The 288358-nt window shown below is 42.9% G+C and overlaps 4 long non-coding RNA genes and 2 pseudogenes across 4 annotated transcripts, besides 22 other annotated features; 3 read left to right on the top strand and 3 right to left on the bottom strand.

Annotated features, from left to right (window-relative positions):
• Positions 5466–6073: an enhancer, noted in NCBI's record as "H3K4me1 hESC enhancer chr1:39034058-39034665 (GRCh37/hg19 assembly coordinates)". NCBI's record gives its function as "activates a minimal SCP1, AML or CMV promoter by ChIP-STARR-seq in naive H9 embryonic stem cells {active_cell/tissue: H9 hESC(naive)}" and the evidence as "EXISTENCE:reporter gene assay evidence [ECO:0000049][PMID:30033119]".
• Positions 14398–15013: an enhancer, noted in NCBI's record as "H3K4me1 hESC enhancer chr1:39025118-39025733 (GRCh37/hg19 assembly coordinates)". NCBI's record gives its function as "activates a minimal SCP1, AML or CMV promoter by ChIP-STARR-seq in primed H9 embryonic stem cells {active_cell/tissue: H9 hESC(primed)}" and the evidence as "EXISTENCE:reporter gene assay evidence [ECO:0000049][PMID:30033119]".
• Positions 15315–15404: an enhancer, noted in NCBI's record as "active region_797". NCBI's record gives its function as "activates an Ori minimal core promoter by ATAC-STARR-seq in GM12878 lymphoblastoid cells {active_cell/tissue: GM12878}" and the evidence as "EXISTENCE:reporter gene assay evidence [ECO:0000049][PMID:35858748]".
• Positions 17632–18831: an enhancer, noted in NCBI's record as "BRD4-independent group 4 enhancer chr1:39021300-39022499 (GRCh37/hg19 assembly coordinates)". NCBI's record gives its function as "activates an origin of replication core promoter dependent on BRD2, P300/CBP, MED14 and CDK7 cofactors, and independent of BRD4, by STARR-seq in HCT116 cells {active_cell/tissue: HCT116}" and the evidence as "EXISTENCE:reporter gene assay evidence [ECO:0000049][PMID:35650434]".
• LOC105378658 (uncharacterized) lies at positions 41535–56209 on the bottom strand. The gene is made up of 3 exons (XR_947211.3): positions 55998–56209; positions 46082–46196; positions 41535–41735 (listed from the first exon to the last, which is right to left on the bottom strand). It is a non-coding gene; the product is annotated as an uncharacterized LOC105378658 (long non-coding RNA).
• Positions 43490–44132: an enhancer, noted in NCBI's record as "H3K4me1 hESC enhancer chr1:38995999-38996641 (GRCh37/hg19 assembly coordinates)". NCBI's record gives its function as "activates a minimal SCP1, AML or CMV promoter by ChIP-STARR-seq in naive and primed H9 embryonic stem cells {active_cell/tissue: H9 hESC(naive and primed)}" and the evidence as "EXISTENCE:reporter gene assay evidence [ECO:0000049][PMID:30033119]".
• Positions 46809–46928: an enhancer, noted in NCBI's record as "active region_796". NCBI's record gives its function as "activates an Ori minimal core promoter by ATAC-STARR-seq in GM12878 lymphoblastoid cells {active_cell/tissue: GM12878}" and the evidence as "EXISTENCE:reporter gene assay evidence [ECO:0000049][PMID:35858748]".
• Positions 46809–47065: a biological region, named in NCBI's record as "CRISPRi-validated cis-regulatory element chr1.5052". NCBI's record gives its function as "regulatory_interactions: MANEAL".
• Positions 46862–47065: a transcriptional cis regulatory region, noted in NCBI's record as "candidate enhancer chr1.5052 targeted for multiplex CRISPR interference". NCBI's record gives its function as "positively regulates MANEAL gene expression with high confidence in K562 cells {active_cell/tissue: K562}" and the evidence as "EXISTENCE:mutant phenotype evidence [ECO:0000015][PMID:30612741]".
• A 14709-nt stretch (positions 56210–70918) lies between the features above and the next one.
• LOC105378657 (uncharacterized) lies at positions 70919–274261 on the top strand. Its single transcript, XR_947210.3, has 4 exons — positions 70919–71170; positions 74292–74463; positions 263079–263206; positions 274022–274261. It is a non-coding gene; the product is annotated as an uncharacterized LOC105378657 (long non-coding RNA).
• Positions 71328–71622: a silencer, noted in NCBI's record as "tiled region #1530; K562 Repressive non-DNase unmatched - State 20:ReprD". NCBI's record gives its function as "weakly represses a minimal TATA promoter and a strong SV40 promoter by Sharpr-MPRA in K562 cells {active_cell/tissue: K562}" and the evidence as "EXISTENCE:reporter gene assay evidence [ECO:0000049][PMID:27701403]".
• Positions 71328–71622: an enhancer, noted in NCBI's record as "tiled region #1530; HepG2 Activating non-DNase unmatched - State 13:Ctcf". NCBI's record gives its function as "activates a minimal TATA promoter and a strong SV40 promoter by Sharpr-MPRA in HepG2 cells {active_cell/tissue: HepG2}" and the evidence as "EXISTENCE:reporter gene assay evidence [ECO:0000049][PMID:27701403]".
• Positions 84069–84843: an enhancer, noted in NCBI's record as "OCT4-NANOG hESC enhancer chr1:38955288-38956062 (GRCh37/hg19 assembly coordinates)". NCBI's record gives its function as "activates a minimal SCP1, AML or CMV promoter by ChIP-STARR-seq in naive H9 embryonic stem cells {active_cell/tissue: H9 hESC(naive)}" and the evidence as "EXISTENCE:reporter gene assay evidence [ECO:0000049][PMID:30033119]".
• Positions 84328–84622: an enhancer, noted in NCBI's record as "tiled region #9528; HepG2 Activating non-DNase unmatched - State 13:Ctcf, and K562 Activating DNase unmatched - State 12:CtcfO". NCBI's record gives its function as "activates a minimal TATA promoter and a strong SV40 promoter by Sharpr-MPRA in HepG2 and K562 cells {active_cell/tissue: HepG2 | K562}" and the evidence as "EXISTENCE:reporter gene assay evidence [ECO:0000049][PMID:27701403]".
• Positions 88694–89454: an enhancer, noted in NCBI's record as "H3K4me1 hESC enhancer chr1:38950677-38951437 (GRCh37/hg19 assembly coordinates)". NCBI's record gives its function as "activates a minimal SCP1, AML or CMV promoter by ChIP-STARR-seq in primed H9 embryonic stem cells {active_cell/tissue: H9 hESC(primed)}" and the evidence as "EXISTENCE:reporter gene assay evidence [ECO:0000049][PMID:30033119]".
• Positions 89455–90215: an enhancer, noted in NCBI's record as "H3K4me1 hESC enhancer chr1:38949916-38950676 (GRCh37/hg19 assembly coordinates)". NCBI's record gives its function as "activates a minimal SCP1, AML or CMV promoter by ChIP-STARR-seq in primed H9 embryonic stem cells {active_cell/tissue: H9 hESC(primed)}" and the evidence as "EXISTENCE:reporter gene assay evidence [ECO:0000049][PMID:30033119]".
• Positions 97975–99263, bottom strand: LINC01685 (long intergenic non-protein coding RNA 1685). The gene is made up of 3 exons (NR_146761.1): positions 98635–99263; positions 98204–98266; positions 97975–98072 (listed from the first exon to the last, which is right to left on the bottom strand). It is a non-coding gene; the product is annotated as a long intergenic non-protein coding RNA 1685 (long non-coding RNA).
• Positions 99255–99434: an enhancer, noted in NCBI's record as "active region_795". NCBI's record gives its function as "activates an Ori minimal core promoter by ATAC-STARR-seq in GM12878 lymphoblastoid cells {active_cell/tissue: GM12878}" and the evidence as "EXISTENCE:reporter gene assay evidence [ECO:0000049][PMID:35858748]".
• Positions 99715–99824: an enhancer, noted in NCBI's record as "active region_794". NCBI's record gives its function as "activates an Ori minimal core promoter by ATAC-STARR-seq in GM12878 lymphoblastoid cells {active_cell/tissue: GM12878}" and the evidence as "EXISTENCE:reporter gene assay evidence [ECO:0000049][PMID:35858748]".
• Positions 99855–99914: an enhancer, noted in NCBI's record as "active region_793". NCBI's record gives its function as "activates an Ori minimal core promoter by ATAC-STARR-seq in GM12878 lymphoblastoid cells {active_cell/tissue: GM12878}" and the evidence as "EXISTENCE:reporter gene assay evidence [ECO:0000049][PMID:35858748]".
• Positions 121411–121912: an enhancer, noted in NCBI's record as "H3K4me1 hESC enhancer chr1:38918219-38918720 (GRCh37/hg19 assembly coordinates)". NCBI's record gives its function as "activates a minimal SCP1, AML or CMV promoter by ChIP-STARR-seq in primed H9 embryonic stem cells {active_cell/tissue: H9 hESC(primed)}" and the evidence as "EXISTENCE:reporter gene assay evidence [ECO:0000049][PMID:30033119]".
• On the top strand, positions 131520–146876 carry LOC107984943 (uncharacterized). The gene is made up of 3 exons (XR_001737993.2): positions 131520–131757; positions 133090–133256; positions 146846–146876. It is a non-coding gene; the product is annotated as an uncharacterized LOC107984943 (long non-coding RNA).
• Positions 148263–149206: an enhancer, noted in NCBI's record as "OCT4-NANOG-H3K27ac-H3K4me1 hESC enhancer chr1:38890925-38891868 (GRCh37/hg19 assembly coordinates)". NCBI's record gives its function as "activates a minimal SCP1, AML or CMV promoter by ChIP-STARR-seq in primed H9 embryonic stem cells {active_cell/tissue: H9 hESC(primed)}" and the evidence as "EXISTENCE:reporter gene assay evidence [ECO:0000049][PMID:30033119]".
• Positions 149207–150151: an enhancer, noted in NCBI's record as "OCT4-NANOG-H3K27ac hESC enhancer chr1:38889980-38890924 (GRCh37/hg19 assembly coordinates)". NCBI's record gives its function as "activates a minimal SCP1, AML or CMV promoter by ChIP-STARR-seq in primed H9 embryonic stem cells {active_cell/tissue: H9 hESC(primed)}" and the evidence as "EXISTENCE:reporter gene assay evidence [ECO:0000049][PMID:30033119]".
• On the bottom strand, positions 177694–177800 carry RNU6-753P (RNA, U6 small nuclear 753, pseudogene; annotated as a pseudogene).
• TUBB6P1 (tubulin beta 6 class V pseudogene 1) lies at positions 190029–190612 on the top strand (annotated as a pseudogene).
• Positions 202025–204135: an enhancer, noted in NCBI's record as "VISTA enhancer hs1546". NCBI's record gives its function as "enhancer in: forebrain[4/5]" and the evidence as "EXISTENCE:transgenic organism evidence [ECO:0001131][PMID:17130149]".
• Positions 212170–212688: an enhancer, noted in NCBI's record as "H3K4me1 hESC enhancer chr1:38827443-38827961 (GRCh37/hg19 assembly coordinates)". NCBI's record gives its function as "activates a minimal SCP1, AML or CMV promoter by ChIP-STARR-seq in naive H9 embryonic stem cells {active_cell/tissue: H9 hESC(naive)}" and the evidence as "EXISTENCE:reporter gene assay evidence [ECO:0000049][PMID:30033119]".
• Positions 274262–288358: the final 14097 nt, after the last annotated feature.

The following is a 288358-nucleotide window of genomic DNA, read 5'->3' as shown; positions in this document are numbered from 1 at the left end:
TTTTGGTTAGAAAGAACAGATCCGCTCAAATCAAACTGTCTCAAATAGAAGAAAGTTTATTATAAGAACACATAAAATTCTCTTGAAATTCAAGGATTGGAACCACAAGGCAGCCATGAATGGGAATTGGAGCTGAGACCTGAGAAACTATTAGGGGGTCAAAGCAGCTCTGTTTTCTTCCTGAACCCCACCCAGTCTCCCAGGCTAACAATTCATCCTTCTAAGCATGCATCCAACCATCCATCTATGCAACTATCCCATCATCTATCTATCTATCTATCTATCTATCTATCTATCTATCTATCTATCTATCTATCTATCTATCCATCCATCCATCCAATTAAATGTTCCATGAGCCTCTGCCCTCCAGTGAGCATCTGCCATGAGCTATTGCATATGGTGGTGGAGACAGAAATGGACAAGCACAATCCTTGCTCTCAAGGAGCTCACAATCCAAGAGAAAATTGCTGTCATATTTATTTATCTTCTCATCCTTCAGCAAGCATTGCTGTGTGCCTGACTGGGCTTGGCACTGGGGATACAGAGATGAATGAGGAAGCCACATCCCTCTCCAAGAGGGAGGGGGACCCATGGATTTAATCATGATACAATCTGATTGGTGCTAAAAAGAGAAATTGATTGGTTGATTAACTGATATTCTGCCTTGTTCCATAAAAGATTTAAGATTTAAAGATATATAGATTAAGACTCTGGGACAGTTATCAATGTGGAACTGTTTTGCAATTCTATTGTTGGGGTCATAGGGCCAGAGCACACCCTTATAGATGGGAGTAGGGTTTGCACAAAAGGAAATGAAAATGTCCATTGTCAGCCTTGTAAGAAAGATGTCATTCCTGCAGCAGGAAATGAGGACTTTGGTAAGCAGGCCTTCACTGGGCATAAGAAAAAGACTTTTCTGTTTCAGGTACTAGGGGCAATTTGTTCTGGACTCTATGGTGTGGAGATCCCTAGAACATTCCTAGAGGTGGTGGGGTGGGGTGGAGGGTGAGCGTCCCTGGACCCCTTGGGGGACGGCCAGGGAAAGGCTTAGAGCCCTCTTGGAAGGGACTCTGGGGCAGGTCTGGGTCTGGGCCATCCTTTTTTCCATGGCACTTCCTTCCTTTATTTTCAAAGTGACCATACAGTTGATGGTCCAAATCGGCACACCCTAGAGAATGAAAGGGAAGCTAGTAATAATTACACTCAGATTGCCAGAATAAATAGGGACATGTAACCACTTGCTTGTCGCTAACCCTTCAGTAAGGTGTCTTTAAAAGTTATAGACTGGCTTTGCCATTTGAGGGGAAATTGGGAAGGAAGTGTATTCATGCTTGAGGCCCATGAAAATATTTGAATTCTGGAAGAAATTATTGATTCCAAAATATGAAAAAGAAAACCACAAGATTTTTTCAAAAAGGTGTTTAATTAAATGCCTCTAAAACACTAGTTCAACTTTGTTAATGGCTAAATTCCTAAAAATTGCTTTACATTTGAAACAAGCTTGCAGATTTGATTTTCTCTTTTCTCAAGGATCCTGAAGAATGCACAATGGTTGCTGAGAAATCATAGCTGAACATAAATCAGTTGCTTATAACCAAATTATTACAGAAGTCAAATTAGAAAAATCTTTTCAAAATATTTTTATAGCAAGAAATTATTAATTGAGGTATATGGGTGTTTTCATATGCATGTTTTTATGTATGGTGTGGCCTTCAAAAATCAGTATATCCAGAGTCAGTGAACGTCTTTAAAAGGTCCAAGCACAGGCAAGGGTGCTGTGGTGCCCAACTCTGGGGATGTCCTTCACAGACATCCATGATGGTTTTCCTACTCTTTTACATCCATGCAGAACCATTCTGGACTATGTGAATAGCACCATCGATTGGGCAGTGCACCACAGCCTACATGGCTGTACAAGGTGATCCTGGACACAATGCTGGGCAGGGGGCTCTTCCAGAAGCCAAAGAGTTGGTGCTGAACAGGGTAGTCTCTAGGGAGGACAGCTGTACCCAGCAGACAATGCGGTGACAAGAGCAGGAGGGCAGAGTGGGAAACACTCAGTGTGTCGGAGCCAGGTCTTAGTTCTCCATTTGGTCACCGTCCAGCAGGGGAGACAGGCCTGCACACGACTGGGGTCAGAGGTGGCAACTATGACAAAGGCTACGGCAGCAGCCGGAAAGAGTGCAATGGGGGGCTAGGGGTGAGAGAGGGAAAGTAATCCCAAATGAAGGGACTGGGGAGGTTGTATAAGGGTTGATTCACTCTGAGTCTTAGAGCACTGCAAGAATTTATTCAGGCAGAGAGCCAGGGGTGACCAGCACAGGGTACAGGGCACACTGGGGGCCCTGGGGTGCTCTACCAGCCTGCTCTGCTGGCTCTTTCCCTGCCGAAAGATGTCAGCCGTCAGGTGCTGTTAAACTCCAGCTGGACAAAACCCGCTGGATGGGAGAGTGGGGCGTAACTTGGCTGGAAGCAAAGGTGTTGGGAAGGGTTCAGCCTTTGTTCTGACACCAGCTCCTGCCTTGGCAGAGGATGTTGCTTCAGGAGGCTGTCCTGGAACTGCCTCTCCCTCAACTCTGTTTCAGGACTTCCCAGCCAAAGAGGATTTTTTTTTCTTTTTGCTATAAAACAGCTTCCTTGTTTATTGTAAGTCTGTAAAACCTCTCCTGATGGGGAAAGAAGTGTGCAAGTGTTTAAAAAATGATTCCAAGAAGAGCTGGCATTTGAATGAGGACTTGCTGACCCAGCTTCAGAACTGGATGGGGCTGTAGAGGTGGCTGCAGCCAGCCCCTGATTTGAAGGCAGGAAGCTATTATCCCTTTTCTATTGATGAGGAAACTAAGGCAAAGAGGTTAAATGCCTGTGCGAGGTCTCCCAGTGATGATTATTGAAGCCAGAATCCCAGCCCCAGTCTGTCAGGCATAGTGGTGGAGGTGACATTTGAGCTAGATTTTATTGTTGGGAGGATTCCAACTTGCAAAGATGGGAAGGGAAAGATTTTAGGCTAAGGGGTCAGGATGAACAAAGGTGGGGAGCAGGTGACAGTGACAGCCATCCTATGTTAAAATGAGCTGACATTTTTTTGGAGCCAGGCCAGGTTTTTTAGTGCTTTACTTGTATTAGCTCATTTAATTCTAACAACGACATTATAAAATAGATATGATGGGCCGGGCGCAGTGACTTACGCCTGTAATCCCAGCACTTTGGGAGGCCGAGGCGGGTGGATCATGAGGTCAGGAGTTCGAGACCAGCCTGGCCAACATGGTGAAACCCTGTCTCTACTAAAATACAAAAGTTAGCCGGGCATGGTGGCGCATACCTGTAATCCCAGCTACTCCGGAGCTGAGGCAGGAGAATCGCTTGAACCCGGGAGGCAGAGGTTGCAGTGAGCTGAGATCGTGTCATTGCACTCCAGCCTGGGTGGCAGAGTGAGACTCCATCTCAAAAATGAAAAAAAAGAAAAAGGTGTGATGAATCCCATTTTTTGGATGATAAAACTGAGGCACAGAGAGGTGAAGTGATGTGTGTGAGGTCACATACCTGTGAAGTGTCAGAGCTGGGACTTGAGCCTAGGAAGCCTTGCTCCAGGGTCTCCCAGTTTAGCTACCATCACTAGTGTCACTTACCTGCTGGGCGCCTCCCATGGTGCTGCTGCGTGCCTTGCTAAATGCATTTCCTGCATTGCTGCATTTCGTCCTCATAAAGAACACTAAGGGTAGACATGGCTATTACTACCATTTGACAGATGCAGACATTGAGGCTCAGAGAGGTTAAGTACCTTGCCCAAGGTCAAGCTTTGCCTCCCATCCTGGAAGTTATTTCTGAGGCGATCCCACTTCATTGAGAAAAGCCCTGCATTTCCCACAATTTCGTATTCCCAGATCAATTGCCCCCCGGCTTGCCACAAAGGCCCGCGACGCCACTAGATTAGTTTTAAGGTTTTCAATAATTCTGCGAAGAGACAGAGCAGCATAAAGCGAAGCTAAAAATATCATTTTTCTGTAGCTGTCATAACAACATTTGGGCTAATTGATTCTCAATAGAATAATGACATCCAGTGTGTAGTGAGAAATATTCATGAAGAGATCTGTGAAACCCTCGAGGTGCTGGGCTGTGCTGGCAGCCCAGGACAACTCCGGGATGTGTCCGTGTAGACGCCTGCGCCCGGCCTGCCCCGCGGTGGGTGAGGCCTGACCGCGCCAGCCAGCGCTGCAGCCTCTGGGACTGTCTTAGGACATCAAAGTGTTTTAGTCACTGAGGACTGGGGCTCCCAACCCCCGAGGCTGCTTTAATCAGAGAAAGGTGATGAAAAGATTAGAGGGTATGATTTATGGAGAGAGATTAGCATCAGAGGAGTCGAGGGGGAGAAAAGAGAACTCTCTCAAAGTAGTTGAGATAACAAAGGCTGCGGAGGCGCGAGGGGGGAAGGCGGGGAGGCAGCTGTGGGCTGGATCCTGAGTCTCCACTGGACCATGGGGCCGGAGGGTACTGTTGGGGTGAAAGGAAGGATAGGGAAGCACCTCAGGGTCTGAGGCTGCCCAGTCCAGCCTCCACCCGCAGAGCTGCTCCCGGCTGCATGCCAGTCTCAGGATGGCTCAGGCTCCAAGGGCATTCCTGGAAAAGCTGCCTTTGTGGGACCTTTCCACAGGGCTGCCCAGGGAAAGGAGGCCAGGCTTGGGGTCTTTGGGGTCGTGTGTTTTGGGGGGTGTCTTGGCCTGGTGAGATGGTCTCCAGGCTAGAATCTGTGATGCTCACGTGTGTTTTATGACCAGTTCCAGGCATGGGTCCCACAGAGGAACACGTTGTTTGCAGGGTGTAGGTGTGCACATGCTTACGTGTGTGGGGGGCACACACAATACTCAAATTTATTAAGTCCTGATATGTACCAGGTACAGTTTTAAGGGCTTAACATGCCTGAACTCACTTCATCCTCTCAGCAGCCTTCTGAGGCAGGGAGTCTTGCTATTCCTCTTCTGTAGAAAAGGGAAATTGAGACTCAAAGAGTTTAACTCTACCAAGTCACACAGCTACGAGGTGGCAGGGCTGGGACTGGGGCCCATAACTGTCCAGCACCCAAAGTCCACAGGATGCTAGAGGGAGGGGAAGCGAGACGGCAGAGGTGTGTGGAGATGTCAGGGGGAGAGGCTCCTCTGGTTTGTGTTTGAGGTCTGAGGTATGTGTCTTCTGAGTACACTGTGAGGTGTATCCCTGTGTGCACCCTGTGGAATGCTCCATGTGTGCTGGCTGTGTGTTTTGAACACATGCATGTAGAATGAATGTGGAGGGTGCTGAGTGTGTCTGTGTCTGTGGGCAGGCCCTGCGAGGGGCAGAAAGCAGCCCTCCTCGACGGAGTGCTGTGCCTCGTATCAGGTGCTCCACATTCCGATCCTTAACTGCCCCAGGTTTCACTGGTCATCAGGTCGTAATGCCACCCTTCCACCATCACAGCCCTGAATGCACCCTCGCGCTCCCACCTGCCCTTTCACGATCTCACCCTCTTACTTCTGGAAGCCCTCTGGGGTGTCTTTTGTGAGGCGGGTAATTGTTCTCTGATGTTCTGCTTCTCCAAACTCCTCCAGGAATATCTGCAGCCTGGAACTGGCAGAGGCTGCTGGGCCCCCGCAAGATTGCTAGAATTCACCCTGAGGGAAGTGCCCTGGTGTGCAGACCCACAAGCAGCACCAGATTCCATGCTGCACGAGGGCAGGGCTGCATCTCCGGCTCACCACTCAACCTCAGCACCAAGCACAGGCCTGGGAACATAATAGCTGCTCAATAAATAGATGCTTTATATTTCCTGGAAATGCCACTGCCTTAAACCATCCTGTGTCACATTTTGTAACTTGGTGTGTGAAAATGGCTCTTCACCTTCATTCTGCCTGCTGCTTAGTCCCTCAACAGGGATCAGATGCCAGACAGCCCCAAAGACCAAGATCTGAGACCAATGTCTTGTTTACCTTCCCATTCCTATAGTCAAAACCTTATGCAAATTTGCTCCTTGTAGAGCTGCCCACCAATTCACTAATACATTACTAATGGCTAATAATTCATGGCAAACATTTACTAAGCACTGGTCAAGTTCCAGACACTGTGCTAAGCTGTTAATGTGAGTGATGGCTTTTCAGTGCAAAGCAGCCCCGCGAGTTAGGCACTGTTTTTATCTCCATTTTACTGGTGAGGAATCTGAAGCTCAGAGATGTCAAGTAAACTTCCCAGAGTCACACAGCAGGTGAATAAGTGCAGGATCTGGGAGTTGAACCCAGGTGGTCTGACTTGCTTTTGACCACTGTATAGCATTAGCTTCAGATCACTCTGAATTCCAGCTAAATGAGGCCTGAGTGAAGAATCTTGATACTCATAGGTCATTAGCTTCATGTAAAAAAAAAAAAAAAAACAAAAAACAACCAAAAAAAAAAACCTTTGATGTATTATCCTGGTTTTACAGAGGAGGAAACTGAGCTCAGAGCAGTTAAGTAACTGCCAGCAGTCACACAACTATTAAAGAGGCTGAGCTAGGATTGGAACCCAGATCTGCTAGGCCCAAAGCCTCATTTCCCATGCTGTGCCATCCTCTGGAGGAGTGGAGATGGTCCTTGGCCACAAGGAAATGGGTGAAAAGTAAGGAAGGGGACCTGCCAATTAAAGATATGCAGTTTGGAGGTGGGTACCAGGGTCTCGGAAGAAAATATAGAAATCCAAGCATCCTGAGAGACCTCGGCAAAGGGGGCAGGTGACCTGTCATATATAAGGGGGCATTCAGAGTTGCCGATGCCCACATCACAGGCATGTTTTGCACTTTGGCCCTTCAGCAGGGAGTTCCTAAATTCTTTCCACATTACACGCTCCCATGGGATAAGAAGTCACTAGGACACTGTCCACAGGCATCTCTTTGTCCTGGGAGGGGTAGAGCCTCCACACTAACTGGATGGTCATTATAAACAGAATATGGCATCTCTATCTAGAGATAGCATGTGATCAAATAAAAAAGGAAAAAAAAGGTTTTGACTCGTACAAATCCAGGCCCTGCTGTTCATTAGCTGTGTGATGGTGGGCCAGGCACACGCCTCTGAGCCTCGGTTTCCTGGTGCATAAAATGGGGATATTAAGGCTTTCCCTTCCCACCTAGCAGGGCTGGTGGCGGTTGTGGGGGGCAGCAGTGGAGGGTGTGGAGGCCTTTGCTCTTGTTGCTGTGCAAATGTGTGCCACTGGATGCACCAGAATGTGAAGAATCCAGCCGGGTGCCGTGGCTCACGCCTGTAATACCAGTACTTTGGGAGGTTGAAGCAGGTGGATAACCTGAGGTCAGGAGTTCAAGACCAGCCTGGCCAACATGGTGAAACTCCATCTCTATTAAAAATACAAAAATTAGCCGGGCATGGTGGCAGATGCCTGTAGTCCCAGCTACTCAGGAGGCTGAGGCAGGAGAATCGTTTGAACCTGGGAGGCAGAGGTTGCAGTGAGCCAAGATCACGCCATTGCAACCCAGCCTGGACAACAAGAACAAAACTCCATCTCAAAAAAAAAAAAGTGAAGAATCTGGTCAGGGAAGGCAGCTTAGCAGAGGAAGGGAGTGGAGAAGGCATGGAAAGACATTTCTCAAAGGAATACAATCTACGGGGTCAGGTCAACATGGAAGTCCTCTCTCTAGCCTGTGCTGAATCCAGCAGTACAGAGCTTCTGTATCAGAAGGTAGAGATGTTTTTGTGTCCCAAGATGAGCCATTTTCATCACTCATTCATTCATTCATATATCTAGTCTTTGAATCAATGTTTATTGATAAGGCATATATGGGAGACATTGGGCCAAATATTGTCAGGACCCTGGAGGTGAAGCAGACAGGGACCTGACATACTTGGGGAGATAAGATACACACATAGTTACTATGATATGAGGCACAGGGTGGCATCAGTCGTCATCAGATGGGTACAGATAATATCCTGTGGGAGTTCATAGTTGGGGGACACCACTTTCAGCCCATGAAATCAGGGAATGCCTCCTGGAAGAAGTGGCATTTAGAATGCACAAGCAGCCCTGAAGGATGTAAGTTTATGTATATTCTTTTTTTTTTTTTTTTTTAATGAGATGGAGTCTCCATCTGTCACCCAGGCTGGAGTGCAGTGGTGTGATTTCAGATCACTGCAACCTCCACCTCCTGGGATCAAGCAATTCTCCTGCCTCACCCTCCCCAGTAGTTGGGATTACAGGTGCGCACCACCACACCCAGCTAATCTTTACATTTTTAGTAGAGATGGGTTTCACCATACTGGCTAGGCTGGTCTTGAACTCCTGACCTCAAGTGATCCACCTTCCTCAGCCTCCCAAAGTGCTGGGATTACAGGCATGAGCCACTGTGCCCGGCCGATGTAAATAAATTGCGGTGCCAGAGATGAGTCTTCCAGGGAGATTGTACTCCATGCATTTGAACACAGCATAACGTATATGCGCACACAGCATAGTAATGTATATGCACACAGCATAATAATCATAACAGCAACAATAACAACAACAAGGTGTGTATGGAGAATGAAGCGGAGGATTCTGACCCCCATTTCACTCAAGGAGAAGCACAGGATGGGAGATGGATCCTGCAGTTTCCCCAATGGCTTTTAGGCTCTCTGTGCCTCTCTTCCTGTGAGTATCACCCTGAGGGTGATTCTAGTGTTCAAAGACATGCATCCTTTATGTAACGTGGCCCCTCAAATCAAGCCAACAACCTCATCTGGTGCTTAACCCAAAGAAAAGCGATTTGTTCTGACGCTGAAGGAAAACCCAGCTGTGTTGGACTCACCGAGAGATGGTATATTGGTCTCCCTCCTAAAGGATGTGTAAGGATAATTTTGACCATGCTTGGTTTTTCCCTTTATTCGCGGACTTTAAACACCATCTCTACATCACACAGATGACTGTTGTGGGAGCGGTGCAGCACGGGCATGGTGGCGGGTACAGCTGGGATATTCAGGGAATGTAATTAGAGGGCTCCATGACTGCTAAGGGCCCACTGGATTCCAAGAGCTCGTGAGCCGGCTGTGATCTTTGGAATCCTCATTAGAAATTCTCTCCAGAGCCTGGGGCATATGCTTTTGCTCGTCTTTAATAATGGCAAATCTTCATGCTTTGAGGTTGGATTTGATTTCGGGAAACAACCACAAGAGGCATTTGGAGCCCAGCCTGGTGGAAGAACAAGCTGGAAAATGTGCTTCTGGTTAAATGGGAGGTGTGACTCTAATTGGCACAGGGGGGTGCCAAGTGCAGGTAGAAGCCAGAGCAGGAAGCTCCAGGGGAAGCTCCGGAGTTGCTGCAGGGAATGCCAACCTGGGGGCAGGCAGAAAGGGAATTCTGCCATCCTCTGGCTTGGGCACATTTGGCACTCCACCAGCTTGACTGGACTTTGTTTCCTGCCTGCAGCTCAGTTATAGACTCAGTGTTATGAATGGTTTAGAGGCCATTTTCAGAGTGTTTGGGTCCACTTGGAAGCTAGCAAGTGCACAGACCATGGTGGGGGCTGGCGGGGGAACATCCAGGCCTCTCTGTGAGCTCTCAGTGCTCACTCAATGAGAAGGCCCCTCCGGACCTCTTTAGTCAAATAGCTGGAGGTTCGCCAGAGGAAGGGTTGAGAGCCTTCATGCCTTCAGATCGTAGGCAGACCGCTAGACCCCATCCACGGGTCTGCCTGCCTGGGATACAAGATCTTCAGCAGCCCAGCTGAGCTGCCTTGATCTCCCTGCCAACTTCCCCATGACCCCTGGGCACAGTGACCAGAGGTGTTTTGTCCCACAGGGATTTGCACACCTGATCCTTCTTCCCTCCACCTCTGCCACTTGGGACTGTTGGCCTTATTCCACAGTGACCCTTCTGTGCCCACATCCTGCACCTACAAAAAGACATGCTTGTGGCTCCTTTCAGGGTGACTTGCTCACTGACTTCAAAGGCACTTCCCTTTGGAGAGCCAACTCTAAGCATTTGAACCACAACCCCAGCTTGCAGGGGGAGCATGTTTGGAGGAGGGCTGAGCACTTTCGTTAGAGTGTTTATTTTAAAGTCATCCCCAGATAGTCTGCAAATGGTGATCCACCCCAGTCTTCTTGTCCTAAGAGGCTGAACCCACAGGCTTTGGGCTCTGAAGACAAAGTGCAGAGTGAGCCATCAGAGGAGGAAGCAGGCTGGGGGCTCATACCCGTGACAACATACACTGCACACCCCCACGAATGTGCAGAGTGTGCTCTCTCCTCCCCACACCCAGCAAGCTCATACTCACCCACACCCACCTCCTCACACACATGCACACTCAACCTGCACAGGGCCACGTACCCACACACTCCCACCCCTCCCAAATGTCCTGCACATGGATAGTTACATCTCTTCCCAGCACAAATGCGCATAACCACAGGCTGTTCCCTGCACACTCCTGGAGGACACTGAGACACGGGGAGGAAATCTAAGAGTACCTTAGAAATGCCACTCTCTGCAAATGAGCTTTTAAGCAAAATGGTGTAAGAGAAAAAGTAGCGATCTGACAGTTCTACGAGTTGGGTTCAAGGGCAGGAATTGCCAGGTGTGAACCACGCATTCTTGTGCAAGTCCTTTCTCCGCGCCTTACTTTCCCTATCTCTAAAGTGGGCCTGATCATAGCCCCTTGCATGTAGGTGATTGTGAGCATAGAATGAACTAATGGAGGAGTGTGCTTTGCTTTCTACACTGCAAAGTACAAAAAATGCTCATCACCAGGGTCATCATTATAACTCCAACTGAGAAACGGGCCATGTGGAGATGACATGGACCTTCCTTATCTAGCCCATCCAAAAAAGAGTGGGCCATGCACTTTCATCTTGGTTGGGTACAGCCATTAGTCCCCACCTATCTGGGGCTGTGCCCCTTCCCGCAGCCTCTGGTTCAGGTGGCTCAGCACTCCTGACCCAGGAGATCTGAGATGTGTGGTGGAGGTGGAACTGGTCAGTGAGGACCCAGAAATGGCCAGGCGATTCCCAAAAGAACTTAACATAATCAATGCAGCATCTATTACAAAACATCTATATGCAAAGATGACTCTTGCCCCAGCAGATGAAAAAGTGACTATTGGCAAATCTCTGACAAATGTTTCTGGGATGTGAGGGCTTTGGGGAAGGTAAAGAGGGGAACAGAAAGGGGAGAGCCAGTGTTCTTTCACCTTCCAGAGAAAGGGTGTGGCTCGAGGCCTGGTGGTCCAGGGGCAAGAGGAAGTGGTGGGGGTCGGGGGAGGGGGACAAGGAGCAGCCAAGCAGGGCACTCACTTCAGAAAAGCTCCCAGGAAGGTGACATGGGTTGACCAGTGGCTGGAGGGGCATGCACTTGAATGATGTGTAGATTATGCTGCAAAGGAATGGATGGACCTTGACGCGCCATGGGCTTCCTGTAACTGCTTAAGAAACAAACAGTTCCAATAAAACTGGGGGGTAAGGAGAAAGGGTGGGATGGGATGGGTGATACACATTTAGTGGTTGGAAATTCAGAGAGAAGAACAGTTCTGCCTTCCAATGCCGAGAACTTTCCAAATGTGAGAGAACAGATGAGACTTGGAAGCAGGACTTGGGTATCATGTATTTGACAGAGAGAGTAGGAGAGGGATGAGCCCTTGGAGGTAGGATCCCCCAGAGTCTGTCCTTACAGGGGAGACTGAGGCCCCAAGGAGGAAAGGCTGTGACTAAGTCTTACAGTGAGTGAGAGTGGGGGTTCTCAGGACCATGGATGGCATTCAAGGTGGGTACATCGGCATATGCTGAAATTGTAGAGCAATGGGTGTATAGATAGGATAATTTTTTTTTTTTTTTTTTTTTTTTTTTTTTTTTTTTTTTTTTTTTTTTTTGCTAGGAGAAGGACTATCACTTTCATCATATTTCCAAAAGGTTGTAAGATTTCAAGCACGCAAGGAAGTATGATTACAGGCCAGAATGCCGGGGTTCAAATCCCAGCTCTGCCACTTTCTAACTGTGTGACTTTGGGCAAGTTACCAGCCCACCTGCATCTCAGTTACCTCATCTTTAAAATGGGAATAATAAAATCCTCACTCAAAAGGGTTGTCAATTAGATAAGATTGCAGGTGCCTTGCATATGGTTAACAAATAGTAGCTGTTTTATTCATTTATTTATTTATTTTCTGAGATAGGTCTCACTCCCTCACCCAGGCTGGAGTGCAGTGGCTCACTGCAGCCTTGACCTCCTGGGCTCAGATGATCCTCCCACCTCGTAGCTGTTATTTTTTACACTATCATATTATTATCTTAAGATATGATTCTCTTGAAGACAAGATGAGCACCTCTTGCTTGTACACGGGTGCAGTGAGTACTGGTGGGTGAGCTGTGAGTTCCAGGCAGGTCTGGCCCATGGAACTCGGGACACTGAGCCAGGGGCTGCTGACAGGCATGGCTGGGAGCAGCCCCACACCCACCGGGCAGTTTGTATGCAGCGGGTGTTGTGAGAGTGTGTCCCAGAGAGGCGAGGGCTGCTCCATAAGACTGATTTGTTGCTGCTGAACCTCATTAATCAAATCTTACCGGAGAGAGCCTCCTGCAGCTGCTGGCAGGTCAGCGTCAGGGAGATAAGTGATGTAGCCAGACCCAGCGAGGGGGAGAGATGAGGCGACCATAAGTCTTGACAGTGGCAGGCTCTGAAGCAGGAGCTCCGAGCCCATACGTCCTCAGTGCCTGGGGCGAATCTCTGAGCCAGGACAAAGTTCTTCCTCCCAAGGAACTCTCCGGAGAAATGGAGAGTCGGGATGGGACATGTGTTGGAGGAGCTTCTACGAAGCAGGGGCATTCATCCATGTGTTTTGAGACAAGTGAGTCAAAGATGACCCAAGACATCACTGGGGTCGTGGTCCTTCAGATCACTGGATTCCAGCAGGTGCCCCAGACAATTTCCCCAGCAACACCCATGGCCCCATTTCCAGCCCTGCTGACCAAGCAGTGTTCAAAGGAAACATTTCTGATATTGATCTCATCTGCTGCTGTGCAGTTGAACAAGTCGCTTCACCACTCGGAACCTCCGTTTCCTCATTGGTTACAACAACAGAACTGAGAAGTCTGTGCCAGGTACAGTTCTAGCTGCTTTACTTAATTCTCACTAACAGTTTTAGGATGTAGGTACCATGATCTTCCCATTTTACAGATCAGGAAACTGAGGTCACACATCTAGGGAGTATTGGTTCCCTCGTGGGGGTGGTCAGGGAACAGGCTCTTTGCTGGTTGTTCAAGTGGTGTGGTCTGATTGTCAAGGCACTCTGCAAGCAGTCCTGAATGAGTCTTAGGGGCCTCTGCCCCAATGAGATGAATGAGGCTGACAGCTAAGTTGATTGTCTACTTAGACAAAAGGGGCTGTTTCTACCTTCCTCGCAGGACAATTACTTATTCTCTGCTATAAAATGCCCCTGGTGCCAAGACCTGTGTTGGTAGAGGCAGTAAACCAAGCAGGTTTAGTTAAGGAGCCTGACTACCCAGCCCCGTCACTCACTCTCTAGCTGTGTGACCTTGGATCTTTATTCTCTGAGCCTTGATTTCCTATTCAAAAATAATAATAACCACTTCGATAAACCATTCTGAGGCTTAAGTGAAAACAAACAAATGAAACTTGTAAAGTAGTTGGAACAGTGCCAGACACATAGTAAGCACGTAATAATTTTTGTTGTTACTGGGGTCCCAGAGAGGAATCTACCTGATTGCTGCCCCAGGAGCCTTGTGACTCTGCTCCTGCCCATGGTGACCTAAGTCACATGCCCGCTATAGCCCCTTCCTTCTTTCCAGAACCTGTTCTCAGTGTTTTCACTCCCTAACCATCTCAGGCCTCTCTTCTTACTCTGTTTACCATTCCCGGGATTACAGGTTGTCTTCAGCCCTCGAAAGAGATGCACCCCCTTCCATGCACATATAGCATCCTCTGCAGCCTCAATAGCCGAAAATGGGGAAAATAATCCTCACGGCCCCAGCAGATGTGCAGGTAATAATACCGGGTTTTTTTTTCCACACTTAGTATGTGCGGAGTATCAAGCTACACACTTTACAAACATTAGCTCACATAATCTTGATGGCATCCTTGTGAGTTAGGTCCTGCTTTTAGGCCTGTTTTAGGGCTGAGGAAGCTCAGAGAGGTAAAGTAACTTTTCCAAGGTCACTCAGGTAGTGAGTGACAGAGCTGGGCTTCAAAACCTGGTGGCTGACTACGAAGGCCATCCCCTTAACCCTAATCCTAACCCTGGGGCTAAGCCCCCAGCACAAAAAGCTAAGGCCTACCTTAGGTACTCAGAAAATGTCGTTTCCTTTCCTCTGAACCCCACGCTGCATTGCAGAGGCCCCCACATTTACAGGGTTGGCTGAGCCTGAGTTCGGGAGTTGTTAACTTCTTAGTACTTCTCTCTTTGCCTCATTATGGGGTAAAACTGCATTTGGTTTTTAAAATTCCCTTTTTATTTAGTCGCTGTGAATGTTAAGAACTGCCAGTACTGGAAGCTGAGATCCCATCCATATGCCAGGTTTTAAATAGCAGACTAGAAACAAGTTTACACAGGAAGATCAAGCTCACCCCAAACATGCAGCCACTGCACTGTTCAGACAAGAAGCCCGTGCCCCCGCCCCGCCCCTCCCGCTCGCCCCCCGCCCCGCCCCGCCCGCTCGCCCCAGTCTTCCCACTTCAAACGATTTCGGAAAGTCATCCTTCTTGTGTTAGAAAAACATTGCTGAGTTCCGTCTGCTGCTCTTCATACACGAAGAAGGAAGTGGTGACCCAGGGATGGCAAGGTGTGCGGTGGTGTGTTTCTTTTCTTGGCAGTGGTGGCGGCCTCGCACGATCCAACCGCATTCACCCCGGAAGCCGCTTCCACCTCCCTGGAGTCAGAGGTGCTCTGACGTTGCCCTGCGCACCGAGCAACACGAAGCTGCAAGCGGAAGAATCGTACCGGACTTGACCTTCCTGATCTGCCAAAAAGCGCTCCGTGACCTTGGCCAGTGACTTCCCCTGCACCACTCTGAGACTCAGTTTCCTCCTCTGCAAAATGCACGTAGCAGAAGGAGCCCTGATGGTTAAGTGCCTGGACTCTGGGATCACACTGCCGGTGTCCAAAACTCTCAGCCCCGCAGCTTCCTGGCTAACTCCTGTCTCAGTCTCAGTTCCCCTCCCTGTAAAGCAGAGGCCCTAGTAGTGCCTGCCTTCTAGAGTATGTTGTCGTTGTCGTGAGGGTTAAGAGCCACGGCGCTAAGCATTGAAAACGGGGGCCTGAGATGCGGTGAATAGCAGCAAAACACCAGTTAGGATCACCAGCCTGGGACTGCCTACCTCTCCACGTCCTTATGGGGGTGGCGGAGATTCAAGGCATGAGGGCCGCCAGCCCAGGACTTGGCACTTGCTCCAAAACCTCATGGCTGCACTCAGATCTGAAGTGGATCTCCACAGTCGGGGCGCAACGTGAGACCTGGTCCTCTCCCAGCCCATCCTTTTTACCGGCCTGAACTCACTGGGGCCTGTCCAGGCGGCTGGGAGGGGGCGGGGTTGATCTATGGGCTGGGTAACCTGCCTGGGGGAAGGGAGGGGGCCTCTGACCCGAGGGGTAAATCATGGACTTCCCCCAGGGCCCGTCAGTTCCCCAGGAAAGAAGCCCTGGGTATTTGTTATCTCAATGTTTCCCCTGAGGGGCTGACCACATGATTCATTTCACTCACACTAATTGGATGTAAATTAGATGAGAAATCAGTAATTTGTCCAAAGATTTGTCATTCCCATGGCTTTCCAGGCAGAGCAAAGCACTGGTCCTGCGAAGGCGCCCCCAGCTGTAAGGGAGGCAGAAGCCTGGCCTCTTCAGAGGAGACGATGAGCTGCTTCCTGGTGGCTCCTGTGTTTGCATTTTTTAAAAGAGGAGGGAGCTAAGGTGAAGATAGAAGGGGGCTGGGGAGAAGAGTAATGGAGGGGGGGAAAGGAGGTGAGAGGGAGAGGGGGAGGAGGAGGGGAGTTGGGGACGAGGGAGAGAACAGGAGAGGAGAATCAGAGCTTTCTCTGGCTGCTTTTGGCCGGCTGGAGGGGTGGAGGAACCTTCAGGTAATGTTATTTACCATCAATAGGAAAAAGGATTACTCCAGGCTTCTTTCCTTACAACAATATGCTAATCAACCCCTTGGGCCCACAAGGGTCTGGGAAGCCAGGCAGCTGCCTCTGTCGCATCTCTAGGAGCATGGCCACTGATTTAATGAGGGGGAGGGCAGGGCTCCGCTGGGCTCCTGGGAGTGGGATCAGACAATGACTGGGGGTGGGTGGCCGTCAGGGCAGCGTGGAAGAAGCGGGTCTGACCAGGGCGCCTGCGTGGAGAGGAATGGCAGCAGCCAGGGCTCCCCACCACCCCCAGTGCTGCTGCAGGGTCAGGTGAGAGCAGCTGCTCATGTTCTATTTATTAGAGAGACAGAGTCCCCTGAAGAAGGGTGGAAATGTAAATATTTTAAAAAATGAATCCGAGGCTTGAGTCAAGGGCATAAAGGAAGGGAGGGAAAGTGCTGAGTTTGGCAGGTAGAAAAAGGCGGGGAGGTCAGAAAAGGGTCAGAGGGTTCACTGGCCTGAAGACCCCTTTGAAGTAGTTGTATCCTAACTGTGACCCCAGCTCAGAGCTGGGGAATGCTAAGGTGGGATCCCTGCCCACCCTTCTGGAAGAGAGGCCGTAAGCTTCACTGCTGAAGAAAAGAGGAGGCTGTCTGGACTCCAGAAAGTGGGCCTCACCTGGCCAAGGAAGCTAAAGAGCAGAGGCAGAGGGCAGAGGCCCTGGACTCAGAGCAGAGGCTGGGGTATCATACAAGGTCAAGGTCCCTGCAGCAAGGCAGGGTCAGGGATGGGGTCTGAGGTGTTGAGGCCTTGAGTTAGAAAAGACTCATTATTATGTGCTCATTCATTCATTTCAACATTCCATGTGTATTTATTAAACTGTTACTGTTTGCCAGCCGTGGTGCTAGGTGCAGGATGAGCCAAACAGACTTGATTCCTGAAGCCTTGAAGCAGAAGCAAGTCTAGGAGGGGAAGTAGACACAAATCAAATAATTGTGCACATCCATGTGTGACGATAAACTATGCTGAGAGCCATGCAAGAAAGGAGCACAGGGCTTTGATAGCCCGGGACAGAGGAACTGGACCCAGTCTGAGAGGTGGGGATGTCATTGGGAGTGGGGGAGGGAAATAATGCTAAGATAATCAATTCAAAGTGATAAAAGGGTAATTCACAAGGAGAAGCATTGACCTTGCTGCTCAAATCTTGTTGGGGATGCATGTGAGTGTGTGGGACAAGGAGCGAGTGAGCGTTTTGAAATATCTTGTGAGAGTGCATACACAAGAGCTTATGTCTATGTGGGGCAGGGAATGCGCTTTTCTGGATGATGTATGCTGATTGTTTTGGGGTGTATTTCAAAGCAATATAAGCAGCAGCAACTGGAATCTGGGGTGGCCTAAAGAGGATCCCCATGTCTACCTCTTCACTTCACATCCCCAAATTTGAGAAAGAAAAGGAGAAATCAGTCCTTCCCTTCAGTTTCAACCTTTCTATGATTCTGGGTATGTTCCTTGTGGTTGTGTGGCTGAGAATACCAGGCCCATGCTTAGTGTGGTTCAATCAGGGTTTCCTGTCCTCCCCAAAACGCTCCTTCAATTCTTTGTTTTTACTCTCTCCTTCTTTGTTTAATAATTTATATTTGATTGAGTTTATTAAGTGCCCAGGACTGGTAAGCCCTTCAAATAGGTTATTTTATTTGGTGGGTACTTGTTTCCCCATTTTACAGATGAGAACATGGAAGCTGAGAGAGGTCAAGTGACTTCTCCAAGGTCATGCTGGAAGAGCAGAGACACCAACTCCAAACTGACAACCTCTGACTCCCAAGTGCCTGCTCCTAACCCCTTCCATCCTTTCCCCCGTCTCTTGCTTCCTTCCTTTCTTCTTTCTCTTCCTTCTGGGCTTCTATAAACATCTACAAGCTTGTGATGAATTAGAGGCTGGTTATTCACATTACACCATGGCTCTCTGCTTTACACAAGTGTGGTTTCATAATGAGGATCTGATTCATGCACTGCTTTTAGGGACACCTATATCCGCATCCCATTGCCAAGTTCCTCAGCAAATGTCAAGGTGTTGAGGGAGAATCATCGACATTTCAGAGTTGGAAGTACAACCCCCCTTATTCCACAGAGACAAAGTAACTGAGGCCCTGCGAGGAGAGAAGGCCTGTGAAGGACAATGATACTCACTGCTGTGGTGGAAGCCAGGCAGGCCCCTTCTGACCCCTGCTGTGCTCCAGCCGGCACACCCGACTTCCCTCTGAGGAATCTGGGCGTCCCTCAGTGGACGCAGTAAAAAGCTTCTCCAAGTCGACGTAGAACCTGGACCAGCACAGGCAAAGGCACCGCCAACCATTCTGAAAGTTCTGACATAACTCCCAGGCCTCAGGCTGCCAAGGCAAGTTTTCTGTCTTCAGATGAATAAGCTGCTGTCTCCACTGTTGTGGAGGATGATACTCACACTTAAGGGGCCATATTTCTACCCTGTTGATTAGAGGACAGGGAAGGGGAGCTGAGAGATAAACACAACTAAGCAATGCAACACCCTCTTTCCCTCCCCTTTCCCTCCAGTAACCCTGCTGGTTGTGGCTGCGGCTATAAGAGTATTGGCTGTGACTTTCACTGATGCCCTTAGGGACACCTGCTGATATGAGAGTCTGAAGCTCTGTGGTCAGACAGGCTTGGGTTCCAAACCAGGTCCTGACACACAAGAGCCTCAGCTGCCCCATCTATAAAGTGGGAATAATAGCCCTGCCATCTGCTTCTCAGAGTTGTTGGGAGAATCAACCAGAGTTGCAATAAACACAAAGCAAGTGGTACTGTGTCTGGCAAAGTGGGAAAATTTAATGAATTAAGGCAGGTAGAAGACCTAGCACTGGTCCTGGCACATCTGGGGAGTTCATTAATTGTGAGTTCCTCCTTCCTCTCCTTTCCCAGGCTGGACCCTGAACCTCGGTAATCAGGAAAAGAACCTGGGGGCCTTCTGTCTCCCCCACACCCCTTTTTAACATTTTGAAACAGAATATAACATAAAATTAACCATTTTAAAGCATAAGTTGAGTGGCATTTAATGCCTTCACAATATTGTGCAACCACCATCTATATCAAGTTCCAAACATTTTTTGTCGCCTCAAAAGGAAACCCTTTGCTCCTTAGCAGTCACTCCTATTCCTCCACACCACCCCCAAGACCCTGGCAATAACCGGTCTGCTTTTTGTTTCTGTGGATTTACCTATTCTGGATATTTCATATAAATAGAATCTTACCATATGTGACCATTTGTGTCTGGCTTCTTCACTTGGCATAATGTTTTCAAGGTTCACCCCCCTTGTAGCACGTATCTGTATTTCATTCCTTCTGATGACCGAATAATATTCCATTGTATGGATATGCCACATTCTGTTTGTCTGTTCAAACACTGATGGACATTTTGGTTGTTCCCATCTCTCATTATTGCAAATAGTGCTGCTATAAACATTTATGTACAAGTATTTGAGTGCCTGTTTTCAAATATTTTGGGTATATACCTAGAAATAGAATTGCTGGACTTTACAGAAATTCTATCTTTAACTTTTTGAGGAACCACCAAACTGTCTTCCATAGAGGTTGTACCATTTTACATCCCCACCAGCAGTGTACAAGGGTTCCAGTTTCTCCACTTCCTCATCAGCGCTTACTATTTACCATTTTTTATGGACATCTTAGTTGGTGTGAAGTGGCATCTCAGTGTGGTTTTGATTTGCATTTCCCTAATGACTAATGATGTTGAGCATCATTTCATGTGCTTCTTGGCCATTTGTATATCTTTTCTGGAGAAATGGCTTTTCACGTCTTTTCCCCATTTTCAAATTGGGCTGTTTTGTCTTTTTTGTTTTTGAGTTGGCTACACCTCCAAGGAATGTTGGTGAATAATGGGTAGTGGGTAATATCTAGAACAAAACTTTCAGGGTCACCTCACCACTAGACTCAGTTGTCAAAAGCCAGGACTGTAGGCTGGGTGCAGTGGCTCATGCCTGTAATCCCAGCACTTTGGGAGGTTGAGGCGGGCAGATCATGAGGTCAGGAGTTCGAGACCAGCCTGGCCAACATAGTGAAACCCCATCTCTACTAAAAATACGAAAGTTAGCCAGGTGTAGCACGTGCCTGTAGTCCCAACTACTGGAGAGGCTGAGGCAGGAGAATCTCTTGAACCCAGGAGGCGGAGGTTGCAGTGAGCCAAGACCACGCCATTGCACTCCAGCCTGGGTGACACAGAGAGGCTCCATATCAAAAAAAAAAAAAAAAAGAAAAGAAAAAAAAAAAAGCCAAGACTGTTCTGGCCAAATCAAGATGTCTGGACATCATATTTTTATTTCTATTAGCGCACTGTAGGCAGAATAGGGACTTGTTGAAGGAGTTTGGAGTTGCGTGGAACTGGGCTTGAAGGAGTTTGGAGTTGCATGGAACTGGGCTTTAATTCCAGCTCCTCTGCCTTCACCTGCTGTGTACCAGTGCATTGGTGACAGTCCCAGAGTCAGTGTCCTTGTCTGTAGAATGCTTCTGAGGGTTGCTGGCAGATTCTATCAGCATTGGGATGAACACAAAACATGTGGCATCATGTCTGACAACCAGAAGGTGCTCAAGAAATGGGCACTCCCTTCCCTCCTTTTTCACTTTTCCTCTTATCCAACCTTCTCTTTTCCTCACCTTATTCCTTACTAAGGCACATGTAGATTTATGGAGGGTCAGGAGGGCAGGGGTGGAATGCAGCCACAAGTTGAAGCAGGCTCAGATGTTTTCTGGGGAGGGGCTCACCCAGAAGCTGGAAGGATTGGTAGGTACCAGGAGTCCGGCTTTCAGTTTGGGGAGTGGGACATCTTGGAATTGCAGGTAAGAGAAACAGGAAATACTCCTGGCTCCTCTGCTGGCCTAGTTACTAGCTAGCTATGGATACCCAAAGGGGATAAAATTAATGGGTTTCCAGATATTGCTCTTCAGATCCAAAATCCAAGCGCAGAGCTTCTAGACCAACAGTTGGATTGAATTGACCATCAGATCAGACATTTGTTGACTCAGGGTGGGCCCTTGGCTCTTGCAAGAAAATTGAATTTTAGAGTTACAAAAGTTTTGCTTTTTAAAAATTTTAGTTTGTTTGTTTTTATCTTTGACTCCATGGGTCAAACTCAAATAGGACATTATATTAGAAAAAAAAATACCAACAACTAATAAGTCTATTGAGTGCTTACCATGTAGCAGGCTTCTTACATTTATTAACTCAACCTTTGTAACAACCCTATTGCTATTAACTGAATTGTGTCCCCCAAAATTCATATGTTGAAACCTTAACTCCCCATGTTGCTGTATTGTAGGTAGGGTCCGTAATAAAGTGATTAAAGGAAGTCCTAACAGTGTAGCCCTGATCTGCCATATGAAGATACAGCAAGAAAGAAGGTGGCTGTCCAAGCCAGGAAGGTAGCCCTCAACCAGAACCCAGCCATGGTGCCACCTTGATCTCAGACTTTCGGCTTCCAGAACTGTGAGCAAATACAATTGAGGTGTCTAGGCCACCCAGTTTATGGCAGCCTGAGCTGACGAACACACCTAGGAGCTAGGTATGTTTACGATTCCCACTTTACATCTTTTACATAGACGTTAAGTCACTTGACCAAGGCCACACAGCTGGTAAGTGTCAGAACCAGAATTTGGACCATGGATGTCTGGCTCATGAGACAGAACCCTGAGGCAAAAGTCACCTCAAGAACCACATAGCAGGGGAATTAGCCAGAGGATCAAAGTCACTCTCTCTGCTACCTGCAACAAATGGTGTTGACTCCTGCTCAAAGTCTTTTGTCTAGGAGAAATGGAGAAGAGACGGGGGGCCACTTGCCAGTTAACTCCCAACACAAACCATGAGTGGTGCACTGCAGTTGGTAGGAGTGCCAGCTCCTGAGAGCCAATTATGTGCATCTTTTCCCGACTCTGTATTCAGTGACATCATGTTGGTAGGTTGACATTCACCATAGTGGGAGTATTTACACCACAGATATTGGAAAACACTATAAATCAGAGCTTTTCCACTGGAGAGCCAGTTGTTAAACATTTACCAGTATGCTACTTCATACCACATCAAACACATGGAGAAGGTGTATGGGGGGCTAGGCTCCTCGGCAGCTTGGGGTAAGCCTTGGTCCTGCAGGAGCTTGTCCAGTGACCATCTGATATGATTGTCTCTTGATAGAATCAAATATCCTCCAATGCTGAAGCTGGAAAGGCCCTTGGAGATATTCAAGCCCAACTTCTCATTTCAAAGATAGAAACCCAGGGCCCAGAGAGGGGAAGTGACTTGCCTAAGGTCACACAGCTCATGTCTCAGTCACTCATACAGTTAATTTACATCCATTTAGTCCAAGCTGGTAGATCTCATTGGGGGGAAATGCCAGAGGTTTTCTGGCGTAGATTAAACGTTGATGCTGCTATTTGGAGAACTATTCTGTGAGGATGGGGTAGTGTTTTCCGGATTTCCTGGCTGTTCCCTCCTCCTGCATTTCCACACCCCACAGGGTGTAGTAGAGAGCTAAGCAGGATGCACACGCTGTAATCAATAATGCAGCCTCTTCTGTCTCGGAGTGGAGTCTGTGGAAGTCAATGCAAATAGCACAGCTTGTAAATGTGCAGATTGGACTGGAGCCCTAAAGTGCACCCTAGAAAACACGGCTGCGTGTTCTTCATCTACAGCTAATTATAACTTTATTCATTACAGTCTGGCTCATAAGATTATAGACCTAAATCAGGAATAGAATATGTGTTACATATATATTTTTGTAATACTTTCCCTCCGTCAGAAGTGAGTCTCTGCCTCTATCGGGAGGCGTGAAGTCAGAGTCCCATCCCCAAGTCAGGCATCTGCAATGTGGCATTTTCTGTCGCCGCCCCACACTTTTCTCAAAGCAACGTGGAGGTGTTAATCAACTCAGAAAGCACCCACCCCACCCGCCCCGCCCGACAAATCAGTGCGACTGTCAAAGGAAGATGTAAAGGAGTTATTAATCTTTGGGGCCAAATGTTTTTAATTATGTACATACAGTATTCAAATGAGGTTAAAAATGGTCTTAACAGGTTCGGCTTTTCCCTCTGCAGTTTATCCTGATGCAGTGGGGCATGCAAGTGTGAAGGGAGCAGGCACATTTCAGATTTTTCTTGTTCTAAAGGGCTTGTTGGAACACCCTGAGGCTCAGTCCTTGGACCTTCTTACTCTATTTCCCTCCTTAGGTGACCTCAATCCATTCCTTGGCTGTACATCCCATCTGTGTGCTAAGCACATCAACATTTGTATCTATAACCATTTCCTGTACACCCAATGCCAGAATCATATCAAAACTCTCTGCTTAATGTCTCTACCTGGGTACCTTAAATGCTCAGAACAAAACACTGGGTTTTTTTCCTAGCAAAACATGGCCTTCCTTGTGATGTCCCCAGTAATAGCTTTATCTTTTGCCCACTATTACTCATTAAGTAGCACTATCAGCTGTGCAACCTGCAAACCCAGGAGTCACCCTGGATTCTTCTTTTCCTTGCCTGTGACATCAGAACACACGTCCAGTGGAAGTTAACCTTGCAAATTATATTCCAAGTCTATCTCCTTCTCTCCAGTGTCACTGATGGCTGTTACCGTCTCATCCCCAGGCCACAGCAATAGCCCTAGCTGGTTTCTCTCCTTCCTGTCTTGCCTCTCCACAGTCCATTCTCTACTCAGCAGCAGGAAGAATATTTTAAAAATTAGAGTACCCCACTGCCCCTCTGCTTCCAGCCCTCTAGCAGCTTAAGAATAAACTCCAAATCCCTTGCAATAGCCTCCAAGCTTACAGGATCTGGTCCCAGCCCATCTCCGCTCTCTGTCTACTGTCACCTCTACTGTTCATCCTATACTCTGGGTTCCTTGAACTCGCCAAACCCATTCATGCCTCAGGGCATTTGACCTGCTGTTTCTTCACCCTGGAAGACTCTTCTTCCTGTTCTCAACTTGGTTGAAATCCTTCAAATGCTACTTCCTCAGAAAGGCCTTTCCAGAGGGGCGGAGCCTGAGCAGGGAAAGGGAGGATGAAGCCCATTCTACATCCTTGGAGGGAGCTTTGTCCTTTTCCCAATCAAGTCTTCATACAAGGGAGAATTCTCATGGGAAACAAAGGAGTTAAAGGGACGGGAGCACTGAATGCTGATCAGCCCCCAGATGTCCACAGTGGTCTGCAGTGGCTACAGGCTCAGTGGTAGGTAACAAACCCATGGAGCAGTCAATGATTACAACCCACCCATCAGACCTTGACTTGTGACTTTGGGTCCTGGTCCTTGGATGGTCCCCCATGTCCATGTGTTGAATTTTACCAGTCTTCTAAGACCTCCCAGAACTCTTTTCTGGTTCCCAATTAGATGCTGTCTCTCATTCAGCTGAGTTCCTAAAGCACTTGGACTCTGATCCTCCTAAGGCCAGGAAATGTGCCTTCTTGCTTTTCCCTCCTCCAAGCTTAGCACTGAGCCTGACACAGCAGGCACACTGTGAAGAAATGATGAAAGACTGTTGGCTGCATAGATGATTATCTTGTGACAGTAAAAATTTGCCTTGCCTTCACGGACTTGCCTTTTCCCCACACTATTAGATGGCAAGCACATTGAGGTCAAGGCTGAATCTTAACTCACCTGTGTACTCCTCATGGTGCCTAGAGCAGCATTTAGTGGGCTCTCAATGGATTTCTGTAGCATGGAATCCACCACTGAGGGAAGTAGTCCAGAGTCATCTCAGTCTAACAAAAAGGACCAATGGTGATAAATGCTAGGTTTCTGCCTTCCAGGAACCTGGAGTCCCACCGAGCAAAGAGGTAGGACTTCTGGCACTTTGTGTGGTCTTTTGACATTTTGCAAGGAGCACAGGATTCAGCTAATATGGTGCTGAGGTCTCCGTTGGGGTTTCCTCTGGAGAAGAGAGAGTTTTTCCCCTTTACTGAAGATGCCAAATGAGGCCTGGCATGAAACATGGATTCACAGGGCCTTTTGTGTGCAAACAATATATCCATTCTTGAACAGTTTTATATTTCCTCATCTGACTTGCAAGGGTGGCACTTTGTATAAACCACATTGTTTGAGCTGAAAATTGTATTCTACAGATTTCATTTTGATAAGAGAATTCTGGCTTCATCGCCAACCAACATTTGAAAAAGTCACATAAAGAGTAAATGTCTTGAGAATACATTTTCTTAGTGCACTAATTCTGTTAGGGATCACAATTCTCCATAGTTCCTTAACTTGTTGCATCCTGAACATTCTTTGATTAACCAGAAGTGTGTGCTGGCCAAGGCAATAATCTTGGAGCAACTACCTCTCCCTCTCTTTAGTGACAGCTTCCATGGGTGCACTATCACACAGGCGAGGTCAGTGATGCCAGAGCCATTGTCATCATCATCACCACCATCATCAACATCACCATCAACATCATCATCATCATCATCACTGTTATCATCAACATTCACATTCATTGAGATCTGTCTATGTGCCAGGCATCTTGCTAAACGCTTCATATGCATTATCTTGTTTAGTCCTCACATCAGCCTTATGAGGAGCTCAGAGAGGTTAAATAGCTTGCTCAAGGTCATAGGATTACTAAAATGTGAAGCTACCTGGGCAATGCAAAGCCTCCACTCATGAGCACTGTATAATATGTAATGCATTGATGAACACTATTCATTCACTCCTGGGAGGCTTTTAGTCTTCTGAATTGGCCTTGGAAGACACCTTGGCATGACGGAAAGGGCATTGATGTTCCAAATCAGGCAGACCTCAGTCCTACTTTCAGCACTCTTATTTACCAGTTAGGTGACCTTGGACAAGTTCCTTAATTTACCTAAGATTCACTCTCCTTATCCTTAAAGGGAAGATGATAAGAATAATTTTATGAAGTACTGAGTAAGGGTTTCCAATACAGCAGGTGCACAATAAGAATATCCTGACAAACACTTACTGGGTGCTTACCGTGTGCCAGACAAAGAACTTAATTTTCATAGGTTATCCCATTTCATCCTCAAAACAACTCTGTGAGATCAGTACTTTTATTCGATTTCCATTTTATAGATGGGTAAGTCGTGGCTCAGAGAGGTGAAGTTACTTGACATCGGTTTTGGGATCAGACTAGCCTGTGTGTGAAATATAACTCTTCCAACTAACAGTTTTCTGACCTTAATATTTGAGGCTTAGTTTCTTCACCTAATATATAAATTACCACCTCATGAAAGTATGGTAGAAATGGAATAAAATAAGGTAGATAATATGCAGTCAAAATTGTTCATTTCATGCCCTTTTCTTTCATGAACTCCCTGCTGCATCTCCTTCATCTAAATTCTCAGAATATGTTGTGTCTCTCTTTTGACCTGTATTACCAAATGCTTCAAATGTTAAGCTGCAGGCCTCTAAGAGTCAAAGATTATCTTTGTCTTTGGGTCCCTCACAACATCTTTCACTGATACTTCCTCCTTGTAGGCATTAACAAATGAACATATGAATAAATGAAATAAATAAATGTGTGCACGGAGCCAAAAGGTGACTCCCCTCAACAGAGGGCTTCATGGCCAGCACCTTCAGTGCAGTGTCATTGGAAATTTGATTTGAATGGATATCTTTGGCTTATCACAAGGGCAGTATGGTGGACAGAAACCTGTCTTCTCATTTCTATGGCTGTCCCTTTACAGCAAGGGGAAATTCTAGCCAGTCGCTCTTTGATATGGAAGGAGTCAGAAAGCCTGGGAGTTCATGTGCCAGAGGAGACATGATTCACAGTCATTGCACTGTGTAGGAAGGACGAACTGGGATGCAAACTGCTAGCATGTTCCAGGGTTTGCCTCTCGGTAATGTGAGCTTTGCAGTCTGGCCAGGAGTGAGCTTTTTACCATAAACATTCAGGGCATGCTGCTTATGTTTTAAAAGTGACGTGTTTTAATTTCCAGCCAAAAATACTATATGTTTGGATTGCAGTTTCTCAAGTTGCTAAAAAATTATTCAGAGGAGATGAAAACCTGCCATGCGGTAGAGGAAGCAGCCTGATGTTTAATGCAAAGGCTAAACCCGTTCTCTGGGAAGCATGTTCTTCTCTTTAAACCAGGCCATGAAAGTAGACACTGCAGAACTTGTTATTTTCAGTCTCCCACAAATTGGTGCCATTTATGGCCAAGTTGGATTCTCTAGGACCTATAAACAATGTCAGGACACTTGGTCTGAATATGTATTTTTTCATTTATTATGGGCATATCAGACAAGATAGGCTAGGTTAAGCTGCAATTACAAACAACTCTCTAATTCTAACATGTTACGACAGTGAAGGTTGCTTTCTTGCTCAAGTACATATTGCTCATGGGTCAGCGGGAGGCTGTGCCCTTTGCCTCTCTATGAGAGACATGGTCTGCTGGTATAGCAGCTACCATCTTGAACCTCGCAGCCACAACACCGGAGGAGAGAGTGTGCACTCTGGAGGACTCACAATGGCAGCTAAACAGTTAAATGCTCTGGCCTAGAGGCAACATGTGTTGCCTCTGCTGACAACTCATTGACCAGAACTAGTCACCCAGCTGCATCCAGCCACAAGGAGCCAGGAAATGCAGCCCATTCTGTGCCTGGAAGGAGAACCGGACAGAAGCACGCAGCACCAACGAGCTCCACACTGGGAATTTAATGCACTTGAAACTGTTGAGAGAAAAGAAGAGAAAAATCATAATCGTATCTCAGGGGAAGAGAAAGCTTGACTCTTAGAGTTTTTTTTTTTTAATCCATTCTGAGCAGGATACAAGATTTTTTTCTTTCTCTCCTTTAACTTCTGAGGAGTTGTTTATAAATTCTCTCTCTACTTGAAAAACAACTAAGCCATTAGAGTTGAGATGGATTCTCTGGTGTGTGTGTGTGTGTGTGTGTGTGTTTGTGCGTCTGTATAATGTAGTATAGTGTGGTATAGCTGACCAGAAGACAGAGAAAGTACATTAGTATGATGCAAAATCTCCCCTGAGCTACTCAAGGACTTAGAGGTTGTTGGAAAGATGGAGAATCTTCAGTGTCCAGTTCTCTGAACTGGTCTTGGACAGGCTCATGATGAACCTTCTGAAACATAGGAGTTCCAACAGGTCTTGTGGTTAGAAGTTACCTCCTTTATTAAAGTAGTTCCACAATGTCTGAGCCTCAAGATGAGATCCAGGTTAGGTTTGACTATAAGGCAGGCTCATACACTGTATTTTTCCCCTCAGGGACAAGAACACCGAGGCCAGGCGACATCAGAAATAACAATAAGCACAATCCCTCCTGTCCATATCCAAGCTCAAATTTTGTCCTCTGATAACCCTCTGCCACAGACTCAGCATCAGTATCGGTATTTCTCAGAGGACAGACCTGAGTCCTGGAGAGCTAAGATGATTTGCTCAAGGTGGCCTGGTTAGTAAGTGACAAAGTCAGGATTTAAACTTAAGACATCTGGACACCAGGTCCAGTGCTCTTTCTGTTGTGGTCTCCATGGCAACCAGAAGCCTGTGCATCCTAAGTTTATTTTCTTATTACCAGCAACCTAAAACATGGGTACACATATCAGGTGTTGGGAGGAATCTCCTTCTCCTGTGCCCCATGTTCTTAAGGGAAGAGATGGCAGCAGAAGTGACACTCCGGTATTCATGCAGCTTCACGAACTAGTCCCCAGAGGAGGAGTGATGTATCTGATGGGCCTGTTTCAGATACATCACAACAGGCATGCTCAGCTCAGCCTTTTCTGGGTTTTCTGGGACCCACCTTCAGGAAGGATGCATTCAGGACCAAGTATCATGTGGCAAGTTTTCCAGGACAAGCCCTGCCCTGGAAACAGGCACACTGTGGTCAGCCCATTTACTGGATGGGTAAATTGGAACCTGAAGTGAAGTGCTGGGAAGCCCACTGTGGCCATAAGATCTAAAGCCATGCTCTTCAAATCACCTTCAGAGATGATATCTTGATATTTTGATTTCTATCTATGTCCTCTGCTTTATTTCTTGGTTGGTTCCAAACTTACTTATAGGAGGGCAGAACAAGGTAAAATTAATGATCACTCCAAAAATCCAACTTCAGGAAATAATCAGTTGCCTATGAATGGATGAAGGTTAGTGTTGAATTCCCCAGTCCTCTGCCTTCCTGCTTTCTTATGATTTAAAAAAGTGGACAGATTTCCAGGGCTCTATGAAAAGGTCCATGTCTTGTTTATGTCTGAATTCTTCATGCCAAATACAAGTCCTTGGTCTGTGATAGGTCCACTGAGAGTGTTTGTAGGATAAATAAAGTCCACAATTGGCCCAGGAAGGCAGGTCAAAACAATGGACAGAGCATGAAAAGGCCTGAGAATTCCTGACTCAGGAGCTTCAGAGATTTGGCAAGAGATAAAGGCAGCAGCCTTTGCAATGGTTGTGCGCCCTGGGGGCCACGGAGACTCCCCACACCAGCAGGCCCTGATGCCTGCGCTTTCTGTCCATGCAAGTGTGGCCCTGAGTTCAGGTCTATTCCAGGGGACCCAATGAGAACAAGGCATCCTTATCAAACAGGAAGAAACCCTACACACACCTTGGCTGGGGAGCCCTGCACTCATCTTGCCTGCAGAGGCGTGATTGGCACCCAGGACAGCACTCTCCCCACATGGGCTCTCTCTGATGGGTCACAGTAAACTCAGGATTCACCAGGCCTGAAGCCTGGGACTCTGTTTTGATCAAAGACTCAATTCCTGAAGAAACCTAAAAACTCTCTGTGTGTCTGTGTTTGTGTGAATGTACCTATACACATTCTGTGCACATATGAAAGACATGCATATACAAACAGTACATGACAACACATTTTCTCATCCTTTGCTGAAAATCCAAGCCTGTGGTCTTCACTTTTCTTAAAGGTGGTATGTAGTGTTGATGTTTGTGAATAGGATCTGGCATCTAGTTGTCTGGGTTCAGTTCCCAACTGCAGACGACAGATACACACACACACACACACATACACACACACACACACACACACACACTTCTCCAACCCTCAGCATCCTGGGGTTTTAAATGCATTCCCATTAAGAGTAATTAACCTGTCTTTTACTGCCTCTGGCCTTTGCATCTTATTTAGGATCCTCAGTCTCTTGATCATCTTCATTCCTCAAATTATTTCTGAAAGCCTTACATGTATTCAAGAACAACTTCGTCACTTTGATGTGGTGTCCACCTATTTCTTTTTTCTCTGATGTCCACTGCTAAAGGGGCTGTTGATTGAAACTGTTTGCACACAGAACAGAGCATCTGGCACATGATAGGACTATTTAGTCAGGGTTCACTAGAGAAACAGAATGAATAGAAGACACACACACACACATATATGTACACACACACGCATATAAAGAGATGTATTATACTGAATGAGCTCACACAATTATGGATACTTAGAAGTCCCAGGATGAGCAGTTGGCAAGCTGGAGACCCAGGAGTGCCAGTGGTGTAGTTCCAGTTTGAGTCTAAAGGCCTGAGAACCAGGAGAGCTGACGGTGTAAGTTCCAGTCCAAGGGCAGGAGACCACCAGTGTTCCAGCTCATGCAGTCAGGTAGCAGAAGTTCTCTCTTACCCAACCTCTTTGTTCTATGTACATTTTCAACTAACTGGATGAGGCCCACTCACATTAGGGAGGGCAGTCTGCTTTACTCAGTCTATCAATTGAAATGTTAATTTCACCTAGAAACACACACACACACACACACACACACACACACACACACACACACACCCAGAATAATGTTTGACCAAAGGTCTAGGCATCCTGCAGGCCAGTCAAGTTGACACATAAAATTCACCATCACACTAGGTAATCAGTAAAATATCACCTAATTATGTATTAGTTTATTCTCATGCTCCTATAAAGAACTGCCAGATACTGGGTAATTTATAAAGGAAAGAGGTTTAATTGACTCACAGTTCTGCAGGGCTGGGAGGCCTTAGGAAACTTACAATCATGGTGGATGGGGAAGCAAATACGTCCTTCTTCACACGTTGGCAGGAAGGAAAGTGCTGAGAAAAAGGGGGAAAAGCCCTTATAAAACCATCAGATCTTGTGAGAACTCACTATCACAAGAAAAGCAGCACAGGGTAACAACTTCCATGACTGAATTACCTCCCACTGGGTCCCTCCTACAATATGTGGGGATTACGGAAACTACAATTCAAGATGAGATTTGAGTGGAGACACAGCCAAACCATATCAAATTAATTAACTAGCTAATTCATTAATGAGCAAAGCAATATTGCTGCAGGTTTGCTTGTCACCATAGGTGCAGTATCCTGTTGATGGTCCTGAAATTGTCCTTGGCCACCCTCATACCCATGCGTAAGTTGTCCTGATGAAGTGGGGAGAATATTTTCCTTCCACAGGCACATGGCACAAGTCCACGTGCAGGCAGCTGCACTTTGTGATGAGCCCTAAGAAGGCTGCCCCGAACTCCCATGTCTCACTGATATCCTCTCTGCAAACCACATTATAGCTTCTTTCTACTGCTCACATCTCTAGGACTCAGACCTGCATGGATGAGGGCTGGCTGGGTACACATCTGCAAGCCTGGTCCAGAAAACATGGTCCTCCATAACCCCCTCCACTCAGGGTGCACATGCCCTCACCCACCCCAACCCATCCCCTTGTTAATCCACCCTCCTCCAGGTTGCTACCAGGAGCCCCTTCAACTTTAGACTTGGGCTAAGCCCTGAGCTTTCCACAGATATGCATGGAACACAGGGAACCCCTGCCAGCAGGGCCTTCAGCAGCCAGTTTATTTTGCTCGATACTCACGGTCTGCATTTGCTTCAGTGCACCCCAGAGGTGTTTATTGGCTCATTGTCACACCTCATGTGGGCAGAGCTATGGCCCTCACTGAGTGCTTTGTTCTCATCACCTTTGGTGGTCACTGCCAAGAAATGAGCAGTCTCTGCTCATCTGTGCTGGACAAAGGCCAGGCTATTCCCAACGATTGGCTTGGTAACTCTCATTGGAAACAGGAGCATCAGGCACATGATGTTGCTCCCCAGACTCCAGAAATGGGAAGGGGATGTTCCTCTGAAGGGCACTTCTGGCTCGTGGCAGAATTCATAGAATCTCCATTCCAAATAATTGGAGATTCTTTAGTCCTTCTTGCACCTCAAGGCTTGAATCTACTTCACCATATCTTCACTGAGTGCTGAGTCTTGGAACCCCTGCTTACACGGATCTGTAGGAGTAGGGGTGCTTGCTACCATCTGCACACAACCTATTGCTAAACAGCTCTGGCAATAAAAGTAACAGTAACACTCTGATAATAATAATTATTACAAAGACCATTTATAAGGCACTTCCATATGTTCAGTTCTCAGCACCTTACCTGGCTTGTCTCAGTCAATGCTCCCAAGAACTCTCTGAGGCAGGTGTGCTATTATTCCTGTTCCTCAGACAAGGAAGCTGATGCTTCCAGAGGGGCTAAGGAACAGCTAAGTGGAGATCCAAATCTAAGTTGTCTAACTCCAAAGCTTGTGCTCCTAAGCGCCTTATTTGAGTTCTGCCTCTGAATTCCCATTCTCACTCTCACTCTCCCTTCCACTTCTTGACTCTAGGTTTGCGCTTTTAGGCCTCACGGTCCAAGTCTTCTCACTCTTTCCTGTGACAGCCCTTCAGAGTTTTGGAAACAGCAATCATGTCCCTCAACTGTGTGCTTTTCCATCCATAAGAGCCCCAGTTCAGATCCTTCTTTCTTCTTCCTTTGACACAGCTTCCAACCCTCTTCCACCAAACTTGCAGCCCGTCTCAGGGGCTGTAGCTGGTTGTGCCGTCCTTGAAGTATAGAGTCCCAAAATGAGCCTAGGCTCCAGTGACAGATGAGAGCAGGACCCTCACATCCCTGTTTAAGACACCAGGAAACATGTGTCAATATAGCCCAGGAGCATCTGAGAACCCCCACCTAGAATGCTGACTCATTCTCAGCTCCATGACCGTGAAAAATCTCTGCTGAGAATTTTCCCATTGGCTGTAGCTGCTAAGTCTCTCCTTCCCTGTCTTGTTCTTGAACAGTTTTTCTTTTTGAACCTGAGAGCTGGACCTGACAATCGTGTCTATTAAGAATCTTAAGCAATGACAGTCCCAGTATGGATTACACTCACAAATCAGAGCAAAGCTGTCCCAGACATCCTGTGTGGAAGTGATGGGGAGTTTTACCTTGGCCTTGGTTTGCAAAATCATCAGCTCTGTCAATCTCAAAAATCAGAAATGCAAAAGAAAAAGATGGACTTGGAAGTGGAAGAACTGGCATCTAGTCCCAGGTTTGAACCTGTTAAATTAGCTGGGTGACCTTTGGAAATATGCTTCACCTCGCATTAGCACATAGCATCATAAACAGCTTAAGTTTATCAATCTGGAGATGTACGGACCCTGAAGCCCAACTCCTGGATTTGAATCCTGGCTCTGGTACTAGTAAGCAGGGTGACCTTGGGCAGATTACATAATCTCTATTCAGCTCATCTACAAAGTTTATCCATCTACAAAGTAAGAATAATAATAGTACCTACTTTAAGGGTTATTTTGAGGATTTGCAAAATTAATACAGGCAAAGCACCAAGAATACTACCTGATACATTAGCAGAGCAGTATTGAATTATCGCTCACATTTGTTATTTACTTGAGTCTCACAATAATCGTGCAAGATAAAAGGAGAGCAAGAACGAACTTTGCTGTTTTCTGTTTTAATTTACTTATTTGTTTAAATTAACTAAATGTGTACGTAATTGGACATGTGACATAATAATTGGAGAACAGATAAGTCGAATTCTTGAGGTTTCACTTACAGAAACAAACAAAAGATTTAGAAGCGTACATGATTGTTTAGAGCCAGTTTCTTTTTTTTTTTTTTTAAATCCCTGCACACACACTCCTCTGGGACTACATAAAATTTGCTGGATGAAAGCAGTTCGGGGACAAAGGGGGAGTGCAACAGAGAAAAAGCAAAAGTGCTAAGTGACCTAGGGGTGGAAGGAACTTGGTGCCCTGCCCTTCGTCCCACACAGACTGAGTGCTAGGAGTGGTGGAGGTAACAACAATTTCAGATTGAGAGATTCAAGAACAGAGAGGATTCTTGCCTTGCTTCTGAGCAGAGCCTGGGAGGAGGCAAATCTTACAGAATTTTCCTGCATGAAGGGAGCAGTTGACTAGAAGTGGCGGCCCGGGGAGACAGGCGAGGGGGCCTGAGAGACCCTTGCGGAGATCTCCCTTGTCCAGTAGGGCATCGTGGAAGACACTGCAGGGAGCCAGTCCTGGAGGGGAGTGTGGTCTAGGCAAGGGTTGTGTAGCAGTGACCAGTGTGGGTAAAGCAGAGGACTCTTGCCCTCTCGTGGCTTAGTACTTTGTAAGCCCTGAGAGAACCTGGGAAAATGAGAGTGGAGACTCTGATTTGAATAAGATTTTCTGCCACAAAGAGGAAGAGCAGCTAGAAGCAGGAGTTAAACTCACAGGAAAAAGATAAAGAAAGTAACATTTCATAAATATCTGAGTATGTTAACCTGAATTTTTACTCCTAGTATTAACAGCATAAAAAATATTAGAAAATGCTGGCAAGTCAAAAAAAGAAAAAAATAATAATGTAAATTACCCATAATCCAACCACCCACGGACAGCCATTGCTAATATTTTGACATGCATGAGCACACACACACACACACACACACACACACACACACACACAGATCAGATACCTAGAAGGTCTAAATTCTGACTTATTTTACATTAACAATATTTCTGAGATTTAGATTTTTAACTTCAAAGGAATACAATGATGGAAAATTACATTAAAATGGAAGCTATGATATGTAGTATGTGGTAAGAAACCATAAAAGGTAAAAAAATTTAATGTAAATATGTCCTGTGAATCTATTGATGTATACATTACAAATGGCATCATATTGTATTTGTCAAAAATGTCGCTTTTTACCAGAAAATGGAAAAAAATAAACTTACATAAAACCTATCCATTCAGTGATGCAAACACAATATGGCATTTTCTTTATGAATTTTCACACTGAGAATTAGCAAAATATCTTAAAAGTATTATGTAATTATAAAAATGTATATTACATTTATATTTATCAGGAAATCTTTTCTGATCTATGGATGGAGTTATGACAAAAATCATTTGTCATTAGGATTTAGTGTAACAACTTTTGAGAAACTGCAGCTCTTTTGAAAAGCTTCAGAGCTAACACTCCTCACTCTTGCTGCACTTTTCCTTCCAGATTCCCTTTTGCTCTGGGCACCTGAAGCTCGTTCAGCAGGGTGGCGAGTGACCTTCCTCCCATGAGACAAGTGTCTCACAACATGACATGGCCTCTGATAGGGTCATTTCCCATCCTCTGTGGGGATCAGCCCCACCCTGTTCAGCAAGCCTGATACTTCCAGGCTACAGATCACACCAGCACGGGTTTCCACACACCGCAGTAACCTGTTCATTCATTATTACAGGAGTAGGTTTTTTTAAATTGTAAAAAACACTTTTAGAATAATGCTTTCTGTTTTTAGATGCTTCCAATTTTAAACAGAGATAAAATATTTTTTATCATTTATATATATAACATACATTAATATTATATATGTATAATGTACATTAACATTATATATTATATATTAATTATATTAATTAATTATATATTAATTAATTTATACATAATATTAATATTATATATGTATAACATACATTCACATTATATATATATATAAAACATACAATAAATACAGGTTGAGTGTCCCTTGTTGGAGATGCTTAGGACCAGAAAGGTTTCAGATTTCAGATTTTTTCAGATTTTGGAATATTTACATGTACATGAGATATCTTGGGTAGGGGACCTAAGTCTAAACACAAAATTCATTTATGTTTCATATACACCTTACACACATAGCCTGAAGGTAATTTTATGCAATATTTTTAATAATTTTGTGTATGAGACAATGCATTTTGACTATGACCCATCACATGAGATTGGGTGTGAAATTTTCCATTTGTGGCATCTCTCAGTGCTCAAACAGTTTCAGGTTTTAGAGTATTTCAAATTTTGTATTTTTGCATTGGGATACTCAACCTGTATATATTTGTTTTGCAACCTGCTTTTATAACTAAGCAGTATATCATTCATTTTTTATATATCTATATTGTCTTTTAAAGTAGCAGCATGGAACTTCATTATATGAGATGGCCACAATTTATTTTACCAATTCCCCTACTGTAAAATATTTTTATGTTTTCTAATTTTCATTATTACCAAAAAAATGCAATGAATATCTTCAAATACATAAGTTTTGCATACTATTTGTATTATTTCCTTAGATGAAATTTCAAGAGAAGTAGGTGATTCTAATGGTATGTATATTTTTATTTTTATTTTTTATTTTTTGAGATGGAGTTTCGCTCTTGTCACCCAGCCTGGAGTGCAGTGTTGCCATCTCGACTCACTGCGACTTACTCACTGTGACTTCCGCCTCCCAGGTTCAAGCAGTTCTCCTGCCTCAGCCTCCTAAGTAGCTGAGATTACAGGCACCCACCACCACGCCCGGCTAATTTCTGCACTTTTAGCAGAGACGGGGTTTCACCATTTTGGCCAAGCAGGTCTCCAACTGCTGACCTCAGGTGATCCGCCTGCCTTGGCCTCCCAAAGTGCTGGTATTATAGGCATGAGCCACCATGCCCCACCCCTGTATGCATATTTTTAAAATTGTTATACCTATTGCTAGATTGTCCCCCAGAGAAGTGGTACAGATTTACACCCAATCCAAAGGGCATGAGAGTGTGAGTTTTTATACATTCTCTCCAACTGTGAGTATTATCATTTCTTCTACTCCTTTCTCATATAACAGGGAAACATTGAGATATCACACTGTTGGAATACACTTTTATTTATTCATTTCTCTTTCTTCCAGTTCAAGAAATGCTCATGTCCTAGCTCATTTCTTTTCTATAGAGGTGCTCTTCTTTTTCTTATTAGTTTATACAAATTCATGGAGATATACTTCTTAATTGTCAAATGGGCAGCAAATATGTTTTGTAGTTTGTTGCATGTTCTTTAGTTACATTTATATTGTGTTTTGGAGAATTAAAATTCTTTTAAAGAATTTTATCAGCCAAATCTGTACATTTTTTCACTTATGAATTATCTGGCAGTTTTGTTGTATTTACTTGGCAAATAGATGAGAAGTTTAGGATGATGACTGTGAACTTCATAAATCTCAATCTCTCCCAAACACCTTATATATTAGTTAGGATGTTCTCATTTGCAAGTAAGTAAACTGACTTAAACATCAAAGAGGACACCTTGACTCACATAAATAAATTGAGAAGTAGGTCATGTAAGCTTCAGGCATTGTTTTCAGGGCTCTGCCTCTGTTTCTTAGCTCTGGTCTCCCCTCTGTACTCTTCTAAGAGCTGGCTCCGTCCTCAATCTGGCTTTCTAATTGGTTGCAAGATGGTGGCCAACAGCAACTGGGGCTTCGTGCTTACCACGCACATTTACAATGAAAGAAACAATAACCCTTCCTGCAATGATCAGAAGATAGGCCAGAGCTTCTCTCTGATTAGATTACTCCAGATCAACTCATGTGCATGTGTTCATGCCATATACTAACTGGCTTAAATCTGGTTTATGAACCAATCACCATGGAAGGGAATGACATATTCTAGATTCATTTAGACCAAGAACTCTCCCAGCCACATCACAGGCTATTTTACAATAGAGGATGGGTGGGCTGGATGTTGGGGTAGTAACTACAATATCCACTTAGCTGATTTCTACTCCCTGGGGTGGGAACTGGGTATGATTTTGTGGTTGAGAATAAAAGCTTTGGAGTCAGGCAAACCTAGGTTTAAATCCTAGTTTCACCCACTTTGACTTCAGTTACAAAAAGGGGTGTTAATATTGCCTTGATCCATTTTCTGCTGCTATAACAGAACACCAGAGACTGGATTATTTACAAAGAATATAATTTATTTGGTTCACAGTTCTGGTGGCTGAGAAGTCCAAGATTGAGGGGCCACATCTGCCTTCTTGCTGCACCATAACATGGCAGAAGGCATCATATGGCAAGAGAGCATGCTCGGGAGAGAAAAAGGGGCTGGACTCCTGAGATAACTGGCCCACTCCCTCGATAACGGCATTAGTCCATTCATGATGGCAAAGCCCTCATGACCTAATCTCTTAAAGGTCCTACCTCTGAACATCATAATAATGGCAATTACATTTCAACCTGAGTTTTGGAGGCGACATTCAAACCATAGCAAATGTCAGGCTCAATAGGAGGAGACAATGATGTTGTGTGTAGGAAGCCCTGAACACCATGTTTGACCCACAGCAAGAGCTTCAAAAGGGTCATTACCAACCTTTTGGTTCTTAGGTTGTTACCTATTTTAGGGCAGAGATTGTGTGCATCTTTGAGTCCTCAGAGCCCAGCCATGTGCCTGGCATGGTCTTTAGAAAATACGTGTTTGGCCGGGTGTGGTGGCTTCTGCCTGTAATCCCAGCACTTTAGGAGGCCGAGGCAGGTGGATCACTTGAGGTTAGGAGTTTGAGACCAGCCTGGCCTGGCCAACATGGTGAAGCCCTGTCTCTACTAAAAATACAAAGATTAGCCGGGTGTGGTGGTACACGCCTGTAATCCCAGCTACTCGGAAGACTGAAGCAGGAGACTCTCTTGAACCTGGAAAGTGGAGGTTGCAGTGAGCCGAGACTGCACCACTGCACTCCAGCCTGGGTGACAGAATGAGACTCCATTTGAAAAAAAAAACAAAGAAAAGAAAAGAAAGAAAATGTCTGTTTGATGAATGGGTCAGGAGCCACCACCCTGCTCTCAAACAGGAGGGTACCATTGACAAACAAACAACTTCTTTCCTCTCAGGTTATTTGGCCCTTGTACTGTTTCAGAATGGAGGGTCTTTCACAATTTTTGTCCTTGCAGCTTCTAGAAAAGACAGCTCCGGGCACAGGTAGAGAGCTGCACAGGCCATTGTAGCCTGACCTTGCGTTAGCTACTCATGCTAGTCCCAGGGGGCTGTGGCATTTAAGGTTACAGACCCGAGTCAGACTACCTGGGTTCAAATCTCAGATCTGTTGCTTCCTAGTTATGGGAATTTGGGCAAATCACTTCATCCCCTTGTGCCTCTGTTTTTCTAATATACTCCTAAAACCAGGGATAATAGGATTTATCTCATAGGGCTGAGAAAATTAATGAATGAAGATGTGTTAAACAGTTAAAATGATGCCTGGCATCTAGTGAGTGATACATATTTAAAAAAATTTTTAACTACTGAAATTGTTTTTGTAAGATTATCAGTCTTGAAATTGTCCTCCCCAGGAATGAAAATGCCTCTGATAACTAAGTCCTGTTTAGCAAAGAGGAGCTCTCTTACAGCCAGGCGCGGGAGACCAAGAGGGCTGACCCTCTTGGATAATTCCTTCTTGTTCAGATTTCCAAGATGAGGTATAAGTTGTAGGGCGTTAAGTCCCAATTTGCCACTCATACGCTGTGTAACTCAGACAATTTCTTTCTCCTCTTAGTGCCTCACTGGCCCCGTCATAAAGCAGTTGGTTAAAGCCAAGTTTTCTTACAGCCGACCAGCCTGCAAGACTGTGGCAGGACTTCCCATTTCCTCCAGGGAAATTGATGCTCTAACCCAGGCTGGGAGTGAGCCAAGTCCTAATGCGTGCCCTTTGAAGGCGCGCCCAGCTTCACCATTTCAGATGCAATATACTTATTGCTGGTCTGATTTTTATTGGGAAAAAGCAGCGGTGTACTCTCCAGGTCCCTGGGGTCTGAATTAAAATAAAGGAAGTACTTTAAAAAATCAAATCCAAATAGCAGGACTTGGAAGCATGCTGTTAAGCGAAGGCATCACAGACCTCGAAGCTGCTTCCATACCAAGTCCTGAGACAAAGGGCCTCGTGGTAATTGCATTTGGAGGTCCCAAAGGCATTGGTAATGGAGGCAAGATTGTCTCAGAGTCTCATCTGCATAGAGAAGCAGATAAATCACGAAAGCTACAACTTACTGAGTACCTACTAAGTGCCTGGTCCTAGGCCATGTTATAATCCAGTAAGATGAACACTATCTTCATTTTACAGATGAGGAAACTGAAGATCAGATTCAACCAACAATAAAACTCCACCTGTGGTTACACAAGTAAAAAGTGGCAGAGCTGAGACTGGACCCGAGGTTTTTCTTGCACCAAGATCTATATGCTTTCCATTAGGCCAGAATCTTTTGAACTGCTGACTGAGACTCAGTAGTGAGTCATGAAATCCGTTTAGTGAGTTGCAGCTAGTACTTTCAAAGATGACATAGATCTGATCGTGTGCCTTCAAAAGATAAAAAGTGAAATAGGCTAAAATGGAAAATATGACTGCATTACATAGGCAAGGATAACTAGCATTTAATGAAATATATATGTGTGTTTGTGTGTGTGTGTGTGTGTATGTTTATGTACACATGTGTATATACATATACACAACAATGACATGTATATTTTTATGTACTGGGTCATGATGTAAGCTATATTTCTTACTGCAGTCATAGTCAAAAAATATGAGAAAGCCATTGCTCTAGAATACATTGCTTCCCAGCTAGTAAGAACTAAGATTTACTAAGATTTTACTATGTGTTTGGAATCTTTTAAGTATATGAGCTGAATTAATCATTACAACACTATGAGATAGGCGCTATTAATATCATCCCTGTTTATAGATGAGAAGACTGAGGTTCAGAGAGATGAAATAACTTGCCCACGGTCAAAAAATTAATAGGCAGCAATGCCTGAATTGGAACCTAGATTGACTGGCTAGAGCAGCTGAACACTTAGCCTCTTTCTTAACATTTCTGCATGAGATGCCAGGGGAGAGGCCTCTATTTTTTTAATGTAATTTTATTTTTGAGATAGAGTCTTGCTCTGTCATCTAGGCTAGAATACAGTGAAATGATCTCTGCTCACTGCAACCTCCGCCTCCCGGGTTCCAGCGATTCTAATGCCTCAGCCTCCTGAATAGATGGGATTATAGGCACACACCACCGTGCCCGGATAATTTTTTTTGTATTTTTAGTACAGATGGGGTTTCACTATGTTGGCCAGGCTGGTCTCGAACTCGTGACCTCAGGTAATTTGCCCACCTCGGCCTCCCAAAGTGCTGGGATTACAGGCATGAACCACCGCACCCGGTTGCCAGGAGGACTCTTGATCACAAGAACCATATAGACAAGTCAACAGGTTGGAAAGAGCCAGATGCACATTGGGCGTGGTCAACTGTGGCCAGCAGGCTCTGAACCATCCTCAATTGCCTCAGTCTCCTACTTCCCTCTATTTTCATTAGCAAGACAGTTGTGAAGACCTCTGTCGAATCTGTAGCTTCAAATTTCTTTCATCCTCCAATATTTTAGATTAATTAACCTCCTAATTATTTAGACATTCATTCTCCAACTTGTGTGCAATTCAAATCTATTACACTTCAGGGAATGTGTCTATATCGTGTGTATTCTGCTGCGAACCCCACGTGGTCAGAAGAGAAGTGGAAGGGGGAGATTCGCAGAATCAATTTTTAAAAATTCCAATGTGTTTCTGAGGCATCTGAAGTGTTGATGAGATAGCTGGGGTTCTTGGGTGCTTGACTTTTAAATTCACATTTCTGAAAAGCAAGATACAAAATTGATTATACAGTATGATCTCAACTGTGTTAAAAATGTATACAGAAAGGATTGGAAGGAAGTGAACAGTGGTTGCCTCTGGGTGGTGGGGTGATGGGTGATTTCGATTTTCTCCATTTGGTTTTTTTTCCTCCCCAAATTTCCTGCAATTGATAAAAAGTGTGGCTTTAAAAAATTTGCTGTTAAATTTAATTCCAAGGTAGAATATGGGATTGTATATAATTTTAAGGAGTGAGAACAGTCTATAAGCCAAATGCATCAGGCCTTTGAAGCAATTAGAAAGTGTCAGAGCAGCTCACTAGTAGGGCCTGAGTTCCGAGTTACGTGGCATATTATGTGGTGTGGTGATCCTACTCACATGGTGACTTCCTACTCTTTTCCACTCACCTCACTCTGAGTTGGGGAGCAGCCAGATTGGAGCTCAGATTCTGCCATCCAACAGATAGTCTCACAGGTAGGGTTAGGATCAGCGGCTCCAAAGGAACACATTGCATAGTCTGACTTCCTACTAGACTGTACCATTGCTCTAGCGCTGATCTCTTGTTGTACTTATCTTTGTACCTCCTAAGGCCATGCATGGGACATGGCTCAGGGTAGGATAATAGGTGTTTGAGTAATAAATTTGCGTGTACATCTCATTCTATACTAATCACATATTTAATACAGCAAACCTAGAAGGTAGATAATATTATTATCTCTGTTTCATGAATGGGGAACTGAGGCAAAGATCATTTAAATGGCCTGCCCAAAATCACACAGCTAGTAAGCAACAGAACTGAGACTTGAATCCATGCAGTGCTGCTGTGCACTGCATTGCCTCTTGGACTTCATGACATTGCTGAAAGTCAAGGCCAGTCAAAGGAGACCTGGAAGGCCATTTCTCTCCCAGACCATCAATCACAGAGGACAAGAAATGTAAATTTTTGACATTACCTCCAAGTGAAAACTTTCACCCAGTCACAGAAATACATTGACAGGACTGAAAGAGGAGTATGTTTTCTTGGAATGTGGTCTGTTCTCTGTTATAGGACCATCACACCTGAAATGCACACTGAATCAATATGTTATTGTAATCTTGGAATTTTTTGTGAATATCACAATGACAATTATGCAATTATGTGATATATCAATTATGTGATATAATTGCATTATATCACATATGCATCAAAATCATTTGTTAAATATAAACATTTAAAATACACCAAAATTTTATAACTTTGACATTATGTATTTATTTTAACATACCAAAGCCTTAAAGATGGAAGTGATAGGAGTCTTTTGGGCTCTGGAGAGGCCTTGTTTAAATTAGCTCCTCTCCCAGATTCTCCTCTCTCCTGACATACCTAGTCTTCTTCACAATAACAAGGTGGACATTTCTAAGTTTATTCAACGTGTCACACTGGCCTTGATTATCTAGATGGCTAGACTATAAGGCCCAAGGGTGTAGGCTTTAGACCAGTCCTCCTGGGTTCAAATTCTACCACCGCCATTTGTTAGCTGTGAGAACCTGGGGAATTTAGTTTAACTTTGTGGGTCTCAGTATTCTTATCTGTAAAATGGAGATAATAGTATTTATCTCAATGAGTTTTTGTGAGGATTAAATGAACTATTGGCCATGAAGTGCTCAGAAGAGTGCCCTGTGTGTAGAAGTGCACAGTAATGTTAGCTGTTATTAGGATAGGCACGATGATGTCCTTGTCTCTATTGGAGTCTGTGCATTTTGAGAGCAAGTGTTGCATTTTATTCATCTCTCCCCAGAACTTCCCAAGAGTTGGGCCCAGAATAGGTGCTCCCCAAACACCTGTTAAATAAATGAATGAATGTCTTTGTAAATGTGGGCTGGCTGCATGTATTTGATAGAGTTTTGGTAAAGAGCCAAAGAAAAAAAAGTGATAAAATGCCCATGAAATGTAAAGTATGGAATGAATGTTCCTTTCTTCTTTTGCCCCACCCTTCTTCCAGACCTAGATCTCCATGATAAGTGTCCTCACTTAATTCATAGGCCTGCTCATGGACAGCACTGGCCAACTGGGTCCACCAGACGAGTGCTGAGCACCAAACAGGAAGGTGCTGACCAAGCACCATCAGGGAGGCAGGTGCTTACCACCCACCACCAGGCAGGCAGGAGCTGACCAAGCACCACCAGGCAGCAGGTGCTGACCAACCACCACCAGGCAGGCAGGTACTAACTAAGCACCACCAGGCAGCAGGAGCTGACAAAGCACCACCAGGCAGCAGGTGCTGACCAACCACTACCAGGCAGGCAGGTACTGACTAAGTACCACCAGGCAGGCGGGAGCTGACCAAGCACCATCAGGCAGGCAGGTACTGACTAAGCACCACAAGGCAGGCAGGTACTGACCAAGCACCACCAGGCAGGCAGGCACTGACCAAGCACCACCAGGCAGGCAGGAGCTGACCAAGCACCACCAGGCAGGCAGGAGCTGACCAAGAACCATCAGGCAGGCAGGTGCTGACCACCCACCACCAGGCAGGCAGGTGCTGACCACCCACCACCAGGCAGGCAGGAGCTGACCAAGCACCACCAGGCAGCAGGTGCTGACCAAGCACCACCAGGCAGGCCGGCGCTGACCAAGCACCACCAGGCAGGCAGGTGCTGACCACACACCACCAGCAGGCAGGTGCTGACCGAGCACCACCAGGCAGGCAGGTGCTGACCACCCACCACCAGGCAGGCAGGTACTGACCACTACCAAGTAGGCATGGGTACTGATGAGCCACTGCCAAGTAGGTTGGTACTGACCAACCACTGCCCGGTAGGTAGGTCCTAGCCAAGAAGTTATGTCCTGACCAATCACCATCAAGCAGACAAATGTTGACCAGCCACCATCAAGCAGGTAGATGCTGAGTAACCACTGCCAAGCAGGCAAGTGATGACCGGTCACCAGCTTGAGTGGGTTATTCTTACCAGTTGCCACCAGGTGGATGCTGACCAATGCTTCAGAATGAGGGCATCTAAAGCAGCAAGGCCCGGGCTCAGGCCTATCTGTGGTTTACTTGGTGCCTCCAGGGCCTACGTCCTATGTCCAGGAACTGAGTCACAGAGTCCTCCCTCAGCCCCGGGCTGGGCCAGCTGCAACTAAAGAGATGACCCTCAGGAAGGAGGAGTTGCTAAGGCAGCGGGAATTCTGGTGAGCAAGTTCTCAGGAGTTATTGCCCCACTTCATCTTCATTAATGGCCGTAATGCTGTCAAGCCTCATCCCTGGCACTCCCCCTCCCCACCGGTTTATGGCATCTTTGGCTGCCCCTGTCTTGTTGCAAAAGAATGAAGTTGGGAGAACCACGAAATCACCAGAGGCTTTGCTCTTCTTAGCACAAAACCATGTTCTGTGTGGAGGTGCAATTCCTGTTGGACTAGGGTTCTAATTAATTGTGTACTGGAGCCAGGGAAGGGGTCAGGGGAACATGGGTTGGGCTTTGACTTTGGTAATGAATTCCAGAAGTTCTTATTCGTTGTACCCTCTTGAATTATGTTTCTAACAATGTATCTTTGTGTTCTCTAACCTGGTCTTCCTTTCATTGTAGGGGCAATGTTAACAGCTCCATTTTCTTTGCCTTGGGAATGGTGCCAGGAGGGAGCTACAACAGGCTTGGAAAAGAAACCTGCAAGATCCCACAGGTTCTTAAACTTGGTTGGCTTGGAAGGGACTTGATGGCCCCTAGTGGGTTTGAAAAAGTCTGTTGCAATTTGTGACCTGTCCTCTGAGCTTTTCCCCCTCATTTTGTCCTCAGAGGTTTGTTTACTCGAATCTCAGAGAACGGTTTGAAATAATTTATTCCTCCAGTCACTGGTTCTGAGAACCTACTTCAAACTTGGAGTGGCCACTGTAGCTCCCAAGAATGAATAAGACAGATTGTCCCTGCTGTTCTGGAGGCTGTCAGCTAGAGGGAGAGATGACTGCAACACATTAATTCACTAATTCTAATAAACAGCTGGATAACAGTAGTGCAGAGCAGCACAGGAGTAAATAATCTTGAAGGAGAGCTACAGGTTGGGGAGACCGTGGAGAGAGGGATGCCTGTGAAATGGACTTTGAGAAGAGGAGAATTCCAGTAGGAAATAGAATGGAAGAAAAATTTACTGAATTTTTTAGAATGGGAAAAAGAACAATTACACATTATTCTCATCAGCAAAGGATGGTGTTTGACACTGTGATGGAGTGAGAAAATGAAGGCATGACCCCTACCTTTGAGGACAGGAGAAGGGAGAAAGGGACAATGGCATAGTATCTGGCCAGCCATGCTGGTTCTATAATCATGGCACAAAGGAAATATTTTGGGACTATGGAGAAGAGAGATGATCACCTGTCAAAAAATAGTTGGCACTTGGTTGTATTTTTCTTTTGAGTTTCTGCTTAGTTTGTGATTTCCTGGAAAATGCCATCTCCTTCCCTTTCCCAGCCTCCATGCCACCATCTTTCTACAAATGAATTGGAAGGCAGTTAGTCCATCTCCTGCTAATGATAACAGCTACCATGCATGTATGGACTAGCTATGGCACATGGTACCTTATTAAATTCTCAACGTTACCGTATTAGTTATCTATTGCTGCATAACAAATTATCCCCAAACTTAGTGGTTTCAAACAATAGCCACTTATTATCTCAAAGTTTCTGTGACTCAGGAATTTGCATGTAGCATAGCTGGATCCTCTGTCTCAGGGTCTCTCGTAAGCTGCAATCAAAGGGTTGCTTGTGCTATATCGTCTTAAGCCTCGACTTGGGGGAGGATCTGTTTCTGAGCTCCTTCATGGGGTTGTTGGGAGGATTCAGCTCCTTGTGGGCTGTTGGCTGGAGGCGGTGCTTAGTTCTTTGCCACATGGTCCTCTCCATTGGACAGCTCACAGCAAGGTAGCCTGTTCATCAGAGCAGCAGGGGGAAAGGGCCAAGAGGGAATGCAAGCAAGATATAAGTCATAGTCTTATGTCTGAGTCTTAGAAGCGGCGTCCCATCATATTTGCCATATTCTTTTCATCAGAGGTGAGTCACTAGGTCCAGCTCACACCCAAGTGGCAGAGATTATATAAGGGCATGAATTCCAGGATGGGAGCTAATTTAGAAGCTCACTACCACAATCACTCTCTAGAATAGGGGTTCTGTCCTTTTTAGAAAAGGAAACTGAAACCTTGCTGAGGTTCACACACCAAGTGGCAGAACCGGAATGTGAACCAGCGTTCCTCCAAAGCCCGCCTCTTTCCATGACATCAGCCTACCCCTGGTGGCTGGTTAAATTCTCTCAGGACAGACCAGATGAGGTGTCACCCCCAAGTCACCTGTTCAGGTGGCTTTCTTGACAGCTGCCCAGCCACACACTGAGGTTTACACTCAAGCCGGCATCACTTTTCTATTCTCCCTGATCCTGAAAGCATTTCTTTCCATTCCAGTTTTAGACAGCAGTGAGGTACAGGAGAGGCCAAATACATGATGTCCTCTGTGAAGCTCCTGTCCCGAAAGCCTCTCACCAACTTCCCAGGGTCTGGTTGAAAGCACTTGCGTGAGAACATGCACCTTGCAGTAATGTACTTTTTCCACAGATGATTAATCAGGAGCGTCCCCGTATGGTTTGGCACAGATGGAGGTGAAGGAGACAGCCAAATCGTAAATCCAAAGAAATGTATAGCTTCCTCATCCATCCCATTATTACATCAGGATGGCTGTGTTTCCCTTTACTGCTTGAAGATATTGAAGAAGTTTTGCATACTGACAGCCTCCAGAGAGGCTGAACCCACCAGGCAGTTTTTTTGGTTGAAAGTAACCAATGGGACATTGGTTTGGGGGAACTTAAGACTTTTGCCTCAGTTGATAGAAATTGCTTGTTAGAAGTTCCAAAAGAAACTGTTAAGGCACTTAATATTTGCTGCTTTAAATTGAAGTTCTTTTTTTTTTTCTTTTTTTCTGAGATGGAGTCTTGCTCTGTCACCCAGGCTGGAGTGCAGTGGTGCCATCTCAGCTCACTGCAACCTCCGCCTCCCGGGTTCAAGTGATTCTCTTGCCTCAGCCTCCCGAATAGATTACAGGCGTGTACCACCATGCCCAACTAATTTTTTTTTTTTAATTTTAGTAGAGACAGCGTTTCACCATGTTGGCCGGGCTGGTCTTGAACTCCTGACCTCAAGTAATCAGCCCGCCTTGGCCTCCCAAAGTGCTGGGATTACAGGCGCAAGCCACTGTGCCTGGCCTGAAGTTCTTTCTTATTTGCATTTTTTCCCTCTGTTTTGAAACTTCTCAAAGATTATTATCTTTATATCCACACATTTCCGACACATCTTGCCCATGGTAGGTGCCTAACAACTCTCTTTTCAGAGCATGTGTAACTATCTCTTTAATGAATTTAAACAGCCGTCTTTATATTCATTTTAGTTCAGTCTTTCATCTTTTCTTAAGTCTGGAGTGACAGAAAGCTCCCACACTCGTAGCAGTTCGTACCTACAGTGGTTCATTCGGTCTTTGTGGCCAGGAGGTGGTGTTGCATGAATTTGTTATTGCACGTTTAAGACTTTTATAATTACTGGAGGAATTTTCTGATGAGCCCATGGTAGTTTATTCTGATTCTGTGAAATTCAGCTCTACAGGGGACATCTGTTGTCTGTTCCTGGTCTTGTCCTGATTTCTGGGTCTGCCGTACACAGGACACTGACCCTCACTGTGCCATAGCTTCTTTTGATTTTTGTTAAAGGTAGAAAACAGTAAACCATCTCTGTCTTAAAAAGAGTGATGACAGACAAGTTTCTCAGTAAAAGGAACATTGGCCCAGGAACCAGACCTCTGCGTAAAACCTGCTTTATTTCTGATAGTGTCCCTTTTATGGGTGGTGGTAAAAACACAGACTTTGTCCTGCCACCTCCTCGCCACATTGCCTTGGTCTAGCAAGATACCTTCTGAGCCCAACCTTACCTGTTTCTATAATGACACTACTGTTATTATCCTGCTTACCTTACAGGGTCAATGTGGGAACCACAGGAAATAATGAATATAAGCCAGTCTACGATATGATGTTAAAGATTAATGATTGCAATAGCTATCTGTACCACACGGTTACTATGTGTTGGGAACTGTATTAAGTGCTTTATGTGAATTATCTAATTTAATCCTCATAACAATACTATGAAGTGGATAGGATATGCCCATTTTACAGATGAGGAAGCTGAGGCCTAGAAAGGTTAAGTGGCTTGCCTGAGGTTATGCAGCTAGGAAGTTGAGAAGCTAGAATTCAAACCCAGACAGCCTGACTCCCAAATCCATGAATTGTTTTATCTACACAAAGCTGCTGCACATTATAAGGTACTATATAAACATACAATTGTATTACCTTTCCTTCACCTTATACAAGTGTAAGGTGTTGCTATTTTATTTTTCACATTTAGCTACAGAGTACATTGAAATCTGTGGCCATTCACAATGTAAGAAGCACATAAGATTTTCAACACGGGTGCCCAAGACCATTCAATTGGGAAAGGACAGCCTTTCTTTTTTTTTTTTTTTTTTTTGAGACGGAGTCTTGCTCTGTCGCCCAGGCTGGAGTGCAGTGGTGCGATCTTGGCTCACTGCAACCTCTGTCTCTTGGGTTCAAGCGATTCTTCTGCCTCAACCTCCCAAGTAGCTGGGACTACAGGCAAGCACCATCACACCTGGCTCATTTTTGTATTTTTAGTAGAGATGAGGTTTCACCGTGTTGGCCAGGATGGTCTCGATCTCTTGACCCCGTGATCTGCCCGCCTCGGCCTCCCAAGGTGCTGGGATTACAAGCGTGAGCCACCGCACCCAGCCTGGGAAAGGACAATCTTTTAAATTAACCGTGCTGGGAAAACTAAATATTCACATAAAAAAGAATGAAGTTGGACCCCTACTTTATACCACATAAAAAGTTAACTCAAAGTGGGTCAAAGACCTAAACATAAGAATTAAAATAATAAAATTCATTGAAGAAACATAGAGGAAAACCTTCATGACATTGGATTTGATGATGATTTCTTGGATACGACACAAAAGGCACAGCATCAAAAGAAAAATTAGATAAACTGGACTTCATGAAAATTAAAAACCTTTATGCATCGGAGGACACTATCAAGAGAGTGAAAAAACAACCCACAGAATGGGAGACAATATTTGCAAATCATGTACCTGATAAGGGATTAATGTTCAGAATATGTAAACAACTCCGACAACTTAAAAACAAACAAGCAAAACAAAGAAACAAAAATTCAATAATGGACAGAGGGCTTACATAGACATTTCTCCAAAACAGATATACAGATGACCAAAATGTACGTGAAAAGATGCCAAACATCATGATTCATTAGCGAGATGCAAATCAAAAGCACAACAAGATGCCCCTTCACACTCATTAGGACGCTACTATCAAAAAAATGGAAAATAGCGAGTGTTGACGAGGATGTGGAGAGATTGGAATCCTGGTGCATTGCTTGTGGGAATGTAAAATGGTGCAGCCCATGTGGAAAGCAGAAGGAGGCTTCTCAAAAAGTGAAGCATAGAATTACTGTATGATCCAGCAATTCCACCTCTAGGTATATGCGCAAAAGAAATGAATGCAGGGACTTGCACAGATGCTTGCATTTCAGTGTTTACAGTGGCATTATTCACTATAGCCAAAAGGTAGAAGCAACCCAAATGTCCATCAACAGATGAATGGATAAACAAAATGTGACATATATATATATATGTTTGTGTATATATATGACATATATATATACAAACAATGGAATATTATTCTGCTTAGAAAAGAAATAACATTCTGATACATCGATACATGCTACAACATGGGCAAACCTTGGAAACATTACGCTAAGTGAAATAAGCCAGACACAAAGGACAAATATTGTATGATTCCACTTGGATGAGGTACTTAGAATAGGCAAATTCACAGAGAAAGAAAGTAGAATACGGATTACCAAAGGATGAGAGAAGACGGGAGTGGAAAGTTCTTATCTAATGGGTAGAGTTTCTGTTTTGAACGATAAAACATTCCTGGAAATGGATGGTGGTGACGGTTGCCCAACATTGTGAATGTGCTTAATGCCACTGAATTGTACGCTTAAAAATGGTTAAAATGGTGAAATTTATGTTATATGTATTTAACCACAACAGGAAAAAATGTTTACGCATGTAAGAAATCCTAACTTAGAATATTTAGGTCTTGTTAATCTGAATTGTTTCATTAAAAATAATTTTGATTACGTTTTTCACTATTTAAAAATAACATTTCATTGAAGAAAAAGTAGAAATGCAGACAAACCAAAAGGGGAAACATAAAACATTCATTATCCTAGAGATAGCTACATTTAAAACTTTAGTGTCCTTCCAGACTGTCTCTCTCCCTCTCCTGTTTCATTTTGCTCCTTCTCTTTTTTTCCCTTTTGATTCAGTTCTACAGCCTTCCGTTCTTCAGGAACGTTGAGGTCACCTTTTTCGTGTGTGTGAGTTCTCATCTATACCAGAGTTTAGTCTTACCCATCTAATGGGGGGAAACACTTTCTAAAACTAAGCGAAGTGATAAAACACTGAAAAGAAGCCAATAAATGTGTGATCAGAATGCTCAGATTCCTGCTGAGACCATTTGGAAGTTGCGTTGGAAGGGACAACTTTCGGCACGCTGCTCCCAGAAGCCTGAAGACGTGTGGCCAAAGAAATGATCTGCAGTGTTCAATTTAATCTGTATCAGAGAACAAATAACAATTTTGTTGTAGTTGCTATTAGTCCTTCATTCTAGCCTCTTTAATGAGTTATAGGGCAGGGGCAACAACTGCTTAGCTGCATTCTTGGTCTACATATGACTTATTTGTGGAAATTAGAGTCCCATGTCTGCTCAAACAAGAGTCTGCTGTCCCTCTACCTTCATCTCTCGTATTATGCATAATTATTATATATAACTATTATTTTAATTATTATCCAGCTAATCATAGAGTGCATTTCTATTATTCTTTATCTGTAATAATATAAAAAGTGAATTGAGGCCACGTGTGGTGGCTCACACTTGTAATCCCAGCACTTTGGGAGTCTGAGGTGGGAGGATAGCTTAAGCCCGGGAGTTCCAGGCTGGGCTGGGCAACATAGCAAGACCCCATTTAAAAAAAAAAAAAAGGCCAGATGCAGTGGCTCACATCTGTAATCTCAGCACTTTGGGAGGCCGAGGCAGGTGAATCAAGAGGTCAGGAGTTCAAGACCAGCCTGGCCAACATGGTGAAACCCCGTCTCTACTAAAAATACAAAAATTAGCCAGGCGTGGTGGCATATGCCTGTAATCCCATCTACTCGGGAGGCCGAGGCAGGAGAATTGCTTGAACCTGCAAGGTGGAGGTCGCAGTGAGCCGAGATCGTGCCACTGCACTCCAGCCTGGGCGACAGAGCAAGATTCCGTCTCAAAAAAAAAAAAAAAAAAAAAAGGTGAATTGACGGCTTCCTTTTCCTCAGGAGGGGGCGCTCTTCCTGCCCTTGAGCACGAGAGGTTCTGCCAAGGCAGGCTTTGGAAGGGCATCCCCTTCAGGAGCTTTGCCCACTGTGGTCCCAGTCTCTCCTGCTACCTGTGGTTGCTTGAAAGAAGGAAACATTACTGAAGCCGAGATTTGGCTTATAGGGTCAGAGAAGGACTGAAAGCAAGCCTGGTTTCTACGGGCAAGGTGGCTGTGGTGCCGGTTTGGCATTTCGCAGTATTCATCCCCTACAGGGCTGCCTGTCTCGCTTCTCAAAGACAGTTTCAAGCGTGAAGTAAGGACCCAACTCTGAATTTCTATTCTGATGACTTTAGGTCCTCTTGGGAAATTACATCCAGTAATTTCCATTTCCTTTTGGCTCTTTGGCTTTGTTCTATGCAGTTTTGTCTAGCTGTGCACCTGAGCCATGACGCCTACTTGGGCCGGCTTCCTTTGGCCTCTACTGCTCCTCCTAAGTCCTGCCCTGTGTGGGCCATGACAGGGCTGTTGGGTCTTCTGGGAGTCAGCACATCGTTCAGTAGATTTTCTCTTCTGGGGAACGTTTCAGATGGTCCTCCAGTTTATCTTGATCCTTTCCATTGTTCTGCTCAGCTCTTAAAGCTAGCATAATGCTTTCTCCAAATAAATCTTAAAGATCATTAATTAATTCACTCATTCAACAAATATGTATAAAGCACTTATATTCCAGGGCCTCTGTTAAGCACAGGACATATTTATGAATGAGAAAATCCCTATCCCTGAGTTCAGTTGAAATGAAGAAATAGGTAGATTCTCAGCTCTCTACACATAATTGCATAGTTCTTAATAGTTCTTAGACTATGAGTATAATCACAGATACTTAGGAACATAGAGCATATGTAATTATTATTCCTTTTCTCTCTTTCTCCTTTAGCTTCTGAGATAATCATGAACCTGCTTCTCTTTCTGGCTCTCTGACCAACCACTAAATGTTGGCATTAACCAGGATTCGGTCCCAGGTTCTTGCCTCTCATCATATCATATGGGTCTTTTTTTTTTTTTTTTTTTTTTTTTTTGAGACTTAGTCTTGCTCTGTCACTCAGGCTGGAGTGCAGTGGCGCGATCTCGGCTCACTGCAAGCTCTGCCTCCCGGGTTCACGCCATTCTCCTGCCTCAGCCTCCTGAGTAGCTGGGACTACAGGTGCCTGCCACCACGTCCGGCTAATTTTTTGTATTTTTAGTAGAGATGGGGTTTCACCGTGTTAGCCAGGATGGTCTTGATCTCCTGACCTCGTGATCCACCCACCTCGGCCTCCCAAAGTGCTGGGATTACAGGCTTTTATTTTTTCCTGCATGTGTTTTTTCTTCCTCGTGGACTTCAGTTACCACCAATTGCTGATGAATTCTCAGTTTATTTCTCTGTGTGGGACTTCTCTCCTGAGCTCTAAATGTTATTTCACTGCCTATTGAAAGTATGTCCCACCTCGGCCTCCAACTGAACATGTAAAAATCTTCATCCTTTTCTGAAACCTGCCATCTTGATCATCACCTTCCCAGTCCCAACCAGAAACCTGGAACTCTAGCAAGTGGTCTAGTAACCCCATTGCTTACATTACTTTTCCCCCACCCTCAACCCCCAATTGAGAAGTTGATTCTTAACTTTCTGCATATTTCACCTCCTCTCAAAATTCTCACCGCTACCTTCTCCCTCTTAGTCTAGGCCAGTGCCTTTTGAAGTGTTTTACTGGAGTCCTTTCAGGGGCTTCTGAGGTTGGAATGGAAAGAGGTGTTAAGCAGGCCGGATTATGGGCATCCTGTCCCTGACTCAACCAGAGCAACTTCACGTTTATCTGTTTTTGCATATTGTTTGAAGAGAATCCAGTGGCTAAACATTTGAAAATCATTGGTCTTAAATCCTTAGCATTTCTTTCCTGGATTTTTTGCAGGGCTCCAGCAAACCATACTTCTCTGTTCTTTCAACCGTGGAATCCAGTGGTTCTTAGCCTTTTCTTAGCTGGGATGCACAGGAAGGCTGATGTTCACATGCTGGGTGCACTTCCTGTTGTGTGTAAATTCCTAATGTACAATAAAACCATTAGAATGCAAGTGAATGAGTGTGGTGCTATTGTAAGCATAACCTTGAATCCACTCTAATGTATTAAAATAAGTACATCCTCTCTGGTCTTTTAACTATTATATGTGATAGAAGACTTGCAATACATCTCCCAGATCATCCCAACTCTGCTCTAACCCACTCTCATCCACACTTGTTGCTGCCTTCTACACGTGGGAATCTCAGTCACTCTCCTGCTTGACACACTTCAGTGCCTCCAGATTGGCTTTCAGATGGGTTTCAGCTCCTTAGCATGGCTGGCAAGTTCTGCATGATCTGGTCCTGGCTAACCTTCCCAGCTTCAGCTCTTGCCCCAATTCCCCATGTGCAAACCATAACTACCCAGGCTGGCCAGGCTTCTGGGCATTTGCTCATGCTGTTCCTTCTGCCCATCACTGCCCCCTCCCTTCTCCTCTCCCTTCAGCCTGCATCTTGAACTCCAAATGATTTTTTTAGGTGAAACAGTTTTATTTTTCCCAATAACTGCCACCAGCATTCTCCATCAATCCCTTCTTCCTTTCTTGCTGGGTAGCAAGGATAGTTAGTCACATCACAATCCAATAATTTTTTCAGTTCTATTTATTTCTTAAATGACTCGCTTCTGTCCTTACTCAGTCCTGATCTATTTTAGCTTTTCATTTCAGAAAAATTTCAAATGTGCAGGAAAATTGCAATAACAGTAAACCTTCCTGTACTCTTCAGATGCCTCCGCCAATTATTAATACTTTGCCACATTCACCTCTTTTTCTCCTTGTAACTTTACATATGTGTGTGGATGTGTTTTTATACACACACACATATGCACACACACACACATTCATATTGCTATTAATATTTGCTTAACCATTTGAGGGTAATTGTATACACCAGTACCCTTTACCCCTAAAGACTTCAGTAGGAGATCTCCTGGAACATTTTTTTTTACATATCCATGACACATGATCAAATTTGGGATATTTAACGTTGAAAACAATTTATTATCTAATAGAGAGTTCATGTTCATATCTTCAATTATCTGTATACTGTCCTTTATAGCAATTTTTTCTGACCAAGGAGCACCAATTTATTTATAAAGACCATCTCAAAACACTATTTGCTCCTTGAGGTTTTTTTTAAATTTCCCTTTTGCCTGTTGGCACTGACCACTCCCTCCTGCATTCACTTTACCGCTCCAGTCTTCCGTCAGTGTGTATAATATTTTATCATGTGTGTCTGTTTAGGTGTTTTAGTCTTCCTCACCAGACTGCAAACTCCTCGAGAACAGAGGCTGTATCTCATTAATCCTTGTCTCCCCAGTGTCTACTATACAAATGGATTCAGTATTAAGTATTTAATGACTAGCTTGGACGTTTGATACTCTCGGTCTACGGTGATGCTTTTCTTTTTGGTGATGTCTTCTCCTCAATCTTATTTAAGCATTTGTATGATTGTAAGTTGGGGGGATGGGGGAGCATACACTGGACTGAGCACCCTGATCCTAATCCCAATCCTGTTTCTGTCCAGCAAGATGGCCTGGGGTAAGTTATTTCATCTTCGTGAAATTCAACTGCTTCTTCCATATTGTGTAGTTAGCATTACTTGCTCTGCCTACCTCACTGAGGTGTTGGGAAAATCAAACAAGAGGAGTATTACAGTGTTTTGAAATGGTGATGTGATTTCTGAGACCATATGGTTGTCTGCCTGCTAGGTATGTTTTTAGTTACCGGTCTGTTTGGGATCTCCATGTTTCTGTATCTCACTCTGGGGCTCTCACTCTGTCTTCTGGGAGGCTGGAAGTGCTGGGTTTGGTGCATGAAGCACACAGACCAGCAGTTGGCTTAGGCTCCTCAAGCTGGGTTAGCAGTAGTGGGTTAAATAGTGTCCCTCCAAAATTCATGTCCACCTCCAACCTCAGAATGTGACCTTATTCAGAAACGGGGTCTTTGTAGATGTAATTTTAAGTTAATATGAGGTCATATTGGATTGGGGCCCTAAATTCAATGACTGGTGTCCTTATAAGGAAGCCATGTGAGCACACACAGGGATCAAGGCCAAGTGACCATGGCAGCAGGGACAGGAATGATGCAGCTACAAGCCAAGGAACACCAGAAATTGCCAGGAGCCACCAGCACCTGGGAACACACAAGGAAGTGTTCTTCCACAGAGCCCTCAGACAAAGCATGGCCTACTGCACCTTGATTTCAGATTTCTTCCAGAAATGAGAAGAATAAATTTCTGTTGCTTTAAGTCATCCAGGTGTTGGTAATTTGTTTTGGCAACCCTAGGAAATGAATATAGTGACTTTCTCCTTGCTACCTGCATGATGCCTGGTTTAGCAGAACCTTCCTGCTGGATCCAAACAACCGGATGAGTGAAAGAGGTGGAAAGGGGTGGAACTAGGATGTGAAGGCATCTAGTGCCCTCCTGTACCTCTCTAAACCACTCTGCAGATTTTAATTCTGTGGGAGGATTTGTGGTCTGCTCAGAAGACAGACCAGGAGGGTCTCTGGTTGGCCCCAGAAGCGTGCCCCATCTTCTTCCACGGTCTTAAGTACTCTGTGGTAAGGGTGTACAGAGCTGGAACTTTCCACCTAGGCTCCAGCGTCCTCAGGATGGGCTCTCTGGATAGTTTCGTTGGCAGCTTTAGCTTGTGAGCTCACTGAGCCTTGGGAGGGTTTGTCATGGCCTCGAGGGAGTTGGCTCAGTTATTAGTGGAGTCTGGAGATTTGGGCCTATGCCTGCCGGTGCCGTTTGATGCTGAAGGAGATACTGCATCTATGATCCGAGTGCCTCTTCTCTGCCAAGGCATGTCCTCACCAGGGTTGCTCTTCTTCCCTGATGCAAGAAAGAACTACTTCACTCCTCAAGGTGCCCTTGTGGACCACTGGCCCCTTGCCTGTTCTCTCTGGGGAAAATGGTATCTGGGTAGGTGTCACTGTCCAGCCCTGCCCTGTGAGTGTTTGAGAACAAGAAGGAGGAAGAGAAGAACAGGAGGACACAGAGATGAGAGTCTTTCCTCAAATTGGAATCAGCTTCAGGGGCCACCCACTTCCATTGTTATGATGTCACAGAAAGGAGCAACCACTGGAGGGGTGGAGGAGACCCATGAAATCATCTGGCCCAGTGCCCTCTTCAATGCCACCAGGATGGTGGAGATTGGAGCCTCTTCCTGGCAGCTGTGCCCTTGAATACCCAAGGCCACACAGCGGCAAAGTCAGGGGATGCGCTCATCAGGCCAATGCCTGTCTGCTCACCTGGTATGATCTACTGGGCTCTCACACAATCAGCAAACCCAGACTCCTCACCTTAAAGACTATATTAGTCTCTCACCATCAGACCACAGCCTCAGCTTCTCTTGGGATAATTGGAGATGGCTGATAATGAATGCGAAAAGATGATTCATGTTATATTTAGGCAAGACTCTGGGTGTGCGTGTGAAGGTGAATTGCTCAAAGTTGTGTTGGGGTGCTGCTGATTATATCAGAGCCTCTGGGGGAGGCAGGGGAAGACAAAATGTAATCCTGCAAATTTTAATACACTAAGGAAGCCATCACCTAAGAAACTTTCTAGAGAATGATCTATGGCCATTGTTGACTTTGCCTTCATACCCTCCAGAAAATACTTTGTTGTTTTAAAAGTCTTTAGGGAGAGAAAGTGAGAGAGACTGACTTTATCCTTATGTAATGATCAAATGTAGCATGATGAAATTGCCAGAATCAACAGGAAACAGAGGAGCAGAGCTCCTATGAAGAAGAGAAAGAAGGGGGCAACATTTGGCCTTGTCTCCTTCCCTGCCTCTTCCCCTGCTCTGTGGGGTTAGCACCTTGTCAAATGTCTATCTCATCCTAGTGAGAAAACTCCAGTGAGTGACTGTGTTGACCTGTTTGAGAAATTTCATGATACCACCAGTGTTATTTTGTACTGATAGCCACTCCAACTGATGACGGCTGGATTTACTTCTTATTTCTTTTCTTTTCTTTTTCTTTTTTTTTTTTTTTTGCTTCAAAATCATGGCACCCCTTGCAGTAAAAGCTGAGGGAGTCAATGAGAGTCAAAGAGTTCCATCTGTAGCCTCATTCCTTCCGCCTACAAAGAAAAGGCATAGGTCAGGTGTGAGATGTGGGTCAAATGTTTCTGCATTTCTCCTCTATCTCACAGGGAGATGAATTATGTTGTGACTTAAACAAACTTTAAAGCAACAGGAGTTAAAAGAGACAAAGAAGGACATTATATAATGATAAAAGGCCTTGTCCAGCAGGAAAATATTACAATGCTAAACACATATGCACCTAACAGTGGAGCTCCCAAATTTACAAAACAATTACTACTACACCTAAGAAATTAGATAGACAACAGCACAATAATAGTGGGGGACTTCAATACTCCACTGACAGCACTAGATAGGTCATCAAGACAGAAAGTCAACAAAGAAACAATGGATTTAAACTATACCTTGGAACAAATGGACTTAACAGATATACACAGGACATTTCATCCAACAACCACAGAATATCAACCACATTCTATCCAACAGTGCATGGAACTTTCTCCAAGATAAACCTTGTGACAGGCCATAAAATGAGCCTCAATAAATTTAAGAAAATTGAAATTATATCAAGTACTCTCTCAGACCACAGTGGAATAAAACTGGAAATCAACTCCAAAAGGAACCTTCAAAACCATGCAAACACATGGAAATTAAATAACCTGCTCCTGAATGAGCACTGGGTCAAAAACAAAATCAAGATGGAAATTAAAAAAATCCTTCCAACTGAATGACAATAATGACACAACCTATCAAAACCTTAGCTGTATCCCAGAGTAGCCACATGTAGGAGAATGAAACTGGAAGGCCTGGATGCCTTCACATCCTAGTTCTATCCCTTTCCACCTCTTTCACTTGTCCGGTTATTTGGCTTCAGCAGGAAGGTTCTGCTAAACCAGGCATCATGCAGGTAGCGAGGAGAAAGTCACTATATTCATTTCCTAGGGCTGCCAAAATAAATTACTAACAACTGGATGACTTAAATTTTGTATAAGGGGACACCTCTCCCCTTACACAAAAATCAACTCAAGATGGATTAAGGATTTAAATCTAAGACCTGAAACTCTAAAAATTCTAGAAGATAACATTGGAAAAACCCTTCTAGACATTGGCTTAGGCAAGGATTGGTGCTATCCAGGCCAAACCAGAGCTAGCCCTCTATTTCCCCAGAAAGCCTCACACATCAGCCTTTTTGAGTCATTTAAAGGCAGGATAGGAACAATCTGATGGGCATGTCTAGGATTACATGGGTAGAGTAAAGGATGAAACCTGCTCAAAAGCACCTGGCTCCAGAAGCCACAGGCCAAGGGGAGGTCCTAGGATCTTGTCTCTGTGAAACAGAGTTGAGAGAGGCAGCTTTGAGACAAAGAGCACAGATAATAGGCTTGAAATCAAAAGCCCTAGGTTCAAGGCTGGGCATGTTAGTTCATGTCTGTAATCCCAGCACTCTGGGAGGTGGAGGTAGGTGGACTGCTTGAGCCCAGGAGTTTGAGACCAGCCTGGGCGACATGGCGAAACCCTGTATCTACAAAAAATACAAAAATTGGCCAGGCATGTGGTGCACACCTGTGGTCCCAGTTACTCAGGAGGCTGAGGTGGGAGGATCACTTGAGCCTTGGAGGTGGAGGTTGCTGTGAACCAAGATTGTGCCACTGCACTCCAGCCTGGGTGACAGAGCAAGACCCTGTCTCAAAAAAAAAAAAAAAAAAAGAAAAGAAAAGAATAAAAGTCCTAGGTTCAAGGCCTAGCTCTACCGCACTAGCTGTTCAAAGGCAGAAATCAAAGTGAATGCACAGTAAACTTAAAACCAAACAAACAAACAAAATGAGCCCTAGCTGTGTGACCCTGGGCAAGTCATTTCACCCAAGTTCCCTCCTGGTAAAATGGGAATAATAACTCCACTAAAAATTGTCATAAGGATCAAATTATATATTTGAAAGCACTCTGAAAATATAAAGCGCTACACAAGGCTTGAGTGTCATAATTCCCATTGTGGCCCTAAATATGGGATGCAGAAGGACAGCGGTTGTGTACACATCCCAAACTGCCAAGAAACCTGGGTGGCCATGAGCATTGAGCTTAATCAAAGATCTGCTCTTCTCTAACAGCAAAAGGTGTAGGTGTATTACTTGTAGGTGACTTGGGATACTTCTTTTTTAGACCCTCGTAGCTAAAAAGTCTTCCATCTGACACTGCCACTCACTGAAAGTCCTTGGGCAACTCATTCCACCCACTGGCGCTATCGTGTCTTCATCCCTGGAATGAAAGGGTCAAAGAGATTTCCTCAATGGTCCATTTCAGTTCTTAAGTAATATGATTCTACAAACCTAGAGGAAAGCTTTTTTTAATTTATTTTTGATTTTATTTATTTATTTATTTATTGAGACGGAGTCTCACTGTGTCGCCCAGGCTGGATGGAGTGCAGTGGCGCGATCTTGGCTCACTGCAAGCTCCGCGTCCCGGGTTCATGCCATTCTCCTGCCTCAGCCTCCCGAATAGCTGGGACTACAGGCTTTTTGTGATTGTGTCAAACCAGCTTTATTGAACACTGGTTACATACAGGGAAGTGTGCTGAGCGTGGGAGGACACCAAAGCCTTTGGTTTTCTCAGACTTGAGCTCACACACTAGTGAACACTCATGCCCAGAGAACTGGCACTGCTCATGGGAGTTGAGAGGAGGGAGGCATTAATTACCCAGCATGGAAGAAAGAAGAAAGGTGGAACCAGGGAAGGAAGAGACACTGACCTGGCCCTTGCCTGATAAGAAGTTCCTGCAGGTGCAGCTCCACTTACATAGGGAGCCGCCTGTGCAAAGGCTTGGAGGCAGGAAATCGGAAATGGCGTATTCTGTTATTATTCACTTAAAGTCTTAACAAAAAGAAAATATAAATAGGTACTAAGGTTGGAGAGTTACCGTTGTGTTCTGGGTACAGTGTAGGACCCAGTGGTAATTGCTGCTCATTTCTGAATTAGTTGGCCCGAGTTCATCACTTGCGCCCTCCTTATTGGCAAGTGCACTTGTGTGCCAAGCTTCATCCTGGTAAGACTGGATGCCCACACCCTGCGTGCTGGCTCCCTGGGTGGAGGCAACTTTCCTGTCTGGGCACTGCCCCTCTCCACTCACTTCACACACCGGTGTTTTGACATGTTAGTGCCTGGCCTGTTAACATGGGATAACGAGGGAAAGCGCCCAAAGGCGGTGCCTGGCTCCTGAGCTGGCACCAGGCCAGGGCAGCCTTGTTTAGCTCCTTTCCCTGGGGTGGCAGGAAGGCAGCTACTTACTAGTTCTAGCTTCTCTGAGTGCTTCCAAACCAGAGTCTTTCCAAATGTCAGGGAGGAGAGTTTATGATTTTGTCTTTTTATGATGTGCTTTTAAGGCCAATTATTTCTAGAGCTAATAATCCTAATACCCCGTTTAATTAGGCATTGGTGAGAAAAGGTACACATTTCAAAAATCCATGAAATTGCAAGCAGATTGCATGACTCAGTATTCTAGGTGAGTGCTTTATCGTTTTGTGATGATTATTATTAATATTAATAAGCATTTCTTCGTACACACACCCCCATGGGGCACTGGGCAGTGCTCATGGAGGACACAGCCTCTGTCCTCAGAGATCTGTAGAAGGCTGTCTCTAAGACGCTGTAGTAAATCACATGAGTATTGTAACTGTCAAGATTTTAAACACCTAAAAATCAGCACTATCATTAGCAATCAGTAATCACTGTTATAGAAGAATAAATCTTGTAATCTCCAAATTACCTGTTTGCACCAATTAGAGTTCAACTGATGAAACATACCAATCAAAGGGGAATTTACTTGAGGCACCCAAGCTTATCTAGGTTTAAAAAAAAAAAAAAAAAGGAACCTGCTGAGCTCCCAAACTGTTGTTTCCTAGCTCAATATCAGTTAGGGTGGATTTTCTGGAAGCAGAGCTGATAAAACCCTGTGCAAGTACCCTCAGGCAGGAGGGAGTCCGTTATCCATTTGTTTGTTTACTTATTCATTTATTCCCTGCCTGCCTACATAAAGGATTTGAGGTAGGTCATGATAAAAACCCATATATAATAAGACCATTTAAAAAAACTCAAAAGAGGGGTGGGAAGTCTTGGGGTGGGAGTGGAACACGCGCGAATGTTTAACTTGCACACATCTTTGTCGAGTCCCTTTGCTGAACACGGTGCTGGGCTCTGTAGGAGCAAAAAGAAAAGCACATCTGTCTTCTTGCCTGTAAGGAACTTATAACCTAGGGTGAGACATGAGCACTGGATTTAGTTCTGAGCTTCTTGGAAGCCACTGCGCCAAGGAATCCCATGGGTTATCTCGTTCTCAGCATGCAATAAAAGAAAGCAAGTCTGTGGAAGGGTAGCTGTTTTCTCTTGTAAATATGAAAAGAAAAAAAAAGAAAAAAGAAAAGAGAGCTTGAAAAGACCCACTGGGAAAAAAATCTGTTTTTTTGTTTTGTTTTGTTTTTTCCACCAATTTCTCGGAGATGTTCTCCATGCAATCATTTCTTGGCTGGAGGGGGATGAAGGAGACAAAAATGTGGATTCACTGAGCCTTCCCTGGTTTGCTCCTGAACTTCTGAAAACCTGGATCTGGTGTTGGAGGCTGAGGCAAAGCCAGGAAGTAGGGGGCTGGTGGGAGGTGGGGAATGGGAGCTGGCGGCAACCTGGTGGGGAAACCAGTTCCTTGTGAGATTTGGCTCAGAAATTAGGAGTTGAAATGAGTGTTGAAATCATTGAAACTCCTTTTAGCAGCCCCCCTCAGCCCCGTGCCGCATGCTAGTCTCCCTGTAAGGTGCACGTTCTATATATTCTGTTACCAGGGTGGTCCTAGCACCCTGCAACCTTCCCCATCCCCGGATCTTGCTCACCTCACCATTTTCCCAGCCTCTACCTGGCTGGGCTGCTTGTCCTATGTGGCTCTGCTTTATTCATTATCTCCAGGGACTTGTGTTGTTGTCACACACAACACAATTAGGGCTCACTTTGTTTATTTGTTTTGTTTTGAGATTACTGTGTGTTCACTTTGATTTCTGCCTTTGAACATGATTAGGTTATTATAATGGCAGATCTGTTGACGCGGCACCTGAACCGGTCTCTGCACCTTGCCCTCTGCTGGCAGATGGCCTCCCAGATGACCCCTAAGGGTCCCAGCCTCCTGGTGGTTTGCATTCTGTGTAATCTCCTCCAGTACAGAATCAGAGGGATCTGTGTGATGGGTAGAATACCACCATGTTAGACACTGCACCAGGTGCTACAGATGCAGTGATGAACAAGACAGACATCGTCCTTGACCTCATGGAGCATATCATTTATAAGAGGAAGAGCATGGACTTTGGAGCCAGATAGAATGGGCTCAACCTTCATTCTCCACTTGGCTTCGTGGCTTTTGGAAAGTTATTTAATATCTCTGAGCCTCTGTTTCCTCGTCTTTACATCAAGCAAAATAAGAGCCACCTTAGAGAGCTTGATTGAGAAGAAATGTGACTGTGTATAAAGCGTTTAGCATAGTGTCCAGGTTTTGGTAGCTACTCCATAAATGTTAGTCCCCCCAGCTGTGCGAGGTGCTGAGAATATAGTGATGAATGGGAGGCCATCTCTGCCCTCAGGGGGCTTGGAATCCAGTGGAGGGGACAGATGTATACTCACTAAAGTTCAAGGAAGACTGTGACAAATGCTGTAATAGAGGTACAGTGGGCTGAGGGAACCAAAGGAGGGCACAGAAAAAAACTTCATAGAGACTGTGTGACATTTTAACAAGCCTTAGAGGGAAGGTGGAATTTTTGTCAATGGAGTAGGGGTGGGGGACATTGCAATCCCTGGGAAGTGATGAGGTATACAACCTCATGGTATTAAAAATGGTGAAAGAGCACTAGCTGAGTGCTCTGGGTCATATGGCTTCCCTTTTGTGGGCTGTGATCTCCTGATCCATAAAATACAGCTGTTGAACTAGACAGTAAATGATGTTCCTTCCAGTTCACATATTCCTCAAGAGCAGGGAGTATTGCTTTATTCATTACCAATTTCCAGCTCCTGACACATGGTAGGCACTCGATAAATATTTATTAAACGAGTAGGTATAATTATATGTGTAAGCAGCTTGCCCCAGATGAGAAAATCAAAGAAGTCTTTTTTCCATTGACTTGACATAAGCCATTTCCCTTGGGCACCTGCACAGTGACAATTAAGCAGACAGCTTTATGTCACTAGGTTTTGCCAAAGTCCTTCTACCATTCTGTGCCTTACATTTCCCATCTGAGCTTTGTTTCTTCCATATCTTTCTGGGTCTTGTTGTGAAATCCTGCTCAAACTTGAAAGCCACTGACCTTTCCCTGGAGCTCCCTTTAGCGTTCCGCACAATGTCATTAGTCCAGGGGAGGCAGATCCTGCCAGAAGAAGCTCCTCACGTTTTCCTTAGTTGAACTTCCATTTTACTTTTAGTGTCTCCATGAGTGGAATAACTTTGAAACTAGAGCTCAACACGAGCATTACCAATGCCGTTGAACTACTCTGTTGAAAGACAGGGCTGGCTAGTGGCGAAACTGCAGTGAGGAATCTTCAGCCTTAGAGATGCCCCCGTCCCTACCCCATTTTGTTCCACTCCATCCCCTCCTGGAGGCAGTGCTGAAGGCCCTCGTGCTATTTTCTTCTCTACTGGGCTCCCTCAGTATATCATCCCCTGGGCTTCATCCTACCCCAGGCCTTTCCAAACGACCCTTGCTCTTTCAAAGCTTATCCTGCGTTCCATTCTTCAGAGATCTGTTGTCTTCTCTGTTTGGGGGACAATTCAATAAACATTTGATACTCATCCTGTGCCTAGGTCAGGACTAAGCTTACAGGTGCAAAGATGAATGAAACAAGATCCGTGGCCCATGGTCTAAGATGAGAGTAACCAAGATGACAAACTAAACTATGCACAACTATTCATGGACAATCCCCTTTTAGGTAATAGATTTGCATTTTACCAGGAGCTTTTTGAAGACAGTGACTTACCTTCAAAGCATGCTTTTTGTATGAAAAAAAAAGTTCAAAAAAATTTTTTAACCTTAAAAGCAGTACAGCAGTACTTAATAATTGTAGAAAACCTGGAGAGTAAAGAAAAATATAAAGTAGGGACAATCTTTCCCATGATCTCACCACCCAGAGGCAAATCAGCATTGGCATATTTTTCTTGTCTTTTCCATGTGTTTGAGATTCCCATGTTTATATAATTTTGCATACCCCTTTTGTTACTGAGCAGTATACCCCAAACATTTTGCAATGTTATAAAACACATTGAAGAGTGATTCTAATAGTAGGAGTTTGTCAGCAAGTAGGAGTAATGAATTTATTGGCACAGAGACCTGGGTAGCCTCTCTAATAATACTCCCTTTTCTGCCTGCTCCTAAAACAAACCCTGGCTCCCTGCAAGTAGCTCCATAGCATATTTGTAATGTAGCTGATCTGCTTGGCCTTTCTCTGAAGAAACAGCATCCTGTGCTGTAAGGTGCAAGCGCTTGCAGTCCTCAGATTCTTTACTTCTTCCCTTCCCCCACCCCAATTTCCCTTGTCTCCAGCAAGCGATAATATCTTTCATCTGAGACTCCCTCCCTGCCTCCAGTGACTCCCTCCCCTGATGAATTCTCTCTGGGTGACTCTAGCATTTGCATATTCCTCGCTTGGATATTCTGAGATGTTGGAACCAGAGAGCAGGTTGACGCGATCAGGTACTTAGCTGAATGAGGCTTTCTTGGGAACTGCACAAATATTTGGAGTCGGGTGTGTGCCAATAGGCAATTAATTGAAATGTGGACACAGCAAGCTTCTGGAGGAAGGAAACTGAAGTTGAGAAATTAACTGTGGGAAGTGATCTTCCGCAAGATACAAAACAGTAATTAGGGAATTTCCTTTAGTGCAAACTGAAATTGATTTGGTATGGTAAAAGGACAAAACAAAAAACAGTGAATGAGTGTAGGATTAAGGTTAACTCCTATGATACTAGGGCTGGAAGGGGTTCTTGGAGAACACTGGTCTGACCCTCTTGGAAAGGGAAGAGAACCCAAGGTAAATGGCAAGTCACGGCAAATTCAGGACCAGAAGCAAGATGTCCTGACTCCAGCCCAGGGCACCTTCTACTTTTTACGCTGACTGTCTACCTGGAGACCTGGATTATCATATTAGGAGCTAAAGGGCAAGGACTGCGATTTAAGCATTTTCCTGTCACCAATGACTTTGTGAATACATTTAGTAAAACCTGTAACAAAATCAAGCTTCTCACTGAGTGTACTCTTAACTCGAGTGGAAGCGCATCTGGCCAACCTCCTACTTGGTGTCTGGCTGCCTGCTGAGCACTGGCGATGGAGCTGGTTAAAAATAGAGGCCCTGCTTCATGCTGTGTGATGTTGGCCTGATGCCAGGTGAGGGCCCCACTCCCTGTTTATCCTCTTTGGAAGGCATGCAGCCTCTAGGCCCATCTATGTTTCCCCATCTCCCAGGAGAATGGACCCATCTCCTTAATTGTTATTATTATTATTATTTTGAGACAGAGTTTCAGTCTTGTTGCCCAGGCTGGAGTGCAATGGTGCGATCTCGGCTCACTGCAACCTACACCTCCTGGGTTCAAGCAATTCTCCTGCCTCAGCCTCCCAAGTAGCTGGGATTACAGGCGTGTGCCACCACACCCGACTAATTTTTGTATTTTTAGTAGAGACAGGGTTTCGCCATGTTGGCCAGGCTGGTCTTGAACTCCTGACCTCAGGTGATCCGCCCACCTCGGCCGACCAAAGTGCTGGGATTACAGCCGTGAGCCATGGCTTTTTATAAATGATGAATAAGGAAAGAAGATCTCTGTGCCATTGCTTTAAGATTCAGATTGTCTTAAGATGATATGAAATCCCTTTTTATTGCTCAGATATGTAGGGCCAGAGTGATCATTTTTTAGGCTTCCCCTAGAACATGGCTTTCAAAGTGTCGTCCCTGAACCAGATGTATCAGCACCTCCTGGGAACTTGCTAGAAATGCAAATTCTCAGGTTCCACTTTAGCCCTCCTGAATCAAACTCTGGGAAACAGGGCCCAGCAATCTGTGTTTTAACCAGCCCTCCAGGGGAATCTGACGTACAGTGAAGTTTGAAAACCATTGCCCCAGAAAATTATGATGTGGAAGTCTGGGCTGCTGGATTCCAGCACCAGGAAAGTAATTTATTTTTGATTATTGGACCCTTAAGAATAAACTCTCTTCATTTCAGAATGCCCAGGTGAGCTGTTTCCATACATTGCTGAGTGTTAAACAGGAAAAAATTTCTAAGTAATTCTTCAAAATTTAACTGACCAGCACAGCGAGACACAATTCTGGTAACCTGACATATTTCCAGCAAGTGCAATATTTTCATATTTTAAAATTCCATGGAATGACTGAATAAGTTAATTGATTACCTAATCTGTTATTTTTAGAATCCCACTTCCTTACCTCGTGTGAAAGTTTATTCAAAATTCAAATGGGAACATTTTATTACCCCAAAGTGTTTTCCTATATACTTTAACATGTTACTAAGGAAACCAGTTGTAACATCGCAGTGATATTGTTGCTCTAGCAAATTAACAATTCACCAACATATATGCCATGCTATAATGATTTTTTCCCTCTCTCTCTGGAAAATTTCACGCTTATTGAATTTACACATTTATAACACAGGACATTGGAAGCAATGGGAATAAAGAGGTAAGGAGAAATTGTATCCCAGAGTGACAGAGGATATTTCCCAGGATGTGTTTTGTGCTGTTTGAGCATAGGCAGAGCGAGGTGATTTTTCATTCAGCATCAGGAGCTCCTCTGCGTAGGGAAGCTGAGTTAGAGAGAGCAGCTATCTCGCAAGGGCAATTTGGTGGTGGGGCTTGGGGGCTTCTAACTGGTGAGTGCTAGAGACGACTAAAACTGGGTGTGTGGTACAAAGTGTGTGCTAATCACACGTTTAGAGAATCAAACCACATCAAAGCGGTAGATCACGTGAGCCCCTGCGATGGCACCAGGAGATGGGGACACAGCCCAGTGGGAGGCCTCCTGCTTTTTCTTTCTGGAAGAGGGGGAGGAGACGTTATTAATGATGGGATGAATTAGAACAGATGGGTACTTTTGACACATTTTCCCTTGTTGTTATTTTCCAATTTCCCATCTTCCCACCACCTAGTCATGTGGCTTTCTCTTGGTTAGGAGTAAAGGCATGTGACTTTTTAAAGGGAAGCCTCAGGAAGGGAGGGTAGAAATGGAGACATTGGCTTAGAGCTCAGAGGGCATGCTTGACAGATGCAGAAAGTCCTCCTGAAGCCTTTGCTGGGTGCAGCAAGGAGGAGACCGCCATGCCCACTTGGCCTTTCTGATGCTGTGCTCAAAGATGAGCCATGTGACCCTTTCTCACTCGCTCCATCCTGTCCCCACTCCATCTGGGCAGCCATCACACCCTCCCTGATTACAGGTACCTTTCTGCAGCCTTGAGGAGATTTGCATTGTAAATGGTGTTTGTTAGGCCCCTGAAATAATATTAATCATGGTAAAACAATTACGTTGCATAATTTGTACATAAAAAAGAATGAACCTTTTGCTGAATTAATGTTTCCTCTACTACGTATCTTTCTTGTCCCCACAAATAATGAGACCCTGTCTGCCCTTCTGGGTGAGAAAGGCTTTGAAAAAATAAAACTATCTGCCTTCTTATGGCTTCCTGAAACATTGCACAGATGTCCAGGGCCGGGTAGCTTATGTAATTTCAGGTGGAATAGACAAGCACCCTGGTAAAATGGACATCTTGGCAACCCATAACAGAAATCTTAGGGAGCTGGGACCCAACCTCCACATGCACTATAGGGGATTGAATGGTCTCCCGACTCCCAAATGTATCCACATCCTATTCATCCTCCAGGTCCCAGCTTAGAAGTCAACCATTCCAAGAAACTTTTCTGGACCATCTGAGCTTGGTTGGGTGCCCCTCTTGGGGCTCTCATAGCATTTCTTTATTTCCCTTGGCAAAGCTTATCTGTTTGTATTAGAATTATGGTATCTCTATCTCCCACCCTGCTGCAGGTTGAGGGCAGGAACTGTGTCTGCTTAGTTCACCATTGTATCCCTGGCAACAAGCCCAAGGCCTGTATACAATAGGTGTTCAATAAAATATTTGTGAAATGAATGAGTTGAGAATGTCAGAGATGCCTTCCCGGATCATTAGGCTCAGAATTTATCATTGATTAGGATATTGAGGAATGTTATATTAAAGGGCATAACTATCTGACCAGTTGTCAATCTCAAAGGTTAAGGATGTTCTCAGAATATTCTAGATCATTTTATAAGTTACTACCCACAACATCATCTAAATCATTTGGAAACATTTTAGCATGAAGGAGATGGCATTATTTGATGTCTTCAGTTCCTTTCTCCTTTGTGACTGTATTTTTAGCATGACCACTTAGAGAAATGAATTGCAAAAGTCTAACACTGCATAAGGTAACAAATTCTATGTTGTTTCTAAATGAACTTCTGCAAATGTCAAAGGAAACCCCTAACTTGAATACCTAAATGGGCTGAATGTGGAAGCCCCCAAAGTGACAGTAGGTTTGGAGCTTGCCACTTCTAAACTTTCTCACCACGCTGAGTACAGGTCATTTCAATCTGTCCCTGCTCTTCCTTTCCTCAACACAAAGTCATTGTCACCCTCCTCTAGATTCTTTCTGGCCATCTTGAAGAGAGGTGACTTATTCACAATTGCAGAGCCTGGTTAGATGTGCTGCACTTTGAGGGCTGTTTTATTTGGTGACTTCAAGAGCAATGCTCTGTGGCTGGTGCAGGGGAAAGAGCCCTGGATCAGGAATTAGAAGATCTGGATTCTCGTCTGGCTCCTCCTACTCCCCATGGCCTCTCTGGGCTCCAGTCTCTTCATGAGTGAGGTTAGGATGATCACACGTGCCTCATAGGTAGGTGTGAGAACCAGAAGAAGTAAGAGACATGAGGGTGCTTTATAAACTGGAAGGTGTGCAGGTGTGAAGGTGACCTGCACATAGTAATTACTCAGCTAACGTCTGCTGAGGGAATCTGTCCTGTGTCCATGGATGGTTTTGTACCCACATCTGTGCAGCACAAGGGAGCCTCCCGCTTGGCTTATGAGGATTTGCCAATGACACCACAGCATGCCCCCTCCATCCCTTGCCTTGTTTTCTAATTGTCTTTCCTCTCTCACTCTACAACACTCAGAACTTGATCACATTGTCAGAATGGGAAGGCTCATCACAGCTTTTTGGCTTTGTATCTAAAATCCTGCCTTCAATCAATAGATACCAAAATGTCTTTGCAAATAGACAAAAAGGGAGTCCACAACTAAAGCTAATGGCAACAGAATATGAGGATGATTGAGTCCAGGGAAGGAAGGATACTAGCAAAGGAAGGAGGGAGGGACAGAGAGAGAAGAGGTGGGGGAGAGAGAATGTACGATACAGTTATAGGGCTAACGATTTGATTTTGACTGTCTTCCCTAATTGGGGTCTTCCAGTGGGAGGAGTGGCTGTGTTCCTATGAAGTGAATGCAGATTGAAATGATGAGACACCCAATAACCACCTCCTTCCTCCTTCCTGTTTCCTCTGGGTAGCTGCAACAGCCCTGGCTGTTGTGTGTGGCCAGCACTGGAGGGGATGGAAGATTGAGAGGGAAGGAAGAAGGAGCATGGGCTGCCCCTTACTCCTGGCTGGTCAGGTTGGTGTAGGCTACTCCCTGGAGTTCTGTAGGAATTGTGACAATACGACTTCCACAGCAGCCTCTGCAAAGCTGGCCTTCTACGCCCAAGTCCATCACATCCTGCGTGCAATGGAGCCACCTTATTTATTTGGAAGGTAAAACAGTGGTACTTAGTGGGAGGCTCTCATTCACCAAAAGGGGCACATGGCTGCACCAGCCTACAAGGGAGGAGGCAGAAGGCACCAGCTCCTACATGATTCTGGTTCAGCTTGTGTTTCATTGAAGGCGGAAGGGCTTGCTTTCCAGGAACTCACTGGGCTTTTCCCAGTCTACACAGGGCTAATTATCAAGGGTCTTGCTCACAGGTTCAAACTGCCCCTTTAAATAGAACCTGTGGGTAAAGAGCTTGCCTGGGCAAGTTCCTGAGCACTGGGGGTCGCTCTTATCCCACCAAAGGGCCATAGCAGGGCTCTTCTTGGGCTCTAAGAAATGACTTTAAGGGACGCCTAGGGCTAGCAGCAGAGAGCTTTGGAGAGGGCTGGCCAAACTCCCAACACTTACCCGACTGAGCCTCAGGCTAAGGGTTGCAGCATTTGTGCTTCCTGCCCAGAATTAGGGCAGACAAGCTCTGGGTCATGACAGGTCCTTGGGGCTTTAGGAAGGGATGTCCACCAGTGTGCACATGGATAGAGGAGGAGGGGGAGGAAGGGATGTCCAGGGTGTGGTGGGCAGAATTATAAACTGTGTCTTTCTAGGCTTCTGGGGAATCTGCCTTTCTTCTTCATTCGCTTGTCTCTGCCTTATGCAGTACTAGGAGCCTTATTATCTCTTGCCAGTACTATTGTAGATGTCACCTAAATGGACCTTCCTGCGTCCAGTTTCATCTCCTCCTGTCCTTTCTTAGTACTGTGGTCAGTGATGTTTACTGAATGTCAGCTGCATGTCAGGGTTTGTGTTGGTTACCAGTGGCATAGGAATTAACTAGACCCAGCACCTGAGCCCTAGAAGCCCCTGATCTAGTAGAGGAGGAAAATTGTGCCAGATAATGACAATATGGTGTCTTTAGTGCTGTAGCAAAGGTGAGCTGACACTGCTTTGCAAGTCACAACAAACCAAGCTGGTGACATCAGAGTTGACCTATAAGAGGCAAGTAGGGTTTTGCCTGACAAGGGAGGGAAGGAGGATTTTAGGCAGCAGGACAAGCGCATACCCAGTGAGTACTGACCTGGCATGTCTGGCACCTCTAAGACCACACACAGAACAAACTTCACTCTGGACCAGTAACTAGATAGGGACTGGATCAGTCAGGGCCTCCGATGTCCTACTGAGGTGGCTGGGATTTTTGTGAAAACCAGAATCGAATCACTTTATGATTCTCTGCTTAAAAACTGTACACACCATCAGAGGGTACAGCATCAGTTCTGTGCTGCATGACCTGCTTATGCTCTTCCCTTTCCTGGACCACATTTTGCTGTCCCCATATTCGTCTGTTGAACTCTGATCTATTCTCCAACAAGTGTCTGAAGCCCAACCACCTCTGAATTTTTTCCATGACTGAACATGATCTTGCCTTCTTCTCATCCGATGCTCATAGCATCAAATGCCCCTTTGAGGATGTGATGTCTCCTTTCTGTACTTTGTATTAATATTTATATCTGATTCATTTTTTTTCTTCATCTAGACCTGCACAAGGCCTGGCACATAGCAGTGGTCAAAAGTTTGCTGAACTAGAGTCTGCTTTTGACCCCTGATATGGGTTGAATTATGTTCTCCCAAAAGATATGTTTAAATCCCAACCCCTGGTACCCGTGAATGTGACCTTATTTGGAAAAAAGGTCCTTGCAGATGTAATCCTGTTAAGATGAGGTCAAATTGGAGGAGGGTGGGCCCTAATCCGATATGACTGGTGTCCTTGTAAGAGGAGACATGGCTCACAGAAGGGGGATGTTATAAAGATACAAAGGGAAGTTGGCCATGGAAAGATGGAGGAAGAGTTTCAAGTGATGCTGCCATAAGCCAAAGAATGACTGGAGCTATGCAAAGCTGGAAGTGGCAAGGAGGGACCCTCCTCTAAAGGCTTGGTAGGGAGCATGGACCTTCTAATGCCTTGATGTCAGACTTCTGGTCTCCAAAACTATGGGGTAATAACTTTCTGTTGCTTTAAGCCCTCTAGTTTGTGGTACTTTGTTATGTCAGCCCTAGGAAGTGATACCACGCTCCTTGCTTCTCCCCTCCTCTTGTCTCCCTATATTGAGCCATAGTACTGTTCCCCGGGGGTTCTGGGCCCTGACAGCCATGCCAGGGCCTGGTCCCTCCAGCTGGGCCCCTCCATGACTCACCACAACCACACATATCTCCTTGCTTATTGTCAAGGCCTTGCTTCCTGGTGGCTGGCCAATTTGTATGCCATCATTTGCTCTTGTTTTAGTATACTCTTGCTTGGGTAATAGATTTGAATTTTTACCTGGGCCTTCTAGAGACTAAAAGCTTTCACTTCCAGGAAGTGAGGAGCTATTCCAGCATCATGGAATAGCAGATGGAAGACCTGATAGCAGAGATGGAAAGAAAAAGTCTCAGAAGAAGTGACTTGGCTAAGGTCAAACCACTTTATCACGTGTTCATTAATTCAGCAGATACTTATGGAGCACCTACTCCGTGCCAGGCACTGGGCTAGGTGTGGGATATACAGCAGTGATTAAAGGTAGGATAAGACCAACAAAACCTGCCCCTACAGAGCCCAGAGCCCAAAGAGGAGGTCGCTGCTTGCTATTAATCAAAGAATCACCTAACTAGATGTAAAATTACAATAGTGATAAAGATTTATGACAGAGAGGTATATGGTGCCATGAAATCAGGATGAAATTGAGAAACTGGATGGAGATTTCAGATTAGGATGGGACTTTTTGATATGTGTGCATTCATGCCTCTGCTGTTACGGATGGGAACTGCACCCTGCCTATGGACATGGCTCCTTGTGAGCAAAAGAAAGAAATGATCTAAGTATGTTCTCCAAAGTTGTGGAAATCCCTAAGAAAAGGGCCATACACTTCTTAAAAATTTACTTATTCCTTTATTCATTCACTGATGCATTCAACAAACATTTATGGGACACCTTCTATGTATCTGGCACTGGCTAAGGGTTCTGGACACACATTCAGCTCCCTTAGCTCAAAGAACACACAGTCCAGCCAAAAAGGCAGACATATGAACAAGCAGCTATAATCTAGTGTGGTAATGATATAACACAGAGGTAGGTTCAATGTGCTTTATCTGTAGGACTGTAATCCTGTAAAAGAAGGAAAATCCAGGTACTGCCTTGAAGGAGAGGCAAATTTTCATGGGGAGAAGTGAAGTGGAGTATGCAAAGAGAAGGAGATCCAGGCAGAGGACACAGCATGGGCAAAGGACTGGAGATGTGCATATTCGTGAAGTGCTTGGGAAGTGGCAGGTAAGTTTCATGTGGCCAGGATGCTGGGTACAGAGTTGTGGGTGTTGGGAGGCCAGGGTGAAAAAGACCCAGCTTTCATGTTTCCTGTCAATTCCTTTCCTTGGGGTTTCTTGGGCAACATATTCTGTCATTTTCCACTGTGGAGTTCCCACCCATTTTCAAAGTTGTAAAAATATTTTTGGTAAATGTTCTTTTCCTTAAACAAGCCAAACTTAAGACATCACAGGGCGGGACCCACACCCATGTCTCTCCTTTTGCCCTGCATCCTAAGATGATATAGTGAAAGAACGTGAACCTTTAAGTAAGACAGTCTTGGATTCAGAGCCTGCCTCTGCCGTTTACTAGCTGTTTGGTTATGGACAAGTTATTTATCCTCTCTAAGCCTCAGTTTCCACCTCTGTATAATGGGGATACAAATTCCTACTTTGCAGAACCCAGGAAAGTGCCAGGCATGTAGTAGCCATGCAATAAATATTCTTCTTTGAGATTCTGTAACTGAAGAGACCATCAGAAATGGACCAGCTGTTTCTCCAAAGGCAGGAGTCAAGGTTGCTACCAGGTGCAGGCTGAAGAACACCATTTCCTTTTCTTTTAGTTTAAGTGTCTTTAGAATGAGCAAATGCAATGTCTTTCCCGTGAGGTCTCTTTACATCGAACTCAGTTGAGTCTTTGATTAGCACCAAAGCCTCATTTTTCACTTTCGACTGGTCTCCTCCCTTTTAACATTTGAGCTCTCAAGACGTTCTTTGTTTCTGTTGCACAATGTGTGTGTGTGTGTGTGTGTGTGTGTGTGTGTGTGTGTGTTGGAGGGAGGGGATACAAAGAGGAGAAGTATATTTTTAGAGCCATAGAGGAGCTGGCAGAAATTGAAAATAAGGTTTTCAAGTTCATATGTTTATGCTTTAGGAGAGATGTAAAAGGAAAAGCTCAGTGGCAGGCTGTATGTCCTGTTCAATATCTAAGAAGATTTCTGAGACATGCCTTCTGGCATTCAGATTAAAAGGCACCCCTGCCCACTTGCGGCCAGCCTCCCTTCCTCTTCCCTTCTCCCAGCAGGGGCAGGGGCCTGCATTTACCAGGTGGGTAGCGGCGCTCAGGGAGGAGGAGGAGTCTGGTATGTCAGTGTCCATGCTCGGGTGAGCAACCTGCTTCCTCGGGTGCTATGATCAGGGCAGATTAATCCCCAGAGGTGGTCGGTGCACAGTTAACATTTTTGCCTCTTATTTTAATTAAGGAGGGCCAGGGGATAGGGTGTTAGCATGTCTAATGGGACTGTGTGGCATGTGCTGACTGCCCGAGGAGTTTCAGTTATTAGCACTTGTTGAAGACTTTCTAGATAATTAAATACCACATTAATCATTGCTCTGAATGGACATAGATTTTTATTTCTCATCTCAACTCCTTGCATGCAGTAGGCAAAGTGGCTCCTGGACCTGGTGGCTCCCCAGCACACAGGCGGGATCTCACCCTATTCATGCCCACTTTCAGTGATTTTGTGGAAAAGAAAAGATTCTCCCAGACATTTGCCTTCGTTGTTCTGACAGCTGAAGCTCTCTTCACAGGCACATTAACATGACCTCATTAGTTTCTGCATCTACTCTTCTAACCACATAAAACGGAGTGCAGTAGGAGCCAATCATGCTAATTACATCAGATCGGTTTGCATATTCATAAACCATTTTCTGTTTTATGGACAGCAAAAATAAACACAGTATCTCTTTAATAATTTTAAGTGGGTCACTTTCAGGACTGTATCTGTTTTAAATAAATTATCATATTGTTAAAGGCCACAGTCAAAAGCTATTTTTTGAGCAGCCTGAGAGGTGGAGGGTGGGGGGCAGGGCACGTGGAGGGGACTCGGAGATCAATGGGATTAGCCAGTTGGTCAATTTCCAAGGTCTCCTTTGCCAGGGAAATTCCAAACTTGAAAAACCTCCCTGCTTTAGTGAACAGGTGCAATGCAGCCTCTTAGTAATGACAAAATATATTCTAGTCAAAAAGACGAGACTATCAAAATCACAGTCTTTAAGCAGTGGGAGTGAAACCCAGTAACATACCAAGTCCTGTGTTTTCTTGGAGGCGTTTAATTTTAGGGGCCAAGTTTAACACTCTGGATTTTCTCAAGGTGGGATGAAAAAATGGGGGTAAGAACAATGAGAAGTAGGAGTCAAATCTGCAGAAATGGACCTTTCCGCTGTTCCCCATGTGTTGTATTTCTTCCCAGACAACACCGAGACCAGAACAGGCCCACTCAAGTCTCCTATTCTGTGAGGGCCTTTCCAATCCAGTACCCGTAATCATCAACAATGGAGCTGAGTTATAGATTTCCTTTGCTTTAGGGGAAAAAAAGGTTTGAGAAACAAAGATAGACACAAGATTTGCACAGAGAGAGAGAGAGAGAGCTCATGCTTAACCTCGTTAACTGTTAACTAGGACTGTTAACTCGGTAGTCCTGTTAGCTAGGACTGTTAACTGTTGTTTTTTTTGTTTTGTTTTGTTTTTTGTTTTTTTTTTTTACCGTTAGCAGGACTACCCAAAGACCGTGTTACCCGAGACAACTGATTTGATAATGACAAATCATTTCTAGTCATTCATTAAAAGTAGGTCCTTGAGGATTAATATTGTCCTAATCTGACTGAGTGCTATATGTATTTTAAGGTAATAAGATGACATTTCTTTATTGAAAAAGCATCCTGTAATCTAGGCATTCCACTGACATAAGCTGGTCTTTTTTATCATGTTTAATGGAGAGGTTGTACCGCATTTATATGCAGTTACAACATCGCGTTTATTTCTAGCTCTGGATCTTTCTTCCTTTTCTCTTTGTTGTAAACATTCCTGGCAGAATTAATGTGGCATTTCTTAGTGGTAGTTCAGGCTCTCCTCATTTTGTTGTTGTTTTTGTAATGCTGCCTCCAAATGACTGGGATTGGAAGCTGGAAAGGCTCTCGTTTTCTTTAATGCATACATAGATCTCTGACTCAGAGCTTCTTGGGGACCTTCTGCTCAACCTCCAAAAATGTTTGCATTTATTCACCTTCACCTTGGCTCCTGACTAGGCGAATAAACTCTGAGCACAGATGGCTGCCCCATGTTATTATCTGAACCAGAGTTGAAGCTTTTGTGTGTCAGCTGCACTGATTTTGAAATACCCTATTATTTGTGCAATATACCTTGGAATTATGGTTTATAATTTCATGAAAGCCTAACATATCTGAATGTTTACAAGTTCTATCCCTTGGGGAAATATATAGTGTTCATTTCTTTTGTTTAGTCTATTTAAAGCAGGACTAGATACAAAGCAGGAGTGATTGACAAATTAATGCTCTCAGCTCCTACTCAAAAGTACTTGAATTATTAGTACAAAAAGCATGTTACAAACTGTAATAATTTTAACTCCATTTCACTGCTAAAAGCTAATAATAATGAAAACAAATGAAAATAGTAATGCAATCTAACACTAGCCAGAATGGAAGCAGTCACAGCATTGGGACTCTGTGATCAGCTCGTTAGTTCCATTAAAACTCAGGAACTGGGGAGTCTGTTCATTTATTTTGGATTCAGTTCTGGGGGCAAAGGGAGGGTGGGAAGAGGGAAAAGAATGGTCCTATGCAGCAGAAATAAGAGCCAGCCTTCCTCCTTTGGGCCTTCTTCCCTCCGCAGCCCAGGGACTGTGTTTCCAGAGTGACAGCTATGCTCCCACAGCAGAGGAGAAGCAGCAGAGGGGCTAATGGGTGGTACCAGTGAGTGAGAAGTCACTGCTGATTGCAATTAGGACAAAGGAGTCTGGAAGCCTCAAGTCCCACCTGCGGACTGTCTCAGCCATCTCAGGGGAGGGGAAGAGCTAGGCATGCTACAGAGAACCAGAGGACCAGCCCCTGAGCAGAGAATGCCAATTATCAGGAAACTTGGTGTATTCATCAGGGTTCTCCAGAAAAACAAAACCAATAGAAGATAGAAGTATTATACATATGAAGTTTACTTAAATTTCTTGTAAGAAATTACATATATATACTAATATTTGGATAAGAAATTGGTTTTTGCAATTATGAGGCTGATTCCAAGGTCTGCAGTTGGCAAGCTGGGGACCCTGGAAAGCCGATGGTGTAGTTCCAGTCTGACTCCGAAGGCCTGAGGACCAGGACAGCCAATGGTAAGTTCCAGCCTGAGGGGAAGGAGAAGATCAATGTTCCACTCAGGGAGTGAGGCAGAAGTTCCCTTTTACTTGGCCTTTTTGTTCTATTCAGGCCTTCAATGGATAGGATAAGGCCCACCCATATTAGGGGGTGCAATCTGGTTTACTCAGTCTCCAATTCAAATGTTCATCTCTTCCAGAAACACCCTCACACACATACCCAGAATAATGTTTGACCAAATGTCTGGGCACCCCATGGCCTAGTCAAGTCAACATATAAAATTAACTATCACACTCAGGATTTCCTAATCTGAATTTTCCTTGGTCAGTATATGAGTTATTATCTATCAATGCGAAGTAAGTCGCTCAGTGTGGTTCTTCTGGTGTGAGCTGTTAGTCTGAGCTTATTCATGCAACTGCAGTAAGGAGGTAGGTTGTCTAGATGATCTAGGATGATCTAGAATGGCCTTGTTGATACATCTCAGGGGATCAACCGACTGTCAGCTGGGGAGAATGAACTATGTGCCTCTCATTATCCAGCAGGCGAGCCAGGACATCTTTCCTTTACTGTAACTTTGGCCAAAGCAAGTCATATGGGCAAGCCTCAAGTCAGTGTGGCAGGGAACTAACCAAGAGTGTGAATACAGAGAAGAGTTAACAAGTTGAAGGCCATTGTTTAACAATTCGCTAGTCAATTTCCTGGTCCCCCTTGGAGGTGCTCTCTCACCCTGGCATGGAGGGGCAGATGTGAACAAACAATGTGTTCTGTCTGGTGTTTCTTCCCAGTCTCCTGTGTGGATTCGTTGTCCTAGCCTAGCCTTTAAATGCTGGTATTCCTTAAAGTTCTGTCCTTGGCTCCCTGTAGTAAGGGTCACAATATCCTGCACATCCAACCAGGAAACTCTGGAATATCAGAGCAGACTACTAGAGTACAGTTTGCAGGTGAGCCCCAAAGAGTCCTAGTTTGTAGGTGATCCTTCTTTGCGTGGAGACCCTGAAATATTCTGTGGCCCAGTCTCTTGAGGAATATCTTTTAAATTCCCAGACAGAATGAAAGGATCAAAGATGTCTTAGGGAGTTCTGAAAGGAGCTGAGCTTATGTAGAGGTTAGGTCATCCAAGCCCAGAAGCACGGGCCTGTCTCTGGGCATAGGTGGATCCTGCCCTGGAAAATCTACTGTAAGAAAGGCAGCCTGAGTGACATGGATAGAAAATCCTTGTGGCTGTTGAAGGAGCTGGGGCCATCTCATACTTGGGGTAAAATATGGGGCTCAAGGGCCAGGGATTTTTGGTGTCTTGCTCAGTAGGCCAGGAAGTGGCTTGGAGGCAGAAACTCCATGATTACACTCATGCTTGGGGGTGTGGCACACCTGTGGAGGGCAGGGGGAGTCAGACTGACCCTGGTTTGTGGAGATGATGATGAAGAATGTCTTCCCAAGATGTGGAGCATTTAGGCCAAGACATTCCAGGAACCCTGCCTTAGCCTATGAAACCTTGTGGCCCCAGAGCCCTGGTACAGCCCGATGGCCCAATGTGGCTGAGTGAGCCTCCAGGCTCTGCATAGATGTGGAGTCGAAATCCACACTCAACAAGCGGCAGCCAGGATGAGCACAGGGCCGCCTACGGTTCCTTCCTTGTGTGTTGTGCTGCTTCTACCTCCAGAATTAAAACATTGTGCAGAAATACAGGTTTATTGTTATCAATCCCACCTCAGGAAACTTGACAAATGCATTCACATGCACGTAATTAAGAGATAAAGTCAACTGAACAAAGCTTTGTCATTGAAATAATGGTTTCCCACTGTTAAGTTTTTGCCTCAGCGAAGTAAAGGTGTATTAGTCTGTTCTCTCATGGCTATAAAGAACTATGTGGCTGGGCATGGTGGCTCACGCCTGTAATCCCAGCACTTTGGGAAGCTGAGGTGGGTGGATCACTTGAGATCAGGAGTTCAAAAGCAGCCTGGCCAACATGGTGAAACCCCATCTCTTCTAAACATACAAAAAAAAAATTAGCCAGGTGTGGTGGCAGGCACCTGTAATCCCATCCACTTGGAAAGCTGAGGCAGGAGAATCGCTTGGACCCAGGAGGCGGACGTTGCAGTCAGCCTAGATTACGCCACTGCACTCCAGCCTGGGTGACAGAGCTAGACTCTGTCTCAAAAAAAAAAAAAAAAAAAAAAAAGAGAACTACCTGAGACTGGGTAACTTAGAAAGAAAAGAGGTTTAATTTAATTGACTCACAGTTCCACAGGCTGTACAAGAAGCATGGCTGGGGAAGCCTCAGGAAACTTACTGTGGAAAGCAAAGGGGAAGCAAACACGTCTTATGTGGTGGGAGCAGGAGGAAGAAAGAGAGCAAGGGGGAAGTGCTACACACTTTCAAACAACCAGATCTCGTGAGAATTCACTCACTATCATGAGAACAGCAAGGGGAAATCCGCCCCCATGATCCAGTCACCTCCCACCAGTTCCCTCCTCCATTATTGGGCACTACAATCCAACATGAGATTTGGGTGGGGACACAGAGCCAAACCATATCACAAGGTGTTTGCTCCCAAATCATAACTCCCTATGCCTTTGACAACTGTCTGTGACATCCTCCTTCATCCCCTTGCCCTCGTTACCTAGCCATGATAACAGCAGAGCCAATGTCTGGGGACCCTCAGTAGGAATGAAAATTCTCTTTGCTCAAGAGGACTGGATTGGGACCAGAACTCTGGGGTTCCCACATGAACTTTTCTGCTCCTGCTCTGTGGGGGTTGCCTTGGAAAAATACCCTTCCTTACTCTGCTTTTATTTCCCCCCTCTAACATGAAAAAAATATATAACATCTGACCCTAATTCCTTAGTTGAATGGAATGCATCTAATGGCATTCGGATAACTTAGGCTATTAGCAGGATATACCCATAATGTGGTCATTAGGTTTCACTTCTACTCCATACATGTTGTACTTCTGACTGCAAATACATGAACGAGCTCATAGAATAAGTGAGAGTTGATTTTAAGGGCATTAGAATTGGACATCAATTAAGACAACTAAAGAAGTTTGGGTCATGCATGCCCTATCATGCTTTTTTTCCCTTCTTATGTTCCAGTAAGGAGTTAAGTAAGCATATTATCTCTGGTGCAAAGGTCAGAAATAGCCCCTGTCTTAGCCAAGAGCACCTAAAGTGAGGATGGAGTTCCTTCTCTTTGTTAAGCAAGTGTGAACCTTTCACTAGAGAAGTGTAAACCATGCTCCCCTAGAGCAGGTGCACATTAGGGTCATGCACTGAGCAGGGTGGGCTGGTGGGCCGGCTGGAAGGATGCACGGGTAGGAGGCAGGATGCAGGAGGCCCTCAGCCCAGAGGTACTCTGTTAATCAGAAGGGTAGTGATGGCTCTGTTGCAGAGAACTCTAGCGAGGAAAGTTAGTGGCTTCTTGGATAGGATAGGTGGGAGGAATAGCATCAAGATTCCAAATTCATCTGTTCCAAATACTTTGTTTCTTAACTGTCCTTTTGTTTTACTGGGTAGAATTTTATTATTATCGGTCATGAGGGAAGATGAAAACCCCAGTTTCTGTTCTGATGTTTTTGTGGCTTTTAAAGTAGAACCTGACAACAGGCATGAGAAGGGAAGACACAGTGCTGGGAGCTGAGACCTGGGTTCTAGTTCCTGCTCTACTCGGACTCCCTGCATAAAGCCATTTGAACTAGTGCTTAACAAGGAGGGCGCATCTGATGGTTTCTAAAATACCTCCCAGTTCCACATTTGATTATCCTGATACTTAGTATTAGAGATGGTCATCTAGCAGAAATGTGTTATTGATCCCATGTTTGAAATATTCCTTTAGAATGGTATCAAAATGTAGTTTTCCTCAAGTTTACATTTCTCCTTAGATTTGTCAGGTATATGATTAATCACTGAGAAAGGACGTGTAATTCCTAAAAGCTGATTACTAGAAAAGAACTCATTCTTTTTTTTTTTTTTTTTTTTTTTTGTGATCCACCTGCCTCAGCCTCCCAAAGTGTTGGGATTACAGGTGTGAGCCACAACGCCCGGCCCCTTACAGGATTTCAACACCACCCAGATGTTTGTCTTTTACACTCTCACTACCAGTCCCTTTCTTAAGAGCAATGCCCCAGGAACCACACAAGATCACCAGGATACAATAGCCCACTGCCACCAAATTTCTCTTTTTTTCTCTCCTTTGAGACAGGGTCTCTGTCATCTAGGCTGGAGCGCAGTGGTGCAATCACAGCTCACTGCAGCCTCAACCTCCTGCGCCCAAGCCATCCTCCCAGCTCAGCCTCCCAAGTAGCTAGGACTACAGGTATGTGCCACCATGCCCAGCTAATTTTTTGTATTTTTTGTAGAGACGAGGTTTTGCCTTGTTGCACAGGTTAAACTCCAGGGCTCAAGGGATCTGCCTGCCTCAGCCTCCCAAAGTGTTAGGATTACAGGCGTGAACCTCTCCGCCCAGCCCCAAATCTCTTTTCAATGAGCACTTTGAGGCCTCAAGCTCCCAGGTGAGAACAAATCTTTTTGACTCTTTTGTTTTTGTTTTTAAGACAAAGGGTCTCACTCTGTCATCCTGGCTGGAGTACCGTGGTGTGATCTTGGTTCACTGCAGCCCTGAATTCCTAGGCTCAAGCTATCCTCCCACCTCAGCCTCCCTAAATAGCTGGGACTACAGGTGGGCGCCACTTCTCCTGCTTACCTTTGACTCCTAAAACCAACAGGATAAAGGCAAGGAGTGGTGGCTCATGCCTGTAATCCCAGCACTTTGGGAGACTGAGGCGGATGGATCACTGGAGGTCAGGAGTTCGAGGCCAGTCTGGCCAACACAGTGAAACCTCATCTCTGGAACTCGTTCTTTACGGAGAAAGAAGTATTGGATATTTCTCTTTAATTTCTTAATTCTCCCTCACTTTTTCTTAATTTGAGGGGAAGAGGGAAAATGAAAATTAGTGACTCAGGTTGGAACTAATTTGTATATTGCAAAGCTTAATTTATTAACATTAATTTTGGAGAGCAGAGATTGTTAGTGTTGTGCTTTTGAACACTAAGCTTCACTGGATTAGTACTTAGAATAATTGTATTTAGAAAAAGGCATTTTGGGGGAGATTCCGCGTCTGTCAAATATTAGCATAACTGAGATTTATTCTTTAGGTTTTTATTTTGTGGCAGAAATGATGGGATAATAAGGTCATAAGTAGGTTTGGGGTTTTCAGGGCTTAAAGAATTATTTATGTACTCTTAAGGTAGCTGCTTCTATATACCAGAAAGAGATATGTCCTCTGGAGGGAGAAGAAATACACAAAGAAATATCTCAACTGAAACTGAGGGGTAAAGTTGAAGAGAATCAGAATGTTCTATATAGTAAAATGGGGTGTGAGGATGCCCTTAAGAGGTAAAAAGAAGAGAGGGAGATACAGAGGAAGGGGGAGAAAGGAGCGAGGAACAACAGAGCTACACAGCAGCCTATTAAGAAAACGATTTCTAGTAACTAATTATAATGTGTTAGCTTTGCCGGAATGTAAATCTATTTCCATTACCCCAAAACCTTTCATAAAGTCTCCCGTGCACATACCGGCTTTCAGTAAGTGGGATTTGGCGGGGGGAGGGCAGGGGTGGGGGCTGCCATTACTGTTTGTGGGGAAACCTCTTTCTCTCTGGTTTAGTTTCCAGGTGGTAGGGTGGCAAGCTGCACTCTTGCCCTGAATTGGCCTCTAGTCACTCTGATCTCCCTTTCCGGTCCCCCACCCCCCAGCTTGGGAGAGGTAGCAGGTTTGTAGCTTAAACTCCTCCCCCTTCTTTTTGGAAGCTGTCTCAGCAGAGAACCTGTGCCTGGGTAGCCCTGGCAGTGAAGGCAAGGGCAGCAGCTTTCTAGCGCCCCTTGTGGCTGGATGGTGGTCTGCCCAATCCTGGTGGTCAACATCAGGAGGCCCATTGTCTGCGCATGCTCTCCAGAGCCAATCTTATTGGTAACAAAGCAAGCATTTCCGCTTCCATCTGCCTGACTCCGCATCTCTTTCAAAGCGTCTGAAACTTAGGCAGGAAGAAGAGGGGTGGCTTTGTTCCTTAACTCCAAGCACAACGGCCCATGCATCAGACGACAGTAAATGTTTGCGGAATTGAAGATTGAACCAGTGAATCGTTGAATCATGGGGATCAGTCAAAGAATAAAATGGCACAGAGACATGAATTCACAAAGTGGAGGTTAATATTCAGTTAAATTATATGAAATTGCTAGTTGTGCAGATCAAAAACAGTCAAATATTGGCAAGTTCACGTAGTTTAACCTAATAGTCCTCTAGTCTCAAGGGGGGCAGTGAGGTCCTTTCTGAGCACCCTGGGGCTTCATTCTAGAATAACCAGCTTCCAGCTGGCAACTGACTGGAGACGTTCAGGTTCCTGTCTGGAGTGCTTCCACCTGAGTTCAGGATCCCTGCATGGAGAGTGTCATTGTGTTTCCTTCCATCTGAACCAGTCTTAACCTGCTGTCCATGCCACTTCACCCGAAACCAAGATAGCCTTTACCCTGGCCCCAAACTCTCTTTGCTTGTGACTTGGGGAGCAGCTGTGACCCAGCAAGAATACCCTTGAAGCCTCCCATGGAATAGCCTGGTAATTCCCAGATCAAGTGACCAGTTCATTTCACCACCCCTACCCCAGCACCTAGTATTCATCCTGTTAAGGTGATGTGTAGGTTATGAAGCACTTTGGCATCAATCATCATAACAATCCCATGGGAGAGGTATTATTATCTCCATTACACCGATGAGCACCAGAGGTCACACCTGCTGATGGCTCTGGAGCACTGTGCTATGTGACTTAAACAAAATATTTCATTTAATTCTCATAGTCTGTTATGGGCAAAATTATGTTCCCCTGCCCCTGGAAATTCATATGTTAAAACTCTAACCCCCAGCACCCCGGAATGTGGCTGTATTTGGAGATGGGAGCCCTTAAGGAGGTGACTGAGTTAAGATGAGGCCTTTAGGGTGGGTCCTAATCCAATCCAACTGGTGTGTTTATAAGAGGAAATTTGCAGACACACAGGCACCGAGGATGTGCATGCATAGGAAAGCCCCCATGAGGACATGGTGAGAACATGGTCATCTGTGAGCCAAGGAGAGGGTCCCTGGAAGGAACCAACCCTGCTGACACCTTGGTTTTGGTCTTCCAGCCTCCAGAACTATGAGACAATTCCTGTTGTCGAAGATGCCCAGGTTGTGGTATTTGTTATGGCAACCCTGGCACACTAATACACACCCTTCATGACAGAGTACTACTATTATCCCCATTCTGCAAATGAGGAAACAGAGGCTCAGAGTGGTTAGGGATCTTCTCCAAGGTGGCACAGCTAGGAAGTGATGGAGCTGGAATTCTAACCTAAGATCATGTCTCTGGAGCCCACTGGCTACAACTTTTCCCTTGTTTATGTGAAGGGAATTGCTCAAGGTCACACGAATAGAATAGTGAAGCCGAAACCTGAGGCCACATGATGACATCATCACTTGCTCCCCAACAGTATTTTATCAATCAGTGTTGCCATAAAACACAAATTCATTTCTAGCTAACAGTTCCCTAATTCTTAGGCTTGAGAGGATAATAAAGATCTGTGCGCAATAAATAGAAAACATTACATAGTCTTAGTATTCAAGTAGCAGAATGAAACGCCATATGGAATTCCATAGGTGACTTTTTGTGCTGTAAAGTTACCAATAAATGTAAAGATAGCTTAAGATTATGATTATGATAAGGGCGAGTCAGGGGAAAGGCGCCTGAACTCGAAGCCCGGATTTTGGTTTCAGCTTTACCACTTAATGCCTTGGGCAAGTCATTTGACTTCTTTGCACTTGACCTTGAGCAAGTTATTTGACTTCTCTGCACTTCACTTTCCTCCCCCGCAAAGCAGGGTCAATAATTCCTGTGTGGGATCCCTCCTAGTGCCTCTTGAGTAGCAAACAGGGTAAGAAATAGAAATAATCTGTGTGAACTGTCAAATACTGAACGAACCTATGCATTATCTTTGAGAACACTAACAAGAGCCACAGATTTACATTATGTTCTGTTGAGGGCCTTCCCCAGGCTGTGCGGAAGGAGCCTCTAGAAAGGATCTGGCAAAATGGGAACCATGTGAACGGTGCCAGAGCACCAAACTCCACATGGGGTGCTTGGAAACCTCCTGCAACCTCTCAGCACGCAAACTGTTGCAGTTCCCAAACCAATAAAGATCTCACTGCCTCGGAAGGAGAGCGAGGTGTGATTTCACATTCTCCACACGGCTGCTGACTGCACACACCACGCAGCCCGCGATGGAGTAGGCGCGCGCATGTGTCTGTGTGTGTGTGAGTGTGTGTTTGTACTTGGAGAGGGTGTCTGTGAAATCTAAAGGGCCAATATCGCACTCGCTGCAGCACTCAACAGCCAGCACCGTCTGGGGAGCTCCATCCTGTATTGACGCAACTGTAAGTTGTAACAGATAGCATTCTGGAATTCATGTGTGAATTTGTTTAGGGTGGATTTATGGGGGAGTTTGCTGGCTTTCCCAAGCTTTCAGGAAAAGTAGCCAACTGTAAGCTTACTAGAATCGCCATTCACTTTAGTTCTGCTAGGGGACTCTCTTCTGTCCAGGAGGTAGGAGAACCATGGTTACCAGGGGCAGGGAGGTGAGGAGATGGGGAGAGATTGGTCAAAAGGTACAAAGTTGTAGTTATGTAGGATGAATGTCTAAAGAGCTGATGCACAGCATGATGACTGTACTTAATAATACTGTGCTGGATACTGGAAATTCAATGACAGTAGATTTCAGGTGCTCTCACCACCCACACGCGTGCAAGTGTGCACGCACACGCAGTAACTATGTGAGGAGATGGATATGTTAATTTGCTTAACTGCAGTAATCATTCCACTATGTGTATGTATATCAAACATCTCATTGTACACCTTAACTGTATACATTTTTTATTAAAAAATAACAGAACAGTAACATGTGAGGTTGTGGCTGTTATTATCATTAGTTGTAGTAATAGCAGAATTGTGAGTGGGATTTTGGCAACTTTACTCTGTAAAGGTTTTACAGCTAAGGTTGATTTAAGAATCCAAGATTTAGCAACAAGATGACCTCTCCTTCCTCCCTTCCTTCCTTCCTTCCTTCCTTCTTTCCTTCCTTCTTTCCTCCCTCCCTCCCTCCCTTCCTTCTTCCCTTCCTCCTGCCTGCCTGCCTGCCTTCTTCCCTTCTTTCTATATCTCCACCCATTCTCCCTCTTTTCTTCTGAAAAAAAACACATTGATTTTACCTTTCTTCTGGGGGTATCCCCTAAACTGGGAACAAGCTTTGAAACTTCAGCGAATTCATTTATACCTAGGTATGTTCAAAAACTGGAAGAGAGGGCCAAAAGAGACCTGTGAACCAAGATGTTTGGTGGGAAGGGACAGTGACAAACGTTCCTGGGCTACAAGCCCTCAGATGTCAGAGCAAAGCCCTGCTCCACCCGCTGGCATTGTGCAGGGGCGGCAGGCGGTTCTCCCAGTTCTATAACTGCTTTTGTGACCCCTTTGTACCCCAGGCTGGACCCTGGGAAACACTAGTTACACATCTCCAGGCAGAGGCTGCTGAGGTGGGCTTTAGAGATGTTAATTTGCGTAATGATTTAGAGTTGATTGACAGGAAGCAGGACAATAAGCCTGGAAATGTGAATGAACCAGGCTGGAGCTGAGGCTAGAGGGCCCCAGGAGATGGAGGAATGGAAGATTTCTGTCTAGATTTAGATTCCCAGGAAGCAGACGATTTGGTTAGAATTCAGATCTCTGCAGCCAGAACTCAGCAAATAGAAACTAAGTAATTTTGACTTTTTTAAAACCAGGGGGTCAGTGGATGAGCTTTAGGGGATCCTTGAAATGAAATACAACATTTTATTTGTGGGTGAATTTCCCTGGAGACAGGAGACATAGCTTTCATTAGATTGTCAAAGGCATTTGTGACTCAAAAAAGTTTAAAAGCCACTGGGCCCTATGTCTCCAGGGAGCAGACGATCTCAGGAAGAAACAGGTCTCAACTGTCAAATCCAGATCGGTGTTAAGACCCCCAGTGCTCCACTAAATTTGCTCCCACCCCACCCTCACCTCCTAATTGCTAAGTTCACTGTCACCCTTTTAATGCTCATATGGCATTTGACACTCTTGACTACTCCTGCCTAGAAACTCTGTCTTCTCTGTTTCCGTGACACTCATCTTCTGGATTTCTTTTTGCCTCTCTGATTTTTTTTTTTTCTGTATCCTTCGTGGACTTGTTTTCTTGGTCCACCTTTTAAATGTCTCCCTTCTCCAGGGTTCCATTTCATGCTCTCTTCTGTTGACTCAATACACATGCCCTTAGTGGCTCTGCCCACAATCCCCCTCCCTGGGAATTCCATGCCATGGCATCCACCTGCCCTCTACGCCAGGAACCTGGGTGGGATCTCATCCCAGCTGTGTCCTCCCCCCATCAGTAGGTCTGATCAGCAATAGAAGTCCTGAGTCAGATCAGATTGGGGCCCTCATCCTTTTCTTTCCCACTGCCCCTGCTTAGCTCTGTTGTCAGCCATTCAGCAGCTCCGGCTCTCAGCAGCCTCCCCAAGCTGCTCCCCTGGCCCACGGCCTCTCCCACAATCCATTCTCCACACTGTTGTTGCAGTGATATTTCTAAAACACAAATGTAACTTTATCATTCTCTACTTAAAACCTTAGGGCCAGGCTTGGTGGCTCACACCTGTAATCCCAGCACTTTGGGAGGCTGAGGCAGGCAGATTTCATGAGCCCAGGAGAAAAAAAAAAATAAGAAGTTCAGGATAAATGGGAAGTTCAAAATCTTTTTTTTTTTTTTTTTTTTTTTGAGACGGAGTCTCGTTCTGTTGCCCAGGCTGCAGTGCAGTGGTGCAATCTCGGCTCACTGCAAGCTCCGCCTCCCGGGTTCATGCCATTCTCCTGCCTCAGCCTCCCGAGTAGCTGGGACTACAGGCGCCCGCCACTGCACCCGGCTAATTTTTTGTATTTTTAGTAGAGATGGGGTTTCACCGTGGTCTCCATCTCCTGACCTCGTGATCCGCCCACCTCGGCCTCCCAAAGTGCTGGGATTACAGGCATGAGCCACCGCGCCCGGCCAGGAAGTTCAAATTCTTTAGCTTCACACACCAGGACTTTCAGGAGCTGGCTGCTGACCAGTCTCGATCCCATCCCCCACCATGGACCCACAGGCCCCTTCTTCTGGCCCCTCACTGGCTGCCTCGTCATGCCCTCCAGGTGCTGTGCCCTTGCACACTTCTGATCTCTGTCCTCTATCTGTAACAGCCTTCTCTCACCCTTTGCCTATCTATTCTGTCCAATATAGACACATTTTAACTTTAATAAAATGAACAGTTCAGTTCCCCAGTTGCATGAGCCACATTTCAAGTGCTCCGTTACCTCACGTGGCTACTAGGTACTGTGTAAGTAGATCATAGAACATTGCCGTCACTACAGAAGATTCTACTGGACAGCACTGGTCTAGCTAACTAACTGTTAACAGTACCTCTGAAATTCAGCCTGAGTCACCTCATCCAGGGAGCCTTTCCAGTCCAGGTTAGACATCCCTCCTCAGAGCACCTTTTATCTGCCTCAATTACACTGTAGTATGACATCCAATTGACTTTCATGGATGTCCCATCATTCCGTAGTTTTTCTGAGGGCAGGGATCATATCTTACTTGACTCAGTATCCCCAGCACCCAGCACAGTATCTGGAAAAACAACAACAATGACAACCAAAAACAAAAACCAAAAAACAAAAACAGATACTCAAGAAGCATTTGTGGAATGAATGAAGTGGTACCCAGCTGAGCTGGGCTGAGCAGCAGAACCATGGCCCTCTAAGTATTCCTCATCTGCAGGGAGTGTGTTGGTGACAGAAGGCCTCCTGTCGGGGAGGGACAAAGCTTTGATCCCTCAATTGGAGGGGGAAGGAAAGAAGTCCTTATATTCCTTTGGCTGGTGCAATGGAAGTGGGCAAAAGTAACCATTGAACACCTTTAGTTTTCTGTGCATATAATCATGATCTGAGATTCAGACCAGTGTGGCTTTCTTCTCTCCTTTGTAGGTAATTTATGTATGTAGAGAGCCACAGAATCTTAGAATTGGAAGGAACCTTAAAAGTAATGTAACTCAGACCTTTATCCAATGTATTCATCTCCTCTGCAGCAGAAGTCTCCACTTCATCACATCCAGTGACAGGGAACACCCTTCCTCCTGAGTCAGGCCATTACAATTCCAGCCAGCTATTTTGGTAGGAAGTGCTTTTTAATATTGAACTGCAATCTGCCTTTTTTTTTTTTTTTTAATCTGCAGGCCTGACCCTAGCTTTGTCTTCTGATGCACAGAGAATGCATCTGTCCTTCTTCTATAGTTATAAGCAACCTGTGGGTGCAGGCATTTGTCCTTTCCTCCAAAGATTATTGGAATTACTAGGTTGGACACCTCATGAGCAGTTAATTTTTATTAAACCAATTATTTCACGGCTTCCTATTTCCTTACTGATTCACACAGAGATGTAAATCAGCAAACTTTTCTTGTCATGGAAAGGCAATATAATGTTTTATGCCTTAAACGCTTTTTACATATAGAAACTAAACCAGTTTTTGGTTGAGATGTTCAGGGAAGGAGCTAAAATGTCGAATCAGCCATTCCCTCCTGACAGGCCCCCTGGGATGGAGAGTAGATGGGGAATGGATAATCGACATTGCCCGAGCAGAGGCTCATGTGTCAATATCTCATTGTTGATATTTTATTATTTATAGAATATAATGCTGGTACATGACAGTCCTAATAATAGCAACAACAGTGATAGCTAACTTCTACTAAGAGCTTACTATGCACCATATATATATATATATATATATATATATATATCTCATGCTTTTTATATATGTTGCATTTTACAACTATCTTGTGTGATAGGCTCTATTACTCCCACTTTGCAGAAGAGAAAATTGAGGCACAGAGAGTGTTCTGTTTTGATTGGTTAGTTTCCTTCTTCTCTTATTATTCATGTGAATTCCTAAGCTCATCAGGTGCACAAAACATATCACACTCCAACAGATCACATTGACCATCAGCTGACTACGAAATTTCAGTTCCTGAAATCCTCACAGCATCCCTGTGAGGTGAGGTTTATTAGTTGAGAATTTAATGGTTGAGAAAATAAAGGTTCAGAAGAGTTACGAGCCTTGTCCCTCACAGAGCTTGCAAGTGATGAGAATTGGAACTTCAACAAAAATCTCCGAACCCAGTGCTGTTTTCACAGCACCACCTCACTTCTCCAAATGAAGGCAGGGGCCCATCCGTGTGACCTATTGTTTGAAACATGTTACGTAGGTTTTTTAGTTCCCTTTCTAAGGTAGTCAGCACAGACGTCCTTGTCCTATTGTCCTAAGTGTGAGGGGTGGTGGGGCTAGACCTAGGACATAGGTGTTCTGGATTCATGCTCTCGAATTTCCAAAGACTCTTTGACCTGCTCAAGGACCAGCAAGGTAGAGCATGGTCCCAGATGTGTTCACAGCAGTCTGCCTCTGAGGGCTTGCTTGATGGAAGGCATACCCTGGACCGTTTGCTCAGGCAGGTGCTGAGACTCTTTTGAGCTCCTCCCTGTGGAAGCTCTGTTAGCTCTTTAGATCCTGCTCCTGCTCCAGCCCTGGGCTAGCCTCATGGGCTCTGCTGTTCTTCTGTAAACCATACAGGATGTCTCCAAACAGGGTATTTCACACAGAGTAGGAAGGATGGCTTCGCAATCATGGAGTGGGCACCAAGGCCCACCCTCTCCAAGTTCCTTTTTCACCCCAACTCTTTGCAAATATAGGAAAGTCATTTATTGTTCTTGTGCTTTCAATTTCTCAGAGTCAGAGAAAGGCCATAATATGTCATTCTCACCGTTAGTTGTTAGCTTCCAATGAGACAAAATATTCACTTGTTCATTCCTTTGCTCGTTCATTCATTCATTCATTTATTAGCAGATATGTATCCAGTGTCAGCTAGGTGCCAGGCACTCTTAGGTGCTGAGGATACAGCAGTGGACAAAACAAAGTCCAGTCCTCATGGAGCTTCTGTTCTGGGAGGGTTACAGACCAAAAGCACATAAAGAAGGAAAAGTAAAGCAGGATACAGGGACAGAATGTGACAGGGGTGCTATTTTATAAGGGTGGTAAGAGACAATTTCTGCAAAGAGGTTATATGTGAGCAAAGAACTAAATGAAGTGAGGGAGCCAGCCATGGGACTAGGGAGGGGACTGTTCCAGCCCTGAAATGGGACCCCCTTGACCTATTTAAAAACACACAAGGAGGCCAGTGTTGTCAGAGTGGGATGAAGGAAGGTGGGAATACCGAGAAGGAGGTCGGAGATATAGCCTCAGGCCAGTTGACATAGACTGTAGCTCAGGTTATCTTCATGTAGGGATGAGCTGGAGCCCAGGCACCCTCCAAGCATTGGGTACCAGCCACTCTGGTCAGGCTAGGCCAGAGTTCGGAAGACTATGGCCAAAAACAGATGGGACTTCTGGAGTGATCTGAAGTGTAGGCTAGATTCTGGTTGCAGCTCCACAGTAAGCAGTTCATACAGAGAACCAGAGGTTCAAAATCAGGCTCATGTAGAGAATCAGGTTCAAAACCTGAGGTAGAATCCAGGGATGTGGCTCGGGAAGCCAGTAGGGCATGGGTGGACCCATGGCCTGGAAGCAGTCTGAAACCAGGGCCGCTCCTGGGGCCCCAAACCAGTCACTGCAGCAGGCCTGTCCCAGGGAAACAAAGAGCCTCTCCTCTAGCAGGGCTGTGCTTGGGATCTAGGGACCCTACCCACTTTGGTTGCTGTTGCAGAGCCACAGAATGAGAGGAAGAGTCTCTCATCAGAACCTCAAGGCACAGGCCAGGCACGGTGGCTCACACCTGTAATCCCAGCACTTTGGGAGGCTGAGGCAGGTGGATCTCTTGAGGTCAGGAGTTCAAGACCAGCCAGGCAACATGGTGAAACCCCCGTCTCTACTAAAAATACAGAAATCAGCCAGGTGTGGTGGCGGGTGCCTGTAATCCCAGCTACATGAGAGGCTGAGGCACGAGAATCACTTGAACCCAGGAGGGAGAGGTTGCAGTGAGCCGAGACTGAGCCACTGCATTCCAGCCTGGGCGACAGAACAAGGCTCTGTTTCAAAAAAGAAAAAAAAAAAAAGGAGTCTCAAGGCACAATCTGGACTAACCTGATGAAAGAAATTGGGGGAACTAAAGGAGGGATGGTCTCTGCTCAGGATCACTTGCTGAGTCTCTGTTCCTGGAATTCTAGCCCAAGCCCTCTGCTTTGGACTCCATGTCTTCAGACTTCCAGTCTGTGTGGGCTTTTCTAGGCAGGCTTATTTGTAATGTCTTCATTCTCCCATCCTAGTGGGGCTCAGCAGATCCAGAATTCATGTGCCCCAGTTCCTTCTGGAGGCCCAGGGGTACACAGAAGCCCCAGTTAGGCTCCCAAGGCCTGGCACAGACCACCCACCATGGCCAGCTTATCCTGGTGACATACTGCCAGCTTATCCTGGTGACATACTGCCATGAAGACTGAGAAGGGTCTCGGGAATTAATTAGGCAGATGAGCATTCTGGACTTCATGTAATACCCCTTGCTCCTGCTACAGAAATTGTATTGTAGGTGGTGCTTTATAGTTTGCAGAACCTTTCAAAACAAAACTGAAGTATATCTCATACCATAAAATTTATCCCCTTGATATGGTTTGGCTCTGTGTCCTTATCCAAATCTCATCTTTTAGCTCCCATAACTCCCATGTGTTGTGGGAGGGAGCCGGTGGGAGATGAATGAATCACTGAATTGTGGGGGCAAGTCTTTCCCATGCTGTCCTGGTGATAGTGAATGAGTCTCACAAGATCTGATGGTTTTAAAAATGGGAGTTTCTCTGCACAAGCTCTCTCTTTGCCTGCTGCTATCCATGTAAGATGTGACTTGCTCCTCCTTACTTTCTGCCATGATTGTGAGGCCTCCTCAGCCACGTGAAACTGTAAGTCAACTAAACCTCTTTCTTTTGTAAATTGCCCAGTCTCAGGTATGTCTTTATCAGCAGTGTAAAAGCAGACTAATATACCTTTTAAAGTGTACAATTCAGTGGTTTTAGGTATAGTCACAGGGTTGTACAACCATCACTACTATCTAATTTCAGAGTATTCTTCCCACTCACAAAAGAAACCCTGTAACCTTTTGTAATCACTTTCCTTTTCCCCTTCTCCCCAGCCCCTGGCAGCCACTAATCTACTTTGGCTCTATGGATTTGCATTCTGGACATTTCATACAAATAAAATGCTACAATGTGTGGCTTTTTTGTGTGTGTCTTGCTTGCAGCATGAATCAGTACTTCACTCCTTTTAATGGCTGAATAATGTTCCATTGTATGGATATTACACATTTTGTTTATCAGTTGATTAGTTGATGGACATTTAGGTTGTTTATAATTCTTGGCTATTATGAATAATGCCACTGTGAACATTTATGTACAAGTTTTTGTGTGGACATATGTTTTCAATTATCTTGGTTGCAATTGCCAGGTCATAGGCTAACTGTGTTTTTAACTTTTTGAGAAACTGTTGAACTGTTTTCCATAATGGCTATACCATTTTACATCTCCATCAGCAATGTATGAGAGTTCCAATTTCTCCATATCCTCACCAACATTTTTCATTGTCTTTTTGATTATAGCTATACTAGTGGGTCGAAGTGGTATCTCACTGTGGTTTTTATTTGCATTTCTTTAATAACTAATTATTTTGAGCATCTCTTTATTTGCTTATTGTCCATTTGTTTATCTCCATTGAATAAATATCTATTCAAATTATTTGCTCATTATTTAATTGGGTTATTTGTCTTTTATTGTTGCATTGTAAGGGTTCTTTATATATCCTGAATAATCTTACCAGATGTATGATTTGCAGATAGTTTTGCCTATTCCATGAGTTGTCTTTTTACTTTCTTGATAGTGTCCTTTGAAGTACAAAATTTCAAATTTTGGTCAAGTCTAATTTACCTATTTTTTCTTTTGTTGTTTATGCTTTGTGGTGTCTTATCTAATAAACCATTGCCTACTCTAAGGTCATAATGGTTTGCATCTGTTTTCTTCTAAGAGTTTTGTAGCTTTAGCTCTTACATTTATGCCTTGGATCTATTTTGAGGTATTTTTGTATATGGTGTGAGGTATGGGTCCAAAAGCATTCTTTTTTACATGGCTATCCACTTATCCCAGTGTCATTCGTTGAAAAGTCTCTTCTTTCCTCCATTGAGTTGTCTTGGCACCCTTGTCAAAATTCAATTAACTCACATACATTTTTAAAGATGTTGGTTCTACACTTCATTATGAATTAACTTGTTGGGATTAAAATTACTCTGTGGCCTCACAGGGCCAGCCTGTAGAACAGACCCTGGCACAGAGTAGATGCATAATAAGTGCTGACTTTAGTCAAATGGAATAAGCCTAGGAGATAGACACATTCACTCTTTGAGCCTCTACTGTGTTCAGTGGCCCCCCTGGGATGGAGAGAAGTGATTTTCTCTCTGGCCCCTGCTCTGCCAGTAACCCTGTTGAGCATAACCATTTCTACAAAACACATATCTGATTTATCTTGTAGTTTTGATTCTGTGTCTGCCTCCTGGGGACTCAGCAAGCAAGCAAGTTTTAGCTCCTCTTTAGACCTGAGGAATTTACCTGGAAGCTCTGATCTACATCCTTGGTAGGGATGCAGAGTGCTGTGGGCTGGTGTGTACTTCTCCCTGCAGGCTACTGGGGTGGCCTTTTAAGTGCAACCCTGTATGTACACGGGTGCTTTCCAGCATTCCCAGACCTTGCCTTGATAACACAATGTGATAACATTAAAGATATATGCTTGGGAAGTAAAACGTGCTGGTACCCCCATTCCCCAGAACAAGTATTTTCATTCTGGTATGTCCTTTCTAGCCCTTTGCCACATACAGACATGTTTTCTTGCATTTGCCAGTACAGTGGAAATATGATTTTGTGGCTTCATTTTGTATGTTGTTGCATAAATATTTTCCATATCTCTACATGGCCTTCATATTCCACATTTGTAAGACTTCATTGTGTTGATATGCCAGTCCCTTCCTGTTGAACATTTGGACTGCCCCCTCCCCAGCTTTTAAGAAAATAGAGTTTTAAAAAAACAAAAACGAAAACAAATCACATCCCACTTGTCACAACCACGGTTCCTATTCAGATGCAACCTGCAAGCCTTGGTGGTTACAGGCTGGCCAGACCTGGACCAGGCTAATGACTGGAGACGGGCTAAACAGATTCAGAGAAAAATATGTATAAAAGTGATCTGAGTACCTCGGTGTTTCCATGAAATACGAGATTAAGCGGTTTGCATGTGTGGCCTAAACTCTTCCAACTTCTAGTAATGTAATCAGGGTCACTGGTAGTTGAGTTAGTGAATCAGGAGACTCTGAGCTGCATGGAAAAGGAGGAAACTTTTGCCCAGTAGCAAACTAGAGTCAGAAAAGGAGAGGCCGGAGAGGCCAGCGAGAAACATTCTAAAGGGGAGGGAAAACGTTGCCAACAATTTTGCCTGGTATCTCAGAATGGTCATTTGGTGCTTTGGAGAAAACCCTTAAATGACACAGAAGTTTCCATCTAGTTGCATCCTGATTACCAAGCGACCCTCTGTGCAGAGCAGGGGCCCAGGTCCTGGAGAAATCCAGTCAGGAGAAAGAAGGCGCCTCCCTGTTTCCAGGGTGTTCTTCTGGAGGCCAAGGGAACAAGGACACACACGGAAAGATGCCGTGGGCCGGAGAGTAAAGCTCACTTGTCTCGCTGTGACTTCTTTATCTGAGGGCCTCCCACGTCCCGCTAAGCTCTGCGGGGTCTGGGGGAGGCTGGGGTAGCCCCAGAGCCACCATTGTGCCCGCGCAATTAAACAAGAATGCTCCGACTTGACAGTTCCACTGTGAAAGTTTTCAAATAGTGTTTGGAATGTTTACATAATTGTTGAAAAGAGGCTTTTTCAATGTACCTGTTTACACTCTTTCCTTTTGGAAATTCTTTCAGCAATCAGGCCGTGGAGGGCTCTCAGGCTGCACTTGCCGCCCTTGATTGCGGAGGGAGGAATGAAAGGCCCGTCAGTGAATCGCTGGGAAAACATTCCCTAACAAACGCCCTCTAATGAGGGGGCGCCGCTTTCGCTGCGGCTGCGGCGGTGGAGAGGGCGCGGGGAGCGGAGGGGCAGGGGCGCGGGCCGGGGGGAGGCCAGGCCCGGTTTTGTGGCGGCGCTCCTGGGTGGGGGGGGCGCGGACCCCGGGTCTTTGTGTGCAAATTTCCCACCGGGACCAAGCGACTTTCCACAATTTAATTAAGTGGCTTTAGAGTCCGGAGTTGGCCTAACAAGCTCCTGTTCATGAATGAAAGATTTGTCCGCAGCAGCGGGGGCCGGCTGAAAACAAAGTGGGCCGCAGTTACCCTGGATCCGGCCGGTTTCGCTGCTCCGCGGCCAGCCCCAGCCTCCCGGGAGCAGGAGAAGGCGGCTGCGGGGGCTGGCAGCGGTCCTTCTGGGACGCGTCTCACCTAGCTCGCAGCAAATATGCCATCCATATGCCCAGGATCACAACCGAATCAGCTCCATCAGGCCTGGCAAAGAGGCATTTAAATTGCTAATATTGCACTGGGGAACGACGACAGAACTGCCTGGGCTCAGCTCTGTGGGATCCACAGAGACAAACCTGGGGGTGGGGGTGGGGTGAGTTGGGGATGGGTTCGGAAAAAGTCCAAGTGAGAATCACTAGAAGCTGGCTATTAGGAGGGGCGAGAAGTGGGGATCCTTGGTAGAGAGATGCCAGGAGAAACCGTGGCAGAAATGCGCCCAGGGTGGAGCGCTGGTGCTGGTGGGCCACTCGGGCCCCTTTTCCATCCATTATTTCTGAAGAGAGGCCAGCTGGAGTTTCTACAAAGGCTGCTCTGCTCCAGGGAGGCATCCCCCCACTCCCCAGCACTCTTACCTTTGAACAAGACAGGTTTTCTAGAAAGACAAAAAATATTGGCTGGTTGGAAGAAGAGAGGGGCCAGCTGCCGCTGTGAAATGTTCCTCGTTTACAGTTGTTGAGTGTCCCTGCCCTTGGCTGTGGTCTGTCAAGCAGGTTTGGGATCAGGGGGTCTTTTGCAGCTACTTTCCAGTGGAGGGTTCAATGAGTGTTTTTCTCTGACTGTATTTTTAGAAAAAATTATGATGACAGTTGTTAGGTCTCAGGCAGGCAGGCAGGCAGCACATTCCATTACAAAGTTAGCATGAAATCAATATGTAAATAACCCTTTCTAACTGGCAGCTATTTTTGAAGGCAGAACGCACCGGATGTTGCAGGTTTGTTCCAGTTCACTTTAAATACCTCTCTGTTCTCAGAGCCTGTGAATGTGCTCACATTGAGAAGAGCCTTTTCCCCTTTTCACTTGATCTTTGCAGCGTCCCTGATAGTGGTAATGCCACCATGAGCTTTGTCCTCAAACCTCCTCCTCCATCATTTAAAAATCAGATTGACAAGACCCGCACCAGGCTGGGAGTGTTAGTTCCCCTTCGGCATGGTCATTTTTCAAAAGCACGGGTTGCTCCAGGAAGGGTACAGGCGGCAAAAGCCGTGGCCATCCGCGGAAAGAATTAAAGGAGCGAGAAAGCCCGAGAGGCTGCGATCAGGGTTGAATCAGAGATTCAGGCAGTCACTGCCAAAATGCATGGAAGTCATTGCCAAGACATAAAAGGTCAGAGGATACCAGCCGTGAGAAGAACCAGGTTAGAACCGTGACTGCAGCTGAACAGGAAGAAACAGGTCTCAAGGTACTCCTGAGTGAGCAAGGGCCTGAGACCGAAGGTCTTTGCATAGTTCCTTGTCAGTAGTGACAGTTTTCATTGTGGTTTAATTTTGAAACTAGCTGTGCTGTGTGTATCTGCATGAAAACAGAAATACTTCTAGAATGTTTAGTGTCAGTCATGGATGGCGCCACAATGCCTGGTGTGACATATGGGGTGTGCGTATGTGTACATGTGCTTATTTATTTCCTGAATTCAAAGGGGCAATGAAGTTCAAGCTGGGGCCTAATAGTAATGATTCCTACAGTTACTACTATTCTATGAGTTTTTATGCACTTGCAGTTCTACAGTCTTTTTTAAATAATTGAGTTGAAATCTGCTTTGCTGTAACGTATATACTATGGACTTAGACCCAAAACAAGGCTTCCTCTGCCATAGAATCATCTTCAAGACAGGTGGTGTCTCACTCAGAGATTTCTCTATTCCTAGATAAATAGTTCTTGTTCTTCAAAGATGGGAGTCCCCTCCCACAAGGAGACTCCATCGGGTCCATGTGTTGCCTCCATGTTCTTGCCATTTAGTGCATCTCTGGAATGAACCAGAAACAGATATTCCTCTTGAGGATTTTCAGTGTGATTTAACTGCAAAAGGACTGTCTCTCTGCCGGGAAGATGCATTTGGGGTGAGGCTTTAACTCTCCAAGTGCACAGAGCTCTGTCTTTTATTGCATGAAGGTGGTCAGATGAGGTAGAAATTTGACCTGTTCTTTCTGGGCCTGGAAGGCAGAGCTATGATCACCGAGGAAGGGGAAATATTACAGGGAAGTCATATTTCAGCTTAAAGGTGGCATGAAGAAGAATTTTCTAATGAAGAAGAAATGACATGCTTTGAGAGGTAGTGAGTGTCCTACAACCTGGAAGGATTCAGGCTGGGTAGAGGGTTTCACCAAAGGTAACTTCCAACTCTGGATCTGGTCATCCGTCCGCTTACGCATTTATTGATGCATGCTAGATGCAAGGGGCCATTCCGGGCTCTGAGAGGTTTCATCATAGAAATTAATAGAGAAGGAACTGATACTTTTTTAGATTGGGATAAAATACACACAACAAAATTTATCATCTTAACCATTTTAAATATACAGTTTAGTGGTATTATGTTCACAATGTCGTGCAAACGTCACCACTACCTTAGAACTCCTTTCATCTTGCAAAACTGAAACTGTATCCATTAAACACCTTCCCATTTCTCCCTATCCTCAGCTCCTGGCAACTACCATTCATTTTCTGTCTATAAATTTGACGACTCGAGATGCCTCATATAAGTGGAATATGAGGAATTATACAGTATTTTTCCTTTTGTGACTGCCTTATTTCACTTGGCGAATGCCCTCAAGGTTCATCCATGTTGTAGCATGTATCAGAATCGCCTTCCTTTTTAAGACTAACTCATGTTCCATTGTATGTATATATACCACATGTTGCTTATGCATTCATCTGTCAATGGACACTTGAGTTGCTTCCACTTTTTGGCTACCGAGAATCATGCTGCTGTGAATATGGATGTACAGATATATGTGCAAGACCCTGCTTTCAATTCTTTTGTGTATATACCCAGAAGTAGAATTACTGATCACATGATAATTCCTGTTAAATTTTCTGAGGAACCAGTATATTGTTTTCTATAGCAGCTTCATCATTTTACATTTCCACCAACAGGGCAAATTCTCTCCACATCCTCACCAGCACTTGTTATTTTCTGGAATTTTTTGACAGTCACTATTCTAATGTGTGTGAGGTGGTATCTTAGTGTGGTTTTGATTTGCATCTCTCTAATGATTAGTGATGTTGAGCATCCTTTCATGTGCTTATTGACCATTTGTGTATCTTCTTTAGAGAAATGTTTAGTCAAATCCTTTGCCCATTTTTTAATCAGGTTGGGTTTTTGGTTGTGGTTTAGTTATATATTCTGGATAGTAACTCCTTATCAGAAATATAATTTGCAAATATTTTTTCCCATTCTGTGTGTTATCGTTTTACTCTATTGGTTGTGTCCTTTCATGCACAGAAGTTTTACATTTTGATGAAGGTCAATTTATTTACATTTTCTTTTGTTGCCTGTGCTTCAGCATCATAGTGAAGAAATAATTGCCATAGCTTATGTCATAAAGCTTTTCCCCTGTGTTTTTTTTTCTAAGAGTTTCATAGTTTTAGCCCTTACATTTAGGTTTTGGGTCCATTTTGAGTTAATTTTTGTATATGATGTAAAGTAATGGTCCAACTTCATTTTCTTGTATGCAGATATCCAAAGCAAGATACTCACAATCATTTGTTGAAAAAACTGTTCTTTTCCCATTGAATGGTCTTGATGCCCTTGCTGAAAATCATTTGACAATATAAGTGAGGGTTTATTTCTGGGCTGTCTATTCCCTTGGCTAATATGTCTATCTTTATGCCAGTACCACATTATTTTGATTACTGTAGCTTTGCAGTAGGTTTTGAAATCAGGAAGTGTGAGATCTCTAAGTTTGTCCTTTTCCAAGATTGTTTTGGTTATCTGGGGTCTCTTGACATTCCATATGAATTTTAGGTAAGAAGAGCTAACATTTATTGACTATATATGATCTCCTAAGTGCTGGCCATGCAAATAGGATGTAAGGAAGAAGTAAGCCTTGTTTTCTAAAAGTACAATCTTATAATAAAAGATAAGACATAACAAATAAATGTGAAGCAGAAGTGGACAGGTGCTTTATGCACCTACATATTATGAAAGAAGGGAAGGGAGGAGTAACTGGAGACAGTTCCAGACTACTTTCAGAAAGAAAAGTTATGGTGGAATCTTTGATTTATGGATTGTTAAAATTGTCACAATGTTTTTCCTGAATGTGGAGTAGATGACTATGCTAAGATAGACAACCCCTGTCTTTTGGTTGCTCTTCTCTCATCCTTTCTTTTTTCTATCATTTTTCCTTTTTTTTTTTTTTTTTTTTGAGACACAGTCTCGCTCTGTCACCCAGGCTGGAGTGCAGTGGGGTGATCTTGGCTCACTGCAACCTCCACCTCCCAGGTTCAAGCAATTCTCCTGCCTCAGACTCCCGAGTAGGTGGGATTACAGGCACGCACCACCATGCCTAGTTTTGTGTGTGTGTGTGTGTGTGCCATGTTGGCTAGGCTGGTCTCCAATTCCTGACCTCAGGTGATCCACCTGCCTCAGCCTCCCAAAGTGCTGTGATTACAGGCGTGAGCCACTGCGCTCGGCCTCTCCCCCTTTCTTAACCTATTGGTTCCTGACTGTCCCTGATGACATTTAATTCAGTCAACAAATATTATTATGTACTATCTGCTAGATACTGACTGGGATACAGTGAGCAAAACAGACCCAGCCTCTGGCTCATAGAGGTTACACCTAGAGGGAGAGACAAATGTCAGATACTTGCCTGAGTATATATAATTAGGGACTGATAAACGCAATGAAGGGAAAGTTCAGGAAACTATCAGAACATATCTTGAGGGAACTGACCTAGTTGGAGAGGAAGTGTCAGGGAAAGCTTTCCTAAGGGAGTGACATTTGAGTTGAGATGGAAAAGATGAGTAGGAGCAGTCTTGGTGAAGGAGGCTGCAGGGAAGTGTACCAGGCAGAGGGGAAGAGCATCAGCTAAAACCTCATAACAGATGAATGAAATCTGATTTTAATGTTAAAACAAATAAATAGCTAAGTAAACACTGGTCTTCAACTCCATCCTCTGGTTCCAAAAATTACCTAGGACTCAGGAAATTTGAGGAATTTATTCATTGAAGTACTCAAATGTTATATGTGGGATTTGTTATATGTGGGATTTAAACAGAAATATGTCATTGCTGCCATTTGAATGAATGTCACAAAAAGGTTTAGGCAAAACTATCCACATTTTGATAGCCTACTTAGCATCGCATGGGGTCATAAACTTGCCACAAAGAAAATCTGACTAGGCTGATGAGTGCTGTTTGGTGTATAGGTTCAGAGTCTTCCTCAACTAAGGAACAGGAATAATTGATCCCATAGCCCTTTCAGCTCTATGAGTTTCTCATAGTTTGTGTCTATAATAGTAATCATGAAAAACACTAAGTATATCAGGAATGGGTTAAATATCCAAAACTATTTTATCTGTATTAGAAGAACAGAAATGACTCTTCAAAAATAAGCCAATGACTAGGCTCATCATGGTCATCAACTCAATGGAATATTATATGGCCGTTAAAAATAATAATTTTGACAAAAACATAATATGTGGAAAAATACCTATAGTATAATAGCAAAAGAAACACAGGTGAAATGGCATGTATATAATGACTACAATAATGAACTGGAAGGGTAAATTTATAAATGGGAAATCATTGTTAGGAAGAGAGATGATGGACATGTAAGCTTTTCTTTTCATAAGTTTTAATGTTATTCCATTTTATCTTTATATTTAAAAATGATGGGAGAAAATTTTTGCAATCTACTCATCTGACAAAGGGCTAATATCCAGAATCTACAAAGAACTTAAACAAATTTACAAGGAAAAAACAAACAACCCCATGAACAAGTGGGCAAAGGATATGAACAGACACTTCTCAAAAGAAGACATTTATGCAGCCAAAAGACACATGAAAAAATGCTCATCATCACTGGCCATCAGAGAAATGCAAATTGAAACCACAATGAGATACCATCTCACACCAGTTAGAATGGCGATCATTAAAAAGTCAGGAAACAACAGGTGCTGGAGAGGATGTGGAGAAATAGGAACACTTTTACACTGTTGGTGGGACTGTAAACTAGTTCAACCCTTGTGGAAGTCAGTGTGGCAATTCCTCAGGGATCTAGAACTAGAAATACCATTTGACCCAGCAATCCCATTACTGGGTATATACCCAAGGGATTATAAATCATGCTGTTATGAGGACACATGCACACGTATGTTTATTGCGGCACTATTCACAATAGCAAAGACTTGGAACCAACCCAAATGTCCAACAGTGATAGACTGGATTAAGAAAATGTGGCACATATACACCATGGAATACTATGCAGCCATAAAAAAGGATGAGTTCATGCCCTTTGTGGGGACATGGATGAAGCTGGAAACCATCATTCTCAGCAAACTATCGCAAGGACAAAAAACCAAACACCACATATTCTCATTCATAGGTGGGAATTGAACAATGAGAACACATGGACACAGGAAGGGGAACATCACACACTGGGGCCTGTTGTGGGGTGGGGGAAGGGGGGAGGGACAGCATTAGGAGATATACCTAATGTTAAATGATGAGTTAATGGGTGCAGCACACCAACATGTCACATGCATACATACGTAACAAACCTGTACGTTGTGCACATGTACCCTAAAACTTAAGGTATAATAAAAATAAAAAATAAAATAAAAAAAATGAGCTTTTTAAAATTAAGAATTTTCTTGGAGACAAAAGACTAAATACCAGCACCATATTTCTAAGTTTAGCCAGTAGCATTTTGGAACCCCTAATGGGAAAAATCACTATTAATTATGTGACCAAACCAGTAAGTTGGGAAAAGTTGTCATAGCTAGAATATTGGTAGGAATCAAATATGTGAATATTTCTTTTGAGTGTTGGGAAGTCTAAATAGTTTTATGACAGGACACAGTAGTACTAATCCTATGAATTTTGGTTACAGTTGTTTTTCTTTATATTTAAAATTATCCCTAACATGTAGTTGTTTTCAATATTTTAAATTTCTAACTGTAAAATATACATAACATAAATTTTATGTATGTATATATAAGTGCATTTCTAAGTGCAAAGTTTAGTAGTGTTCAGTATATTCACATTGTTGGGCAGTGGAACTCCAGAAATTTTTCACCTTGTAAGACTAAAACTCTTAAACAACTCCTTATTTCCCTTTTTCCCCAGCTCTTGGCAACCACCATTTTACCTTCTGTTGCCATGAATTTGACTACTTTAGCTACCTCATATAAATGGAATTATACAGCATTTCCCTTTTTGTGACTGCCTTATTTCACTTCACATAATGTCATCAGAATTCATCCATGAGGTAGCATGTGTCAGAATTTCTTTCCTTTTTAAGGCTGCATAATGTTCCATTGTATGTATAGACCACACTTTTTTTTATCCATTCATCCATGGATGGACACCTGGGTTGCTTCCACCTCTTGACTATTGTGAATAATGCTGCTATGGGTGTACAAACATCTCTTTGATATATTTATGTTTTGCTGACCCCCTTGATTTGGATCCTCTTTGGGAAATCACATTCCTCTATTGTCCACTGCTCACTCCACTATGTCTGAAAGTCTGCAAGCTCTGAGGATTATCTTTAGTTAATCCCTGGCTCTCAAGGGCTGGGAGGCTTGCACCAGTTGTTGAGAGCTGATCTTCAACTGCAGTGACACAAGATTATCTCGTCTTTGGTGATTGACTCTTTATAGTGACTGTGGCTTAAGAAGTCATTCTCAGTGATATCACCAATGTCTAAAGAAGGTGCTGGGGCCAGGCACAGCGGCTCACAACTGTAATCCCAGCATTTTGGGAGGCCGGGCAGGTGGATTACTTGAGGTCAGGAGATCGAGACCAGCCTGGCCAACATGGTGAAATCCTGTCTCTAATAAAAATACAAAAATTAGGGCCGGGCGCGGTGGCTCACACCTGTAATCCCAGCATTTTGGGAGGCCGAGACTGGTGGATCACCTGAGGTCAGGAGTTCAAGACCAGCCTGGCTAACATGGCGAAAACCCATCTCTACTAAAAATACAAAAATTAGTTGGGCATGGTGGTGTGCGCCTATAATCCAGCTACTTGGGAGGCTGAGACAGGAGAATTACTTGAATCTGGGAGGCAGAGGTTGCAGTGAGCCAAGATTGTGCCATTGCACTCCAGCCTGGGTGACAGAGTGAGACTCCGTCTCAAAAATAAATAAATAAATAAATAAGTGAATAAAAGTAAATAAAGAAGGTATTGGAAGAATAAAATAATGGCCCCCAAACAGCTTTATGTTTCCCAAGTCTAGTTCAGGCTTGTGACTACTCTAATCTATCTACACTTGTCATATTCAGAGATGATTCCACCACTTAATAACTGGGTTTCCAGTGATTTGGGATGTGTGATAATTCAGCTGGTACAAGACTGATGTTTATTTTTTACACTATTTATGAATTAAGAGACTAGTAAACAAAATAGTCTTGTAAACAAAATTACATGGTGAAGGTGGAGAATGTTGCAACTGCTTAAGGGGACAAAACATATTCAAGGATATTGGCAGTTTCATTTGCATATAATTGATGTACTAATTATAGATAGGTTTGTCTACTAATTAAAGTAACGCAGTTAGAACTTCTACTTAGAAATTTTGGTTAACAAAGCATATCCTTGAAATTAGTAAAATTACATTTCTTCGCTTTTGCAATTTAAATATGAAAAATTTCTACTCTTTGCTACAAGTTCCTAGAACTATTATTGAATGAATTATTAGAAAGTAGAGCACATTCACCAATAAGAATGACATAAATCATTCATTTAACAAACATTTTATTGAGCCCCTACCATGTGCCAGGCATTGCAACGCACCAAATAGAATAGAACAATGGACATGACAAATAAGATCTCTGATCTCCAGAGCTTGCCTTTTAGCAGGTGGGAGGCAGATAGTAATAGACAAGTAACAGGTAAATGAATAAGATAATTTCAGATAGTGAGAAGTACTGTGGAGGCAGTAAAGCAGGGTCATGTGACAGTATGAGTGAGGAGCTTGCTACTTTAGCTTAGTAGGTCAAGGAGGGTCTATTTGAGAAGGTGACATTTGGCCTGATATGGGAAATACAAGAAGGAACCGGCTGGGTGCGGTGGCTCATGTCTGTAATCCCAGCACTTTGGGAGGCCGAGGCAGGTGGATCACCCGAGGTCAGGAGTTGGAGAGCAGCCTGGCCAACATGGTGAAACCCCGTCTCTACTGAAAATACAAAAATTAGCCAGGTGTGGTGTCACGCACCTGTAATCCCAGTTACTTGGGAGGCTGAGGCATGAGAATTGCCTGAACCCAGGAAGTGGAGGTTGCAGTGAGCCGAGATTGCACCACTGCACTCCAGCCTGGGAGACAGAAATAGACCCTGTCTCAAATAAAAAATAAATAAATAAAAAGAAGGAACCAATGTTTGGGAATAACCGGGGCAGAATCTTCTAAGACAAATTCTCTAGGATCATAAGGAACAGCAGATTCCACAATGACAAGGCTGGTGTGGTTGGAGCATAGTAGGAAAAGGGAGCCAGAGACATGCAAAGAAGTTGAAGACACAGGCAGGCATGAGCTAAGAGGAGCTCTGCATGCTGTGGTCAGGAATATTTTATTCTAAGTAGAATGGAAACCACTGCGTGGGTTTAAGCAGGGCAATGACATACTCCCAATTTGTGTCTTAAAAGGCATTCTCTGAGCTTTGTAGAGAACAGGTGATCAAGGGGCAAGAGAGGAAGCAAATCTTGTACCTGATCAAGGACAGCTACATGAGTTAAAGTCAGGACCAAGCAGAGATGGAGTAACTCCAATCTAGTTAATTTATGCATCTTCTTTTTTACCTCTGTGTCTCCCTCTTCTCTCCCCTTTTCTGAGCACAACAAACTCCTATGGCAGAAGTTCTTAATCTAGAGGTTACATCAGAATCACCTTGGGAGGTGTCGGCAAGAATGGTGCCTAGTCTGACCAGGGGAGATTCTTGCTTGGGATGAAGTCTGATCATATTTGTTTGTTTAATCTATTCAGGTGATTGTGTTGTGCACTGCAAAAAGTCCAAATGACAAAAGACGATGATGGGGTTGCACAGAAATTAGGGACAAGAGGCCGGGCATGGTGGCTCACGCCTGTAACCCCAGCATTTTGGGAGGCTGAGGTGGGCGGTTCACAAGGTCAGTAGATCGAGACCACCCCGTCCAACAGAGTGAAGCCCCGTCTCTACTAAAAATACAAAAATTAGCCGGGCGTGGTGGTGGGTGCCTGTAGTCCCAGCTACTCAGGAGGCTGAGGCAGGAGAATTGCCTGAACTCGGGAGGCGGAGGTTTCAGTGAACAGAGATCACGACACTGCACTCCAGCCTGGTGACAGAGCAAGATGTTGTCTCAAAAAAAAAAAAAAAAGAAAAAAAAAAGAAATCAGGGACAAGAGGAACAAGCACACTTTTTTGCTCTAGGGACTCTCCATACAGGCCAGATGCTGTATACAATTAATTGTGATACTAAATACGAAGAAAAGAAATCCATGCTAATACTGGGGTCGGGGAGGGAGAGCTACAGACAAAGCGCTCCTGGTGTGTGGGGAAAGGGGAGATCCTCAACCCTGGGGAGGGGTAAAGACCTGATGACCTGGATTTTAGCCTCAGAGCTTTGTTAGTGACAACTGGTGGAATCACTTCACCCTTCAACTGGCTGTGTCATTAGTGACTGGCTGCCTGTGTCCCCCCCAAGCCATGGATACAGAGAATGAGTTGGCAAACTAGCAGGGCTGGGCCAGAGGCAGGAGGAGGGGGCCACGCAGGAGGCAGGGAAAGTGAATTGGCATTTCACTCATTCAGATCCACTCTCCCCACTCCCACTCCCACCAAGGCTGAATTTCTGAGCATGCGTTCCTCCTAACTCATCTTTTCTCTAGGAGATTGATAGGAGCAGTACCCTGGATTCGTGGGCAAACTAAAAAACACAAACAAAAGTCCTAATTTCTCAGGTTCCCATTTGCCATTTCCACCCTCAATACCACCACCTACAGAGTGGGGAATTTGGAAGTGTGTAAGGGATTCGGCTGACCTGGCTTCTCAAGGAGCTTTCCCTGTGTATTGAGGGATAGAAAATAGGATTTGGGGTGGGAAGGAAGGGGTATAGAAGTGAGAAAACTGTGGATGCTATATATCTGTATTGCTTTTCTCAGGCTTAAAAATGCACACTAGACTTACAAAGAGATCAACCAAGGGCCAAGTATTTGCCTTACAACAGGGCTCCCTAAGGCATTTCTTTAAATTGCAAGGTTTCCCCAGTGCCTTCATTATTGAGGATCATTAAATGGAAAAGATGCAGTTGATATTAGGACCTCGGGAGCCACTGGGCAAGCTTATGTGCTCTGTTTTCATTAGCTATGTGGAATATGGGTCATCTGGTTAAGTTACGACTTTCTCTGAGCTGTTTCTGAGCTCCTGCTACTTCTGTTGGCCTCCTCATTTGGCCTCTGCATCTTGTGGAAGACACCAAAGCACTTGACATTTAACATTTATCAGCAAAGTTAAAAAAAAAAAAAACTAACGCGAATTAAACAGGATTTTTAATCCCCTCAACTGTTGCCATCAGTATAATCACTAACAGAATGAAATCAGAATCAGTGGAGGAAAATATTAATCATGGATTTGCATCTATTAACTATCATGCAGAAGAGAGCAGGTTGCATGCTCCTGGGTGATTGTGTAAAATTTCTGAGGCAGGCAGCTGCGAGTCACTGGGAGAGAAGGGTTACGCACTGGAGTATCTGTTCCCTTCCCACCAGCGTCCAGCTGTTGTGGCCTGCATGCCCTCAGAGGTTCTACTTGCTTCAGGCTGAGGAGGCAGAGAGCTAATAAGAACTTCCTGAACAGAGCCCTGAGAGTTAATTTGGATGATACAGGAACTTTTGGGGCGTTTTGAGACTGTGAGTCTCTAATTGTTTTAAAAAAGTATGTGTGTGTGCACAGTAGCTTCCCCTGGGCTGGGAGTTCACCTCTGAACGTATGAAATTAATCCATTGCTGCGGGCCAAGACAAATAGCAGCTGGAGGCCAGGAACAGGGTTCAGAGTAGGTCTTTGGGGATACGGTCTTTGGAAGAATGGACTCCAGGGGTTAAGAGTGTGAACATTGTGTTGAAACAGACCCACTTTTCTTTTTTGCTTTTTGTTTTTTGTTTGTTTGTTTGTTTGCTTTTTTGTTTTTTTTTTTTTTTGAGACAGGGTCTTGTTCTGTCACCCAGGCTGGAGTGCAATGGTGTGGTCTTGGCTCACTGCAACCTCTGCATCCTGAGCTCAAAAGATTCTCCTGCCTCAGCCTCCCAAGTAGCTGGGACTACAGGCATGTGCCACCACACATGGCTAATTTTTGTATTTTTTGTAGAGACCATGTTTTCCATGTTACCCAGGCTGATCTCAAACTCCTGGACTCAAGTGATGCACTCACCTCAGCCTCCCAAAGTGCTAGGATTACAGGTGTGAGCCACCATGCCCAGCCCAGACCCACTTCTTATCAATGGCGAGACTTTGGAAAAATTATTTAAACTTTTAAAGTTTCGGTTTCTTGATCACGAAAATAAGGGTAACAATAATTGCTATGAGAATTAAATGGCACGATGAATATAAAGCACTTAGCTCAATGTCCTGTTCATAGTGAACATTTAATAAACATTTTTTGAAAATAGACTCTATACAGTTTATCTTTGAACAACACGTTGTCCTGGCCACCTCATCCATACCTGTGATTTTAACCTCTATTGGCCTGAAAGCCTTTTTCTCTGTATCTCTCATCTTACTCCAGAACTAACTGCATTCTAAACAAGACCCATGGGTGCCTCAGACTTACCAAGTCCACAACAAACTGCATTTCCCCCACAAACCCAGATCTCCTTCTCTAGACCCTATCAAGTATGGGGCACCATTCTTCCTTCAGCTACTCAAGCCAGGTAACTGGAGGTCAATCTCATCTCCTTTTATCTTACATCCAGCACCCAAATGAGATTAGGTTCCATAACCTGTTGATTCCACCTGCTAGGTAGCTCTCAAGTTCATTTTTTCCTCCTAGCCTAGAGCTGCAGCATCCCTAGTCTTGTCCCCCTACAATCACCCACCCTAGGGCCCACAGAGAGATCTCCTGAAATCATCTATCTGACAATTTCTCTCCCACCCACAACCCTTCAACATTGCCTATGGCTTACAGAGTGAAATTTGATCTCATTGGCTTGGGCACAAGCCCCTTTATGGCATGCCTCCTGCTGTCTCTCCAGCCTCACCTTCTGCTGATTGATTCTCCTGACATCTGCCAGCCTTATAACACTTGGTTCCCTTGGAGGAATAAAGTCATGAGTCTAGCCCTGAGTGTTTTATAAAAGTTGAATAAGAAAAGGGAGACTTTCCTGGCCAAATATTTTTTTAAATTTCAAAAGTGCAATAATATATTCATTTATTTATTCACCATTTCAATGAATATCTGAGTGCCTACTATGTGCCAGGCACTATTCTAACACCATAAATACAATGACAGTTATAAAATAACAATCTCATGGAGTTGTACTACTGTTGCAGGAGCCCGTAAACAGATCAATGAAACTGAATAGAAAATCTAGCTATGGACTCAACTATATAAAAATGAGGATATTATAAAAGTGATCTTTAAAAGCAGTGAGGAAACATGGGTGATTCAGTATGTGCTATTAATGTCACTGGCTTGATATTTGAAAAAAAAAAAAGTTGAATCCCAGACTCACACCATATATCAATACATTTCTAAATGGATTAAAGGTCCAAATGTCAAAATTAGGCTTATGTCTTTGGTCTCCTAAATTATAGTCAGCTCCCAATTTCTGTCCTTGTTCTCTTTTCTCACCAGTGGTCACAAGCTCAGATGCTGATCAGGATCAGGCAAGTCATTTAAATAAACAAAATTGTCCCACAGGGACTGGGTAACCTGGAAAGCATTTGTTCCAAGGTAAACGTCTAATAATCACATTCAAAATCCTAACCATAATAGCAGCAACTGACATTTGTAGAGTTACTGTTTTGTGCTGCTATAACAGAGTACCTGATAGTGGGTAATTTACAAAAACAGAAATTTATTTCTCATAGTTCTGGAGACTGAGAAGTCCAAGATCAAGGTGCTAGTGAGGGCTGCTTCCAAGATGGCACCTTGGTGTTACATTCTCCATAGAAGAGGAATGTAATGTTGTATCCTTACTAGGCAGAAGATGGAAGGGAAGAGGGAGAAACTCCCTTTGTTAAGCCCTTTTATAAAGCCAAAATTCCCTACCTGTCAATGCTGTTGCACTGGGGATTAAGATTCAGCATGAATTTTTGGAGGGAATAAAGTCATTAAAACCATAGCAGCTAGAGACTTTTCTAACTACTTTATGTAATTTACCAACTTATTCTTTACAATTACTCTATGTGATATGTACTATTTTTATAGACAAAGAAACTGAGGCACTGAGGAATTAAGTAAGTAACCTGCTTAATTCACATATTTAGTAAATATTGAGCAGGATCTGGAATCCAGGTAGTCTGACTTCAGAACCTAAGCTCTTAACCTCCATATTCCAGCCAGTTCTTAGACCAAACAAAACATACGCATGGGCCAAACCTGGTCCATGGGGTGCCGCTTTTCAACCCATGCCCCCGATTCTTTTAGAGGGCTCTCCCACTCTTGTCTTTGTGACTTATCTTCTCTCTGTTGACAACTATACAATTCCATCTCAAACTCAATCTAGAGTTGTTTCCTGAGCTCAATATTTTTTAAAAAACTTTCTCTGGATCTCACCTGGATTTCCCCTAGGCCTCTTACACTGAACAGATTTAAGCTGACCTCTTCTCTATCTCCACTCTTATCCCAAACTTCCTCTTCCCTTGTAGCTTACTCCTATGACTTCTATGTTTTCTTCACATCTCCACTGGGTCTTTTCCATGTGTCACCTTCTCAGGAGGCCCACGCTGACCACTGTATTTAAAATCACAGCCCTCTCTCCATGTACACTCATTCACACATTTCTGCCAAAATTCCTATTCCCCTTGCTTCTCTGGTTTATTTTTCTCCATGTCACTTATCACCACCTAATTTATCATACATCTGACTTATTTATTTTATTTGTTGTGTATCTCCCATCCTAAAATGTAAGCTCCATGAAGGAAATTTTTTTTTCGCTATTGTAGTTTTAGAGCCTGGAACAGTCCCTGGCACAGAAGAATTCCATTGAAAGAGGGAATGAATGAATGAATGATGCTTCTTTCTTATACAACAATAAAATTTCCTTTAGGGCTTGTGCTTTATCTTTAAAAGGAACCCAGATTTTGCAAACTACTTTATAATGTATCCAACTTTATTTTAATATTAAAAGAGGTCTTATATTGTTCCCCATACTTCCTGGATACATCTTCAAGTAAACTCAGTGTTCCAGGTCAACATTCCATTTTATCTTGTGGCCTCCTGTGGACCTGGTATAGCATCACGTCCCTCCCACCCCAGCTCTTTGTCTTGCTCTTGCCTTGGCTTTCCCAACAGCAAGTGAAGAGACCAGCTGCTCAATGAGGGTCTCAGGATGTGAGTTGCCTGCAAGTTCACAAGCAGCTGGCAGGATAAGAGACTGTGAAATGCCTGGAGCGATGGGCATTTCAGGCTCTGAGGAGAGACATACTGAGGTTGGGGAAAGGGAAGGAATGAACCTCTTGATCTTTCACAAATCAAACCGTATTTTTTCCTTTTCCTTTTTTATTCTTTTTCTCTACCTGCACTTAAACATTTTTCTTTTTTTTCTTTTTTCATTCTTTCACTTTCTCTTCTATTGTGAAATTCTTTTACTCCTTGTTTCATAACTATGCATACAGTGCCTGTAAGAGGCCAGACAGTATGCTGGGCTTCGGAAATAAAGCAGTGGACATAACAGGCGTTATCCTTCCCCTCAAGGAGCTCCCAGACTTGTTAGGTACACACGACAATACTGACCATGCACTCTGGGGTGGTGACTGCTGGGTTAGGGAACTGCAGGGTAGAACAAGGGCACCTACAAGAACACCTAACTCAGACTGGGTGCGGTGGCTCATGCCTGTAATCCCAGCACTTTGGGAGGCCGAGGCAGGAGGATCACTTGAGGTCAGGAGTTCCAGACCAGCCTGGCCAGCATGGTGAAACCCCGTCTCTACTGAAAATACAAAAATTAGCTGGGAGTGGTGGCACATGCCTGTAATTCCAGCTACTTGAGAGGCTGAGGCATGAGAATCACTTGAACCTGAGAGACGGAGGTTGCAGTGAGCCGAGATCATACCACTGCACTCTAGCCTGGGCAACAAAGCAAGACTCCATTAAAAAAAAAAAAAAAAAGCAAAGCACCTAACCCAGACCTCAGATTTTGGAGTTCAAGGAAGACTCCCCAAAGGAAGTGATGATTAGGCTGATACCCAAAAAGTGCCAGCTGCTCAGGTAGTGGGAAGGAGGTCCTAGGAGCACAGTCAAACCAAAGTGGGTAGGAGAGGACAGCTGAGGGTGTGCGTGTTTGTGTATGTGTGTGCACATGCACACACACATAAAACCGTTTTGCACAGGTTGGATTTGGTAATTGGAAATTTTTTTTTTTCCCCTGAGGGAAAGCACACTTGGGCTCCCTCCAGTATTGGAAAGAGTGGCTTTATTCTTAGTGGTTCCAGAAGGCAGGGGAATAGCAATGGGTAGGTGTTTGAGGTGGGTGAGGCTTTCAGGCAGAACTGTCCAAAACACAGTGGCCACCAAAGGAAGTTGGGACTGGCTTACCACTTATCCAAGAAGGAGCCAGAAGATGTGTGATAGTGGTTCTTGCTGGGAAATTGGGTTAGAAAATCTTTGATGGCTCCTCCTGCCAGAGGTTCTTGGACCCTGGGCCATTGTCCTTCAGGAGGGGCCTATATGAGGAGAGCCTGGGATGCATTTGGAGTCTGTCCTGGTCTTGGCTAACAGAGAAGCATCAGACCTGAGCCCTGCCCATGGGGAGCCCATCCACTGGTCAGGGAGAGAAGCACATGCAAGGCTGCAGATAACTCACAGGTGAATTTGTGGAACAAATTAGAGGAGCAAAAGAATTTGGTTAAATGAGTGACATGAGTGGTCCAGAGCAGTAAAGGATACAATGGAGTAGAAAGAAGAGCTTTCTGGAGTCAGTGAACTTGGGTTCAAATTCTGGTTGTGCTGCAGACTCATGATGTGACTTCCAACTTTCCCTCTCTGAGTCTTCATTTGCCCCTCTAGGAAAGTAAAGGCACCATTTGAATGCTAGCATTATAGGTTCCATAACCAGCATCATGCAATGATCATTTCAATAGCTCATAGCTGGGAAAAAAGAGAATTTATTCATTTACTCATTGACTCATTCACTCATTCATGCAACAGGTACCTGCTGAGCCCACCCGTGGGCTTGGCCACTGCAGGAATTAGAGGCAAACACAAAGATGACTGAGACAGTCTCTAAGAAGACACGAATACCATTGTTCATTGCACCCCTGTTTGCAATACGAAAAAAAAGTCAACACGGAAACAATAAAAATATCTATCAGTAGGGAAATGGACAAAGAAATGTGGTTTTATTCATATGATAGAATATTATTCATTTTTAAGAGGAATAAACTAGATGTCTATATACCAAACAGAAAGATCTCAAAAGGAAGCCAAAACATTAAATGAGAAAAGCAGGAGGAAGAACAATGTAAGTTTTATGATACCATTTGTAGAGGATCTTGTTGCCTCTTCAGCATCCATTCCCCATTCTCTTGCTATAATTTTGTGCAGATGTCCACATCAACCTGTGCAGCCTGTGTGCCTTTAGAGAGGCTGTCTCTACCCTCCCCTTACAGGGGGCACATGTCTGAGTCCAAGGCTTATCAATAGAATCTCAATCCATGGTCATAATATCTGGTTCAGAGGTGCATAAACCACTTTAGGCCATGAGAAGTGAGAAGTTTCTTGACGCTTCTGGAGAAGCAGCTTCCTCACTTTTCTCAGAGCACTTCCTGAATGACCCCCTCTCTCCCAGCAAGGCCTGCAGTCCCAGGAGTCATTGGTAGCCTTTTATAACCATGAGGAGGAGCTAGCTCTAGGATAAAGCTGACACCGTGGAAAGATGAGCCAAGTGTCAAAAGAAAGTGGGTCCTTGATGACATTTTTGAGCTGATAAATCAGGTCAACCCTGAAGTCTTCCTTGCCACTAAACTTTTCAGGTATGGAAGCTAGTTAATCTTCCTCAAAGTTTAAGCCAGGTAGAGGTGGGCTTTCAGTATTTACAACCAAAGGATACTAACCAATACATTATTTAGATAAATTAAGGAACATATACAAAAAATACTATAGTTTTTTTTTTTTTGTGGTTATATACATTTGGAAGTAAAAGTGCAAAGCTTGAACTGAAAGCACATATATACTCAACTCATGATATGGTTGCCTCTGTTGGGGGTTGGGAGGGGTGCATTGAGAAATAGGTTTAGGGATGGAAGATTAAATAATAGCTCGCATTTATTGAATACTTATAGGCAGGTGCTGTTCTATGAGTTTTACATACACTAACTCGTTGAATCTTCGTGACAACATTCCACAGTTTTTACAGAAGTGGAAACTGAGGCATAGAAAGGTTGAGTAATTTGTCCATGGTCAACTTTCTAACGAGTGGCAGAATGGGGATTTGAACCCAGGCAATCTGGCTCCAGAGCCATTTATTAGCTTTATATTCTCTTAATACCTATGCTAAGGTGACATCAACTTTATCTGTCATGTTTTCTGGTTTTTGTTTTTTAAATGAAGCAAGTGTGGTACAAATTTAATGATAATTTGTTCTGGTTGAAGGGACACATGTGATGGTTTTGTCATTCTCTGTTTGTGTGTGTGCGTGTATGTGTGTTGTTTGTTTGTTTTTTTGAGACAGAGTCTTGCTGCATTACCCAGGCTGGATTGCAGTGGCATAAACATCACTGTGACCTCCAACTGCTGGCCCTAAGAGATCCTCTTGCTCAGCCTCCCAAAGAGCTGGGATGACAGGCGTGAGCCACCACAACTGACCAAACTTTTGTGTGATTTTTTACATTTCTTAAAGGAAACATGAAGCTGGAGGCAGCTCCTGCTCTTGAGGAGTTCTCAGTCCACTGAACACAACCACTGCAGCCCAAACTGAGAAGCACCAGAAGAGATGTTGCTGGGGACTTAAGTGAAGGGAGAGGCCACATCTCACTTGGGTGAACATGGAAGGCTTTGTAGCAGCCCTGGCATTGGAGGTTGGACCCAGAAATGAGGTCCAAATAATGTTTGGACATGCCATGTTGAGGGCAAGTGAACAATCGGGCAGCAAGGACTGGGTAGAGAGGTGGGAGCATGTGGGGCCAGAGGAGCCCAATTCAGCTGGAGCTGAGGACACATGATGTGGGGAATGAGAGAACATTGCTAGAAATCAGCAGAAGCCAGACAGTGGCAGGGCTTATGCAAACAATGATGCCCTTTTGTTTGGCAGGGGTGGTTGATGCTTCTAATGCTTGCTTCCTCTCTATCCTTGCTGATCTCAAGAGGTGCCCATCTGGCTGTTTTTGCTGCATCTCCAGATGTTCTCTGGGCTCCTGTGGTGAATTATCTGCTGACCCAGCAGTAGCCCCTTCCTAAGCACCCCAGGGTGCTTTCAATGTAAAACATGCAGTCACATTTGAACTGGCAAGACCTCGTCTGCCTGGGAAGCCGTATTCAGACTGATCAGCATGGACTCTATTCTGGGGGCTGAGCCTGCTCAGGGTCACCTGCACAGAAGTGGGTGAGATGTCCCGGGGCCATCCACAATGGCTCCTGACGGCCGCGGGAGGGACACAGATGCAGGCTAGCATGTAATTAGTGCCAAGAACGCAGCTCTCTGATCACTTTCCCTCAAGAACGTGCCTCTCTGGCTGAGAGGCAGATAATGGACAATCACAGAAGATCCTTGATTATGGCTTGATTAAGCTTATGGGAGCTCCAGACGGCTAATGCAATTGTGGCTTCCAAACCGTTCAGTGCAGGGCATTTCCATATGGACAGGGAATTAAATAAAGCTGTCCTGAACACTTTGCTGAGCTTGTGCCTCCAATGTCTGGCCGGATACAATCTTCCGCTTCAAGTGACCTCGACAGAGACTATAGGGAGTGGTCATGACCCAGGATGAGAAGGCCAGCTTCCTCCTTAATTACTGTCACATTTCCCCTTTAGGGCTCCTGACCTGCCTGGCATTAGCTTTTTGCTCCCTTTCCTGGAGCCAGGGATCCACTCCCCGCCCCCAGCCCCTAGTCAGCACCACAGCTTCAGCCTCGGCTTTTCCAGAAGCCTTGACTTTCAGTAAGCAAAGGACTGTGCTGAACACGGTTTCCGGTGAGATGATTCACACTGGTCTGGTGGAGACAATCAAGGGAAAAGCAGGGGATGGCGCATAAGTCTCAGGTCAGGGTTTCTGGGGGTTGTCCCTGGGCTGCTAAGCCAATCTTCCCCTTTCTGGACCCCAGGCTCTCCTCTCTGCCACAGCAGGGAGATGGGCTACATGATTTCTAAAGTCTAGGGATTACACCAGTTACCCTCATCAGTGAAAGCAATGATTTGAGTGAAATAGGATGTTAACATGACTTTCCTCCTATCTTGAAATAGCAGGAATATTGGATGGAAATAGATGGAAACAGTTGCTACCAGATAAACTCTCTGGGGCTTCCAGAAAATGAGCCAAACTGACCCGTCTTTTCCCTGTTGCCCATCCTCAGTCCATATAGACAGAAGAACTAGAGAGTAGATTGAAGGCAGAAATTGAGAGGTATATGAGCCATTGGCTTGATAAGGAGAGCTGTGCCTTTTCCTTTCCTGCCCCATGGTGAAAATAAGAGGAGTGGGTATCCTCATTCCCCAAGCCAAGTAACAGGTTTCCAAGAGGGCCGCTCAGAGCGTGAAATGCCTGCACAAGTGCAGACAGGCATCTCACTCTTCAACTGGACAACTGCTGAGCTGCAGAAGCTTCCAAGCCTACCCAGTGATGGCCGGGAGTGAAGCAGAGTGGGAGAGTGCTTGGAGAGCTTGGCATGCGTTCCTTGGCACGTGAATATAGAAACTGGTGACTGGGGAATTCTGAAGGCAAGTAGTAATTGGAGTCATTTGCAATTGTGAGGGCAAAGGTAGGACAGCAGATGAGCAGCCTGTATGTCACTGTGGAGCATGGCAAAGGCACGTGAGTATCTCAGGAGGGAAGTGGTTGCTATGGAGGACAGCTCGGTTTAGGCAGTTCTAGGTGGTGAGGACGTTCCACCTTCCAGGCAGGAGGACTCCTTTAGTGCAGATCCTGGGGTAAGAGGAAAGTTGCAAGAGGTCAGCCAGAGGGCACATTGCTCATATCAGGAGACCATGGAGGGTGGACGTCCCAGTAGAAACTTCCCAGTGAGAGAGCCAGCATTTGAAGGCCTGTCACATTAAGAGCATTAATGCTAACCAGCATTGGCCAAGAGAGGACTGTAGGACTAGTTAAAGATAAGACTCACTCTTTCCTTATAATCCCTACTTCTCTTGCCTCTATTCTAGAGTAGCCAAGAACAGCAGTGGGATGAGGATAAAAAAGGGAAAAGCAAGGAAAGAGTAGGCCACACCCCCTTCTCTATGTCCAGTAAGCCACACCCCCTTCTCTATGTCCAGTAGGCCACACTCCCTTCTCTGTCAGTAGGCGACACCCCGTTCTCTATGTCCCGTAGGCCACATCCTCTTCTCTATGTCAGTAGGCCACATCCCTTTCTCCTTGTCCAGTAGACCACATCCCTTTCTCCTTGTCCAATAGACCACATCCCTTTCTCCTTGTCCAATAGGCCACGCCCCCTTTCCTTGTCCAGTAGGCCATGCCCCCTTCTCCTTGTCCAGTAGGCCATGCCCTCTTCTCCTGGTCCAGTAGGCCACGCCTCCTTCTCCTGGTCCAGTAGGCCACACCCCCTTCTCAGCCCCAGGGATGAGTCCTGAGCCTGGCAAAGTGAAGTGGCTTTGAATCATATGCAAGACAGAAGTTTCAATTTGGGCAATTTTTATTTGGATACTTTGGCCTTTTTAATACATGGAAGTAAGTTTTAACTACCTCAACAGAGAACATTCTCATGACTGCAAGTGAGAAGAAAGCTCTGAGTTCTCCCCAAGATGGCATGGCGGGGCAGGGAGGAGCATGTTTGAAGGCAGTGGTTGTTTCCCATTTATAAGCCATCAAGCTCAGACCATGCAACATGCAGTTTTCATAACGAATTCTCTGGTTCAGTCTGCCACCATAGATGTCTTTGGTTTAGCACTGGAAATGAAAAGGTGAAAAACACTAGATTCGCACCTTATGCTGAGCAAATATTGTCTTGAGGATGCAGACCACATTTTCTTGGCCCCCAGTCAACCTTCCCTGCTCCTCGGGGTTGGAAGCCTGTGTTCTGGCTCTCATGTCCATCATGTGCCATCCCTATCCCAGCACTTCCCTGTTGGATTGAACCCGCGTGTCTGCTCTGTCCTCCTCTGGACAGCGTGTCTCCAAATCATCCCCATCACAGCACTTCCTTGGTGGATTGCACTTGTGTGTCTGCTCTGTCCTACTCTGGACACTGTGCCTCCAAAAGCAGAGGCTGTATCTGTAATGCTCGGTCTACAGTAGCCCTCGACGCATGCAGTTGATGAATATGTGTCTGCCGCTGATCTTACCTTCTTCTTGGTCTAGAGTTGGGGACCTCTGTTTTCTCATCTGTAAAATGGTGTATCCGGCTGGCTGATTTTAAGGGCCCTTCTAGGTCCAGAAACCTTGGACTAACAGCATGGGGTTCTCTGGTCATTCCCACCCTGGGAAACATTCTGACAACCAGTTGTTTGCTGAGTGTTCAGGGCTGGATTATCTTGAGGGAAAGGCCTGAGACAGTAGCAAGGACAACTCACCTTTGTGCCGGCCACATATTGTGAAATCTGTTTTGTCTTGGAATACAGCAGGGCATATGCTGGGTCACCGTAGAGGGACTGGCAGATGGAGAAGGGCAAGGAGGGAGAACCTGAGTAGCCACCCCTCCCCTTCACCCTGCCTGATACACTCTGCAGGTGGAAGAGAGGGCTATGGCAGCTGTCAAAGTCTCAGCCTCTGATCTGAATTAACCTGGGACCACAGTCCCTGGGAGACAGAGTAGCGTGGTAAAAACAAGCTGGACTCGGCCGGGCGCGGTGGCTCACGCCTGTGATCACAGCACTTTGGGAGGCCGAGGTGAGTGATCACAAGGTCAGGAGTTCGAGAAGAGCCTGGCCAATATGGTGAAACCCCGTCTCTACTAAAAATACAAAAATTATCCAGCGTGGTGGCGGGCGCCTGTAGTCCCAGCTACTTGGAGGCTGAGACAGAATTGCTTGAACCCAGTAGGCGGAGGTTGCAGTGAGCCAAGATCGCACCATTGCACCCAGCCTTGGTAACAGAGAGAGACTCCATCTCAAAAAACAATAACAAAGCAACACGCACAAAAAAACAAGCTGGACTCCAGTCTAAGAGTTTTGTGGTAGTAGATAGGACTCCAGAAAAACAAACAAACAAAAAAAACCCCGAAAGCCGAGGGAGCAGGGCATCAGCTCAGCCAGAAACTGGGAAACAAAGTCAAGGTCTGACTAACATGGCGATGTTGGTGCTGCATCACAAAGAATTCCATCTAGCCAAGAATTGGCTAGAGTTGAAGTTCCTCCTCCCTGAGGTCAGGATGAGACCTCCTAAAGGGGGGCAGAGATGCCGAGGGCACACTGAGGGTTAGCAGGGTCCTAAAAGTACATGGAAGGATCAGGAATCAGGCTTGACAACCCCCAGCCCCACCCGCTTTCCAGACTTCCCTGTGCTCCTTGTGCGTGCTTCACTTGTAAAGGGGAAGCACTGTGATTTGTATGTTTTGCCCACAGAAGTACAGAGCTCATGTCATACAAGGGGAATAGGCAGTGATTGCCGTAGCATTGGATCTGAAATTTTTCCAGGATGTAGGGGTTGCTTGCTCAGTGAGTCTGTAAGGGCTTCATGAAGTCAGGGAGGGGCCAGATAGAGGGTTTTCGTGAGCCTCTAAACCACTGGATCCCCCTATCCTCTCTCTAATCCTCTCTACACACACTCTCTCTCACACAAATATACCAATCTTCTTGATAGAAACACACTGAATTTGTAGGATTACATATGGAATTTATAGGAAATTTTAGATGTAATTTATATAATTACAGTCATGGAAGCTGATCATTTCAGAGTGCAAGGACCTCCTGTCTCCTCTCCTTGCACACAGTCAGGATATTTACAACCAGCACCGTCTCTAGGGCCCCTGCCTGGGGGAGGGGAGCATTTCACCATGAATAGAGGAGTGTGTGGATTGGCATGGGAGAGCTCTCAGCCTGAAAGGATGGAGGATGACTAGGGAGGAGAGGGAAGGGTGAAAGAGTAGAGCTGCCATTCCCACCTCAGCTGTCAACTTGGGACTGTGTGACTCTCTTGAAGTGTGACTTTGCAGAGAAATTCAGACCCCCGCCAGCGGGACAGCTGGCTCCAGTCCTTCCCACACAGTGATGACTCAGGCAGGCTGGCCTCTCTGGAGGCAGCTTTTTCATAGCTTGCTAAAAGAATGTTGTGTCCTAGTCTGATTTCTTTGGGGTCTAACCAAGGTCCTCTTAGGAATGCACCAGTGATTCTAATTCAGGTTTCCTTGGGGTGTCTCTGTTTATCCTGGTGACAGGAGGTGGCTGTTTCAGCAAAAAAAAAAAAAAAAAAAAAAAAAATCCCAGTGACTAGGCTGGGCCAGCACATGGGAGAAATATTCTACTTTCCAACAAAAGGAGCCTCTGAAGCATCTTAGTGCTTTTAAATTATAGAATTAAGCAAATTTATGGCAGAAAAATAAACATTAAACTTAGCTTTATTTTTGGTCTGTTTTGTTTGCAAGGAATAACCCCTGTCAAACCATCAGAAAGAAGCACGGGGAGCATTGGAAGGAGACCCTCAGCGGTACCTGGGGATTCAAAAGTAGGGCTCTCCTAGGGACCCGTGGCTGACAGCTCAGCTTCCCTGAGGCCGGAGCTGCAGGGAGTTTTAAGTTGAAGGGAGATCTGGGGGCCTCAGAGGCAGCTGTCCGTGGGCCTTCTCTACTGTACTATTGTGGCCCAGGGTTGTGGCTTGAATTGTGTTTCCAGAAAGATATGTTGAAGTCCTTACTCTCAGTACCTATGAATATCAACTTATTCAGACATAGGGTCTTGGCAGAGTTAATCAATCTAAAATGAGGTCATACTGCATTTGCGTGGCCCCTAAATCCTATCACTGGTGTCCTTATATGAAAAGACACAGAGGGAAGATGGTCACATGAGGCTGGAGGCAGGTAATGGAATGATGCTGTCACAAGCCAAGGAACACCAAGCATTGCCAGCAGACTCCAGAGGCCAGGAGGCAAGGAAAGCGTCTTCCCTAGGGCCTTCAGAGGGAGCACAGCCCCACTGCACCTTGGTTTTGAACTTCCAGCCTCCAGAACTATGAGAGAAGATGTTTGTCTTGTTCTAAGGCACCCAATGTGTGCTCATGTGTCCTGGCTGCCCCAGGAAGTGAACACACCCAGCTGTGCACCATGTTCCTGCTAGCAATGGCAGCCTCTCTCTTTGTTTCTTGTTCAAATTCTTTTTTTTTCTTTTCCCCCAAGATGGAATTTCACTCTGCCACCTAGGCCAGAGTGTAGTGGCACGATCTCGGCTCACTGCAGCCTCTGCCTCCTGGGTTCTAGCAATTCTCCTGCCTCAGCCTCCCAAGTAGCTGGGACTACAGGTGCCCACCACCATGCCCAGCTAATTTTGTGTATTTTTAATAGAGACAGGGTTTCACCGTGTTAGCCAGGATGGTCTTGAACTCCTGATTTCACGTGATTGGCTGGCCTCAGCCTCTCAAAGTGCTGGGATTACAGGCGTGAGCCACCACGCCCAGCCCTGTTCAAATTCTTGATACAGAGGGGATCTGGTCCTGGTCATCTTTTGTGGCTGACCTGTGGACCAGCTGCCCTTGATGGTTCAGGGGCTGCCTTAGGCCAATTGGCTGTAACGGAATGTGGTGGGGTCACTTGGCACAAAGCAAGACTTCTTGAGCTCAAAAGGCCGGCAGAGGTCAAGCATCCTAAACATGTCCAGCAGACCCAGGCACCTTGGTCCGGGCCCACTGGGAGGTTTTGTGGAGCTGTGATCCTCCTGTAGAGTTCTTTCATATTCTTCCCTTTCCCCTCTCCACGCATCCACCTAGCTCCTACTTTTGACTGCTAATGAATGGCTAAAGAAAAAAAGTAGGTCCTTTTTTTTTTTTCTTTTTTTAAATGGACGTTCTGTAGAAAGTACAGGCACTTAAGTCCTGGATTAAGATTCACGAGTCCTGAGTTGAAAGCTAGGTTTTTGTTACTTACCAGCTATGTGACCATGACACTGGGCAGACCTTTTCACTTCTCTGAGCTTCGGATCCCTAGCTGTGAAATGGAGCCAATGTCACTGGCCTGCTAAGAATGTGATCAAATAAGAAAATGGATGTGAATATTCTTTGATCTTGTTAAAGCTCCAAGTCCACAGGGAATGCTTTAGGCAAGAAGCCGCCCCCCAGTTAGGGTGGGCTCCATGCAGAAGCTGGGCTGTGGAAACTGAGGGGCAGGCTCAGGGACAGAGTGCCTGCTGGCTGCCTGCTTTTCCTTTGTCTTTTTCGATAATGCTAATTTGGTTACTCTTAGTAACAGCTATTCCCCATTACTATTACTCATTCTGGGCTCTGAATCATTCTGATGGATACAACTTGACATCAACCAATTTGCCTAATTCATCACCTTTGCATTTCTTTAATACTAAAGACAAAGTAGGAAGGTTTTCCAACTGGCTTTGTGATTTTCTTTTCTCCTATCCTCCAGCATCAATGGGGGATGCAGAAAAGACTCCCTCTGAAGGGCTGCTGGGTGGAGAATTCAGCTGGCCAGGAATTCTGAAGTTAAAACCCACTCACTACGTGGTCTTTAGTAAGTTCAGGATGACCATGGCTTTGCTCGTCCTTGTCTCCATAGCCCCCAGGGCTGGTCGTTGGACAATCATTCATTTTCTATCTGGGATTAAGCCCAGCCCAGCCGGGACTGAGAGTGTTCCCCACCCAGCTTCCCTGCACTTGTGTACGCTCAGCCATGGCCTAAAATGCGGAGTTCTCATTTCGAGGCTCAGGACTGATTTCTCCCGCCCTCAATGTGGGGAGGTCCTGAGTCCACTCATTCTTTCAAGTCCTGCCCAGCCACCTTCTCCATGGAGAAGGAATCTCCTGCTCGGAATTTCTACATCCCTTCTCCTGTTCCTTTATGATGAGCCGTAATCCTTTCACATTACAAAATCAAAATGCAGAAGCATGTAAGGTAAAGGGTGATGTTTTCCCCATTCTTCTTCTCCAGTGTCCTCCTCTCCCCAGCACCTCCTTGTGTAAGCAATGTTTTGTTTTGTTTGCATCTTCCAATGTCTTTCTTTGTGTTCACACTAACATATTCATTTATATATTCATACATAAAGGGGTTTTCTACTAATATTTAAATGTGCTCTCATTGCACATACACAATTACCTTTCTTAACTTAATAATATATTATGGGCATTCCTCCATGCCAATTCACATATATCTTTCGTTTAAATGGCTTCATAATGTTCTATACATTTATTCAAATCTTTCCCTGTTGTCTTCCGGTCCGTAATCTTCATACACACATCTTTTTATAGTGATGTTTTAGTTTCTGTAGGAAAGAGTCACAAATGTGTGATTTCTGGGCCAAAGGATATAATATGCTTAATTCTTATAGTTACTAGCAGATTACTTTCCAGATAGGATGTGGGGATATAGCTCATCAGTGAAGTATAGGAATGCCTGTTTCCTCACACCTTCACCAGCTTTTAGATGCTAAATATAAATATTTTGCATTTTTTTTTACTATCTGCTGGGTGACAAATGGCATTTTAGTGTTTTAATTTCCATTTTCTTAAATACAGGTGAATTTGAACATCTTTTTATATTTCTTGGCCATTTGCATTTTTCTGTAAATTCCTTGTCAAATCTTTTGCCCATTTTTAATTGCATCCTTTAAATATTACAGTCTCAGGCCGGGCGCAGTGGCTCACGCCTGTAATCCCAGCACTTTGGGAGACCAAAGCGGGGGGATCACTGGAGGTCAGGAGTTCGAGACCAGCCTGGCCAACATGGTGAAACGCTGTCTCTACCAAAAATACAAAAATTAGCTGGGCATGGTGGCACATGCCTGTAGTCCCAGCTACTTGGGAGGCTGAAACAGGAGAATTGCTTGAAACTAGGAGGTGGAGGTTGCAGTGAGCTGAGATCACACCACTGCATTCCATCCTGGGCAACAGAGCAAGACTCTGTCTCAAAATAAACAAATAAATAAATAAAATAAAAAATAAAAAAATAAGTACGATGGTCTCCTTGTACTTGTCCAACATAACTTCTGTCCATAATAACAGCTAATATTGGTATCGCATATAAAGCATTTTTCACATACATTAGCTCATTAAGTCACTACTATGATTTTACAAGGAACATATTATTTTTAGTTTTAGGAAACTGAAGCCCAAAGGCTTGCTCAGGCTACGTAGTCTACTGCTGCTGAGCTGAGGCTCCAGCTGCCTTCCACAGCCCCATGGGAAGGATCCATGGGTGACTTTTCTCTCCCATTTGGTGCCTTGCACAGACCTTACACCAGGGAATGGACGTAAAATGAGTAGAATGACATATGATGGATGGATTAATGAATCAGAAGATGGAGAGAATGATGGATAGATTAAAAGATGGCAGTTTGGAACAACTTCCCAATATATACCCCTCCCCAACAATATGTGTCTTCTGGATTTCTGCTCAAAATGCCCTTCTCATTCTTCATTATCATTGCCAAGCAGTCTTTTCATAGGCATCTGACCTTGCTATAGTCCTTGACTTCTCGTGTATGAGGAGGGTCTGTCTCAAGCATGGAAAACAGCCCTTTGCCTCAGGTAGGTAACGTGAAGAGTGACACAGAGTGGAAGAGCATAACACAGCAGTTCTCAGCTAGAGGTGATTTTGGTCCCCCTTCCCCAGGGGACATTTGACAATGTCTGGAGACATTTTTGATGTCACAACTTGGGGAGGAGGTGCTACTGGCATCTGGTAGGCAGAGGCCAAGGATGCTGCTAGACATCCTACAAGGCACAGGGCAGTGCCCACAACAAAGAATTCCTTGGCCCCAAATGCCAAGAGTACTGCTGTTGAGAAGCCCTGGCTTAAAGCGGCAGCAAGCCCCTTAGTGACAGCGTGATAAGAAGGAAGGATGTAGGATTTGTAAACTCAAGGGACTTGCCTCTGAGCATTAAGGGGCCTGTATGATTTTGAGCACTGATCCTTTCTCAGCCTCAGTTTTCTCAAGTGAAAATGTGGATAATCTCATCTTCCATGAGAGACTATTGTAAATATTAAGCAGAAGGATGTATGTGAAAGGCTGCTAGGTACATGTGGGAGATATTGATTGTCATCAGGAAGCATTTGAGAAAGGTATCTTATTTATCTGGGCGTGAATTTGGGGGAGCTCAGCCTGTACTCTCTTGGTTTCTCGACTGACTGTGTGTGGGTTCTTTGGATGTGAAAATGCAGGTGTTTGTGGCTTGGAGTCTGAAAAACTAGCTGAATGCTAATCTCCCAGCGTCCTTGTTTGCTCCTCTGGAAACTTTGCTGGGGGACAGCTAATCGATGGGGGGAAATGATGACTCCTGCATTGTGCACATACTAACTGGCAGCCCTGGAGCCCAGACCCGGGACTTGGGAACATGCTTTTGCTTTTGAAGGAAGGCTGGGCAGGGAACTGTAATGGAATTTCTAATTCTGGATCTGGTTAGTTGAGAGCAAGATCAGATCTACTTGATGTAGCAGACCAAGGTAGCAGATGGAAGAAGGGGAGCCAAATGGCCAAATTAGGGGATGAAAAATCAAAGAAAATGAAAAGGAACGAGAAAAGACAGCGGGAGGAGGTCCTGAGGAATTGGGCAGCCTGAGAGCCAAAGCCCAGAAAGGCGTTTTACACTCTTGGTCTATGTCACTTTAATCCTAGCCATTTACTTAGGCAAGGACTTTTGGGCAAAGGATTTTTCTAATCAACCCCACCATATCACCCCAAGTCTAACCTCACCCTCCACTCTGCCCATACTTCCTGACCCACACTACAGCCTCTGCTGTGTCCCCACCCAGGCCCGGTTCCCTGTCCTCTCTTCTCCCTACTTGCCTGGACCCCTCAAGCCTTCCTTCAACCTCACTGGTTTGATTAGAATCCCATCCACCATCCTTGGCTCAGTCCACCCACCATGCTGAAGATGGAAGGGAAAAGAAGTGAGTAAGGGAGAGAGCAAAGGAGAGGAGTGGTCTCTTTTGAGCCAAGGGAATTAGATTCCCCAGCCTGCTTTCAGCTTATTCTGCCCCAAAGACCAGAAGGATAATCCTTTCCCTAATATTCTTGACATAAAACCAACTTATGTACAAATACACCTGTCCTGTTTTGAGTCATAACTAGTGGTTCATAAGCATCTTTTATAGCGTGTGGAATTCACAGCTTGGAGGTGATGCACATTCTGCCCAGGATTCAGGCCCTAAGCCGGGTCCTGTGTCTTCTCAGCACACGTACCCCAGATCCATTGGCCTTCTTGTCTTTCTGGAACTCTTGGGCTAGGGTTGCCCTCCTCTCAGTAAGAAGCTTCTGTGAGTGTGGAACAGAGCAGCAGATAAAGTCAAGGATGTCAGGAGAGCTTGTAAGGTGATTCAAACCCTAGTTCCAGGAAGAGAGAACCCAGGGAAATTCTTTTATCAGTGTTCTTCATTCAGCAGTGGCAGCAGTGTGGTGGAGGCGCACAGACTGCGTGTCTCCCTCTGTGGGGACCAGTCCCTTGAGGAGCTCAGACTGCCTCTAGCCTGGCCGGGTGGGGTGGGGACCGTGGGGGCTGGCGTGGCAGCTGTGGGCTGCACCAAGGCCTGTCAGGGAGGAATGATTAATGAACAGCCGCACCAGCTGAGGCTAACCTTTGGAGAGCTGAGCAGGGCATCTGCAGAACTGTCAGCGCTCTGACAAGGACAGAGCTGAACAACCAATTACGCCGCCATCACTAAGGTGGGCTGTCACTTTAATCCCAGCCATTCACTTAGGCAAGGACAGGGAAATTTCTCCTCTGCAGAGGCGTGTGCCTCGGCCACCTTAACCATTTCAAGACAGGGCAGGGACCCTGGTTGGGAGCTGCTCCAGCTGTGTCCTGACAAGTCTCCCCACTTCCAGGCTTTCCCCGCTTCCCAGTCTCTCTTTCATACCGGCCACGAGAGCAGAATTCCAGCCACATTTACGCCTGTGATTTCATTCTGCTGCCTCCCACAGCTTGCAGGACGAAGCTGGAATTCCTTGACCTGGCATTCAAAGCTTTTCATCCCATTTATTCACTCAATTGTTTACCTGATGAACAATTACCTATTGCACATTTGGTATGTAGTAGGCATTCTGCTAACTACGGAGCAGAGTAATTAAATGTAAGAGAGTTCTCACCCTTTAGAAGCTTGTGATCTCAGAGCAGAGGCAGATAAGTCCCTGAGTGGAATATAAGATCTCTTACAGAAGTAGTAATAGAAAGCTGTGGGAAGCCACAAGAGAAACACAGAAACCAGATGTGTGGGGTAGTGGAGAGCCAAGGGGCAGGGATAATCTTGGGCTTTGTCTAAAGTGCTAAGCAGCCGTTAGTCAGGCAGAGAGGTGGGGAAAGGGAAAAGCAAGTACAAAGGCGCAAAGTCGAAACTACTCATGAATTGTAGCAATGCCAAGTGATTCCATGTGTCTGGCATTCCAAGTACGGATGCTCCTGGATTCCTGGGGCTACATCTAATAAACCCATCTTTACTTGAAACTATTGTAAGTCAAAAATGCATTTAATACACTAACCTACTGCACATCATAGCTTAACCTAGTCTACCTGAAATGTGCTCAGAACACTGACATTAGCCTACAGTTGGGCAAAATCATCTGGCAACACAGTACATCGTAGAACATCTGTTGTAACCTTGCAATGATGTGACTGGACTGGGAGCTTCAGCTCACTGCCATTGCCCAGCATCGAGCAAGAGTATGGTACCACATATTGCTAGCCCAGGGAAAGATCAAAATTCAAATTTGATTCAAAGTATGGTTTCTACCAAATGCGTTTCACTATCACATCATCATGAAGTCAAAAAATTGTAAGTTGAACCACCATGAGTCAGTGTCCATCGGTATATGAGAAGTAGTTAATAAGTCTGGAAAAGTAGGGAATCAGGTGGTGAAAAGATTTGAACCCCAGATAAAATGATTTGGATTTTATCCTACTTTTTAGAAAGGAATATATTTGAGAACTGCCTTCTACCTACTTTTTTGACATCCTCTCTATCTCTTACCACATATCCTGGATTCCAGCTGCTCTGGACATTTTGTTATTCCCGGACCTTACCATATTTTCATACCTCCATGGTTTTGCTCTTGCTGTTCTCTCAATCTGGAATGTCCTCCCCCCATTCCTTGCTATAAAGCTAGTAATTATGTTTTACTGCTAATAACAAGGGCTGAAATCAGAGCAGCTTAAGAAAGATGGAGGCTTGGCTGGGCGTGGTGGCTCACGCTTGTAATCCCAGTGCTTTTGGAGGCTGAGGCAGGTGGATCACAAGGTCAGGAGTTCAAGACCAGCCTGGCCAAGATGGTGAAACCCTGTCTCTACTAAAAATACAAAAATCAGCCAGGCGTGATGGTGGGTACCTGTAATCCCAGCTACTCGGGAGGCTGATGCAGAGAATTGCTTGAACCCAGGAGGTGGAGGTTGCAGTGAGCCAAGATCGCATCACTGCACTCCAGCCTGGGCAACAGAGCAAGACTCTGTCAAAAAAAAAATAAAAGAAAAAGAAATACGGAGGCTTATTTTTCTTTCATGTAACATGAAATTTAGCAATAAGTAAAGTAGTAGCATGACAGGGTCATCAGGGACCCAGGCGTCTTCCATCTTTCCATTCCACCCCCCTTATTGTGGCTTTCATCCTCAAAGTCAACTCACTCATGGTCACAGGATGGTTGCCAGAGCTGCAGCCATTATGCCCCCATTCCAGGAAGGAAAAAAGAGGAAGGGGAAAAAGATAAAAAGAATGTACTTTTCAATTAAGTTGGTGGTTGGTGGCTTCGAAGAGCTTTTCTACAAGCCTTGCCTAAAACCTTTGCTTTTATTGTATTGGCCACCCTATCCACAAAGGAAAGTGAGAAATGTGGTTGTTTTGTTTTTGTTTTTGTTTTTCGTAGTGCTTATTCTATCCCAAGGAAATCAGGGCTCTGTTAATAAGGAAGAAGAGAATGAGAAGACAACTAACAATCTTTGCTACAATTGCTAAGCAAAAGGCACTTGAACACCTTCCACAGAAGAGGCAGACATGAAAGAAATGAAAGGTTCAAAAATGGAAAAATCACGGCATAAAAGGTTGAGAGGAGAACAATGCAACTGAACAATGAAGATAAATATAAATAATTCTTAAATGTCTAGGTATTATCCAAATTTCTAACATTTATTTTGGAGAAAATTTTACATGATGTAAAATAAGGATAGTATAATAAAATAATCTTTCTGAAACCTTAGTTTCTTTAAAACAACCATGAAGAATGAAGTTGGAAAAAGAAAGTAAAAGTGTGCCTAACTACTCATCTAATATAAAATGATCTCAAAAGATTCCAATCCATACTCAATTCTGATAATTAGAGGAATGTAAATTGAAAACTATTTTTGAAAACTGTTGAGGTTGCTAATAGTGGAATTAGAGCCACCATTTATCTTCTAATACATTAAAGAAGATAAATTCAAAGAAAATAGAAACCATTTACCAATAGTTAAAAAAAAAAACAGCACAGCTAATGACAAGATGACAGGAGGGAAAAAACAAAATAACTAGTTATTACAATGTGTATAAATGTACTAAATTCCTCTATTAAAACATAAAGACTCTCAGACTGGATTTAAAATGATATTCAACTATATTCTATTTACAAGATAATCAACTAAAACAAAGTTGGGAAAAAAGAATAAGAAGCAAAGGGATAGGCAAAAGTGCATGAGGCAAATTAATGCAAACAGAAAGGAAATCAAGGCCCACAGTGTCAATCAGGCAAATATAATTTGGGACAATAAAGAATTAAACAAGAAAATAGAGTCTTGTTTCATGGAGAAGGAATCCCAGGTTTAGGCTGGGTGTTTCTGTTCAGATTCCAGATCTATGTGAACAGAGGCTAAAGGGTCTCTTAGGAGATAATTCAAGCTGTGTCCATTGCAGGGGTTGGGATATGGCTGGACATGTCTTGTGAGACGGTAAGCTTTCTCTTGCTAAAAGCCTTTTTGCCTGAGACCTTAGAAGGCTCATCAGTAAGGATAAAGATACCAAGTGCAATGAATGTGACCTGGAGAGAAAATTGTAGTCACCAGAGGAAAATACCATTCTTAGGACAATGTGTTATCTATCATTGGAATTTGCCTTTTGGCCCATTCTCTGTAATTTTTCAAATACAAGCCTTCTGGAGAGCATGCAAATTATAATTTAAAACTTAAAGGGCTATTTTCCTAAAAGGGTGGCAAAAAAGTAAGAAACCAGTGGTATGTCCTTGGGATCCTTGTATAATGCAAAAGGTAAAGGGAGTTATTTATTCACTTCTGCTTTAGTGCGTTTGGCACCATGCAATTCGATTGGTATAAATATTACTATGGCAGCAGTATGGAGTGAGTGAGTCTGGAGTTAGAACAGGCATTTAGAAAGCTGTTACAATAGTCTAGAAGAGAAGTGCAAGAAACAGGAGTCCTTAACAAATAAATCCATGTTGTATCCCATAGATTCCTGGAAGAGGAGCAGTGTACCTTCTACATATGGCCATGGCAGAGTAACTGGGATCAGATTTCCTTCCCAATATAAACAATAAGAAAACTAGACGAAAGATATAAAACAACTGTTTTCAAACATTGAACAACTGGCAGTGCAGGATTGTGATCCTTGTGAGCAGGTAAGCAAACAAGGTGAGCCCTACAGTTACTGCAGATTTCTGCCTGCAGGGATTTTCTCGATCATGGTTCAATAAAAGGGAACCCAAATTTTGTTGATTTGAAGAAACAGACATCAAAGAGAAGGATGATGAAATAGTTATAATTTGCAGAAAATAATTTACAGAAAAGGAGCTCCAAGTATCCACATGGCTGTCCCCTGGAGTCTGTGGCTGAATCCTAAGGTACCCAATGGTAGACAAAGTGCCCAGAGGATTATAAGCTGAATAATTCTCAGAATCTACATAGGGCAAGGATAAGTTAAAATTCTGACCTTTCAGGATGGAGAGGTCTGTAAATATCCAGAAAATTTCAGAAGAGAACCCCAAATGTCTTGCCTTAGTAATAAAGCTAAACCAGCCCTAGAGTAAGGTATATTTTAAACCTGTTATACACATGCACATACACATACCTGTACTCATACACAGACACATAGATTGCTTTACCCTTGAAAGGATCAAGCTGATTTGTAAGCAACCTATTTGTCTGCCAGAGCAAAATTTAACATTCCTTAAAGGATGACAACAAAATCCAGGAATTAACAACATAATGCTGACAATGTCCAGCATGCAATAAAAAATTAGTAGACAATCTAAGGAGCAGGATAATGTGACCCATAACTAGGAGAAAATTAATCATTAAAACAACATTGGAAATGACAGAGATGGTGGAATTAACAGAGAAATTTTAAGAACAGCTATTATGAATATGACAGAGGATTTAAAGGAAAACATGAATATAATGAGGATATAAAACAACCAAATGAAACTTCTAGAGATTGAATATACTGTACCAAAAATAAAATGTTCACTGAATGAGATTAACAGCAGATTAAATACTGCAGAAGAAAACACCAGTGTACTTGAAGGCATAAGTAATGAAACCATCTAAAGTGAATCAGGGAGAGAAAAAAAGACTGAAACAATTAATTAGAGGCTGAGCAATCTGTGGGCAATGTAAAATTTAATATTTGAATAATGAAAGTCTCAGAAAACAGTGGGGAGTGGATAGAAAGATATTTGAAAAAAAAGTCATAAAATTTTCCAAATTTGATGAACACATAGACCTAAGAAACTCAATAAGCCTTAAATAGGATAAACACAAGGAAAACCACACCAAGACACATCATTATCAAATGCTGAAAACTGGTAATAAAGAGAATATCTTACAAGCAGCTAAAATGTAAAAACACATTACATACTAGTGAACCCATATGAGAATAGTCCCAAACTTTTATTCAGAAACTAACTAGAAGACAATGGAATGATAACTTGAAATGATCAGCCAACCAGTGCTATCACCTTAAAATTCTATATCCAGTGAAAACAGCCTTCAAAAATAAAGGAAAAATAAGGGTTGCTTTATTATTATTATTTTGAGACAAAGTCTCCCTCTATCACCCAAGCTGGAGAGCAGTGGTATGGTCTCAGCTCACTGCAGCCTCTGCCTGCTGAGTTCAAGTGATTCTCCTGCCTCATTCTCCTGAGTAGCTGGGATTACAGGCATGCACCACCATGCCCAGCTAATTTTTGTATTTTTAGTAGAGACAGGGTTTCACCATGTTAGTGAGGCTGCTCTCGAACTTCTGAACTCAAGTGATCCACTCTCCTCTGCCTCTCAAAGTGCTGAGATTAAAGGCATGAGCGACCATGCCTGGCCTAGGATTTTTTTTTAGATAAACAAAAGCTAAAAGAATTGGTGGCCAGCACAATTATTAAGGAAAGTTGTTTAGGTTAAAGGAAAATGAGGCCAGATGCAAACATGGATATAAACAAAATAATGAAGAATGCTAGAAAGAATAAATACACGAGTAACCATCGAATACTTTTTCTATCATTTTTTAATTTCTTTAAAAGACTATTGTCTGCTTAAAGGAAAAGTAGTACAATGTATACATTTTAATGTACATAGAAGTGTAATGTATGGCAGTAACAGTACAAAGAATGGGAAGAAGGGAATGAAAATATACTGTCACAAAGTTTCTATATTTTATATATAAAGTGATTTAGCATTATTGGGAAGTAGACTGTTGCATACTGTCAATCTTAGAGAAACCATTATGAAATAGTGATAACTAATAAGCCAGTAGTACTATTGGAATATTAAAAAACACCAATCCAAAGAAAAGCAGTGAGGGAGGATAAAAGGAATAGAGAATAAATGGGACACACAGAAAAAAACAAACAAGATGTTTGACTTAAATTCGAACATGTCAATAATTACATAAAAGTGTACCTAGTTTAAGTATTTCAATTAAAAGGCAGAAATTGTCATATAGTTAAAAAAGCAACACCTAAGTATATTATGTCTATAAGAAATACATGTTAAATATAAACAAAATACATTAAAACTGAAATAATGCAAAAAGATATACCATGCAAACACTAATCAAAAGAAAGGTAGAGTGGCTATATTAATATCAAGACAAGCAGATTTCAGAAGAAGGAATGTTATTAGGGATATTCACAAAGACGATTGAGTCAATTAATCAAGAAGGTATAATAATCCTAAGCACACCTCATAACAGAGCTTCAAAATATGAAGCAAAAACTGACCAAACTGAAAGGAGAAATAGACAAATTCACAAGCATAGTTGGAGATTTCCACATTCCTCTTTCAATAATTAATAGAACAATTAGTCAGAAGATAAGTGAACATATGGAAGACCCAAACGGTATTATCAGCCAATTTGACCTTTTTGACACATATAAAAACTGCCACCCAAGAACAGGAGAAGTGCACTTAGAACAAGCTAAACTACACATTGGGATATCAAACACTATCACTATGTTTAAAAAGATTCAGACATACAGGATACATTCTGTAAACAAAACACGATTCATTTAGAAACCAATAATAAAACAAGGTACCTGGAGACTCCCCAAATATTTGAAAATTCAACAATGCACTTCTAAATAACCCAGGGATCAAAGAAGAAATCACAAGGGAAATTAGAAAATATTTTCAACTGAATGAAAACGAACATATGACATGTCAAAATTTGGGGGATGCAGCTAAAGCGGTGCTTAGAGAGATATTTATAGCTTTACATGTTTATATTAGAAAGGAAGAAAGGTCTCATCTCAATTATCTAATTTCAACCTAAGAAGCTAGACAAAGGAAAACAAATTAAACCTAAGATAAGCAGAAGTAGGGAAACTAAATAGTAGAAATCAATAAATAGAAAATAAACAGCAGAGAAACATCAATGAAACGAAAAACAGTTTCCTTGAAAAGATCAACAAAATCAATAAAACCTCTAGCTGGACTAATCAAGAATAAAAGAGTAAAGACATAAAATTACCAGTATCATGAAAGAAAAAGGACAGCCCTATAGATCCTACAGACATTAAGGTATAGGAAGTAATTCCAACAACATTACACCAAAAAATTCAACTTAGATGAAATAAACGTAGTCTTTGAATGACACAAATTAGGCCAGCCATGGTGTCTCACACCAGTAATCCCAGCACTGTGGGTGGCCAAGGCAGGCAGATCACTTGAGGTAAGGAGTTCGAGACGAGCCTGGCCAATGTGGTGAAACCCCATCTCTACTAAAAATACAAAAATTAGCCAGGTGGGGTGGTGTACACCTGTAGTCCCAGCTACTCGGGAGGCTGAGGGAGGAGAATCACTGGAACCTGGGAGGCGGGTGTTGCAGTGAGCTGAGATCACGCCACTGAACTCCAGCCTGGGTAACAGAGTGAGACTTTGTCTCAAAAAAAAAAAAAAAAAAGGACACAAATTAAACTGACTGTGAATAACACATAGAAAATATGAACTGTCATATAAGTTTATATAAGAAATATAATTTATAATTTAAAATCTTCCCACAAAAGAAAACTCCAGACCTGGATGGCTTCAGTGATAATTCTGCCAAACACAAACTCAAAAAATAAAGGCAGGAAGGGGGAACACCTTCTAACTTATTTTATGAGGCCAATGTTATCTTGATAATGAAAACAGACATAGACATTGTAAGAGAAGTTAAAGCATAAACCAATGTCATTCATGAACCTAGAAGAAGAGCAGTGGCACCAGATAGGCATGTCAGTTACCAATAGAAGTCTGATGATAAATTATGGTACTAGAAGATCTGGAGCTCGCCCATAGATGTCTCGTGGAACAGGAGGTACATCCATTAGGAGTGAGCTTGTTAATGAGCTAAACTGAACCCCTGCCACCTGGGTACTCCTAAATCTAGCAGAGAGAGACTTTGAGGAAGTCTATAGCTCCTGCATGAGTGGGTGAGAACAAAAACGGTAGTTTCATTTGTTTCTACATGCTAGCAAGATCTGGAAAACTTGGGTTGTATTGACAGGATGCCAACTTTATAATGAAAGAATAATTTCAAGAACTTTTAGGCACAAAATAATTTTGCATTTAAATATATACAACAAAATATATTCGAAGTGTAAGAATAAATAATCAGAAATAGGACTGTGGTGAAAGATTTCAATATTCCTTCTTTTATTTATTTTTATTCTCAACTTGGTGAATCTTTCTGTCTGTGTATTCTGTTGTGATTTCAGTTCAGAAAGCTTTGCTTTTTCTTCCTTTTTTTTTAAAAAAAGTCTTTGATTATTGCTTCTGTTATAGATATTCTATATTCATCTTTAAAAATACCTTTACTTTTTCAATTGATTTCCTTTTTGTTGTTGTTCTCTATATAGGTCTTTTTCCTTGTTGCTTTGTCCTTGCTTTTTAATTTTATTTAGGAGTTTTAAAAACTCTACCTACAAGTCCCTCACATTAGTGATTCTTTTAAAATACCATTATTATTGTTATTATTATTATATTGTCAGTTCTGTTCTACAGGCCTTGGTAATTTACCCTTCCACTCAAGCAGGAAACATAATCTCTGATTTTATCCTTATCTATTCCACCTCCCATGTTTAACGCATCATCAAATCCTGCAGCTTTGATCTTCAAAAAGTGTCTTCGAATGCGTTTATCCGGCCGGGCGTAGTGGCTTACACCGCTAATCCCAGCACATTGGGAGAACAAGGTGGGTGGATCACCTGAGGTCAGGAGCTTGAGACCAGCCTGGCCAACATGGCGAAAACCCATCTGTACTAAAAATACAAAAAAATTAGCTGGGAGTGGTGGTGGGCGCCTATAATCCCTGCTACTCAGGAGGCTGAGGCAGGAGAATTGCTTGAACCCGGGAGGCGGAGGTTGCAGTGAGCTGAGATCACGCCATTGCACGCCAGCCTGAGCAACAAGAGAGAAACTCCATCTCAAAAACAAAGAATGCGCTTATCCCTTTTCTCACAACTACTCCTTTTGTTTGGACGCTTATAAGTTGTCTTTGGGATTATTACAAAAGCTTTCTAACTGATCTCCTGGATTCCAGCATTTTAGGGCAATAGATTGATTCCTTAGCTAACCTAAGGAACTTCTTATAAGTTCACTCTTATCTTCCCTCCAAATGCATCTATTTCTCTTCTTTCCCTTGGATGTTCAAGTAATTAGTGTTCCGTGAACTTTGTGGGCCTCCTCTCATTTTTGTAATTTTGCTTCTGCTGTTTAGATGTTACTTCTTACATTCCCTTGGCAAGCTCACATTCATCCCTCAAGATTCAGTTCAAATGTCACATACCCTGGGAAGCCTTCTCTCACATTTGTCATTCCTCCTTAATCTGTGCAGGGTGGGGTCCCCCAGCACCCCAAATTTTCCTCTATCACATCATCCATCAAACACTACTGCAATCCTCTCTTTATTCATCCATCTCTCCCATCCCCAGATTGTGAGCTCCTTGGGAAAAGAAATTGTCTCATTCATTTTATTTCCCTAGTACCAAGCACAAGGTCTAGTACAAAGTGTTTTTATTGAATGGAAACCCTAGAGTGATGTCCCTGATTCCAAGTCCTAGATGAACAGCACTTGTACCCATCCTTTGTTTAATGCTATATGAATCTAGCCCCTAGATTCTGCGATGCAAGCAACAGAAAAGTCAGCCACTAAGCAAGCTATGTCTCTAGCTCCTGGCACAGGGCCTGGCACATCGCGGGCACTCAACAAATAGGTCTTGAGCTGAACTTGGTTGCAATATATTATTCTGTCCCAAGTTGGACCTGTGCATTGAGAAGTGGGCTGGAAGTCAATGATGAAAGGCTATTAAACTGCATCCAAACCAGTCTCCATTGGGATTGCATGAATTTTGTTATACATGGGGAAGCAAGAGGACTAGCGAACAGAAGAAACTGAATGTTGATGATTAGATGGGTTACAATGACAAAAGACCTGGCAATTTAACAAGAAGGCATCTTCTGTAGGGAATTTCTGAAGCTGGCCAAATTCAGTGTGACATGCAACAACATAGCAATCTCCTGCCCATTCGTGGAGGCATTCAGCAAATGGAAATCAGATTTCAAGTGAAATCATGTTTGTGGGACAAATAACAGAGCATTGGGCTGCCTCCATCCCCCTCCCTAAGACCCAGATGCAATGAGCATTCTGAAAGGGAGGATGGTCACTGCATAGTGCCAGCCAATGGTGCTCACAGCCAAGAGGATAATTTTGGACAATTCCAGAGAGGGAGGCTCAGAGGCAGGTGCTCCCCTGTGGTGCAACCCATGCATGCATCAAGCTGGGCCAGGGCCTTGGCCACTGCTGGTCATCCCTGAGGGCCATTTTAATACATAACTGTAGGGTCCAATGAATGATTGTTTAGGAGAGGGGGAGGGAAACTGTAAACAATAAATCTTTTAGTCCACTCCCCTGATTTGTCTTAAGCCCTCCTTCCTAAAATCTTGCATTACAGAAGAAAGCATTTACTTTTCTTTGCCTTTCAGTTCAATTTTAATTTGACATTTTTTTTTTTTCACTGAGCTCCTTGCTGTAGGCAACTGTTGTAGGGGTCGGGGATCCGGAGAGGGGTGAGACACAGTTTCTGCCTCCATGGAATTCTCAGCATGTCAGGACAGTTGGAGGACAGAGGGAGAATTCTTGGGCTGGCCCAGAGTATGAGCAAGTAGGACTGCCCTGGCAGAAAAGGAAGAACCCAGACAGGTGAAGAGCCCTCATTAGGCAGTGCAGGGGCTGGGCAAATCCCAAGGAGGCTGGAACCCTAAGGGAAGGTTATCTGAGCCAGTAGGCGGGAGGGGGACAAAAGACAGTTCTGAGAATAAGAAGCAGGCAACCAGAAATGGGTCAAGTGAGGCTCAGAGGTGGAGATAAAGCAAAGCTCTAAAAGTAACCCACAACTGGTTAGATCAAAAAGCACTTGGCCGGGCGCGGTGGCTCACGCCTGTAATCCCAGCACTTTGGGAGTCCGAGGTGGGTGGATCACGAGGTCGGGAGTTCATGGCTAGCCTGACCAACATAGTGAAACCCCATCTCTAGTAAAAACACAAAAATTAGCCGGGCGTGTTGGTGGGCGCCTGTAGTCCCAGCTACTCGCGAGGCTGAGTCAGGAGAATCACTTGAACCCGGGAGGCAGAGGTTGCAGTGAACCAAGATCGCTCCATTGCACTCCAGCCTGGGCAAAAAGAGCACAACTCCGTCTCAAAAAAAAAAAAAAAAAAGCACTCAGCATCCAAGGAGCAAGAGGAAATGGGCAACTCCTGCTGCCTGTGGTCCCTGTAACCTCATGAAGTGTTTCCATTCCAGATAGTAAGGGCCCCAAGCATGACTTCTGTCCCAGTGGTGCAGGGAGACAGATAGTAACTAGCCAGGATGAAAGCGCTGTGTATGCAGGAAGCTCAGGGTACTGTCCGAGTTATTGAAGCAAGGGTCAGGTCAGGCCTCGTGGAAGTGATGACATTTGATGGAAGCCTGCAGGAAGGGTCAGGGCCCCGGACTTGGCACATCCCCTGGAGAAACCACCCTCCCCAGCACCGGATGCTTGAATGACTGGCAGTTCTGCTTTCACTCCTTCCCTGAAATCCCATCTTCACCAACTGTTCTGGGGCTGGAACATTGAGATTCTGAGAGGCAGCGGGTCTATTGGAATGCACAAGAGGCAGCCTGCCTGCCATCTCCTCTTCTTTTCTTGGGCTGTGTTCCCAGAGAAGGCGAGAACCTTCTTCTTCATGTCTCCTGGGTGGAACATTTAAATTCTCCCGGGAAACCCCACTAATTCAAAACCCACTGATTCAGAATTTGTGATCATTTGAATGGGGACTTGGATGAACTTTCTCCTTGAACTATATATGTGATGGAAGGAGTTTTCTAATCACATAAATAGAGGAAGATTTTAAGAGTAATGATGGATTTAAAAGCTACTTTTCAAAGGTTTTAGGAGAAATCGGAAGCATAGAAGAGATCTGGGCTCATTCAGCTCAATCACAGGTAGGTTTGGTTTCCAGCCTCTGCTTGCATGAGTTCTCCTGTAATGGGGAACTCACCAGCTCCTGAAACAGCAAATTTCATCTGTGGCAGATCAATTAGCATTTTTTTTTCCTTAACAAAGATCTCTCTGTGTGGTGCCTAATTATCGGTCATATTCCTGGCCTTGGATCTGCACAGAGACTTTGTGTCATAAGGCTGCCCATTAGAGACTTGAAGATGGATGCTCCAGGTCTTTTTTGTTTTGTTTTGTTTGTTTGTTTGTTTTTTGTTTCTTTTTGAGACGGAGTCTTGCTTTGTCGCCCAGGCTGGCATGCAGTGGCACGATCTCAGCTCACTGCAACCTCCACCTCCTGGGTTCAAGCGATTCTCCTGCCTCAGTCTCCCAAGTAGCTGGGATTACAAGAATGTGCCAACATGCCTGGCTAATTTTTGTATTTTTAGTAGAGATGGGATTTCACCATGTTGGCCAGGCTGGTCTCGAGCTCCTGACCTCAAGTGATCCACCTGCCTTGGCCACCCAAAGTGCTGGGATTATAGGCATGAGCCACCCTGCCTAGCCAAGGTCTTCTCTTTTCTGGTTATGCATGCAGGAATGGGTTTTGAGGCCTCATGTCCCAGGGAGAGATTATGGATTTTCTGGGCAATAAATTGTAGCAGGCTTGCCTCCTGGGGATGGAGTGCACTGCTCCTGCAAAGTCCTGGTCAGGGAAGGGTTGGGGGCCTGGGGGGTCTGAGTCAGGTGTGCCCTGAAAGCAGGCCCATGGTGGGAGGTTTTAACCAACTGAGGTGGGTAGGCGGGCACAGGCTGTGGAGCAGAGTGCCTTGCAGGTACTGCAGGGAACGGCAGCTGTATTTACTGAGCACTTTTCTTCCCTCCCACCCTCTATCTTCCCTAGATCCTCACTGTTTCCTTTCTTCATGTCCTTCTTTCCTTTTCCTTTTGTCTCTCTAATCAGTTTTTGGCTGATGTCCCCATCCCTCTCTCTCCCATCTCTGCCTTTCAGCCAGCTTCATTCTCCTTGTTTCCTATTCCTTCTATCTCACTCCCTTTTTTTCTGTTTTTATGGTTCTCTCCCTTCCTCCTGCTCTTTCTGACTCCATCCCTGCCTCTGTGCACTGTCTCCCTGTCTATGCTCCATTCAAAAAGAATAGATCACATACACAACCACACTCAACTAGAGCTAGTTGTGAGTTGCGCTTCATTTATCTGTTATCTTGAATGTTTTATGCAGGTCAGTGACCCCTCCTTGAACTAGTATTCTATTCCCTGCTTCTGAGTGTTGGTCTTTGATTTATTTCTTTTGTGCATCTATTTTGTGATAGCTGAGAACAGGTAATTTCTGCAGCAGGCAAACAGGATACATACGTGAACATCCAGATTCACAAATACAAAATGATTTGCTTCAGGAATTATCTAAAAAGCCAGTGCATTTACAATGTGATTCAATTTACAAAGATTACCTTCGTGTGCAACCTCTCCGTAACATCCCCCTTATGTATGGTTGCTTCGTATCTGAGTCTTTTAAAAATATGTTTGCAAGGCTAACCCAGTCTTTGTTCCTTTGGACAACTGGAGGACATGAAATCATTCTTTGAAGGCAGGTTGGCATAGTGGAAAATACATAGATTTTCAATCCTGGTTCCTCAACCCTCTGTGTATAGGAAGGTTTAGCCTCTCTGAGCCTCTGTTTTCTCATCTGTAAAATGGGGCCAATAAAACTACCTGGCAGGCCTATTGTGAGGAATAAATCAGTTGACATTTGTAGCTCATGACCTTTGAAGCTGGTAGGGTTACTTGAGAGTTGAGAAGTCAGTGTATCTAGGGTCTTCCTTGGCATTTTCTGATAACACTGCAAAATCATTAAACTTTGGAGACTGCATTTAGGAAGCCCATGATTCTAAGCAATAAATCCTACCAGAAGAACCTTCATCGATTACTGGAATTCTTAAAGGGAAACTTGTTTGGAACTGACATGTGAGGAAACAGCTGTAACACCCTGTCATTGTTAAAGTTTTGGTTAACAGGTATGTTTGAAATTATCTGTGTGGAAGAACTATTGTGTTTCTTAGAGGCAATAGTTTGGTATGTTTCATGCGCGTCCATGTGAAGAGACCACCAAACAGGCTTTGTCTGAGCAATAAAGCTGTTTATTTCACCTGGGTGCAGGTGGGCTGAGTCCAAAAAGAGAGTCAGCGAAGGGAGATAGGGGTGGGGCCGTTTTATAGGATTTGGGTAGGTAAAGGAAAATTACAGTCAAAGGGGGGTTGTTCTCTGGTGGGCAGAGTGGGGGTCACAAGGTGCTCAGTAGGGGAGCTTTTGAGCCAGGATGAGCCAGGAGAAGGAATTTCACAAGACAATGTCATCAGTTAAGGCAGGAACAGGCCATTTTCACTTCTTTTGTGGTGGAATGTCATCAGTTAAGGCAGGAACTGGCCATCTGGATGTGTATGTGCAGGTCACAGGGGATATGATGGCTTAGCTTGGGCTCAGAGGCCTGACATTCCTGTCTTCTTATATTAATAAGAAAAATAAAATGAAATAGTGGTAAAGTGTTGGGACGGTGAAAATTTTTGGGGGTGGTATGGAGAGATAATGGGCGATGTTTCTCAGGGCTGCTTCGAGCGGGATTAGGGGTGGCGTGGGAACCTAGAGTGGGAGAGATTAAGCTGAAGGAAGATTTTGTGGTAAGGGGTGATATTGTGGGACTGTTAGAAGAAACACTTGTCATTTAGAATTATTGGTGATGGCCTGGATACGGTTTTGTATGAATTGAAAAACTAAACGGAATAAGAGAAGGAGAAAAACAGGTATTAAAGTTCTAAGAATTGGGAGGACCTAGGACATCTAATTAGAGTGCCTAAGGAGATTCAGCATAGTCCTGCCAGCAAAGATTATTTATTTACTTCAAGAGTTAAGAGTGGCAGTTTGGGGATAGCACCAGGAGATATCAGCTGTGATGGCTTGGAGAAACAGTGTAAACTGGCAGTGTAAACAAGAGCAGGGCATGTATGAGTAGTTGAGAACGGTGAATAGGAGTATGACTAGACTGCAGATAGTAGGGATGACAAGTTTTTTGGGGGCACAGTCTAAGTTAGTCTGGTGTCTGGAATGAGACTGGGACCTAATAAAAAGGAGCATCTATACAGGAGCTCAAATGGGCTGTACCCTGTAGCATTCTGAGGACAGGTCTGACTTCTGAGAAGGGAAAGTGGTAAAAGTATTGTCTAGTCCTTTTTAAGTTGGTGGCTGAGCTTGATGAGGTGTGTTTTTAAAACACCATTAGTCTGTTCTACTTTTCCTGAAGACTGAGGACTGTAAGGGATATAAAGGTTTCACTGAATACTAAGAGCCTGAAAAACTGCTTGGCTGATTTGACTAATAAAGGCTGGTCTGTTATCAGACTGTATAAAGGTGGGAAGGCTAAACTGAGGAATTATGTCTGACAGAAGGGAAGAAATGACTGCAGTGGGCTTCTCAGACCCTGTAGGAAAGGACTCTACCTATCCAGTGAAAGTGTCTACCTAGACTAAGAGGTATTTTAGTTATCTGACTCCGGGCATGTTGAGTAAAGCTAATTTGCAAGTCCTGGGTGGGGGCAAATCCTCGAGCTTGATGTGTAGGGAAGGGAGGGGGGCCTGAATAATCCTTGAGGAGTAGTAGAATAGCAGATGGAACACTGAGAAGTTATTTCCTTGAGGGTAGATTTCCACGATGGAAAGGAAATGAGAGGTTATAAGAGGTGAGCTAGTGACTTGTACTATAGCATAGCCTGCCTTTGCTGGTGGGTGGTGATTAGGCCTGGTGGAACCACCATTAATAAATAAAGTGTGATCAGGGTGAGGAACAGGAAGGAAGGAAATATGGGAAAATGGGGTGAATGTCAGGTGGATCAGAGAGATACAGTAATGAGGGTCAGGTGTGGTATCCAGAATAATGTGGGAGGCCAGACTGAAGTCTGGGCCAGGAACAATGGTAATTGTGGTACTTAACAAAGAGTGAGTACAGCTGAAGGAGCTGGGGAGCAGAAAGTGTATGCGTCAGGTATGAGGAAGAAAATAGATTTTGGAAGTTATGAGAAATGTAGAGAGTAAGTTGAGCATAGTTTGTGATTTGGAGGGCCTCTAAAAGTATTAGGGCGGCAGCAGCTGCTGCACGGAGACATGATGGCTAGGCTAAAACAGTAAGGTCAAGTCGTTTGGACAGAAAGGTTACAGGGTGCGGTCCTGGCTCTTGTGTAAGAATTCTGACTGCACTAACCATGCCTAGGAAGGAAAGGAGTTGTTGTTTTGTAAGGGATTGAGGTTTGGGAGATTAATCAGACACGATCAGCAGGGACAGCACGTGTGTTTTTATGAGAACTATGTCGAGATAGGTAACAGATGAGGATGAAATTTGGGCTTGACTGAAGTAATGGGGGCTGTCTGTGAAGCCTTGCGGCAGTACAGCCCAGGTAATTTGCTGAGCCTAATGGGTGTCAGGGTCAGTCTAAGTGAAAGCAGAGAGAGGCTGGGACGAGGGGTGCAGGGGAATAGTAAAAAAAGCATCTTTAAGATCGAGAACAGAACAGTGAGTTGTGGAGGAAGGTATTGAGGACAAAAGAGTGTACGGGTTGGGCACCATAGGGTGGATAGGCAAAACAATTTGGTTGATAAGGCGCAGATCCTGAATTAATCTGTAAGACTTGTCCGGTTTTTGGACAGGTAAAATGGGGGAATTGTAAGGAGAGTTTATAGGTTTTAGAAGCCCATGCTGTAGCAGGCGAGTGATAACAGGCTTTAATCCTTTTAAAGCGTGCTGTGGGATGGGATACTGGCGTTGAGCAGGGTAACGGTGATTAGGTTTTAATGGGATGGTAATGGGCATGTGATCGGTTGCCAGGGAAGGAGTAGAGATGTCCCATACTTGTGGGTTAAGGTGGGGGGATACGAGAGAAAGACGCGAAGGAGGCTTTGAGTTGGGGAGAAGGGCGGCAATGAGATGTGGCTGTAGTCCAGGAATAGTCAGGGAAGCAGATAATTCAGTTAAAATATCTCGGCCTAATAAGGGAACTGGGCAGGTGGGGATAACTAAAAAAGAGTGCATAAAAGAGTGTTGTCCAAGTTGGCACCAGAGTGGGGGAGTTTTCAGGGGTCTAGAAGCCTGGCTGTCAATACCTACAACAGTTATCGAGGCAAGGGAAACAGGCCCTTGAAAAGAAGGTAATGTGGAGTGGGTAGCCTCTGTATTGACTAAGGGGATGGACTTACCTTCCACAGTGAGAGTTACCCGAAGCTCAGCATCCGTGATGGTCTACGGGGCTTCCAAGGCCATCGGGCAGCATCAGTCTTCCGCTGCTAAGCCAAGAAGGAGTCAGTCAGAGAGCCTTGGGCCAGAGTTCCAGGGGATCTGGGAGTGGCTGCCAGGTGAGTTACACAGTCCGATTTCCAGTGGGGTCCCACACAGATGGAACACGGCTTAGGAGGAATCCCGGGCTGCAGGCATTCCTTGGCCTGGTGGTCAGATTTCTGGCACTTGTAGCAAGCTCCTGGGGGAGGAGGTTCTGGAGGAATGCCTGACCATTGTGATTCAGGTGTTTGGAAGTTCTTGTGTGCTGGAGATGTGGCTGGGGTTTGTCTCACAGTGGAGGCAAGGAATTGCAACTTTTTTCTATTATTGTACACCTTGAAGGCGAGGTTAATTAAATCCTGTTGTGGGGTTTGAGGGGCGGAATTTAATTTCTGGAGTTGCATTTAATGTCGGGAGCAGATTGGGTAATAAAATGTATTTTGAGAATAAGACGGCTTTTTGACCTTTTAGGGTCTAGGGCTGTAAAGTGTCTCAGGGTTGCTGCCAAACGAGTCATGAACTGGGCTGGATTTTTATATTTGATGAAAAAGAGCCTAAATGCTATCTGATTTGGGATAAAGAAAAAGGAGCATTAACCTTGACTATGCCTTTAGCTCCAGCCACCTTTTTAAGGGTAAATTGCTGGGCAGGTGGGGGAGGGAGGGCTAGTTACGGAACGAAACTGTAAGCCGGACCAGGTGTGAGGAGGGGAGGTGATAAAAGGATTATAGGGTGGAGGAGCAGAGGCTGAGGAAGAATTGGGACCTAGCTCGGCCTGGCGAGGAGCAGCCTGGGAGGAGGGGAGAGGTCAGATGGGTCTGTAGAAAAGGAAGATTAGAAAGACTCAGCGATGCTTGGGGTTGGGACTGAGGGGACAGGTGGGAGGGAAAGAAGGAAGATTTGGGACAAGTTGCACTGGGCACAGAGACTAGGGAGGGACAGATATGTAAAAGAATGTCTGGACGTCAGGCAACTCAGACTCTTTGCCCATTTTACAACAAGAATTATTTAGATCTTTCAGGATGGAAGAATTGAAAGTGCCATTTTCTGGCTATTTGGAACTACTGTCGAGTTTGTACTGGGGTCAAGCGGCATTGCAGAAGAAAATAAGATGCTTAGATTTTAGGTCAGGTGAGAGTTGAAGAGGTTTTAAGTTCTTAAGAACACAGGCTAAGGGAGAAGAAGGAGGAATGGAGGGTGGAAGGTTGCCCATGGTGAAGCCCAGAGAAAAGAGAGAGTAGAGACATGGAGGGAAGGGGTTCAGGGGTTCTTACCCTCCAGAAAAGTGGGAAAGGGGTCAGGGCACAGAGATACAAGGTTGGGGCACAGAAATAAGGGATTGGGGCACAGAGATATAAGAGGTTGGGGCACAGAAATAAGGGATCGGGGCACAGAGATATAGGGGATTGGGGTACTTGCCCCTCCCCCAGAAAAGTGGTACTTGCCGCTAAGGGTGAAGGAGAAGGGGTTGGGAGTTTCTTGCCCCCCAGAAAGGCAGAGAAGGGGTAGAGACACGGACAGAAGAGGTTGGGGTATTTGCCCTTTCCCCAGAAAAGTGGGACTTGCCGCTAAGGGTGAAGGACCAAGGCAGGCGTCCCTGCGTCGTCTGACACCTCTGAAACCTGGGCGAATAATCAGAGGCAACCCTGCAATGATCAAACACCAAGGGAAGGCAGCCTTCCCTAGTCCATGACTGGCGCCGGAGTTTTGGGTCCACGCATAAAACGTGTCTCCTTTGTCTCTGCCAGAAAATGAAAGGAATTGAAATTAAGAGAAGGGAGAGATTGAAGTGTGGCGCCAAGATTGAAAGGAGAAAGAGGTTGAGAGATAGTGAGGGAGGTTGGAGAAGAGAGTAAAAAGAGGCTGCTTACCAGATTTGAAATTGGTGAGATGTTTCTTGGGCTGGTTGGTCTGAGGACCTGAGGCCATAGGTGGATCTTTCTCACGGAGCAAAGAGCAGGAAGACAGGGGATTGATCTCCCAAGGGAGGTCCCCCGATCCGAGTCATGGCACCAAATTTCATGTGCGTCCGCGTGAAGAGACCACCAAAGAGGCTTTGTGTGAGCAATAAAGCTGTTTATTTCACCTGGGTGCAGGCGGGCTGAGTCCAAAAACAGAGTCAGTGAAGGGAGATAGGGGTGGGGCCGTTTTATAGGATTTGGGTAGGTAAAGGAAAATTACAGTCAAAGGGGGGTTGTTCTCTGGTGGGCAGAGTGGGGGTCACAAGGTGCTCAGTAGGGGAGCTTTTGAGCCAGGATGAGCCAGGAGAAGGAATTTCACAAGACAATGTCATCAGTTAAGGCAGGAACAGGCCATTTTCACTTCTTTTGTGGTGGAATGTCATCAGTTAAGGCAGGAACCGGCCATCTGGATGTGTACGTGCAGGTCACAGGGGATATGATGGCTTAGCTTGGGCTCAGAGACCTGACAGTATGAACTTAAACTTTGGAAATGTTAAGGTTTTGTATCGAAAGGAAGTAGTATCCAATGATATAACAGAGGAAGCAAATTTCAGCAATGAATAGGAAAGACAAAAATTTGAATTAATTCATGCCAGTGAAGAGGACAGTAGAAAAGGTGAAGAAGTGATTAACCAGAGAGAAATGTGTAGGACTGCAGAGAATGGGGCTTTGGCCTAGAAGCTGTGGTGGCTTCAAGGTGCTTTATCAGGTTCTTCCCCCGAGGATGGAGCAGATGTCAGACACTGGAGAAGGGGCCCTGCTGCTCTCCTCTCTGCAGAGCTCCATTTGTGAACTGAAGGAGGAAAAGGCTGGGAAGTTGGTGGCAAGAGACAGCCAGAAGGCCTTAGAGGGTGCTCCTAAGAGGAGTTCTCAGCCACAGGAAAGGAGACTGTAAAAGCTTTTGACCCCAAATTAATGCTGAATCCCAAGTCCATGGAGTGAGTTAAGTACTTAGATCAATGCAAACACTTTACTCAGTTCTGGGAATAAATCCAGGCCAGATTGGTTTATATAGTCCTAGATACTAGTTAATAACTAGTTTATTGCTGCACTATTCACAATAGCAAAAACATGGAACCAACCCACATGTCCATCAATGATAGACTGGATTAAGAAAATGTGGCACATATACACCATGGAATACTATGCAGCCATAAAAAAGAATGAGTTCATGTCCTTTGCAGGGACATGGATGAAGCTGGAAACCATCATTCTGAGCAAACTATCACAAGGACAAAAAACCAAACACCACATGTTCTTACTCATAGGTAGGAATTGAACAATGAGAACACTTGGACACAGGGTGGGGAATATCACACCCTGAGGCCTGTCATGAGGTGGGGGACGGGGGAGGGATAGCATTAGGAGAAATACCTAATGTAAATGACGAGTTAATGGGTGCAGCAAACCAACATGGCATATGTATACCTATGTAACAAACCTGCACTTTGTGCACATGTACCCTAGAACTTAAAGTATAATAAAAAAAAATAGTAACAAAAGAAGAGAATGGAAGCTAGCAACTAATTCTATTTCATCCTATCCTATATGAGCTAAAAATTTTTTTAAAGAGACAGTTTCAAGTTGCTATTTCCACTCCCTCAATTTATATTCTCTTCTTAATCCTTGCCAATTCAGCCTCTGTCCCATCTCTGCAAAACTGCTTGTGAAGGTCACTAGTGACTGCCATGTTGCTAAAGCCAGTGGCCACTTCCTAAGTCATCTTATTTGACCTGTTAGCACAGCACAGTTGAGCATCACCTCCCTTTTTGCATATATATTTTTTTACTTTTTATTTTGAAAATGTTCAAACCTACAGAAAATTTGCAAGAATATTACAGTGAATACCAGTATATCCATCTGGATCCACCTGTTGTTTAACATTTTACTATATTTGTGTTAGCTCTTTCTTTTCATAAAAATAGACCTATTGGCTGGTGTGGTGGCTCATGCTGATAATCCCAACACTTTGGGTAGCCAAAGCAGGAGGATCACTTGAGCTCAGGAGTTCAAGCTTACAGTGAGCTACAATCATGCCACTGCACTCCAGCCTGGGTGACGCAACAAGACCCTGTCTCTATTTAAAAAAAAAAAAAAAGACCTATTATTAGTTGCTGTTTTTCTTAATCATTTAAGGATAAATTGCAGACATTATGGCCCTTCACCCCTTAAGACTTATACGTGTGTCTCCTAAGAACAAAGAAATGTATTATTGATACAATACCATTGTCTAAAAGAGATTCCATTTTCTAATTTCTGCCAATTGTCTCAATAACTGACCTTTACAACAGCAACAACAAATTTCCAATCCAGGATCCAATACATGACCATGCATTGCACTTAGTTGTCATGTTAATTTTGTTTCCTTTAATCTGGAACTGTCCCTCAGCCTTTCTTTGTCTTTTACCACATCAACATTTTTGAAGAGGATAGCAGTTGTTCTCTAGAATGTCTGATCCTTTGTCGTGATTAGATTCGGATTATCCATGTGGGGCAGGAACACTGAATCCATTATGTTATATTCTTCTCAGTGCATGACATCGTAAGGCCTTGATGTTGCTTTGTCCCATGCTGGGTGATGCTCACTTTGATCACTTGACTAAGGTGGGGTATACCATGTTTCTGCACTATGAAGAAATTTTTCCCCTTTGTTTTTACTAAGTGATCTGTGGGAGATACTCTGCTCTGAATCACCAATGAAATACTACCTATAGATTTTTAGATCCATTAGTGATTTTTACCTGAATCAATTATTGCAAAATACTGACTCCCTTACTCTATCATTTCTTCTATACTTTTTAGTTGTCATTCTACTATAAGGAAGACTTCTCTCTTATCCTTCACTTTATTTGTTTACTTGTTTTTTTTGTATCAGAATGAACTCATGGGTTATTTTTTAACTCAGTAAGTTACAATCCTGACTGTTATTACTCATTTTAATGTTTAAATTATCCCCAATTTGGTTGACTATTTTAGGTTGGCTTCCGTGTTCCTTTTGATGTACTGAGATGAGGAATATACAAATGAACAATGGCCAAACCACACATAAAACTAAAAGTTTGACCCATAATCTGCAGCCAGCAGCACAGAAAGTCAAGCCATTATCTACAGTAACCAGCCCAGGAAGCCAGCTTGCTATCCATAAGTCAGACTTACAGAAAGTCAGACCACTGTCTCTAGCAATCAATACCAGAAGCCAAACAATAAGCCCTCTAATAATCAGCCGAATATGGCCAGGACTAGATCAATAACTGACAACTTCCCTAATTTTTGTCTCTGATTCCAATTTAGGACCAGAGAAAGCCAAATATGCTTCTCTAAGCAATCACATAGGACACCCCACTTCTAGTTAGCTCCCCTATAGCTTCCCCATGTCAGAGCCCCCAATCAGGGTATATCTGAAGTCTCCCCTTTCTCCCACTACATGTATGTAGGCTTTCCCACTCCTCAGACTGCATTCAAGTCTCTGCCAAAATACAAGTGACTGTGGCTGACTCCCACGCCCTACTAAGCTCAGAATAAGTAGCCTTTTCTTGTTCTCATTTGAGTGGTCCTTGTTGATTTCCACAGTAACCCCATCATTTTGTCCATTGAGCATCTCCTTACTCTGGCACCAGAAGTTCCAGGCTCACCATTTACTTTCCCTGCCTTAGCCCTGGAATCAGCCTTTTCTCTAAAAAGCCCATATTCCTTTTAGTGGGGACTGATACTTAGAAACCAAGATCTGGACTCTAGCTGTGCTCGTTGTTACCAGGGTCACTGTGACCTTTTAAGAACACCTTCTTTCTAGAGGGCTATGACATGACACTCCCCAGTTTTCTTCCTGACTGTATTCCACATGCCTTCACAATCTCCTCTGCTCTTACCCTTCTTTAATCAACCTTGAAATCTTTAAGGACACCAAGTTTTAGTCTTAAGTCTCCTTCTTTAAGGTAAGATAATACATTCAATTGTTTTTGAAAATATCTATTTACTGAACACGTGTGGCACAGTAGAAAGAACTCAGACCAAGTGATGGGAATCTTGGGTTCAAGCCCAGATATTTTATTTACCAATTATATGGCCTAAGGCAAGTCTTTTGAGCAAAACTCTTATTTCATGTCTAAAAAGAGTCATAAAATGAAATAATATAGGTAAAAAGTGCTTTATAAATTGCAAATAATAGTCACGACACTCAAGTGTGCTAAAATGTTTCCATCTCATACATGTATTACTAGGATCAAATGAGTTACCACATGCCAGGTATCTAGGACAGTGCCTGCTGCATAGTAGTAGGTGCTGTATATGTGTTTATTATTATTATCACTAATGTTATTACAACTGGTTACTTAGCTTATATCCACTCATTCCTCTGAGTAGTAGAAAGCCTTCCTCCCAATTTAAGGTAAACCCTGTCACTTCCAGATTTAAATATAATGGCTTTAAGATTCTCTCCCACTTTCCCTTTGCCCATTGATCTTGGTTGGGAGATGTTGCGGTGAGTATGGTCAGAAGGTGTCTGATTCCTCATTTGCTGACCCCCTTCATTGAGGGTGTTCCTCTCTTCTTCCTGCCTGCTCTCTGATATCAGCTGTTAACCCAATACACACCCCATTCCATCCTGCAGCTAATGATGTCCTCAGGGCACCAGGGTTGCCCACATCCCTCCCGCTGCTCTGGCTTCCTTTGGATTTGCCAATCCTCTCCTCTGGGGCCACAGAAGCTTTTTTCTGATTTCCTGCCACTGTGCTGGGAAGCATAAGCCTCTGATGCAGGCTGGGAACCTGAATGCCCAGGCAATTCAGTCCGCATGGCTGCTCCACCTCTCAGACGGTAATAAGTGCAGAGCTCCCTGAGAGCCTTGCTGTTTCCCCAGCCTAGACCTCAGTTGCCAGCTGATCATCACCCTGCTCTCCGAGTCTCCACCCTACCTTCTCCTCACAATTAATCTAATTTTTCTATCAGGTTCCTGTCATTCCAGGAGCACCCTGCCAAGAATTCAACCTAAATAGATAGAAGGGCTCAGCCCCTTCTTAGGGACCAGCAACTAAGCTCCAGTCACATCCTCTCCTACTCTCCATCTCCCCAACTGATCCATCTATTTGGGGGAAGGAAAATATATTATTATGTATTCTTCCCTATAATATAGTTTAAATCTATGTTTTCTGATATTCAAAACCAAACTTCTAGAATAAAAACAAAAAATAAACCTATAACCATTTTTCTTTCTTCGAAGTACAACTTTCAGATTGGAAACTTTAGTTTTTAATGCTTTCATTGCCGTTGTACAAGTATCTACTTAGAAGCTCACAAGTTGAGAAATGGACTCTTTGTTCCAAGCTGTGCCCTCTCAGGGCAGCTGCATTAATAGTGGGGGAAACAGTAATAGGTACAAGAAACCATATGAAGAAATGCAACCTCCATTTCAAAATATTCCACTGTACTATAAAAACAATAGCATTTTTTTTTCTGGGGAAAAAAAGCTATTTTCTGGAACAAGAGCTTTGACTCCTTAGGTTGGTCAGTTGGATCCAATCTCTATCATCCTATATCAATTAGTATCAACCTAATCAACCTATTATCAGTCTTTATTGCCTCTGTGTAACTTCCTTGAGTCTGCCTACTTGGGTGGGCTGTGGGGAGGGAGAGATTACCATTAAAACCACATCTGAAACAGGCATACCTTTTACATTTAATGTGAGAAGGATGTCCCAAGTACCCACTGTGGAGCAGAGACCTAGACTGGATGTGGGCCAAAGAATGAGCTTGGCCAATTAGGAAGATCTTCCCAGAGATGGGTTTAAAGTCAGGTTTTGGAAGATGTAACAGACCTATGGATGTGGAGGAGCTGAGTGGAAGGAGACAGAGGACAGTTATGCACATGGGGTGAGATACTCCAAGCCAGCAGCACTTTGGTTTTGCTGGAAAGGAGGTGCACAATGCTGATAGACTGAGGAAACACACCCAGTGAAGATGCCAAATGCCAAGCCATATTATTCAGAATTTGGGCAGCAGCATCAGGATTGGGTTGTGTATTTGGTGACCCAAGATATCTGAGGAGTTCCCTGGGGACTCCAGTTCCCACATGTCAATAGGAGATTTGGGCTTGTATTCATAGCTTTTAGAGCAGGGCACTGTCTTAATTTATTAGTTAGTGCACACCAGGACCCACCTTGAAACCGTGTCCACAAATACACTCATCTGCTGGTTTCAGCCGAGAGAGGGTAAAGTCTTTGCTGGCCGCATGCTCTGGGCCTGGTTCAGGATCACCTTCATTTCTCACCTGGACTCCTCTGGCTGGTTAGTTGGGCCTAAGCTTTAACATCCACTATCAACTAATGTCAACTTGATCTCTATTTCTTAACAGACATCTTCTATGGCTTTCCATTGCCTTACGGATAAAATCGACATGCCCTCTCTGATCTATATGCCCTATTGTTCTCTGGGGCCTCCAACCTTACCTGCTGCCACTCTCCTCTTTTACTCTGCTCAGCCTATGTGATCCTCTTTTTGCCCCTTTAATGAGCCTGGCGTGTTCCTGCTTCATATCACTTCTCCTAAAAATTCCTCTGCCTAGAACGCTATTCTTCTAGGTCTAAAATATCTGGCTCCTTCTCACCCTCCTCAGGCCTCAGCTCAAAGTTAGCCACCTTTTCTCACCACCCCCACTTTACTTCTTATCTTCCCCCACATCGCATTCCATTTCTTTATGATGTTTTATTTTTGCCGCCTGTCTCTATCTGAACCTTCTGTATTTGTTTACATGCGTGTTGTCTGTCCCCCACTGCGAGGTCAGCCCCACAAGGGGACTTGCTGCCTTGCTCATCCTGTACCCAGCATTTGGGGCTGTTCCTGGCCTCTAAGAAGGGCTCAATAATACTTGTTGAATGCTGGATGAATTCCAAGCCAATCCAATCCACTCCACTCTGTTGGCCAAAGATAATAAGACAAAGTTCCGCTCCACTTCCCTCCCAGCCCTGCAGCATCAGAGATCCTTGGAGATAAAAGGGCTTTTAGCTATGCATAGTCTAGTCCAATGGGTTTTGAATTTGTTATTTAGCTGTGGAAGTTGTTTTTGTTGTTTTGGTTTTCAAATGAAATCTTACACAAAAGGCTAATTTATAAAAGCAATAAAAGAAGAGCTCTAATGAAAGCCAGGTTTCTCACTGCTAGAGAAGGAAGGCCCACTAAGCACGGGGGAAAGGCTGGAGTGAACCCTGTGGTGCTGGGTTACGTTCAGTGATATCCGTATAAACTTGCATTTGCTTGTTTGTGTAGATAAAAAAATAAATAGAGATGTGTGAGTACACAGGGGTTAGTGGACACCCATGTATTTTCATAGCTCTGTTCCCTGAGAGGGCCTGGAAGCAGTGGTGCTTCAGCAGAAAACAACACATCTAGTGCCCAGATCTATTAATAAATACTATTCTCTGTTAAGTGCTAGGGCTCCTTGGAGAAATGGCTGATTCTAGAGCTGGGGCAAGAAGAGACAAGGTGACTCTGGGGCACTTTGTAGTGATAGAAAGTGAAGAAGTGTGTGTGCACAAGAGAGAGAGACAGTGAGAATAAGAAAAATGATGGGAGTATGTCAAAAGGGACACAGGAGCCAAAGTAACGATAATATTCTATTATAAATTTATTTTCTTTATAAAGAAACATATTTTATAAGTTTGTTAGTCCATACTTATATAAGTAAATATTGAATAAATAAATAGGGGAGAAGAGACAACTTTCCCACACAGAAACATTTCAAATAAATTATGTAGATCTTTCTTCCTCAAGGAGGTGGAGCATAGCTCCCTACTCATTAAGTATGGACTCTGGCCAGTGACTGCTTTCCAAAGAGTATAGTATGGAAAGCGGGTACAGGGAGGAGATTGATGTTAAGTGGAGAAACCTAATAAACACGACCTCATCCAGGTGATCAAGGACATCAGTAGTGATAAGTCATGTGTATTGCGTACTCATGATAGGATGAGATGAACTTTACCCCTGTCATCTTCCTCCCCCTAAACCCATAACCCCAGTCTAATTAAAAGAAAAACATCAAGCCGGGCACAGTGGCTCATGCCTGTAATCCCAACACTTTGGTAGGCCAAGGCAGACAGATCACTTGAGGTCAGGAGTTCAAGACCAGCCTGACCAACATGGTGAAACCCAGTCTCTACTAAAAATACAAAAATTAGCTGGGCATCATGGCGCATGCCTGTAATTCCAGCTATTTGGGAAGCTGAGGCAGGAGAATCACTTGAGCCTGGGAGGCAGAGGTTGCAGCAAGCTGAGAGTGCACCACTGCACTTCAGCCTGAGCAACAGAGCAAGACTCCATTTCAAAAAAAAAAGAAAAGAAAAACATCAGAATTCCCAGGTAGGATCATTCTACAAAATATTTGACTAATACTTCTCAAAACTGTCAAGGTCATCGAAAACAAGAAAAGTCTGAGAAACTTTCACAGCCAAGAGGAACCTAAGGAGACGTGATGACTAAATGTAATGTGGTACCTTGGATGGGATCCCAGAACACAAAAAAGAACATTAGGTAAAAACTAAGGAAATTTGCATAAAGTAGGGCTTTAGTTAATAATAATAGGTCAATATTAGTTCATCAAATATACCATACGAATTTAAGATATTAATAATAGGGGAAACTGATTGCAGGATATATAGGAACTCTCTGTACTATTTTTGAAAATTTTCTGTAAATCTAAAACTGTTCTAAAATAAAAGGATTATTTTTTAAAAAAAGCTCACTTAACAATATTTTAAAATGTGTGAGTTTTACTGGATAAAAATAATACCTCAATTTTTAAAAATGAAAAAAAGTTAAGGAACTTGAGAGATTTCCCCAACATAGCTAGTACGTGGTGAAGTTAGAATGAGAATTCAAGTTGTCTTATTCAGTATCTCAGACTACCTGCTATGGACTAAATTGTGTTCTTGCCTCCAAAATTATTATTTTGGGCTCCAAAATATGAAGCCCTCACCCCTCAATGTGACTATATTTGTAGATAGGGCTTTAGAAAGTAATACAAGGTAAATGACATCATAAGGGTGGGACTGTACTCCAATGGGATTGTTAGCCTTATAAGAAGAGGAAGAGAGAAAAAGAGAGAGATAGAGGTTCCCCAACCCTTCACCCACACTCCCACCCTCACACATGCACTACGGAAAGGCCATGTAAGGACAAAGCAACCATCCACAAACCAGGAAGAGAGCCCTTATCAGACACCAAGCCCTGCCAGTCCCGGATCTTGGACTTCCCAGCCTCTAGAACTGCGAGAAAATATATTTCTGTTGTTTAAGCCACTGTGTGGCATTTTGTTACAGCATCTGAAGCAGACTACCTTAGAAATACACTACCTTAGAGAATAAACACTAGGCTAGGTGCGGTGGCTAAGCCTGTAATCCTTCCACTTTAGGAGGCCAAGGCGAGCGGATCACTTGATGTCAGGAGTTTGAGACCAGCCTGGCCAACATGGTGAAACTCCAGTCTTTACTAAAAATACAAAAAATTAGCCAGATGTGGTGGCACACACCTGTAATCCCAGCTACTCAGGAGGCTGAGGCAGGAGAATTGCTTGAACCCAGAAGGCGGAGGTTGCAGTGAGCTGAGACCACACCACTGCACTCCAGCCTGGGCAACAGAGAAAGACTCTGTCTCCAAAAAAAAAGAAAAAAATAAACGCTCCAAGTTATTGAATGCTATAACATCCTAAGCACTGTTCTGAGAGCTTTGTAGATATCTGATCTTCACAGTAACTATAAAGGGTAGTTAAGTGATATTACTATCTCCATTTTGCAGAAACCTGAACTTTAAAAAGGGTGACTTCCCTGGGATCACACAGCTAACAAAAGTCTGATATGTGTCTCCCACTCACAATTATTTGATGTTAAAGCCCAAACTTTTTCAACAACTTCCCAGGGCCTATTTGTGGAGTGAAGAAAGTTACATTTTAGCTCCTTGAGGACAGACCATCTACACAAATAATTTGGAATGCTTCTTCATGGGGTATTTGGCTTTTTTCTCCATGTATTAATTTATCCAAACATTTATTTCTATCAGTATGGTCTCATAGATATTGATTTTATATTTTGGATTATAATCCTATACTACTTTCTTTCCTTTGTCACTTACATATTTCCAGCTTTGGCTTCTGAGAGCTCCTTTGGTTGGCTCCCAGGTCACTTTGACCTAATATTATTACCATTTCTTTTTGTTTGTTTTTGGTTTTATGAGCACTTTCTTACTTTCTGGCACTACAGGATACCCCAGTATCATGCTATATGTTTTCTGCCCTACTCGTAGACTCAACCATTTCTCCAAGAACCCTGGTCCCTTTCACTAGAGAATGGTATTAGAAACCAAGATCTGGCATGTGTGGTCATTGCTACTGTATGTCCTTGTTTCTAGGCCCTCTCAGCTGACAGAAAAAAATATGTGTGTTAAAATGAATCCATGTATATACACAGAACTGTACATATTTCTATATGCCACCATCTGTATGTACATTAACCTAAACATTAGTTTCTGCTGATGTCTCCAACTCGAATCTATTATCACATGGACCATTCTAGCTTCCTCCCTTGCTTGCTTGTAACCTCCCATTCCAACAGTGAGAAAACTGACTCCCACCATCTGCCATTCATTTACTTAATTGTTCACTTGCAGTATATATGCTTAGTGCTATCAGTATTGTGTTAGCCCATGACCCATGGGAAACAACTTTATCAACTAGAGAACAGTATTTATTTACAGCTTTTACCTTTAGTTCTATTAACTCCACTCATTTCCAAAGTTACTTAGGTCAGGACGTTTTCCCCAACCCTCTTCCATGAGGTTGTTTCATACATTTGTACACAATTAGATTGCTTTGTCACATTTTGTCCTGGACCTCAATCACCTAAAAGATTTTTTTTTATTTTCATATATTAAGGCTCACTCTTTGCACTGTAAAGTTGTATAGGTTTTGATAAATGCATCCTGTCATATATCTACCATTACAATATCATACAGAATAGTTCTGTGGCCCTAAAACCTCCCCTGTGCTTCACCTATTTAACTTTCCCTTTCTACACCTGGCAACCACTTATCTTTTTACTCTTAACATAATTTTGCTTTTGCCAGAATGTCATATAATTGGAATCATACAATATGTAGCCTTTTCAGAATGTCTTCTTTTATTTAGCAATATACATTTAAGATTTACTCATAACTTTTCATGGCTTGATAGCTCAAATTATTTATTGACAAATAATACTCCATTGCAAAGATGTAACAGTGTTTTTTATCTATTCATCTACTAAAGGGCATCTTGGTTGCTTCCTGGTTTTGGTGATTATGAATAAAACTGCTATAAAGATTTGCATGCAAGTTTTAGTGTGGACATGTTTTCAAGTCATAGGGAGCATAACTGCTAGAGAGTATGGTAAGACTATATTTGGCTACTTAAGTCTCCCAAAGCGGCTGTTCCGTTTAGCATTTCCACTATCAAAGAATGAGACTTTCTGTTGATCTACATCTTCACCAGCAATTGGTATTGTCAGTTTTTTGGATTTTAGCCATTCTAATAGGTGTGTGATTATATCTTATTGTTGTTTTAATTTGTAATTCTCTAATGACATAGGATGTTGAACATCTTTTCATATGCTAATTTGCCATCTGTATATCTTCTTTAGTGAGGTGTCTGTTCAGATCTTGTGCCTATTTTTAATTGAGTTGTTTGTTTTCACATGGTTGTATTTTAAGAGTTCTCTGTTATTTTGGATACTAGTCCTTTACCAGATACCAGATATGTGTTTTTCAAATATTTTCTCCCAGTCTGTGGTTTGCCTTTTCAGTCTCTTAACAGTATCTTTCACAGAGCAGAAGTTTTTAATTTTAATAAAACCCAACTTCTCAATTTTTTATTTCATGGCTATGCTTTTGGTATTATAGCTAAAAACTCATCACCAAACCAAGGTCATGAATTTTTCTCCCATTAATCAGTTTTGACAAATATATACTCATGCTTTATGATTTCGACTGTGCCATCCAAACAGACAGGTTGAAGTCTTAGCCCATGGCACCTGTGACTGTGGCCTTATTTGGCAATAGTGTCTTTGCAGATGTAATCAAATTAAGGTGAGGTGATTGGGAAGGTCTTTACAAGGAGAGGGAAATGTAAACACTGAGACACAGGGAGAACACCATGTAAACATGGAGGCAGAGACTGGAGTGATGCATCTACGAGCCAAGGAACACCAAGGATTGCCGTCCTTCACCAGAAGCTGAGAGAGAGGCACAGAACAGATTCTCCCTCAGAATGATTGGAAAGAGTCAACCCTGCTGATACCTTGATTTTGGACTTCTAGTCTCTAGAAATATGAGATAATAAGTGACAGTCATTTTAAGACACTGAGTTAGTGGCACTTTGTTACAGCAGCCCTAGGAAACTAATATGGCATGTGTAACCATCACACCAATAAAGATATTGAACATTTACATCACTCCTGAAAACTACCCCCTCATGCTCTGTCCCAGTCAGTGTCTCTCCTAAAAATAACCATTATTCTGGTTTCTATCATCATCATTTAGTTTGCCTATTCTAGAACATCTTATTAACATTATAAAACAGTACATAATTATTTTTATCAAGCTCCTTTCACCCAACGTACTGTTTTTTGGGTTGATCTATATTGTCTCACATATTAGTAGTTTCTTCTATTTATTGCTGAGTAGTATTTTAATCAATATGCTACAGTCTGTTTATCCATTCACCTATTGGTGGACAATTGGGTTGTTTCCAGTTTGGGGCTATTCTGAACAAAGCTGTTATGAACATTATCACACAAATCTTTTTGTGAACATATGTTCAAATACTTAGGAGTGGAATAGCTGGATCATAGAGAATATATATGTTTAACTTTATAAGAAGCACCCTAACTCTTTTCCAACGTGGTTGTAATATTTACATTCTCACTATTACAATGTATGAAAGTCAGAGTTGCTCTACACCCTCACCAAAACTTGGTATTGTCAGTCATTGTTGTTCATCTCGCTGTGGTTTTGATCTGCGTTACGTGGATGACCAGGGACGTTGAGCATCTTTTCATGTGCTTAGTGGCCATTCATGTATCTTCTTTTATGATGAGTCTGTATAAATCTTTTGCTCACTTTTTATTGGATTATTTAGTTTTTTCATTATTGAATTATAGGAATTCATTATACATTTTGGATAAAATTTCTTTTTCAGGTTTATGTATGGCAAATACTTCTAGCAGGCTGTGGCTTGCCTTTTATTTTATTAATGTTATTTTTGGAAGAATGGAAGTTTTATATTTTATGAAGTCCAGCATATCAGGTTTTTTTCTCTTATGGTTAGTGCTTTAGAATCTTGGCTAAGAAATTTTGCTTGCCCTTAAGATGCAAAGATACTCTCTTCTGTTTTCTTCTAGAAACTTTATAGTTTTAGCTTTTTTATTTAGGTTTATGCTTCATCTCAAATTATTTTTTTTTCTTTTGAGACAGGGTCTCACTCTGTCACCCAGGCTGGAGTGCGGTAGTGTGATCTTGCCTCACTGCCACCTCTGCCTCCCAGGTTCAAGCAATTCTTCTGCCTGCCGAGTAGCTGGGATTACATGCACCCACCACCACACTTGGCTAGTTTTTTTGTATTTTTAGTAGAGAGGGGGTTTCACCATGTTGGCCAGGTGGTCTCAAACTCCTGGGCTCAAGTGATCCACCCACCTCTGCCTCCCAAAGTGCTGGGATTACAGGTGTGAGCCATTGCGCCTGGCTTTAAATTAATTTTTGGAGGTGGTATGATATGGAGGTTGAGGTTCATTTTTCTCCACATGAATAGCCAATTGTTTTAGCATCCTTTGTTGAAAAGATTATCTTTTTCAAATAAAATTACTTTTGGTGACTTTAGTTGGCATATTATGTGGGCCTTTTTATGGACTCACTATTCTGATCTACTGATTTTTATGTCTACCTTTATGGCAATATAACAGTTTCAGATTTACTGCAGCTTTATAGTAAGTTTTAAAATCAGGTAGAATAAATTTTCTAACTTTGTTCTTTTTTTGAGATTATTTTGGATATTTCAGGCCCTTTGAATTTCTATACATATTTTAGAATCAGCTTGGCAATTTCTACAAAAATGCCTGCTTTGATTTTGAATGGGATACCATTAAACATGTAGATCAATTTGGGAAGAACTGATGACAAAAATATTGAGTCTCTAGATAGAGATTTTAAAACATTCCATATGATTTTGTACATAGACAATCATGTCATCTGTAAATGAAGATAGTTTTACTTCTTCCTTTCATTCTGGATGCTTTTATATCTTTTTCTTGCCCAATTGCACTGGCTAGTACTTCCACCACAATGTTGAAAAGAGGTGGTAAGAGTGAACATCATTGTTCATGATCTTAGGGAGAAAGTATTGTATCTTTCATCATTAAGTATGATGTTAACCGTAGGATATTCTTAGATACTTTTTATCAGGTTGAGAAAGCTCCCTTTTATTCTTAGTTTGTGAGAGTTTTTGTTAGACATGGAAGTTGAATTTTATGAAATGTTTTTTCTATATGTATTGCAAAAATCATATGATTTTTCATTTTTAGTCTGTTATGGTGAATTATATTGATCATTTGATAATGTCAAACTGAACTTTGTATTCTGGGATTAAATCCCACTTGGCCATGACTTATTATCATTTTTATATATTGTTGGATTTGATTTGCTAAAATTTGGTTATAATTTTTTGCATCTATACTTATGATAGAAATTGATCTTTAGTATTCTTTCCTTAATGTCCGTCTGGTTTTGATGTCAGAATGAAACTGGTTTCATAGAATGAGTTGGGAAGTATTCCCCACTCTTTACCTTTCTGGAAGTGTTTGTGTAGAATTGGTATTATTTCTGAAATGTTTGCTATAAGTTACCAGTGAAGCCATCTGGACCTAGGTTTTCTTTATGAAAAGGTTTTCAGCTACAAATTCAGTTTCTTTAATAAATATACAGCTATTTTTATTATTAGTTTCTTCTTGAGGGAAGTTTGGTTGAGCCTTTCAAGAAATTTATACACTTCACCTACATTTTATAATTTATTGACATAAAGTTGTTTGCCATATTCCCTTACTACCCTTTTAAAATCTGCAGACTTCCTAGTGATATAACTTCTACTATTCCTGCTACCGGTAATTTGTATTCTCTTTCACTCTCTCTCTCTCTCTTTCCTGATTGGCCTGTGTAGAAGTTTAACAATTTTAGTGTCTTCTCAAAGAACTTGCTCTTGGGTGCATTGATTTTATCTATTGTTTTCTCTTTTTTATTTTATTTCTAATTTCTATTTTGGTATTATTTCATTTTTCTGCTTCCTTTGGGTCTTACTTGATATTTATTTTCTAGTTTCTTGGAGTGAAAGCTGAAGTCATTGATTTGATATGTTTCTTTTTCTCTAATATAAATTTCCCTGTAAGTACTGTGTATTGGTACATTTTCATGCTGCTAATAAAGACATACCCAAGACTGGGCAATTTACAAAAGAAAGAGGTTTAATGGACTTACAGTTCCACGTGGCTAGGGAGGCCTCACAATCATGGTGGAAGGTGAAAGGCACTTCTTACATGGCAGCAGCAAGACAGAGAATGACAGCCAAGTGAAACAGGCTTCCCTATATCAAACCATCAGATCTTGTGAGACTTATTCACTACCACGAGAACAGTATGAGAGAAACCACCTCCATGATTCAATTATCTCCCACCAGGTCCCTCCCACAACATATGGGCATTATGGGAATACGATTCAAGATGAAATTTGGGTGGGGACACAGAGCCAAACCATATCATACTGCTTTAGCTATACCCCCATATTTTGAAATATTGTTTTTATTTTCATTCAAGCCAAATGCTTTCTAATTTAACTTTTGAAGTTAGAACTAGGTTATATAGTTTCCAAATATTTCTGGATATTCTAGATATCTTTCTATTACTGATTTATCATCTAGTTCCATCATAGTCACACAATGTACATTGCATAATTTGAATTATTTTCCATATATTGAGACATATTTTATGGCCTAGACATATTTTATGTTCTATCTTAGTAAATATTCTGTGTATACTTGGGGGAAAATGTGTATATTGCTGTAGTTGGGTGGAATGTTCTATAAATGTTGAATAGATCAAATTGGGTAATAGAGTTGTATGACTCTTCCATGTCCTTCTTGATTTTCTGTCTTATTTGTTCTCTAAATTTTTTAAATTTTTTAAAATTTCAATTAGTTTTTGAAGAACAGGTGGTGTTTCATTACATGAATAAATTCTTTAGTGGTGATTTCTGAGATTTTCATGCACCCATCAGTTGAGCAGAGTACACTGTACCCAATGTATAGTATTTTATTCCTCACCTCCACCCCCACCCTTTCCTTTGAGTCCCCAGAGTCCATTGTATTATTCTTATGCCTTTGCACCCTCATAGCTTAGGTCCCACTTGTGAGTGAGAACATGATATTTGGTTTTCCATTCCTGGGTTACTTCACTTAGAATAATGGTCTCCAACTCCATCCAGGTTGCTGTGAATGCCATTATCTTGTTCCTTTTTATGGCTGATTTGTATTCCATGGTATATATATACCACATTTTCTTTATCCACTCATTGATTGGTAGGCATTTGAACTGATTCCATATTTTTGCAATTGCGAATTGTGCTGGTATAAACATGCATGTGCAAATATCTTTTTTGAATAATGACTTCTTTTCCTCTGGGTAGATACCCAGTAGTGGGACTGCTGGATCAAATGGTAGATCTACTTTTAGTTCTTTAAGGAATATCCACACTGTTTTCCATAGTGGTCGTACTAGTTTACATTCCCATCAGCAGTGTAAAAATGTTCCCTTTTCACCACATCCATGCCATCATCTATTTTTTTTTTTATTTTTTGATTATGGCTATTCTTGCAGAAGTAAGATGGTATTGCATTGTGGTTTTGATTTGCATTTCCCTAAACATTAGTGATGTTGAGTATTTTTCATATGTTTGTTGACCATTTGTATATCTTCTTTTGAGAATTGTCTATTCTTGTTCTTAGCCCACCTTTTGATGGGATATTTTTTTCTTGATGATTTATTTGAATTCCTTGGAGATTCTGGATATTAGTCCTTTGTCAGATGTATAGATTATGAAGATTCTCTCCCACCCTGTGGGTTGTCTGTTTACTCTCCTGATTGTTTCCTTTACTGTGCAGAAGCTTTTTAGTTTAATTAAGTCCCAACTATTTATCTTTGTTTTGTTGCATTTGCTTTTGCATTCTAGGTCATGAACTCTTTGACTTAGCCAATGTCTAGAAGGGTTTTTCTGATGTCGTCTTCTATAATTTTTATGGTTTCAGGTCTTAGATTTAAATCTTTGATTCATCTTGAGTTGATTTTTGTATAAAGTGAGAGAAGAGGTTCCAGTTTCATTCTTCTACATGTGGCTTGCTAGTTATCCCAGCACCATTTGTTGAATAGGGTGTTCTTTCCCCACTTTATGTTTTTGCTTGCTTTGTCGAAGATCAGTTGGCTGCAAGTATTTGGCATTATTTCTGGGTTCTCTATTCTGTTCCATTGGTCTGTGTGCCTATTTTTACACCAGTACCATGCTGTTTTGGAGATAATGGCCTAATAGTATAGTTTGAAGTCCAGTAATGCGATGCCTCCAGATTTGTTCTTTTTGCTTAGTCTTACTTTGCCTATGCAGGATCATTTTGGTTCCATAAAAATGTTAGGAATTTTTTTCTAGCTCTGTGAAGAACGATGGTGGTATTTTGATGGGAACTGCATTGAATATGTAGATTGCTTTTGGCAGTATGATCATTTTCACAATGTTGATTCTACCCATCCATGAGCAGGGGATGTGTTTCCATTTGTTTGTGTCATCTACAATTTATTTCAGCAGTGTTTTATAGTTGTCCTTGTAGAGGTCTTTCACTTCCTTGGTTAGGTATATTTCTAGATATTTTATTTTTTTGCAGCTATTGTAAAAGGGGTTGAGTTCTTGATTTGATTCTCAGCTTGGTTGCTGTTTGTGTATAGCAGTGCTATGAATTTGTGTGCATTAATTTGGTATCCTGAAACATTGCTAAATTCATTTATCAGTTCTAGGAACTTTTTGGATGAGTCTTTAGGGTTTTCTAGTATACAATCATATCATCAGTAAACAGTAACAGTTTGACTTCCTCTTTAACAATTTGGATGCCCTTTATTTCTTTCTCTTGCCTAATTGCTCTGGCTAGGACTTCCAGCACTATGTTGAATAGAAATGGTGAAAGTGGGCATCCTTGTCTTGTTCCAGTTCTCAGGGGGAATGCTTTCAACTTTTCCCCATTTAGTATAATGCTGGCTGTAGGTTTGTCATAGATGGCTTTTATTACACTAAGGTATGTCCCTTCTATGTCAATTTGCTGAGGGTTTTAACCATAAAGCAATGCTGGATTTTGTCAAATGCCTTTTCTGCATCTATTGAGATGATCATGTGATTTTTGTTTTTAATTCTGTTTATGTGGTATATCACATTTATTGACTTGCATATGTTAAACCATCCCTGCATCCCTAGTATGAAGCCCACTTGATCATGGTGGATTATCTTTTTGATATGCTGTTGGATTTGGTTAGCTGGTATTTTATTAAGGGTTTTTGCATCTATGTTCATCAGGGATAATGGTCTGTGGTTTTCTTTTTTTGTTATGTTCTTTTCTGGTTTTAGTGTTAGGGTGATACTGGCTCATAGAATGATTTAGGGAGGATTCCCTCTTTCTCTATCTTGTGGAATAGTGTCAGTAGGATTGGTATCAATTCTTCTTTGAATGTCTGATAGAATTCAGCTGTGAATCTGTCTGGTCCTGGACTTTTTTGTGAGCAATTTTTTAATTACCATTTCGATCTCACTGCTCATTATTGGTCTATTTAGAATTCCAGGAATTTCTCCATCTCCTCTAGGTTTTCTACTTTAGGTGTGTAAAGGTGTTCATAGTATTGAATGATCTTTTGTATTTTGGTGTTATCAGTTGTAATAGCTCCCATTTCATTTCTCATTGAGCTTATTTGGCTCTTCTCTCTTCTTTTCTTGGTTAATCTCACTAATGGTCTATCAATTTTATTTATTTTTTCAAAGACCAAGTTTTTGTTCCATTGTTTTTTCTTCTTGGTTTTAATTTTATTTAGCTCTGCTCTGATCTTTGTTATTTCTTTTCTTCTGCTGGGTTTGGATTTGGTTTATTCTTGTTTCTCTAGTTCCTTGAGGTGTGACCTTAGATTGTCTATTTTTACTTTCAGACTTTTTGATATAGGGATTTAATGCTATGAACTTTCCTCTTAGCACTGCCTTTGCTGTATCCCAGAGGTTTTGATAGATTATGTACTATTATCATTCAGTTTAAAATTTTTTTTAATTTCCATGATTTCATTGTTGAGCTAATGATCATTCAGAAGCAGGTTATTTAATCTTCATATATTTGCATGGTTTTGAGGGTTCCTTTTGGAGTTTATTTCCAATGTTATTCCACTGTGGTCTGAGTGAGTACTTGATACAATTTCAATTTTCTTAAATTTATTGAGACTGGTTTTGTGGCCTATCATGTGGTCTATCTTGGAGAATATTCCACGTGCTTACAAATAGAATGTATATTCTGCAGTTGCTGGGTAGAATGCTCTGTAAATATCTGTTAAGTCCATTTGTTTTAGGGTATATTTTAAGTCCATTGTTTCTTTGTTGACTTTCTGTCTTGAGGCCTTGCCACTGTCAGTGGAGTATTTAATTCCCCCACTAATATAGTGTTGCTGTCTGTCTCATTTCTTGGGTCTAATAGTAATTGTTTTATACATTTGGGAATGCCAGTGTTAGATGCATATATATTTAGGATTGTGAAATTTTCCTGTTGCACAGGTCCTTTTATCATTATATAATGTCCCTCTGTCTTTTTTGACTGCTGTTGCTTTAACGTTTGTTTTGTCTGCTATAAGAATAGCTATTCCTGCTCACTTTTGGTGTCCATTTGCACGGAATATCTTTTTCCATCCCTTTACCTTATGTTTATGTGAGTCCTTATGTGTTGGGTGAGTCTCTTGAAGGCAGCAGATACTTGGTTGGTGATTTCTTATCAATTCTGCCATTCTGTATCTTTTAAGTGGAGCCTTTAAGCATTTACATTTAATGTTAGTATTGAGATGTGAGGTACTTTTCTATTCATTGTGCTGTTTGTTGCCTGAATACCTTGTTTTTTTCCATTGTGTTATTGTTTTATAGGTCTTGTGAGATTTATGCTTTAAGGAGTTTCTATTTTTGTGTATTTTGAGGATTTGTTTCAAGATTTAGAGCTCCTTTTAGCAGTTCTTGTAGTGCTGGCTTGGTAGTCATGAATTCTCTCAGTATTTGTACGTCTGAAAAAGACTATATCTTTTCTACATTTATGAAGCTTAGTTTCACAGGATAAAAAATTCTTGGCTGATAATTGTTTTGTTTAAGGAAGCTGAAGATAGGACCCCAATCCCTTTTAGCTTGTAGGGTTTCTGCTGAGAAATCTGCTGTTAAGCTGACAGGTTTTCCTTTATAGGTTACCTGATACTTTTCCTCACAGCTCTTCAGAGTCTTTCCTTCATCTTAACTTTAGATAACCTGATGACTATGTGCCTAGGCAATGATCTTTCTGTGATGAATTTCCAGGGTGTTCTTTGAGCTTTTTGTGTTTGGATGTCTATATCTCTAGCAAGCCTGGGGAAGTTTTCCTCAATTATTCCCTCAAAGATGTTTTCCAAACTTTTAGATTTCTCTTCTTCCTCGGGAACACCAATTATTCTTAGGTTTGGTCATTTAACATAATCCCAAACTTCTTGGAAGTTTTGCTAATTTTTAAAAATTCTTTTTTCTTTATCTTTATTAGATTGAGTTAATTCAAAAGCCTTGTCTTTGAGCTGTGGAGTTCTTACTTCTACTTGTTTGATTCTATTGCTGAGACTTTCCAGGGTATTTTGTATTTCTCTAAGTGTGCCCTTCTTAGAGAAGATAATCTCCAGAAAAATATATAGCATAAATAAAAAAAAATCACAACTTTCCAGAAATAGACAGCATGAATAAAAAACAGTCACAACTTCCGGAAAGTTGTGATTGTTTTTTATTGATGCTATCTATTTCTCTGGAGATTTTTCCATCTATATCCTGTAATGTTTTTCTAATTTCTTTGAGTTGGTATTCACCATTCTCCGGTGCCTCCTTGAGTAGCTTAGTAATTGACCTTCTGAATTCTTTTTCTGGCAATTCAGATATTTCTTTTTGGTTTGGATTCATTGCTAGTGAGCTAATGTTATCTTTTGGGGGTGTTAAAGTACCTTGTTTTGTCATATTACCAGAATTGTTTTTCTGGTTCCTTCTCATTTGGGTAGACTGCCAGGAGACGATCTGGGGCTCAGGAGCTGCCATTCAGATTCTCTCATTCCACAGGATGCCCTCGGATATGGGTGCTGAGGGATGTGGCTTCCTGAGAGGCAAACTGCAGCAATTGTTATTTCTCTTCTGGATCTACCTGGCTCCAGGCTGGTACTGGGGAGTGTCTGCAAAGAGTCCTGTGATGTGATTTGTCTTCAAGTCTCTCAGCCCTAGATACAAGAATCTGCTTTTGTGGAGGTAGCAGGGGTGTGAAGTGGACACTGTGAGCGTCCTTGGTTGTATTTTTGTTTATTGTGCTAGTTTTGTGTTGGTTGGCCTCCAGCCAGGAGGTGGCGCTTTTAAGAGAGCATCAGCTGTGGTAGTTAGGGAGGATACAGGCTTGCCCTAGCATCACCTGGATAAGTTTCTCAGGTGGTGGGCAGGGCCAAAGAGCCCCCAAGAGATTATGTCCTTTGACTTCAGCTACCAGGGCTGGTAAAGACCATCAGGTGGCTGCAGGGATGGTCTTTACCTGATGGTAAAGGCCATCAGGTGGGGGCAGGCCAAGGGCGTCTGAGCTCAGACTTTTCTTGGATGAGGCTTGCTGCAGCCGCTGTGGGGCATGGGGGTGGGTTACTCAGGCCAGTGGACTTATGTTGCCAAGGGGATTATGGCTGCCTCTGCTGCGTCATGCAGGTTGACAGGGAAGTGGGGGAAAGCTGGCTCCCATGCAGCCCCAAAGGCCAGTCTCACTCCCACTGATCCCTCCACCCCAACAGCACTGAGTTTATTTCCAGGCAGTTGGTGAGCAAGGCTGAGGACTTGCCCCAGGCTCCAGACCTCCCCAATGAGAAAGCAAAGAGGGCTTTCAGATTTTGCACCTCCCTACCTGCTGCAACTTCCGTGCTGTGTCTGCATTCCTGGTTCACCCTCTTCCCCAGATTATGTCCAGAAAACTTCCTGTTAGGTTTAAATTGTTACAAAGTTCAACTGGAAGTTTCTTTCTCCCTGTGGTCTTTCCCCAGTTCCACTGGCAGGCCTCCCCAAGGACCCCTGTGAGACAAAGTCAGAAGTGGCTTCCCCAGGGACTGAGGGTCCCCACAGGGCTCTTCCCGCTTCTTCCTCTACCCCTGTATTTCACTCAGCTCTCTAAGTTTCTCTCAGCTCCAGGTAAGGTCAAATCTTTCTCCCATGATCTGGACCTTCAAGTTCCCAAGTGAGAATGTATGTTCAGGGGCAGATGATCCTCCTTTCACATTTCCACACTTTGGACACTCACAGTTTTTCAACTGTCTCCAGAAGCCTGCAGCAGCAATCCACTTCCTTCAAAGGGTCTGTGGATTCTCTCGGCTTTCCTGGTATGTTCCTGCAATAGTTCTTGGAGCAAAAGTTCATGATCTGTTCTATAAATTATTGAAAGAGAATAATTGAAAGCACCAACTATAATTGTGGATTTATCTATTTCTCCTGTGGTTCTATTAGCTATTATTTCATGTGTTTTGAAGATCTGTTATTAGGTGCATAAACATTCCAGATCATTGTATCCCCTTGATAAATTGACTCCTTTAGCATTATGAAATGATCCTCTTTATCCCTGATAATTTTTTATGTATGTGTGCTGAAATTTTTACTTGGATATTAATGTAGCCACTTTGGCTTTCTCTTGATTAGTGCTGGCATGGTTTCCTTTTCTTTTTAACCTATTTATGTGTTTTTAAAGACACACACACACACACACGTGGGATTTTGAAGGTAGCATATCTTTGAGTATTGCTTTTTAAATCTAATCTGACAGGCTGCCTTTTAATTGGAATGTTTAGGCCATTTATATTTAATGTAATTATTGGTATGGTCGTGTTTAAGTTTACCACTTTCCTATTTGTTTTATATTTGTCCTTGCTGTTCTTTGCTCCTCTTTTCCTCCTTCTCTGTCTTCTTTTGGTTTAACTGTTTTCTATGGTCTCATTTCATCTCCTTTGTTGAATTATTAGCCACAATTTTTGTTGTGTTATTTTAGTGGTTGCTTTCAGGTTTATAGTATACATCTTTTAATTACCACAGTCTAACTTTCAGTGATAGTTTACTACTTCATGTGTAGTATAAGCCCTGTTCATGTATACTCTAGTTTTTCCCTACTGGCCTTTGGGCATTGTTATCATACATTTCACTTCTACATATTTTATATATCTCATAATATGTTGCTATTATGCCTTAAACAGATGATTATTTTTGAAGATATTTAAATAATAAATGAAATTATTATTATTATCATTATCATTATTACAAATCTACTTATGTAATACCATGTCCTGTGCTGCTCAATACTTTGTGGAGATCAAGGGTCAGAAAACTTTTTCTGTTGGGGCCAGGTAATAAATACTCTAGACCATGTGGTTTCTGTTACAATTATTCAATCCTGTCATTGTAGCATGAAAGCATCCATGGGCAACAAATAAATGAATAGGTATGGCTGTGTTCCAATAAAACTTTATTCACAAAAAGAGGCAGCAGGTCAGATTTGGCTCATGGGCCATAATTTGCTGACCCCTAATATATCTAGGTTTCCATCTGATATTATCCTTTTTTTCCCCCTGCTTGAAGGACTTCCCTTTACATTTTCTATTCCACCAGTCTGCTTGTGATTAACTCTTTCAGCTTCTGTATGTCTAAAGAAGTATTTATTTTGCCTTAACTTTTAAAATAATTTTTTCTTAGTAGAGAGTTCCAGGTTGACATTTTCTTTTCTTACAGAATTTTAAAGATTTTGAGCCACTGTCTTCTAGTTTGCATTGTTTCTGACAAGAAATCTGCTATCCTCCTTATCTTCATTGCCCTGCATGTAGAGCATCTCCTCTACTTTTCCAATTTTATCTTTGTCACTGATTTAAAGCTACTTGATTCTGATATGCGTTTGTGTATTTTTTTTTTTAATTTCCTGGTTTTGGTGTTCACTGACCTTCTTGAATCTGTGAACTTATAATTTTTATCGAATTTGAAACATTTGGTCACTATTTCCTTAAATACTTTTCTGTCCTCCCTTTCTTTTGGGAACCCCACTTACACATAGATTTGGCCACTTGAAGTTGTCACTGTTGCTCTGTGTGTTTTTTTTTTTATGTGTGTCTTTTCCTCTGTGTACTTTATTTTGGGTAGTTTCTATTGCTATGTCTTCAAGTTTACTACTCCTTTCCTCTGAAATGTCTAATCTGCTATTTCCCATTCATTGTATTTTTTTTTTTTATCTCAGACATGGTTGTTTTCTTCTCTAGAAGTTTGGTTTCAGTTTTTCTAATATCTTCCATGTCTCTACTTAATGTTCAATATTTTCTCTAGCTTGGTGAACATATAGAATACAGTTATAATGACTGTTTTAATATGCTTGTCTCTTAATTCTATCATTTGTGTCATTTCTGAGTCAGTTTTGATTGATTTTTCTCCTCATTATAGGTTTTATTTTTCTAGTTCTTTGAATGCCTGATAATTTTTTTTATGGATGCCATATATTTTGAATTTTACCTTGTTGGGTGCTGAATATTTTTGTATTCCTAAAATTATTCTTGAGGTTTATTTGGAGATACACATTACTTTCAAATAGCTTAATACTTTTGGTTCTTGCTTTAAGCTCAATTATCAGGGACCAGCAGCATTTAGTCTAGGGTTAATTTTTCCCACTACTGAGGGAAGACCCTGCTCAGTACTCTAACTGATGTCCTATGACTTATGAAGTATTCTACTCTGGCTATTGGGAATAGACCCTTCCTATTCTTGTGAGCGTAGCACTGTTTCCTCTAATCTTTTGAGTTATTTTTTTAGACTAGTTGTTCATATGCATGTGCTGATGATTATTCTATTGAATACTCAAGGGAAGCTTCTGTAGATTTCTGAAGTTTTCCCTGTGTGCAGCTCTTCTTTTAAATACACTACATTGGGAACTCTAGATTCTTTGTTTTTCTCAACTTCCATTTGTGCCTCCTCAACTCAGGGATATTGCCAGCCTCTGCCATGGATCTGCCTTCCTTGTGATGGTCTGCAAACTTCCTTCAGGAGGTAAACCAGGTCAATAATAGGGCTATATTTGTTTCCTGTCATTTAGGGATTGCTGTCCTTCATTACCTGGTGCCTAATATTTTCACAGCTATTTTTTCATATATTTTGTTCAGCTTAAAAAGAAATTGTTTCAGATTGGAGGTTAAATTCAGCCCCTGCTACCCCATACTGGCTAGAAGTAGAAGTCCTATCAATTCATGTTTTAAATAATTAAGAAAAGAAGGAAAAATTTCTTTTGTATTTTCCTACAAAGTTATCATTTCTAGTGCCCTTTATTCCTTTCTGTAGAGCTGAATTTCCATATGGTCTCATTTCTCTTTAGCATAGAGAATTTCCTTTAGCATTTCTTCTTTTAGAAATATTTATTTTTTAATATTGACAAATTTAAATTATATATATTTATGGTATATAACATGATGTTTTGACATATGTTTACAATGTGGAATGGTTAAATCAAGCTAATTAACGTGTCTTACTTTCATACTTATCCATTTTTTGTGGTGAGAACACTTAAAATCTACTGCCTTCGCAATTTTCAGTTATACAATAACTGTCGTTAAATATAGTCACCATGATATACAATAGATCTTTTGAACTTATTTCTCCTATCTGTATCCTTTGACCAACATTTTCCAATTCCTCCCTCCTCCTGTGCCCAACTCCTGGTAACCACCATTTTCATCTCTGCTTTGATGAGTTTGTCTTTTTTAGATCCCACATATAAGTGAGATCATGTGGTATTTGTCTTTCTGTGCATGGCTTATTTCACTTTTTAAATTTTTATTTTTTCGTTAAGCTGCCAAGTTGAAGTGGAATTATTTCACTTAACATAATATCCTCTAGGCTCATCCATGTTGTCACAAGTAACAAGATTTTCTTCTTTTTAAGGAGTCTCTTTTAATTTAAGAATATTCCATTATGTATATATACCACATTTTTAAAATCCTTTCATCATTGATGGGCACTTTGGTTTTTCCATGCCTGGGCTATTGTAAATACTGCTGCAACAAACATGGGAATGAAGATATTTCTTTGACATACTGATTTCATATGCTTTGGCTATATATCCAATAGTAGGATTGCTGGATGATACAGTAGCTCTATTTTTAATTTTTCTGAGGAATTTCCATACTGTTTTCCATAATGGCTGTACTGATTTACATTTCTACCAATAATATACAAGGGTTTCCTTTTCTCTACATCTTTTCCAGCACTTGCTATCTTTCATCTTTTTGATAGTAGCCATTGTAACAGGTGTGAGGTGATATCGCATTGTGGTTTTAGTTTGCATTTCCTTGATAATTCCTGATGTTGAGCATTTTTCTTACATACCTGTTGGTCATTTGTATGCCTTCTTTTGAGAAATGTCTGATCTTTATTTCCTTTCTTCTACTAATTTCGTATTAGTTTGTTCTTTTTTTTTCTTTTTTTTTTGAGACAGTCTTACTCTGTTGCCCAGGCTGGAGTGCAGTGACATGATCTCAGCTCACTGCAACCTCCACATCATGGGTTCAAGTGATTCTCATGCCTCAGCCTCCCGAGTAGCTGGATTACAAGCATTTGTCACCACACCCAGCTAATTTTTGTATTTTTAGCAGAGAGGGGGTTTTGCCATGTTGGCCAGGCTGGTCTTGAACTCCAGACCTCAGGTGATCTGCCCACCTCGGTGTCCCAAAGTGCTGGGATTACAGGCATAAGCCACCGCACCCCGCCTAGTTTGTTCTTATTTTAGGCTTAGTTTGTTCTTCTTTTTCTGGTTCTTTGAAGTGTAATGTTAGGTTGTTTATTTGAGATCTTTCTTCCTTTTTGATGCAGGTGCTTATTGCTATAAATTTCTCTCTCAGAGTTGCTTTTCCTCCATCCCATAAGTTTTGGTATATTATATTTCCGTTTTCATTTGTTTCAAGATTCCAAATTTTTCCTTTAGCCTCTTTGTTCACCCATTGGTTGTTCAGAAATATGTTGCTCAATTTCCATATATTTGTCAATTTACTGAAATTCCTCCCATTATGGTTTCTAGTTTTATACTACTATGATCAAAAAAGATACTTGATATAATTTCAATTTTCTTACATTTGTTAAGACTTGTTTGGTGGCCTAACATATGGTTTATCCTGGGGTAGTATTCTATGTGTATTTGAGAAGAATGTGTATTCTGTTGCTGTTAAATGGAATGTTCTATATATGTCTGTTAGGTCCATTTAGTCTAAAATATAGTCAACTTCAGTGTTTCCTTATTAATTTTCTATCTGGATGATCGTTCATTGTTGAAAATAGGGTATTGAAATCCTCTACTAATGTTATATTGCATTCTTTCTCTCTCTTCAGATATATGAATATTTGCTTTATATATTTGGGTGCCCTGATGTTGGGTGCATATATACTAATAATTGTTATAACCTCTTGATGAATTGACCCTTTTATCATTATATCTTTGTCTCTTCTTAAAGTTTATGACTTTAAGTCTATTTTGTCTAATATAACTCCTGCCCTATTTTGGTTTTCATTTTCATGGAATATCTTATTTCATCCCTTCACTTTTAATCTATAAAGGTAAATTAAGTCCGTATAGGTGAGTTAAGTCTCTTGTAGGCAGCCTATAGTTGAGTCATGGGGTTTCTTTTAATCATTCAATAGCTACAACTTTTGATTGGAGAATTTAGTACATTTATATTCAATGTAATTATTGATAGGCAAGGACTTAACTATTGCCATTTCATTAATTGCTTTCTGGTTGTTTTGTAGTCTTTGGTTCTTCTTCCTGTCTTGCTGTCTTCCCTTGGGATTAGATGATTTTCTGTACTGGTATGCTTTGATTCCTTACTCTTTATCTCTTGTGTACCTATTGTAGGTTTTTGCTTTGTGGCTACCATGAAGCTTACATAAAACCATTTATAGTTATGATGGGCTATTTTAAGCTGATAACAACTTAACTTAGACTGCATTTTAAAAACTCTACACTTGCTTTTTCCCACCCACATTGTATTTTAGTCACAATTTATATTATTTTATATTATGTATCCCTTAACAAATTATTTTACCTATTATTATTTTTAAATATTTTGTCTTTTAACCTTCATACTATGGATATATGTGATTTATACACCACCATTACAGTATTAGACTATCCTGAATTTGACTATGTATTTACATTTATCAGTTAGTTTTATGCTTTCATATGTTTTCATGTTGCTAGCTAGCACTTTATCTTTCAGTTTGAAGAACTCCCATTAGCATTTATTATAAAGTAGATCTAGTGGTGATAAACTCCTTCAGCTTTTGTTTGTCTATAAAAGTCCTTATCTCGCCTTCATTTCTGAAGGACAGATTTGCCAGGTTCAGTATTCTTGGTTGCCAATTTTTTTTTCTGTACTTTGAATATATCATCTCATTCTTTTCTGGCCTAAAATACAAAATACTTCACAAATTTGCATGTCATTCTTGTGCAGGGGCCATGCTAATCTTCCCTGTGTCATTTCAATTTTAGTATATGTGCTGCCAAAGTAAGCACTAGCACTTTTTGTAATTGTGTCACCTGTTAACATATTAGCTTGCCTTTCATTTATCTGAAAATACCTATTTTATCTTCATTTTTGTAAGGTATTTTTACTTGATACAGAATTTTAGGTTGACAAGTTTTTTCTTTTTTTTCTTTTAACATTTTAATTATGTTTTTTGGCCTCAATTGTTTCTAATGAGAAATCAGCTCTATCTGGGTGCTTTTTATATTTTCTGTCTATTTGTGTTTTTTTAAGAGTTTAACTTTGATGTGTTACATGTTATTTTCTTTGTATTTATCTTGTTTGAGGTGTGCTTTGTTTTTTGGATCTATAGGTTTCTTCTTTGTGATCAAATTTGGAAAATATTTGACCAATGTTTTTTCAAATATTTTTTCTGCTTTGTAGTTCTTTTGCTCCTCTTTTCCTGAAACTCCAGTTGCTCATTTTCTCAGCCATTTGATACTGTCCCACAAGTTGTTGAGGATCTGTTGTTTTTCAACCTTTTCTCCTTCCATGCTTCTGCTTGGATAATTTCTATTGATCTATATTCCAGTACACTGATCCTGTCTTCTTCTTTATTCAATCTACCATGATATTTTCTAATTTTTTTAAAATTTCAAATACTGTATTTTTCAGTTTCTAAAATTTCCTTTTAGTTCTTTTTATAGTATTCATATTTCTTCTCAAATTCCTCATCTCTTCACGCATTAAAAATGAATACATCTTTTCCTATAGATTTGTTATTATATTTATCATAGTTATTTTTAAATTCTTGACTTAGTTCATTTGGGCTGCTACCAGAAAAATACCTTGAATTAGGTGGTTTGTAGACAACAGAAATTTATTTTTCACAGATATGGAGGCTGGGAAATCCAAGATCAAGGCACCAGCAGATTTACTGTCTGGTGAGGGACCTGCTTTCTGTGTGTGTGTGTGTGTGTGTGTGTGTGTGTGTGTGTGTGTGTGTGTGTGTGTCAGAGTCTCACTTGGTCACCAGGCTGGAGTGCAGTGGCACAATCTCAGCTCACTGCAACCTCCACCTCCCGAGTTCAAGCAATTCTCCTGCCTCAGCCTCCTGAGTAACTGGGACTACAGGTGTGCACCACCATGTCCAGCTAATTTTTGTAATTTTAGTAGAGACGGGGTTTCACCATGTTAGCCAGTACGGTCTTGATCTCTTGACTTCGTGATCCGCCCACCTCAACCTCTCAAAGTGCTGGGATTACAAGTGTGAGCCACCATGCCCAGCTAGGACCTGTTTTCTTATAGACAGTGCCTTCTTGCTATGTTCTCACATGGTGGAGGGGGTAACTAGCTCTCTGGAGTGTCTTTTATAAGGGCGCTAATCCTATTTATGAGGCTTCTGCCCTCATGGTCTAATCTGCTCCCAAAGGCCCATCTCCTAATATTATCACATCAGTAATTAGGTGTTAACATGAATTTTGGGAGAACAAAAACATTCAGACCACAGTAGTTCCCTTCTGCTAATTTCAATATCACGGGTTTGTCATTTTGTTTTTATCAACTGATTTTTTTTCTTCACTGGGCTACATTTTTCTGTCTGTTCATATGTCTAGAAATTAAAATTTTTTATTATACATAGATAATTTTATTTTCTGTTATCTTTCTTTGAAGAGTATTGAGTTTTGCACTAGTAGGTAGGGAAATGACCATCAAATCGCCTTGGTCTTTTATGGAGTTGATTTTAAGCTTTGTTAGGGAAAGTCTATTTTGATTTTTCCCCTTAGTCCTAGGGTGAATACCTTAATCTTGGAATATGGTACTTAATCCTAGGGTGTGGCCCTTCTGGGATTTCAGTGCAAAGCTTGAGGTACTTATTAAGGCTCTCTCATCTGTTGGTATTTAAACTTTAAACTCTGCCTCCATTGTGGGCAGCTACTGAATCCTCTGCTCAGTTGTGTGTTTTGGGGTTTTTGGTTTTCTTCAAGATTCCAGCTACTGTTTCCCCCATAGACTTCTTGAAGTCTTAGCCCATACATTCAGGGTTTAGGTGCCAGCCAAGGATTTGAGTGGAATCTATATGCAGATTTGGGGGCTCCCCTCTGTGGCTTCATTCTTTCTGGGATTTCCCCCCTTCAATGTCTAACTGCTCTGGAAGACCCAATATGCATCACCTGACTCCCCAATATTACTGCAGCTTTTTGCTTTAGCTCTATCTGAAATGCCCCACCATACCACACAGACTAGGGACTGCCCTTACATGAAAGCTGAATAAACTAGATCTCACTCAGTGTGGTTCTCATCTTTCAAGGGGACCAATGCCCTCTAGTTTCTTTGGATAATTTCCCAGTAATTTCAAACCATTTTTTTCTATTTTGTCCAGAGTTGATAAATGTTATCAGTAGGAGAGTTAGTGCAATACAAGCTACTCTGCCATTACCCTAAGTTGGAAATCTCCAGGTTTCTCATTTTTAAAATGAGGATAATATCTACTTCACAGTTTTTTCCCTCTGTCTGAGAATTAAATAGGAATATATATGTGAAATGCCTGGCATGGATAGATATTCAGGAAATGTTAGTTTCCTTTCCTGTATGTTGAATTGGCATCTGCTTCCTTTTCACTTCCCTTCACTAGTCCTTGCTTTGTTCTCTGGGTCCACCCCACACAGGTCTAACTTCTTTCCCATCTGACAGTCCATCAGGGATTTGATGACAGAGATCATATCCTGTGCCTCTACATCTCCTTTATCTTCAGGCTAAAAATCCCAGTTATTTCTGCCATTTCTCAGGCCACAGGTTTTCTCTAGGGAACTTGGAGTCCTTATAATGCTTCTATTTCTTCATGGAGGAATGTCCTAAACTCAAGCTCCTGGTTCTGCCATTTATAAACTCTATAATTTGAGCAAGTCATCTTTTGAGTTTCAATATCCCTATCTGAAAAATGCCATTATAATTCCTATCCAGTCTGTGTCTTGAAAACTCAGGCACCTCAAACTTTAGCCAATGATGGTGACAGGGTCTGAGGAGATGTCTCCACCTCCTGGGTTCCTGCTGGCATTGATGGAGGGACTAGGGCTCCCTTCTCTGATTACCTTGGTGGGGGAAGAAGAGGGAACAGGGGCTATTATAATTCAGTCTCTCTCCACAAGTGAGGCCTGTGGCTAATTTTCTCTTGAATTACCAAGGGCAATCATGTTTTCCTGTTTTAGGTTTCACTTTTTCTTCCAAAAATCACTCAGCCTAGTCTCATATGTTAAATCCATATTCTTCCTATTATCACAACTTTGACCCTATTATTTGCAAAACAATGCGGGTCGTATTATGTTGTATATGCATTTTCCTATCCTTCCTAACTGTCTCTGTGTGAAACACTATAATCAAATAATATATCCTCCCAAAGTTTCTCTTTGATCCCCAGATTTATTCAGGGGGAAAGGAGAGTGGTAGTGATTTGTTTATTCTACAAATCAGAGAAAGCACTAGCAAAGATATAAGAATTCCTTTATAAAGTCCTTACACAAGTAAGTAAGGTGATCATAAAATTGATTATCCAAAGCAGTATACTTTTGAAAGTGAAAGGGGGCACTATTAATAATTACGCTATGACTGGCTGCCTCAGAAAAACTGCAATGTATGTGGCATTGTGCAATTGGGTACCTCAGGGCCTGACTTCCTGTAAAGGTTCCTGATTCTTGAGGAAAAAAATGTTTGGCAACCAAATCACCAGATACACAGATGAACAGCTCTTTTTTCTATTCATCTCTAGCATCTTTCTTTCTCAGGAACTTTATTGTTGGGGAACTCACTCCACTAGTGCAAAGGGTTTAGGATCACCTGTGCCGAGCCACCAGTGAAAAGGATGGATCTGGTCACTTTTGTCTGAAGCACATTCGCAGCTATGAGGCAAAAACTTAAGCTCAAATCACCTTCCTGCAAGTCAAGGACTCACTGCCCCTCACTGAGTTGCGTCCTGCCTGGCTAATATCTGTTTACTCACACAGCTCCTGCAAAAGGTCACTGCTTTCCCCCAGAGGTGCTGGTTTGCATATAATGGAGCTGCAAAGTGACCCTTCTCTCCAGTTCAATTCAGCCCCAGTCCCAGACCATGCCTAAGTTCAAAACAATATTCAAGAAATATACATGTTATACTCATCTTGTTATTTTCTGAACAAGCTGCTTTTTCCTGCCCTGCACTTTTCCACACTGCTACTGTTGTGTCTAGAGTGCCTTCCTCCTTTCTAATCCTTGCTATCTGGTAAGACTGTACTCATTCATCAAGTTCCAACTCAAATATCATGTGCTCCATGAGGCTTTTCCTGATGCTCCCTCACTTCCGTTAATCTACTCCAGGTGTCAGAGTCAATTAGGATTTGCTTCTGCTAATTTAATTTTTAAAAAGCATGTCAGTGGCTTAGAAAAGATATTACTTGTCTTTCACATAGAAGAAGTCAGAAGGTCAGTAGTCCAAGGCTGTTATGGCAGCCCTTTGATGCCATCAAAGATTCAGGCTCTTACCTTTCTGCTTTGCAATCCTCAAAGTCACCTCATGGTTCAAGGTAGCTGCTGAAGCTACAGCTGTATGTTCATCTGATAGCTGGAGAAGAAATATTAATAACAGGAGGACAAAGAGTTTTCTTAGCTATTAAGGTCCTTTTTACATTAATGTTGTGAATTACATGAAAATATTTTTCCTTATGTTAAGCCAACCTTGAATTCCTGGAATTAACCTACTAAGGTCAAAATACATTATCATTTATATACATTGCTGGATACCACTTGCTAATGCTTTAAGATTTTTGCAACTTCTTATATGGTTTTGTCAGTCTTTGGTATCATGATTATGCTAACTTCATAAAGCAGATAGAGACTTCTCTTTCTTTTTGACATTTTGGAATATTTATGTAAGATTAGAATTATTTGTTCCCTTGAATATTTGGTAGAACCCACTGATAAAACCTCTGGATCTGGAGTTCTTTTCTTTATGAGGAGACTTTTAACTATTAATTCAAACTTTAATAATTATAGAACTATTTGGGTATCTTGTTTCTTCTTGATGTTATGTTTTCTAGGAATTTGTTTATTTCATCTAATTTTTCTTTGTCTATCTCTTTGTCTGATTCTTCCATCTACCATTTCTGCTGCATTTCAGATACTATCTGGAGTTTGCTCTTCCAGTAGATTCTCCTTTCAAATAAATCTAGTCAACTGCAATGCTTATCTATTGAGTTTTCTATCTCAATTTTCATATTTTATTTTTATGATTCTCTTTGGTTCTTAAAATGTGCTTGCTCTTTTCTGCTGTTTTTGAGCATTTAACAGCTGTAGTGAAGTATAGCTGACATACCTCACTATGTCAATAATGTGCCAATAAATGGCATACTTTGTAGTGTATAATTTGATAAATTTTGACCTATGTATAGCACTTGTGAAACCATCGCCACAATCAAGAAAATGAACATGTCCGACAGCCCCAGAAGGTCACCGATTCCCTTAACCCTTCCTTTCTGTCTTTCTCATGCACCTCCCATCCCCAGGTGATTTAATTTAGATGTTTGGCCCCTCCAAGTCTAATGTTGAAATGTAATCCTCAGTGATGGAGGTGGGGCCTGGTGAGAGGTATTTGGATCATGAATGGCTTAGTGCTGTTCTCATGGTTGTTTAAAAGTGTGTGGCACCTCCCCTACATCTTTCTCCTGCTCTCACCATGTAAAGTGCCTGCTCCTACTTTGCCTTCCACCATGATTGTAAGCTTCCTGAGACCCTTGCCAGAGGCCAAGCAGATATTGGTGCCTCACTTGTACAGCCTGGAGAACTGTGAGCCAGTTAAACCTCTTTTCTTTATCAATTACCCAGCCTCAGGTATTCCTCTATAGAGATGCAAGAACAGGTTAATACAGAAAATTGGCAATGAGAAGTGGGATGTTGCTATAATGATACCTGAAAATGTGGAAGTGGCTTTGGTACTGGGTAACAGGTAGAGGTTGGAAGAGTTTGGATGGCTCAGAAGAAAACAGGAAGATGAGGGAAGTTTTGAAACTTCTTACTAGATAAATGGTTGTGACCAAAGTGCTGATAAAAATATGGACAGAGAAGGCCAGGCTGAGAGTCCTCAAATGGAAACAAGGAAGTTATTGGGAACTGAGTGAAGGTCATTTGTGTTATGCCCTAGCAAAGTTCTTGGCTGCACTGTGTTTATGCACTAGGGATCTGTGGAAGTTTGAGCTTAAGAGTGATGACTTAGGGTATCTGGCAGAAGAAATTTCTAAGCAGCAAATCATTCAAGATTTGGCCTGGCTGCTTTTAACAGCCTACATTCAGATACAGAAGCAAAGAAATGACTTAAAGTTGGAACTTATATTTAAAAGGGAATCAGAGTAAAAGTTTAGAAAATTTGCAGCCTAACCATGTGTTAGAAAAGAAAAGATCATTTTCAGGGGAAGAATCAAAGCAGGCTGTAGAACAATCACTTGCTAGAGACATTTGCATGACTAAAAGAAAGCTCTCACAGAGCACCTCTACTGGGGCAGTACAGAGGGAAATGTGGAGTTGGAAACCCCACACAGAGTTCCCACTGGGGCACTACCTAGTGGAGCTGTGGGAAGGGGGCCACTGCCCTCCAGACCCCAGAATGGTAGATCCACCAGAAGCTTCTACCCTGCACCAGGAAAAGCCACAAGCATTCAACTCCAACTCCAACCTGTGAGAGCATCCCTGGGGGCTACAAAACCTGCAAAGCCACAAAGGCAGCACTGCCCAAGGCCTTGGGGCTCACCTCTTGCACCAATGTGTCCTGGATGCAGGAAATAAAGTCAAAGAGGTTTATTTTGGAGCTTTGAAATTTAATGACTGCCCTGCTGGAATTCAGATTTCCATGGGGCCTAGTGTTCCTTTCTTTTGGCCAATTTCTCTCTTTTGGAATGGTAGTGTTTCAAAATAGTACTACGATGCCTGTACTACCATTGTATCTTGGGAGTAAACAACTTGTTTTGATTTTACAGGATCATAGGTGGAAGGAGATGAGTCTCAGATAAGACTTAGGACTTTTGACTTAATGTTGAGACCAGTTAAGACTTTTGGATACTATTGTTACTATTGGCAGTACATATGAAATCATATCATGTGTGCCCTTTTTGTTGTTGTTTGCATTATTTCACTCAACATAATTATTGTGAGATTCATTTATATTCTTGTATCCTTTTTATTGTTGAGTTGTATTCTATTTTATAAATATACAAACATTTGTTTATTCAGTCACCTCTTAATTGTATTTTGCAATGTGAGAAGGACATGAGATTTGAGGGGCCATGAATAGAATGATATAGTTTGGATGTTTGTTACCTTCATATCTCATGTTGAAACATAATTCCCAATGTTGGAGGTAGGACCTGGTGGGAGGTGCTTGGGTCATGGGAGCAGACACACTGTCCTCATGATAGTGAGTGAGTTCTTGTGAGATCTGGTTGTTTAAAAGTGTGTGGCACCTCCCTGCTCTCTCTCTTGCACATGATCTCATCATGCAAGGCACTTACTTCTGCTTTGCCTTCTACCATGATTGTAAGTTCCTGAGGTCCTCACCAGAAGCTGAGCCAGTGTTGGTGCCATGCTTGTACAGCCTCAGAACCATAAGCAAATTAAACCCCTTTTCTTTATAAATTACCCAGTCTCATGTATATCTTTATAGTGACACAAGAATGGCCTGACACACTAGGCAACCACTGATCTGCTTTCTGCCACTATAATTTAGTTTTCATTTTAAGAATTTTATATAAATGAAATAATATCACATGTTCTCTTTTTGTTGTTGTTTGGATTCTTCTACTTAACATAATTATTGTGAGATTTGTTTATATTCTTGTATCCTTTTTATTGCTGAGTTGTATTCTTCTCTATGAATATACAAAAATCTGTTTATTCAGTCATCTCTTGATAGACATTTGAAATGTTTCCAGTTTTTGACTATGATAAAGTTACTGTGAACATTTATGCACAGGTTTTTGTATGAACATATGCTTTTATTTTCCCTCAGTGACTACAAGCAGAGGCTAGGTTATATGGTAGGTGGATATTTAACCTTTTCAGAAACTGTTGGCTCTTTTCAAAGTAGTTCTACATTTTGCATCCCCATCAGCAGTGTATAAAGGTTTCAGTTGTTCCAAGTCTTTGCCAATACTTGGCATGGTTAGTCTTTTTAATTTTAGACTTTCCAATAGATGTGTAGAGGTTTTTCATTGTGGCTTAAATTTGCATTTTTCTAATAAATAATAAAGTCGTATCTTCTCTTTTTTTTCTTGATCTGTCTCTTGCTAGAGATTTGTCAATTTTATGATTGTCTCAAAACCAGCTCTTGGTTTAATTGATTTTCTTAGTTGTTTTCATTTTCTATTTCATTGATTTCAATGCTGATTTTTATTATCTCTCTTCTTCTGCTTATTTTGGCTTTCATTTGCTCTTTGTTTTCTAGTTTTTTAAAGCGGAAGCTGAGGCCATTGATTGAGACCTTTTTTTTCTTTTAATATAGAATTTTAATGTTAAGAATTTCTCTGTATGTACTGCTTTAGTTGAATCTCACAATTTTGATATGGTACATTTTTGTTTATATTCAGGCCAAATTCTTCCTAATTTTCTTTTTTGTTGCTTCTTTAAGCTATGGGTTATTTAAAAGCATGAGTGTAACTTACAAATATTTGGGGACTTTTCATATATCTGTTACTTATTTCTTAACAACTTACTGATATTTAACTTAATTGTGAAATGAGAACATAATTTGATGACTCCTTTTAACTGTATGAGACTTGTTTTCTGGTCCATAATATGGCCTATCATGGTGAATGTTCCCTGTAGACTTAAAAACAATGTATATTTTTCTGTTATTGGGTGGAATGTTCTATATATGTCAGTAAGTTGGTTGATAGTGCTGTTTAAATCTTCTATATCCTTATTGTGTTCCTGTCTGTCTCAAAAATGTCTAAACATTTTTGAGAGTGGATTATTGAAATCTTTGATTATTGTGGATTTGTCTATTTCTCCTTGAAGTTCTACTAGCTTTTACTTTGTGTGTTTTGTTGTTCTTCTCTTAGGTGCATAAACATTTACAATTATTGCATATTATTGAAAAATTGCACTTTTTAGCATTATGAAATAATGCTCTTTATTCCTGATAATTTTTTCTGCTCTGAAATCTACTTTGATTTCAACGTAGACTTTCTAACTTTTTTTTTATTTGGGTTAGCATGATGTGTGTTTTTCTAGCCTTTTATGTTTAACCTATTTGTGTCTTTATATCTAAAGTGGGGTTCTTATAGATATCATATAGCTGAGTCTTGTTTTTTTTTAATCGAATCAGTTAATCTCTGCCTTTTAATTGGGATGTTTAGACCACTTAGTGTTTTTATTTACAGTACTGGGTGATATAGTTTAGCTCTGTGTCCCCACCCAAATCTCATCTTGTAGCTCCCAGAATTCCCACATGTTGTGGGAGGGACCTGGTGGGAGATGACTGAATTATGGGGATGGGTCTTTCTCGTGCTGTTCTCATGATAGTGAATGGGTCTCATGAGATCTGGTGGTTTTAAAAACAGGAGTTGCCCTGCACAAGCTCTCTTTGCCTGCCACCATCCACGTAACATGTGGCTTGTTCCTCCTTGCCTTCTGCCACGATTGTGAGGCTTCCCCAGCCACATGGAACTGTGAGTTCTCCATTATACCTCTTTCCTTTGTAAATTGCCCAGTCTCGGGTATGTCTTTATCAGCAGCATGAAAAAACAGACTAATACACTGGGTTTAAGTCTGCTATCTATTTTGTTTTCTGTTTATCCCAGATAGTCTTTTTTCTCTTTTTCTTTTTTGTCTGCCTTCTTTTGAATTAATTGAGTTTGTTTTTATTATTTCATTTTTCTTCTTTGTTGGCTTAGTTAACTATAACTCTTTGTTATGTAGTATTACTAATTGCTTTAGAGTTTACAGTATACATTTTTAACTTACTACATTCTACCTTTAAAAAGTATACTACATATGTAATATATGAACCTTAAAAATATAATTCCATTTCTTCTCTGCCAGCTATTGTGCTACTCTTGTCATACATCTGATTTCTACATCACACCTCACAATGCATTATTATTATTTTTGTTTTGAACAGGCAATTATATTAAAGATATTTAAATGATAATAGTCATTGATTGTCACCTCTTACTAGGGGCTTCTCTCAGGTCATCTTTTGCTATTCTAAAGCTACTTCTTCAGGCTGCTCCTAGTTGTTCTTTACTGCTTTGCCCTAAGCCTGGACACAGAACCTTCCATTAATTCTCCCAAAGAATACTCAGCACAGTAAGAGTGCTGGGGGGCAGGGGAAGTGGGTAGAAATACGTGCAGATGTGCAAGTCTGAGGCTAGCAAAAGAAAAGAAAAAGTTAAAACTGAATATCAGATATACCTACGGTCCAACAAATCATGCCTTCCATAGAAGTCATCCCTGGCCATTTTGCTTTCTAACTCTAGAATTACTAGCATGTTTCTGGGCCAGCTTACCTCCACAGATGGGAAGTTCCTTTGACCATGTCCTTCTCTATAAACTACAGGCCCTGGAAAGACTGAGATTCTCCTTTCTCCCAATCTGAGGCCTACCTCATTTCCTTCCCAAGAGATTGACAGTAAGACCCTCTATCTCCTACAAAGTAGACAGATATCCCACCTTCATTCCTAGGTTGAGTCTGGGCCCTATGACCTGGCTGGCCGTCACATGGTCAACAGTATATTTCCCAAAGACTGTATCAAATCTCCTCCAGTTCCTTTTCATAGTCTTTCACTTCCAATGTGAGATGAAAAGAAGATCAGGCATGTACATTCCTTTCTGTTTAATATGGGCTCATGATCTCAAGAGCATATACTTGAAAAAAAATACAGAGACGTCTCCTAAGAAATGAATGAAGACTTTGATAAATTATCCTTTTTAAATCTATGTTTAGAAAAGCAATCTAAAAGGGCCTGAACTTGCTCATGATACAGCTGATCTACAGTACTGTTCAAAACACTCAGCATCTCAGTGTATATTTGAACGATGTCACTGGTTCAGTGTTAATCCGTGAACAGTGAGGTGTACATACTGACCTGACATCTGCAATATAGTGTTGTTGTTCAGTGCATAGACTGAAAGGCCTCTCTTAATGGACCTTCTCAGAAAATGAAAGGTCTTCTCCCCACCCCAAATTCCTATTTCCCCGTAGAAGCAGAAACTTTCTATTATTCTCTAAATGGAAGTTTCTCAGCTTCATCAATTTTAAAATCCAGAACCACCTGCAGGTAAACTTTCAGCTGGCAACCTTAAAATAATTGTTTTTCTCCCACCATGTCAAAGTTTGAGATAGAATACTATAAAACCTTTAATAATCATTGCCACAAAAAGGCATATGACTTGAACATATAATTACTTGCTTTGCCTGCAGCCTGTCCAACCTCGAAGGGTCCACTCCATATTCTGCTTGTTCTTGGCTTTCCCTTTCCCCGACATGTGTCTAGACCAGATCTGGACACTTATTCAAAGGCCAGCCATGGACCAATCAAACTGCCTGACTCCAGAATTTAGAATCAGCACCTCTGGGCAATGATAGGAATTTGAGTTGAAATGTACAGTCAAGGATGGAGTAGGTTCTATGTGCAACATCCCACTCAGGATGAAGTTATAGGGAGCAGAAACCACAGGCTGCAGAAAAAGCAGGCTTGTAAGAGAGGAGTACAAAGCAAGAGACTATGTGTCCCCCATAAAGAGATGAGGAGAGAGAAGCTGCCTCCTTTGCTAACGTCACTGACCCTAGTTGTAGACCCAGCTGCTCTCTTGCCTTGGGTGCCAGGACATTCTTCCTTGTAGTAGAGACTTTTATTTTCCTATCCAATACCCATTCTTCCCTTCTTGGTTTTACGCAATGTGATAATATACATAACAAAAAGACTGTATCTCCCACCTCCCTTTATAGCTAGGAAGAGCCACAGCCTAAGTTCTGGCCAAAGAGAAGTAAATGGAAGTTGTTGGGTAGAACTTCCTGGAAGTCTCTTAAAGAGGGGGAAGGAAGCTGAATACACTTTTGGGCCCTCTCTACCCTCCTTCTAACTGCCACCTGGAGGGCAGAGTTGATGGCTAAAGCTCCAATTTAAGGATGGATTCCTTGGCTAAGGATGGCAGAGGAGAAAGATGGAAGGTGGTCTGAATCCCTGATGATAGTCAAACTGCCATACAAACCCAGGACTATATACCTCGCAATTTCTTATAATGAGAAAGAAAACAAACTCTTCATGCCAACTTTGCCTCCTTGAGAGCCAGAGGCAATTGGCGATACAGTGCCCTCACAGAGCCAGAACACATTCGGCAAATGTTCCATGCTAAGCATAAGTTTGCAGCCCATGAGCCAAGACACGGGCCCTCCCTCACTATGCTCAGGGCCTTCCAGGGTCCCATGTCCACAAAAAAAAAAAAAAAAAAAAAGGTGGAAGAGCAGATGCTGACCACTTAGAACAGAGCAGAGTACTTTGTGGAGTGGTTACCCAACAGTATCAAGGTGGCCACGTGGGGTGCCCCTCCTCCATGACTCCAGGTGATTATGTGAGGCGCCTCTTCCTGGGGCTCAAGGTGGTATTCATGCTTATTGACAAGAGCACTATTATGCATAGGTGTTTTAAATGCATCTGAGAACAGTTTTCTGCCATCGTTGCCGGAAGGCCTTCCTTCACTGGTTTACAGGAAAGGGGATGGGGAGGTAAAATTCACAGAAGCTGAAAGTAGCATGAGTGACCTGGTGTTAGAATCCTAGCAATGTGAAGAAGCTACAATTAACGATGGAGGAGAAACTTTAGAAGATGGTAAGGAAAAGATCAAGAGACAACGAAGCCTCTCTGCTTCACATCCTAAAAACCCATAATGTTTTTTTTGTTTTGTTTTGTTTTGTTTTGTTTTTTGAGACAGAGTTTTGCTCTTTTTGCCCAGGCTTCAGTGCAATGGCACGATCTTGGCTCACTGCAACCTCCACCTCCCGGATTCAAGCAATTCTCCTGTCTCAGCCTCCCGAGTAGCTGGGATTACAGGTGCCTGCCGCCACACCCGGCTAATTTTGTATTTTTAGTAGAGATGGGGTTTCACCATGTTGGTCAGGCTAGTCTCGAACTCCTGACCTCAGGTGATCTGCCCACCTTGGCCTCCCAAAGTGCTGGGATTACAGGTGTGAGCCACCATGCCCCACCCGCAAAATGTCTTTTTAACCCTTTATGACTGAAGACTTGCACATCTTCCCACTTAATGGCTGCTGGGTATAATGGCTCACACAGGTCTAAACACGTTATATAGGACTCTCACAGATAGGATAAAATTGTAATAGAAGCCATCTGGGATACAGAAAGTACGTTAAAATAGCAAGGGATTGGCAATCCCACCAAACAGATCAGACAATGAGAATTTTCTACTACAGTTGAGAAAACTGATGTGCCATAAGCCTTGTTTTCCACTAAATGTTCAGCCACAGTCTGAAATGAAGGGTAGTTAGAATAATTAGTAGTTTTTCATCCTTTTTGATGAATTTCTAAAGTTGTATAGTAATAACATGTCTTGAATATGCCATACTGAACATTGAAACAATCTTTTCATAATAAAATGCTAAAAAATGTAAAAAGAAGTTTGTTGAAATAAACTTGGTAGTATCTAGTAAGGTTGAACATAGGCAAACCCTGTAACCCTACAATTTCCTCATAAATATAAACCCTACAGCAGGAGATGGCAAACTTCTGAAAAGGGCCAGTTAGTAAATATTGTCGGCTTTGCAGGTCCTGATTTTTCCATTGCAACTACTCAATTCTGCATAAATAGTGCAAAAACAGCCATCAATGATGTGTAAACAAATTTGAATGACTATATTCCAATAAAGTTTACTTACAAATACAAGTGGTGGGCCAGATTTAGTCAACTGCTACTAGAGAAACTCATGCAGATGTATGCCAAAATATGGGTACAAGAATATTACTGCAGGATCATTTGTAGTAGACCCAAACTGAAAACAACCCAAATGCAAATATCCATCAACAAGACACTACGTAAATAAACCACGGTGTATGTATCCACTGAATATCAAACGGCAAATTGAATGATCCCTATAGTACAAATAACACACTCTTTTAAGAGTCCTTGGGTGACTTTGTTGTTGTTGTTGTTAAGACGGAGTCTTGCTCTTGTCGCCCGGGCTAGAGTGCAATGGCGCGATCTTGGCTCACTGCAACTTCCGCCTCCTGGGTTCAAGCTTCTCCTGCCTCAGCCTCCTGAGTAGCTGGGATTACAGGCGCCCACCACCAAGCCTGGCTAATTTTTGTACTTTTAGTAGAGACGGGGTTTTGCCATGTTGGCCAGGCTGGTCTGGGTGACTCTTAAAAACAAAATGTTGAGCAAAGTAGCCAGACTCAAAAGAGTACATTCTTTATGACATTTGATTTTGTAAACACTAAACAATATTGTCTAGGAAAGCATCTTAGGTGAAAAAACTGTCAAATAAAGCAAACAAGGAATTACAATGAAAGTCAGAAGGCAAGGAACAATGGTGACCATGAAGGGGTTCATAGAAGGCTTTGGGTGTTGGCGATGTCCTATTCCTCAACTTAGGTAATGGTTACGTAGATACTCATTATTTTATATTTTACAGAAATCATACATCTAGGTTTTTAATCCAGTTTTTTTGTGTGTGTGTAAATTTTATAGAAAAATGTGGGGTTCTGTTTAATACTTTCCATCTATAAAGTGCTACACATGACAGATGTTAATATATAATGTCTAGTTCTCCCTGAAAAAAAGGTGCCACTCACGGTTTTTATTTTCTGTGTAAGAGCAGGTGTCTGTCTTGCCCTATGGCTGGGAGCTAAGGTTGACCAGCAATATGAACAAATCAGAAGCATATTAGCCAGCACTTTGTATTCATGTACTTTCACATGCATGTAACATAATTTCTTAGTAGTTCATATGCTTTTATTTTGTAATCTGCAAAATACTAATGTGCACACCCTTCAGAAAAATGTCTGTGCATTGTTCCTGTAAGTGAAATCAGACATCGACTACATGGCATTCTGGAGTAGTTGGGGTCTGCAGCTGTCTTCCCTCTTTTACTCTGAAAAATATTATGAAATTGAGAAGTGCTATCTTTGATAGTGTCTCCTGGGAGCAGAACACGTGATGAACAGACTTCCACCGTGGAAGAGATGGGTGAGGAGGTTAAGTAAATTTTCTTTGTGTAGTTCCCATTAAACTTCAATCAGAGTTACAGAAAGAAATTTCCTCCAGGCGGCTGCGAATACAGGTATTGGTTTGACTTTAATAAAAGTCATAACTGATCTCTCTGAGGTCTCTCGTGGAATGAGCTCAGCAGAATTCAGGCAGGTCCTTGAGAGGAAAAGCGCCCACTTAAACATCGCATTATCCTAATAATCCCATTCCAGAGCTGCCGTCCCATTATTTTAAAGGTCTTCATTTGCAAATTGTGGTATTTGAAAGTTTTCTTTTTACATTATTGCAGAAAGCAGGATGGATCTTTCTGAGGGTCACACACCTATTTACAGACTCTCTCTCCTTCCAGACCAGAGTAAGGCAGCAAGGTAGAGGCTGCTTTGCACCTTCACGTCATTGCTTTAATTAAACCACCCTGTTTAAAGTAACACCTGCTTTGAAGGTAAGACTGCTTTTAATGAGCTTTATTAAGAAAGAAAAAAGAAATTCTGTCATTGCTAAAGAAGAGCCCTGGTCAAGATGGCGATCAGGGTAACATTGTCCCAAGGCATAAAATCTCATCCATTCAGTTTTTATCCAACAAATCTTTTCAGCACACCTGGTGTGCGTTAGGCACTTCTCTAGGCCCTTAAATATAGCAGGTATCAAGATAGAGAAGAAATTTGCAATCCAGTAAGGGAAACACCCAGGGAACAAACAAAAAATTAGTAAGATAATTTCAGATAATGATAAGAAGACAATAAGAAAATAAAAGATTGGATAATAAACTAGGTGATGATTTGGGATGGGGGCACCAATGTAGATGGGGTTGAGGGGAGCCCCTTTGAGAGGATAATAAGTGAGTTGACAACTAATGAATGAGAAGGAGCTATCCATGCAAATATTTCAAGGAAAGGGGGTTCCAGGATGCTGTCGTTTAGATGTTTGTCCCACCAAACCCTATGTTGAAATTTGATCCCTAATGTTGGAGGTAGGGCCCAATAGGAGGTACTTGGGTCATGGAGGTGAATCCCTCATGGATGGCTTGGTGCCCTCCCTGCAGGGGCAGGAGGTGGGGAAGCAAGTGGGTTCTCACTCTATTAGTTCTTGCGAGATGGGTTGTTGAAAAGAGCCTGGCACCTCCTCCTCGGTCTTGTGTCCTCTCTTGCCACGTGATCTGCACACACTGGCTCCCCTTTACCTACTGCCATGAGTGGAAGCAGCCTGGGCCCTCACCAGAAGTAGATGGTGGTGCCATGGTTCTCATACAGCCTGCAGAACCATGAACCAAATAAACAGCTTTTCTTTAAAAAATTACCCAGCATCAGGTATTCCTTTATGGCAACATGAATAGACTAACCCACAGGGAGAGGATACAGCAATGCCAAGTTCTTGAGGGAAGAAATTTTGTAACACCTGAGTGTCCTGTATGAAGAAAGAGGGATACAAGATGCACTTCGAAAGATAGGCAGGGGGTCCTGCCTGGGCCATGGAAAGGCTGTAGATTTTACTATAGGTGCCAAGTCTGTTTTTTTAAATATGTAAATAAACATTTCTTAGGATAACGTCTAGCGTTCTTTCTGGAGTGCAGAGAAACTTGGGTGAGTGTGAGGGAAAATGTAAACTGGCCCTGAATCCTGGCTTTGCCTCTTTGCTTTTGTATGACTTTGCATAAGGTTCCCCAACATCTCCAACCCCATCTGTAAATGGGCATAATAAGTACTTTCCCGAGTAGCGGTGAGTGTTAAATATCTGTGAACAGACTCCGCCTGGTGCTGACGCTTTGTGGGCACTTGATCATTGTCAGCAGAATCTTCCTCTGAATGACCCCATGGGCCTGCTTATCCTCTGGGGAAGCCTGTTTTTCAGTAAAAGATCATTGTTGAAATTGAGATTAGGCCAACAATCATGCATCAAGAAAAATCTGAAGATATTAACAGACCCTGGGCAAGCAGTCTTGGTGTAGCGGAGCAGGCACTCAGTTCTGGTTCCGACTCTGCTAATCACTAACCAAATGATCTCAGGGAACCTGGCCTGCGTTTCCAAATCTGAAAAACGGGAGTAATCATCATAATTCTGGCCCTGGTTCATCCCAAGAGTTATGAGGGTTTCAAACAAAATAATGTGTGTAACCATGAGGGCTTTTTGCACAGATGAAATGTTAGCCTCACAAGCTCCTTTTGCTAATGCTTCACTCTGTTCAGAGAGGTCAAACTTCTAAGACCCCTGAATAAGTCTCGAGGCAACACTAAGAGTTGAGGGAGGAAGCAGGTGATTATTTTAGGCTTTACCCTGGTCTTGTTCTATACTGGAATGAAATATTCACTTACAAATTTTCTTGGGATGTTCTGTAATTTACAGTAGTCCCCCCCTTATCCACGGGGGCACATTCCAAGACCCCCAGTGGATCCTGAAACCACAGATTGAATTGGACTCCTAGATATGCTATGTGCTTTCCTATACATACATACCTATGATAAAGTCGAATTTATAAATCAGGCACAGTAAGAGATTACAACAACAACTAATAATAAAATAGAACAATGATAGCAATATACTATAATAAAAGGTATATCTCTCTTCTCTCTCAAAATATCTTATTGTACTGTATTCACCTATTTTCAGACTGTGATTGACCATGGGTAACTGAAATCACAGAGTGAAACCACAGGTAAGGGGGACTACTATATACTCTTTTTTTTTTTTTTTTTTTTTTTTGAGACAGAGTCTCACTGTCACCCAGGCTGGAGTGCAGAGGCATGATCTTGCCTCACCGCAACCTCCACCTCCCAGGTTCAAGTGATTCTCATGCCTCAGCCTCCCAAGCAGCTGGAATTACAGGCACACACCGCCACACTCGGCTAATTTTGGTATTTTTAGTAGAGACAGGGTTTCACCATGTTGGCCAGGCTGGTCTCGAACTCCTGGCCTCAAATGATCCACCCACCTTGGCCTCCCAAAGTGCTGGGATTACAGGCGTAAGCCACCGTGCCCTGCCTGTATACTCTTTATCAGATTTAAAATGACTTTAGTTTGATTCTTCCATCATATGTCCTCTCTTTTTGGAGGGTAAGAGATGCCATCCCGATGGGTATTCATTCTAATCCCTCTTTCCCCCATCCACCTTCCCCGCTCTTTCTCCTTTCTGCAGAGCAGAGCCCACAAACCAGTGTGCACTCTGGGCCATCCAGGAGTCTCATCAGGGTTATGATAATCACACCATCAGTAACACTGGTCAGCCCAGTTGACAATGCATGTGTCAGTGCTGTGGGCATTCCAGTTTCTTTGCCTGATTAGAAGGGGTCCCCTTCAGGGCATAGAAATTTCAGCTTCTCTTCACTTCTGACTTTTGCCTGAACAAAGGGACACAGACAAAGGAGGCATGGCTGGGGCTAGAAAGGGGTGAGGGGCCACTGGGAGTGCACCCGGGAGAGCTCAGCCTTGGACAGAAGGAGTGGAGGGAGGTCCCGGTGACAAGGCTGGAAAATGGAGAAAGTCGGAACAGCTCCAATACTGCATCATCAGATAAATCTACCTCTGCACCTAAACAGAGATGGTGACCTAAAGAGACAAACAGCTGGGCCATGGATACGTGGGTACAACAGGAGGAGAGAAGGCATGTCAATATAGAATCAACTGGGTTTTTGTTGTGTGTGTGTGTGTGTGTGTGTGTGTGTGTGTGTGTGTTTTCCATCTCTTGCTGGCTTGGATGCAGGTCTGTTTCCAGTTCTGGAAATGAAGATAATGGCCCAGGGTGGGCAGAATTATAGAGAGGGCTGGGGTTTCTCCACAAGGGAATCCTGAAAACACACATTCTCCTATTCAATTGCTAGGACAGTCCTACGTAGTAGGGTAGAATTGATCATTATTCTCAGTAACAGGGGAGAAAACTGAATCCAAAGTGATTAAGGACTCATCCTTTGAGATACCGTTTATGAAAGGTTAGGCCTATACTTAAGTGGGCTGGCTCCAGTCTTGTGCCTCCTGGCCAGCCAGGACTACAGGAGTCCCTCATGCCACCCACAATGCCAGCCCCACCTCCACCTCCATCACCTACACCTCAGAAGCACAAATGAGAGTCCAGACTCCCAGGAATGATGCTGACTCTGCTCACTAACTGGAAGGAGAAGAAGTGGACCTATTGCTCCCACCTATTTAAAGGAACAATTTGTACTGATTAAGAAAGGCATTTGTTCAAGTCTGCAAATCCTTTTAAGAACTAGGATCCACTTCTGTGCTGAAAAGGCTTGTGCTCAGAGCTTCTAACTGATGATAATTACTAGTCAGTTATTCTTTTGTGAAGCCCATGGGCCCAGCAGAGCACCTTGAGTGGGTGGTGCCTGCAGGCCCAACTGTGCTGGCTGGCTCCTCTAGCATCTTGCATTAGGAACTGAAAGCCAACCAGCTGGGCTCCCAGAGGGACCAGCAACAGGTCCCAATCTGATCTGAAGCCCACTTTTTTTATTTTTTTGCCAGATAAAATACAGGTGTGCCAGATGGGACACACTTGACTAAAAAAGTTACATGTCATTTATCTGAAATTTAAATTAAATTAAACTTTCACTGGGCATTCTACATTTTAACTTGCTAAATCTGGCAGCCTTATGCACCACTGACTCCATTCCCACGAGCCTGCCTCCTGTCCTTCAGTTGTGAATGACTCCTTGAGTAAGAATGCCTTTTCTCCTCTGGACTTCCCATGGTTTGGAGGCCCCAGAATCTGTGGGGATTGGAGGAGCATAAATATAGATTGATGCCTTCTATCTGCCAGGCTGAGTACTTTACATATTCTAACTCATTTTAATCTTCACCACAACCCTCTGAAGTATGTATTCTTAGCCCATATCACAAATGAGGAAATCGAGCATCAGAGAATTTTCCTAACTTTCTCAAATTTGCTCCCTCATAAGTGGTAGGACCAAGATTTTAATCCACGTGTATGGATTCAGGGAGGGAGTGAATGCAACTCTGTGATGTCACCTCTCTAACCTCCATTTCCCGTATGAAATGGGAGCTGATCACAATGATACCAGCTTTACAGGATTAAAAGTGATGCTGTACTTATGTAATCACCCCAGAGCCTGGCACATGGTTGGTACATGAGGATGGCTTTTAGGCTTTCACTTTCCATGTTTGGTAGATCCAAAGCCATCTAGTGCCCATGGCAAGAGAGTGTAGCCTAGAAGATTCCCTTTGGCAGAAACAGCAGCTTTAGGGATGTGACAGAAGACCAAGAAATCCTTGCAGTTCTGCCCGAGTTCTGGGGCCCCTGATGATTCTGTCTCTAAATGCCAGCTGGGTTATCTATAAAATGAGGGATAATTGTGCTCAAAACCTCAGTATGTAAAGTGATGGGTTAATGGTTCCAAGGGGCTTTTGAGGTCCCAAATCTATGAGTAGTCCAAGACCAATGTGCATGTTCTCATCGGCCCTTGGGCATCTCCCAAGCTGTGTGTGCCTCATTGGAGGTCCTGGGCAATCACATCTTGTCCTGATGGGGAGGATGATATTCTTCAGCCTCCCATACAGGTGGTCCTGAACACTGCCCTTGAAACCACCTTTGCAAAATTGTAACAGTGAGAGAAATTTAATACAGCTGACTCCATCTTGCTTCTAACCTTACATGCTAACTTGCCTTTGCTCATCTCTGCAGGTAGACCAGGCTAACTATGGGAGGAATTTGGTTTGTAATTTAAATTTAAAGAAAGGATGCTAATAGTTCCTTCCCAAAAATAACTACCTCTTTATTCAGGGGCCAAAATCACCTTTATAAAACTAATGAAAAGCCACAAGCTTAGAATTATGATAGGGATCTGAATTTTGCTAACATGTAGGCATAGTTAAATAAAAACTAGTCATTGTTTTCTAACTTGCCTGTCTGTAATTGCATACTACTCAGGAGTCACTACCCAGTGGTCATAAGATTTGTAACTTCCTCAACTGCCCCTATAAATAGCATTGTGAAACCTAAGACGGGTCTTTGAGATATTTTTCAGACTTTGCATTCCAGTGGACCAACTGATGCCACCCAGACCAGTGACCCCCACCCAGGAACTGACTCAGTGCACAAAGACAGTTTTGGTACACTTATGATTTCATCCCCAGCCCAGCCAATCAGTAGAACCTATTCCCTAGCCCCCTTCCCACCAAACAATCCTTAAAAGCCCTAGTCTCCAAATTCTCAGGAGGGGAATTTGAGAAATAGCTCATGTTCTCCTTGCTCAGCCACTTTGTGATTATTAAACTGTCTGCTGCAACACCTGCTGTCTCAGTGTATTGGCTTTTTCTGTGCAGTGGGAAAGAAGAACTTGAATGGGTTGTAACACCCTCTCCCTACCCGAATGTAGCCCCTCCCACCTCTGCTATGATCTGTTGCCCAATTGGACTTCCTTTCAGAACCTACACCAACTCTTTCTGGATAAGTCATGGCCCCTGTCTTGGGGATGGGTCAAGTTCTAGGTCCCAATGCCCCTTTTCAGCCCGTTGGCCTTGGCCATGCTACTTGGGGGTCCCAAAATAACCAGGTAAACAAGTGGAAAGAGTTCCAAGAACTAGTGTCCTCAAATGTCTTCCTAAGCCTTCTGTAGAAACCCATGGAATGTGTGGCTTGAGAATAGTGGTTGAAAAAAACCTCTGTGCCTAAGATGCATGTCTCAGAGGGCTTCCAATTGCTGTTACTGCAGTAACTAAGCATCTGGTTGCTGAAGAAATGACAGAGAACAGGAGAAATAAAGCCCATTTCCCAGGTCTCCCTGAATGGTTAGCAAGGTCAAAATACAAATAAATAGTGTGGAACGAGGTACATAGGCAGGTTAGATGGTAGGCCCTAAGCAAATAGGGTGCTTTCTTAGCACAAGTGTCCAGAGGAAGCTTAAACTCTGAGACACAGTGCCCATGACTGTCTTGGTCATTGTTGTATTCCTCATGCCAAGATCAGTGTCTTGCACATGGTAGGTCCTCAGTAAATATTAGGTTGGTGCAAAAGTAATTGTGGTTTTGCCATTGAAAGTAATGACTCATTTAGTCATGAGTGGATGGATGGTTGGCTGGATGGATGGATGGATGGGTGGATGACATCTGACATTCAGTTACAAGGCAGCGGTTTAGCAGAAAATGTCAGGATGACATTCTTGAAGAAAGTAAAGAGCAGCAAGTATGGGGCAAAGGTGAGTAGACCATTTGGGTCACCTTGTGCCATCCTGGAGGGGAAGATTATAGGTGGAGAGACTTTAGTCTTCGATCAGAGCCGCAAAACAGAGACAGAGTATGCCTGTGTTGCCAAGCTCTCAGGTAACATCTAGACACACCCTCTAGTCTCTTCCATTTTACAAGGCCAAAACCCCTGGTGCATTCTTGGCTCCTTTCTTCTCTCATATCCTACATCCAATGTATCATTAAACCCTGCTGGCTGTATCTTAAACGTATATCCTGAATGCAGTTACTTCTCACCGTCTGTACAATTTCCATCTTGATTGAAGTTACTAGGCCTCTTATCTACACAGATAGTTTTAACAGCTTGAAGACTAAACTCCAATCTTCTTTCTCTCTTGCCCAAATTCATATCTAAAGGGCCTGGAGACTCTCGTCCTACAAACCATAAAATTTCATCAGATTGGTTTTATTAACTCTACATAACATGGCTTACTTTCCACCCTGAGTCTGGCATAACATCACATGACAGATAAAGAAATCAGAATATTTTACCCCAAAATAGGTTTCTTTGCTGTATTTTGAAATGACCCTGCAAAGCTATCTTTTGTGGGGAAAATTTTGCATCTGTAAAGAATCTCTACTAGCAAAACTAGATCTTTCCCCTGCCAATCCTGAAGGGATTAACTGAGAGTCTAGCACCTTTCAAAATAGGAATCTTTGCCATCTGTTGTCTCTAAGGGTGGCCACCTGAGAGACTTCATCTATATAATAAGAACCTTGGTTTCCACAACCCCTTATCTTTACCCAGACACTCCTTTCTATTGATCCCAGATTTTTAGATAATAACTCTTTCACCCAATTGCCAATAAGAAAATCTTTGAATGCACCTATGACCGTAAGCCTCCCCTCCATCTTTCTGGACCGGACCAACATATATCTTACACATATTAATTGATATTTTATGACTCCCTAAAGTGTGTAAAACCAAGCTGTAACCCAACCACCTTAGGCACATCTTCTCAGGACCTCTTGAGGCTGTGTCATCGGTCATGGTTCTCAGATTTGGCTCAGAATAAATCTCTCCAAATATTTTACAGAGTTTGGCTTTTTCATCCACAAGCTCCTGTCTCCCTGCTTCTACACTAGCTCCTGACACTGACTCTCCATAGAGAAGCCATTGTATTCTTTAAGAAAGTCAGGTCAGATTATACCCCTTCTTTGCTCTGAATCCTCCAAAGCTTCCCACTCCCATCTCACTCAGAATCAAAAAAGTCTTTGCAGTGGCCAGTAAAGCCCCACACAACCTCGCTCCCACTCTCCTGCTGACTGATTTGCCCCTCGTTCACTGCTTTCCTGCTACTCTGGTCTGCTCTAGCCTGATCACTGTTCCTCAGACACACTGGTGTGTTTCTCATCTCAGGGCTTCTGCGCTTGCTCTTCCACCTGCCTGGCCATTTCTAGATGGGCCTTGTCCGGCTTTGAGGTCAGCTAGAGGTGAGTGTTACACTCGGTGCTTCTGCTTTGCCATAAGGAAATTTATGATTCCAGCTAACTGGTCTCCTGCACACTAAATCAGTTATTCTGCTGGCCAGGACTACCTAGAGCTTGGTCAGGTCCTTACCAGAAAAAAATAACCAGTAAGTCAGTGACTCGGCCCCTGGAGTAAGGAATTTGAGAACAAGGTATGTATGGTTGTGCTGGTTGTACACTACACAAGGGCACAAGTCAAGGTGGCCAACAGGGGCTGGAATACAGCTGGAGTGCTGCTTGCCAAGCTTGCCAAATAGTAGGACACTGTGCAGGGTTGCATCCTCCCAGAGGAAGTGTGCCATCTTCTAATTCACACAGAGGTACTGTATGAGCCACAGTGAACCTGCCCAGAAGCTGACCTGGCTATAGTGGGTAGCTGGATGGTAAGCAGTTGGCATTCAAGTGAGGAACACCAAAGGCAGGTGCTGCAGCCTTGGTTCTGGTCCCGGAAACAGTGGGTACTGGATGGGCCTGTCCATGGGAAACCAGCAACAGGCAGATGCTAGGCAGCTAGCTGGGTGGTGGGAAAGCCCTCTCTCTCTCTCTGCCCTTCCAACTACATAATGTGAGTTCCAACTAGGCCAGGGATAGAAGCAGCCTAAAACTCGCTCAGAATTTAATAAAAGCTGCAGAATCTCTTACAGAAAAGAACATACACACATCCTAAATTTTGCACACAATTTCTAGGGACCCATACCACTCACCTACTCACCCTCTACCTGTGGCTATTCAGTCAAATACCCCTGTTAATCCAGGTGTCTGTAAGAGTCCTCCTAAAGAGGGTGTGGCAGCTCACACCTGTAATCCCAGCACTTTGGGAGGCTGAGGTGGGAGGATGGTTTGAGCCCAGGAGTTTGAGACCAGCCTGGGCAACATAGGAAGATCCTGTCTCTACAAAAATGAAAAAAATTTAGCTGGGTGTGGTGGCACATGCCTGTGGTCCCAGCTATTTGGGAGGCTGAAGTGGAAGGATTGCTTGAGCAGGAAGTCAAGCCTGCAGTGAGCTATGATCATACCACTGCACTCCAGCCTTGGCAATGGAGCAAGACCCTGTCACAAAAAAAAAAAAAAAAAAAAAAAAAGTCCTCCTAGCTCAGATGCAAAATCTAAGCAGCACATCTAAACACTCTAAGGAAGCACCTGCTCAGTGGCAGCTGTGCTGAGAGTTGGGGCTGCAGGGCAGGATGGAGATTTTTGAAAACCGTCTGAGAGGGCAGACCCCAGAGCAGAACCCTCCTTGACCCAAAGGACCAGGGACTTCAGGAGGAACTTTCTCTTCCCCTCTCTTCCTCCCAAACCCAGAAACCCTGTTCGGTTTCTTTTCCTTCTTAAGGGAACAGGCAGAGCCCTGGCCGCCTCCTCCACAGCACAGACAGCCCCATCACCAAAGGGCCCAGACAATTAATTACCCACCATCATGGCGCCGTTTCGCCTTCAATTTTCCTGACTACCACAGGAGTAACTCAATCTGTGAGACTTCACTGGGCCATTTAAGGGAGCATCATAACTCTTTCTGTTCCCCAGAAATTGTAACCCGGACTCGGTTTTGTAATGCTAATTGCCTTATCTTCATAAATTCTACAGTCTTACATAATTTGCCCGCATTGTAGCAGGATTTCCCAAGAATAAAAAAGCAGGTGCCGTCAATGGTAATTTGAATAAGAAAAGACATGTTAAGTGGTTCTTCTCTCACTAGTAATAGAAATTAATTAGCTTTGAGCGGCTTTGGAGGTTTTTGCATTTTTTGCTGTAACCTGTTATGTTTTCTAATTGTATGGAAAGAAGGTTTGATTTGATCACATTATTTGGTGACGGAGAGGCCTCTGTTTGGAGTCAAAGGTACAGGAACGGTGGCAGCCTCAAGTGTGGGAAGCCACCAGAGGCTTGTAGAGAGTGTGGGCTTTGCAGTCGGATAAACATGAATTCTGAGCCAGGGTAAGCCACTTGCTAACTCTGTGAGCCTGGACAAATCACTTCTCCCATTTAAACTTAAGCTTTCTCATCTGTAAGAAAGAGGTCACAAACTCTAACTGGAAGGGAGGGAGCCCAGCGCTGAGCAGTTAAGAGCATTGGCTCAGGATCTGCAAGTTTCTGCCTTCAGATCCGGAGCCCATCGATGACTTGCTCTCTGACTTTTCCAATTGGGGTGCCTTTGATTTCAAGAAACATGAAATACTATTTAAACTGGCTTAAGCTCTCCAAAAATTTATTATTTCCTATGAGAACACTAGGGCTAGTGCAGGCTGCAGGGGTGGTACAATTAATTGATGGGTTAATGTCATCAAAGATATAGGTCTACTTTCTCTCTTCACTCTGCCATACCCAACACTGGCTTTATCCTAAAGTAGGCTCTCCCCTCCCCTGGCAAGAAAGGAATACAATCTTCCTGGTTGACATCTAGCAGAAGAGGGAGTGAGTGTCTCCCACTAACGTGAGTTACAAATCCTTCCCTTCAGTCTGACTGAGCCAATTATTTTGCCAGTCCACCCCTGGAGCAATAATTGATTCCAGGAGAAGGCCACACATGGATTGTTAGACTAATCAGAAGCTACATCCATAGAGCTGGGATGGGGTCTGCTTCCCTGTGACTCATGTCGGGGAGTAATTCTATTAGGAAGGAAGAAGTGGAGGTCGGACGTGTTGGCTCACGCCTGTAATCCCAACACTTTGGGAGGCTGAGGTGGCTGGATCATCTGAGGTCAGGAGTTCAAGACCAGCCTGACCAACATGGTGAAACCCCGTCTTTACTAAAAATACAAAAAATAGCCAGGTGTGGTGGTGGGCTCCTATAATCCCAGCTACTCGAGGGGCTAAGGCAGGAGAATCGCTTCAACCTGGGAGGTGGAGGTTGCAGTGAACTGAGATTGCGCCACTGCACTTCAGCCTGGGCAACAGAGTGAGACTCCTTCTCAAAAAAAAAGGAAGGAAGAAGTGGGGATGTGGATGAGGAATAGGCAACTAGTGGTATCCCCGCTGTAGTAGGTACAGTACACAGTGCAGACATGCTGCATACTAGACACGTAGCAATAACTACCTTGGGCAAGTTACTTATTTCCATTAAGCTCTGTTTCCTTCTCTGTATAACAAGGACAATAAAAGCACCACCTCCTAAGGTGGCGTGAGGGTTTCATAACACAGATCTGAAGCACACTGGGCCTTCCATGTGCTCTAGTTTTTTCCTTCTGCTTTGTTTTCCCTCTTTCCTTGAAAGAAATCCTCTAGCAAGTTGTTCAAAGCAACTCTCGCATTTTGGAAGGACAAAGGAGGAAGAAATGACAGGAGAAATTTCCTTGAGTATGTTCTTCAAAGTAGCACCTTTTCAACCACAAGAAAATAATGATTAAGGGAAAGTATTGCCAAAGATAGAATTGAGGGAGTATGACTATGATAAAAAAAAGAAGCATTATGAAAGCAAGACCATAAAACATGTGGAGAAGATAGTCAAAGGTTGATACTCTTTACACACTTGCACCAACCAACACCACACTGCCTCCTGCCTCAGTTCACTCCCCGTGGTTATACCCTGGGTCCTGGCTCCAAATCATGGCACGCCAAGTGACAAGCAGGTCCCTTTGCTAAGGGAAAGATGCCACAGAGACTCAAAGAGTCTTCTGCCCTTGATCAGAGTCATAAAGACAGAGCTGGAAGGCAATTCTTCATTCAGCTGGCTAAGCCCCTCATTGTACAATTTTGAACACATTGAAGTCCAGTGATTGTCAGATTGGATAAACGTGCAAGAGTCAACTATTTTCTGTCCACAGAAAATACATTTAACATGTAAAGACACAGATATGTTGAAGGGAAAAGAGATACCATGCTTTTTCTTATGCAAACAGTGAACATATGAAAGCTGCTGTGCCTATATTAATATCAGACATATTATACTTCAAGATAAGAAATATTATGAGAGATAAAGAGAGTTATTTCATAATGATAAAAGGTTTAATTCATCAGAAAGACATGACTGTTGTAAATGTGTGTGTGTCTATTAATGGATCCTTAAAAGAAATGAAACAAACATTGGCTATCATAGTTGGCCATTTCAACATCACCCTCTCAGCAATTAATGGGACAACTAGGCAAAAAGAATCAGTAAAGATACAGAAAATTTGAACAACACTATAGATCAACTTTACCTAATTCACATTTATAGAACACTATACCTCAATGCCTGCAAGATATACATCCTTTTCAAGTGTATACGGAATGCTCACCAAGACAGGCCATATTTTGAACCATAAGTTTCAGAAAATTTCAAAAGATTAGAAACTTACAGAGTATGTTCTCTGACAACAGTGGATTTAAATTAAAAAATCAATTAACACAAAAATATCTGGAAATGTTCCAAATAATTAGAAATTGAAGAATGCACATCTAAATAACCAATGCATCAAAGAAGAAATCACAAAGGAAAATGTAAAATATCTTGAAATGAATGATAATGAATATACAACATATAAAAACCTGTGGGATATAATCAAAGCAGTGTTGAGAGGGAAATTTATATGTGTATGTGTGTGTATATTTAAATGTTCATGTTGGAAAAGAAGAAAGATTTTAAAATAACTTATCTAAGTGTCTGCCTTAATATGCTAGAAAAAGAAAAGAAAATTAAGTAAAAGAAAGGAAATAGTAAAGACAAGAGCAGAAATAAATGAAAGAAAAAGGCAAAGAAGAGAGAGAATTAACAAAATTTCGTTCTTTGAAAAGATTGAAAAACCCCTGGCAAGACTGATGAGAGAGAGAGAGAGAGAACACACGCTATTAAGGATAAAAGAGAAATCACAGATGTTACAGATATTGAAATAAAAATAAGGCAATATTTTGCCAATAAATTTGACAACTCAGATGAAATTGACAAATTCCTTAAAAACACACACATGCAAACACAACTTTCCAAAACTGACACAAGAAGAAATAGAATATTGGATTAAGCCTGGGTTATATACAATATTGGATTAGAATACTGGATTACAAATTTGAATTTGTAATAAAAAACTTTTCCGTAAAAAATATTTCACTGGTAAGTTCTATTAAACTTACAGATAAATAACCTCAATCTCACACAAATTCTTTCAGAAAATAGTGAGAGATAAAACAACCCCCAACTAATTTTTATAAAGCCAGCAAAACTCAATACCAAAACCAGACAATTAAAAAGAGTCGTATACTAATATTTTTCCTAGATATGGGTTCAAAAATCCTTAATGAAATATTATAAATCGAATCTGGAAATATGTAAAAAGATACTGCATCATAACCAAGTGAGTTTTATCCCAGGAATGCAAGGTTGATTTAACATTTGAAAATCAATGTAATTTACCACATTGCGAAAATAAGGGAGAAAAATCATTTGAGAAACTCAGCATACATTCAGCTCACAGAAAACTTCCTCAGACTGATGAAGAGCAGACTGGTACATAAGAGCCGACTGGTCCTGTTGGTGCATAAACAACACCAACAGTAATGACAACAGCAACTACTCCAACCTACAGTGAACATCCTATTTAGTAGGTGAAATACTGAACACTTTCCACTTCATGCTGAGAACAAGGCGAAGATGTTTGCTCTCACCACTTCTATGCAACATTGCACTGGAAATTGTAGCCAGTACGATAAGGAAGAAAAAGAAATAAATATTGGAAAAGAATTAAAGCTGCCTTTATTCAGCAATGATATGACTATTTATGTAGAAACGTTTTAAGAAATAAAATCTTAAGACTATGCAAACTAATGCATTAATTTAGCAAGATCACTAGTATGTGAGGTCCATATACACAAAGCAATTTTATTTGTATCTACTTGTGATAAACAATTAGAAAATTTCATTCATAATAGCATAAAAGTATAAAATATTCAGGAATAAATTTAATGTAATATGTACAAGACCTTTACATTTAAAAATCACAAAATATTAAAGAAATTAAAGAAGACCTAAATAAATGAAAAAATGTACCATGTTTATGGATTAGAAGTCTCAATGTTACAATGTTACAATATCCATTTTCCCCCAAATATCTATAGATACTATGCAATCCCAATAATAAGTTCAATAGGCTGATTTTTAAAATGAAATTGACAAGTTGTTTCTACTATATATGTATGATATTGCAAAGGATTTAGAATAGCCCAAATAATATCAAAATAAAGAACATAGTTGGAGGTTATTACCTTATTTTAAGACATAAAAAGCTTGAAAAACTAGAGTAATCAAGATAGTGTAGGGTGGTGATAAGGATAGACAATTAGGTCAATGGAAGAGAATAGAGTCGAAAGATATACCTATACATATACAGTTATTTGAATTTTACCAAAAGCACCAAGGCAATTCAATATGGAAATGAAAGTCTTCTCAACAAATGGTGCTAGAATAAACGTGATAAAAGATGAACTTCAACTCCTACCTAACACCATGCACAAAAATTAATTTGAATGAATAATAGATCTAAATGTAATAGCTAAAATTATAAAGCATCTAGAAGAAAACAGGAGAGAATCTTTGTAACACTGGAGTAAGCAAATATTTTTTAGCATATAAAAAACACAAATCATTTTACTTGTCAACTATACCTCAACAAAGCAGGAGAGGGGAAAGCACTAATCATAAAAGCTAACAAATTAGACTTCATCAGTGGAATGGAAGAGAAGTGAACAACGTTAAGAGATATCAAGGAGGTAACATAGACAGGGCCTGGTGATTGGAGGAAGAAGTATGTTTTGGATTACTCTCATAGTTTTGGCCTCATTCACTGAGAAGGAGCACCCAAAGCAGTACCCAGTTAGTAAGGTAAGATCACAACACACAAAAATAAACTTTTTAGGATGAAACTATGACCATGTTTCTCCCCCGCTTACTCTTCTTTAGTGAGTCTCCCTGCCTACAAAATATGGTCCAAGCCTCTTAGACACACAATGCCCTATATGATCTGGACCATGCTGAGTTCTCCTACCTCAGGCCCACTACTCTCCTTCCCTTCCTCCTTTGAATCCTGTGCTATGTTTGTTTATTTCCAGAGGTATTGTGTCTTTTCATGTCCCTATGCATTTGCATTAGCTGAACCCTCTGCTTGGACAATCTCTCAACTTGAGCGATATATCAGTCTTTTTCTCAGGAATCCCAGACCATTCAATCTAAGCCTCTAATATAGGAATCTTTGCTGCAATTTTTCCTTTACTCATCTGTCTTTCTCAGTAGATTGTGAATGCCTTGAGGATAAGGTTATTTCTTACTTAACTCTGGTATTCCTTATACCTAGTGTCAAAAATGTTGAAAGAATGGATGGATGGTGAAGGGTCAAGATTTCTGCCTTTGCACTCACCACTCATTCTGCAAGATCTTATTAAGGTCTAAATAGCTTCTCTGCAGAAGAGGAGAAATGCTAAATCCCTTGGGAGGTGACAGATGACATAATAAGTGGCATTTGATCAGAAAGATGTTATGGGAGTGATTTCACCTCATTCTCTGGGACTCTATAAAACGAAAACAGTCACAGCTGCCCCCAAGAAAGCAAGAATACCATGCAATGTGCTTGTGGGAAGAAGGAAACCCCCAAACACTTCATAACAATATCACTAATAAGGTGATCTTTGAAACCAAGTCAATGAAGTCAGCCTTGTTAGAGTATTGGACACAAGGAGGGCATTAGCGAGAATATTTTTTTTCCTGAAAATCTTTGAGAGTGGAAGAAATATGATCTTATTCAGTGGTCCCCCTTTTCCTCCAAAATGCAAGTTACCTTTCTCTTTATCTTCAATGCTTCTCCCTTGGTTCAAGCTTTTACTATCTCTTGCCTGAACTATTTATTGCAATGGCCTGCCAGGTCTCCCTGCCTCTAACCCATCCTAGGCTCTGGGGCACCAAAGTAATCTTTCTTTAATACAGATCTAACCATGTCACCCCATCCTGAAACTCCATCCCTCTTATATCTTGTGGGAGAAAGCCCATGCTTATTTACATGATTCGTAAGGCCGCTCATGTTGAAGGCCCTATCTCTCTTTGCAGCCTAACTTTCTATATTGCTATCAACAGCCACAGTTTCTGATGAGAGATGTGTTAGATAAGCAAAAAGATTGAAGACCATCCTAGCTACTCTGCTTTTCTTGCCATTCTTTGTAGATGCTTGTAGGGAAAGAAAGGCAGTGATTTTTTTGCCTTCTTATCATAAAGAATCATGACTGACACCCCTGTAACAAAAGGCAGGTTAATAAGAGAAAGTATAACAAATGTATTACATGCATACATAGGCACAAAAGTCATATGCACAAATATGAAAACTCTAGAAAAGGGCCAGATGGTTGATGTGTATATACCCTCTTCATTGAGGGGATGGAAATGGAAGGATGTTGTAAAGGAATGAAACTGAAAACCAGACAATGGTTTGTAAATGATTCTCTTTGGATGCTGAATGAGACTAAAGGACAAATAATAGCTTGTGGACTAGTTACAGAAAGGTGAGGGGAAGAGCTGCATTGTGAACAAAGGTTGTCTTATTATGCAGATACAGTCTCCCAGGTAATCTCTCAGCATGGCCCTCAGAAAAATAGATGAAAAGTCTGTCTGAGCATGGTGACAACTCCCAGTCTCTTCTCTTCTCTGGTGGTTAACCTTTCCTGGTTATTTAATGAGAGCCCTAAGAAGAGAGTTTTAAGACAATTACATTTATTTTGGAAGAAGTTTTCTTAGTCAGATAAGGGAACTTCCAGAGAAAGCCCTCTCCTAGTTCTTTGAGGAAAAAAAGAGAATCAGAGAGACAGGGAGGCAGCAGAAGGTCAAAGAGAAACCCTGAGGCTGCTTCTTCCTTTTAGCATGTCAACACACCACATCTGGGGACATTTTCTGAGCCCAAATGTTGTATTCATTTTTTATTGCTAAGTAACAAATGGCCACAAATTTAGCAACTTCAAACAACATACAGCTGGGCACAGTGGCTCACATCTGTAATCCCAGCACTTTGGGAGGCCGAGGTAGGAGGATTGCTTGAGCCCAGAAGTTCGAGATCAGCCTGGGTAACATAGTGAGACCCTGTCCCTACAAAAACAGAAAACAAACAAGAAAAGCATAGTTTATTATCTCAGTTTCTGTAGGTCAAGAGTCCAGGCCTGGCTTAGCTGGGTTCTCTGCCTCAAGGTCTCAACAGGCTGCAACCAAGGTGTTGGCTGTGCTGCATTCTCATCTTGAGGTTGGAGTAGGGAAGGGTCCTCTCTAAGGCTCACCCAGTCTGTTGGCAGACATCAGTTCCTTGAAGCTGAAGGGCTGAGGCTCTCAACTCCTACAAACCACCTACAGTTCTTTGCCACGTGGGTCTCTTTACAGACAGTGCACAACACAGATGCTTGCCTTTTCAAAGCCAGTGGGAGAGAGCGAGAGCAAGACTGCTAGCAAGATGGAGTCTTTGGAAAGTAATGTCATCACAGAAGTGGCATATCATCTTTGCCATAATTTATTGGTCAGAAACAAGTCACAGGTCCCACTCACACTCAGGCATGAACACCAGAAGGCAGGGATCATAGGGATCATCTTAGGGTCTGTGTGCCAGATGCCAGACTTTCAAGCTTCTGAGTCTTTGCTCATGCTACTGTTCCCTTTCTCTCTTATGCTCTTCCTCTGCTCTCCCGCCTGCCAAGATCCTACTTACCCTTTGAGCAAAAGTTATTTCTCTGGTGGCTTCAATAGACTCACCTCTGCTTTCATTCAAGATAGTTTCTCATGATTCTGCTTCCAGAACACTTTGTTCATTAAGCTACACTAGCACTCAGCAGAAGATGTAGACCTCTGATGATGAGCTGCATTCAACAGGCTCTTAGCACCTTTTACACGCCATGGACTAGATTTATGATATGGTTTGGCTGTGTCCCCACCCAAATCTCATCTTGAATTGTAGCTTCCATAATCCCCATGTGTCATGAGAGGGACCCAGTGGAAGGTAATTAAATCATGGGAGCAGGTTTTTCCCGTGCTGTTTTGGTGATAGTGAATACATCTCATGAGATCTGATGGTTTTATTAAGAGCAGTTTCCCTGTACATGCTTTTCTGCCTGCCTCCATGTAAAATGTGCCTTTGCTCCTCCTTTACCTTCTGCCATGATTGTGAGGCTTCCCCAGCCATGTGGAGTTGTGAGTCAATTGAACCTCTTTCCTTTATAAATTATGCAGTCTCAGGTATGTCTTTATTAGCAGCAAGAGAATGAACTAATATAACATGGCACTGGGGACAAAAAATAGAGACCAGCCTGTGGCAAGAGTTCCCAAGCCAATCCATGGACTAGCCCCATCAGAATCACATGGGCAGCATGTAATAGATAATGATTCTCAGGCCCTAGTCCCTAAAGATCCTGATTCCATGAATCTGGAGTGAGGCTCAGGAATCTGTTCTTACAAAGCCTCCCAGGTGATTGTGGTCTCCAGTCAGGCTCAGAACCACTGGCATAAAGGAATGAGCATTGCACCTGAGTTGCTCAAGGCTGACTTCAGACCCACCTCTACAGAATGTTGTAGACTGGACAGATAAACTCTGAGAAGACAGATGGAAAAGCCTTGGCTCAAGTCTGGCTCTGCCACTTAACCTGTCTGACTTTTGAAAAGATACTGGTCCTCTCTCAGCCTCAGTTCCTTCATTGGTAAAATGGAGAAATCATGCAATCCACCTCTAAGGGTGCTGTGAGGCTGTGAGGATTAAGTGAGATAATGCTTGGGAGAGCACCTGGCATGCAGGAAGCCATCAGAAAGAGTTTTGTTATATTGATCCCTGAGTTCAGCTGCTCTGCCAATTAAGGCCACAATGCCATTGGAGCTAAAAACATTGGTCTTTGGACAGGGGCTCCCCTCTCCTCTCTGTAGATTCTATCCCTGTGTGGCTTACAGAAATGACTTAGACAGCATCCTCTTCCTGTGGTCCCTCTCCACCCAGACTGACTCCTCCTCAGCCTCAGCTGCTGTTAGCACTGCAGACAGGGGCCTGGCCCTGGAGGAAGCTTCCCACCCTTCACTGGGGCTGGCTTCCTCTTATGGGAAGAGAGCAGCCAGCGTAGCCCCAGGACAAGCTCAGCCCCTGCCACGGCTCTCAAAGCCCAGCTCCCTGGGGGCTCGAGGCGGGGGCACCATCCACTTTTTCCATGGCTGCCTCTGAGTACTTTGAATTTCATTAGGGCAATTATTTCAAATGGAATTAAAAGGGTTTAAAATTAGACCCTAAACTCTTAACAATTAGTGACGCAGCGACCTGCCATCCACAGAGCCACAATAGACCTATGTTGATTGGTACGTGAGCACAATGCCACTCTCCAGATTTGCATGCACTATTACAGTAAACGGCTTTTAATAAAATGAATATTCTTAATTACCACCGCATTAATAGGCTGTAAATTAGTCATCATTAAAGGCCCCACAGTCCCTCCCCACCTCTCTGAGAGTTGCCAGTGGACTTCACCAGCTCAGCTGCTTCTGCAAACTCCAAGTTTTCCTGTGGCCTCCTGGGAGGTGGTGAGTTGGGGGTTATGCCCCCATAATAGCCTCAGGCCAGAGATTTGAATGCTGGGACTGTCTCTGTGATCCTCTCCACTGCACCAGCTTGAGACTTCCTGTGTTCTCTAAAGGCTGGTCAGCCCATGTCAGCGCAGGTCCCTCAAACCACCTGGACTACATCATTTATTCATCCCATTACCCATTCACTTATTCAGCAGGCACTATGTCAGGCACAGCAGATACTCACTGAGAAGTGATCCAGCATCTGCTTGAACCTCCAGTGTCTGCTTGCAGCCCCTGCTAACAGGTTTTCCAGAGAGGAGGCTGACACCTGCTGGAATCTGACAGGCACTGGGCTCCAGTCATCCACATGCCCAAAGAAGGGCAAGTTCTGGCAGAGGAGAACCCTGGGAAAGGTCCATGTTGGGCAAGAGCACTGGACTCACAGTTCTGAAATCCATTCCCAAGTCATTGTGAGAGCTTGAGCAGGTCACCTGCACCCCTGGGCCTCAGTTTCCCCATCTGTATGGTGGAGGCATTGGTCTAGGCCTACAGACAGCACACTTTTTCTGAAGGGCCAGATCATAACTATTTTAGGCTTTGTTAGTCAAACGGTCTCTGTCAAAACTATACAACTTGGCAAGACAGGCAGGAACCAGATTTGGCCCATGGGACTGTAGTTAGCTAACCCCTGGGTTAGGGGAATCATAAAAGCCCAGGCAACTCTGATGTTCTAGGAATCTATAAAAAGGCTATTCTTCCACAGGAGGTGTAGGGAAGACTTCAGAGGCAAACTTTCACAAGGGACATTTAGACTGAATTAAAGGGGATGTGCTTTTCTTTCCTGTTCTGTATCACACCCATCAACACACATATGTGCATGCACGCACACACAGACACACACAATAGCAGGATAAATGACCTCCAAAAATATCAGAGCCTCATCCTTGAACTGTGAATGCCACCGATATGATAAACCTGTGTGTTTTTGCAGATGTGATTAAGTGAAGGATCTTGAGATGAAGCAATTATAATAGATTATCCAGATGGGCTCTAAATGCTGTCACAAATATCCTTTTGGGAAAGAGGCAGAGGAAAAGTAGACACAGAAGAAGGGAAGGTGATAGTAAGATGGAAGCAGAAGTGCGATAAGGCCACAAGCTCAAGGAAGGCAGGCAGCCACAAGCGCCTGGAAGAGAACAGGAGTAGATTCTACCCTGGAGCCTCAGAAGGAAGCATGATCCTGCCTACACCTTGACTTCAGCCCAGTGAAACTGATTTCGGACTTCTTGCTTCCAGAATTGTGAGATCCTACACTTTCGTTGTTTCAAGCCAAGTTTGTGGTAGTTTGTTACAGCAGCCATAGCAAACTAATACACACACCTTTTCCCCTATAGGAACCACTGACGTTCCTCATGCTCTCTGTTAGCTATATTTTGTCTAAAAGGAGAAATAATAATAATCATCCTTTATATGGATTATTGCACTGTGATTTATATTGATAAAACACTTCCATACACATACAGTAGCTCTGTGAGGAAGATGTTAGAATCTTTATTCCATAAGGTGAAAACTAGACTCTCAGAAATGTAAAGTGTTTTACCCAAGGTCACTCTATTAGTAGGTGTCAGAGCCAGAACCTGAACCCAGATCTTTTGATTCCCGATGTACACTGCAGAACAAGTTGAAAGCTAAGCTAAACACACTGGCTACAGGGAAACAAGAATTACGGGAGTGTTGAAGTCAAATTGCAGTTTGGGAAAAGAGTCCCTTTAGAATGGAATGATACTGTTTGGGTTTCCAGCTAATGCCTGACTCAGGTTCAGGCTCTGATGAGGATTTAGGATGTGTCTCATTTCTGGGTGGGTGGCAGACCCCACCTGAGGGGGGCTCTTGGCTGGGAACCCTCAGATTCACTGAAGGTTGGACCAACCCAGCAGTTGGGCCTTCTGCGAGCCCTGAACGTGGCTCTTTAATTTAGGCCTTTTCAAGCCATTTGTGAAAATCACAAGCAGCTCTATGGTGAAGGTCAGAGAAGGGCACTCTGCAACTAGCTGGTCTAGAATTCTTTCCATCACACCACAGCTGGAGAAACCAGACAGCAGATGTGTTGATGCCTTGTATGTGCCAGTGGCAGGAGGAGCAAACCCAGACAGGAACTCACTTTATTAAAGAGCAACGTCCTGTAAGGGAGGTTAGTTGTCTGGGTTGCAACCAGAATCATGATCGCTATGGCAAGGACTCCACCAGTCCAGATCTTTATTTATTGCAAAACCCAAATGAGTACTTTAACTCAGGATTCTCTGAAGACCACAAATGTATTGATTGAGAGTGATTGAACAACCCACACCAAGAAAGGATAATGTATACAATTTATTATACATTTAATTCAAGCACATTTGTTTCCAACAATCACAAATGATATATAGTATGGTATTCTAAAGCTGGAGGACTTACTCTAGCTGATTTTAAGACTTATTGTAAAGTTAATGGTGGTATTCAGACAATGTGGTATTCATATAAGGATATACAGCTAAGTCAATGGAACAGAACAGAGTCAAGAAATAGACCTATACATATATGTTCAGTTGATATTTGATGAATGTGCAGAATGATTCAGTAGGGAAAAGGATAGCCTTTCCAACAAATGGTGATGGAACAACTGGGTATCCTTATGGGAAAAAAATAAACCTTGACACCTACCTCACACCATACAGAAAAATTAACTTGAATGGACCATAGACCTAAACATATAACCTAAAACTATAAACTACAAAACAAAACACAAAAGTACAAAGGACTTTGATCCAGAATATTTAAAGAGCTCTTACAACCTAAGACAAACAAACCAATTTAAAAACGGGTGAAATGTTTGATCAGACATTTCACAAAAGAAGATATACACATGGCCAATAAGACCATTAAAAGACGTTTAACATCATTAGTCACCAAGGAAATGCAAATTAAAACCTCAATGAAGTAGTAGTGCTCATACCCACTACAATGACTTAAATTTTTTAAAATAGACAATACCAAATGTTAGTGAGTATGTTGAGGAACTGGAACTCACACAATTTCTGGTGGAGGGTGTACAATGTTACTTTATAAATAGTTGTGCAGTTTTTTTTAATGAATTTAAACATACACTTAAAAAAATTTTTAGTGACAGGATCTTGCTCTGTTGCCCAGGCTAGAGTGCAATTGCGTGATCACAGCTCACTACAGCCTCAAATTCCTGGGCTCAAGCAATCCTCCTTGCCTCAGCCTCCTGAATAGCTGGGATTACATGCATGTACCACCGTCCACAGAAAAACATACAGTTATTGTATGACCTAGCAATACCTAGGTATTTATCCAAGAAAAACATATGGCCACAGAAAGGCTTGTACACAAATGTTTATAGCAGCTTTATTCAAAATAGCTTAAAACAGGAAACCCGTCAGATGTTCATCAACGAGTGCATGGATAAATTGTGATACACTCATGCAATGGAACACCATTCAGCAGTGAAAAAAGAACTACCAATACATGGTACAACACAGATGAATCAGATAAAAGATAAAACATACTGTATAAATCCATGTGCATGTAGTTCTGGAACAGATTAAATTAACCTATAATGATGGAAATCACATCAGCGGTTCCCTGGAGGGGGAAATTTTGGGGGAAGGAGCAGAGAAGGGGCACAGGACACTTTTTGGAGAGATGGAAATGCTCTATATGTTGATTGATGTGGTAGTTACAAAGGTGTATACATTCGTCAAAACTCAAATTGGTTCCTTTTATGGCATGTAATTTATGACCTCAATGAAATGAAATTTATTTTTAAAATATATATGTATTGTGGAGTTCTGATCATTAATTTCCATATCCTTCCCAAAACAAACTGGTGAAAACTCACATCCAGATACACACACATGGATAAATCAGCCCAGATTTTTCTTTTTCTTGTGTTTCTCAAGTTCTACTGGTGTGTTCTCAGTCCTGGCCTCATGCTGGCCTGTGCTGGTACACCACTTCATTGTAGACAGGCTTTTTAACTCTGAAAATTCCCAGCCTCTGCTTAGGATGATTTTGGGTTTGGGGGAATGATAGCCACACTCTGCTCTGAGTATAGAATCAACTGAAAAGGAGATACTGGAATCAGACAGAACTGAAACTATCAGGTCCGTCTTCACTGAGGCTAATTAAAGGTTTAGGTCAGTGGTCACGCCAGGCTCCCTAACAGTTCTCTCTCCACCCAAGCACTGTCCAACTAGACAACCTTGGCCTTTTCCACAAAGACAGACATTCCCCTTAAGTAGACTACGTGGAAGAAGAGAGAATGCCTGAATGCTGAGGACAGCTGCCCCAAAAGACAGAGAGAACTAAAAGAGGCTGAGCCATACTCCATCCTCGTTCCAAATTCGCCTGCCAGTTAAGTCCTAGGGAGAGGGAGGAGCATATGAGGGATGGGGAAAGGTCAAGAGTGGATATTCCCATCACCTACAAAATATAAGGAGGTCATGGTGGGGAGCAGGGAGATGAGTCAGCAGCAGTGTCTATCATTATGGTGACCACACATTACACTTTCTCAGGGACCATCCCAATTAAAGCCTGCCATCATGTAGAAACTATACACGATGCCCCTTTCACCCTCAAACGTGTCCCTGTTTGAACAATTGATGATATGGTCATGCCACCTACCAATCATATGGAAAAGGGCTTGCTTTCCTCTAATGCTGATGACAAATGTCTCCACCTCATGCCTATTACTTTCCCTTTTTGAGGCCCAGAACCCCTTTCTTTCTTTCTAAGCACTCTTAGCCTCAAAATCCTGGTCATACTGCAGAACTAGGAAGGGTTTCTAAGCCTTCTTTTATCCAATCACATTAGATCCTTCTGGCAACTTGGATCCAAGCTGAAAATGAGTGGTCCACTGGGCAAATGCGTGACAGTTCTGGTATTTCTTGAGCACTACCATGAAATGCTTGCCCCACTCAGGGTTTTGCTGTTTATCCTTGTATTAATCCGTTTTCATGTTGCTGATAAAGATATACCTGAGACTGGGTAATTTACAAAAGAAAGAGGTTTATTGGACTTACAGTTCTACCTGGCTGAGGAGGCCTCACAATCATGGCAGAAGACAAGGAGGAGGAAGTCACCTTTTACATGGATGGCAGCAGGCAAAGAGACAGCTTGTGCAGGGCAACTCCTGTTTTTAAAACCATCAGATCTGACCGGGTGCAGTGGCTCACGCTTGTAATCCCAGCATTTTGGGAGGCCAAGGCAGGCAGATCACCTGAGGTCGGGAGCTCGAGACCAGCCTGACGAACGTGGAGAAGCCCCGTCTCTACGAGAAACCCCGTCTCTACTAAAAATATTTACAAAGTTAGCTGGGCATGTGGCACATGTCTGTAATCCCAGCTACTTGGGAGGCTGAGGAAGGAGAATCGGTTGAACCCGGGAGGCAGAGGTTTCAGTGAGCCGAGATCGCACCATTGCACTCCAGCCTGGGCAAAAAGACTGAAACGCCATCTCAAAAAAAAGAAAAAGAAAAAAGAAAACCATCAGATCTTGTGAGAACCATTCACTATCCTGAGAACAGCATGGGGGAAGACCCACCCTTATAATTCAATCATCTCTCACCGGGTCCCTCCCACAACATGTGGGAATCATGGGAGCACAAGATGAGATTTGGGTGGGGACACATAGCCAAACCATATCAATCCTTTTCTCTCTGTTGGGAGGGGAGCTGCACTGTGTGCTGAAGGAACCCAGAGAGGCATGTGACAAGGTTGCTGTCCTTGCAGAATTGCAACCTTGCAGAAGGTTGCAAGGTTGCTGACCTGGACTACTGGGGCAACTGAGTGCAGCTCATATCACACGGGCCGTTCAATAGAGAGCCTTGGAGGCTGCAAGAAGGAGGGAACTGTTCTAACAGTAGATGAGAGAGGCAGCATGAAGACATGGTATCTGAGCAGAAGATCAGAAGGCAGAGACCAGGGAGAGCCTCATGGATGCAGTATGATAGCAGCCCACTGGGACTTCCCCATGCTCCACCCAAGTGCAGGACTTCAGCCCCTTCCACAGGATGTGCTCCAACAGCCCTCCAAAGTTTCATCCTTCTGTCCATGCACTGCATTGTTGCCAGAGCTGGCTTCCCATTGCCTAACTCTGGCTGTTTCACAACCCTGCTCAAGAACTTTCAATGGCTTCCCATGGCCCACAAGATGGCCAACATCCCAGCCTGTCATTTAAGGCTTACCATAGTAGAGCTCACTCCTGTCCTATCATTGTCATCTCCCTGCACTCTCCCACTTCGAAGTTGCACCATCCTCCTTTTCAGGCGTTTGCATCTCCAGCGAAAGATGTCCTCATTTTTGAAGAATGGGCTGCCATGCTCCCTTCTCTCTCTGGCCTCCTCTGATGCTTCCAGGCTGCAGCAGACTCTCCCATTCCTGTTGCACATCATTCATTCTTGTTGGTAACTATTATGAGTCTGCATTGTCCTATAATCTGTTGGCTTCATGCGCCTCCTTTTGCCACCCCAGACTTCAGGGCCCAATAGGGCAGGCACTGTGTCCTTCAATGTCTCCATCCCCAGGGGCCAGCCCAGGGGAGGGCGCAGAGGAGATGATTAGGAAGTTGTGCTGGGTCGTGTGGAAGGACCTCCTGGGACAAATGCACCCCTCTCATCATCACACCATCACCTACTTGACCTGTGCCCTGTCCATGCCCAGGGCCCCAGAAGGTGCCCTCAGTGACCAGCTGGGTCTTTCTTTGAAGAAGTTTACAGGAAAACCAGCTGGTCCTCCAGTTATCATTTTGTCCTTTGGGTGGAACTGCAGGGGGAAAAAATGAAGTATATTAGTTTACTGCTTGATCTCTGCTCCCCTAAAGCAGAGCCAAATCTAAAGTGAATATTGATGACTTTACAAAGCCCAGTGTTTGGTATTCACTGAAAACCATTGTGTATTCCCTAAATAGTTCGTTTCGTTTTTGAAAGTTCTAAAAAATTCACTGTATTGAAATGCATGTTGTTGCATCGATTTTTCTAAAATACACCTTGTTATCTTTTCTTTGGTAATTGGTGACTGGTAATGACTTTGGCAATTTAACATGTTCTTGCAGACACTTTTCCCATTCCCCTTGATAACTGAAGTCAGGAGCGAGGGCCTGTCTGTCAATCTCTGACGCCTGTCAGCCTACATGATTGACGGCTTTTGGTCCCACAATAGAGACCATTTTTGCAGCCCCCGTTCTGTTATTTTCCCCTCCTTTAATACTTGTGGGGGATGGTGTTTGCTTTATAATCTGCGTTTAAAATCCAACTTGGAATGAGGCCAGCTCCAGAGAAATTATCACAATGTCTTGTTAGCTTTGCATCAGGAAAAATCCCCAGAGAGTTTCTTAAGCTATGATTCCACCTTCTGAAATTACCTCTGCTCAAAAATCTAAGCTTCAGCCTTCATCCTGATCCTTTCCAATTCCAGGAGAAAGGCCAAGGGGTGCTCTAATAGAGGGCACGACCAGGGGGACTGTGAGCATCTGGAGTGGAGTCGGGCCATGCCTCCCTCCCAGGGCCTCCATGTATAAGCCCCCACATAACGTATGTGGGTCTGAGTGGCAGAGCTACTCAGAAGAAACGCTCTGGATCTTCTAGACAATTACATTTCTCAAAAAACAGCAGACAGGAGCCTCTCCCAACTAAGATGAGGCGGCATTTGGTTCATCATGGCACCACCAGGTCACATGATTGTCTGAACTTTTTGGATAAATAACCAGAAAACAAGATCAATGAGGGCCAAGGACTGAAGGGATGACATGTTGCCTTGTGGTGTGTTTGGGGTTCATAGACCCACTTCAGAATCTGATGAAAACTGTGGCCCCTCTCCCTAGAAAACTGCACATCCTGTCACGCTCAAATCCTGCCTATGATTTCAGGGGAAGCTGCTTCTCTTCCGTGGTCTCCGGCTCTGGGGTTAAGGTCTCCTGCTCTGTGAAGGTAGCAGAGAGCTCATCCCCAGAGTCATGACTCTGCAGTGTTGGGTGCTGATTTGAGGGATAGACATAGGAAAAAATTCTGTAAAAGGCCAACTCTTGGAACCATGTGCATTGGTCAGAGCTGCCTGTGGCAAGAGTGGCTGTGGGGGAACGGGGGCTGGTATGGTTTGGCTGTGTGCTCCTGCCCAAATCTCATGTCGAATTACAATTCCCAGTGTTGGAGGTGGGGCCTGGTGGGAGGTGATTGGATCCTGGCGGTGGTTTCTCATGAGTCAACACCATCCCCCTAGTGCTGTTCTTGTGATAGAGTTGTCAGGAGTTCGGTTGTTTAAAAGTGTGTAGCACCTCCCCACCCCCTTCCTCCTGCTCCAGCCACCTAAGAGGTGCCTGTGTCCCCTTTGCCTTCTGCCATGATTGTAAGTTTCTGAGGCCTTCCCTGAAGACGAGCAGACGCTGCTATGCTTCCTGTACAGAACTGTGAACCAGTTAAGCCTCTTTTCTTTACAAATTACACAGTCTCAAGTATTTCTTTATAGCAGTACGAGAATGTACTAATATGGGGTCCTCACACAGAAGCCCAAGCCTGTAAATTTTCACCACCAGGTGATTAGTCTGTGGACACTCTAGGCAGATGGAAGAGCACTGATCAACATTTAAATTGGTGGATGTTGAGTAAAGCAGATTGCCCTTCATAATGTGAGTGGGCCTCATCCAATGAGTTGAAGGTCTCAGTAAAACAAAAACTGACCTCTATGAGCAAGAAGAAATTTGGCCAGCAGATCGCCTTTGGGGGAACTGCAACTCTTTCCTGGGTCTCCAGCCTGCCAGCCTCCCTTGCATATTTTGAATATATAATCCACAGTCACATGAGCCACCTCCTTAAAATAACTCTTTGTCTGTCTCTACACACACACACATTGCACACACACACCATGTTTGTTATGTTTTTCTGGAGAATTCTAAGACGCCCATTGATAAGTATTTTTTAATTACTTTGAGGTGGGATTCATAGCTTATGGAAAAGCTTTAGAAAAATTTTCTTTGAGACCCAAAAGCCCAGCAAGAATTATTTCACAGAAGGGCTAGGAGCCCAGCGTAGGTGGGCACTTCCTCCTGAATAAAGATTCCTGAAGAAATGACATGTCTTTCATAGACAGGAAGGGTCTGCAGACCAAGGCAAAGTCCCTCAAAGGGCATCACATGTGAAGGAGGAATTCTTGCTCTGTGTGTGCTCTGGTGCCAGGGGCAGCTGAAGGACAGTGGAACCCAGAGTCCAGGACACTCAGCCTAATGAAGCCAGGGACCTCACCCTACAAAACAAACCTGACAATATCTCTCAGAGTTTCCAATGATGATTTTTGAGAAACTGCTCAAAAACTGGAGCTGCAGGCAGCTGAAAGGCCATCTCAGGCATCACATATACCGCAGAACATCTCATTCATCATTTCAATGGAATTTTTATGTGCCTTCTATAAGGCAAGCATTAGAAATACAGAGGTGAAACAGACCAAAATAAGTCTTTCTCTCCATGGATTTTATTTTCTAGTAGGGTGAGGCTGGAGGAGAAAGTACAGATGACAAACATAAAGTTTAAAAGACATAATTAAGGCCCCCATAAAGAAATGAAGAATTAGAGTCTAATTAATTTCCTCCCCTTGAGTCTGGGAAGGCTTGTGACTTGCAATCAAAAGGATATGGCAGAAAGGAAGCTGTATAACTTCTGAAGTTGGTCATAAAAGATGATGATGCTTCTGCCTTGTGTGGTAAAACATTTGCCTTGGAGCTCTGAGTGTCATGAGAGCCAGCCAACTGTCCTGAGGTTGCCATATTGTAAGGAAGACCAAATTAGTCTTCTCCAAGGGACCACATGGAAAGGCCCTTGGACTACATACACAGAGAGAACGGGATGACCAGCCAGCCTCTAGCTCCTCTAGCCCTTCACTATTCCATCTCTAGATACCATGAATATAGCTGCATTGAGAGAGCCTAAGCCAGATCAGCCTAATGGGCGCTTCCCAAGTCTTTGACCCACAGAAACTGTAAGAGATAATAAAATGATTGTTGTTTTAAGACACAAAATTTTGGGTTTATTTGTTATGCAGCAGTAGACAACCAGAACAGAGTGACTGGAGGTAAGGGTTTACCTTATACGAGGAGATCAGGAAAGTCTCTCTTGAAAGATGACATCTGAGGCCTCTAAAACAAGAGAAGCTGCTGTGTGAAGGGCGGGGAGAAGAGCATTTCAGGCAGAGGGAAGTACAAAGGTCCTGGAGTGTCAACACCCTGGAAATTTCACAGAGGAGCAGTATGGCTTGGGCTTAATAAATGAGGGGTAGAGAGAATGGAGAAAGGGTCAGAGAGGTAGGAAGGAAGCAGATCATGAGCCTTTAGGCCAGGTGACCAGATGTCCCGGTTTGCCTGGGACAGTTCTGGTTGAAGCTTGTTGTTCCAACATAATTGTATGGATCTCCAACTTGTAGGCCATGGTAAAGAGCATAGATATTTTATATTACATTTTTTCTTCATTCCCTCAGTCTCCAGGCTGGTCCCTGTGCTCTCCATCTCACCCTCACACACTCCACCCTGAACCTAAGAGACAGCTCTTTCCCTCTCATGCATCCCTTTCCTAGTCTTGCTTTTTCTTCCTCTTCATTCTTATTCTCTTTGGAAACAGCCAAGACTGTTCCTTCCATGATCTCAGACCAACCACTGTGCCTTCAACATAGTGGAAGATGTGGAGAGACTGGCTGGAGTGGTTTTTGGTGTCCAATGTCCTGGGTTCAAGTTCCGGATCCACTATGTCTGGTCTATGTGACCTTAGGTGGCTTGCTTTCCCTTCTTAGGCCTTTAGATTCCTATCTATTGAGTGGAAATTTAAACTGTCTGCTTCATAGTGTTGTTGCAAAAAGAGCATTTGACTATTTGCTAATCAAGAGTTGGTTTCACGTCTGAGGAAGCTTGACAAGATGCTATGGTTTAAATGTCCCTTCCAAAACCCATGTGGAGATTTAATTGCCATTGTGATGGTATTAAGAGTTGGGACCAGTAAGAGGTGATTAGACCATGAAGGCTCCACCCTCATGAATGGATGAATGCCATTATCATCGGATTGGGTCTTGATAAAAGTGAGTTCAGCCTTCTCTTGTGCTCACTTGCTCTTGGCATCTCTTGCCCTTCCACCTTCCACCATGGGATGATACAGCAAGAAGACACTCACAAGATGCCAGCATCTTGATATTGGACCTCCCGGCCTCCAGAACTGTAAAAAGTAAACCTCTTTTCTTTATAAATTACCTAGTGTGGGGTAGTCTGTTGTAGCAACACAAAATGGACTGAAACACAAAAGGAGAGAAATTTTAAATCAAAGCCAAAAAAAAAAGATTATGATTGGAGATAAGGAAGAAATGCCTGATGTTCATAGTGGGGAGGAATAAAATCATTGGAGGATTCACTCTAGAGATGTTCAAGCTGAAAATATCTGGCTGCCTCTAGGATGGGGTGCATCTGTACTCCTGAAATAGAGGCCAGAGTCTGAGGTGGGTGACCTCAAGACCACTGCTGTTATGAGTTAATGTATTCATTCAAACAGGCTTGGATTCAAGTCCCAGTTCTTTCACTTGCTGGCCATGTCAGCTTGGGCAAATTGCTGCTTCAGTTTTCTCATCTGTAAAATGGGGGAAATCATGGTACCTATTCTCGGGAGGTATTGGGAGATAAAACAAGAAGAATAGGAAAACATGAACCCCTGTGTATCACACGTGGAAGTGCTAAAATATTGTTAGCTTGCATTTTCTTATTTTCAATGTACCAGGCACTAGGTTAGACCCTGAGAAGGGATATAAATATGACAGTGTTTCCAGGGTAGTGGTAGGGAGAAGGCAAGTATGGTACATAAGCTGCCATCACCCCAATTTAAATTAATGGAAAGCTAGAGTCAGGAAGGCACTGAGAGATGGAAAGGGTTACTCCAAACCCTGGTGGCTTCCCTGGTCCTAGTTTTAATTCCCATGAGGTCTGCCTGAGTTTGGTTTCTGTGAGACCTCCATGTTCTTACAATAACCACTGTCCCTCCTTATTTGAGCTGGCTTGAGTGAATTTCTGCTCCTTTATAACCAGTGATCCCTGAGGAACGCAAAAATGTTAGAAGGTTGTCAACGTGTTAAGAGAGCCCCAAGGATGATGAAATTGATTATTTCCTGTTGTTGCTGTGGGAGGTTTGGGAGCCAGGAGCTTGAAGTTTAGTTAGGACTTGGACCTACATTGTTTTGGAGTGAGACTTCTGTGGAGTAAAGAGTAAGTGGTCCAAAGGATAGAAGCTGTAAAATGCAGGGCATATTCAAAAGCTGGGAAGAAGTACAATCTGCGAGGAATTTGGGGTGTGCAAAGGAGAGTAAGGAGCCACAGAGCTGGAGAGGGAAAGAGGAGCCAGGTCCCTTGGTCTCCAGGTGGCAGTTTGAGGTGATAGGACTTCATTCATAGAAGGCAAGGAGTCACTCTGTTCCTTTTAAGCACAGAGATGACAGAGGGAAGACAAACAGCCATTTGAGGATGGATGAGTGCTGCGCAGCCCTAGAAGCAGAGGCAACAGAGAGAAGGCTGTTTCAGGGGGCCTGGATGGAGATGATGGGCCTGGGGCTAAGGCAGGGCCAGTGGAGATGGACAGTAGAAACTGCTTGGATTATCACCAAAACCAGGAGAATGGGATGTATAGATTGGCCAGCTTGGCCATGTGTTTATGCCTATGCCAGGGGACATCATTGCAGCCTCCCAGGATCACATAAAGTGAGGAAGGAACTGGTTCAAGGGAACCAGAAGGAAGACAACGAAAGCATGTGCTGGGTAAAACAACAACCAAAAACCTATAACTTCAGCAGACATTTGCTAGAACAACAAAACTTAGGGCAGGCTAAGAGGTCAAGATGGAAGAGAAGGAAAAGCAATAAAAGTTCAAAAACATAAGAGTGTTGATAGCAGCATGGTTCTTAGTAGTAAAAGCTTGAAACCACTAGAATGTCCAACAGCAAAGGAAGGGTTAAATAAATTATAGACTGTCCATTCAATGGAGCTGTACAATAGACTTTAAAAGGAAATGGTAGATGTATGATTTGAATGTGTCCCACAAATTTCATATGTCAGAAATTAAATCTCCAAATTTATATGCTGATTGAAGGTGGGGTTTGGGGGAGGTAATTAGGATTAGATAAAATCATCTGGGTGGGGCCTCATGATGGGACTGGTGGCTTCATAAGAATAGGAATATAGAGACCTGAGCTGACATGCACGCTGTTGCCCCTCTTGCCATGTGATGTCCTCTGCCATGTTATGATGCAGCATGAGGCCCTCACCAAAAGCCAACAAGAAGTGGCTGCCTGATCTTGGACTTCCCAGCCTCCAGGACTGCGAGCCAAAATAAACCTCTTTTCTTTATAAACTACCCAGTCTTGGCTGTAAGACAGTTAGATTTGAATGCATAGGCATGGAAATATATCTAGGAGATAGCAGGGTTTGGAAAAAGAGTGGTTAACTGAATAATGTGCATGACATGATCCTATTTATGTGGATAAAGAGATGTAGCAATTTTTTTCTTAAAAATTTGAGGAAGGCTGACTCTTACAAGAACAGCAGTCACAGAAGAACAGCACTTTGTGAGAGCTATTCTTAGGGGTTAGGGCTCCATGTCAATAGAATTCAGGAGGGCACAGCCCAAAGAAAGAAGAGATGAGTGGGAGGAAGCAAGAAGAGATTGTTAGCAGCTGCTATGAGCGAGACACTTTGGGGAGGAAGAGAGATGTCTAAAGCTGACTCTTAGAAAGCTGTGAAAAGCTCCTGCACTACCTTTTTAAAGAAACCAACAATAAAGATTTATATTATTCTCCAGGCTTCTGGAGTCTGATTTGGGTTATTTTGGATGACTGTTGAGCAGAGACCAGCAGCCTTAAAGGCTACTTAGATATATTTGGGTCACATCCATATATATGTATATAGGCACTTTTTAAAAGTCTGAAAGGATATACACCAAACTGTCAACAGTGGTTATCTCTGAAGGATGAAATATCAAGGGACTTTTACTTTCTCCGTATTGTCTTAAATTTTTTTTTTTACCTAATCATGCATTATTAGAATAAACAATACAGATACAAAGAAAGGAAAAGGAAAAAAATCTACTGAAATCAGACAAAGTGCACAGTAAATAAATACATGTTAGCTACAAGCATACTCAGTAAATAGTAATTAAGTGACAAATTAAATAAAGCTAATAACAGAGACTAAAATGATGAGAACTCAAGACAATGGGAGACTCCCTCCCCCACTGCACCCCTTCCCACAGTGCCAATCACAGTCCTTGCTGCTGGGGCTGAGGCTGGGGCTCTACTTTTAGGAGAAGCCTTAGGGTGAGAAGCCTCTAGCCCACAGACTATGGACTGCTCCAGAAAGGGCTGCTGGGAGAGGAGCCCCAGGGGGCAAACTGGGGAGTATGGGGGGCAGAACAAGATGCATTGGATCTTTGTGTCTGTGCCTTGGCTACACTCAGTTCTCTCTCTCCCCTTCTCACCTTCCCCTACCTCCCCTCCATTTCTTCCCTCTCCTCTCCTCCTTTATCCTCCCCTCCCCTCCCCTTCTCCTCTCTCTCTCTCTGTCTCTCTCTCTGTCTCTCTCTCTCTCTCTCTCTCTCTGTCAATCTCAGTTGGGTTCAGCAAAAATTCTGGGAATCAACTCTCTATAAGACTTTACTCTGTACTTAGGGTGGGTTGTGGTGATGGGGTGAGGTTTCACAAGAAAACCAGGAGAGGAAAGTGTAGGAAAATACCCCTCCCTGGAAGGCCAAGCTGACACTTGAGCAAAGGTAGAGAACTTGGGCAAGTGCACAATGAGCAGATGATATGGCTGGGACCAAAGTGCAGGGGCCTGTCCTCTCCACATTCAAGATCTGGTGATCTGGTGAGGCACGAGCATAGGATGTGCAGGAAGGAACAGTGGGATCCAAGTCTCAAGGGTGAAGGGCCTAGAAAGTCATGCAAAATAGCTGAGATGTTATTTTCTAGGCATTGGGAAGTCAGAAATGGATTTAATTGAGGAGTGACAGAGTCAGGGGTGCATTTTAGAAAGATCCCTGGAGCTGATGTGGAGGATGGTTGGAGAGGAGTAAGTCAAGGCAGACAGAGAGTAACAGGGCTGCAGAGAAGTCCAGGTGCAACATGATGAGGTCCCAAGTGATGCAGCAGCAGTGGGGATGAGAAGATGCTGAGAGTACCATACATGACATTGAACAGGGTGGCTGTGATCTGAGCAGATGTCAGGGAACTCCCCCTGTGAATCTCCCCAGCAGACCGTCTAGTTCGAGGGAACAAATCCTTATTGTGTATCATTCATTCATCCTATTGCATAACATTCATCCACTTGACAGATATTATTAATGTCTTCTCTATGCTTATCCCAGGCCAATCACCAAGAAATAGATGTGAATGGGACATAATCCCTGTCATCTAGGAGCTTAGAGTCCAGTAGAGAAACAAATGTGATATATTGATTGTAAACATGGCCCCAGTTACTCCTCAACCCGTGTATACATGCCTTTGCAAAGTGACTTTGGAATTCCTCTCATACGAGGTGGATTCTATTTTCCATGCCTTAAATCTGGGCTGGTCTTGTGATTTGCCTTGGCTGATAGAATGTGGCAGTTCCAAGCCTAGGCTTTAGAGGCCTCGGGTACTTCTGCTCATTCTCTTGGGACTTTGTCATACCCAGGAAGACCACACAGAGTAGAGCCAACCCTGCTCAGTTGTCCCAGCTGGGACTGAAGCAATTGTGAGAAAGCACAGCCAAGATCAGCCCAGCCCAGCCTAAATCAGCAGAACTTTCAGGTGACTCAGATTCATGAGCCACAATAAATAATTTTTATTTTATGCACTAAGTCTTTGGTGGTTTGTTATGTAGCAATGGCTAACTGATACAGCATAAAATAAACTAATTTCTTTTAAAAGCATACTATAAAAGCTCATAACCCGGGTGCCACTAAGGCCCCATAAACATCCTCTATTCTCATCCAACACCAACTTTCAAGCAGGAATCAGCACTGGGTCTTACTCTGGGGAGACTGTTCTCCAGGGGTCTCTTGCATTTCTACACATTTTGCAAGCAAAGGCACTGACTTCTTTGGGACTATCTTTTAAAGGGTGTTTGTATAACAAATAGTTTTGGAAACTAGAGATAGTTTCCCTCCAGAGCAACAGGAAGTTTGGTTGGTTGTCTTACATAATAAAAATGTCTCTCTCCAGGGCAAATATCAAGCAGGCGTACTTACTCATTATAAAAGATTTGGGTTCCCGAGGCTGGGGGTTCCTTTCTTGTAATGAAACTTGCAGCCTGTGCTGCAGGTGTTAGGTGGCTCTCTTTGTGTCACCCTGCGGGAATTGGAGCTTGGGGAACAGCACAAATGCTGACACTCTGGCTACTGCTATTGCTGTGAGTCATAAAGTCCTTTGTGTCTTACTCAGGAGTCCCATGTCCCCTGCCAGCATCCATGACACCACAGCAGGCTGACTTCTTACCCTGCATGTAAAGCGAATCTCAGATCCTTTGCAGTTCTTGATACTTACCCTTCTGGAAACAATTTAATCTAATTCCACAAAGCCTTAATGAGTAATAAGTTTCACTAAAGATGGCATGGGGAGACAAAACAGAGGTTTACATAGCACACCTTAACAAAAATCCCCCCTGAAACACTTGTTTCCTCTGCAAAGCCCCGCACACTTCCTCTGCAGCCATCAGCAGGCTCTTCCCGATTCCGTCCCCTACTTCAGCCTCCCTCCTATGCTGGCTGCAGTTCATCCGGATCTACACCACCACCACTCCCCCAGGCCTATCTACGGCTCTTCCTTTGCTCAAGAAGAGACCGTGGGCATAGACTTCCCCCAGTGTTTCCAGGCCAGCCTTCCCACACCCATCACCCAGCACAGCAAACAAAGAAGCCTGCATGGACTCCACCCATCTTAGAAGATAGCTGGATGAGAGAAACGATAAATAACTTTCTCCTTTCACAATTTTTTTTGGTCACAAAGATTCTAACAAAGATGTAGGCAATCTTTGAAGGCACATAGGAGGGAGAAAATATTTCTGAATGAGAGATCTAGTAAGGCTTTGAAAAAGATGCCACTGATCCCTGAAGGGCGAATAGGTAGGTTTTCCAAAGACAGAAGAGAGCAAGAGCCTGCCAGGCAGACATGGCATGTGACGAGAGAGACAGGACCCCTCCAAGATGAGAAGTGTGGGGTTAGGGGGTGCAATCCCAGAAGACCTGGAGTACATTGGAATTTGCAGACAGATTGACCCACTGAAACCACCATAAAATGTAGCCTGTCTCTGGGTGCTGGGCACATGTGTAAGGTTCTTTAAATTCACATATGAAATATCGAAGCACAAGGGCTTGTAACCAAAGGAAACACCCACTAATCATAGTTTTCGCCAGGAACACCCTAACTGACATTTTAATTAACAAGTTGTTCTCCCCCCACTCCATTTTTAATATAAGGACTTCTTGTTGCTTTAAATCTAAAATTAATTAAGTGAGAGTTCTCCTCTGGAGTAGAGTATATGGCTCATGCTAAATGGACGGGAGTGATAAGGTAAGATATATGGCTGGAAGTGTAGGGGGCCACTGAAAACCTCTTTGCTTCTGCAGCTGAGGCAAGCCAAACCAGCCACAGCCCATTTTCTCAGGATCCTGAGAACCTAGGGATCCTGGGCTTTTTCCAAGAAATATTCCATTTGAATCTGCAGCCCAGCTAAAACCTGGAATTACTGAAGGTTAAAATGCTGTTACAAGCCCTACATGATCTGGCCCCTGCCTGTCTCTGTAACCGTAATCTCACCTTGTTCCACCTAGTCCGTAGGCCCAGTCACACTGCCCTTCTAGTTGTTTCTGAACATGACAAGCTTGTTCCCACCTCAAGGCATTTGCACTTGCAGTTTCTTATGCTGGAGACACTCTTCCAGCACATTTGCAAGGCAGGTCTTGGGTGAGACGACACCTACCTTTTTTTTTTTTTTTTTTTTAGTCAAAGTCTCACTGTGTCACTAGGCTGGAGTGCGGTGGCGAGAGCTCGGCTCACTGCAACCTCCGCCTCCCGGGTTCAAGTGATTCTCCTGCCTCAGCCTCCCAAGTAGCTGGGACTGCAGGCACCCACCACCACGCCCATCTAATTTTTGTATTTTTAGTAGAGACGGGGTTTCACCATGTTGGCCAGGATGGTCTCGATCTCCTGACCTCATGATCCACCCACCTTGGCTTCCCAAAGTGTTGAGATTACAGGCGTAGCCACCACGCCTGGCCCTCAATACCTTTTCTAACCACCCTGTCTAAAATACTAATCGATTCCTCTCCCCCAACCATTACCCTGATTTACTGTCTTCATAACCCTTATCACTCACCGAAACCATGTGCCATTTGTGTGCCACTTCTCTTCTCTCTCTCACTAGAATGGCAGCCCCAGGAAAGCAATGGCTGGAAATAGCGTATGTTCTCACTTATAAGTGGGAGCTAGGCTATAAGGACACAAAGGCCTAAGAATGATATAATGAACTCTGGGGACTTGGTGGGGGAGGTAGTAGGGGGACAAGGGATAAAAGACTATGTATTGGGTACAGTGTACGCTACTCTGGTGACAAGTGCACCAAAATCTCAGAACTCACCACTACAGAACTCATTCATGTAACCAAAGCCCACCTGTATCCCAAAAACTTGACATTAAAAAAAAAATGTGTAAGAACAAGAACATAAGAAGGAAGGGAGGAAGGAAGGAAAGAAGGAAGGGAGGAAGGAAGGAAAGAAGGAAGGAAGGAAGGAAAGAAAGAAAGAGCTAGTGCCTTATTCACTCATGCATCCGTGCACCTAGGACATAGTGAATGCTCAGGAACTACTTGTGGAATAAAGGGAAGGATGATATTCCTTCTGCTAAGAATGCTCCTTCCCCCGACTTCCTCCCCTCCTCTCCCCTGCCTTTGCCTGGCTGACTTATGCTCACTCTTCTGCTTTCAGCTACAGCCACATTTCTTGATTTTCTAGATTGGGCTAGGTCCTCTTTGATACCCTACTTTACAGCATTCATCATAACTGAAATCAGTAATTGTGAGATTGGGTTGTTTAACGTCCACCTAGAATGTAAGACCCAGGAGGGCAAGGAGTTGGTAAAACACTCTGTAATAAGTAGCTACTTTTTTTTTATTTGTATCGTCATCATGCTGCATTCTTTTGACCAAGGCAACCAGAAGGAAGATCTTCCAAGATACCCTCAGACACGACCGTCCTCTCCCCAGACCAGAAGGTGTCTGGAGACCACAGGGGCAGGGGCCTGGGCCTTGTGTGATCTGCTTTCAAGTCTGCAGGACAAGGGTTCTTGGCACAAGCATCAGTGAAGCAAGTGCAGTGCTGGAACCCCTTCTTGCTCTTGAGATTTCTTCCTCCAGGCAATGAGTCAGCAGTATAGAATCTCATCACTTTGAATATAACATATTTTATTTATCTATTCCTCTCTTGATGGGCATGTAGGCTCTTTCTAATTTTTCGCTGTAAAAAAATTATTCCGTAATCCTCCCTTCACTCTCCTGCATCATTAGATCTTTTACTTTCTGCTGAATTGTTCCCACCAGCCAACAAACACATCATAACTGTCTCATCTTAAAAGTAATAACAATGATATGAAAACAACTTTTCATCCCTCTACTTCCTATTTCAACTATCACCCCATCTTTATTCCCCTTAATAGAAAACTCCTTACTGGCTTACGCTTGTAATCCCAGCACTTCAGGAGGCTGAGGTGAGCGGATCACCTGAGGTCAGGAGTTCAGGAACAACTTGGCCAATATGGTGAAACCCCATCTCTACTAAAAATACAAAAATTAGCTGGGCATGGTGGTGTGTGCATATAGTTCTAGCTACTCAGGAGGCTGAGGCAGGAGAATCACTTGAACCTGGGAGGCAGAGGTTGTAGTGAAGTGAACAGAGATAGTGCCACTGCACTCCAGCCTGGGTGACAAGAGCAAAACTCCATCAAAAAAAGAGAGAAAGAAAAAGAAAAAGAAAGAAAGAAAGAAAAGAAAGAAGAAAGAAAGAAGAAAGAAAGAATGAATGAAAGAAAGAAAGAAAGAAAAAGAAAGAAAGAAAGAAAGAAGGAAGAAGGAAAGAAAGAAGGAAAGCAGGAAGGCAGGAAGGAAAGCAAGCAAGCAAGAAAGAAAGAAAGAAAGAAAGGAAGAAAGCAAGCTCCTCAAAAAATTGCTTTTATTCAACACCTACACATCATCTCCTCCTATTCTCTCTCAAGCCCACTCCACAAAATGCCTGGCAAGGCCTCTGGTGACCTACATGTGGCCAAATCCAACAGCCAGCTCTCAAGCTCCATCGTGCAGAATCTTTGTTGTCATGTGGCTCGTGGGAGCATTCCTCTTTCCTGGAAACTCTTCTCCCTTCCCTCTTTCCTGGTGCTCATTCTGAAAAGGGCTATTTCTTATTAGCCTTCTTTTCTGATTTCTTTCTCTTCCTGTGCCCTCAACGATGGTGGGTCCCAGGACTCAGCCCTTAGACCTCTTCTCTTCACTGCCTGTGCTCATTCCCAGGGCAATTCATCTGCCCCACAGCTCTGAGCACTATCTACACACGGTTGACTCCCACGTTCCCACCACCCATCCTGACCTCCCCACTCAACTCCAGCCTTACAAGGCCAGCTGCCTTCTTGACATCTTTGCTTGAATGTCTAATAGGCTTTGTTAGATTTAACATGCACACACACGCACATACACACACACACACACACACACACACACACACACTGAATCCAGTTACGCACATGGTCTTCCCCCACCTTCATAAATGGTAATCCAGTCTTCCAGGTGCTCAAGCCAAAAATCATGGAGCCAACGTGGTCTCTTGTATTTTTCTCACACTCTCTATTCAATCCTTCAGCAAATCCAATCAGTGGTACCTTCCACACCAACCCAGCACTGATCGTGGATACATCTCCACCACCATCAGTTTGTCCAATCCCCCATCATCCCCCACCTGAAGCATTTTAAGGGTCCTCCACTTTCTCCCAGCCTTGCCCTACCCCAGTCTGTTTTCAGCACAGCCACAGCTGCTGGAGTGATCTTTGTAAAACACTGTGAGATTGTGTTCTCACTCTATTCAATGATTTCCCGTCTCAATCAGAGTAAAAGCAAAAATCCCTACAGTGGCTTGCAGGGCTTTGTATGAGCTGGGACCTAACCACCCATCCAATGTCATCTCTTTCCCTTTGCCCCAACCCCAGCTCTCCCTGCTCTGGCCACAGTGGCTCGCTTGCTGTTCCTCAAACTCACCAAGCCCCACTTCCAACTCAGGGCCTTTGGAGGGGGCATTGGTCCCTCTGTCCAAAATACTCCCCCTCCCCTCCCACAGTCATATCTTGATGCTTCACTCTGTCAGAATGTCTCTTTATCAGAGAGGCCTTCCCTAACTCCCTGTCTTAGTCAATTCAGGCTGCTATCACAAAATACCATAGATTGAGTGGCTTAAACAGCAAACGTTTACTCCCATGGTTCTGGATGCTGAAAGTCGAAGATCAGGGTGCCAACATGGTAGGTTTCTTATTGAGGGTCCTCCTCCTGGTTTCCTGACATGGCAGGAAGAGAAAGAGCTTGGATCTCTCCATCCCCTTATAAGGACATCAATCTCATCATGGGGGCTGTCTGCCCATGACCTCATCCAAACCTAATTGTCTCCCAAAGGCCCCACCTCCAAAGACCATCACATTGGGGATTAAGGCTTCAGCATGAATTTGGGAGACACATTCAGTCCATAGCACGGCCCTATATAGCATAGCCATTTCAGGCTCCTTTTCCCCCTCATCTCACTTAACTTTCCTTCACAGCACTTAACTGCCATCTGACATGCTCTTTGTTTAACCTATTTATCTATTGATTGATTATTACCTGACTCTCCCTGAGTAGATTGTAAGGTATGTGATAGGAGGGGTAATGGGCATCTTGTTTGCTGTTCTATCCCTATTACGTTAAACATGTAGCAGGTGCATAATCAACATGTGTTGAATGAATGAACATCTGTATGTGCATCTTTGCCCTACAGGTGGGTTTCTCTAGATCAGACACAAGGAATAGAACTGTTCCTTGACAGGACATATGCATTTTCAATTTCCATAGATACAGCTGAATTGCTGTCCAAAGTGGTTGGGACATGGCCTTCTCATTTTCCCAGATCCTCTCCAACACTTTAAGTTTTTGCCAAACTGTTGGGTCAAAGTGGTGTTGTGTGGCTTTAATTTGTATATCCCTAATTATTAGCGAGGTTGAGTATCTTGTCTTTGTTTCCTATGACTTGTCTTTCCTCTTCTTTGCTCACTTTCTATTTAAGTTGGTCACTTGGGCCTCAGTGCCCTTATAAAACTGAGAAGTTCTGCTCAGGTCATCTCCAAGTTTTGTTCCAGCTCCAGTGCTCTTTGATGCAATTCAGTTGACAGTTATTTATTGAACAACTTTCACAGCAAGCATTCTTCAAGTCACAAAGGATGTGCCTGTGAACAAGAGAGATAATGTCATGCTCTCATGAAGCTTGTATTCTAGGCAGGAAGGCAAGTTAGAAAATTGCCAAGAACTCAAACAAGGAAACTATATAAATTCAGACCACGCTCAATGCCATAAAGAAGCGTGACGGGTTAGGAGAGTGTTGCAAAAGAGTTTCTGAGGAGGTGATATTCGGGCTGGCACCTGAGTGATGAGATGGAGCTAGCAATGGAAAGATCCAGGGAAAACATTCCAAGCAGGAGGAATAGCAAGCATAGAGGCCCCATGATCAGCTTAGCAATGCTGTGAGGAAAGAAGAAGCTTGCTGAGCCAGGAACGAAGGAGCTACACATGCAAATATCTGGAAAACAACATTCCAGTCTGGGAAGAATAGAGGGTGCTGAAGCCCTCAGGAGGGAGAAGCCAATAAGACTTGTTGGAAGGACTAAAAGAAGGGCACTGATGCTGGAGCAGAGGGAAGAGAAGAGGGGCATGCGCACAGTGCGGGAGGGAGGCAGGGCCAGAGCTGAGAACCTTGCACAGCATTGCAAGGGCTCTGGGCTTTGTCTTAAAAACAGTGGGAGGACAGTGAAGTCTTCTACGCAGGAGAACCATGTGCTTAGATTTGCTTCTTTAAGAGAAGCTTCAAGAAGCATGAACTGGGGGAAACAAAAGCAGTTTTAGGGAGACACATTAGGAGCTGGAGTGAACACTTATCATCTCTATAACTGCTCAACCTCTGAAAGCCCTTCTCAGATTTGGGATCCACCATTCTGGGAGTCCCATGGGGAGGTAGGGCCTATTCTGCATGCCGGGAGCTACAACCACAGGGACTTGCTCTCCTTAACCCCTACCGCTGAAGCAAGAGATGAACCCCAACAGTCAGCTAGCTGTACCTGCCTGGGGTTTAGATCTGAAGCTAGTGACACAGAGTGACTCAGGACATTCAGAAGTCATTGTGGAGGTAGCAGCAAACGGTGGCATTCCCTGTGGCCATCAAAGAAGGTGCTGCTCTGTTCTAATTCGGGCAATGGGCTGGGAGGACATGGGGGTGTGGGGAAAGCACAGGCCCCATCCGAAGGGCTCCAGGGACCTGGGCCAGGCAGGCAATAAGACCAGTGTAGCCAGATCTTCAGATTTCCCAAAAGAAGCTGGGATGCCAAATTCTTATGTAAAATCACCCAGTTTTTATGCTGATTACAAATTCAAATTTTAAAAACCCTGCAGGTTAGGGCAGAGAGGTCAGACATAGCTTACCAAGGACCAGTTTATAACCTCTCTCCTAATGCTTTATCCTTTTGTGATGAGGAAGTCCTTCCTCACATTTAACAAGGTCAAAAGAAGAGTATTTTAGCAGAGGGCTGGGAAAGAGTCAGCTGGAGATGGAAGTTTCTTAGCTAAAAGGAAGCAGCTGAGCTTCCACTGCTCCCAAAAGCACAGAAGTCCAAGGGCAGAGGCTGAGCCGGATGTAGACAATAGGAAGTTGTGGCACTCCTGGATTAAGGCAGCTGCAGCTGGGGTGGAGATGGCCAAGGGTGGAGAAGTAGAGCAAATACCCAGGGTGACTGCCCCATCTTTCAGGGACTCTGCCCATCTCAAAAGCATTATGGTTTCTCTGGAGCGAAATGGGCAACGTCAGGCAGGGAGGCAATGGCGTAACAGACCTGGGCTCTGCCACAAACATATCAAATTACCCTGGACCTGGGCATCAGTTTCCCCTCTGCACCATGAAGGGGTGGAGGCAGATGTGCCCGAAGAGCATGTCCAACTCTGCAGTCCTTCACTGCTGGGATCCCTTTGCCCCGACAGCAACAGGATGAACATCTTCTCTGGAGATGTTCCCTGGGGTGGCTGGAGAAGCAAGCAGAGACCTCCCTGCCACCATGCACTGAGCAATCATTTCTGGAATAACTTCAGATTCAAGCAGCTTTTGTAAACTGCCCCATTTAAATTAAAACAAATCAATATGCTTTCTAAAATTTAGTCTCAGCTAAACAGCTGTGACAGTTCATAGCAACCTGAACTTGAAATGAACCCACCCTACGTATAAATAAAGCCTTTGATGTCTTCATTAGTTTCTCACATGCCATTTTTTCACAGTCTATCAGGCTAAGTGCTTTGCAACTTATATATATTTTTGCAGGAGGAGTATTTAACCTTCTGATTAGTCACCGCAAGCAGCACAATGACAGAAACCCTGATTTTGCACACAATGAATTTATTGATAGATTTAGCCCATTAGCTGTATTTACCTGTCAGTTCTATGGACACTAATGAGTTGTTTTTCAAGGACTAATGAGAACTGTAATGGCTAATGGATGTTTACAGCTTCACCGCGCAGCACCATGTGATGCCGTGAGCACCCGCTCCCGTCCCTCCGAGTCTTTAATTGGCACCATCAGAGGACTCTTTAATTACATTTGAGCAGACAATAAAGATTCCAGCCAAATCAATGGCAGGGAGGCAGTGAGCTGGATTCTGCAGGAGGCTGGTCACTCTGATGGGCACCACCCTAATGCTTCAGCCAGCACTGTGGCTTCCCCCATGACACCCTTTGGCAGGAGGAAGTGCTGAAGAATGTCCTGGCAAGACATGTGTTTAAAGATCTGCCTCCCAAGTCAACCCCTGGGCTTGTAGAGCAGGGCTGGGGGTCACTGTCCCACCATGGGGGAGGGAAGGGTAAGACAGTCCACAAAGTGGTGAGCCTCCAGGCGCTGGAAAATAGAGCACCCTTGGACATGTGGATTTAGTTAAACTTTTTATTCATCAAGGACATGTTTTCTTCTGTGTTATATCCAAAGACAGGGCTCTGGCTAAGGTCAATATTCACAAGACAGTCTTAGCATTAGCAAGGGACAGTTGGCTTATGATAAATTTACAAAGAAAAATCCAATGTTTGCAATGCGTATTCACTCATTCAGGTGTTTATCCATTCATTTGGCATTTACCAAGTGCCCACTGAAGATAAAATGTACCAAAAAAGGTACAAATAAGGGAACATCTTACCAAGTAGAGAAATAAAGGGAAAGAACATCTAAATTTACAGAATGCTTTTAAAGAAGTGTGAGTACGTTACTTTCAATTGCATAAAACCCATTGCAAAGATCATATTTCTATACCAAGGTACCATACTTGCTGGACCTGCTGTTATACATTTCTAGTCAGAACCAATATGCCAGATGGCTTAAGAACACCTGCTTCTTTAGCAGATGAAGCTACTGTTGACCAGTTCTTCACAGAAAGGGCAGAGATCAGCTTGGCTGATCAATCAGATTTTCGTTCCAAGGAGGCTGGTGAGAGTAGGGAGGAGTCTGAGGATGGTTTCGTAACAGGAGCAGGTTATGGGGATATTAGAGAACTGGGAGTGTTATGCCTGGAGAAAAGTGAACCATGTGATGGTGGCAGTGGAAGGAGGATGCTGCTGAGCGAGGTCATTTGTTTGTTGACCCAATAGGATCACACAAGGATGACTGGGCATAAGGCACAGGGGTGCAGCCATTTAAAGACCAACTTATCTGTGAGTGCATCTACCACTGAATATGCTCATCTACCAGCCTTGACCTTTCCAGTGCCCTTGCCAGTCCTGGGAGGGGGGTCTGACCTTTCTTGGTGCTTCCTATGGGCCATGAACACATTCAATCTGGTGATGAGCATGCTGCTACAGAAATTAGAAGAGCAGTTTCCATAGAGAAGTGGGGGCGGAAGCCAGATTGCACAAGGATTAAGGAAGGAGTGGGTGGTGAGGAAGTGGCAGCAGTGACAAGTTGAATGATGGAGAGAGATAGAGCAGTCACTCAAGGGGGTCAGGAGGACCTGAGCACATTTATAAGATTCGAGGAAAATGTCACCTGAAAGGGAAAGATTGGAAATGCAAGAAAGGGGAGGTGACTGATGGAGTAAGGTCTCAGAGGTATCAGGAGTTGGGTGAGAACAGAATAACAGAAAGAGGAGGAGGGACTGGCCTCAGAATAGGAGAGGGAATCTACCTCCAGTGGTGAAGGGAAGCAATGAAGATACCCAGCAATTTTGATGTGGAAAAGAAGGAAACTAGCAGCTTCAGTCTCTCCTTATTTTGTTCTCTGAGAAGACCAGGAGACTTCACTTGTCTCAGGCAAGTGCCCAGAGGAGAGTGGAGAAGGTCTGGGGTAGTCATACTAGGGCTCTCATCCAGGGGCACTCAAAATGAAAGGATCAGAGAGGGCTCCAACTTGGGCCTCCAAATAACCATCTTCTGGAGACAATCAGCAAGGCTTCCTTGCTCTGCTCAGGAAGGAAAAGAAGCAGGAGAATCGTTCTTCCAGAGTTCAGGATTTGCAGAACACAGGCAGTCAGGATGCTTGGAGGAGCATAAAAGATGCTTGGAGGCTGTGAGCCCTTGACCATGGGGTCAAGGTTGGGAGGATGGATGAAGAGAATCAAGAGAATTAGGCGGGTGAGAGCCTGTTGAAGATGAAAACAGGGTTTAGAAGGGACAAAACAGAAGGATATGGAAAAGGCAAGGGAATTTGGGGGTCACTGGGATTCCAGGACCAACCTTAGGCTGGCTGAGCAGCTAACAACAGGGCCCTTCTTCAGAGCTGGGGTCTTCTCATTCCTGGAGACCATCCTAATGGGGGAAGGGAGGCCATAAGCATCTGTTTCTTTCCAAGCAGCAGACAGGGGTCGGACTTAGTTGTGCAGCCTTATGAGGCCCAGCATCTGGTGTTCTTAAGGTGACTTCTTGGCTCCTTTGTACCCCAAGTCACTGCCTTCCTCCAAGGTATGGCAGGGCTTCCCTCTTGCTTTCCATGGCCAACACCCTGAGTCCTCGTTAGCACAGAAGCATTCCCACCTCCCAGTCTGTAGGGATAGACTCACTCTGATCCTTTTCTTGCCTAGATCTTGGGGGTCCCTTCCTCAGGGAGATGAGGTCCTGTATTGAATCCTCTCAGGCAGAAACCAGAAAGACCCAACACCATTGACCAAGTCTCCAGAATTCTAGCTCCCCAGAGAGGGACTTTTGAACAGTGATGCCCTCAGCTGCATCAAATGAGTTTACAAGCCTCGTTGACCCTGAAAAGTCCCTGTAGGGATGCAGAAGCCACAAAGGGTCATGATGAGAACATTAGGGAGGAGGCTGAGCTGGGGGTTGTGGTCACTGAGGAAAGGGGAGAATTCCTGCACAAAGAGAGGTGGGCTTGAAATGGGTTGGCCCCCATCCAGTACAGCATTTACTCAACAGTTATTGCACAAGTGCCTCCTGGGTGCCAAGCTCTGTGCTTAGCAGTGGGGATTCCTAAGAAAAGACATAAACAATATGGCAGGGACACTGAGGGTGCTGTGGGAGGAAAGGGCAGGTCACTGACCCAGCCAATGAGGCGTGGGAAGGCTTTTAGAGGAGGGGAATGTCTAAGTGGGAGAAGAATCTCCCAGAGAGAAGACAAGAAGGTATTCATTCATTTACCGCACTGATTTTGCTCACTGGCTCTCTCTGCCAGGCACTATTCTAGGGGCTGGAGATGCAACAGTGAACAAAAGAGTCCCAAATCTTTGTCTGTATTGAGCTTATGTTTCAGGGTAATGGTAACCATGCTATATTCAGGGTACTGCAAGAGATCAGCGTGATTAGAACTAAAGTCTGAAAAACTTTGTAACAAGAGACAAGAGTGAGAAGATGGGTGGGGTGAAATTGCATGAGCCTTGCATTCCGTGATAAGGACTTTGCAGCCTACCTGAAAGCAGCTGAAGGGTCACCGAAGGATTTCACACAACTGACATCTGCATTTCAGCTGGGCAGTGGTAGAAAAGGTTGAAAGTAGAGGAAGACCTGATGTTGAGCCCAGTTAAGAGGCTGTTGGAATACTCTGGATGAGAAGCCAGTGGGGCGGCTGTAGGAACAGAGAGATGTAGATACATTTGAGGGGTTTTAAAGAGACAGAGTCAATAGAACTGGATGAGCTACGAGACAAGAAAAAAAAGAGGAACCTGGGAGAGCATCCAGTTTCTTATGTGGGTGCCTGGAGGGATGCCTTGCTGAGTGGAACACAGCAGGAAGGAGAGCGTCAAGGGGAGAGCGATCACTTTTCAGACCTACTGAGTTTGAGCTGCTGAGTGTCACCATACTGGGATGGGTGTGCTGACTTCAGGTCTGAAGTCAGGAGAGAAACTTGGCCTGGGGAGTCATCAGAGTCGATGGGAGAAGGGAGGGACTTGAGTGCTTAGGGAAGGTGTTTATGGTGGGAAGAGAGGAGGTCTGGACACAGAACCTCGAGGATCACCAACAATGAAGGGGTAGGAAGGGCCGAAGCAGAGGGGTCGGAAGAGGAGTCAGAGAGATAAGAGGAGACCCAGGACACTGCCACATGAGGTAGGAGAGGGTTTCCAAAAAAAGGACGGTGGTCAGGTGTCAAATAGGCTCAGAGAAGTCCTGGGAAGGCTGAAAATAATCATTAGATTCAGAAGAAGCAACATGGAGTCCTTAATGAGATTGGTTTCCGTGGGAGTGAAAATTGGAATGTGATGGGGAGAGAAGTGAGAGGGAGATAAGGAAGTGAAGATGGTGCCCACCCTTCCAAGAATCTGGCTTTGAAAAGGAGAGAAAAAAGGCAATGAGGATAAATAATCATTGAGTTGAGGGAGGTGGATTTTATTTTTAGATGAAAAATGTTCTGTTTGTTCATAATCCAATCCAAGAAGAACTAGCCAGGAGAGAGGGAGAGGAGGAGTGAGGTTGGAGCTCTGAGACAGAGTGGAGGTGATTGTCAGAGCAGGATTGACAGGATCCTGGGGACTGGATGCAGAGTCTGCCTGGCCGGAAAAACAGGAAGGTTGGCTCTGCCTCCCAGATGAGATGAAAGAAGACAGGCCTGAGATTGGGTATGGATAGGTTTATGACTGGGAAGCTGGAGGGGAAGGGAGGGAGATGGGGAAGGAGGTCTTTAGCCACACCATGCTGAGCGTGGGTCCCCAGTGGCCAGACTCTGGACATGGCAGAACCTCTAGTGGCCACATCTGCTGCACTGGGCATCATGGCTTTAGCAGTGGTGGCAGCCATGGTGGTGCTTTAGGATGGAGTCAGACCACAGCCATGCAGTGATGACCTCTATGCAGCAGCAGGGAATGTCAAGTGCTGAGGAGGAGGAAGGCAGGTGGGTGAGACAATGAAGGCAGGCAGGGGCAGAGCATGTTATTGGTGTCCCAGACTCCTGCTTCTTATAGCTTCTCCTACCTTCTCACCTCTCTGGCTTTGAAGCCTCCTGAAGCCCAATGCAGCATCACAGAATCCCACCAAGTGGCAGAAAGCTCCAAGCTGCTCCAGTCATGGGGAAGAACATGGACCAAGAGGTTGGCATAGAAACCAAAGATGCCACCTCCAGAGGGAAGCAGCCTGTCTGCATCAGTGCTCCCAGCCTATCGTTGGCCTGGATGACAACAGAGAATTTTTACTGGGAGGATGAGTGGAAGAAAGAAGAAAGGAAATAAACATTTATTTCATGCTTATTGCAAGCAACACCATGTCAAGTGCTTTAGAAATATTCACTTGTTTAATTCTCAAGCCAACCATGTGAGGTGGTATTATCCCTACTGTAAAGATGAGAAACCCAGGCCTCTAGGTTGCTCAGGATGATGCAGATCTAAGATAGCAGCAACAAGCCGGGCTTTAAATCCAGGTCTTTCTTCCCTCCAAAGCAGGTATTCCTCCCATAGCACACATGGCTTTCTGGACATTCTGCCCCAGCCACCACCCTTAGATCTGCAAGGACGTGCACAGCAGCTGCAGCCGCACCGCAGTCCTGCATGTCAGTCACTGGAGGAAGGCCTCCTGCCGGCCAGAGACCTGAAGAGAGCAGTGTTGCAGTCACACTCTGCTCAAGGTGAAAATTCAAATTTACAAAAAAAGTGCTGGACTTGGAGCCATAAAACATAAGTGAGCTCAGTTTGTAGCTCTAAGACCCACCAGCTGGATGACCTTGGAGATGTTGCTTCACTTTCTAAGCCTCAGTTTCTTCCTTATAAAACAAGAATCCCAGCCAGGTGCGGTGGCTAATGCCTGTAATCCCAGCACTTTGGGAGGCCAAGGCAGGCAGATCATGAGGTCAGGAGATCGAGACCATCCTGGCCAACGTGGTGAAACCCCGTCTCTACTAAAATACAAAAAATTAGCCACGCATAGTGGCAGGCGCCTATAGTCCCAGCTACTCGGGAGGCTGAGGCAGGGGAATCGCTTGAATCCGGGAGGTGGAGGTTGCAGTGAGCCGAGATCGTGCCATTGCACTCCAGTCTGGGCAACAAGAGCGAAACTCCGTCTCAAAAAAAAAATATATATATCCCTACCTCATAGCATTGTTGGAAGGGTCAAGTACATACAATTATGGGCATGCCAGTAAACATGTAATAACCAGCTCTCAAAAAAAAAAAAAAAAAAATGAAGCCTGCATGTGTAGTCTTTCCTGATTTCCATGGTGTAAATACTCTCACCTTGGCTGATGTCAGGCTACTAAGGTGACATCCCTGCACGTGGGGTTGGGAAGAGACATGGGTTACCACACCATTGTATAATATTTCCTCCCTACAGATACAGCAGACAGCCTCCAGAGTACTATCTCTAGAGTAGAAATCACAATAAAATAATTAGAAAATGATGTGACTTTCAGTGTTTATTACATTTGTTTTAGACATAAATTATGTAAGTTTATATACTTTAAACTTTAACAATGGTTGTGTTTAATGACTGGTTCACAAAATTCCTGAAATGTAACAAGCAGCTCTCATGAGTCAGCTCTAATACAACACTGAGAATCGTGGCTATGCTAGAGCTGAGGTAGGGGTGAAGTGGGATTTAAACCCAGGTCTGGCTGACTCCAGAGTACACATTTCCATCAGCTTCTTACCTGCATTGTAAGGTAGGGATCTGGCCACCTAGAATTGCTGGTTGGCCCCAGGGCACCATTAGAAAAAACAGAGGGAGATGCTCATCTGTAGGCACTGCATGGAAGAAAGTTGCCCTGGCTTCCCTCCAGCCACTGCACAAGTCTTGGTCTCTGCCTAGGTAGCAGCCACCTGCCCTGTCTGTTGATCAAAGGCAGCAGCAGCTTTTGCAATAATGTCATAACGTCTGTTTCTGGGACTATTTTGTTACTCTTCCCAAAAGTTGGACCAGTGGTCAGGGTCATCCATCCACCACCACTCCCCAACCTCCCAGAGCCTCAATTTCCTTCTTTATCAAAATGAGCAGGTTGGACCCGTCCCTCCCATATTTGAAGTCCTTGGACCTGACTCACTACCTAAGCCATGCTGGAGGTTCTGATAGCTTCAGAGCAGGAGCTGGAGGGTCTCGTGGAAAGGGTGGGTTGGGAAGTAGAGACCAGATAGGAAACAATTGTGCTGGTTTTGCTGAAAAATCCCAAAGAGGCAGGCAGCTGAGAGGGTGACAAGAGACCTTTTTTTTTTTTTTTTTTGAGACGTAGTCTCGCTCTCTCGCCCAGGCCGGACTGCGGACTGCAGTGGCGCAATCTCGGCTCACTGCAAGCGCCGCTTCCCGGGTTCACGCCATTCTCCTGCCTCAGCCTCCCGAGTAGCTGGGACTACAGGCGCCCGCCACCGAGCCCGGCTAATTTTTTGTATTTTTAGTAGAGACGGGGTTTCACCTTGTTAGCCAGGATGGTCTCGATCTCCTGACCTCATGATCCACCCGCCTCGGCCTCCCAAAGTGCTGGGATTACAGGCGTGAGCCACCGCGCCCGGCCACAAGAGACCTTTTTATTGCACAGTGGAATAGTGCCTGCCTGGGAGTAAGCGAACTCTGGTCCTGCTTACCATTGTGACATGCATGATAACAGGTTCCTTCCTTCTGATCTGCACCGCCCCCCTCCTCATCTATAAAGTGAGGAGGTTGAGCTACATGGCATCTGACTTACTCCCAATCTGACTGCTGTTTACTCTGAAGCCATGTGAGTATGAGGAGACAGAGAAGAGGGAAGGATGTGGGACATGTGGCCCATGTGAGACAACTGACCCAGACGGGCTAAAGCGAGAGGAGGAGGAGGACCCAGTGGCTCAGAACTCTCAGCCTCAAGGGTGGAAACAGGGTGAGAGGGATTAACATGTGCGTGCTTATGCAGGTACCTCTATGTGTGTGTGTGAGTGTGTGCGTGTGCAGGTGCACGTGCATGGTGGGGCTGAGTTTAGCTTGAAAAGCCTGTGTGCATGGTGTTGGCAGTACCTCCAATATACAAATTGTGTTCCAGCCCTGGGGTGATCCTGGGGCCTATGTACAGGGTGGGTACTTCTTAGTGATGCTAACAGGATGCTGGGCTGATCCTCCTGGTGTTGCCATGGGAGCTCAGGAGAAGTGCAGGCTGGGAAGTGACTGTTGGGTGCAGCTCCATCTCGAAGAAGCCTGTATCACGCCTTTGGCAGAACATCAGGTGGGAGTCGCAGTGCACAATGAGCTCTTGTTCTTTGAGGCTTTACACTAAATCTGTTTCCAAGGTTTTATGAATCATTTTGCTGCTGATCTTAAAATAATAATAATATACAAGCCACAGTGGAGGAAGCCTTCAGCTTGTTTTCTCCAAGAGAAGGACATGAACTTGGAAAGAACTCCTTCTCGCCTCTTGCCTGTGCAGGTAGTTTATCTTCTCCACAACTGTCAGAAAAGCCTCTCTGAAGACTGTGATGCTGCCTGTGGCACAGGCCACCTCAGCGTTGAGCCTCAGCCTGGGAAGGAAAGGGTGGATCTTGAAGAGGGAACAGAGAAGTACCGAGACTTGGGGACTGCCAAGAAAAATTAATGACAAGCAGTTCAGGCTAAGGCCAAGGAGTTGCTATGTGACCCAGGCAGCCCCCAAATAGGCCTGTTCCCTCAGGAATTTCAGCTCAGCAGGAGCAGCCTCTCCAGGGGAGCCTTCAGGCCTCCCAGGAGGATGAACATTTGCCCTAAAGGCATAAAGTTTGCCCTGTGTCAGGAACTCATTTCCAAGAATGTGTGTGCCCCTCATAGCCAACAGTTTCTTGCTTTACTCCTCAGTTGTCTGCCTTTTTGCCCACTGGTACTTCTGTGTGTCTGCTGGCCTCTGGCCAAAGTTTCGCTTTGAAAGCCAGACTACAGAAGACCATGGAAGGAAAGTGTTGGACTCTGGTTTTACCAAGGGCTCGCTGGCTATGCCACTTAAGCATTCCTCACCTCCAAGTAAAATCAAGAGGGCTGGATCCCACTCAAGACACCTGCCCAGCCTGCTGTCCAGCAGGTCTTAGCAAAGTGCTGAGCTGACTGGCATGCAAGAGATGGAATCCACACCAGGCAGCGGTCTGTGGTGAATGCTCATTCATTGCATGGTCTTTCTTAGTTTTTTCTTTCCACATGGAAAATGGGGGGGGGTTACCGAGAGCTCATCTGGCTCTGCTGCCACCATCAGTGTGGAGCCAGCTTCCAAATTCTCCAGCAACAGCTGCATTTCTTCACCTGGTCTGATTCTCGACCCCAACATGCCTCAGTTCTTGTTTCTCCCTTGCCCTCTGGAGCTGAGCCCTGCCTCAGTTTCTCCAATCTCCCCAGAGCCCTGACTCCAAAACACTCCCTAGCCACAGCCTACGCCCTGCTTGCCTCCAAGGCCTCAGTCCCACCTCCTCCTGCTGCCTGGCTTTACTTGCAGATGGTTCCAGCGCTGGTTATTATTTAAACGAGCTGCTCCTGGCTCACATGTTAATTAAAGCCCGCTGTCCAAAATCTCCTGGTACAATTTGCAGCGTAATCTGTAGCCTCTAGTGCATCATTGTATCTCTATTAAAAGGGATTCTCTGTAATGATGCGGGGATTTAATTAGTTTCTTTGCCAATGTTGTAAAACACAGTGATAAACGAGCCAACAGGTCCGCGGATCATTATTCTCCTCAAGATGAGCTTATTAGCTGATTATGAATCATTAACAAAGTCTACATGGGATTTTCTTATCTAATTCAACACAATTTTTAACATTCAATGCTCAACATCCATTTCTTTCAACCAGCAACATTGTGTGGTGATTGCAATCTGTACGTATGGCTTCCTACTCTCGGCTTGGGTTTTTCCCCTCTTTGTATTTAATTTTAGATATATGGTGGGGGAAACAAGACCTGGTGATTGGAAACCATATAATGATGAACTGAGACTCTCATTTTATAAAGGGAGACAGCCATGGTGAACTGGGCCTGGGAGTGTTAGTGTCTGTATGTGCACACTTGTGCACATGTGTCTATCTGTAGGGGAGGGATGGCCTGGGGATGTGCGAGTCCCTGTGTGCATGGATGTGTGTGCTCTGTGTATTCATGTGTGTCCATAGCCTATGGATAGTGCTTCTTGTTTGTATGCATACCGTATATCCTATATATGCATCCTGTATGTACTTGTATATACAAGTATATACACACACAAGTAGAGGGAGCTTAAAGGAAGAAAAAATTCTGAATAGGCTTTCAGACTGATGTTATTCAACCACTCCATGAGATGTCAGTATCCCCAAAAGGTTGCAGATGGGCCTCTCCTGTCTTCCCAGCTCGGAGTCTGTTCTCCTTTCAATGAGATATGGGCTGGGCGCAGAGCTTGGCACTACTAGCTCTGTGAGGTAGGAGGTTCTCTCCCTGCTTTACAGATGAGGTGACTGGGGTCTAGAGAAGTAAAATGGCTTGCCCAAGGCCATAGTAGCAGCTGGTGGAGCTGGGATCAAATGTAGCTCTACCTCACTCTGAAGCATTCTGTGATTCTGTGCTGCTTCCTGGGCTTTGGCTGCTTCTTATCCGAGAAACTTGTGATTCTTCTGGGACTGACATAGACCCTGCCTCCTGCAGCACCACCTCCAAGCATATACCACTTGGACCCTGGCCTTTTGCAGGCTGAATGTGGGAAGAGCAGCTACTGCACCCTCTGGGAAGTGGCTATGTGGATCTGGTCCTAGCAGTTTACATTCACATGACTCATGCCTCTTCATTTCAGCAAACAAATACTACCAAAACTATTATTGCTAATAAGTATGAAAGCCAACTAGGTACAAATGAAAACTGGGCACTGTCACCTCAATGACCAAGAAATGATATGCAGGGAAAAATATTCATGTAAACCTAACTGTTACAGCTCAGGGGCCTTGGAGGTCCAGCATGCGGAGACCTCAAATGCACAGGTCAGAGGGACACAAAGAAAGCTAGACTGAGCATCATGGGGATTTGGGGAGTGTTTTGAGCTGAGCTGTGTCCTTCCAAAATTCATATGTTAAAATCCTAACTCCCAGTACCTCACAATGTGACTGTTTTTGAAGATGGGATCTCTAAAGAGATAATTAAGTTAAAACGAAGTTATTAGGATAGACCCTAACTCAATATGACTGTTGTCCTTCCAAGAAGAGGAGATGAGGACATAGACACATACAGAGGGAAGGTGACAAAAATTCACAGGGAGAAGATCAATAAGCTGAGGTGGGAGGCCTCAGAAAAAAATCAACCCTGCTGAAACCTGGATCATGGACTTCCAGCCTCCAGAACTGTGAGGACATACATTATTTTTTAAGCCAGGCAGTCAGGATAATTCTTCATCCAGTTGTCAATGCAGTGTCTAAAGGAAGGCAATGAACATATGCACACTTCAGGCCAGTGTCCAAACCCAGGTAGGTCCAGTGTGACCAAGAGTGGACACCTAGGTGCTGAGAAGTGCTCTAGGTGATGTATAGTGATTACAAGTGATTTGTCCAGTCAAAGCAGGAACTCAGCAAGTGTGAGGCTAAAAAGAACTTAGCAGGGGTGAGTAGCCCAACCAAGTCAATGGAGGCATTAGGGCAGCTCTAGTCCCAGCAGGAATATGAAGTTCTGGACAAGGGCACTGAAGTAGAATCTTGTTCACGCCAACAGAACCAGTAGGTGGCAGGTAAGAAAAGTCTTCACAGAGCTGTACACAATCACACAGGATCAAATTAGGTGCTCCACCGAGGCATGTTGAATGATTGAGCATCAGTTAGCTGCAGTTACTTTATCAGTTAGGTCTTGCTGAGTAACAAAGCATCCCAAAACATAGTGGCTTTACAAAATAACCATTTATTATTGCTTGTAAGTCTATAGGTCGGCTAGATGTTCTGTCTATTTGAGTCTGCTTTCTTTTTTCTTTTTTGAGACAGAGTCTTGCTCAGTGGCATGATCTCAGCTCACTGCAACCTCTGCCTCCAGGGTTCAAGCAATTCTCCTGCCTCAGCCCCCTGAGTAGCTGGGATTACAAAGGTGCACCACCACACCTGACTAATTTTTGTATTTTCCGTAGAGATGGGGTTTCGCCATGTTGGCCAGGCTGGTCTTGAACCCCTGACCTCAGGTGATCTGCCCACCTCGGCTTCCCAAAGTGCTGGGATTACAGACATGAGCCACCACACCCAGCCGATTTGAGTCTGCTTTCTGCCAATCTGGGACAGGATTGACTGATGTTGGCTGGGTTTCCTCATGCATCTACTAGGAATTGGAAGTGGGCTAAGAGGCTCAATGGCTTAGGATGGCTTCATCTGGACCAACACAGCTCCCTTCCATGTTTCTCATATCCCTTCAACTGGGTAACCCAAGTATCTTCTCATGTCAGCAGCATGAGTCCAAGAAACTAGTCTGGACAGGCTGTCATGGAGACAGCAGGTGCAAGAGAAGATGTAGAAACCTACGAACACTGTTCCAGGCTCTGCCTGTATCACGTTTGCAAACATCACATTGGCTATAACAAGTCATGTGGGCAAGCCCAGAGTCAGAATAGGAGGGAACTACAAAGTTACAGGGCAAAGGGTTTGGATGCAGAGATGCCATTAATTCAGGTCATTGGTGTAATCAATCCACCACAGTGAGAAAATCAACAAATGTTTAAAGTGGAAATCAGTGGGAACAAAAGTAAATCCAGACTCTCTTGCTTGTAGGGTAAGGCCACTTATTATTCCTGTCTTTGCTCAAGAGCTAGGTCTGGCCCTCAGAGTGTTATATGAGGGGCTGCAAATAACCTCTCCTGGATGGTCCCTGAGGCTATACCTGAACCCTGTTTTATACAATTGGAATGCCACTAAAATGTTGTGTGAGAATATGAAAATAGTGGGATCTTCAGGGTGCTGCCACTCTTCTCTTCTCTGCACATTCTGCATGGACAATTACATCCCCTCTCACCACTTCAACCACTTTTCTTCTGCCCTAACAGAGCTGAAGGGGCCATTGGGAGCAGAGGCTCTGTAGATTGATAGCTTTAAATTGACAATTGCGGGAGAGGGAGAGAAAAAGGTCTCCTGACGAGCATTGAATAGATATCAGACCCTGAGATGTGCTGTGATAATTCTGAAAGATTCTGCGAAGGTGTTCTGATAGATATCCCACCATGACCAATGTTGAGAAATACAGATCTCTATAAAGAGATGGTTTCCAAATCTAAATCTCTAGCCCAGATTATTCTCCTGAGTTCCAAACCCATACATTCGGCTCTCTATGTGTATCCCCACTTGTGTGTCCCACAGGTCATCACTCTAAAAATGAACTAACCCCTACCCTCATCAAATGTCCCCTTATCTTCCTCCTAGGTTTCTTTTATCCCTACCACCCACCCAGTCACCCAAGTCTGAAGTCTGGAAGTCACCCTTAACTCCCACTTCTCCCTCACTAATCCAGCCCCATCCCATATCTCCGTAATTAGAAAGTTTTTGGCATTTCAACCGTCTACCATATATCCTACTTGAAGGGTATTTCAAAAAAGAAAATCTATTCATGTCACTCCCTTGCTTATACCTCCTCAGGGGCTCCCCGGTGCCCAAATATCTTCACATAACTTACAGAACCTTACAGTACCTAGCCCCTGTGTAGCTTTCCAGCCTCAACTCTCTCCTTTCTGCTGTGTGAATGTTATCTTCTCCACTTCTTTAAATCATTTAAATGGCATCTTGACTTCACCTCAACCTTTTGCATATGCTATGTCTTCTGCTGGAAATATTCTCTCACACTTCCCCTATTACCCGATTGCTCTTTGTGCTTCAAATCTCAGCCCAAATGTCTCTTTCTCAGAGAAAACATTCTTCATCCATAGTTTGGTTCATGTCCTTACCCAGGGTATCGCCTTTATAGCACTTGTCACATTGTATTTTATGCCTCTTTGCTTATCTTTGTCCCCCCACCCAACTAGTCTGTAAGCTCCTTGAAAGCAGAAATGATGTCTTGATCCCCAGTACCCCCTGATCCCCAGATCTCCTCTACTTGGGAGGGTATTAACATGAAGTGAACATATAGCAAAGTATTATTTAATAAATGAAGGAAACCCAGATGAGGCACATAGGGGAGTTACCAAGCTACTTATATGAAATCTCTTTGTAAGATGCCAATAGTCACCTTTCAGGTAGGGATTATATAAGTTAAAGTTTTCATATCTGTTTTATTTAAACAAGGCACAGTTGATAAACTGGGAAGCAATTAACTGGGAAACTCTTTCCCTGCCCTCTGCTAATACAAGAATCCCACTCCATGCCCAACACCTAAACAGATTCCCAATCAACACATCTAGATTATTGATTAAAATTTAAATATTAATCTGCTTTGCAAATTTCCCATTAATGTATTGCAAGAGATTATTATGTAGTGAATATAGTATTTATTGTGACCTACTTACATTCACGATGACTTTTAATTGTTTAAACTAAAGAAAAAGAGAAGCTGTCACCCCCAGTGTCAAATTTCTGAAGGAATTTTTGGAGGCAGATTTGAGTGGGTGTCTTCAGAGGACAGACCAAGACTAGAGGAAGATTCTGGGTCAATAGAACAACTTTCCCATTGACAAAACCATCATAATGGAATGAACTCTAGAATGGACATAAACAGAGAATCAATGAAAGATGATGAAGAAGAATTTCCCAAGAACAAAAACAAATAGATTAGAAGGTATAAAAGAACAGTTTAGAGATATGGAGGCTACACTGAGAAGCTAATATTAGTCTAATGGAGCTTCAGAAAAGGGGCATGGAAATAATTGTTGAAATGCAACATTGAAATGATCAGAACTGAGAATTTTTCACTTTTAAAGAAAATACCGTTAAATATATCAAAAATTGATTAAATAAAAATAATTCTATATCTAAAGACATATTATAGAAAGCCTGTAAAGCATTAAGGAAAAAACTAACATGTTAAAAGCTGCCAGAAGAAAAAACAGATACTTTATAAAGGAATGATACTAGAGTGACAACAAAAGTTCTCAGCAACAATAATAGAGGCAAAAATACGGTAAACTAGTAGCTTCAAAGTGCTGAGTGAAAATACCTGACAAGCTTGCATTTTATACCTAAACTAGCCTTCCAAATGATAGGGGGAAGTCTTTTTCAGGCATACAAAGACTATGAGTTTCCCAACTCATTAAAAGAACAATTTAAGACTTGCAGTTTTATCTCTGACATGTAAAAGTGGAACTCCCATCCTTACAACAATAAAAATGCTGAAAAAACTGAAAACCATTGTCTTCTCTTAGAGTAACTAGAGAATTAAGGGCACAGAAAAAAAAAATCACCACCAAAATCTGGAGAGATAGGTGAATACAAAAAAATCACAGCCAAGGTCAGCTTACCTAGAACAGAAGCTGTTGGAGCCATAAGCTGGTATCTACCCTCAAATGGTAACTCTGATGAATTGCTAGAAGTATAGACTAGCATGAAAATGAGAAACTCCTCAGAGCTGCAGTTTTGGGGGCCTCAAACTTTCTCAGTTTTACCTCCATGAACCTCATCAAATTGTCATGGTGAAGAGTCAATTTTTTAAAATCCCATGTTTTTGGATGGGATAAAGGGAAAGTAACAATTTTGAAATATATCCAGAGTATTCTCCTTAACAAAGGCCCAGTCATCAATGGAAATGACTTTAATCAGAGCTTTGTCTGATGTGGGGAAAGGGAAATTATCTAACTCCAACCCCCTTTAGACTTCCTCTCTCATCTAAGGAGAAAAAAAGCTGAGGAACACTTGTGATGGTCACAGTTCAGGGACACAGGCCCAATAAAAGACTGACACTTAGTTATAGAATTATAGGACCCTATAATTTTTACCCCATACCTCACCAACATATCAACAGGGTTCCAGTGTAATAACAGTAGATTATATACATATAAAACAGCTGTGATGTTCAGATTCTATTTAAGAAGGGGTTTTTAGGGAAGTCTAAAAACAACAGGTGAAACAAATAATGAGTACACTCGAGGAAATGGAAGACTTTAACACCTACAGCCACAGCAAACATTAAACACAGCCCAACTCCCAGCCAGGTTAACACAAAATCTGACACTAAAGGCCTATTTGCCTCAGTTTCTATTACCTGATACATCACGTCATGCTTTCAACAAAAAATTATAAAGCATAATAAAAATCAAGAAAAAATTATTTAAATAGACAGCAATCATCAGACAGCAATCATCAGAGCACAGACATAGCAAAATTTTGGAATTATCGAACTAAGAATGAAAAAAGTAAACAACATGAAAGAACAGATGGGTAATATAAGCAGAGAGACGAATGCTAAGAAAGTATCAAAAGAAAACACTATAAATAAAAAAAGCCACATTGTAACAGAAATGAGGAATGTCTTTCATGGGCTGATTCTTAACCTAGACATAGGCAAGGGAAGATTCACAAACTGAAAATACGTCAATGAATGCTTCTCAAACTGAAATGCAAAAAGAACAAAAGAATAAGAAAGAGAATATTCAAGAACCATGTGACAACTCAAAAGTTGCAACAAACAGGTAATTGGAATACCAGAAGGAGAAGAAAGAGGGAACAGAAGAACTATTCCATTAGGCCAGAAATTTTTCAAAATTAATAACACCAAAACACAGATCCAGGAAGCTCAGAGAACACCAAGCAGGAAGAATCCCAAAACAGCTATCCCTAGACATGTCACTTTCATATTGCAGAAAGACAAAGACAAAAATCCTGAAAACGGCAGAGGAAAAGGAACAGTTTACCTATAGAGGAACAAGGATAAGAAATACATCGGACTTCTCATCAGAATCTATGCAAACTGAAAGAGAACAGAGGAAAATATTTAGACCTTTGAAAGTAAAAGAATCTAGAACTCTATATTCAATGAAATTATCCTTCAAAAAATGAAGAAATACTTTCTCAAACAAACGAAATCTGAGAGAATTTATCACCAGTATACCTGCACTGCAAGAAATTTTTAAAGAAGAGGTTCTTCAGGAAGAGGAAAAATAATGTAAGTCAGAAAATTTAGGTCTACATAGAGATAGAAAGAGCATTAAAGAAGGAATAAATTAAGGTAAAGTAAAATATTTTATTTTTCTTATTGTTAATTGCTTTAATAGATAACTATTCAAAGTAATAACAGTAGCTATGTATTAGATGATTATAGTACATGAATAAGTGAAATGAATGACAGCCCTGTATTGAGGGACAAGAGAGGGAAGTTGGGAATACTCTGTGATATCATTTGGCTCTATGTCCCACCCAAATCTCATCTCAAAGTGTAATCCACCACATGTCGAGGGAGGGTCCTGGTGGGAGGTGATTGGATCATGGGGGCAGTTTCCCCCATGCTGTTCTTGTGATAGTGAGGGAGTTCTCATGAGATCTGATGGTTTAAAAGTGGCAGTTTCCCCTACATGCTCTCTCTTTCCTGCCACCATGTCAGATACGCCTTGCTTCTCCTTCGCTTTCTGACGTGATTGTAAGTTTCCTGAGGCCTCCCCAGCCATTAGAAACTCTGAGTCAATTAAACCTCTTTTGTTTTCAGATTACCCAGTCTCATGTAGTTCTTTATAGCAGTGTGAAAATGGACTAACACACTCTGCTATAAGGTATCTTCCCTACCTGTGAAGACTTCTCATCAGAAAGAAGTATAGTATACTTCTCATCAGAAGTAAGCATAGTGTTACTCGAGAGTAAAATTAAACTAGTTGTAAATGCATATTGCAAACTCTAGGGAAACCACAAACTTTTTTTTGTTGAGACAGAATTTTGCTCTTGTCACCCAGACTGGAGTGCAATGGTTCCATCTCAGCTCACTGCAGCCTCCGCCTCCCGGGTTCAAGCGATTCTCCTGCCTCAGCCTCCCGAGTAGCTGGGATTACAGGTGCCCACCACCACACCTGGCTACTTTTTGTATTTTTAGCAGAGATGGGGTTTCACCATGTTGGCCAGGCTGATCTCGAACTCCTGACCTCAGGTGATCCACCCACCTCAGCCTCCCAAAGTGCTGGGATTACAGGCGTGAGCCACTGCGCCTGGCCGTCACAAACATTTTTTAAAAGAAGTATAATTGATATGCCAGGAGAGGAGAGAAAATACAAACATATAAAATGCTCAATTAAAACAAGAGAAGACATAGCAGCCCTTAACATGTATGCACCAAAAAACAGTTTGTTAAAATACATGAGACAAAAACTAATAGAACTGCCAAGTATTGGAGTTGGAGTCTTCAACACTCCTCTTTCAGTAATTTATAGATCAAGTAGGCAGAAAATCAGTAAGGACATAGTTGAACTCAACAGCACTATCAATCAACTAGATTAATCAACTAGATATAATTGATGTCTATCAACTACTTCATGCAATAACAGCAGAATACACATTCTTCTCATGCTCACATGAATCATTCACCAAGATGGAACACATCCTGGGTCATAAAACAAACCTTAACAAATTTAAAAGAATAGAAATTATACAATGTCTGTTTTCAGACCATAATATAATTAAACTAGAAATCAGTAACAGTAAAATAGCCTCAAATACTTACAGATTAAACAAGACACATCTAAATAACATATGAGTTAAAGAAGAAATCTTCTTAAAGGAAATTTTAAATATTTCAAACTAGATGAAAACGAAAACACAACTTATCAAAATTTATGGAATGCAGTAAAAGCAGTGGTTAGAGGGAAATTTATAGTATTGAATGCAAATGTTAGAAAAGAAGAAGGATTTAAAAAATCAATAATCCAAGCTTCCACCTTCGGAAATTAGAGAAAGAAAGATCAATTTAATCCTAAAGTAAGCATAAGAAGATAAGTAATAATTAGAACAAAAATCAGTGAAATTGAAAGCAGGAAAATAAAGAAATCAACAAAACCAAATGCTGTCTTGGAAAAGATCAATAAAATTGATAAAGCTCTAGCTGGCCTAACAAAGAAAAAAAGAGAAAGAACACAAATTACTGATATTGGAAATAAAGAAGGAAGTCACCACTATTGATCCCATGGACGTCAAAAAGATAATAAATATATGAATAACTACATGACCACAAATTTGATAACTTAGATGAAATGGACAAATTCTTGGAACAACATGAGCCACCAAAGCTCACAATAGGAGAATTAGCCAATCTGAATAGATTATTAAGGAAATCTATTAAAAAATTAAGTCAATAATTAATATCCTTTCAAAAAAGAAAGCACCAGTATTAGATGGGTTCACTGTTTAATTCTATCAAAATTTAAGAAAGAATTTATATCAATTCTTTACAATCTCTTCCAGAAAATAGCAGCCAAGGGAACCTCTCTTAACTAATTCTATGAGATCAGCATTACTCTAATACCAAAATTGGATAAAGACATTACAAGAACAAAAAGCTATAGACCAATATCTTTCATAAACATAGATGCAAAAATCTTCAACAAACTATTAGCAAGTTAAATCCAACAATGTATAAAAAAATTTACATACCATAATCTAGTAGGATTTATTCAAGGTATATACAAGGCCGTTTCAACATTAAAAGGTCAACTGATGTTATCTACCCCACCAACAAAATAAAGAAGTAAAGTCACATGATTATATCAGTTGATGCAGAAAAAGCATTTGACAACCCCAACATTAATTGGTTTTTTTAAAAAACTTAGATAATTAGGAATAGAGAACTTCCTCAACTCGATTTTTTTGAAACTACAAAAGAAAGTTACAGCTAACATACTTAACAGCAAAAAAAAAAAAAAGATGTTTTCCCCTAAGATTCCAAAAAAGGCAAGGCTGTCCCCTCTCACCACTTCCATTTAACACTGAATGGAAGTCCTAGCTAATGCAACAAGATAAGGAAAGGAAATAAAATGTATATAAATTAGGAAGAAAGAAATAAAGCTACCTTTTTTTGCAGATGATTGTCTATGTAAAAAATTCCAAAGAATCAGCCAAAAAAAAAAAAAACCCTAGAATTAGTAAATGATTATGGCAAAGTCGCAGGATATAAGAATAATATACAAAATCATTAGCATATATATGTATAGATATATATAGAGAGAATAATTGAACTTTGAAATTTAAAGCACTGTATAATTTTCAATATCAAAAAGTTAAATTAGATATAAACCTAACAAAACATGTACAGGATCTATATAAGGAAAACTACAAAATTATGATGAAAGAAACCAAAGATCTAAATAAGTGGAGAGACATTTCATGTTCATAAATAGCAAGACTCAGAATTGCTAAGATGTCAATTGTTTCCAGATTGATCAATCTCAGTCTCAATCAAGATCCCAGAAAGGTATTTTGTGGATATCAACAAACTGATTCTAAAGTGTATATGGAAAAGCAAAAGACTCAGAAAAGCCAACACTTGAAGAAGAACAAACTTGGGGGACTGACACTACGCAATCTGAAAACTTACTATAAGTTTAAATTAATCAAGATAGTATGGTATTGACAAAAGAGTGACTCATAGATCAATGGGAAAGAATAGGAAGCTCAGAAATAAATCCACACAAACATAGTCAACTGATCTTTGAAAAGACTATCAAAGGGTAGTCCTTTCAAAAATGGTGCTGGAACAATTGGATTTCCAAATGAAAAAAAAAAAGAATCTAGATTCAGACCTTAAACCTTTCAGAAAAATTAACTCAAAATGGAGCACAAACCTAAATATAAAATGCAATATTATAAAATGTTAGAAGAAAACATAAGACATAATTTAAGTGACATTGTGTTTGACAATGACATTTTAGATACCACCCCAAAAGTACAATCTATGTGACAGTGGAAAAACACACATGAACTGTGTTTTTCCTATTCTCTCACTCAATACATTAATCAACACAGAAGACTTCTGTGACCAAATGTGTGCAAGATTTTCCTCACACACCAAGCAAGCGATCAGTTCTGCAGCAGACATCATCTGGAGGTCCTCCAATTCACTTCTGACTCTATCTACCTGGAGATAATGGCCAAATCCCACAAGCTGAGGGCTCAGTCCCACAAGACCGCCCCTCCTTCAGGCACCAGTCATAAGTCCAGGCCTCCAGAACTTCCAACCAACCAGCTTTAAGTTGGGATTCCCACAAGCCCCTCTTTGGGTTTGATTAATTTGCTAGAGTGGCTCACAGAACTCAGGGAAACATGTTTACCAGTTTATTATAAAGGAAATTACAAAGGATACAGATGAAGAGATGCATAGTGCAAGATATGGAGGAAGGGGCATGCATGGAGCTTCCATGACCCCCCTGGGAGTGCCACTCTTCAGGAACTCCCACGTGTAGACCTATGTGAAAGCTCTCCAAATCCATTCCTTTTGGTTTTTATGGAAGCTTCATTACATAGCCATAATTGATTAAATCATTGGCCACTGGTGATCAACTTAACCTTCAACCCCTCTCCCTTTTCAGGAGGTTGGGGGTGGAGCTAAAAGTTTCAACCCTCTAATTATGCGTTGGTCTTTCTGGTGACCAGCCCCCATCCTAAAGCTATGTAGAGGTTGCCAACCATCAGTTAATCATTAGCATACAAAAATATAACTTTATAGAGTCTAAGGATTTTAGGATTTGTATATTTAGGGAAAGGGGACAAAGACTAAATATATATTTTACATTATCACACCATGAAGGAAAAAAATGGACACATTGAACTTTATTAAAATTAAAATTTTTGCTCTGTGAAAGATACAGTTAAGAGAATTAAAAGACAAGCCACAGACTGGGAGAAAATATTTGCAAAACGCGTAGTAGCTGTACATCCAAAATATACATAAAAAAACTCTTAAAACTTAACAATAAGAAAACAAACAACCTAATTAAATATTGGCAAAGATGTGAACAGACACCCCACCAAAGAAGATATGCAAATGAAAAATAAGCCTATGAAAATATGTTCAACTTCATTTGTCATCACAGAATTGCAAATTAAAACAATAATAAGATACCACTACACACTTATTACAGTGGCTAAAATTTTTTCAAATATTTAACTGACAATACCAAATGTTGGTGAGGATGTGGAACAACAGGAACTATATCATTCATTGATGGTGGGAATGCAAAATGGTTCAGCCACTTTGGAAGACAGTTTGGCAGTATCTTACAAAGCTAAACATAGTCTTACAATCCAGAAATCACACCATACAATCCAGAAATCACACTCCTAGGTATTTAAATTGATTTGAAATTTTTTTGTTCCCACAAAAACCTGCACGGGAATGTTTATAGAAGTTTTATTCACAATCTCCAAAAACTGGACGCAACCAAGATTTCCTTTGATATGTGAATGGAAAAACAAACTGTGTTACATCCACACAATAGAGTATTATTTAGCATAAAAAATATATGAGCTATCAAGCCACAAAAAGATTTGGAGAAAACTTAAATGCCCCTTGTTAAATGAAAGAAGACACTATGAAAATACTATATTGTGTATGATTCAAATTATATGACATTCTGGAAAAAGCAAAACTATGGACAAAGAAAAATGATCCATGTGTGCCAAGGGTTTTGGGGTAGAAGGGAGAAATAAATAGGTGAAGCATGGGGTATTTGTTGCAGCAGAGAAACTATGATACTGTATGATACTGTATGATACTGTAATGGTGGATACATTACAATAGGCATTTCTCAAACCCATAGAACTTGACAGCAGAAAGAAAACTTAATGTACACAAATTTTTATTTTATTTTATTTTATTTTGAGACAGAGCCTCCCTCTGTTTCCCAGGCTGGAGTGCAGTGGCCCCGATCTCAGCTCACTGCAAGCTCCACCTCCCGGGTTCACGCCATTCTCCTGCCTCAGCCCCCCGAGTAGCTGGGAATACAGGAGCCTGCCACCACGCCCAGCTAATTTTTTTTAATGTACACAAATTTTTAGAAGTCAGTTAGGAGGAAGGGAATCCCAGAAAGGAATGCAGACTGTGATAAGAGAATTTACCGGTATTGTAAAAATAACCTCACTGAAGAGGGTGAGAGATCAAGGTGTTGACCTAAGTAACTTTGGAAATTAGTAGTCTTTAAGACTAAAGGCATTTTAGCACTCTTCTCTACTGGATAAAGTTATTGTTTCTCACAGGGTATGGTTTAAAGTTTCCAGTACCAGTGTACATGTATACTGGAACTGGACAACTAAGTAAATGGATGGAGGATGTTGGGGGCCAGGTTTCTCATGTTTGAGGTGGGAGTTTACAGATAAAAGGGGAAGGCAAGAATAACCCAAGGATTAGAATTGGAGATATTACTATGAACTCATGGTTAGCTTAATACAGGCACAAATGGTTAATTACAGAAATTTTTTTTTGTTTGTTAAGTGGTTTATTGTTTAAATATCAACTTTTAAATTCGGGGTACATGTGTAGGTTCATTGCATGGATATGTTGTGTGTTGCTGAGGCTTAGGGTATAATTGATCCTGTCACTCAGGTAGTGAGCATAGTACCCAATATGTAGTTTTTCAGCCATCCCCACCCCTTAGCCTAGTAGTCTCTAATGTCTATTGTTCCCATCTTTATATCCATGTGTACCCAAAGTTTAGCTCCCACTTATAAATGAGAACATGTGGTATTTGATTTTCTGTTTCTGAATTAATTTACTTAAAACAATGGCCTCAAGCTGCAACCATGTTGCTGCAAGGACATGATTTTATTCTTTTTTATGGCTGCCTAGTATTCCATGATATGTATATACCACATTTTCTTTATCCAGTCCACCATTGATAGGCACCTAGGTTGAGTATATGTCTTTGCTACTGTGAATACTGCTGCAGTAAACATACGAGTGTATGTGTCTTTTCGGTAGAATGATTTATTTTTCTTTGGGTATATACCCAGTAATGAGATTGCTGGGTTGAATAGTAGTTATATTTTAGTTCTTTGAGAAATCTCCAAACTGCTTTCCACAGTTACTGAACTAATTTACATTCTCACCAGCTGTGTATAAGCTTTCCCTTTTCTCTGCAGCCTCATCAACATGTTATTTTTTGACATTTTAGTAATAGTCATTCTGACTGTGTGAGATGGTATCTCATTGTGGTTTTAATTTGCATTTCTCCGATGATTAGCGATGTTGAACATTTTTTCATATATTTGTTGGCCACTTGTATGTCTTCTTTTGAGAAGTATCTGTTCATGTCCTTTGCCCACTTCTTAAGGGGGTTACTTATTTTTTGCTTGTTGAATGAAGTTCCTTATAGATTCTGGATATTAGATCTTTATTGGATGCATAGTTTGTAAATATTTTCTCCCATTCTGTAGGTTGGCTTTTTATTCTGTTGATATTTTCTTTTGCTGTGCAGAAGCTCTTTAGTTTAATTAGGTCCCACTTGCCAATTCTTCTTTTTGTTGCAATTGCTTTTGAGGACTTATTCATAAATCCTTTGCCAAGGCCAGTGTCCAGAAGGGTATTTCCTAGATTTTTTCTTTTAGAATTTTTAAAGTTTTAAGTCTTACATTTAAGTCTTAATCCAATCAACTTTTGAGTTAATTTTTGTATATGGTGAAAGGTAGGGGTCCAGTTTCATTCTTCTGCATATGGCTAGCCAGTTATCCCAGCACCATTTATTGAATAGGGAATGCTTTCCCCATTGTTTATTTTTGTCAACTTTGTTGAAGATCAGATGGCTGGTGAGAATGTAAATTAGTTCAGTAACTGTGGAAAGCAGATATGTGGCTTTATTTCTCGGTTCTCTATTATGTTCCATTGACCTATGTGTCTGTTTTTATACTAGTACCATGCTGTTTTGGTTACTGTGGCCTTGAGGTATAGTTTAAAGTCAGGTAATGTGATGTCTGCAGCTTTGTTCTTTTTGCTTAGGATTGCTTTGGCGCTTTGGGCTCTTTTTTGGTTCCATGTGAATTTTACAAGAGTTTTTTTCTAATTAATTACAGAAATATTATGTTATAATCTTATGTGTCTCAACTTGACTGGGTCATGGGGTATCCAGACATTTGGTTAACCATTACTTCTGGGTGTGTCTGTGAGTGTTTCTAGATGAGACTAACATTTGAATCAGTAGATGGAGTAAAGCAGATTGTTCTCCCCAGTGTGTGTGGGCCTCATTCAATCTGTTGAAGGCCTGAATAGAAGAAAAGGCTGAATAAGAAAAAATTCTTGTTTTGGCCATTGCACCCAGTTTTTTGCAAAGCTTGAAACTATTTCAAAGTATTGGGTTGATTAGGATCATCCCATTGGTTAATAAATAAATGTGTTTGTGCTTTTAAAAATAATTCTTTCTGACTGACTCTCTTCAGACTGGGACACTGGTCTTCTCCTTCCTTTGGACTCAGACTCAGACTTAGACTGGAATTTACAACATCAACTCACCTGGGTTTCCAGCTTGCCAACTTCAGATCTTGGACTTCTCATCTTCTATAATCATGTGAGCCAATTCCTTATTATAATATATTTACCATTGGTTCTGTCTCTCTGAAGAACCCAGACTAATATATTGTGCTTTTTGGTTTTGGGGGGTTTTTTGAGACAGGGTGTTACTCTGCTGTCCAGGCTGGAGTGCAGTGGCACAACCTCGGCTCACTGCAACCTCCACCTCCTAGGCTCAAGCAATCCTGCCTCAGCCTCCCAAGTAACTGGGACTACAGGCATGCACCGCCACACCCAGCTAATTTTTGTATTTTCTGTAGAGACAGGGTGTTGCCATTTTGCCCAGGCTAGTCTCGAACTCCTAAGCGCAAGCAATCCATCTGTCTTGGCCTCTCAAAGTGCTAGGATTATAGGCATGAGCCACTGCACCTGACCAGTAATACATTTGTGTATATATACATGGGTTAACATAAAAATGTTTGTGCTATCAGCTGAAAGGGCATAAAAGAAATGACACCTCAGTAGCAACAAGCACACCTAATGCCTAGATCTTGGTTTCTAATACTGTCCTCCAGTAAAGAAAGCAGGAATCTTTGAGAAATAGTTGATTCTAGGACTGGAGCAAGAAATATACAAAATGATACTGGAACTTCTTATAGTGCCATAAAATAAGGAAGTGTTCAACAACAACTTATGATGGAGGTGTATCAGAGGAGGACAAGAGCCAATGGAAAGAGCTCCCAATGGCCAAAGCTGGAACAACTTGAACAACAAAACAAATAAGGTATGCCAGATTCTAATCCAAAGTAAAAAAATAAATATTTCTGAGTCCATGCTTACATAAATAAGTGATTGAATAAATTATAGATACTCCACCCTCAAGGAAGGGGAGCATAACTTCCCACTCTTTAAGTGTGGGCTGCACATAGCAACTTCCTTCCAAACAATACACTATGGAGGGGGCAGGAGAGGATAACTTTACAGTGGAGAAACCTGACACACCACCTCAGCCAGGTGATCAAGGCCACTATCAACAGTCATAAATTGTGTTGATGGTATGTTATGTACCCTTGACATGATGCAATGAAAACGGCACTTTGTCTCTGTAGTCTGTCTCCCAGTAACCCATGACCCCAGTCTTATCATGAGAAAAACAGCAGACAACTCCCATAGTGAGGCATCCTACAAACTACTTGGCCATTACTCCTCAAAACTCTCTTACTAAATGTGATATGGTATTCTGGATGAAGTCCTGGAACAGAAAAACAACATTAGATAAAAACTAAGGAAATGTGGATAAAAAATGACTTTAGTTAATAATTATATGTCAATAGTGGTTCCTTAATTATAACAAGAATTTCACACCAATGTATGAGGTTAATAATAGGGGAAACCATGGAGGACATTTTGAAAATCTCTACTGTCTTCTCAACTTTTTCTGTAAAGCTAAAAAGATAATGTCTATTTAAATAAACAAAAACAAAAAAAGAACTTAAAGGATATACTTCAGCAAGGAGAAAACTGAATTTAGAGGGAAGCTAATGAGCTAGAAAATAAAATATGTCAGTAAATTTAATTAACTATTAACTGAAAGAGATAATTTTTTTATTAATAGGCAAAACTATGACTAGAAATAATAACTAGATAAGAATGATGTTCAATTAGTGATTAAAGTAAGTTAAAGTCTGTGTCATGTTTGGGAAGAGGATAGAAATATTGAATGACTTAAATCTGTTAGAAAAAAATGAGTACTTAAGTATGTGTATGCAATTAAGTATATAAAAATTGAAGGATAACCACAATAAAATGAAAAACACAGTCTATTTTCCAAACTGCTACAGAGGGGGAAAAGGGCATGAAGGGGAAGAATGGACATAGAAAACATTTTCAGTTCAACAGAATGCAAGAAAAGGAGAAAAAAAAAAAGAACAGAAAACAAAGCAGAGAAAAAGTTGGTTAAAAAAATATGCAAATATGTAGATCGTTACAATAAATGTTGTATGAGATGCATCTTGCACATACCCTCAAATTCTCTTGGCCTCACCTGTCTCCCAAACATTCAGCCTCTTGCCTTTCTACAGCTACTGCCAAGTGACAGTCCACTCTGTTGGATCCGTGGCTGGAGGCCACTGCCCATTGTCTCTGTCCTTTCCCACTCCATTGGCACTTTATGTTACAATGCATGAACCAGGTAACTCAGCCTGAAGTTCAAAAGAGTTAAATCCCCAAGGGCAGAAGGCCTAAGTAGAGATAAGAGAACAGAGCCAGCAGATAAACGCCTTCTATTTGCTTCCGTTCAATGGACTTTTCCAAGGCAAGCATATGCCTGTACAGCATGTGTGGAGATGTGCCAAGAGGCCAAGTGAGTGTATCTGTCAAGCATTGCCATTGTCTTGTGGTGTGCTGTGAAGTCCTTACACATGCTTTCCATTCTCCTTTGCCTCAGTTAGCCTTTCTCTCTCTCCTAATGACTCAACATTGCTTCAGGCTCTGTTGCTAAGACAAATGTAAAATAAACAAATAAATTTAAAAGCCTATCTACTAAAATAGATCGGATGAATAGATTTAAATCCAGTAAAACACAAGAGACACATCTGAAATAAAATTAATTAGAAATGTTGAAATGAAGACATGGAAAATATACACCATGAAATTACTAACAACAACAACAAAACTAGTGTAGTAATATTAATATCAGACAAACTAAAACTTGAGGTATAATAGATAGTACGTAACAATATATTACATACATATTTAATATATATACTTACAGAAAGAAAAAATCCACCAAGGAAATATAACAATAATGAATTTATATGCACCTAAAAAAATTACCTGAAAACATACAATACAGACACAGACAGGATTAGAAAAAAAAATGACCAATATAAAAAATAATGGGAGATTTCAACAAACATCTATTAGAAATCATATACCAAGTGGCCAGGTGCAGTGGCTCATGCCTGTAATCCCAGCACTTTAGGAGGCTGAGGTGGGTGGATCACTTGAGGTCATCAGTTCCAGACCAGCCATGCCAACATGGCGAAACCCCATCTCTACTAAAAATACAAAAATCAGCCAGGCGCGGTAGTGCACGCCTGTAATCCCAGCTACTCAGGAGTTAGAGGCAGGAGAATCACTTGAACCCAGGAGGCAAAGCTTGCAATGAGCTGAGATCGTGCCACTGCACTCTAGCCTGGGCAACAGAGTGAGACTCGGTCTCAAAAAAAATTAAAAAAAGAAACCATATACCAAGTAGACAAAATGTTATTAAGGTATAGAAGGTTTGAACAACTAAATCAATATATTTTCTAATAAATGCATATAGAGTTTTCAACCAATAAGCAGAAAGAATGCATTCTCTTTCAGTTCATATGAATTATTTACAAAAATTGACTACATATAATACTATACACACAGGAAATCTCAACAAAGAAGCAATATCATGTAGATCATTTTCTCTTGTGGCAATAAATGTAAATTAGAAAGCAACCATAAACGTTAAATCCAAACAACACAGACGCACATTGAAATTTTTAAAATGCTTTTCTAAATAACTTACTATGAAAGAGGACATCACAATAAAAATTATAAGTATTTCTCATGAACTGTAATTGAAGTTTGCATGTTAAAACTATGTAACTAGTAGAGTACCTGCAAGAGACTTTGTAACTGTAAATGCACCAATTAAAATAAAGTTAGAAAATAAATGTTATATTTAACTGAAGAACCAATAAAAAGATTGTAGTAAACAAAAACAAGACAGAAGACAGTAAATATTAAAAATAAGGGTAGAAATTAATAAAACAAAAAAACAAGAAAATAACAGAATCAACTAAGACAAAAGCTATTTCTCTTAAAAAGGAAAACTCATAAAACAGTTTTCCAGTAAGACTAAGCAACGGAACAAAGACAAAAGGCATAAATACACAAAATTAGATATGAAGAAGGGGATATAACTAAAATAGAGACTTTAATAATCATAATAGAATATGATCAGCTTTATGTTTTAAAATTTGAAAACACAAAGAATTTTACATTTCTAGAAAATAAAAATTACCAAAATTGGCTCAAGAAGAAATAAGAAACTTGAATAAATTAAGCCATTAAAGAAATCACATGGCAAATAAAAGTAAAACCACCTCAACGAAAAGATCCACTCTTAAATGGATACTTGATATGTGACAGAGGTTATGTCACAAATCAATAAGGAAGGAATGGCTTCTTCAATAAATGGCACTGAGACAACCGACCACACTTACTTATTGAAAAAAATAAAACTAGCTGCTTACATTTTTAATACATATGAAAATTAATTCTGGGTAGATTAAAAATCTAAATAGAAAAGGCAAAACTTTAAGACATTTAGAAAAAAAAGATGAAAACATCTTCAGGGTAGAGAATTTCTCAAACAAGACACTATGAGAAAAGAAAAATATTGATAAATTTAACTTTTATTTTAAAACTTTATTCAGCAATAGTTATTATATGCAAAGTAAAAGACAAGCCACAACAGTCTCTTTGGAAAATAAGTTGGCATTCTCTAATAAAGCTGAAGATATGCATACCTTCTGATTAAGAAACTTCTCTCCTACATATAGTCCCTAGAGAAACTCATGCATGCGTGTGCCCAGAGCCATGTACAAGAATGTTTACAGTGATATTGTTTGAAATATTCAAAAACTGGAGGAGTGAGGCAAATCAATAGTAGAATTTTTGTGGAACATTCATTTGATAAAATGCCATCAGCAGTGAAAATGACGAACTACAGCCACATATCACAAGGTTTAATTAATCTCACAAACATAGGTTGAATCAGAGAAGTAAGACATAAAAGAAAAAGTGCAAAATGATTTCGCCTATTTAAAGTTCAAATGTAGGAAAAACTAACCTATAGTGTTTTGAGATAACTACATTGGTGGCTAAACTATATAGAAAAGCAAGAATGTGATCAATAAAAATCAGGATAATGGTTACATCCAGGAGAAAGGAAGTAAGTATAATTAGGAAGGGACACATGAAGGGTTTCTGGAACTGACGACCTTCTACTTCTTAAATTGAGTGGTAATTTTCCTGAGTGTTCACTTTGTAATTATACTGAACATTTAGGACTTAAGCACCTTTCTGAAGGTATGTTTCATTTTACAGTTTTAAAAGATTAGAAGAAAAAGACAAGTCACAGACTAGGAGAATATCTTTGTAACACATATGATCAACAAATAATATTCAGAATACATATTTTTAGCATATCCATCATATCAAATATTTATCATTTCCTTGTGGTGAGAACATTTAAAATCCTCTCTTTTCACTATTTTGAAATAGACAATACATCATTAACTGTAGTCACCATGTTGCATAATGGAACACCAGAACTTATGCCTCCTGACCTGAAACCTTGTACCCATTGACCAACATCTTCTCCTTCTCTTCCCATCCCATTGCCCCCAGCCTCTGGCAACCAGCATTCTCTACTTCTGAGCTCTCATACTCTCTACTTCTGAGTTCAACTTTTTTAGATTCCACAAATAAATGAGATCATATGATATTTATCTCTCTGCGCCTGGCTTATTTCACTTAGTGTAGGTCCTCTAGGTTCATCTATGTTGTCACAAATAACAGAATTTCCTGGGTTTTTTGTAAGGCTGAATATTAATAGTACTCCATTGTGTATATATACCACATTTTAAGAATCCACTTATCCTTTGATGGACAATTAGGTTGTTTGCATATCTTGGCTATTGTGAGTAATACTGGAACAGTTGTGGGAGAACAGACATCTCGTCAATATACTGATTTCAACTCCCTTGGATATATACCCAGTAGTGGGATTACTGGATCATATCATAATTCTATTTTGAGTTTTCTGAGGAACCTCCCATTCTGTTTTCCAAAATGGCTCTACTACTTTACCATACCACTAATAGTGTATAAGGGTTCCCTTTTCTCCACATCCCCACCAACACTTATCTTTGATAATAGCCAATCCAACAGGAATGAGGAGACATCTTACTGTGATTTTAATTTGCATTTCTCTGATAATTAGCAATATTGAGCACTTTTTCGTATATCTGCTGGCCATTGTGTGTCTTCTTTTGAGCAATGTCTACTTATGTCCTTTGCCCATTTTTAATAGGGTTATCATCTGTTTTCTTGTTATTGAGTAGTTTGAATTCCTTGTATATTTTGGATATTAGCCCCTTTTCTAATGTATGATTTACAAATATTTTCTCCCAATCTGTGGGTTGTCTCTTCATTCTATTAATGGATTCCTTTGCTGTGTAGAAGTTTCTTAGTTTGATGCCATCCTATTTGTCTATTTTTGCTTTTGTTGCCTGTGTTTGTGGGGTCATATCCAAGAAATCACTGCCCAAACTTAATGTCAGAAAGGTTTTCCTATATGTTTTTTCTAGTAGTTTTACAGTTTCAGGTCTTACATTTGAGTTTTTAATCCATTTTGAGTGAAAAATGGATATATAGTCTTTAAAGTCTTCAAGTTAATAAGAAAAAGAGGGCAAAAGATATGAACAGAGTAATGTAGTTTTGTGTATGTGCATATATGTATATGTATATGCATACACATAAATATATATACACACATATATACATATATCCATATACATACATATATACATATGTGTGTATGTGTATTTACTAGTGAAACTGAGAATGATATATATGTGTATATATATACACACACACATTATATATACACATACATTATATATACACATATATATATGATTCTCAGTCTCACTAGTAAATTGAAGAAATTCAAATTAAAACAACAATGAAATATCATTTTATGGACATCATGCCAGCAAACATTAAAAGGCTGACAACACCAAGTATTGTTCAGGATATGAAAAAACAGATCTCTAATTATACTTCTGGGAGCATGCTTTGGGGAGCAATTTAGCCACATTTAACAATATTGAAGAAAAGCACATTCTATGGCCCAACAGGGCAGTTTTGCATTTTGCAGAGAGTCTTTTACAAGAATATTTATCTGTGCCGTTGTTTGTAATAGCTAAAAGTTAGAAATGACTTCAGTGTTCCTAAACAAAAGAAGGAATAAATTGTAGTATAGTAACACAATGCAATGTCACGTAGCAATTAGAATGAACTAGAGCTACAACTATCAAAATGGAAAAGCAAATTCTAGAATATGCATAGTAAGATATCATTTACATAAACTTTGAAAATATGCAGAACAACACCACATATTGTTTATGATGCATACATATGTAGCAATAGTATGAAACTATGCATGAGAATGAAAAACACTGAGTTGAGGGTGGTGTTTGCCTCAGGAGAGGGAGGAAAAAGAATGAGATCAACTAGGAGCATACACAGCTTCAATTATATCTGAAATATTTTATTTATTTTTAAAAGAACTGAAGCAAAAAAGAAAATCTGTCATTTAAATTTACCAGATTAACAAATTAAGGTAGAAAAACCATGCAATCATCTCAATAGATTTAGAAAAAGCATCTGATGAAATTCAGCAACACTAATTAATGATTAAAAAAAAAAAAAACCCTTAAACTAAGAAGAGAACCTTAACATGATAAAAATCACCTGCCAAAAACCAACAGCAAATATCATGTATGATGGTGAAATGTTAGAAGTATTTCTTTCAAAGCCAAGAACAAACTAGGATGTCTGGAGGTCCTAGACAGTGCAATATGACTAGTGTGCATAGTATTGGAGGAGGAGGAAGGAAAAGGGAAAGAAAATAAATTTAAGCAACACCGAGACAACTTTTCATGCATATCAGATTGGCAAATATTAAAATGACTGCTAACACCACAGATTTTGGAGGATGGAAGCATCAGGAACTCTCTCACTGTTGGTGGAGCTGTAAACAGGCACACCACTTTGAAGAGTAAATTGTCAATATCTGGTAAACTTGAAGATGATGTGCATATAATATTATCCAGCAATACCACTTTTAGATATTGTAATCGAGAAAAATTAGGAAGCAACCTAAATGTCCGTGAACAGAGAATAAGTAAGTCAGGTGCAGTTCATTCACACAATGAGCTACTATATAGCTGTTGAAACAAATGAACTAAGTTTTCATGCACAGATGTGGTTAAATCTCAAAATGTAACATTAAATGAGAAACATCAGTTATAAAAGGACAAAGTCAGTACAATACAATTAACGTCAGTTTTAAGAACACAAAAAGCAATCCCACATATTGTTATGGTTATACATATATGCATTAAATGTATAAAAACTGGTACAGAGTGATTTTTTAAAAACTTTGAGCAAATTTCCTTTGAGGAGGAAAGAAAACATGGGGGCTTTTAGCTGTATCTGTGATTTTTCTTCCTGAGAAAAAGAAGAGCAGACTACAACAAATACAGCAAAATATTAACCTCCTAAATCTGGATGGTGCAATATGAGTTTCTATTACATTTTTTTTTTACCTTTATTTCTTTATGTTTGAAATGCAGTAATCCCGCCTTATCCAAGGGGGATACATTCCAAGACCCCCAGTGGATGCCTGAAACCACAACACCGAAGCCCAAAAATATGCACAATTTTTTTCTTTCTTCACAATTTCACAGATAGAAGATTCATCCTTACTATGGATCTTAGCAACCTCAGCATACAATTTTTTTTTCTTTCCTTATTAAGTCAAGAACTTTCAACTTTTCACTTAAAGAAGTACTTTATGGCTTCTCTTTGGCATATTCAAATTGCCCACATCACTACTCTTGCACTTTGGGGCCATGACTAAGTAAATAAGGGTTACCTGAACCCAAGCATTGCCATACACAGTCAATCTGATAAACCAAGACAGCTACTGACTGACTAATGGGCAGATAGCACGTACACACGGATCTCTATACAAAGGGATGATTCCCGCCCGGGACAGAATCAAGCAAGACGACTACTCAGAATGGCATGCAATTTAAACTTAGGAATTGTTTATTTCTGAGTTTTCCATTTAATATTTTCAGACTGTGGTTGACCTCGGGTAACGGAAACCCTGGAAAGTGGAATTGCCAATAAGGGAGGATTCCTGTGTTTTATTATCAAGTGATTAATTTAAAAATGATGAAAGATCATGGCACAGTGGAATCTCAGAATTGGAAGAAAACTCAGAAGTTATTTAATTAGATGTGTCATTTCTCAAGAGTCCCACAGGCTTGGCTTTCATGACCCTAGTGACGGGGAGCTCACTACCTGTTAGGCAACTTCTGTTCTGGTCAGGTTTCCCTGTTAAAACAAATACCCTCAGCCGGGTGCGGTGGCTCATGCCTGTAATCCCAGCACTTTGGGAGGCCGAGGCAGGTGGATTGCCTGAGCTCAAGAGTTCAAGATCAGCCTGGGCAACACGGTGAAACCCCGTCTCTACTAAAATACAAAAAATTAGCTGGGCGTGGTGGCACGTGCCTGTAATCCCAGCTACTGGGGAGGCTGAGGCAGGAGAATTGCTTGAACCTGGGAGGCAGAGGTTGCAGTGAGCCGAGATCGTACCACTGCACTCTAGCCTGGGTGACAGAGCAAAACTCTGTCTCAAAAAAAAACAACAACAGAAAAAAAAAAAAAAGAAAAGAAAAGAAAAGAAATACCCTCGTATGGAGCCAAAATCTGTCCCTTTTTATTCCCGTGGCCCAGCATAAGGGTTTTGGCTTTGCCTTCACAGACCTGACTGGGAGTCTGGAGCCTTAGACTCTGGCCCTGGTTTTGTCATGACCTCCTGGATAAAACTCTCCAGTCTCTTGCCCTCATTTCTCCATCTATCAATCAATTACATGATGTGAATGGTCACTGAAGTCTCTAACATCCAACAAGTCTGTAAGATTAATGTTTTCCCAAAACTTTGGCACAGCAGGGCCTTCTATAAAAACATAATTTTTAAAAATAAAATTCGTCTCTTTAAAAGCATGCATATTTCTTAAAACAAGGCTTAACCTTCTGTCTTAAAACTTGCCTGGCAAGACTGTGCCATTCGGCAAAAGTAGAAATGCACGGCTCTACACAAACAGAAGGCCTGGCCGGGGCAGCAGAGGGGAGCTGCCCAAGAGACTGAGAGCCAACCTCCCCAGGCTAAGGCTCACCGTTTCCCAGCAGCCACATGCATCCCAGGCCCAGTGTGGCTCAGTGGAGAGGCGCTCCCTCAATGTCCCCTTGGGGGAAGCCTTGTAGCTGGCCTCCTGGGAAACACTGGGGAAGGAATCCTTCAACCTGCCCCTTCTCCATCTATAGAAGCCCTTCACATCATTCAAGACCCAGGTTTCTGCCTCTCCGAGGCTGGCCCACATCTCCTGCAAGAGAATGAACCCTCTTTCCACAAGCCATTCTTTATATTTCTGATAGAAGTGAAATTTTTTCCTTAACAAACTCTCACGTCTTGCTTTGTATGTATTAGGCACTTCTGAGCACTTTGTATATGCTGATTTATCTAGATAGACGCTAGCTGAATCTCCATTTTACAGATGAAAGGCTAAGGCACAGAGCAGTTGAGTCACCTGTCCAAGCTCACACAGCTAGTTTTTAGCAGAGCTGGGGTTTGAATCTGGACAATCTGGTCCCAGAGTATGTGTTTTTCTTCCTACTATGCTAGGCTCCAACTTATGTTTGAGTTGTTTATACATGTGTCTTATCTCCCCCAGTAATTCGTCTGTTTTGTAACCTGCTTTTCTCACTTAATACTTTATCATGTGCATCTTTCCATGCCATTAAATATTATTCCACAACATTATTTTTTAATGACTGCCCTAGAAATCCACTATGATATATAACCAGCTCAATCGTCAGACATTTAAGTTGCTTTTGCTTTTTCACTACCATCAACAATGTTTTGGTAAATACACTTATAATTAAATTTCTGCATACATCTCTGTTTCTTTAGGATCTGTTCCAGAAGGAACTGCTGGATCAAAGCATGTGCGAACTCTTAAGGCTTCTGATACATATTGCCAAATTACCACTCGAAGGACTTACCAGCAGTGAATGGGAGAACCTCTTCCCCAGGGTCCTGACCCACCCAACCATAAACACACAATAAGGAAGTAAGGGGGATGGGGGAGGGATATTAATGTTTTAATTTGTTCTTTTGTTTATAAGTAAAGAAAAATTTGTTTATTCCTTATGATTATTTGTATTTTTTCTTTTATAAATACTCTTTGTTTATTATTCAAATCAGCATGCTCTTCTCCTTTTTGTTTGCAAGAAGAGAGAGAAACACTTAGAAGATAGAATCCCATATTTCGTTCCTCCTCTATGGGCAGAGACAGGAGCTAATAAGAATGTAACATGCATTTGCAGACTTTTTGTCAGAAACCTTAGCAAAAATTAACTTTAAGCAAATCCTCTGCCCCTACCAGCTTCCAGGATCTGAGTGGTAAGAATACCCCAGGCAGTGGCCCTACCTGTCCTGGGCAATGCCCTGCCAGGCTATGTAATGGGTGGGTGTACAGGTGTCCAGACACAGGGGTCAGAACATCACCCAGGCCAAATCCCAGCTCCACCACTCACAACCATGGGACCTTGAGCAAGTTGTTTAAACCCTCCCTGCCTCCATTTCTCCATTTGTAAAATGGGAATAATAATGATAATACTTTATTTGGCTGCTGTAAGGGTCATATAAGTGCATATAGAGAGCATTTAAACCACCTGGCACGTATTAAGAACCATGTAACTATTAGCTGTTATTATTATTGTTTTGATCAAGATTTTTCTCTGGATATAGCTAGCCTGCTTCCATTCTTTTGTAATTCACATTGAAGGAAGATTTCCTTTGGGCAAGTTATATATGTATATTTTGTCTACAGATAAAAACAAAAAAACAAATATTTGAATATTATAAAACAATAAAAACAAACATTTGAATGAAATTCATTCAGCATATTTGAACCCCACTATGTAGTAGGACTCATGCTGGATATGGGGATGAAATATAATTCCTGCCTTCAAAGATTCCTTGAATGAGACAAAGAAAACAAGATATACCCCAAGACTGCAATAGCAGGTAGACTAGGAGCTGGGCCAGATGTGGGACACCTCTTACAGGCCACTTTAAAACATTTCAAAATCCCTGTCCCTCCAGCCACCACTGAGTGACGGGCTCTGCACAGGCCTTGGTCAGCCTCTTGCAGGCGCAACCTGACAGAGCCACGTCTGAGGTCATGACACATGCCTCTTACTTTCTGCCTGAGGATTCTCGGAAGTCCCAGGGAGAGTTTCAGACAGAACCCACTGGGAAGGCACTTGTGCAAGGTGGAAGGGGAGGTAGGTAACATCTGTGGGGTCACCTTTCATTCCCCAAGGCAAACAATCCTAAGGCTCACTTCTTAAGGCCTGGAATGGTGGCCAGCTGGGTACCCTGTCCTTGTATCGGCTATCCTCCTTCTCTGCCTCATCCCCTTACATCCTCACACTTGCTCCCTGGCACCACTTTCCAAATAAAGACATACAAGCCTTGGGTGCTGCTTTCAGGGACACCTAGGTTAAAAGAGGTGCTAAGAGAGGCACAGATAAGGGGCTGTGGGAATTCAGGGGAGGACAATCAGGGTAGGCTCCCTGGAAAAGTTGGCATTTGGGTGGAGCCTTGAAGCCTGGCCATGTGTTGATAGGAGGAAATGTATGAACAAAGTCTTGGATGCGGAAATTCTCAGGGTACAAATGGGGCAGGTGGGGCTTAGAGTCTCTGAGACATTATGTGAATGAAGGATTTGAGGTGAGAGGGAAAAGCAAGAGTCATACCTTGAAGCACTTTGAATCTTAGGTAAGGAGTGTGGACTTCCCCAGAAGGCAACAGGTGACAATGAGGCCAGTTCTGGGTTTTAGAACAACCTTATAGCTGTGATGCAGGTTACGGGGAACACCGGTAAAAGTGAGTGTTGGCCAGATGTGAACATGGAGGGGAGTAAACCAGCCCAGAGTTCTTGGGTGGATCTGGTGGGAGGCAACAAAGACTGAACTGAGGGGTTGGGGAGAAGGAAATGGGGCTGTGAAGTAGGTTCAGTGTTCACTGGTTACCCACTTATCTGAATCCAGTGACATAGAGCAACCACACACATGACAGGTTACATGAAGCAGGGTTATGACTTACAGATAGGTAGCAAGAGACAACCGAAGCCTAGGGTTCACTGGGAGCCGGTCCCCAGGCTCAGAAAGCTGCCCAGCGTGGAAGGAGTCTTGACTGCATGTGCCCCACTTGCACCGCAGCCCACAGGCCCCAGAAAGCAGCCCACCCTGGGTCTTATACCCCAGGGAGATATGAGTCACCAGACAAAAGCACCGAAGAACATCCTGTTTCTAGGGGGGAGATTGGAACAGAGCCCAGACTCTTCTGGCCAATCCTTTCCCATCTCAGGATGTTACATTCTCAGCACATTCTACAGTTATTCTTGAGAACCATAAGTGAGAAAGGAAGGAGAACTGGGCTGGTTCCAGGCCACCCAGAGACTTGTCTTGCTGGGACAAATGGGAAAGCTAGAGGTGGCATCTACAAGATTTAATGGAACCGGGGTTGAGAGAGAGAGTAACACTTAAACCCTATTTAGTGTGCTTTGTCAAAGGTCATTATTTGCCTATTTTAATTAAGATGTTCTGTGTTGAATAATACCATTTCTATCCATGAGCAAAGAATCTTTATGTTTCCCAGTGGTACAAGGCTCAGTCCATCTAATCTAACAAATTGATGCTTTTAACAATGATGTGAACTGATTCCCAAATTACTCTCTGCTGCCAGACCGCGAGCTCCTAAGAAGTGCTGGGCCCGGGTGCTGTACAGACACGGTATGAGGCTTGTGTGGCCAGGAAACTCTCCTATTCACAAATACTTGTTGAAATAAAACAGTAGAGTAGTCAATTAATGCTAGCTGCTGTAACAAGCATCCCCAAATTATCAGTGGCTTAATGCAATCAGAGGTTACTTCATACTTACACAAAATCCAATGCAGATGTTCCCTTTGGTCATCTCTCCTGAGGAGCTCAGCTCCGGGTGATGCCTCTGGAATTTAAGTGGTTTTCATCAATGCTTTCTCAGAGTCCTTCACTAGACCCTTTGCATCAGGTTGAAGAATGAAGGAAGAGATCAAGTATGAAGGATGAATGCCCCTGCTTAACTGCTTTGGTCCAGAAGAGACACATATCACTTCCACTCACATTCCACTGCAAAAGGTAGTCACATGAATGCAAGCAAAGTTGAGAAACACAGTCCCTGGCTGTGCAGCTGCTTCCCTGAGGCAGCTCTACACTGTGGAAGAGGAGTGCAAGTCTTTGGTGTTTGGCTGTTGTCTCTGCAGTGAACAGAATGGTGAACAGAGCTTATATCCTAGTGGGGACCATAGACAAGAAACTATGAAAAGGAATGTGCCAGAGAAAGTGCCATTAGGGTGGGTGGGCCTGGAGAGGGAGTGTGGTCAGGGAAGGCTTCTTGGAAGAAGGTGCACCTGAGCTAAGACCTAAAGAGTGCATGGAGTTAATCAGGAAGAGGTGGAAGAGAGTGTTCCAACCAGAGGAGACAGAGTGTGCAAAGGAGACCTGGAAGAAACAAAGATGTTGTATTCTAGAACTGAAAGAAGTCCAGTGAAAACTATGAGGAAGGGGAAGCATGAGATGAAACTGGAGAGGCAGGCAGGGGCCAGCCCAATCATTCATGCATTCTTTCCCTCTATCAGCAGATACTTACCACATGTCTGGTATATGCCATTGTTCTAGGCAACGGGGCTAAAGCAGTGGGTAAAATAGACAAAGTCCTAAGGATCATGGACTTTTTGAGCCACAGTAAGGAAATCCCTTGAAGGGCATTCTGATTTGGGCATCGGAAAGCCAAAACATTTAGGGGAGGCTGCAGCCCTGCTGTCTCCCAGTGCCTGCATCCCTAGATGTGTGATGGAGCCATTGAGGCCACAGCCTGGAATTGGCTGCTGTGTGTGGATTCAATTTCCGGCATTTTGGGTAGCTGCCCTTTGTTGTGGATGGATTGTTTACTCGGCCATTTGTTGTAATCATTTCTGATCTTTTGCTTATTGTGTCAAAGATAAACGCCGCTTGGCTGATCCCCTGGGAGCGGGACGCCTGTTCCGCAGGGCTTTGTGAGCCATCGCCTCGCACTTGAAACAACCTGTTATTTCCTCCCTTGAAAGAGGCTCATAAAATGATAGATGACTCTCCAGTAACTATAATACCTTCCTAATGGTTAGAGAAACTGGAGCCATATAGCAGGAGCACAGTCTAGAAGAAAAATAGGAGAGTTAGAAAGACAAGCTTTAAAATAGAATGGCGTTGTAATGGGCAAAATGAAACACACGATGCTATTAGAATTCTGCCCCATGCATCTTTAGCACAGCATTAGCTGGAGAGCGGCCCCCTCTGCCAAGAGACCCTTCTTTCCCCAGGGTGGATGCCGTAACAGCGTTTGTTGAGTGACTGAACAATGGCAGTGTTTGTTGAATGACAAAATCCACAGATACTGTTTACTGTGCAAGTGATGGCTAAGTTCCTAAACATAGTACTGGGACCCCTGAAGGTACTGGAGAAATATGTCCTGATTAAACAAACAGATGATTCTAAATGCTCAACCCACAGGAAACTCAAAAACTGTGGGTATTTACCATGCCGCAGGCCCTATGTCAAGCACTCTGGGAAGAATAGCTTACTGACCTCAAAAGCCACACAGCTAATGGGTGAGAGATGTGGTCATTATAACCATAAACATAACGATGAAAGACACTGAGCCCCAAAATATGCATATATGCCAAATAGTGTTCCAAGGAAAAGAAGAGAAACTAAATTGTTTTTCCCTGACTGCAGCCAATTCCAACATGTCTGATAGTAATGACTGTAAGGTGTCCCTTTGAATTCTATTTAACTCAATCATAGCAGATTGCATTTCCCCAAAAAAGATGGCCACAACCATGTCTCACCTCCCACATGCTCTTCTCCAATATGACCTTGTTACTCTTTTGTCAAAATGTGGAGGGAGGGCAGGCACAGTGGCTCACATCTGTAATCCCAGAGCTTTAGGAGGCTGTGGTGGGAGGATTGCTTCAGCCCAGCAGTTTGAGCATAGCCTGAGCAACATAGTGAGATCCCATCTGCACAAAAAAATACAAAAATTAGCTGGACATAGTGGTGTGTGCATGTAGTACACACACACACACACACACACACACACACACACACACACACACACATGCGCGCACTCGCGCACAAAGTGGATGGAGCCTAATTCCCTTCCTCTTGAATCTCTGTGGGCTTGTGCTATGGTTTGAATGAGTCACCTCCAAAATTCAGGTGTTGCCAATGTGACAGTATTGAGAGGGGGACCTTTAAAAGATGTTTAAGCTGTGAAGTTTTCTCCCACGTGATTAGGTGCCCTTATTAAAGGGCTCAAAGTGGGGAGTTTGTTCCTTTTGCCCTTTGGCCTTCCTCCATATGAGGATACAGTGTTCCTTCCCTCTGGAGCATATGGCATTCAAGACACCATCTTGGTGTGGAGAAAAGGGAACCCTTGTACACTGTTGGTGGGAATGTAAATTAGTGTAACCACTATGGAGAACAGTTTGGAGGTTCTTCAAAAAACTGAAACTAGAGCTCCATATGACCCAGCAATCCCACTGCTGGGTATATACCCCAAAGAAAGGAAATCAGTATATTGAAGAGATATCTGCACTCCCATGTTGCAGCATTGTTCAGAATAGTCAAGATTTGAAGCAACCTAAATGCCTATCAACAGATCAATGGATAAAGAAAATGTAGTACTTACACACAATGGAGTACTATTCACCCACAAAAAAAGAATGAGATTCTGTCATCTGCAACAACATGGATGAAACTGGAGGTCATTATGTTAAGTGAAATAAGCCAGGCACAGAAAGACACACACTGCATGTTATAACCTATCTGTGGGATTGAAAAATCAAAACAATTGAGCTCATGCAGATAGGGAATAGAAAGATGATTACCAGAGGCTAGGAAGGGTAGTGAGAGGACAGATGGGATGGCTAATGGGTTTAAAAAAATAAAAATAAAAAGAATGAATAAGACCTAGTATTCGATAGTACAACAGGGGGATTATAGTCAATAATAAATTAATTATACTGTTTAAAGTAATGAAAATAGTATAATTGGATTGCTTGTAACACCAAAGGATAAATGCTTGAGGGGATGCTTACCCAATTTTCCATGATGTGATTATTACATGCTACATTCCTGTATCAAAACATTTCATGTACCCCATAAATATATACAGCTACTATACACCCACAAAAAATTAAAATGTTTAAAAAAAGACAACATCTTGAAAGCAGAGATAGGATCCTCACCAGACAAGGAATCTACTGGCACCTTGATTTTGGACTTCCCAGCCTCCAGAACTGTGAGAAATAAATTTCTGCTCTTTCTAAATGACCCAGTCTATGGCATTTTGTTATAGCAGCACAAAGACAGCTGGAAGGCTTCACCCAACAGAGAATGACAGAGATGCTGTCACTAAGTTCATGCAGCCCTGCTTTGTTCACTAGAACATTTGCTCGTGGAGCCCTGAGCCACTGAGTAAGAAGCCCAGCTACCCTGAGGCCACCATGCTGTGAGGAAGTGAAGCCACGTGGAAAAGCATTTCAACTGCAATCTAGTCTCTGTGTCATCCCAGCCCACATGTGAGACTTGTGAGCAAATGAGCCTTCAGAGGACTCCAGCCCCAGCCTTTGAATGTTCCCAGCTGATGCTCCAGACATCGTGGGGCAGAGCCAAGACATCCCTGCAATGTCCCGACCCACAGAATTCATGTGAATTATAAAACCTCCTGCATGATAAAACCTGCTAAATTGGGGGAGAGGGGTAATCTCGTTACCCAGTGTTATGTGTGACACTGAGTTATGCCCCCTCCTCAAATTTATATGTTGAAGTCCTGACCCCCGATACCTCAGAAGGTGACTGTGTTTGGAGATAGAGCCTTTAAAGAGGTGCTTAAAGTAAAATGAGGTCGTATGAGTGGGACCTAATCTAACATGACTGGTATCCCCAAAAGAAGAGGAAATTTGGATACAGACACATCCAGAGGGAAGACCCTGTGAGACACAGGGAGAAGGTGGCCATCTACAAGCCAAGGACAGAGGCCTGAGAAGGAACCAACCCTGCCAACACCTCCATCTCCGACTTCCAGCCTCCAGAACTGTGAGAAATAGATTGATGTTGTTTAAGCCACCAGTATGTTGTACTGTGTTACTGCAGCCTGAGCAGACAGATACACACAGGAATAGTAATCAGGACATCAGCTCACCCTTACGGGTCCCACTCCAAGCCAGGCCCTGGGCTGGGGGCTGGGGATGCTGCCCTGACCTCAAGGAGCTCTCAGTGGAGAGCAGGGAAAGAGACACATAAATGAGCAATTAAAGGGCATGAGGCTGGAGGATGGTGTCTGGTTGCCAAGAGGATGAAGGGGCTAAGGAATGCTTCAGGGAGGGGTGGTGTTCGAGCTGGACTTTAAAAGGATAGTGGAGGTTCCCCACACAGAGAAGGGGAAAGGGGATCCCAGGCAGGGGGCTGGCTGAGCAACAGCACAGGAGTGCAAAAGGGTCTAGAGGTGAAAGCCAAGATAAAACAATAAGCTCCCGGTGGTTCGTGGCAGAGTCCAGGGGGATGCTATTGACCACAGGTGAGGGCTGGCTCACAAAGAGCCTTGAACGCCATGATTAGGGGTCTTCTGGGTGTGTTTGCTGGGTCCCCAAAGCTGGAGAGGGCGGCATAAAGCCAGCTGGAGGGTGGTGAAGGGAAACTTGGGCTTGAAATCAATAAAGGCAGGACACAAGCCTCCACCAGGGCCTGTTCCCAGCGACGGGGAAGCAGTGGGAAAACCCAGTCCGGCTCCGGATCAAGCGTTCTGCCCAGGGCTCCCCAGGCTGGGCAGCGGGCCGGTGGGGAGCCTGGGGGTGGTGCAGTGGGCAGGCCTGAGCCGCCATGAATATGCATGATCCCGCCCTGGAAGCCCGGCTTCCTGTGGAGCGTTTACCACGCTTTATCTTGACAAGGTGATGTCCTTCAGTAGAGGACATTATATGGCTCTTAGTTCAGCAGTTCTGTCAAGTCCAAGGCAGGCGTTTGATTTCCGCTTCATACATATGCTTAGGTGCTCAGAAAAGGCAACGGGGAGAGGAACGGCGAGGCCAGGGAGGGAGGTGAGCCCCAAGGAGGAAGCCGTGGGCTCTCCTCGGACTGCTTCCCGGCCGGCTCTGACTTACAGCTGACTTTGGCCGCGCTGGCCGTGGGCCGCATGTTAACAGCCCCGACACTCATCCCAGCAATCTGGGGCCAACTGCTGGCCAACTTGTCCTGGCCCTGCCACTGGCCCTCTGGGTGACCACTGGGTGACCATAAAGAAGTGTCTTTCCCTCTCTGGGTCACATCTCCCACCTCTGACAATTGAAGGAATTGCATCAGTGGTCAATTCAAACTTTTTATTTTTCCTTCTAAAGCAGCTAAACCCTGACTCCAAACAAAATTTGCACGGAGCATAATAAAACTGCTGCAGTTGAAACAAAATAGTCAGAAATCCTTTCCCTCTCCATGGTCTCTGAGGTGCCCCTAAGATCCCCAGGCTGCACAGAGCTCAGACAAGAACCTCTGTGTTAGGTCTTTTCTGCATGCTCTAGGCCAACATTCTGGGACCTGAAAGCCCCTTGTTAATTTCAAAACGCTCCACTGACCCCATGCAGGAGGATAATTGTATTTTTAGTACCCACCCCCACCCCTGCCACCACCATCAAGAACATTAACGTTTAACAAAAACAACTGTGGATTTGGCAACAGTTCAAGTAAATTTGTATTTTGTTTATTACAGCATCTATATCCATTTTAAAATAGCAATTCATGGAAATTAAAGATAAATTTATTCAGCCCACAGCAGCATTTCCCAAAGTGTTTCTCAGAACATGAGCCCTTCTAGGAGAGTAGTTATGAAAGCTTAGTGGGCATTAGAATCATCTGGTGGGCTTGATCAAATCGCAGATCTTTCAGGCCCCGTTGGGGGAAGTTCTGATGCAGGATATGAGAGTCAGAGTGGAGACCAAGAGTCTCATTTTTAGGAAGCCTCTTAGGTGGTTCTGATGTCAGTGCTTTGGGAACTCACACTTTGAGGTATGCTGCCCTGGATACTCTGTTAAAAAAAGAAAAAGGAAGGCACGGTGTAGTGGGTCACACCTCTAATCTCAGCACCTTGGAAGTCCAAAGTGGGCGGATCGCTTAAGCCCCAAGAGTAGGAGGCAAGCCTGAGCAATATGGCGAGACCCCATCTCCACCAGAAAAAATACAGAAATTAGCTGGGCATGGTGGCACGTGCCCTAGTCCCAGTTACTCGGGAGGCTGGGGTGGGAGGATCACCTGAGCCTGGGAAGTCGAGGCTGCAGTGAGCCATGATCATGCCACTGCACTCCAGCCGGACCAACAGAATGAAACTCTGTCTCAAAAAAATAAAAAAATAATTTAAAAAATAATAAGGCTGGGGAGAGAAAAGCAGCATTTTTTGGTTAAATAAGGTTAGGAAATTATAAGCTCTCTGCCCATCTTGAAGCTTTATAGTAGAATAATAAAAGATCTGAGGAGTCTAGCAGTTTCTAAACTTCTTTGACCACATAAGTCTTTTTTTTTTTTTTCTAAGTACCAACATTTAATTCTGGAATATGTTTTGAGAAGGGCTGGCTTATGGACAAGTTTCGATAATATACATATGAGTTTGGGGTTCTTTACAATAATTTCTTGGCCTACTCAGTAGATATTAATTCTTTCTTCTCTGTTAGCTTTTTATGGCTCCAAACCAAAGGGCAGTTCACAGGGAAAGGAGAAGTCCACCAGCAAACACCTCATCTCTTTCTCCAGCAAAGAGCAAGGAAATAGCTGGCATTCACAAATCCATCCATATCCTTCGTTTGACTTATAACCTATAAGACAGGCATGTTACAGAGCCTCTCTCTGGCTTTATAGTGAGACTGGCTGTATATAATAGTGCTAGAGCATGAGGACTTTGGAGTCCAATGGCTTTGGGTTCAAATCCTAGTTTCCACTTAATACCACCTGTGTGACGTGAGCAAGACACTGCCCCTCTCAGAGCCTCTGCTTCCTTGTTCTTTAAAATGGAGATAATACATAGCTCATCATTTCATTATGAAGATCAGATGGGAGAACAGAAGCAAAGCATTGGGCACACAGGAAGCACTCAGGAACAAGGGTGATATGATTACTACTTACAGGATCAAGGATAATATGAGCTTATATCTATGGGCAGATAAGGATGGGATCTGGAAGAGGTGAACCGCACCAGCTGGGGATGCCTGGATTAAGGCAGTGGGCAATGAAGTCTCTGTTCTAGGTTTCTGCTTTCTTACACTTTCTACTTCTAGACCATTCATTCTCAAACTCGACTTTTAGAATCTCCTGCAGACCAGACCAAAGAAATCAGAATCTTCAGAGTCAAACCCAAGCATTAGGATTTGTGAAATTGTTGGCCCTAACTTCTCTTCTGAGTTCAAAGCCTATATATTTATTTCACATCTCTTTTTGGATATCTCTTCCTCAACATATCCAAAACTGACCTCCTGGTCTTCATCCCAAATGTGGACCTCTCTCAGTGTTTCTACGTCCAATGAATGGCATCAGCCCCCAATTCCAATAGCCAGACACTTAGAAGTCCTCCTCTAGCTCTCCCTTCCCCTAGCTCCTATTGAGGGTTGAATGTTTCAACGTCTTTCTATCCTCATTACTATCTACCATTCAGTTCAAGCTACCAGCTTCTTTCACTTGGACCACTGCAACAGCCTCCTGGTTTATACATATGCACTTGGATCTGCCTCCTGCTCATTCTCCTCACCTCAGCCAGAATGACTCCCTCTAAACACAATTCCAATTGCAAATCCTCATACTGTGGCTTTTCCCAGCACCTACCTGCCCTTCATTGTACCTGTTGGAGTAGGAGAGCAACATTTGTCTCTGTGACTATTTGTTTTTGTTTGTTTGTTTTGAGACAAGATCTTGCTCTGTTGCCCAGGCTGGAGAGCAGTGGCACAAACAGGACTCACTGCAGCCTCAACCTCCCAGGCTCAAGTGATTCTCCCACCTCAGCCTCTGGAGTAGCTGAGGCTACAGGGAGGCGCCACCACACCTGGCTTATTTATTTATTTATTTATTTATTTATTTATTTTTGTAGATACCAGGTCTGACTGTGCTGCCCAGGCTGGTCTCAAACTCTTAGGCTCAAGCAGTCCTCCCACCTTAGCTTCCCAAAATGCTGAGATTAGAGGCATGAGCCACCATGCCTGACCACCATTCCATTGATCCCCACACCCCACCACTACCAGGTTCTAAGTTCCTTGAAGGCAAGGCATATTTCTGTCTAGCTTTCCATTGTTTAAAGTACATAGAAGGCACTGAATAAATGTTTCAGTACCATTCAAGCAACTCCATTAGAAACCCCTTTCCAGGGAATTTTTTCATCTACATTCTTACTGGTGGGCTTTAATGAGGATTCCCAAAGAATGTGGAGTTGTAGGTATGAGTTTTAATTAACTCCAATAGGCATTTAATGTAGATTTAATAAGACAGTTATTGTATGTTAATTAAATGTCAACTGATTGCTAAAAGGTTTTTGCAATTATTGAAGTTTACTAATTATCTAATAGATAAATCAGTTTCCCATGTAAATAACTAGCATCTCCATAAGCAATAAATGTGCCATTAGATTCCACACATTAACATATTGAAATTAGAGGTTAGCCCCTCAGGGAATTCTAGAAACCGGTGTCCAATCCAGGGAGGGAAGGTACCAATCTTCTCGTCGCTCTTCTGCCCCATCCGTTGGGAGGCAGCGAGAAACTGAAGATGAACCTGCTCAAAGCCAGGCCTGGTTTTACGAAAGCTTACTTACCAGGCTTTCAAAAGCCTGAAACTGATAGCAGAGAGAGGGGTCAACTGCACAAGGTCCCTTCATGGCCTTGAGGATCTGTCTTGCCAATTGTAAAAGGGGGATCTCTAAGGCTCCCCACCCCCTGGAGATCTGTGACCACTGCATGGCTCATATATGAGCACCACTCACGGTGTCGTACTGTCCCCTCTCCAGGACTCTACTCCATGACTCACGGCCCAAGCCCCGGCTCTTCCACCCATCACTGTGTAACCGTGGGAAAATCACTTCCCTCCCCAAGCCTCAGTTTCCCAATCTGGAAAACCCATCCCCTGTGATTGTACAGATATTTAATCTATTCATTCAGAAGCAAATGACTATGAATCTGAGTGAGGAGTGAAAACAGAAGGTAGGAAAGATAATGAGAAGAAATGGGGATGTTATGAGAGTAAAACTGAGCAATTGTAAACTACCATGTGCTGGATACTGTGCCACGCATTGCCAGATATTTTTTATTTAATTCTTAACTACTCTCCAGTTTGAGGTGGTTCAGATTATCCCCATTTTAGACACAGGGAAAAAGACGCAGAGAGGATAAGAAATTTGCATAAGTTATACAGCGAGAGAGTGGTAAAGGCCCAGAGCTCAACTGCAATGCTTAGTGTCCCTCCTGACCTTTGCTCTGCCACCCAGGGTCACAGGAAGTTAAACTGAATCTCTCTAAATGCAGCCCTTCTGAAATGGGAATAAGAGCTAAATCCAAGCCAGCGTTTACTACATTCCAGGCAGTATTTCTAAGCACTTTGCATGTATAATTTTTCCTAATTCTTGCAACAATCCTATGAGCTGTTATTTTACAGATGAAAAAATAGGAATCACAGAGGAATTTAGTAACTTACTCAAGGTCACATAGCTACAAAGGAGCAGAACCCAGAATCTGAACCCAGGCAAGCAGACCCTGTGCTAGGGCTAGACCACCCTGAACACTTGCAGGACACAAATGGAGGACCATGTACCACAAGTCTAAACAATTAAAAATTCTAAATATGTTGAATGAAAGACTTTGACAAATATAAATTCACAAGGACTTGCAAGTCCAGACTTGCATTTAGATCCTTGGATTCTGCAAAGCTCCACACTGGCCAGAGCCCTTCTCTGTTCACAAAATACCCCAACACCTGCAAGCAGCTGCCTTTTGCCCACGCCTCGCACTGTGGCCTGCTCTAGGAGGATGGACCCAGGGAAGAGGCCCACAGAGGCCCTGGAAGTGGGTTCAGGGGCACTGGGACAGGAAACCCTGGTATTCCAGGTACCTGGAATATGATCTTCATCTAGAATGAAAAGTAGGGTTCCAGGTGAGAGCAACCCCTAGATGCAAGAGTTGCTTATCCAGAAGAGGAGTGGGGCTGAGGAGGGCTAGAGAAGCTCCTTTTAAAGCCCAGAGCTCAGGGCAGGGGCATCTCTTGCCCAAGTCTATGGCAGGGGGGCAGCCCTGCCCTTCACCCTCTGCCATATTGGCCATGTCAAGTTGTGGAGCTAAGATTCGAACCCAAGCAATCTGACTCCAGAGCTTAAGTTCTTAATCACTCTACTCGAAGGACCTGGAAGTCCTCCCTTGTCTAAGGGATGGGCCAGCAATGGGAGATATCAAGGCAGTCAACAGTGTGGAAGCACTCTGCTTCCAGAGTGATACAAAGCCACGCAGACACTTACTAACACTGATACCGAGCACCTCACTTTAGCTTTCTGAGCTTCAGCTTTGTTACTGGTTAAACAGGGATAATCTTAGCTGCTTAATTTTGAGAAGTTGTTATGGCATAATATGACAGTGTTTGTAAAATACTGAGTACTGTCCCAGGCACATAGTAAGTTCTCAATAATGTTAGAGACATAGACAAGTACCTCTGTGTCTACAGCTATTTCTGCCCGAAGTTAGACCGTCAAGGGCCTGTCTCTTCCCAGCTGCAAGTTCTCCAGCTCTGATTTCTGAGATGCCCTGTTTTGTGTCCCCGTTTGGGGTTTCCCCAGGACCATCACCTCCCACCTCCTATGCCAGCTCCAAGGGTCCAGCAAACCAAGGCCCTGCAGCCACAGCACAGCCAGGAGTGCCAAGCCTGTGGGCACCTCCTCAGCCTTTCTGGGGATCTAGCTCTGAATATTAAAAGTCCCATTTGCAGGAATTCTCTTCCATCCTGAGAAAGTGATGTCTTTGGGGAATCCTCTTCCTTTCAGTGACCAGGAGGCCAGGGGATTTTCAGCCAATGAAGACTCACAAAGCAAATAAAGGGGGACAAACCCCCCAAACGGCTCCCAGGACCCCTGGGGTCAGAAGCCAGGCACTGCATTTAT

Source organism: Homo sapiens, chromosome 1, assembly GCF_000001405.40.
Source record: "Homo sapiens chromosome 1, GRCh38.p14 Primary Assembly".
Lineage (NCBI taxonomy): Eukaryota > Metazoa > Chordata > Mammalia > Primates > Hominidae > Homo > Homo sapiens.
The sequence above is the reverse complement of the archived record's forward strand: the minus strand, read 5'-3'. Positions and strand labels throughout refer to the sequence as shown.